At 56.9% G+C, this 249,461-nt stretch overlaps 19 protein-coding genes and 2 non-coding genes across 41 annotated transcripts; 6 read left to right on the top strand and 15 right to left on the bottom strand.

Annotated features, from left to right (window-relative positions):
- Window positions 1-5,881: 5,881 nt before the first annotated feature.
- On the bottom strand, window positions 5,882-53,769 carry LOC115599816 (SH3 domain-containing protein C23A1.17-like). The gene is made up of 5 exons (XM_030466132.1): window positions 53,655-53,769; window positions 50,022-50,317; window positions 37,227-37,301; window positions 29,529-29,596; window positions 5,882-6,076 (listed from the first exon to the last, which is right to left on the bottom strand). Exons 1-5 carry the CDS (start codon window positions 53,767-53,769, stop codon window positions 5,971-5,973), a joined length of 660 nt encoding a protein of 219 aa, XP_030321992.1. The 3' UTR covers window positions 5,882-5,970.
- DIRAS1 (DIRAS family GTPase 1) lies at window positions 52,689-56,596 on the bottom strand. The gene is made up of 2 exons (XM_030466613.1): window positions 56,402-56,596; window positions 52,689-54,629 (listed from the first exon to the last, which is right to left on the bottom strand). The coding sequence occupies exon 2, from the start codon at window positions 54,603-54,605 to the stop codon at window positions 54,009-54,011; it is 597 nt and encodes a 198-aa protein (XP_030322473.1). The 5' UTR covers window positions 54,606-54,629; window positions 56,402-56,596; the 3' UTR covers window positions 52,689-54,008.
- Window positions 56,597-57,808: 1,212 nt separating this feature from the next.
- SLC39A3 (solute carrier family 39 member 3) lies at window positions 57,809-63,061 on the bottom strand. Of its 4 annotated transcripts, none has more exons than XM_030466612.1 (4): window positions 62,457-62,808; window positions 60,978-61,205; window positions 59,626-60,356; window positions 57,809-58,170 (listed from the first exon to the last, which is right to left on the bottom strand). In XM_030466612.1, the coding sequence occupies exons 2-4, from the start codon at window positions 61,182-61,184 to the stop codon at window positions 58,167-58,169; spliced, it is 942 nt and encodes a 313-aa protein (XP_030322472.1). In that variant the 5' UTR covers window positions 61,185-61,205; window positions 62,457-62,808; the 3' UTR covers window positions 57,809-58,166. The 4 variants fall into 4 exon arrangements, with proteins under 4 accessions (XP_030322472.1, XP_030322470.1, XP_030322471.1 ...); XM_030466610.1 differs by lacking the exon at window positions 57,809-58,170 and adding an exon at window positions 63,028-63,061 and having other exon boundaries at window positions 58,853-60,356; window positions 62,457-62,653; XM_030466611.1 differs by lacking the exon at window positions 57,809-58,170 and adding an exon at window positions 63,028-63,048 and having other exon boundaries at window positions 58,853-60,356; window positions 62,457-62,519.
- A 791-nt stretch (window positions 63,062-63,852) lies between these two features.
- On the bottom strand, window positions 63,853-72,538 carry SGTA (small glutamine rich tetratricopeptide repeat containing alpha). 4 transcript variants are annotated; one of them, XM_030466604.1, is made up of 12 exons: window positions 72,480-72,538; window positions 71,595-71,704; window positions 70,553-70,656; window positions 70,341-70,425; window positions 69,291-69,390; window positions 68,065-68,169; window positions 67,768-67,903; window positions 66,943-67,005; window positions 66,511-66,548; window positions 65,679-65,768; window positions 65,252-65,375; window positions 63,853-64,999 (listed from the first exon to the last, which is right to left on the bottom strand). In XM_030466604.1, the coding sequence occupies exons 1-11, from the start codon at window positions 72,506-72,508 to the stop codon at window positions 65,261-65,263; spliced, it is 975 nt and encodes a 324-aa protein (XP_030322464.1). In that variant the 5' UTR covers window positions 72,509-72,538; the 3' UTR covers window positions 63,853-64,999; window positions 65,252-65,260. The 4 variants fall into 4 exon arrangements, with proteins under 4 accessions (XP_030322464.1, XP_030322465.1, XP_030322466.1 ...); XM_030466605.1 differs by having other exon boundaries at window positions 63,853-64,749; XM_030466606.1 differs by lacking the exon at window positions 72,480-72,538 and adding an exon at window positions 72,342-72,380.
- Window positions 72,539-72,801: 263 nt separating this feature from the next.
- Window positions 72,802-80,958, top strand: THOP1 (thimet oligopeptidase 1). The gene is made up of 13 exons (XM_030466599.1): window positions 72,802-72,947; window positions 73,353-73,556; window positions 74,719-74,867; window positions 75,188-75,295; window positions 75,924-76,026; window positions 76,151-76,311; window positions 76,442-76,577; window positions 76,677-77,043; window positions 77,657-77,858; window positions 77,942-78,128; window positions 78,271-78,399; window positions 78,643-78,779; window positions 78,880-80,958. Exons 1-13 carry the CDS (start codon window positions 72,932-72,934, stop codon window positions 79,036-79,038), a joined length of 2,058 nt encoding a protein of 685 aa, XP_030322459.1. The 5' UTR covers window positions 72,802-72,931; the 3' UTR covers window positions 79,039-80,958.
- A 1,911-nt stretch (window positions 80,959-82,869) lies between these two features.
- On the top strand, window positions 82,870-87,916 carry ADAMTSL5 (ADAMTS like 5). The gene is made up of 13 exons (XM_030466131.1): window positions 82,870-82,914; window positions 83,475-83,560; window positions 84,389-84,461; window positions 84,539-84,699; window positions 84,902-84,962; window positions 85,109-85,217; window positions 85,306-85,433; window positions 85,520-85,643; window positions 86,009-86,092; window positions 86,639-86,802; window positions 86,890-87,133; window positions 87,395-87,466; window positions 87,547-87,916. Exons 1-13 carry the CDS (start codon window positions 82,870-82,872, stop codon window positions 87,858-87,860), a joined length of 1,665 nt encoding a protein of 554 aa, XP_030321991.1. The 3' UTR covers window positions 87,861-87,916.
- Window positions 87,917-89,287: 1,371 nt separating this feature from the next.
- On the bottom strand, window positions 89,288-95,991 carry PCSK4 (proprotein convertase subtilisin/kexin type 4). Its single transcript, XM_008499222.2, has 15 exons — window positions 95,815-95,991; window positions 95,177-95,281; window positions 94,988-95,083; window positions 94,710-94,838; window positions 94,057-94,133; window positions 93,878-93,966; window positions 93,245-93,417; window positions 92,952-93,164; window positions 91,523-91,623; window positions 91,126-91,229; window positions 90,863-90,980; window positions 90,539-90,718; window positions 90,164-90,288; window positions 89,756-89,875; window positions 89,288-89,676 (listed from the first exon to the last, which is right to left on the bottom strand). The coding sequence occupies exons 1-15, from the start codon at window positions 95,989-95,991 to the stop codon at window positions 89,288-89,290; spliced, it is 2,196 nt and encodes a 731-aa protein (XP_008497444.2).
- On the top strand, window positions 89,982-101,713 carry C28H19orf25 (chromosome 28 C19orf25 homolog). 4 transcript variants are annotated; one of them, XM_030466462.1, is made up of 3 exons: window positions 89,982-89,989; window positions 100,548-100,702; window positions 100,774-101,713. In XM_030466462.1, the coding sequence occupies exons 2-3, from the start codon at window positions 100,552-100,554 to the stop codon at window positions 100,950-100,952; spliced, it is 330 nt and encodes a 109-aa protein (XP_030322322.1). In that variant the 5' UTR covers window positions 89,982-89,989; window positions 100,548-100,551; the 3' UTR covers window positions 100,953-101,713. The 4 variants fall into 4 exon arrangements, with proteins under 4 accessions (XP_030322322.1, XP_030322319.1, XP_030322320.1 ...); XM_030466459.1 differs by lacking the exon at window positions 89,982-89,989 and adding an exon at window positions 100,011-100,056; XM_030466460.1 differs by lacking the exon at window positions 89,982-89,989 and adding an exon at window positions 100,013-100,053 and having other exon boundaries at window positions 100,546-100,702.
- On the top strand, window positions 96,198-99,849 carry REEP6 (receptor accessory protein 6). 2 transcript variants are annotated; one of them, XM_030466457.1, is made up of 6 exons: window positions 96,198-96,312; window positions 98,108-98,201; window positions 98,464-98,602; window positions 98,867-99,035; window positions 99,283-99,350; window positions 99,750-99,849. In XM_030466457.1, exons 1-6 carry the CDS (start codon window positions 96,198-96,200, stop codon window positions 99,765-99,767), a joined length of 603 nt encoding a protein of 200 aa, XP_030322317.1. In that variant the 3' UTR covers window positions 99,768-99,849. The 2 variants fall into 2 exon arrangements, with proteins under 2 accessions (XP_030322317.1, XP_030322318.1); XM_030466458.1 differs by lacking the exon at window positions 99,283-99,350.
- A 1,763-nt stretch (window positions 101,714-103,476) lies between the features above and the next one.
- On the bottom strand, window positions 103,477-113,218 carry APC2 (APC regulator of WNT signaling pathway 2). Its single transcript, XM_030466456.1, is given in 15 exon segments — window positions 103,477-108,844; window positions 108,940-109,154; window positions 109,241-109,357; window positions 109,580-109,657; window positions 109,755-109,894; window positions 110,019-110,114; window positions 110,641-110,854; window positions 110,856-111,026; window positions 111,116-111,196; window positions 111,683-111,760; window positions 112,223-112,336; window positions 112,430-112,538; window positions 112,625-112,793; window positions 112,868-112,958; window positions 113,078-113,218. Coding segments are annotated over 15 exon segments (7,182 nt in total).
- Window positions 113,219-117,295: 4,077 nt separating this feature from the next.
- On the bottom strand, window positions 117,296-119,271 carry RPS15 (ribosomal protein S15). Its single transcript, XM_030466533.1, is given in 9 exon segments — window positions 117,296-117,362; window positions 117,364-117,386; window positions 117,388-117,447; window positions 117,968-117,993; window positions 117,996-118,049; window positions 118,052-118,148; window positions 118,150-118,201; window positions 118,664-118,749; window positions 119,107-119,271. Coding segments are annotated over 9 exon segments (429 nt in total). The 5' UTR covers window positions 119,110-119,271; the 3' UTR covers window positions 117,296-117,334.
- A 1,213-nt stretch (window positions 119,272-120,484) lies between these two features.
- On the bottom strand, window positions 120,485-144,920 carry DAZAP1 (DAZ associated protein 1). Of its 3 annotated transcripts, none has more exons than XM_030466530.1 (12): window positions 144,678-144,815; window positions 139,858-139,898; window positions 139,283-139,449; window positions 138,936-139,001; window positions 138,184-138,294; window positions 135,810-135,858; window positions 131,389-131,471; window positions 127,977-128,130; window positions 126,561-126,590; window positions 125,989-126,129; window positions 125,152-125,334; window positions 120,485-121,498 (listed from the first exon to the last, which is right to left on the bottom strand). In XM_030466530.1, exons 1-12 carry the CDS (start codon window positions 144,707-144,709, stop codon window positions 121,326-121,328), a joined length of 1,230 nt encoding a protein of 409 aa, XP_030322390.1. In that variant the 5' UTR covers window positions 144,710-144,815; the 3' UTR covers window positions 120,485-121,325. The 3 variants fall into 3 exon arrangements, with proteins under 3 accessions (XP_030322390.1, XP_030322391.1, XP_030322392.1); XM_030466531.1 differs by having other exon boundaries at window positions 138,184-138,291; XM_030466532.1 differs by lacking the exon at window positions 131,389-131,471 and having other exon boundaries at window positions 144,678-144,920.
- A 660-nt stretch (window positions 144,921-145,580) lies between these two features.
- On the top strand, window positions 145,581-148,207 carry GAMT (guanidinoacetate N-methyltransferase). The gene is made up of 6 exons (XM_030466447.1): window positions 145,581-145,826; window positions 146,102-146,247; window positions 146,557-146,620; window positions 146,917-146,984; window positions 147,235-147,345; window positions 147,590-148,207. The coding sequence occupies exons 1-6, from the start codon at window positions 145,655-145,657 to the stop codon at window positions 147,728-147,730; spliced, it is 702 nt and encodes a 233-aa protein (XP_030322307.1). The 5' UTR covers window positions 145,581-145,654; the 3' UTR covers window positions 147,731-148,207.
- Window positions 148,208-148,598: 391 nt separating this feature from the next.
- NDUFS7 (NADH:ubiquinone oxidoreductase core subunit S7) lies at window positions 148,599-151,756 on the bottom strand. Its single transcript, XM_030466448.1, has 8 exons — window positions 151,671-151,756; window positions 151,207-151,243; window positions 150,969-151,031; window positions 150,507-150,624; window positions 149,889-150,068; window positions 149,753-149,799; window positions 149,188-149,276; window positions 148,599-148,814 (listed from the first exon to the last, which is right to left on the bottom strand). The coding sequence occupies exons 1-8, from the start codon at window positions 151,684-151,686 to the stop codon at window positions 148,717-148,719; spliced, it is 648 nt and encodes a 215-aa protein (XP_030322308.1). The 5' UTR covers window positions 151,687-151,756; the 3' UTR covers window positions 148,599-148,716.
- A 177-nt stretch (window positions 151,757-151,933) lies between these two features.
- Window positions 151,934-152,007, bottom strand: TRNAN-GUU. Its single transcript has one exon. It is a non-coding gene; the product is annotated as a tRNA-Asn (tRNA).
- Window positions 152,008-152,337: 330 nt separating this feature from the next.
- TRNAF-GAA lies at window positions 152,338-152,410 on the top strand. Its single transcript has one exon. It is a non-coding gene; the product is annotated as a tRNA-Phe (tRNA).
- A 97-nt stretch (window positions 152,411-152,507) lies between these two features.
- PWWP3A (PWWP domain containing 3A, DNA repair factor) lies at window positions 152,508-160,282 on the bottom strand. 3 transcript variants are annotated; one of them, XM_030466482.1, is made up of 15 exons: window positions 160,192-160,282; window positions 159,900-159,942; window positions 159,376-159,470; window positions 159,041-159,132; window positions 158,691-158,761; window positions 157,149-158,072; window positions 156,693-156,812; window positions 156,267-156,337; window positions 155,797-155,873; window positions 155,428-155,488; window positions 155,221-155,296; window positions 155,066-155,116; window positions 154,281-154,708; window positions 153,662-153,750; window positions 152,508-153,444 (listed from the first exon to the last, which is right to left on the bottom strand). In XM_030466482.1, the coding sequence occupies exons 3-15, from the start codon at window positions 159,430-159,432 to the stop codon at window positions 153,366-153,368; spliced, it is 2,196 nt and encodes a 731-aa protein (XP_030322342.1). In that variant the 5' UTR covers window positions 159,433-159,470; window positions 159,900-159,942; window positions 160,192-160,282; the 3' UTR covers window positions 152,508-153,365. The 3 variants fall into 3 exon arrangements, with proteins under 3 accessions (XP_030322342.1, XP_030322344.1, XP_030322343.1); XM_030466484.1 differs by having other exon boundaries at window positions 160,248-160,282; XM_030466483.1 differs by having other exon boundaries at window positions 160,198-160,260.
- Window positions 160,283-162,012: 1,730 nt separating this feature from the next.
- On the bottom strand, window positions 162,013-168,770 carry LOC103533388 (calcium/calmodulin-dependent protein kinase type IV). Its single transcript, XM_030466130.1, has 11 exons — window positions 168,673-168,770; window positions 166,662-166,740; window positions 166,371-166,433; window positions 164,005-164,087; window positions 163,840-163,912; window positions 163,333-163,423; window positions 163,173-163,247; window positions 162,977-163,052; window positions 162,736-162,862; window positions 162,495-162,647; window positions 162,013-162,237 (listed from the first exon to the last, which is right to left on the bottom strand). Exons 1-11 carry the CDS (start codon window positions 168,768-168,770, stop codon window positions 162,013-162,015), a joined length of 1,143 nt encoding a protein of 380 aa, XP_030321990.1.
- A 14,923-nt stretch (window positions 168,771-183,693) lies between these two features.
- On the bottom strand, window positions 183,694-216,355 carry EFNA2 (ephrin A2). Its single transcript, XM_030466466.1, has 4 exons — window positions 216,214-216,355; window positions 187,207-187,496; window positions 184,992-185,057; window positions 183,694-184,098 (listed from the first exon to the last, which is right to left on the bottom strand). The coding sequence occupies exons 1-4, from the start codon at window positions 216,333-216,335 to the stop codon at window positions 183,977-183,979; spliced, it is 600 nt and encodes a 199-aa protein (XP_030322326.1). The 5' UTR covers window positions 216,336-216,355; the 3' UTR covers window positions 183,694-183,976.
- A 17,424-nt stretch (window positions 216,356-233,779) lies between these two features.
- FAM174C (family with sequence similarity 174 member C) lies at window positions 233,780-238,450 on the bottom strand. The gene is made up of 3 exons (XM_030466455.1): window positions 237,981-238,450; window positions 237,559-237,720; window positions 233,780-237,132 (listed from the first exon to the last, which is right to left on the bottom strand). The coding sequence occupies exons 1-3, from the start codon at window positions 238,274-238,276 to the stop codon at window positions 237,129-237,131; spliced, it is 462 nt and encodes a 153-aa protein (XP_030322315.1). The 5' UTR covers window positions 238,277-238,450; the 3' UTR covers window positions 233,780-237,128.
- A 1,966-nt stretch (window positions 238,451-240,416) lies between these two features.
- Window positions 240,417-245,019, bottom strand: CIRBP (cold inducible RNA binding protein). Of its 7 annotated transcripts, none has more exons than XR_003988626.1 (8): window positions 244,921-245,019; window positions 244,252-244,360; window positions 244,042-244,148; window positions 243,593-243,731; window positions 243,414-243,516; window positions 243,232-243,299; window positions 240,691-240,789; window positions 240,417-240,549 (listed from the first exon to the last, which is right to left on the bottom strand). XR_003988626.1 is itself a non-coding variant. In XM_030466341.1 (7 exons), exons 2-7 carry the CDS (start codon window positions 244,352-244,354, stop codon window positions 242,754-242,756), a joined length of 537 nt encoding a protein of 178 aa, XP_030322201.1. In that variant the 5' UTR covers window positions 244,355-244,360; window positions 244,921-245,019; the 3' UTR covers window positions 241,984-242,753. The 7 variants fall into 7 exon arrangements, 3 of the variants coding, with proteins under 3 accessions (XP_030322201.1, XP_030322202.1, XP_030322203.1); XR_003988627.1 differs by having other exon boundaries at window positions 243,232-243,296; XR_003988624.1 differs by having other exon boundaries at window positions 240,419-240,549; window positions 240,691-243,296.
- Window positions 245,020-249,461: the final 4,442 nt, after the last annotated feature.

The following is a 249,461-nucleotide window of genomic DNA, read 5'->3' as shown; positions in this document are numbered from 1 at the left end:
GCTCTGGGGCCACCACCAGGCTGCTGTGCTAGCCCAGGGGACAACAGAGGTGGCCAGAGCCACCAGAGAGGTGTCACCTCCAGCAGGCACCTGGCTGCAGCCAAGGAGCCCGAGGGGTGAAGGCAGCAGATAAATGAGAACTTGCAGTGCAAAGCCTGCTCCCTTCCTCATCCTTCCTGCATTTCTGGTCAGTGCAGTCAGAGATAAAAGCAGAGAGGGGAAGAGCAGAGCTCTGACTGCACGCAAGAGCAGAGGCCACGGGTTAGCAGAGGATTTCACAGCACCCCCCCTGAGAACTGCCCAGGTTCTTCAGGGAGGGAGAAGAGCAAAGCAGCACAAGCCCAGCAGTGGTTCCAGCTGTCCCTACAGATCTGATCCCTGCAGGAGCAGCTCCCATCCCTGCTGCTGCAGAGGCAAAGCTGGAAGGGGCCAGGGCTGCACCCCAAAACCTCTCCCCCACCCCCCCAAGGTCTCAATTTGAGTCTGCTCCTTTCCAGTCACCTGCAGTTTCCTCTCCTCCTCCTCAGAGCCCGAGATGACTCAGTTTGATAAATGCCACCCCCCTGCTTGCAAAACCCACCACCAGGAGCCCCCCCTCTCCTCCCCAGCCTCCTGGTCCCAGCAGAATTCCCTCCCTGCTCCTCAGAACCGGGCTGCACATCCCCTCTGTCCAAGGACCATCTGAAATCTGCTGCAGCCAAACACCAAGCCCTTCCCTGCAGATTTTTTCACACCCCAGGACATTTCTGGTCTGCTCAGGAAGCGTGGGCTCTGCCCAGCAGCTGGGTGAAGCACAAGCTAAGAGGTTTTGTGATCTTACCCACAAAAAAAAGGGGTGAGAGAAGGAGCAGGGCAGGCACTGAGATGCTGGGCTTGGAGTCTGGAGTGTGGAGTCACCAACTGCCAAGTCCTGGAGTTCTTTGTGCTTTGCTCCAGCAACGTTCCAGTGCTGGGGGTGTCGGAGGCCGAGCCCCCACCCAGGCACCCATGCTTGCTTCCCAAAAAAGGGACCATGAGGAGTAACAGGGATGTTTTAGAAAAACCACTCTAGGTTAGCAGAGAGCTTAATAATAGCAAAACTAAAAATACATCCATCTGGCCTGGCAGCTCCTCCAGCTTTGCTCCCACCTTCCAGCACCAAACCCTCAACACCAGCACACCCGACCCCGAGCATCCCACTCAAAGTGAGAAGAACAATCCAATCCTTCTAATTAAGTTGCTATTTTCATCCCCAATCCTTGCAGAAACAATGAGAGGGAAGTCTGGAGGTCCCCGAGTCCAGAGATTGCCTTGGCTACCAACACAGCCCCAGCTCAGCCTTGTGCCTTCAACCATGGCCTGAAAAAAGGTCCTGAATGAACTGCTGGCTTCAGGGGGTAAATTGAGGACTAAATCTGGAGATCCTGGCCAGCACCCTCAGGAGTCTGTCCCTGCCTGGGAGGGGTGGGCAGCAGCTGCCCATGGACCTGGGCTGGCTCCTGGCACTGAGCTGAAGTTCTAGGAGATAAAAGGAACTTTTTAGGTTGGGTATCACAAAGCTTCCTGAGAATTTCCCATTGCTCCTGAGGTCTGAGCTGGGAATCACCACCAGTGGCAGCATCCAGGGGTTTAAAGGAGGGAGGGGAAGTTTTAAACGTGGTCCAGGGGCTCATTCCCTCTGTGGCTGAGGGTACAAAGTCTCCTCCAGCTGCACCACCAGAACACACTCATCTGTCAGCCTCCTGCAAAAGTTGCTTCACTGTGAGCTCAGCAGATTTTTAGGGCACCAGAGAGCAGCTCCCTCCCTCCCTGCTGCAGCTCCTTGGGTGCTGGGGAGGGTGGAGAGGTTTCAAAATGACTTCTGGAGTTTCCTACAGAGAAGCAAAAGCCCCAAAAGGGAGAACCCAGCTGCCCCCCAAACCCCAGAGGAGGTGCCGGAGGGGGAGACCACGCAGATGCCAAACTGATCCTCAGCTAGGATGGATGGAGCTGGACCAAAGCACTCCAGAACCCAGCAGCACAAGGGAGAAGGACTGCCAAGCCACCCCAAAAACACTGCTGCAGAAAAACCCAACCCTCTTGCCAGTGCAGCAAGTGGTCACCAGTGGTTGTGTCCACACAACTTCCACCTTGAGCTGTTATCCTCCCCACTGCCCCAGCTCAAGCTTTTCAGCAGAGTTAACAGCAAAGCTCTGCTTGCCACCAGGGAGACCACAAACCTACGTTGGAAAAGGTGAAGGGAGATGCCAAACACTTTTTGTAAGGGAAAAGGAAAGAAAACAAGAGCTGAGGGCACGGGGCTGGCAGAGCTCCTGTGTTTTGGTGGCAGAGAATTCCCCAGGCAGTTAGCACACAGCTATTAAAAGAAACAAATCCCTGCTGTATCTACACCTTAATGCCCAGATAAAATTCCAGCCTTTAAAAGGTATCTTATCACAGGAATAATATCCCCTCTTTCCTGGGACTCCTAAACAGGCAGTGTTCTCCCGTGCCACACAAGCAGCCAGACCCATTCAGAGCCACCTCAGCATCACTCCCAGTTATTATCTCCAACTTCTCCCCAAAATAGGCTCACATGTCTAAGCAAGAAAGCCACAGGGAACTGAAGGCAGATTACAAGGCAACCCTAAAATAAGAACTCAAGGCTGATACCGTCAGGATTTGCCTTTGGTAGGAGAATCGTGCCCATTATAGGCTCTGTTCAGTGGGAGATGCTGGGGCTGGGGGGAGCCAGCCCAGCTGAGGGTGTTTATTGAGCCCCAAACTGCTCTGAGGGCAGGGACTGGAAAGGGCAAAGACTTTTGGTTTCAAGTAACTTCAAGTTTTCATTGTGGAAAGAGTGTTTGGTGGGAATGACATCAGAACCCCCAGCTACAATCTCCTCATTGTCCAGCTGGGCAGTGACTGCTGGAGAAGAGAAGGGACTGGGAAAATAATCCAGGTGACAGAGCTGGTAGGAAGGGACCTTCCCAGCACAACCTGCTCCTTGGGCAACTTCTTCTTGTGTTATGGAAAAAAACCCCACAAAAAACCCCCAGGGTTTGTTCACTATTACACCTCCCTGCATTCAAACTAAAAATATCCTTCCAGCCCAAAAAGCACAGAGCAATTCCCCTTGTGCCACTGTGTGCAGGGACACTGCCAGCCCAGCATCCTGCCCCAGCCCCAAAGAACCAGCTGAGCCATCCCCCAGCACCCCCAGGGGGTTTTTATCCCCCCAGTTCTGACCCAACCCTGCAGTGAGAGCCAGAGAGGAGGTGGCAGCTCCAGACTCCTGATCCCACAGAGGGAGCAGAATCCATTGGGATTCAACCTTTCCTGATTTTTATGCACACAGAGAGGGCCCTCCTGGTATTTCTTCTGCAGGCAGCATGGTCTGAAGGCCCTGCAGGGCTGGGGAGCAGGGCTGGGGAGCAGGGATGAGCTCAGCTGGTGCTTGAGGACAAGATATCCCAGCCCAGGAACTCGGGGCAGCTGCTCCAGCGTCACTCTGACTCGGTGACCTTCGGACCAGAATCCAACCAAGGCTGATTGATTCCCTTCCAGGGTTTTTGCTTGCAACAGGAGGTGAGGAGAAGTCTCCCCCTTCAGCCTGCTAGCTGCAAAGTCAAAAAAATGAAAATGAGGAGTGGGCAGCACCGGGGGCCTGGGGAGGCTCCAAGGACCAAACCTCCCAGTGCCAGGACTGGGATCCCGGAGCCACGGAGGGGTTTGGGTTGGAGATGTCCTGACTGTCCCTCAGCTTTGGCTTCAGTTTCATTCCAGTGTCTGCACAAGAGGAGTGTTTGCAACCATCAAGCTTGGAGAGGGAAGGAAAACAAGCCCTAGGTTACAGCAACAAAATATTTACTTAAATATGAAATACCTTGTGTTGAAGTGCGGGAAGATAAGAGATGCTCTTTGGGGGAGTGTTCTCTGGACAAACCTCCCAGTGCTGGGAAGTGTTCAGCTGATGCTGAGCAAACAAGAAAACTGCTGACTAGCTCCTTGATGAGCCCTGGTGCAGCACTGAGCCATGAAGAAACCTCTTTGGGAAGAGGAGCCAAAAGCATTGCAGCCTCTTTCGGGTGACTTAAGAGCCTTGGCTACAGCACACCTACACCAGCAGAGCAAGTACTCCCGAAGCAAGCACACCAATCCCAGGGTGTTTCCAGCTGCCAGAGCTCTGCTTTACACTTTGAATCCCCAGAAAGCCTTTTGGAAGCCACATTATCAAACCCAGACCACTGGCACGACTTGGCTGCTGCTGCTGCCTCCCACAATCGATGGGCAGGGACTGAGAGGTTGGCCCCAGGGGCCTGGTGGTGTTGGCATAACCACTGCAGGGAGAAAATTCTGCTTTTTATTTATGTGTCTGTGTGTTTTGTTTTCAGTCTGCCCCATTTCCAAACATCGTGGTAACTTCAGCTGAAGTGAAAATAAGAGTGGTGTAAGGGAGGCAACACCAGGAGCAGCTCAGTGCTCTGCACAGCCAAGCAGACAACGATTAAAACAAATGCAGCCTTCTGTCCTGAGCTCCTCAGTGCTCTGCCAGCTCAGTATCTCCCAGCACCCAGACAACAATCCCCTCCAAGGCCCTCAAAGTACATTTCTGAGCAGAACTTGGAGCATACTTCAAGCAGCAGAGCTTGAAACAGCAGCTGGCATTTGCTGGACGCTGCCAAAAGCAGAGGAGAGCTGGTTTTCCAGGTTCAGAGATGAGATCTTTAGTGTGAACCTGCTCAGGAGAATTTTTTCCTTTGCTTTAAACCCAAAATTATTGCCAAGGAATAGCCAGATGGAAACCTCTTTACTGAGTGCATCTGTTCTGGACACATCTGGCTCCCACCTGCTTTGCCACCAGAGCTTTTCTGCTGTCGGTTTTGCAAATTCTTTCTACTTCTCCTGCAGTGAAGTCTCCAGCAGGGCTGGGGGAGGTTACTCACTGCAAATCCCCTTAGGGCTGAGGATGGGAGCAGCAGCAGCAGCTCAGGACAGCTGTAAAACCCTGAGTTCAGGTTCCAGCAGTTGCACCTTGAGTCAGTGCAGAAATCTGCTGCGCCTGCCAACGCCTCTGCAACCCGGCTGGAACCCCAGGCTGGAACACTCAGCCCCTGCTTCTCCTACAGAGTCACCTGCAAGGTGGAAACAAACTCATCAGCAGCGAAGGAATGGAGCAAGAGGGGCTTTGAGGGACGAAGACCCAAAGGAAAAACCTCTCCAGACCCAACGGGGCCATCAGTGAGTGGAGCTGAGCGTGCCCTGCACAACCCCGCGCCCAGCCAGCCTCTTGCTAAAGCAAGTTGGATATTGCAACAGGGATTAAGTAAGGAGTTGACTCCACAGCCATGGGCAATATGTCCAGACACTGACTGGAGACCTCAAGAAGTGACAAAAGAGCAGTTTCCACCAAGCTAACCCCTGCCAGTCCTGCAGGGACACGGCATGGGAGCAACCCCCACCCCTGCTCCGCTGAATCTCTGGCACCCGGAGCTGCTCCCAGGAGTGAGCACGGGATGGAAAGGAGCAAAGTGGGGATGGGGGAATTGCTGGGGAGCCAGCACACTGCCAGGATGAGCTGAAGGGAACAGGGATACCTCGGGAGCAAGGCCTGGAATTCTGCCTGGCAGCACCAGCATCCCAAAGTGGCAGCCGGGGATGTGCTGCACTCCCTACAGATCTTATTTATTTATTTATTTATTTGCTAATACAAACACCAAACCCCCTGACCCCACCCTGCAATTAGCACCCTGCTGCTAACCTGATGAATTAGCACCTGCCTGCTAAATCTCAGAAACCCTGAGTGAGAATCTCTTTTCCTAGGGCAGGAAGCCTCAGCTCCAGTGGGAAAGTTCAGACCTGTAATCCCACGCTGGCACTTTGGAAAGAAAATCACAGCTGGTGTGTGAAGCAGAAACTCAAGAGTTTTAACTACGTGCTGCAGAAATAATTAACAGCTCGAGGTCTCCTGAAGCTGGGTTGGGGTGAGCTGAGCCACTCGGGGATGGTTACTCACTGCCTGCAGCTGGGAATTTGGGGAGCTCCAGTGGAAATGTGAGTGACCTTTTGCATCAGAGCCATCACATGAGTGGAAATACTGCTGCCTTTCTTCACAGCCCTATAAAACAGAGAGCAGAGCAGTCCTGTGACTTTTCTCAGCTTATTCTGATTGCTGATGCAGCTGAGGAGCAGCTCCCAGCCCCGAGTCAGCAGAGCTGGGAGCTCCCCCTTCCTCCTGGATGAGCCAAAAAAAAAAAACCCAAAAACCACAACCCCCCCCACGAGGTTCTGGTTCCAAGCTGGGTGAGGACAGAGCCATCAGCCCCACGACTGCTGCTGCACTTGTTTCAGCCACCAAAGCAATTTTCCCCCAGGAGCCAAAGGGGTCAGTGCCCCCCCCACACGTGACTGTGGCGGCTGTTTTCATGCAAAATCGGCTCCTTTTGGTCCCCCCGATGACTGCAGCATCATGTGAGGGTTTGCAAGTCCTGCCCGGGGCTGGGCAGAGGGGGAGAGGAAGCAGGAGGTGGTGTGGCTTTTGTCTCTTTTCCAGGAAGAGGAGTCACGCTGGGCTGGCAGGGGTTCAGCTCTGAGCTCAGGGCTGGGGATGGGGCAGAGAAGCTAAAAAAGGAACTAAAGACAGAGTGAAAGGGTTGTGCCCACTGAGCACCTCCCTGGGCTATGGGCAACCTCTGCCTGCTTGCCCTGGGCTGGTGATTCCGCTGAGGGAATCATCTCCCAGAGGGCAGAAAAAGGCAGAGGGATGTAAAGCATCCCCGAGGCCAGGGTGATGGGCAGCTCCCATCCCTCTGCCTCCACTGGGCACCCACTCACCTGCACCCTCCCCCCATAAGCTCAGGGGACCCAAAAAGCCAAAATTCCCTCCTGGGAATGACACCCAGGGCACTTCTTGGCTCTGCTCTTTGTTCCCACCTGGGACAAGGGACCTGGGGCAGCTCCGTGAGCTCCCCACTTCTGAACCAGCTCAGTGGCCTCAAAGGGAAGGAAAACTTCACCACCTGATTCCTCGCTGACCTGAAACCCAAAGGCTGAAAGCTTCCCTTTGCATTTCCATGGGAAGTGAGAGCAGATGAGCCCAAATAATAGCTGAGGTTTCCAGCACCCAGGAGCTCTCAGAGCATCCACCAGGACCTTGAACAGTGCTGGTGAGCAGTGGAGCACCCAGCCCAGTCCTCCCAGTTAAATCTGGAGTGCCAGGCTCAGCTCTAACTGGGTTTAGCTCAGCCCAGTGTAAGGCTCTTCCATCCCTGATGTGCTGCCCTCTGCTTGGCTTCCCCAGCAGGCAGGAGCTCAGGCTTTGCCTCCCCCCCCAAAGAGGTGCCAGAAAATTTCATCTCTGCTTGGGAGAAAGTTTAACAACAGGGACAGGGAGCTTTGCAACTTGGTCCAAAAAAACCCAACGTCTGCTGCAAAGATGTGAAGGGAGGCACCAAACTTAGATCCTGCTTCACCTAGCAAGTCAAGAGCTTGAAGAGACAGAATTAGCCCAGGAAAAAAAGAGAAAAAAAAAAAGAAAAAAAAAGCTGCCTTTACTTCTGGTGTGGTCATTCCAGGTTGAAAGAAAACCTGAAGCCTCCAAGAGAAGCTGGGGATGCAGCACCCCTGGATCCAACAGACTGGTCCAAACTGGTGCCTGATGGACTCCAGAGACAGCCCAGGGCTGGAGGAGTGGTCCCACAAAGAGCTTTTTAGGATGTCAGTAGTGATAGGACATGGGGAATGGATTCAAACTGGAAGAGGGGAGATTGAGATTGGAAGTTAGGAAGAAGTTCTTCCCCATGAGGGTGGTGAGAGCCTGGCACAGGTTGCCCAGAGAGGTGGTGTCCTGAGGAAAGCTGAATGAGCTTTACTGAAAGATTTCTGCAGTATGCATCCCTGCACTTCCATGCTGGGTAGAAAACGGGCAAACCACAGGGTTCTGCTGGTCCGGGACAGCTCTGGGACACCTGTGTCCCTAGAACACCCCCTGCACGGACTGCAGAGAGCAGGGTTGTTAATCCCTGGCTAATTAACATCTTCATTTGGCAGCCCAAGGCAGGAGGAACAAGTTCCCAGTGTGCTGAGGATCCAGGTGACAAACACATGTCACCCCCCAGCTCCTGCTGTCCCCCCCTTCCCCATTCCAGGAATTTCTATTTATTTTTTTTTCTCACAAACCAGAATTAATTTTGAGAGTGGGACCTCACTCATCATATTATTCCCAACTCAAACCCCACTCTGTATTAGCAGCAACACACTCCAGCTCCTTAAAAACCTCTGGACTCAAATCCCAGATTCCAGGCTCCATCCCTCAGCTCCTTCAGAGCTGGAGCTGGGGATAATGTGTTGTAGGGGGCAGAGAGGAGAACACAAACCACCCAAATGCAGCTTTTTTTCCCCCAAAACCTAACTGCAAGTCCCGTTGGCAGCACTGAAGGCAGTGGGGATGGGTCAGGCTCTGCCACCAAACCCCTCCTGAGGTTGCTGGCAAGAAAGGGGCTGAAATTTAAACAAAAACATTTGTAAAACGTAATGGGATTTTTTTTTTTTTAATTTTTTTTCCCCCACCACCACTGGAGAATGTTTTTCAGGCTGTTTGCCAGCACCACTTCAAAGAGTCAAAAAGCATGTGGGTTTTTGCTCAGCTTTGTACTTCCAACATTAAACGCACACACAGAGAAGACACAAAAAAAAAAGAAAAAAAAAGAAAAAAAAAAGAAAAAACCAAAAACCCAGAATCTGCTGGGCTTGGGGAGGCAGCCAGGAAACAGCAACTTTGATGCAGGAGCAAGAATGTCAGTGGGTGCATCACCAGGGAGGGCTGGGGAAGCCTCCTCCAGCATCAAGGACAAAAAAACCCCAAAAAACCCAATCTGTGGCTTTTGACTCCAGCAAAAGGACAAAGCAGAGGCACAGGGGGCTCTTTGTAAGGTGGGGAGGGAAGGGGGGACCCTTGGGGTGTCCCTGGGAGAGGGATGCAAAGCAGCTGGGTCCCCACAGAGTGGTCCTGATGCTCAGGAGTCATTAAAAGAATAAAAAAAGCAAATAACCCGAATGAGGCAGGGCAGGTTTATGGCAGTGGTGTCTGGGCTGCTGCAACACACTGGACTTTCATGCAATTTCATTTTAATACAGGACCATTAAGTAGATGTTATGGGCTTGTTTTGCAACTGGCTCCTGCCTGTCTGCAGGACTTAATTCCGACAGCTGAAAAGGACAGGTCTTAACCAAGTGCAATTCCTAGCAGCCCTGTTTGCTATAAAAGCTAATTGTCAAGCCCTCGGATTCCAAGGAGTTGAAAAACTGGACGTGGGGCTAAGTTCCCTCTCTTTAACCTGCTCAGCTCTGGCACTAACCCAGCTATACCCAAAAGTTTACCTAAATATACCTAAAGCTGATCCCACCTGATTTCTGCTCTTTCCTGAGCAGGTTTTCAGGTCACCCCAGGGCAGGGCTGGACAGAAACTGCCAGATTCCTCCATCAGCACCTCACCCACCTGCAGACCCTACTAAAAGCCTGGGTTTAGGTCCAAGAGGTTTGATTTACACCAGGTTGGTCTCAGAAAAGGCAAGAGAAAAGCCCTGGGGGTTTCCCAGCTCCTCATCAGCCAGGGCTGCACCTGCCCAGAGTCTCCTGTGCTAAAAAAAAAAAAAAAAAGGGAAGGAAAACAAGATTTAAAGACCTTGCAAAAACCACCTCTTTGGGTTTGCCAGGGGAGGCAAGAGCTGCTTTGCTCTCAGTTGTTAAACAGAGCCCAGGAGGCAGCTCAGGCTTTGGCACCCTCTGTCCCCTCCTCCTGCCCTGGTGCTGGCTCTGAGCTCTGCTCTGCTCCAACGTTTGGCACCTGAAGCCAAGGAATTCTGCTGCCACCAGCCCCGGGGAACCTGGCCAAGCTCTCCCCCTCATCCTGTGCAGGGTGAGTGGTGAAAGGGGCAAGAAAAATCCTCTGCCCATCACCAAGCACGGTTGGTGGGACTCGTGAACCCTCAGCCTACTCTGCAAGACTCCTCCTGAGTGATGAAATGGTTTGAAATGGGATCATTCCAGCTGCTGGAAGAGATCCCTTCCCTCCTTCCTGGGAATTTTACTCTTCTGGGAAGTGCCCAAAGATCCAGCAGAGACTGCCAGGGACAAGCTGTGAGAGGGACAAGGGTGATGCTCCCGCTGCCGTCAAGAGGCAGAACCCACTTCACCACCCCAAGGCCTTGTGCTCACCCCAAGGGCTGCCAAGCAGCTGTGGGGCAAGTTAAGAAGAAGAGGAGAAAGTTCCCTTTACCCCACACTTGCTCATTTTGCAAGAACTGTGCTTCCCCAGACAGAGCTGTTCCCAGCCCCAAGCTGCTCACGAGGACGTCTCTTGTCCCAGTGTCTCACACACCAGCTCCTGGCTTGCTTCTGACTGAGCCAGGACAGGAAAAGAGAAAAAAGCAGACTAGGGAGCAGGCTGAAGGCAGAAGTTCCTCCTCCTGAACATCCACATCTCAAGCACTCCCTATATGGCAAAATTGTGAGAAGAACACGACCTGGTCCAGCAGTAAAATCCCCAGTTATTGCCCAGAGCCCTTGTGCTTCCCAGACACAGCTCAGAGCTGCCAGCTTGATGTGTCTGGCAGCAGCAGAGTCCTCAGAACACTCTGCATTCATTTCCAGCTTCCCAAACCAGGGTCTGATTCCATCTGCAGGAGAGCCCAAGGAGAGGGAGAAGAAAGCAGAGAGGACTCATCCAAGCCCTGGGGGAACCATGACACATCTCCTGCTGCCACCCACACTGGAGGCAAAGAAAATCAAACAAAACCCTTACTGAAAAACACCAGCAGATCCTCCAGTGACCTGAGCACAGCTTGCAGAGCATCCCAGGTGTCAGCTCCTGGAGGCCACAGCATCTCCTGCTGGATTTCCCAAGCTTTGGCCTCTTTCCCTCTGGACCAGGCTGGACTCAGCTCAATTTGTCCTCCAGATTACTCCAGCTCCACACACACACATCCTTTGAGGACAAAACACTGCTCCCAGCCCAGGAATCATCTTCCATAGCCCAGAACCCCATCTTCCCAAAGGTCAGAGGAGGAGGAGGCTGCACCCCAGTGCTGAAGGCTGTGGAGTGCCTGGAGCTACCCAGGGAGGTCACAAACCCCAATTTAGGGATTGGTGGAAGCTGGCTGCTAATGATCTGCCTTAAAATGCAGTTTGTTAAAAATAAAGGGTTTATTTTGAGGCAGCACATTGCATCATCTGGAGTGTGCAGAGAGGCAGATGGCAGGAGGAAGGCAGAGCATTTGCTGCCTCTGATTAATAAAGTTTTGTTTGAGGCAGGAGAGGCTGAGAGGCAGAAGATGAGCACTCCATGAATTAACACTTTCAAGGAGCTGACAAGGACCAAGAGCAGGCACAGCACAACCAGGACCCCACTGCAAGCCTTAGGAGTGTTTTGGGATTGCTGGTGTTAACCAGCTGCTGACACTCAGGATGGGACAGGAGGTCCCCCAGTCACCCACTTCATCACCACCAGCCCCAGCTGCTCCTCTGAGTCAGAGCATCAGGGAAACATCCTGAAAAGATCCTTTAAACCAAGGCTGCCCATGTCTCACATCAAAGATTTTGGTCCTCAAAGAGCAGCATCACCAAGCAGCAGCAGCACCACCTCCCTCCCACCAGCATCAGATGAAATTCTGGCTGCCAAACCCCATTTCTTGGCACTTTGGTGGCAGCAGTGAGAGGACAAAATGCTGGAACCCACCAGTGACATTCAGTTTGGGATGAGGAGTGGGGAACCTGCAGCAGTTCTGTGGCTGAGCCACTCCTGGAGCCAACAAACCCCAGGCAGCCGCCTGCCAGAAACTCAGGAGATGCTCTGGGAGGCACCAGCACCCCCAGTTAAAAGCAATCAACAGCTCCAGCTCCAGCTGAGCCTCTTGGCTCCTCTCTAGCCTGCAGAGCTCCAGACCCTGTGTCTCATTACAAAAACTTCCCTGAGCCCCAGCAGCTCAGTCTGGGGCAGGACCAGGAGGGTCCTGCAGAGCCACCCCCCATCCTGGGAGAGCCTTTAGCACCACAGAGGCAAGAAAAGGCCAGGAGATGTGTGTGTCCCTCTTCCAAAGGCTGAGAGCAGCCCCCTCTGCATGGGCAGCAAGAACTGGAGCTCCTTGAGACATCTGGGGAGACCTGGAGGAGCAGAGGGGTTGTGGTAATTCCTTTAATCCCTGGCTGCACTCCCCTGGAGCAGCTATCACCTCCCAAGGGCTGCAGTAGCTGCCCAAAGCTATTTGCAAGTTTATTATAAACAAGTCCTCCTTCTCAGGCCTCTGAGAGCAAGATAAAGAGCCCGGCAATTAACAGCTCCTGCAGCAAAACAAGATAAAACTCATTTCCTCCCCTAGTCCTGCAGAACTCTCCCCAGGTCCTGGCAGAGCAGCTCTTCCTTCTGGGAGGAATTCGGGACCCAATTTGCTGCCCTGCTTGCCCTGCCATCCCCTCATGCACATCCCTGGAGGGGGGAGAAGCCCCTGGAGATGCTGCTGGTTGCTCCAGAAATGTTTGGCTGTAGAAGGGAAACTGAAATAAAACCTTGGGTGCAGCCCTGCCTGGGAAAGGTTCCCCATCTCATCCTGGGATGGCTGCAGGACACCCAGGGGTCCCCCTGTCCATTCCCACCCCCTCCTCACAGAAACTGGGGGACATCTCTCTCCACCTCCTCTCTCCCAGACCTCCCAGTTCCACCAGAGCATCCCAGTTCCCAACACCCGGGCCATGAACCCCCGAGGCACCCGAGCCCTCCAGGGTGACTGAAGTTCTGGGGGGGTTAAAGAGCAGAGGAAACCTCCAGTCATTTAACATGCTCCAGGAGTGGCCTGATGGGTTTACAATTAAAATACCAGAGAAAAAACAAAAAAACCAACCCCAAACCACTGTCCACAGAAAGGGGAAGAGATCTGTGATTGTTCCATGTGCCTTGAACCCCTCTTGGCCTTGAATCCCTCAGCCAGACACTGCATCCCCCAGGTTAATGAGCTGGAGAGCTGATCAAAGGGCAGATGGTTATCCCCCTCTTTAATTTCTGTTCAAGTCACAAATGCTCACAAATATTTATCTCCAGAAGTCACAGGACTAATCCCATCCCCTTCCCAGCTTTTAAGTTTAGTGATCAAAGTTGTGCACTTTCTTGAAGACTGTATTTCAATTCCAGTTAGTGGTCTCTTCTGAAGAATACCAAAGAAAAAGAAAAAAAAATAAAGCAAGCATTTTTCATAGGGGAAATTAAGAGAAAATGGGCATGTTCTAGTGAAAATGAAAAGAAACATCAAAGTGAAACTAGGCAGTGTAATTTCACACCATCTATTCCTAAAGAGGATGACTGGAGGCAATCTCCTTTCAACAAACGCCAGAATTAGGACTTCACTTTCCCAAGAAAAGCCATTTCCCCACAGCTGCCTCCCCACCCACCAGATCCCCCCAGCTCCAAAGTCCCCCTGGAAAGTCCTCAGCCTGTTCCCCCCCCCTCCGACAACCACCGAGAGAGCAGGGAGCGCATCCCACCCGGCTGGGACGAGCCAGGCTGGGAAGGTGGCCCTGGGAAAGGGGTTTGTTTTGCTTTCCCTTGCCCAGCCAGCCCTGGCTGCCCACAGCTGGGGACACCCCGACCTCTGGCTCCCCTCTCCCAGCTCGTTTCCAAAGCTGCATTTCCCCCTGAGCTGGGGGAATTCTGGACGGGACGAGCACATCGCTGGAGTTTCACCTGAGACTGAGGGGGGAAAAAAAAAATAAATTCCAAATGCAGTGTAGGGCCTGGTAAACATTTGCCTAAGTATAACCAGCCAAGGGGAGGAGTGTGACTGAGCTCCTGTCACGGGCACCACTTCTTCCCCACCTCTTTTTATTTGCCAGGGGACAGGCAGTGCCCCCGCAGGACAGGAGACAGGACACCCCGCTCCTGGAGGTGTCCCCGGGCACTGCTGTGTCCTGGAAGGTGTTCCAAGGAACTGCTGTGTCCTGGAAGGTGTTCCAAGGAACTGCTGTGTCCTGGAAGGTGTTCCAAGGCACTGCTGTGTCCTGGAAGGTGTTCCAAGGCAGTTCTGTGTCCTGGAAGGTGTTCCAAGGCAGTTCTGTGTCCTGGAAGGTGTTCCAAGGCAGTTCTGTGTCCTGGAAGGTGTTCCAAGGCAGTGCTGTGTGCCAGGGTGCCTGCAACACCCAGAGGCTGCGGGATGATCGGGGGAGCGGCGCTGGGCTCACTGCTGCTCCTTAAGGGAACAGGGAACCTGCTGGATCCCTCTGGCAGCCCCCACTCCTTTTCCCTCCTCTGCTTCCCAAGAAGTCGGATTGAGGTTTTTCAGCAGCCAAAGGCCCAGGTGAGGGCAGCAATCAGGGTGAGCAGAGGTGCCCTCCGAGGTGGCCGCTGTGCCCTGGGTGCAGGCTGAGCCCGGGGACTTGTTTGTCTCCACTTCTCCATTTGTCATCCTCACTCACAGAGCACCATGAGTCAGTCAGTCAGCCTGTGCACCACAGATGCTGCTGATAAAAGCACGCTCCATTTGGGAATATTAGCACAACCCTGCACAACAAAGACAGCTAAAAAAATAAATCCCCCTCCACTGCCTCCCGATCCACTGGGCCAGTAAGTGCCTGGTAAATGTCACTGGCTTTGCACTGGGGATAAACATCAACTTGGGATGGGCCAGGTTAACTCCTCAGCTCCCACCTTCCCCTGGCCAGCAGCCAAAGGGCATCCTCAGCATGGAACAGCCAGAGCCTGGCCCAGGGCTGCTCACTGGAGTTTTGTCCCACAAAAAGGACAAAAAATCCCCAACCAGGAGATCTGCAACTTGTCTTTTGCACAGCAATCTTGCCCAGCCTGGGTTTTTTGCTAGGTTATCATGTTTCCAGAGCAGCAGAAGTGAAGCAATGAAACCCCACATGGGTATTCATGTGAGAGAAAGCTCAACCCCAAACCCCAGCAGAGCTTTGGGAGCAGCATCTGATGAGCTGAAGTTAAACTGGCACTGGCTGGAGGTGCTCTCACCACTGCCTTGGGATCAGCTCACCACAACAGAATGAAACTAGATAAAAGGCAACACTTCCCCGGATGCAAATAACCCCCCTGGATCAAACTGGGAACGATTAAGAAGCTGTCAGCTTGGTGCTGAGCAGCCTTGGTGAGCCCTGACTTGGTGAGTCTCAGCACAGCTCTCAGGCACATCTGGAGAACCAGCCTATTATTGCACAGAGAAAGAAAAAAGAGAGAAAAAAAAGAGAAAAAAAACCACAAAACAAGCCAGGAAAAAAAAAAAAAAAATCACCACAGAGTGACCCAGTTTGCAGTGTACAACTTGTCTGTTTTCCAGAGAGCACAGAGCCAGCTGCAGAGCAGACTGTCCTGACCAGCAGCCTCCTCCCTCCATCAGCTGGGAGCAAGGAGCTGCTCCTCCTGCTGCAGCCACTTCTGCTCCTGCCAAATTCCTCTTCCCCACACTCACAAACTGGTTCTGCAGAACCCTGCAATGAGAACAGCACCACAGGCGAGGGATCCCCAGCTCCTCTGCTCACACCACTTGCTTTTGGTTTGGTGGGGTTTTTTTTTTTCCATTTTTCCCATTTTTTTTTCCATTTTTTTCCATTTTTTTCCAAAATTCAGATGAAACTGCAGGTGATGCATTTTGAAGCCGTGCACCTAAATGAAGGGATGAAGGAGTTTCCAACAAAAACCAATCAGCCTGGAGATCCCCTGTGCAAAGCTGCTCCTCCTGGATGGCAGCCAGCAGGGAAGGAAGGAAGGAAGGACAGGGCTGAAGGAACCAGGCAGCCCAGCTGGGCCACAGCTACTGATCTGATGATTTCTGAAGCTCCAGGATTTACAATGATTTGAGGCTCCTTCCTTGATCACCACTATCCCATCTGGACAGCACTCACTGCACCCCAACAGCTGGGATATCAACCTGTCCTGGGGGTCTGAGAGTGCCAAAAAATGGCCAAAACCAAGTGAGAAATTGCTGAAGGGCTCTGGAGGCAACAGTGCCACTGAAAATCAGGGAATTGCTGCCCCTTCCTCACCACCTGCACTCCCCTCCCCTTCTGCCCTGCTCCAGCATCGCAGCAAAAAAGGGGAAAAGAGGGATTCTAAAGGAAAACTTTTCTAACTACCAAAAATTGGCCAGGAAATGGCGTTTGGCCACACATTCCCTCTCTCTTCATTGGTATTTAAACAAAGTACTTCACCAGGGGATGTCAGGGAGGTGCTGGCACCCAGCAGCAGGAGCTGTGCTGTGCCCAGGTGCCCTTTACTCAGCCAAGGACCTTGGGTGCTGGGCAGCCTCCACACAGACCTCCACACAAGCACTGTCCTGGTAAAAGGCATTAAAAGCTTCTCTTTTAGCCAAAACAGGGTGAAAAGTTGTTATTTGAAAGCTTCAGGTACACTGGAAAGGGAATGCTGGGTGAAACTGGTCTGTAAGTGATCCAACGAGGATGAAAACATTTTCCTTTACAGTTACCCCAGAGAGGCTCTCGTGCTTCAGAAGCACCAGATGTTTGGTGAGAAGCTAAATGGGATCCATGGCTGTGGTGCCAGCAGCATCCCCTCACCCTGCAGAGGTGTCAGGAGCCCCCCAGGTGGGAAAGGGATGGTGGGGACAGGAGCTCAGGGAGGTTGTGGGGTGTGCAAGCAAATCACAGCACAGGCTGGGTGTCCTGAGAACCTGTTTGCCACTTTTCCAGCCCCCTTACAGCCCCAGAGACACAAAACATACCCATGAACTTGAGCAGAACCAGCTCCCCAGCAGCACAGAGGAGCCTTCCCCCTGCTGCAGCTCTGTCTTGCAGGGACAACCCAGAATCTGTTGAGCTGGGAGGAGAACTTGTGGCTCCCCTCTGGCTATTTCCACCCTCTGTTGATGAATGCAAACAGCTCTTAATTAAAAGCACTGGAGTTAAGCCTTCCTCACCTTTTAAAAGAGGCCAAACCAGGAATGCAGCAGGCCAGGGTCAGGCAGCAGGTTGTGCAGCATGGTACCACCAACAGGAACCTCACTCTTCCCTTTATTTTCCTTTCCAAGTAATTCATATGGATGATAAATGGATCAGCTGCTGTTTGGCAGCTGGACCCTTGGTTCAGGATTAGGTTGGACACACGGGAGCCTTTTGGTTACCTTCCCCTTCAGACCCCCTCCTGCACACCAGCTTTGAGTCCCAAGAACCCCAGTCTTGCTGAAGCCTGGGGATCCCAGCACCCCCTGCCACCTCTTAAGGAATGCAGAAAAAAAAGGAAAAAACAGACAAACAACCCCACAACAAACCTGCAGTTAGAAAAAAAAGCCTTTAAATCAGACACCTGCAAGAGCAGAGATCCCCACAGTGGTAAACTCAGAGCTTTCTCTTGGGAGCACATGAAACCCAACAGCTTATTTTGCAAAGAGGAAGGGCCTCAGTCCTGCTGCTCTTAAAGCAATGTACAAATGCTTTTTCTATGTTCTGGCACCATAATAAAGTCTCCTTAAAACACCAGATCCTTCTGGAGGATGGGAAACCGGAGTGCCCCATCTCATTCCCAGCCTCAGGAACAAGGTGGAAAACTCATTACGAGAAACAACAGCCGAGGTGTTGCTTGCCACCTCCTCTCCCCACCTCTTAAACTACTTCCCAACTGCTTCACCCCTCTGGGAAGGTAAACAGCCAGTGGGGCTGATCCCTGGGGTCCTGCCTGGAGCTCAAGGACGGGATCTGAGGTGGTGGGGACGTGGCCAGGCAGGTCCCAGGGAGGTGCCGAGCGTGGGACCGTGTCCTGGGTCAGCAGAGCCCAAGTCGTGTGATGGGAACAGCCTGCAAACCCCAAATGCAACTTCCAGATGGAGCAGTGTGTAGACTATAAACAAGGGCAAAGGAGTTTGCACGGGCTCTCTAAATCATTCCTGGTCCTCCTGGCAGGCACGGTGACAGTTTTCAGAGAGCACGGGAGCTGGGTCAGCCTGGTTTCTGGAAAGCTCCTTGGGGAGCTCCTTGTACATAGGAATAGAGTTTTATCAGCTTCAGAAAAGGACAAAGCTGCCTAAGATGCAACTTAATTCATAAGCATTCCACTTGAACTCATCCACATAAAGAGCCTGAACATGAAACCCTGCAAAGCTGAAGGATCAGTCGGGTGCATGGAGCCGCTCACTCCCCTTCCCCTCCCTGAGCCCCAGCAGGATGGAGCCCTCAGCCCGTGCTGAGCACCCCACACAGCCTCTGCCTTTGGGAGCTGGGAGCTCCACGTCAGGGCATGGAGAGCACCTCAGAAGCACAGCTAAAAGCTCTTTCTCAGGCCCTTCCTGGAACCCCATCAAACAACTGCCTCTGGATTTAGCCGCTGGTGCAAAGTCGAGCGGAGCCAAACCCCCCCCTTGTCCCCCAGGCAGCCCTGGCACTGAACCCTGCTCCACCAGTGGCTGCAGGGCTGGGGAGGTTTTATGATTTTCAGGTTTCCCCCCCTCCCTTTCCTGCTTGGAAGCCCATAAATAGCATTTCTGTTTGCCATGAATCCCTTGGTGCTTGCCTGTCCCAGAACAGCCTGGTGTCACCTTCCCTGCCAGGACACCAGAAAGCCACCAGTGCAGGACACAGCAGTGGTGGCACTGGCAGGACACCACCAAGGGGAAGCTGGGGAACAGAGGAAAGGGCTGCAGAAACCAGGAGGAAGATGGCAAGGCCTGGGTGCAGGTAACCCTGCCACAAACAGAGCTTTTGGGATGCACCAGGAGCACCAAGAAATTCAGCAATGTTTCTGGGAAGCCTCCAAACCAGGGATGCCCCACGGGAGGAGTCTCACTTGGGGCTTCTGCCAGAGGAGATGGCACTCTGCAGGCAGAAATGCAGATATTCACCCCTGAAATCCTCCAGCAGGCACAGAAATAGCTGCAAACATTAAGGGTTATATTGGGGGTGTAGCTCAACCACACCCTTTGTATCCCACTGCCCATTCCGACTGCCAGAACGAAGCACCCCACACCTCTTAACTAATCCCAGCCTGATATTAAGGAGCCAAACTGTGACAGTCTGTGAGTATCTGACCCTGACAGCAGCACCAAGAAAGGGTGAGGAGCAGCAGGGACAGCACCAGCTGCACATCCCCTACAAACCTCACTCATTCTGCTCTTTGTGAGAGGGAAGGGACCCAGAGCAGGTGGGTGGCACAGGAGGGGACTCAAACAGCAGAAATGCAGCAGATGAACTGCAAGCTTCTGATCCCTGAGCTCTGGGAAAGGATGCTGGCATGGCCTCCAGGTGGAAGCTGCTGGAAGCAGCAAGGTACCAACCAAGGGACCTTCTGGACCTTCTGGACCCAAGCTCCATCTCTCCCAGGCCACCTGGGATCCCTTCAACTGAACCTGTTGGGCCTGTGAAGCCTCCTTCAAGTCATTCCTCCCCAGGAATGCTTTTCCCAGATGTGATGCTCAAATGGCAAGCAGCAAGTGACCTGCTCTGCTGGAGGCAGCTGTGAAATCCAGCACCCAGCTGTGGGAAAGGAGAAGTCAGCTCCCCAGGGCTAGTGAAAACAAAGAGGTGAAAACAATGAATAGCAACAGCCAGAGCAAGCCAGACAGAGGAAACATCAGCAGACCTGAGAGCAACAGGAAGAGAAGAGATCCCAGCACCAAAATCAATACCCTGGGCACAGCCTCAGGACTCCTCCACTCCCAACTTTTTGGGCTCCTCGCTAGAAAAAGGACATTGAGGTTTTGGAGCAACTCCAAAGAAGGGCAACAAAGCTACTGAAGGGTTTGGGAACTCCTCTAGTGAGGAGTGAGTGAGGGTGTTTAGTCTGGGGAGACCTTCTCACTCCTCCCAAATCCCTGCCAGGAGGTTGCAGAGAGTGGGGTTGGGCTTTTCTCAGTGGTGACAGATGGCAGGACAAGGGGAAATGGCTTCAGGTTGTATCAGGGGAGATTTAGGTTGGATATCAAGAGAAATTTCTTTACAGGAAGGGTTGTTAAGCACGGGCAGAGGCTCCCCAGGGAGGTGGTTGAGTCTCCATCCTGAATGTGTTTAAAAAGTGCCTGGATGTGGGGCTTGGGGACAGGGTTTGGTGGTGGGACATCAGGAATAGGGTAACAGGGTCAGGATGAGGCTGGACTTGATGATCTTAAAGGTCTTTTCCAGCCTGAGCAGATCTGTGATCCCAACTGCACCTCTGTGAGATCCACCTCGAGTTTCACATCACTTGGAGGAGATTCTGGTGCTCAAGAGCCCTGCATTTGTTGAAGCCAGGGGCTGGGTGATGAGGGTAGCTTGTCCTTGTCACTGTCCTGGGCACTGAACCTCCCCTCTCCTTTTTCCATGATTCAGCCAAGTCAGAAAACCCCCTTGGGCTGCCACATCAGCCTTGGGAAAGGCAGAGGAGTGGGTGCTCCCAGGGGGCTGCAACCAAGCCCCTCAAAAGGCTGAGTGCATCACTTGAAAAAAACAAAAAACCAAACCCAAACAACCCAAAAATGGCCCTGCAGAGGCCACTGAGAGGGGAAAGCAGCTGAGGAGGAGCTGGGGACACAAAGAGGCTCATGTCTGCAAAGTGAGATGGCTGGAGGGCAGCCAGGAGCTGGGAATGAATTCCAAGGAGAGCTTCAGTGCTGATAAGTCTGCTGCAGAAGAATGTTCTGGGGGTGACTGGTGATTGGGAGAGAAGATAGTGAGGAGTTGTTTGGTGCTGGCCTACAAAAGCAAATTGTTCTGCTGGGCAGCAAGATCCAGGCCAGCAGACCCTGCATTTCTGTGGCAAGGGCATTGCATCTCAGAGCCTCTTCTCCTCTGCACACGCAGGAGAAGTCACAATCCAGCTGCAGTTGGTGAAAACTGGATGGAGGGGATGTGCACCTTGCCAAATGGCTGATAGAAACTTAACACTGGAGCTGATGAGGTGCAGGAGAGGGAGAAAAAACCCAGGTTATAAACCTGACAGTGTCTTCAGGGAACTCCCAGGAGACTGAAACCTGGAGGAGGCCACTGGAGAGCAAGAATCAGGGCACTGCCCAGGGTCTTGTTTTGCTATTCAAATGGGATTATCTCAATTGTACCCAAAAAATCATCTGCAAGCACTGCCACCATCTCAGCATTTCCCCTTTCTGCACACTGCTGCTTGTGTCTGACTGAAAAAAGCAGAAGAGTTTTGCAGATGCTGCAGAAAGCGAGTTCTTAGGGAAGCCTTTGGAGGACACAGGAGGGCAGGAGAGGTGGTTTCTAAATTCATGTGTGAGGAAAGGCAAAGAGAAGGGACATCAAAGAATGGCCAGTGCTGACAAATTACAGAGTGTGAGGAGAGATGTGGTAACTCAGGCAGGGACATGGGAGGGACCTGCTGAAGAATCAGGTGGCATTAAGTGGTGCTGGATGAGCATCTAAGCAAACACACTCAGTGCCTCCCTGAGCTCCAATTAGAAGTGGAGAACTGAAAGTCCTGTCCTGCTTCAAGTGCAATTCAGCTCTGAGCAGAGGCTGCTGCTCTTGGGAAGTGTAGGGCTTTGTTGAAAACACGGAGCAATAGAGACAGGGCACAGATTCACCTGTCAGCTTGACTGGAAGAACAGAAGGCAGGAGGGCAGCCTGCTTTTCTCCAGCCTTGTGCCAAGATTACAGTGTTCCCCAGCACACTCTGGAAGCACAGTTTGCTTTAATGAACAGTTTAGTCATGCCTAATTCTGCAGAAGCACACACCAGGCTTCAAAAAGCAGTGGGTTCCCTGGGTAAGTGACTCTCACCTCCATCTCAGAGCTCCAAAGGGGAAGGAGAAGCTGGAGGTGAAACCACAGCCCTGGAGGCTGCAGCCCAGGTTCCTGCCACAGCTTTCCTGCACAACCTTGGGAAAATAACTGACCTTCTTGTCCTCCCAGGCTGCTGTAAACTTTAACAAAGCACTGAAGACACAGACAGAAAGCAGCATTTGTCACAGAGGAGCCAGGATTCTTGGCGATGCTGATAAAGCTGGAAATGTGCTTGCACAACCACCACAAGAGAAGTCCTTTGCACAAGGCAAGAAGTTAACTATTACTCCTCCACGGATCACCTGTTGCAAGACCTCACATGACACTGCCAGAACAACCCAGAGAATTTCAAACCATTAAAAAAAAAAAAAGAAAAAAAAAAAAAACAGCAAAACCCCAACAACACCCCAAATATTTTTAAGACACATTTATCCTGAGCTGAGAGCTAAGGACAAAAAAAAAAACACCTGCTGGAGACAAGCTGAAGGGTGGAATCAGAGCTTATCTCAGCTGCCCCTATAGTGTGTTTGCAGACTGAGTAACCATGATCTGCTGAACACAAAGTTTTCCTCCAGAAGATGAGCAACTCTCCCTCCCCAGCTGCTCCAAACAGCAGCCCTGACGTCAAAGTCCCCAACCCTGCGTCAGAGCCACCTCCAGGACAGGGGCAGCTCTGACACTTGAACCCTGGAGGGTATAAGCCAAAAAATGGGGAGTTTCTACCTCCTGAGCTCAGTTTTTAGGAGGAACTTCTTGGGGACAGCCCTAAAGTAGTTGCTGTTATTCCCTGTGTGCCAAAACGTGACAAACTTTGGTCGTTCTTCACACATCTTCCCAAAGCTGATGTCCCCAGCAAACATTTTGTGCTGATTGGTTCAAGGGCCATAGTTCAGAAGAAAGGAAGAGACTTCTTACAGAGAGCTGGAAAAAGAGCTGCTGTCCCACAGAAAACTGGAATTTTCATCTGCTTTTAGCCACATTCCTTGACAAGCAAAAGAAAAACCAGGAGCAGTCTGCAGAGCAAAGCCTTGGAAAAGGTTCCACCTGGCTCATGGTTGCTTTTTTTCCCCCCCCTGAAACCAGAGAGAAGGGGCAGCAAGTGCTCTGCAGGCTCAGGAATCATTTCCTTTTCTATCAGGGTGGAAAACCTGGGATTCAGCCTGGCAGCACCTGCCCTGCTCCTCAGCTCGTTTCACACTCAAGAAAACACACACAGAAAACAAAAAAACCAAACCAAAACTCCATAAATTGTGGTTTTAGGGCTTTGCACGGATCCGGGTGGGACTTTGGCTGGAGCAGGGCCCTTACTGCAAGAGGGAAAGGAAAAGGAAGGAGATTCCTGGCAGCTCCTGTTGGCAGAGCTCTGCAGCCCCAGCAGGGCTTTATAAGGACATTTCTTGGAGGAAACTGCCTGTCCTCAGCTAACTGAGGGGCTTTCTTGGGCTCTGCTGCAGATGCTATAGGAAAAGTTCTTCTTAGCAAGTATTCTGCTGCAGAAAGCCCAAACCCAACTGGAAACCTGATGTGGAAGTGAAACCTCCTTCCAGCTGGGAGCTGCTGGAGTCAAAAGCAGGAGAAGCAAAGACAAATCCCAGGAGATGGGGGTTGAAGAAGCTCCCAGCACAAATGATGTAACACCCCAGGCTTTGTCCAGCCTTTGGCTATTACCAGTCAGAGAGCTGCTGGGAGGCTTCCACCTGCTGAGAATTCCTGATACTTCATCATCAGACTCCAGTAATGCCCAACCCTCAGCTTCCAAGGAAAGTTCAAGTTCTTTGGTTGCTCTGGGAGTGCCTGTTCCTCCCAGATCGGTGTTCACTGCCCCTGTCCTCATGGTCACACAAGAAGTCCAGATGAATAAAAACCCATTTGTGTCAATTTTTATAAAGAAGAAGAATTCCAGTGGTGCTGTCTGGGTGCCTCCAGCCCGGACATCTCTGCTGCAGGTCACAGAAATCCTGGATTTGGGGTGGGTTTGCAGGAGACCTTGGTGCTGCAGGCAGTGAGCCTCTGAGCTGGCCCCTGCTTAACCCACTTGGTTTGGCTTGGCATAAATTCTTTGAAGTTTAGAAAAGTGCTCAGGCAGCTCTGCTGAGGTGCAAGGACACTCACTGGGATTCTTTTTTAAACTAAACCTTTTCTTTTCTGGCAAGACAGAGAGGCCTGGCTGTGGCAGAACTGTTCAGTCCTGTGTGAACTTGTAGACAAGCTGAGGAAAAGAGCTGTGAAATTGGGGCTGTTTGAAATGCAAATCACAGGGGGTTTAGGTGAATAATCCAAGTGTCAGTTGCTCTGTAATTGATTTCTGACTTCCCAGTGTGAAAGCCCTCAGACTCTTATCTGAATCTCCTTGGATTTGCACTTGCAGAGCAGGGCTGCAGAGGCACACTGTCAGCAAGCAGCTTGGCATGTTCTCTCTCTGGTTTTTCTAAGTCTAGATGGATGTAAAAGTGCCTGAGCAGCAGGAACTTTGCAGATTTCCAGCTGGTTTCCCATCCCAGGGTTCACATCCAGCTGCTCCCTTGCTGTCTGGACTGGCTCACATTCCTCAGCCCTGGGGCCAGCATTCCTCTGCTCCTCTGCACCACCTCATTTCTTCAGTATTTGCTTAAATTTGGCCTCCCAGAACTGTCTCCGGATCACTTAAGCTACCAGACACCTTTATTAGTTGCACACACAGCCCCCACCCCCTGGCACTTTAAACCTTGTTTGTACTTATTAAAATCAAATTGACACTGGCAATGTCCAGTTGCTCCTTGCTGAAGTTCCCTGGGATTAAGCTGGAATCCCCAAGTGCCATTTGACTGAGGAAAGGCACTTGCAGTCTGCTCATTAGGCACTCAGCTATTCTGGTTAAAAATCTGGAAGTTGCTTTTTTTTTTTTTTTTTTTAAAGTCTGGACTGGAGAAATCTCTGTTTTGGGTTTCTCCTTCCCCGTGTCCATGGGAGCTCCCGTGTGAGCTGTTCTTTCCTTACAACGTCCCTGCCAGTCCTGCCCAGACTCAGTTTATGGCCACAAACACAAGGCCACAGGGAAAATGTGTGTGCAGAAGTGTCCAGGAAGAGCCCAAAGCAGTTGGGCAGCACTGGGTAATCCCTTCCACATCCACCCACACCAAACCCAACCCAAGGTGGGGTGTGCTCAGCCAGCTCCCAGGACAACGTCACCAGCTCCGGGTTGTCCAGGGTCCTGCAAACAATGGGACCTCATCTCTGCAGCTGGAAGGAGATCCCCATGTTTACCTGGAGTTTAAGTGTTCCAAAGGCAAGGTTGATTTCCTGAGCCTTGGCTCTTTGCCACCTTGCAGAGACACCAGGGAGCAGCAGCTGCCCCAAGTTTCAGGGATCTCTCTTTCCATCTCTACGGCTTTTCCAAAAATCCTCTGTTGTTCCAAGGAGGAAGGAGAGTGGGAAACCAGTCCCTGCTTCCTGCTGGCTGTGGTGGAGAAAGCCCACGGGGGCTCTCAGTGCTGAAGGTCATCTGGGTGTGCAGGTGGAGGGAGTGGGAGGGCAGGAAGGACAAAACCCTGAGCCAGTAAGGACTGAGTCAGCACCACTCAGCCCTCTCATCACCTCAGATCTCGGAGCAGAAATGTTAAAAGAGACTTTCAGGAGGAAAACACAAGCTGGGGAGCATTCCTCTGATGGTGCTGGAAGCAGGCTGGAGCTCCTGCAGGTTACCAGGAGCCCGGATGGACTGGGAGGTGCTGATGAGAGGTGGTCACCAAGGACTGGGATGAAGTGGCAGAGGAGGGGCTGCAGGACAGAACTCCCAGGCAGGCAGGAAGGGATGGGATGGGATGGGATCCCAGCACTCCTGACGGGAAGGGAGAGGCCCAGCCACAGTGCCAGAGCATCACAGGACAAAGTCCTGCTCCTGGTTGTCAACAGCAGCTGGGACACTGGGGCTCTGCAGGCACCACTGCTCACAGCAGGTCATTGTTTCCCTTGACAGACAGCTAAAAACATTCTTGAAATGATTAACTCTGCCCCAAACCCAAGAAATACTCAGGAAAAAAACCAAAACAAACCAGGAGTAAGGTTGCAATTTTAAAAATACAGAGAGTTTTCTTTCTCTTTGCCCTTTCTTAGGTAGGTAGGAACAGAAGCATCATCCAAGCTGGCAGCTGGGGTGTAAGCCCAGGCCACCAGGGCTGCCCAAAGGGCCACCCTGAAGAAAACCAACAACCCCCTGGCTGTACTTGTTTTTCCATTATCTAATGTTAGGCCATGTAGGTATTTATGAACCATTCTGCAGTGCATTCAAGCTGATTCCCAGAAAATCACGTGCCTGGGCAGTGAGTTCAAGATTAGGAAGCTTTCCAATGTTTTCCTGAGCAGAGATGTGATCACCAGGCAGCACTAACAGCAAGCTGAAAGTCTGCCAGACACTGACCCAGCCAGCATCTTATTAAACCTCCAGTCATCCCTTCCCAGCTCTTTGTGTCAAACTCTGTGCTCTGAGGCTTGGGGAGTCTCAGCAGCTTCAGATTGGGGGCAGCAGGACAGATCCTGCTTACAGAACCACATCAGAAAGCATTTGGAACCAAAAATCCTGAGTCCTTAGAAATTAAATGTTCATATAACAAGGGCATGACAAGAGCCTCTCTGGCCTACAGCTGCAAGAATAAGTCATGTAGTCATCAGGCCTGAAAGGGTCATTTAATTTCTCTGTATAAATAAATATAAAAAAAAAAAAATCAAAACCCAAAGAGTGAAAATGCCACAGACATTTCCAACCACTTGGGATGATCACTCATGATGAATTCCCACCTCCTTCAGCCCAGGACACGACAGACATGAGTCACACCAGCCACCCAACACCTCTGTCCACATCTGAGGGAAAGACCCTGGGATGCTGCACCCTCCTCTTCCCCAGCCTGTACACTCCCAGTGCTCAGAAACCCCAAAAAATGCCCGTGAGGTCTGTGCAGTGATGTTCTACTGAACAGAACCCATGTGGATGTCTCCCTGGACAGCCCTGCAGGGACAGGAACCCCTTAAACTCCATGTCTGACCATCAGGTCTGACTCTCCCCCAGTGTTCTGGAGAGGTGGAGAGGGCAGGGACCAAGCTGCACCCATCAGAAATCTCCAAGGGAAAAAAAAAAATCATGCCCAGAGGGCAAGGCAGCTGCCCAGAAGTCTGGCTGCAGATTTCTCTGTGAAACAGCACCTTATTTAGGCAATTTGAAAAATGTTAAGAGAGGGACAGGATGGCTGGGAAGCTGCAGTAATGGGCGTCTCCATCTGGCTTACCTAACAGGAGAAGAATCCTGTCTGTCAGTAAGTCTAGACTGTGGTGTTCAACCCAGGGGACCCAGGAATCTCCTGGCCAGAAATAACACCCAGAGCAGGGCAGGGTGCTGCCATCTGCTGCCACCCACTGCCGGCATGGGAAGCAGCAGGAATGGGGCTTTTTGTACGAATTTCTGGCTCACAGAGCTCAGAGGAGCCAGGAAACCCATTCCTCCTGCTCCCCAAACCTGTGGTGCCTCTGCCAAACCTGCAAGGAAGGAGCAGCATCCCCCGGGCTCTGCTGGCTCTGCACTGCTACCCAGAGCTGCAGGGGTGACAGCAGGGTGAGAGCCCAGCTGATCACCATGCATGTGGGTTATTTAATAGGGAAAGGCCACAGCCCTGACAAGCAGCAGCTCTCCCAGAGATCCAGAAAAGCAGCTTAAGAGAGACCTCTGCGGTTCAGAGCTGCTCACTGCAGCTCCAGACAGGGACTTCTTCATAGAATCATAGAATTGGCTGGGTTGGAAGGGACCTCAGAGATCATCGAATCCAACCCTTGAACCACCACTGCGGTTGCTAGACCATGGCACTGAGTGCCACATCCAGGCTCTTTTTAAATATCTCCAGGGATGGAGAACTGGATTGGGATGTGGGAGACAAGACCCTCCCCCCAGAGACCCCACTGCACCACCAAAATCCTCTGTTGTGACCCAGGGACAATGCCAGCTCCCCCAAGCCAGTGACACAGTGACTGTCACCTCTCCCACTGCCTCTCCTGTCCCCCTCCTCCCCAAAGCCCCAGAAAGCCCTCCCCAAAATGAGGAGGTTGGGAAGAGGCTCCTGGCCCTTCTACCACTTCAATCCCAATGCTCTTTATCTCTGCTTTGAAATGCAGCACCCTTGATCTAAAGATAAATCCATCTGGAGGGCAACAGAAGAATGTGAGCCACGGGGCTGTCATCTCCCCAAGCTCCAGCTCCTTCACCTTGCTGGTATTTCACACGTGGGGCAGGAAATCTAGGGTTTCACAAAAGGATTTCTGCTGCACAAAGGGACTTCTGAGGCTCCAGGGAAAGCACTGGTGCCAAGGGTTCCACTCTGAAGATGGAGGTGACCAGGGGAAGGGGGCACCACCAGCACTCCCCTCCCACAGCCTCCACCCTGCTGGGGAATTCCCAGCTATGGAGTGTTCCAGGCAGCAACAGAGAAGATTCCTCCAAAGCCAACTGACAAGATTTCCAAGTATTTTCATTTAAGCAGCTGCACTCACAAGTCAGCATCTGGTGACCAAGCAGGACAATGATGGGCAGATGGGACATGGCCAGACCCAACTTGTACATGTCACACGTGGTGCCACAGCCCCACCACCTGCACACCAGAAGAGATTTGAGACCTTGGGAGGGAAAGACAAGTGAAAACAAGGCTGGGTGAAAAACTGCTTTAGAAAAGGAAGCAGCAGACAGGTGCTGGTGGAACTGGGGCAACTGGGAAGCCAGAACAGCCCCGATGCCACCATCGTTGCCTTCAAGCACACTCAGGGTTATGTGGCCATCCCCTTTCTGCAGTGAGACTCACAAGCAGCTTCATTCCAATTCAATTCCAATTTAAATGGAACTGCATTTGGGGCCAGACAGGGAAAATATCATCAAAAGTGACAAACTGGCCCAAAACTTTCAGAGCAATGCTACTGATTCACTCCGAGATCACACAAAGCTCCAGGGTGCTTTAAAAGAGCACAACTGATATTTATCTCATTTCTTCTAGAGAAAAGTCATGAGGTTTTAATCACCAAGCTGCTTCATTAACTGGAGATTACTAATTACAGGATTTGTTAGTCAGCACTCCCAGAGAATGTTTTAGTGTTGATTGTTTGCACAGGGAACATTGGAAGTGATGATTTAATAATTTTAATGGAATACAAGGTGGTTTTCAAGAGCTGCCCTCAGCAGAGCAGACAAAAATCATTATGGTCTGGCTTTGTCTTATACTTCCAGAAAATAACAGCTTCAGTGGGATCAATCTGAAGCCAAAGAGGAGACAGAATGGCCCAAGACAAGCCAGGCACACACCTTAAACCACGTGTTGGATCTGCTGCTCTCCCCAGGACCTTTGCAGTATCTAATATCCCAGCACAGAGAAAAAAAACCCAAAAACCTCTTGTACAGCACGGAAAAGCCCTCATCTGCTCTTGGTTCTCATGTACACACATCCCAGCAAAGGGCAGATAAAAAAGGAAACTGAACTTCAGCATCCAGCTACAGGAGCTGGAGCCTGCTGCCTCCCTTGGCTCCCGACAAGAACAAAGGCTCCCACACAGCCCTCTGACTAAGAGGGACATGTCTTCCCTGAAACCCAGACATCTTCTTCCCTAATTAAGGAGGTGGATTTCTGTTGCATAAGGAGCAGAACCTCTCCACGTGGGCAGGGAGCAGCCACCAGCAGCACCCTGAGCGGAACGGGGAGAGCGGATGGGAGCAGCCAAGGCACTTGGGTGACCACCACCCCCAAGGCCTTTGCCCCCCACCCCAGCAGGCAAAACTCAGCCCAGAGTGGCAGCTAAAACCAAACAATGCAACAACACCACAGGTTTCACAGGGTAAAGCTTTTCTTGCTCACCTTCTTACTGCAGTGGAGCAGTTTTGGCTACCGGCTGGCGCTGCTGGGGATCCCACTGGTGATTCCTTCTGGAAAGGAAAAGGGGAATTCAGGAGATCAATCACTTAGACACTAACCAGATGGCATGTTATTAACGAAGCTATTACTTGGAATAATACATTTGATTCCACTGACTGCTGCTTTATCCCAGCAACATTTATTCCAACGAGAGGCACAGAGCAGGCACTGCCCCCGCGCCCGTTCTCTGCTTTCCCCTCCAGACCCAAGGACTCAACGTCCCAGGTACCTTTTAAAATTAACACTGATTTGTTTTGCAAGCAGCTCTTTTATTTGCCCGCACACAGCAGCCCCGGAGTGACTCTTTTCTCTTGTTTTTATACATAACACCCACAACCTGGAGGTCACACTTTGTATTTCAGACACCGAGTGGGAACGGGCGGCATCTGAAACTGGAGCCAGCCAGTGGCTGAACCAGGAGCTGGGAGTTCACTTCAGTTCTTCTGCTCTTAGATCTCACTCTAGTCTAACTACAGGACTGCCTGGGAATCCCCCACGGTGGGAGAGGTGTTTGCACCTCTGTGTTTTGGGGTGGAATGCAGGGTTTTAGCAAGGCAAGGCAGCACAGCTGGCTGAGCAGAGGCAAGCTTAGTTTTCAAAAAACTCAAACCCCACCAGCCCAGGAAGGAGCTGCCCTTAAGAAAGCCTTAAAGCACCCTGAGAGAAACCAAATCCTGTTTGGGTTTCGGGGGGGCTGGGCTCTGCAGGATCTCCTCCTCCTTCCTGCTTACCCGTAAGGGGTTGCTCAACCCTGCTCCGGGCAGCCCCACTTTACCACACTCCAGTCAGAGCAATGGATTAATTCCAAGAATCCATCTGAGCTGAAATCCAACCCTGCTTGTTTTCTCCACTTGCTGCCTGAACACAAACATGATTTTTTTTTCTCTAAAGGAGTAAAACCTACGTCATTTATTCTCCACTGGGTTTTAAGCCATGGCTTGCCTTGTCCTTTTCACCTCCATCTTCTCCAGATTTCAGTAAATCAAAGGGTGAGGAATAGCCCCTCTTGCCAAAACAATCATTTTTAAATCATTATTTATTCCTGGGTTTTGAGAACAGCACTTCCCAGGAACACCACATCCCAAACCAGAGTGCCACATGCCAGCTACCCACAGAAACAGGAAGGTGAGAGCAAAAAAAAAGCCTTCCTGGGAAACAGAACTCGTGGAGCCCAAGAACGTGGGGTAAAAGTGCAAACACCTCAGAAACAGAGCAAACAGCCTCCCACTGAGCCATCCCTCCTGGACCCTTCTCCCATTCCCACTGCTCCAGAGAAGTTTTCCATCCCGTGGTCCCTGAGCCTCAGGACAGCACCGAGGATTCAGCTGGAGGGGAGCAGGTGGAGAGGAGAGGAGCTCCCAGGTAGCAGCTGCCTTGCTCACTGCCATCATTCCTGCCAAAACAGCCCTGCCCTGCCCCATCCCTGCTCACAGCTCCGGGATAAACCCAAAGGGATGGGAAATTCAGGGGATTTTGTCCAGCCGGCGGCACATCCCTCCCAAAACAGAGCATGGGAGAGGAGCCAGGAGCATGCAGAGCCTGGGGAGCTGATTAAACACAGGCAGCAGCACCTGAAAGGTCCTGCAGGCAAGAAAGGCCACCAAGGAGATGGGAAAAGCAGTCCTGAGGAGCAGTGATTGCCAGGATCCCCCCGCTCTGCCTTCCCATTGCCAGGAGGTGCAGCTCCTGCCTCTCCCTGCAGCACAGAGCCTGGAAGGTCCCTGTGCTCTCCAGCCCTTCCCCAGAGGATGCTGTGCCTGCTTCCTTTCCCAATATCCTGCTAATTGCTGACAAGGACCAGCTTAGCCCCCCATAAATCCCAGGCTGCCTCCCAGCCAGCTCCCAGCTGCAGTCCCCCCCTCTGTGCTCTCCCAGCCACACAGGAGTTCAGAGCATGGAAAAAAAATCATTATGGCCCCTCAATTGCCAACAGACTGAGGCAGCCTGGCCCCCTGAAGGATGTGCAGTTGTTGAAGTGCCCCTGGTGCTCTCTGAGAAATGAGAAATGCAGAGAATCAGCCCCAGCCTGCAGGAGAGAACCCAAAGACAAAGCCCCAAAGCCCAATCTGCTCTTTGGATCAAGGAAGTCTTGGGGCTGTAAGGCAGATGAAGCCCTGGGATGACAAGGGCTTTTATTATTTTTTATTCCCATTTGCACTGCTTTTCCTTGAAGTTTGTCAGAGCACCTGTGATCTCCATCTCTCTCTCTTTCCTTTCTTTTGCTTTAAAAGCAACACAGGGACTTGTGGAGTGCCAGTCACCCCCCTCCTCTGCTCTGCTGACCCCCAACCTCTGCCCCATCAACACCAGCAGCATTTCTCCTGCTTTTGAACTGGAAGTTCGTGCACCAGAAACAACTTTGCAGCAGTGGGAGGGGGGAAAAAAAAAAAAAAAAAAAAAAAAAGCAAAACCAAGGCAAGGACTTTCCAGAGGAACACAATCCCATCTTTGGCTTTCCGCAGAAACCAGCCTTTTGTTTACAGCCCTCTGGAATCTGACTCCAGGGGCTGGGCTGGTCTTGCTCAAAGAGGGGAAAACAAGCCTGACCTCAGCCTGCTGGAATAAACTCTGCCTCCCCCTCCTTCCTTCCAGGCTTCTCCCAGTGCAAAGGTAAAGAACATGATCCCCAGCAGCCTGAGCCAGCACGCTCTGACCCCACACACTCCTCCTGCCTGCCATGGAAAACACCAGCACTGGAGCCAAGGAGGTGACAGACTGGGTGTGCTCCTGCTGCCAACCATCAGGAGACACCCCCTGGCACCTCCCAGCTGGAGAAAGGTCTGCAGCAAGTCAGCTGGACATCCAGGGACATCCATGGACACCCAGGGACACCCAGGGACATCCAGTACAGCACTGACTACTCAGGAGATAGCTCTGGGTCAGAGCCAGCCCCCCTCCCAGCAGACCCTCTCTCCCCTTACATCCCACTGGTAGCATTTCCTAGACCTCAGCTGGATCCAATTCCCTCCAGGAGGATGCTGCATCCCAGCCTCAACAAAGAGCCTGGAAATTGTTGTGCAAGTCTTGGCCTGGCTCTCCCCTCCTCACCAGGAGCAGCTTCTGCTGGTGGGAATTTGTCACACCGTGGGGTTTGGGAACAACCAAGCTGGTTTTATTTTAACCTGTTCAGGGTGAGGGCCAGAAGCCCCTGCTGAAGCCTGCTCTGTGGGCAGCCCTGTAAGGGATCCCTGGAAGCCAGGAATTCCTTCCTGAACTAACTGGAAGCGGCAACAGTTGGAAATGCAAAGCATCTCCCAGGGCTGGAGCCTGCAGCTGCCAACCTTCCCTCAAAGTCAGGACAAGGCTTGCAGGAAGCTGGATCAGCCATTCCAGCCCACCAGAGGAGCTGTGGGATGCAGGGGCTGCAGAAGAACCTTTCCAGGAGGAACTCGCCAGGATTCCCTCGGATGCTCCAAGATCCGGTGGGCAGGTGGCTGATGCCAGGGGTTATTCCAGCTGTGACTGATAAACACAGGGCCTGGAAAGATCAGGGAGAGCTGAGGAACACAAGAGTCAGAGCCCTGACAGCTTTACTTGGGGTACAACAATCCCCCTGGGGGTTTCCAGGTGGGAACTGGAGGAATCCCCCACTTGCAGAGGCTCCAAAGCCCGACTCCAGCCCGCTGGCTCTGCCAGGAGTTCTCCAGGATTCCAGGCACTCCAGAAGCCCAGGTTCCAGAACCCCCAGAGCCAGGCAGCGTGGTGTTTGTGCAGAACAGCCTCAGCATTCCTGTTCCAGGAAGGAGCTCGGGGATGAGCAAGCAGCTGGGTGGCTCTGGAGCTCTGGGTTCACTCCGTGACCCAGTTGAGGCAGGACAGCTCATGGCAAATGAAGCTCTCAAGAGGCTCCTTGGGAGATTCCTGACTGATCCCTAAGCAAGGGAACTGTTACATGCTGTCCCACAGGGGTAAATTAAAGCATTACCAAGAGGTCCAGCTGACTGGCAGGTAATGAAGTGACACCCAGTGATTCATGGCAGGGTAATGCCAGGAGGTGACAACCTGCACCACAAGTTCAGCTCTGATGTGTTGGAACCTGGAGGGAAACTGCAGCCCAGGAAGGTGAAGCTGCTCAGATCACACTCAAAAATCAAACAGCCCAGCTGTGGTGACCAATGCCAGGTTTAATTCTGCTCCTGAGTACCCTGGCAGCAGGGAAAAGGTGACAGAATTACAGAATCATGGAACACACTGAGCTGGAAGGGACCCATTGGGATCATGGAGCCCAGCTTGGTCCAAGACCTTGGTCCAGAGGTAGAGTTTGTCCTGGCTCTAAAAATCTACACTTACAACCAGTAAAAGGTTATCAAGCAACTGCATCTGGACAAGCAATGCAAAATATCCCCAGGAAAAGGAGAGCTTGTAAAGTTTAACTTCTCCCCACTTGCTACTCCAAGGGATGAGCAGCTCCTTTTTCCCTCATCCATCCAACTCCTGCCTTTTTCCAGCAGGCAGCCCAGGATTTTTGCTAAGTTACAGCTGCCAGAGCCAGGGCACATTTGCTTTGGGAAGCACATTGGGAAGTTGCTAGGAAGTCTGCTCTGGCAGCTTGCTCTGGAACATTTCTGAAGTCCTAAAAAGGGAAAGCTTGGAGGAGAGGCAAACACCAAGGGTCCTGCAGCACCTCCCAGGAGCTCAGCTCAAGCTGCAGAATCCATCTGATGGGACCTGTGCTGCTACGTGGGTCTTGAACTTGGCACTTTCAAGCCCTTCCAAAGGCAAAATCTGAGCAGCAGCTGCTCCTGGGAAGCTCAGCTCCTCTGGGGTTTGGGAGCAGAGCTGCAGAGACACCAGGGTCACAAGCAGAGGGTCTGCAGCAGGGCACAATATCACAAAATCATGCCTGGCTGCTCAGGGTTTGGTTTTCCTCTCAGCAAAAGAGCCAAAAAAGTTTCAAGAAGTCCTTGCAGACAGCAGCATTCCATGTGCAAGAGTTCATCCTTTAAAGAAAGGGAACCAACCAAGGCCTCAGTAAATACTTGGGGGTGCAGCATCTCCTCCAAGGTTTCAGAGGGGCAGGAACACACTCGGGACAGCAGGCCATGGAAATCACAGTGCTCAGCAGCAACACAGCTATTTTTAAAACTTTTTACTTATGGGATGCCAACTTCCTGAAGCTGCTTGGAAAATTCAATTTAAAAATGCACAAAAGACTCATGGAATGAAAACGAGCTCCAGCAACAGCCTCCTGCTGCTAGGAGATACCCCAGATGTGTTTCTGGACTCTCCACTTTCATCCCAAAAATCACCTTTTCCTCCTCGCAGAGGACAAGTTCAGAATAGCAACAGCAACCAAAAAATCTGTAGGTCTGCAGCAAAAGATGTTTGCTGAGAGGGAAAGCTTCTTCCTAAAAAACCCTTCCAGTTTTAGCAAATGCCTCCAGCTGTTACAAACAGATGAAGGCAGTGACAATACACTTCTTTTCTCCAGGGATCCTTGGGTTTAAGAGCATTACACTAGCTCAGAGCCTCTGCCAGGCAAGTCAGTAACACAAGAAGTTCTTTTATGTCTCTGACAGCCTCCTAAAAATTGGAGGAATTTTAAAATGTACACCAACCTAACAACTGCTTGGAACAGGAAGAGGAGGTGAAAGAGGATCCAGCTGAAGCTGCAAAGGAGAATTCATTGCACTGTAAATACCAGAGAGGAACACAGATGGGAGGCTGAGGTTTATAATTCTTTAAGTGCCACTATAAAAGTGTGCAGGCATTTGCTTTTAAATATTATGACAAGCAGCTGAAGGGTGTAAAGTGGAGCTGTGCTTTTAGGCTGCACCAGCAACTTGGGAACTCTTCCAGTAAAACAAACACTAAACATCAACAGGCTGTTGACTTCAAAACCCTAAAAACCACCCCAAACACAGAGCCACACAAAAACATGATGACAAACAGCACTCCCCAGGGGGAGGATCTTTCCCCTCTCCTGCCAGATGGGTGAAATTCACCTCGTGCTGCCAGCAGAGGAAGCAAAACTGTCTGGAGAAGGAGTCTGGAAGCAAGGTTACTGCTTTTGGTTGAAATGGTGATGTTTCTCCAGGGAAACCTTTGTATCTCAAAGCAACTTTGGAGGTTATTTCAATGTGCTTTCATGTTACACAAGTGCCCTACCTTCCAGAGGCTGTCAAACAACTTGATACAGCCAATTAGGAAGAAAACTAATGAACCCTGGGAAGCAGGGGGCTCTGGATATAGCAGCAATTACTAGGCCAGGGCAGCACAGTGGAAGTCACCAAGGAAAAGTGCCTTTGTGTCACTTCAGGACATGGGCAAAACCTGAGAGCATTCAGAACTGCTTCCTAAACTGGGGGAAGGTGCTGTGAGCATCCTGGCTGGCAGCAGAGAAGTGCCAGGGATTCACCAAAAGTTCACAGATAGGATTGGAAAGCAGAAGGCAAACAGCTCATTCACAGCCCCTGCTGCAGAAACAGCTGGAAAAGGAGGGGGGGAAAGAATTAAAAACCCCACTGGGCTGGGGAAGAGATGCAGATTTCCACAGTTCTGTAAGAATTTGCCTCTTTAAGGAGCAAAGATTTGCTTTGGAGATGGAGGCTGGCATGAGCATTTCCTCTCTGGAGCCTTAAGGCAGAACATTGCAATAAATCAACCTCCAGCCCTTTTTTCCTCCTTTGTTTTGTTTTGTTTTTTTTGTTTTTTTTTTGTTTTCCTCCCCAACTCCTGCTCTGAATGAATCCTGCAGTTGCCTCTGACTCACAGCAAAGCTCCCCCCACCACCGTTCCCCTCCCTGAGGTGACACCAAGAGCAAAAAGTAGGGCAGAGAGGGACGGAGAGGGGACATTGCCTTGGGAAAGTGAGGCAAGAGGAAGTGGTGCCTGGGGAAAGGAGAGGCAGTCACAGGGTGCCAGGCAGCTCCTGAGACATTTGCTAATGAGCCTGCCACTCAATTAAGTCATTTCAGATGCTCTGCAGGACCTGGGGCTGGAGCCCAGTGCTGTTTCTCAGCTGAGGAGGAGCAGCCTGGGCTGTCCCCACTGCCAGGGACACAGTGCCCTCTCTTGGAGACTCCTCAACCAACCCCCTGGAAGGATGCAGGAGCCCAGGGTGCTCCTGGCATCTCTTCCCAAAGAATTCCTCCCCAGGAACAACAAATAACCTGCTCACACTGCCCTGCCTGACACACAGCCCTGAGGAAGGAACTCTGGGAGGAGCAGCTCTGAAGGTAGGTTTAATTTTCACTCATTTTTAGGTTTAACTCATAACCTGCAGCTACCTTTCTATCACCCCACAAGGATTTAACCCTTTTCACCTGGGACTGCATGGCAGAGAATCCATGGCACAGCTGGGCCTGCCCTGGGGAATAAATATATAAATATAACATCTAAAGGGCAGTGAGACAGGGATGTGGTGACAGGGAAAGGATGTCACTGAGGGAGCATCCCAGCCTGCAGGCAGCTGCTGATGCTCCTAAAAATCAGTGATCAGAGATCAGAGCCTTGGGAAGCTCTGGTGACCCTGGGTGCCCTCTGGGGCCACTCTGAGGCCCTTCCCTTTGTCCAGGTGTCTCTAAGGGGGCTCTGAGCTTGCTGCCAGCACCCACAGATTGCTCAGGACATCCCTGGCTTGGGGACTCAGGGACACAAAGATGGGGCAGGAGAGATGGTTCTGGGTGTGCATGAACATACCTGGTCAGAGGCTGACAACCCCTCCTGCAGCACCAAGGCAGATGTGCTCTCTGGCTTGGAAGAGAGACAGATCTCCTAAAAAAAGGGAAATGGAGAGAGTTTTCAGCAATTAAAACCTTCCTGCAGGGAATGCTGCTACTCCCCACATCAGGCTTTGATCCAAGCAGCTGAAGCACCTCACACCTTTTTCCTTTTTATTTCTTTTTTTATTTTTTTTCCTTCCATCTAATGAAGGCAGGCACAGAAGCCATCAGGCTCCAAAGACCCTTTTTACCCTGCCTGACACACACATTCTTTTCCTCTTTTCTCCCTGCTTGAAACCAGGCTGGACGTGGCTATTAGAGAGCTCTTTAAAGTCACCCAGGACGTGTCAGGAGGATATTGAGAGAACCCTTTTTAAAAAGTCACCCAGAACGTGTCAGGAGGATCCAAAAGGCTTGAAGCCAGCTTGGGGAAGGGCCCTGCACCTGCCTGCAGCCAGTGCAGTTTCAGAGCTGAGTCTGAAGATGGCTCCATCAGCACAAGAGATGCCAACCACTCCTGCCTCCCTCTCAAAAATAAAAAATAAAATAAACCAAACCATTGGGCACACAAAAGAGAGGAGAAACAATTCAGAATGCTTCGTCAGCCATCAATCACACTTTATTTGTCCCAGGCTGACAACAAGGATGCAGGGAAGGGATGGGAGCAGTCACATAGGTGCAGGGTAGATTTCTGAAGACTGAGATCCAGGAGCTACAACAAAAGAAACTGGAAGGAAAATAACCTGAGCAAGTCAGGGAAGGCAAGAGAGAAAAAGACTGACAAGGAGAGATGAAGAAAGGGAAGAGGAAGGCACTTCTGCAGCATTTCAGTTTTTTGTTCCTCCCCACAAGGATCAAATTAAAAAGCCCACACACTTAGCTGAAGTAGAAGCTACAGGGGAGCTGCAAACTCAGCCATTCAGAATCACTGCTGAGGTGAGGAAAATTGCTGCATTCTCTTCCTTTGTCAGGCAGCAGATAATGAAATCCACACAAGAAACTCTGGAATTTGGAGCCACCACCCGAGAAGCACAAGGAAAACTCTTAGGGATGGGTTTCCCAAGCTCTGGCTCTATCAGCACCACTCAGCAGGGCACAGGAAATCATAGAATCATAGAATCATAGAATCATAGAATCATAGAATTGGCTGGGTTGGAAGGGACCTCAGAGATCATCGAGTCCAACCCTTGAACCACCGTTGCGGTTGCTAGACCATCCCAAACCCTTTCTGTGAAGGCCACAGCCCTCACAGAGCCAATCCTCAAGAGCTGGGATTTTTTATTGGGGTTTTCTTTTAATCACAGCTTAAAAACCAGACCTTGGGTCAGGCACGTGCCCTGGTCACAGAGCTGTGATTTGCCCCAAAACCTTTCCTCAGGTTCCTTAAACAACGTTTAAGTTCTGCCTTTGGAAACACCTCAGATAAAACCCTGACTCTACCAACACCAGGCAAGATTTGGGATTGGTTTAAGGGTAAATCTCCTCCTCACCTTGCTGCTTGTGTCCCAAGTTCCAGCTGGGATTTTTGCCCTGAATCCAGGCACCCAGCTCAGCATTCCCAAGAGCCACACAAGCCCTGCAAAGCCCAGAGTCCCCTCCAGGGTTCAACCCTCTCCAGGGTTCAACCCTCTCCCTTGGAAGGGAAACACAAAAGTCACACCAGGACATTTTAAGGGGAGAAAGCCCCGAGGGAACAGGGAATGGGAAGGTTCCCATTTCTGGTGAAGCTTTGGGTTTCCTTTGAGGTGTGACAAACCCCGGGCAGGTGAGCAGGGCTGGGGCTGCCAGGGGCCCCAGGGCTGCTGCTCAGTTTTGTTTTCATGGCAACAGCTCTAAAGCAGATGCTGCAAGGGCAAGGAGCTGCAGAGCTCCTTTCTAGAGGGAAGTGTTTCATGTCTAATCATTAACAGTAAAAAACACCCCAGATAAAAAGTCAGCTCAGCACCAGACCAAAGCAGTGCTGCATTTCAAGCCAGCAGAGTCCCTGCAGTCACCAGGAAGCAGGGGATGTTCTGCTTGTTCCTCCCCTGGCCCTGCTGGGTTTCCCCTGCAGAGGGGACAGCTTTGCAGGAAACCACATCAGTGAGAAGCAGGAATGGGAATTTATTTGTTTTTTCAAACCTCTTCTCAGCCAAAACCTTGCCAGGACATTGCTGAAGGCAGCTGGCACCCAGCACCACTGCTGAGCCTGGAAGGTGCCAACTTCAGCTCTGCCAAGCCAGGAAGGTGGTAAAGGGCAAAACCCTAGGAGCACCCCTAGGAGCCTGTTCTGGGGTGAAGCAGCACCCTGGGGAGCCCCAGCAGAGCCTGGGGTGAAAGGGGGCTCTGTTAACCCAGGGATGTGGCACCTGCAGCATCCATCTCCTACCTGCAGCTTCTGAGCTGCTCCAGCTCTGTCCTGGCTGTCAGGCAGCCATGGGCACCCCAGGACAACAGGGAAGATGTCAGGTTCTCTCAGCCTTCCAAAAAACCCCCAAAAATGAAATTACCATTCAGACACCCATTAAGATAGACACTGACACCCATTAAGTCTCACCCCAGCCAGCATCCATCTCCACCAGCCCCCAGGCTGGACCAGAGAGGGATTAGGTCCCTTCCCTAGGAGTCCTACACTCACTGGGATAAAATCCAGAGAAGTATGGAAAGGGAAAGCCCTGAGCTGCTGAGAGGGCAGGAAGGTCCCAGATCCTGCACCCCAGGAGGAGTCTCCACTCCAGCCCCATCCTGGGAAAGCCTCCAAAGCAAAGGGAGCACAGGGAACAGAACAGAACTAAGGCAGAGGGGTTTCAGTCGATGTCAATTCTTGTGTTTTTCACCACCAGAGGTATGTGGGCTCCAGGGAGAAACCCTGAACCAGGAATGCCACCAGCAGCATCCCCACTGAGCCTTCCCAGCACCTTTACCACCTCACCCTCTGCCAAAAAGCAACCCAACCCTGTTAAAACAGACTTAGACAGGTTGTAAACAAATGGGAGTGTAACAAATAAATAAATAGGCTATGAAAAAGACAACAGCACATCAGCAGCCACAGCTGCCTTCACTTCCTGAAGCCAAACCACCTCTGTGTCCATCACACTGTGACCCCACACTTCCACCCTCCTCCCAAAACCCCCATGGCACAGCCCAGCTGAGCAAAACAGCAACAAAAATATAATAAAAAGAAATAAAAAGCAATGCTGTCAACACACAGCTTCAGACTCTGGGATATTAAGAACAATTCCCTGGCATTCCAGGACAGCACCACAGAACAAAAGGTGTGTGTGCTGGTTCCCATTTGTGCTCCAGCCCCAGGCAAGGGGATTTCTGTATTTCCAGACAAACTGCTCACATCCCTTCATGCTGGGCTTGGGAGCATCACTGGCAGGAGGCCTTCCTTAAAGACCAGATTTAGGAAGGGACAGCAGAATCACACCTTGGCCCTTTTCAGCACCTTTTCCCAAAAGCTCCCTAAAGCTTCTTAAGCAGGAATAATTCAGCAAAGCTAATCTGGTGTTGGAAAAACAAGAAAAATCTCCACTGCTTCATTAAAACCATGTTGGTGCAACTAAAAAATCAGGGATCAGAGCCTTGGGAAGCTCTGGAAAGCTGTTGTCCCAGAGACAGGGACATCACCACTGCCCTGCCTTTGCTCCCCCAGGAACATCCCCCAGATGCTGCCCACCAGCCTGGGGATGGGTTTGGACACCAAAATCCCAAGCACTGGGGTTAAGGATCAGCCTCTCAAGCTGCATCCTCCACCGTGGAGCAGGAATGGTTCCCAACACCCAGAAGAGGAGCCCGGAGCAGGCTGAGAGCCAAGCTGAGCCCCAGGGTGGTTTCAATCCTCAGCTCTGGGTGTCCTCTCCTGGAGCAGCATTCCCAGTCTGGGTGGCAGGAACAAACCTGGGGAGCTGAGAGAAACTGAGAGAAAGCAGAAAAAAAAGTCTTCCCAGACCCCAGGAAGGCTGCTCCTAATCAGAGCTGCTTCAGTGTCCCAGAAGCCAGGCAAGCAAACCAATAACATTTATAGCTCTGGATTAGAGCTGAGCCCCTGGGGCTGGAAAGGAACAAAAAATGCAGATCCAGGGAGAGGAACTTGCCAGCTCTTGGTGCAAGGGGGAAAGAGGTCATGAATTGATGAGCTCTCCCTTACCAATCCATTCTTTTCTGGCACATTTCTGCAGCTGCCAACCCTTGACAAGAGCACTCGGTGACAAAGCTGCCAGCGAGCTCTCTGCCCCCTGGATCCCTTCTCCTTCTGCTCCTTCCCTATGGTCCCAGGGAAATGCAGGCACCAGGGACAGGCATCATCCTGCTCCTTAACTTCCTAGCCCAGCAGCTGGTTCCTTGTCATCAGGATGCACTAAAGGGAAGGGATTTGTCCTGGGAGGAAGGCAGGAGCAGCAAGGGCACTGCCAGCTTCCATCACCTGCTGCTCCCCTCAGCCCAAACCAAACACTGCAAGTGAAAATGGCTTTTTACTCTGATATTCTCCCTGAAGTTTGATCCACATCACCAGGCAGGCCCCAGGCCTGGTATTTTTAAGGGGTAAAACCAAAACTGGTTTAAAGATTCTAGAATTTATCAGTGCCCAGTGCTCCCAGTAACTGAGACGGGAAATCCTGGTTGGATGCAACCTGCAAGCAGGTTCCAGCCAACATAAAGCAGGAGAAATACAGAAGATGTGGACAAAAACCTCTCAAATGCTGTTACAGGATTAAGTGGAAAGCATCCAGGACCATCCTTCTTCCCACCCTGACATTCTATTTTGTTTTTAATCAGCATAAGGCTTCAGGTTAAGCCAGCAGGTCCCTCATTTCTTGTGTCTGAAGGACAGGGAACTTACACTGCAAAACCACCCCCAGCAAGCCAGCAAGAGAAAGATGGAGAGGAACCCAGAGCCCTTTTGCAGTAATTAACAAAAAACCAAACCAAACAACCCAAAGCCCACTGCATTTGATTAATTTTTACCTTGTGTGCACTTAAAATTCAAGCAGCTTTTGGACTTCTCAGCAGAATCCACCTGCCCAGGAGTCCCAAAAGTCCCTACAAGCAGAGCCCCAGGAATCTGAAGCCACAACCCCAGCCTGTCCCAGGCACATGGCAAACACGAGGGAGAAATGGACATTTATTTATGGAGGGGGGGAAAGCAGGGAGGGGGCAGAGCTCTGCCAGAACCCTGCCAGAACCCTGCCAGAAGGGAACCCAGCTGCAGCAGGAGGCTTTTTGCTTTCTCAAAACCCCGGGCAGAAGAGCAGAGGGGGAACTTTGAACCTGAAGTGCCTGGGGAGGACTCGCCGGGTTCTGCCCAGGGTTAACAATTCAGAAAGGTTCTGAACTGGACCCTTTCCAGCAGCTCTCACCCTCTGCCCGCCCAGAGCCCCACCCTGGGCCAGGCTCTGAACCCATTTCCTCCCCCAGCACCACTTGGCTTTGTTTGGAGGCTCCAAACAAGATTTCCTGCCCTTCCACCAACCTTCCTGGAGTGCTCCTCATCTCCCCTGAGCCCGGGGGAGCAGCCCCCAGGACTCTGCTCCTGCTGATGGGTACCAAAGAGCAGGCAAACAACCTCTCCCAGCTTTTATTTTTACTGAGGAGAGAAGGAAGTGGTGACTTTCTCCAGCTTAAACCACAGCAACTTTTTTTTTTCTTTTCTTTTTCTTTCCTTTTTTTTTTTTTCCTTTATTTTTCCTTTCTTTTTTTTTCTCCTTTTTTTTCCTTTCTTTTTTTCCTTTTTTTTTTTTTTCCCTCCATGCAGCAGCCAGGAGCTGCACACAATACATCTCCCCTGGTGCTTGACAACCCTCTGCTATTTTGGGAATGCTCATCTGCAGGTGGAATTGGATTTATGCTCCCATGACTGACAACACAACTCCCTGACTCTGCTCCATCCCGGGCCCGCTGGCAGCTGCTGCTATTTTCAGCTCCCTGCCTCTCCTGCCCAGCAGCATTATCCCTAAAGGTGAGAACTATTTCCAGATAACACCCGAGCAGCCCTTTTCACACCTAAAAAACAAAAAAAACCAAAAAACAAATCATGGATTTTTAAAGAAGTTTTGCAAGAAGCTGAAGATCCCTCCCTAGGGAGGTCAGGCCAAGCATCAACAGCTTTAATTTATTTATCCATAAGCCATGGAGTGGTTGTGGCTATTAAAAAATGACATTACAGTTGTCCTGGAGCCCATTGGAAAGGGGAAAACTGCCTGAGCTGGGCTATCAGAGAAACTCCTCTGCCACAAGTCGAGAAGCATCAAGTTCCTCTGTCCTGACCCAAACCTTGCTTTCTGGCAACACCACAACCCTTCGGATGTCACAGCTCCAGCAAAACTGGGCTGGAATTGCCCCCAGAGATATCCAGAGGGCAGAAAGAAAGAAAACTGGGATGGCTCCCTAAGGCTGGGTCAGGACGTGTGTGCTCCCAGCTCTGGGCTGCAGCAGGAGAGAGGAGGTCGGAAGGGACTCAAAGAGTTAACCCAGCCTCAACCCAGATCCCCAGAAAGAAAAGCTGAGGGTGGGATAATGAGGCAGGGAACAGTAACCACCTAATTAGCAGTCAGGGAAAGGAGGATTCTGTGATCAGGCAGCAGCACTGACTCCTCCAAGCTTCATCCTGCCCCCTGCAAGCACCAGGGTTCAGCTGGAGCTGCTCGGGGTGGCTCAGCCCGAGGTCCCCAGCACCCAGCACCCTCCCATTGCTGCTGTGAGATGAAGGGTTTGAGCTGGACCACGGCCCAGGAGGTCAAACCCAGAGCAGCTCAGCCTTTCCCCTGCCCCTCTCCTGATCCCAATGAAACCACCAAAGCTCCATCAGGTCAGCAGCTGTCTCAGCCCCCAGGAGCTGGTGTCTTCCCCCCATCCCTGGGATGAACAATGCCCAGAGAAAATTAAATTCCAGTCAAGCTGTCCCCAGCTGCAAGCTCATCTGCAGGCAATTTCTGCACTAACGTTCTGAGCAAGCCCTCCCTGTCCTCCTGGAGCTGAACTGCTTGTGCCCCACAGGGCTGGGAGAAAACAATTCCTTCTCCAGAGCCAGAGGCCACCCTTCCAGAGGAGGTGTGCCCCATGACTAAGAGCTGGCACCACACCAGTTCCTCTGCATTGCTATGCTGGGAGCACAGAGCTGTCACTGCCAGCAGCTCCTCTTGGAGCCATGTGAAACCCTGGTTCCCAATGTCCCCCCTCAAAAATCCTGCATGCAGAGGGCATCTGCAGCTCTACCTGGTGCACCAGGAGGTCAGACAGTCCTTAAAGCTGGTGCCCAAAGCCTGGCAGGTTCCTCCAAGGGCCCAGAGGAGCCCTGGGCACTGACAGATGGGTTTGGCACCCCAGGGCTCGATGCTCTTCCCTTGGCAGCAGGCACAGGGTGGGATTCACACACACAGCAGGCTGGGGACTCATGAGAATGGAACTGCAGAAACCCACCCCTTGCTCCTGCAGCTCCTCTGGGATCTCCTCAGCTGGCTTCTCAACCCAGGGAGCAGGGATTCACCCACTGGAGCAGGGAATACAGAGTTCAACCTGGAGATGCTCCTTCAGATGGAGTTCCAGGAGCTCAGCTGAGAGAGAGAGAGGCTGCAGGAGCAACTTGGGAGAGCAAGAGATACCAAAAAGCAAGGAAATGGGGCTTGGGGATGCCCTGAGCACGGGAAGAGAGGGATTAAAAACCATCAGCACTTCATTCTGACCTTCCACAGTTTTGTCTCCAGACCTTGCTGCTTCCTCAGCCTTTCCTGCTCTCAGCTGCTAGGCACTGTTTGGTTTTGGACATTCTTCTCATCCTTCCTTTCTTTTCCAAACCAATCCCCTACATGACTTACTGAGTATCTATTTCCTCTTCCCTCAGCCACACTTCAAGCAGCCAAGGCCCTGCTGGTTCCAGGAGCCATGCTGCACTTCCACTCCCCACTTTCACCACCCACCTTGCACAAACTCATCTTCCACCCTCCCAGAGGCCCAGCCCCACTTCTGCTTTGGGATTTATCAGGCAGCAGCTCAGCAGATGGGGTCAGATCCCAGGTCCAGCCCTGCAGGGGATGCAGCGAGGGGAGGGATGGGATTGAAGGGGGAATCAACTGCAGTGAAACCTGCCTGCCAGCAGCACAACACAGGCTTCCCATCAGATGCCACCACCAGTGCTCATGACACTCGTGTCACAGGAAAAATGGTTTCCCAACATCCTCGTGCCCAGGACAGGAGTGGGATGCTCCTGGAAAACGAGTGTCCCCTGACACCAATGTCACTGCAGAGTTAGAAGGAAAAAGGTCAGGTTCCTCAGCCTGTCTTTTAAGAAAGGTAAAAAAGGATCTCAGGTCTTTTTCTTTTTTTCCTCCTAACAGAAAGTCCCACAGTAACACTAAATTCACAACAATGGTGCTGGGAATCACATCATAACTCACAAGTGACTGGAAAGTGAAGCCACAGCACCTCGGGATTTATGAACACAGCTCCTCTGCCAGCAAGAGGGAAAAAGGAAAAAAAAGTTACACTTAGGCTGGAGGAAATGAGAATAACCATGGCTACAGCAGCAATAGCCTCCTCAAAGCAGTTTCTGCAGGACATCTACAGAGAAACTCTTGTGTGAACTGCAGGAGACTCCGAGGACAAAGCTGCAGAGAGTTAAAACACAGAAATATTCAGATGGTGCCTGAGATCCTCTAAGAGCAGATGAGACAGAAAGGGACAAACAACCTCCAGGGCTCCCCCTCTCCCCAACTATTCTATATATTTCAATTTTTTTTTTTTTTCTGAAGGGGATAACTCGGGGAAAAAAAAAACGTTTTGGAGAAGAGGCTCTGAATGTCACCTCCCCAAGGGAGGTGTCAGGAGCAGGATCCATCCAGAGCCCATTTTGCTGCTCAAACGTTCCCATTAGGAGTGAGATCCCTGGGAAACGACTCTCAGGGGGGCTGCAGGAGTTACTGAGGTTCCCTGTGAGAAGTCCGTGAAAAAAAGAAATCTCTGTAACTGCACATTCAGAAACATTCCGAACACTGGAACACTTTAAACTTCTCATTGTCTGTTAGCAGGCAGAAAAAACACACAAGAAACTAGAAAAAAAAGCATAACTCTTAACTAAATTTCCTGTTTTGTGTCTCAGCATTAACAGGGTGCCCGAATTTCCTCCTCTTTTTTCTTTTTTTCTTCTTTTCTACCATCACAGCCAATCCCTACCCACCCATGCCACAAAAACCTCACCCAAACCTACTGGAGATTCCAGGCATGTTCCAGTTTGAAATATCAACTGAATTCAGAAACCATTCCCAGCAAAACCCCAGCAAACAAAGATGAAACCCCAGCCCTGCTCCTCTCACCCCACAGCCCTCACCTGCCCTGCCTGGGGATCCCCAGATGCAGCTTCCCCCAGTTTGCTGCCACTTTTTGTTGGTTTTTTTTAATTAATTCTTGGCTTTTCAGGTACTTTGGAGGAGCAGCAGGAAGGCTGAAAGCAGCCAGGGCAAACTGCACAACCCAAAGGACATTTCCAAGTCTTTAGGGCTTGGCCAGAGAGAAAATGTACATCTGAGGAACTGGAGAGGGTTGGGAGGGCCTTTCAGCACTGGTGTTTAGACTGCAAACTGGGCTGCACAATGGTCTGCTTGTGCTGGGGTCTCAATAAAGGGCCTTTCAGCAGAAGGAGGCAGGAGAGAGCAGAAAACAGGGAACTCTCACAAGGGGACAGCAGCAAAGTCAGCGTGGCTGGAGCGGGGTTGTGCCCATCCCAAGGCCACTGCCAGCTGGTCCCCAAAAAGCAAGGGCTGCCCCCTCCAAGTTCCAGCCATTCATCTGGAATCTCAGTGGGCAAATCCAAGCAAATTAAGTTTTTAAGGAAAGCTCTCTCCACCTCTGGTGGTTTGGCCTCAGTGCAGTGGGGGTCAGAGCAGCCCCTGGGAGGAACTGGATTTATTGGGTTTTCTTTTAGTCTTCTCCCCAGCCCAGGTGGATTTCCTCTGACATCCTGCACATCAGGAACCCCCCAGGTCACCACATCCCAGCATCTGGCAAGAGGTGAGAGGAGCTGAGGGACACTCACACTGCCCCAGGGATTCAGAGATGCTGCAGCTGGGAACCCCTGACAGGTTCCTGTGGCTGAACTGATTCAGCCCCTTGAGTTCTGAGCAATGACTCTGAGCTTCCCACCTCAATCCCACATCTTTCCATCTCCATTCCTTTGACTTCTCAGAAGCTTGGGGTGACCAGGACTTTCCTGCCAGCACCAACCCCCAACCCACTCCCCATCCCTGCCAGCCTGGGAGAGATCCAACATTTTATATCCCCCTTTTTCCTCTTGCTTTGCCCTCCCCTGGCACAGAAACCCAAGCTCAGAGCCTCCCTGGGGTCTCCAAACCCAACAAGACCAAACTCTCTGAGCTTCCCAGCCCCACCTTCCCAACCAGGAGGCCAAGAAGGTGCTTTCTGTAAGGGACAGATGGAGGTGGGGACCTCAGGGTGTCAAGGAGAACTTCCAGGGGGTTGAGGAGAGGCTGTTCCAAACCCTACAGAACACAGAACTCTTCTCAGGACAAGAACCACCCCAGGAGGTGGCTTGGGGCAGTTCCCAGCAGGGCAGGAGGGAGGGCACAGCTCTTATCTCCATTTCACAGATAAGGAAACAAGGCAGGAAGGCAGAAGTTGGGTTGGCCACAGGGGAAGTGTGATGAGCAGAGGATAAACCAGTCCCAGGCTCCTCTGCCAGCCACTGGATTATCCCTCTGAACCCACAGAACTCACTCCTTGGATCAGCTGCCATCCCCTGCCTTCCAGGAGGGATAAATTGCTTCCCAAGAACAACCACTGGGTCACAAGAAATTTGCATTCCCTGAAGCAGCAGCTAAATGCTACTTCCAGGGGATAAGATGGAGCCAGGAGGAAAACTGGGAGGTAGAGGGGACGTGCCTCCTGTGTAAATCAGGAGAACCCACAACAATGCTCCAGCCACACAAAAGAGCCATTTCCATTTGTTTCACAGCTACAGATGGCAGAAGAAAAACCTCTCAGACAATAAGCTCTATTTAAACATATTGATCCAGCTTTTTTTTTTTTTTTTTTTTTTTGGCTTTTTTTTTCCAGTGCACTTTCCCTCCCCGTGCTGCCCATAACCAGATGATGATAAATGGTGCCACAGCCTCACAGAGCTCATGGCCCTGCCTTGGAACCCAGCTCAGCACCTCCTCTGCCTGCACACCATGGGATGGCCCCAAAGCAAAAAAAACCCAAACCACCCAAGGGCTGAAGCTCCAAGTTGAGGGCTCGGTGCCTGAGCAGCCAGAAGGCTCTGAAAAGCAGCACGTGAGGGCAACCAAGCAATAATTACCTTAAAGGCCTCGAGTTTACTGACAGACTGAGGCTACAGATCAAGTTACTCACTTGTGTGGTCTACCACAAGGCAGCTTTTCTCCTGGTAGTAATCACCACAGCTGTACTCCACTTGGGTCAGTGTTACAAGAAGCTCAGAGCCAGAAACAAACCTGGAGGTTGTCAGTTTCCCCCTCCAAAAAAATAAATATATCACCCCAAACCCATTAAAGATAATTCAGCGCCTCAGAGCCACAAAAACTTCTTGCCTGGTTTACCAGCAGGGAGAGGACAAATCTGAGAGCAGGACAGGGCTCTGCCACAGCCCAGCTGGGTTTTATTTGAGGCCACACCTGATGGCAATGGCCCAGGGTGGAGAAACCTCCCATCCACCTGCTCCAGCAGAGCTGAGAGGGACAGGAGGGATGAGGTACCCAGGACACCTTCCAGTCCCTCTTCCCTCCCTTCACCCACCACTCCCTGGCTTTCCATTCCACGTTTTCCATTTGGAAAGGAGCAGAAGAAGGAGATGGATTTCTCCCTTTGTCTGCAGCACCCACTTACCTGCTCTGCTCTATCTCAATAACACAGAAAACCCAGAAAACTCCTGTATCTAAGCCACGGATCTTCCTGATGCCTCCCAGAACGGGCACCATCCCATCCCACAACTCCTCCAGGCACCTTCCCCTTCCCTCCACAACCTCCCAAGCCCAAAACCCCCCCCAGGGAGCTGATGTGACCTCCTGAGGAGCTGCCCAACCCCACAGGGGGGTCTGAGCCCCTTCCCCATGAACCCCCCCAACTTCCAGTGCTGAGCTCAGCCTCCCCTCGACTCCAATCCCCTCCTCTCCCCCCCTGCCCCCCAGCTCACCCCAAGACCCCACTCCCCCCCTACCCCCCTCATACCCACCCCAGCCCCCCCCAGGTCACCCCCTCCCCAGGCAGGGAGCCCCCAGCCCACCCCTGCTCCCATCTCAACCCCTCCTTCATCCCTCTGCTCCAGCACCCCCAGGAGCCTCCGAGCCCCCAAAACCCTTAACCCCCCCCCAGCTCAGTCCCTGCCCCCAGCACCCCCAGAGCCCCCCTTCCCCAGCCCCTTCCCCCTCTCCCCTCAGACCCCCAACCCCAGGACCCCCAGAACCCCCTCCAGCCCCAGCACCAACCCCCCCGAGCCCCCCCCAAGAGACCCCTCAGGACCCCCCCCTTGGACCCCCCCCCTTTCCCCACCTCACTCCCCTCTCCCTTCCCTCCTTTTCCCCCCCATTTCCCCATCCTCCCCGCACTCCCCTCTCCCAACCCCCCCGAGGTTCCGCCGCACCGGGCCGCGAAGGAGCCCCCGAGCAGGGCCGGACCGGGCCGGACCGAACCGGCAGCTCCTCTCAGGCCTTCAGTTCGCCCCTCCCGTCCCCACCGGCTCTCCGGAGGCCACTTCCCCGCCTTCCCTCCCCTTCCCTCCCGTCCCCAGCCCCGCTCCCGCTGCCGCTGCCGGGCGGTTCCTCACCGGTCTCGGCGGGGCCGGGGCACCGAGGGGCGGAGGAGCCGGAGCCGCCGCCTCAGCCACCAGCGCCACCGCGCAACGCAACTTGGCTGCCCAGCCCCGGCCGGGCGCGGGTAGGGCAGGCCCCGCCCACAACCGCCTGACTGACAGCGCCTCCAGCCAATAGGAGACGGCGCCTCGGGGAGAGGAGGGGGGCGGGGCGCGGCAGGCAGGTTCGGTTGTGAACGGCGGCGCGGAAAGGGGCGGGGAAAGAGGCGGTGCCCGGCTGAGGAGCGGCGGGGGGTGGCGGCCAATCAGCGCTGGGGGGGCGGGGAAAGGAGGAGGTCGTATGTTAAATAGGTCATTAATATTCATGAGATGGGAGCCCCGGGGGGGGCGTGATGCCGCCCGCACGTGGCACCCCGGGCGCGAGGCAGAGGCACGGACCCCCCCGGGACCCCCTTGGGACCCCCAGAACCCCCACACCCCCCCAGTATGCCCCGGACACCCTTAGAGCCCCCGGGACCCCCCCAGGATCCCCTGGACCCCCTGGGAACCCCCAGCACCTCCCCACCCCCCCAGCATCCTCTGCACCCCCACTGGACCCCCCAGAGTCTCTTGGGTCCCCCGTCCATTCCCCCCCACCAGGACCCCGGGTGCCGCTCAGCCGCACCCCCACTGGACCCCGAGGCACCCCCAAATCCGGGGGGGGGACACATGGAGGGGACGATGCTTCACAGCTCCCCCCCCCTCCCCAGCCGTGGTGTTACCCCCTCTGCGATCCTCCTGGGGGGCACCCCGAGCCCCCCGGCACGGGACAAGAGGCTGCCCCGCTCCCCTGTCCCCCCCACGCCCCATCCTGATGCTGCAGAGCAGCCCCCATCTCCCCCCACCCCCGGGGAGCCGGAATCCCGAGCACCGGGGAGATGAAGCAGCCTCGGGATGGAGGAACCGGCCCGGCCCGGATCGAGGCTTGGATTCCTCCCAGGCCCCGGGTCCGGTGGTTCCCGGCTCCCGGTGTCCCCCAGGGGGGTGCCCATGTTGGGGACAGAGCCACATCCCTGGGAAGCTGCAGCCCTCGCTCTCCACCAGTTCTTCCCAGCGCATCCCAGTGCTGCCCCAGCGCGCAGCCAGACCGCACCAGTAAGCACCAGTTGCGGCTGAAGTCCCAGTGAAACAAGCTGGAGAAAGGCCACGGGGGGGCTGTTCCCCTCCCAGGGGACCCCCGACCCCATTGCGGGGCCCACGGCAGCCCCGGGGTTGGGGGGCACCCCAGTAACCCCCTGCTTCCCCCCATCCCCTTGGTTCCCATGTCCCCCCCCAACCCCAGGGGCTCTTAAACTGCTTTGGGGGCACCCGGGGGGATCCCCCTCGGCTTTGGGAGCAGGCGATGGGGACAGAAGGGACAATGTCCCGCGCGAGGCAGGGTGCCAGGACCTGTTTGGTCCCGAATTCTGGATTTGAGCATTTTCCAGCCGGCGGCTCCTCCTCGGCTTGGGGGTGGGGGAGAGGCTGCACCGCCGCTCCTCCTGCTAATTACTGCCCGCTAATTAGCGGATGCTTTAAAGCCTGGGCCCGGGGGGGGCTGTGGGGGGCGTTCAGCCCCATCCTGCCCCGCTGGACCCGGCTGCGGGTTTCGGGGAGCTCAGGGTGCCCCCCAGCCTGGGTGCTCGATGGCTGCTGGGTGCCCGGTTTGGGCACGGGGACTGCAGCGCCCACCCAGACCTTCCTGGAGCAAGAGTCACCTGAGGGACACCCCACGGGACACCCCACGGGACACCCCACGGGACACCCCACGCTGCAGCAGGACAGCGGTCCGAAGGCTGCTGGACTGAGGGTCGTGGCTGCCCCCAGCCCACGGGAGGGACACGGGGACAGGAGTGGGTCCCATGGCCAGTGCCAGGGAGCTGTGACATCCCTGCGGAGCTGCGAGGGTCCCCACGGACCTCTGAGCATCCCCACGGACCTATGAGCATCCTGGCAGGGCTGTGACTGTCCCCACGGACCCATGGCCACCCCCACGGAGCTGCAGCCATCCCTGCAGAGCTGTGACCGTCCGTGGGAACCCTGCCTGTCCCCAGAGGCACGTGGCTGTCGCGGGAGGGCCGTGGCCATCCCTGCAGACCACCCCACGGAGCTGTCACCATCCCAAGGAGCCCTGATGTCCCCAAGGGCCCGGGGCCGTCCCTGCAGAGCTCTGACCACCCCACGATGTCCCCACGGAGCCGCGATGTCCCCAAGGCACCGTGTCCTTGCCCAGGCCCCTGCAGCAGCCCCGCACACCCCCCCCCCCGAATCGCCCCCCCCCTCTCCCGCGTGCCCACGCGGCTCCCGCGCCCGGGGAGCAGATGGTTTCCATGGCAACAGGCATGATGACGCACACCCCGCGCTCCCACCCCCTCCCCACGGGAAGGCGCTGGCAGCCAGGGGTGGGGGGCACCCACCGGTGGCGGGGGGGGGGATGGGGGTGGGGGGTGGGCACACGGGACACACGCAGGGACACACGTGTGCCCGCGGTCCCGCACGTGTGCGCACACGGCTCAGGCATGTGCCGCGTCACGGATGCTCGGACACGCGTGTCAGGCACGGGGGGTGAACACAGGCGGCCCCCCCGCCCCCTCCCGTCACCCCGTGTGTGTGTGTCACCCCCAGCCCAGCCCGGGGCGGCCCCCCCGGGACACCGGAGCGTTTCTCATCTCTTTATTGAAGGAAGACTATGTCTAGAGTAAAGGCTACATCGGAACGTCACCTTGTCACCTTGTCACCTTGTCCCCTGGGTGCTCGGGGCGTCTTGTAAAAAGCCGGGGGTGGGGGAGAGCTGGCGAGGGGACAGGGACACCCCCAGGGGACACCCCCCAAGGGACACCCCCAGGGTGAGCAGGGCCGGAGCCAAGAGACAAACCCCGCAGGGACGAGGGGCTGGTGACGGGGCGGGGGTCCCGCTCCGGCCGGGGGGAAGGGAAGGGGGGAACAAGCAGGGCTGCACCAGAGCTGGGGAGGGGGAGCTGGGGGTCCCCGGGGTGTGGGGCCAGGCCACCCGGCAGCACGAGACACTGGGGGGGCCAGGGAGGGACAGGCTGGCCACCAGCAGGGCACCGTGGCAGGGAACGGCAGCGCCCATCACCGTGGCATCGCGGCCCGGCTGGGCTGCGGGGCTCATCCTGCGTGGGGCAAGAGGGGCAGTGTGTGTGGGGGGGGTCGTGGTGGTGGCCGGGGGTCTCCCGCAGAGCTCGCCAGGATTGTGCTGGGTCAGGACCTCCCTCGGACCCGAGGCTTTGTGCTTGGGCTGGCGGCTCGGGGCTGGGGGCTCGGGGGGCTGCGGCACCGGGATCGGGCTGGGGGCTCGGGGGGCACTGGGAGGGGGTTGGGGGCTCGGAGGCACCGGGACAGGGCTGGGGACTCAGGGGGTTGTGGCACCGGGACAGGGCTGGGGGCTCGGGGGGCGCTGGGAGGGGGCTGGGGGCACTGGGGGGCTGCGGGCACCGCGCGGGGGCTGCTCCCGCCCCGGGGCTCTGCCTGAAGGAGCAGAGCTCTATGGCGTGGGGACGGGGGCACAGGGAGGGCCTGGGGCGCCTGTGACTGTCCCCAGGGGTGACACCGACACCCCCAAGTCACCCCCTCCTTCCCACCCATGAGGAGTGACGTGGGGTCCCCCACCAGGGAGGGGGTGGGTCCGGGGCCGGTGCCACCGGTTGTGCTGCGCAGTGTGTGTGGCGTGGGGGGGATCGGTGCGGTCCCCGCTGGTGCCCGGCCACGCGTCCCCAGGTCCCATCGTGCTGGGCGCGGGGGGGGGGCCGAGTACCCCTGGGGCTTGTTGGGACCCCCCCCCTATCTTCACCCCCAGAGCCGGGGCGAGCGCAGCCCCCGCCGCCGGTGCGTGGCGGTGTCCCCGCACAGTCACAGTGATGGCACAGAGGACGGACGAGGGGACAGCCCCACTGCGATGCCACGTCCAGTCACGGGGTGGGAGGGGAGGGGACCGGGAGGGGGGGTGCGGGCCGGTCCGGGGCTCTACATGATGCTGCACTTCCCCTTGATTTTGTCTGTCCTCTTCTGCTTGCTGGAGCGCTTCCCATCAATGGTGAGGCTGACGTTCCTCCTCTTCTCCAGGTTCAGCAGCTCCTGGAAGAGCTCCTTGACGTTGTAGTTCATCTTGGCCGAGGTCTCCATGAAGGCACACTTCCACTCCTTGGCCACGGCCTCCCCTTCCCTGCTCTCCACCTCCCGCTGGGTCTCGTCGCACTTGTTGCCCACCAGCATGATGGGGATGCTCTCCACGCTGCCTTTGATCTGCACGATCTGCTGGTAGATGGGCTTCAGCTCCTCCAGGGACTGCTTGGAGGTGACGGAGAAGACGAGGATGAAGGCGTGGCCCTTGGAGATGGAGAGGCGCTGCATGGCCGGGAACTGGTGGCTGCCGGTGGTGTCGGTGATCTGCAGGGTGCAGACGCTCTTGTCACAGCTGATGACCTGGCGGTACGTGTCCTCGATGGTGGGGATGTAGGTGTCGCGGAAAGTCCCCTTCACGAACCGCAGCACCAGGGAGCTCTTCCCCACCCCGCCGGCACCGAACACCACAACCCGGTAATCGTTGCTCTGCTCCGGCATCGTGACCCCGGGACGCTGCCCACGCTGCAGGGGAGAGCACAGGGAGAGGGGTCACCCCGGGGGGTTCAGGATGGACACCCCGGGGCTTCAGGATGGATCCCTCAGGAGCTTCAGGATGGATCCCCCAGGGGATTCAGGATGGACGCCCCTGGGCTCTGCTTTGCAGGGGAACGGGGCAGCCCCCACTTTGACCCCGGTTCTCAGCTCCCCCTTGCTCCAACTGGGGGGTCCCGTGCCCTTGAGGTGCCCTTGCTGGGGTGCAGGATGGTGCCCCCGGGGGGCAGCAGCATTTGCTATTTTTACGAGCCCCCTGCCATGTCCATATGGCCCAACCGTGGCCACCGGCACCGCCGCTGTGGCCCGGGCTGCTGGCAGCAGGACGGGGGGGGGGACACACACACCGGGTATTCAGGGGACCCCCAGAGTCCCTGGGACAGCAGAAGCCACCCCACAGCGCAGTCGCCAGCCCTGCAAGGACCCTGGGGCACCCAGAGCCCCCAGCCCACCCCTCCAGCTCTCCCACCCACCCAGGTGTCATTTCACACACGCAGCTCCTGCCTGTCACCCTCTGTCACCCCACCCTGTGCCCTGCCACCCCGTGCCACCCTGTCCTGTCCCGTGCCGTGCTGCCCCGTGACGTTCCTCTGCTCTGCTCCCTCCCTGGGGACGCAGTGGGAAGCAGAGGGGACACCGGGGGACAGCATGGCACGGCCACAGGCTGGTGGCCTGCAGGCTCAGTGACCCCCACGGCCACCCTCGGACTGTCAAACCTCTGTACCCACTCACAGGGGACACTCAGGCGGGGTCCCCACTTGTGGAGAGGGGCACAGGGCTGTCCCCAGCTCCACTCCTGCCACCCTCCACCTCAATTTGGGGACAAACAGGCCTGGAAGGGGGGGACAGCAAAGTGCCCCGGGAAGCTCTGTGCTGGTGGCCACCTGGGCAGGGGCTGGTGGCTGGAGTAGGGCTGGAGTAGGGCTGGAGGAGACCACCACCACCTGGGGCAGCCAAGGAGCTCGTCCATTGTGGGCTCTGCAGGCACAGGGTGGAAAAATGTTCCCACTGCGTTGCTGGCACAAGGGGGACAGAGCAGGGGCCACGGCTGAGCTGCTGAGGGGGGGGACACCAGAGCTTGGCCAGGGCTGGCAGGGGTCCTGTCCGTGTCCCACCTGCCCGTGTCCCACCCTCACGCTGTGGGGCTGGGCTGGAGGGGCCCAAACAGCCCCGGGAGCGGGGGGCTGGTGGCCTCTGCACCCCCCAATAGCCCCGGTGCCCGGGGGGCCTCCACAGCCTCCCCTCGGGGATCCAGCCCGGGCCTGATCCTGCTGGGGGGCTCTGCACCCCCTCCCCCAGCATCCTCCCACTCGGACCCCCCCAGGGTTGGGGGGGAACAAGCAGCTGGGGGGGGGGCTGGGGGTCGGGCTGGAGGGCGGGGGCAAGGGGAAGGGATGGAGGGGCAGGATGGGGGGCAGGAAAAGGGGGCAGGAGGGAGGGATGGAGGAGTGGGGAAGGGATGGATGGAGAGATGGAGGAGCAGGGGCAGGAGGGAGGGATGGAGGAGCAGGAGGGATGGAGGAGCAGGAGGGATGCAGGGGCAGGAGAAGGGGCAGGCTGGAGATCGGGGCAGGGATCGGGGTCCCAGCGCCTCTGCCCGGGGTCCCGTCCCCGCTCCCCAGCCCTGCCCTGCCCTCTCCGGGGCACCCCCGGTCCCCCCCGCCGGTAGCGGCCGCCCCCGTCCCCGCTCCCCCCGGTTCCCCACCGCGCCGGTCGCATTGCGGTGCCCGCCGCCGCCTCACCGTGTCCTGCCCGGGATCCGCCCTTGGATGCGGGGCTGCGCGGCGGCCTCAGTGCATGGCCCGGCCCGGGGCGGCTCCGGTCCGCCCGGTGCTGCGGGGCTGGGCCCGGTGCGGCGGGGCTGGGCACGGCTCGGTGCGGTGCGGCCGCCGCAGAGCCGATCCCGCAGAGCCGATCCCGCAGAGCCGATCCCGCCCCGCCGCCGGCCCCGCCCGCCGCGCCCGCCCCGCCCGGGGCCGCCGGACCCCCTGGCCCAACCCCGAGATGCTCCGGAACCGGGATCGGGCGGCGGTGACGGGCGGAGAGGGACGGGAGGGACAGAGAGAGAGGGATGGGGACACAGGGACAGAGGGAGAGGGATGGGGACAGGGACAGAGGAACAGGAATGGGGACACACGTACACGAACAGATGGACAGGGGCAGGGACAGACAGACAGGAAAGGGGACACACGGACAGGGACAGATGGGATGGGGATGCACGGAGAGGGACAGATGGAGAGGGATGGGGACAGCGACAGGCTGGGTCAGACAGAGATGAGGACAGACGGACAGGGATGGGGACAGGAGTGGGGACAGACAGGGACACAGGGGGACAGGGGGTGGGGATACACAGCCCAGGGATGCCCAGAGACCCTTGGATGGTGCCAGTGGGTTCAGGGACACCCAGAGAGGACAGAGGGACCCCCGAGCTGGCAGGCTCAGGATGTCCCAGTTGGGGTGACAGCTAACACCGTGCCCCAGCAGCACAGGACAGGGAGCCCGTGCACACACCGTGCAGGGTGGCATCGGGGGGGCTCTGTCACCACCCCCCGTGTCCCCTCAGGAGCCCCAGAACCCTGTGACCACCCCCCGGGGTGCTTGAAGGTCCCCGCCAAGGCCAGGGGGGCCCCGGTGGCACCGGGCCGGGCTGGGGCTGGTGTGAAAACTGCAGGAAGGATGGGGGGGGGGCAACAGTGACACCCCCCACTGCCACCCCACAATCCCTGAGGAACAGGGGGGCCACCTCTCCCCCAGCCCCGCGGATGGGGACACCAACCTGCCCTTGGGGACCCCTGCAAAGCCAAGGTGCGGGGTGTCCCCCCCCCCATCCCGCACTCCCCCCCCGCAGTGCTCGTTAGGGGAAATGAATGAGTTTCCGTCAGCGGCCCCGCTGCGGCTCCTCCCCCGCTTCATTCAGTCCCTGCCGGGAGGGGGGGACAGGGGGGACACAAACACGCGGGGCTGAATCACGGTGACACGGGAGGGGGGGGATAAGGGGGAACCGCGGGATCCTGTCCAGCCCCCCCCCCACATTTGGCTCAGCTCCATGGGGACCTGGCCAGCAGCCCCCCCGATGCCCCCCGTACATCTTCCCGGTGGGATTTGCCTCCCCAGGGACATCAAACAACTGGGTGACACGAAGGGAGAAGTCAGAGCCTGTATTTAAAGCACCATCAGCCTCCCCCCCCCCCGCAGTGCTGGACTCAGCCCCTCCCGGCTGGATAAACCCCCCAAAAAAGGTGGGCAGAGGAGGGGTGGCATCTCCTGGGGGGTTGTGCCCTCCCCAGTGCTGCTCCCAAACGCCCCCAGAACTGGGAAGGGTGGAAGATGGAAGGTGGGGGCTGGGTGTGTGTTGTCCCCCCCCCCCCTGCTGTCACGCTGTCCCCAGAGCCACAATCCCTGCTCCTGCATCTCTGGGGTGAGGGTGAAGAAACTTCCTGGCAGCCCAAGCTGGGGGGGCTGGGAGGGTAAGGAGGAGGAAGATGAAGAGGGGGGGGATAAACACCTTCACCTGGATACAGGGTGAAAAAAAGAAAAAAAAAAACCAACCAGAAACAAAGAAGCTGAGCCCAAAGCGGGGCAGGGAGGGGGCTGTCTCACCTCCCCTCCTCCCCCCCTGCCCGGGACACACAGACCCCCCCGCAGGAGCGATGCTGCCGGCAGCAGTTCCCGCAGTGCCCGGCACAGCTCCCACCTGGAGCCCAATCACCTCCTCATCAGGCCCCGCTCCGTTCTGGCAGCCGAGGCCCAAAATAACCCCCCCTCCCTCCTTCTTTTCCTTCTTCCACGCCGGTTTTCCAAGGCGAGATTGATGTGCCCGGGGCTGTCGGAGCCATTAGAGGGGAGCGGGGGGGATGATTCCCGGCAGGCTCCATCTGCTGCGGCTCTGCCACCCGCCGGCTCCTCCTGCCCCATGCCCGCGGCCCCTGCGCCATCCTGAACCTCCTCACAAGCTCCTACAGCTAATTACACTCATTACCCTGCAGGGAGGGAGGGTTCTGATCCCGGCTCCAGGCTCCGATCCCGGCAGGGCTAAACCAAAGGATCCCGGTGGGATGCGCTGAGCTCCCCCCCCACTCTGTGTCTGTGCTCTGGGGATGGGGACAGGGACAAGGCCACTCGTGTGCGGGCAGATGGCTCCTCCACAGCCTCCTGCATCCCCTGGGAATGGGATTTCACCCATCTCACAGCCGAACCCCGCACCTCAACCCCCAGGGTTTGCCCTCAAATCCGGAGCCTCGCTCCCCGCTCCTCGGGAAATCGCTGCCGGGGAAGGGAAGCTGCGGCCCCGAGGGCTCCTCAGCCTCCAGCTGCTGCCGGAGGATTCCCCAGGGAATGCTCCGGGAATGGCTGAGGAGCGGGCCCGGCCCCGGCTCTCGTTAATCACCGCGGATCAAAGGCTCCCGGAGCCCTTTCTGGGTTAAAATGGCGCCGGTCCCGGGGGATGCTGCAGCGGGGCCGGGCCCGTGGCACCGCCCCGCCACGGAGGTATTTTTGGCAGCTCTTACAACCGAGGTTTTGCTGAAAAAAACCCCTAAGCCGCTTAAGGCGGCTGCGCGCTCCTCCATCCCCCCCCTCTCCTCCCCTCCCCGCTCCTCCGGGGCCCTTCCCGGTGTCCTTTGTCCCCTCCCGAGGGCCACGGGAGGTGATGCTGAGCCCCGCCGGGGCTGAGGGGCAGGAGCAGGGAGGCAGCAGCTCCTGGCAGGCAGCCCCAGCACCCCATTTCTCCAGGTTTTGCTGCACCCAGAGAGGCAGCAGCAGGGCCAGTGCCTGGGTGACCCCCCCCCGCCGGGACACTCCTCGTGTTTCTCTCCCTCTGAGCACACAGAGGGAATTCTCCTTCCCCCGGGGAAGCACCGGCAGGTTTCTCCTGGCTGTGCAGCCTCAGCTGGGCTGAGAGCAGCTCCTCCAGGGCCAGGCCAGGAGCTGAGGTTGGCTTCCCAACTCTTTGCCCCCCTCCTCTCACCACTTGATGAAGATCATCCCGGCCAGCAGCGTGTAACCCAACACCAGGAACAGAACCTTCAGCAGCCGATTGTTCTTGTCCTCCAGCTCCTTGCCCAGGATCTCGAAGAAGGTGACGAACAGGAAGGTGCCGCCCGCCAAGCCTTGCAGGAGGAGGGAGATGATGCTGCTGGCTGAGCTGCGGGTGCTCTCGATGCCCATCCCGATGCTGATGCCCAGAGGGATCATCAGGCTGACAGCCAGGCCCAGCTTCACAGCGTCCTTCATGGGCAGGGAGGCCTTGGCCATGCTGATGCCCAGAGCCACGGCCACCAGCGCCTCGTGAACGGCGACGCCCAGGAACAAGCTGAGGATTTTGTCACCTTCCTCCTGCAAGCCCAGGGCCAGCCCCTCGAAGATGGAATGTGTGCAGAGAGCAAACACCAAGCCCAGGAGGCGCAGGGGGCCGGAACGGGAGAGCTCCTGGATGCTGAGGCCGTGGGAGTGGGGGCTGTGGTCGGAGTAGAGGGGGCGTCCCCGGGCAGAGGCGATGAAGGGGCTCTCGTACTCGGAGTCACTGCCAGCATCTGAGCCAGCATTGAAGGTCTCCAGGTCAATGAAGGAAGGTTTGTCCTTCTGGAAGGTCAGGACGAGCTGTTCCACAAAGACTGTCAGGAAGAAACCAACCACCATGATGGTCTCTGCCACCGGGTACTCCGTGGTCGTGTTGCCCTGCTTGAGAACTTCGCTGAGCTGGAAAGGGAGGAAAGGATCCGTGGGGAATCACCCCCTGGAGTCACCCCCCTCTGAGGGGAAGTGACCCCTGTTCTGTGTCCACACAGCTCTACACAGGCACAGCACGGCTGTGATGCTCTGACTGTTACAGAGAGACAGGGAACCCCTCTCTGCCTTCCAGCAGAAGGTTGGGGGCTGTCTGGAAGGGTCTGAAACACACCCAAACATCAGGAGCTTTGAGCCACACCTGGGTGTGGCTCCCCTGGGTGTGGCTCCCCTGGGTGTGGCAGCCTCCTCTGCATCCAGCAATTCCCCAGTTACCCCAACTGGACAGTCACCAGTAGCCAAACTGGCAGTGGGCACAGCACAGCCCTTTCTGAGGAGGCTCCATGGGCAAGCTGCAGACCCTCCCCCCAATTCCATGAGCCCCTGTGTGCCCAGGTTGCCCAGAGGAGCTGTGGCTGCCCCATCCCTGGGGGTGTTGGGGGTTGGAGGGGGCTCAGAGCCCCCTGGGCTGGTGGGAGGGGTCCCTGCCCATCGGGTGATGATCTTCAAAGGTCCCTCCCAACCCAAACCTCTCCCTGCTGATAAAACCCCCCCGGGGTCAGAGCTCTGGGGCCTGGGGAAGGTGGCCATTACCTTCTCCCTGACAGCAGGCAGCAGGGTGTTGAAGCAGGTGGCCAGGAAGACCCCTCCTCCAAAGGAATTGCAGAGGGCCAGGACCTTCCTGGAGCTGTGAGCCTTCTCGTAATCAGCATCCATGATCCTGACAGGCAGGAGGGACCCGGCCAGCATGAGGCCACAGATGCCCAGCAGGCACAGCACTTTGGCCACCACGAGCTTCATGGTGCTTCCTGGGCTCAGAACCTGTGGGAGAAAAAAAAAAACAAAACACAAAAAAGAGAGATTTTGGGTTTTTCAAAGAAGAAAAAAAGAAGTGGGATGCGAGGTGGTGGCGTTTGTCGGGTTCCTCTCCAAGGTGCAGGGGAGGTTTGGGGCTGGGTTCACTCCTGAGTGGTTCCCTGAGGCTGTGTCACCACGGGGGGGTCACAGCTGGGTGTCTGCTCCCTGCCAGGAGGTGGTGGGAGCTTGGATGCCTTGGATCTGGAAAGGGGAACCCTGCAGACATCCCCTGCCAGGTTCCCCAGTGCCAGAGGGGGAAACGGAGGAGGGAGAGGCAGAGCTTGTTCCAAAAAAAGAGCAGAATGGAGGGGTTGGAGTTGTCTGAGCCCCCAAAACTGACTTGATTTGAGATGTGAGAGTGTTGCCCTCCAGGTCACAGGCAGCAGCACTGAACCTTGCTTCCAGAAAACCATTTTACAAACCAAGAAAGTCAAATCTCTATAAAATCAGAGCCCTGTGCCCAGCTCCCTCCACCCCTCCTCCTCCCAGGATTTCACTTCCCACTGCCCCCCAACTGAGCTGGGAACTCCCATCAGGGGCACCCCAACAAGGTGCTGCTGGAGGTCACCTCCAGACAGCCCCCAACCAGCCCCCAGCAGGGGGGGAACTCACCCAGAACACTTCCAGAACATCCCCACCACCCCCCTGTGATGGACAAGGTAAAGCATTGGATACCTGCTTGCTGGAGCAGCAAATTAATTTGAATCTGAAAAGATTCCTGAGGCTACAAACCTCCCGGGGGGGCTGCCAGCATTAATCACTGTCAGCAGCTCTGCACAGCAGGCTGGAGTTGGTGAAAAGGGAGCAGGGAGATGGGTTTGGAGCAGGGGCAGGGGGGGTTGGAGCCTTTCTGCAGTTCTGCAGCCAGGGAGGGGCTGGGTGCCAGCAGGAGGAGAAGGGTTTGGAGTGCCAGGGTGCCCTCAGGCTGCTCCCCCGAGCTGCTGGGGTCTCCTCCTTCAGGAAACAACCCGAGCAAGGAGCCCTTGGGATCAGGAGGGCTGGGAAGGCAGCACCTCCCCGGGCCAGGCAGCCAGGGAGCTCCCAGGGCAGCAAAGAGGAGGAAAAACCCCTCCTGATTCCAGACTTCTCCCCTGCCCTGGCACAGATCTGCTCGTTACTCACAAACCAACCTCCTCCAGCAAAGCCTCCAGCTCCCCCCTTGTGCCCCTGGGGCAGAACTGGACCTGGGGAAAGGGAAGCAGGAAGAAGAAATACCTCGAGTTTCTCCTCCAGGTCTCCAGGAACCGGCACCAGCCCTGCCCGGGTTCTCTCAGCAGCCTGAGAACATTCTGTAAACCCAACAATTCACCAGGACGGGCCCTGCTGAGCCTCGCAGCCCTCAAGGGAAGGTTGAAGCAGTGGAAAACATGAGGCAGAGCCGTGAAGAACCCCGGTTTGCAGCGGCCAGCCCTCTGCGGAGGCAAAGAAAGAAGAGAAATAAATAAAAAAGGGTTTTCTTCCCGCAAGATGCTTTAAATCTCAGGATTTCCCCTCAAAAGCCACCGCTCCCCCTGCCCCCAGCTGAGCGGAGCTGGGGCTGGATCTGTGCCCAGGCCTGACCCGGGGGGGGCCGGGAGCGCCCCAGGAGGGGTAAAACGGGGAGAGGGGAAGGGGGGGACACCCAGAGGCCTCCGGGAGAGGGTTCCGCAGCTCGGCCGGGGCCCCAACCCCTCAGAGCGGGGACCCCGCACCCCAAACGCCGCCAGCCCTCCCGGTACCTCAGCAAGGGCCCCCCCGCCCCCCCCTCCCCGCCATCACCTCACGAAGCCGCCCCGGGCCCCCTCACCCCAATGGCCGCCCCGTTGCCACGGTAACCGCCCCCTCCCCGCGCTTCCGGCTCCTTCAGTAGCGCCCGCCCACGACGCCTTCCCATTGGGCGAGGTGAGAAGAGCCGCGAGCTCATTGGCTACCGCGCCCGCCCGTCATCCCGGCCACGCCTCCCCATCGGTGCGCCGCCCAATGGCGCCCGCCGGGAACACTGAGCGCAGCGAAGAGGCCCGGGGTTAAACCGGTACAAAGCGGGCCCGGAAAAGCTTTAAAAATAAAATAAATAAAATAAAATAAAGGCTTTTTAAAGGCTGCTGTCAGCGTACCCCTTCTCCATCGGGTCTCCTCCTCCTCAGGTCCAGCCACAGCCTTGCAGAGCCAGGAGCAGCTCGAAGGCCGTGGCACAAAAGCAAAGATAAAGAAACAGCATCAAAATGATCCCAAAAACGATCCCAAGGGAGGAATCCCTGGCTGTGCTTTCCTCCTTCGGCACAATTCCTGAGCTTTTCCCTTCTGTGTCTGGAACCTCTCCTTTTAGAACAGAATATTTACTATTATTTTTTTTTTGGGTTACAAAAAAGCAGCTGGAGACAAAGGAAAGGTGAAGTTCCTGAAACCCCAGGAGCATTCCAGCAAGAACTGAAAAACCTGGGAGAGGAGGAAAAAATCCCCTCTGGAGGTTTTGCCTCACCCCAAGGGAGCAGAGCCCTGAGCTCACACAAGCCCTGGGCCTGCAGGCAAGAGGGAAAAGCAATAAAGTGTCCAAATATTTTATTCTTCACAAGTTACATGAACCACAGATCACTTCATGGAGCATTTACAAATTATTATTATTATTTTTTTAATATTCATTTCCAGACCCACCTGCTCACTCACACCCAGCTCTCCTCAAAGGGTCTCTTCCACCCTCAGCAGCTGCCATTGGGGTGCAAACAGAACCCCCCCAAACCACCACGTTAAAAACAACTCAGAGAGGGAGCTAAAAATCCCTTTTCTCAGCTCAAACCTCCCGGGGGGATCAGCTGGGAAAGCAGAGAGGAGGGGGCTGCAGGTGGATGGAGCTTTTCCTCCCCAGGGAGGGAATCCTGCTGGGATCCCTGGTGATCCAGAGCAGGGTTTGATCCCCTCTGCTCCCCCCATTCCACAGCCAACCAGGTTGGTTACTTACATGCATAAAAGACATTAAAAAAAAATAATAAAATAAACCAACAAACAAACAACCCCCCAAAATCCTTTTTGAACCCCCCCAGATCTTGCTGTCCCAACCTGATTACTTCACAGCTTGGATCACTCCCACCACAGAGCCATGATTATTACTGCACAAGGGATCGAGTTCTGCCAGGAGGGATGGAAGCCCAAGGAGCAGCAGCAGCAGCCCTGGGAATACTCTGCCTGGGCAAACACCCCCCTGCACCCCAACACCAACCTCCTGGCTGGGATAAAACCATGAAAAATCCCCTTCTGGGGAGGCAAAAAGGTCCTGGGAGCTCCAGAGTGAGCAAAGCCCCACGGGGAGGGAGATGAAACAGGGGTCAGGCAGGGCACCAACACTCCTCTGAAGTGGCTGGGGGGATGGAGAGCAGAGGTCCTGGAGTGAGGAGCATTTCCTTCTCCCAAAAAAAGGGGTTAAAAAATCCCCCAAGTAGCCAAGATGATAGAAATGTAAGAGAGTGGTTAAATTGTCTGAGTCTCTTTAGAAAGACTGAGGGTGTTCAGCTGGCTGGTGTTCAGCTGGCTGGATCTTCCAGAAGAGAGAGAGAGAGGAAAAAATAAAATAAAATAAAATAAAAAGACTAATGGGGAGGTTGAGGGATGAAGGGAAGTGTGAATCTGTCTTCAACATGCAGGGCAGAGAAAGTGGTTGGGTTTTCCATTCTTTTTTTTCCCCTCCCTCCCCCCCCATCTCTTGGACACTTCCAAAACTCAAGAAATGGCAACACGCACATGGCTTCCAGTTTGTAAAGCAAAGAACAGGGGTCCCAGGGACTGCACTGCAGAGACAGGGAGACAAGAGTGGCAAATTCAGTCTTTCAGACCAGAAATTGTCCCTTCCAACCCCCCCTGAAACACAGACAAGGGGTTGGGCAGCCCTGAGAGGGAAACTCTCCCTCCCTGCTCCTCAGGGCTGAGCCCTGGAGCAGAGAGACCCCAACCTGCACGGAAGGGACCCCCCCAAACTGCTCCAGTGAAAGCATCAGGAGGATTTCTGCAGGCAAAGAGCTGGATCCCCAGGAATTCCTCACCTGGAGGGCTCATTCCTGCTGATCCTCATTACTGGCACTTGGAGTTCGACTCCTGATCTGGCTCCGGAGCTGCTCTATGAGTTCTGGGTTCTGCTGCTGCATCTGCTGAGCAAACTGCTGGCCCCTGGAGGAGAGAAAAAAGGAGCCAAAGCCCCCCCTGAGTGCCCTGCACGCAGCCTGGGGCCAGGAAATTCCCCACAGCCCCCTCCCCAAAAGAGGCAGTTCCACACCCAAAGGCTGAGCCTTCCTCAGCAGGAAATTGATTGGTTTTCTGTTCATTTCTCAGGTTCACTTTTCTGGTCATTTCTCAGGTTCACTTTTCTGGTCATTTTTCTGGTTCACTTTTCTGTTAATTTCTCAGGTTCATTTCACCCCCCCCACACCCCAAAATCCAGGTCCTGCCTGCAGCACCCCCAGCTCTACTCACGCCTGTATGAGGCTGGCGAGGTCGTTGGTGGAGGGGGTGGTGCCCGTGGCCCCCATGGCATTGTGACCCCCAGAAATCATCCCTGACATCCTGCAGGAAGAGGAGGCAAAGCTCAGGGCAGGAAAAACCCAAGCAAACGCAGAGGAGTTGCTGGGTTTGTGCTGGGAGGGCAGTGGGAGCAGGGAGTTGTCCCCACGGGATTTTCCCTTCAGGAGCAGCCCCAACACTGACCCAAAGTGCAGGAACTTTTATCATCTTGTCAGTCACTGCATTCCCAGAGATTCCTCCTCCCCCTTCCCAGTGCAAGCCCCACGTTCCCAGGACCTCAGCTGGAAGCAGGAGATGGGAACATGGCCCAAGGTGCAGCCCGTGAGCCAAGCTGCCTGTGAAGAGCCCACCAGCAGCTCCTCTGCCCCTCTGGGCACTCAGAATTTCATCTGTATTCACTTTATAACTTTATTTTTCATTCATTTCACTTTATGACTACCCAAGCACCTCACAGTCATTGGGGGGAATTGATCCCCAAAGCACAAAGAATGGGAATTTACCCTGGCTGAGCTGGGAGAACCTGACCCCAGCACCCCACAGCCCAAAAGTGTCCCCTGAGTTCCCAATCCCAGTGCCACAGCCCCTCCTGCCAACATTCTGACCAAGCTCCCTCTTCAGTGCTCAAAATAAACACCAGCTCAAGTGACAGGGCTGGTTTGGAGGCTGCCCACCCTGCTCTGACCCCAGCACCTTCTCCCTCCCACCACCACCACACCTCCTGCAAACACTGCAAACCACCCAGAACCCCAGACAATTCAAAGAGAAAATCAAAGACCCAACTTACAGCTGCTGTACTTGGGGGTTGTTCATTAGGTTAGAGGCCTGGTTAGAGAGGGGAGAAAAAAAATAAATAAATTCTTACACCCTGTTTAGTCAGCAGTGACTGGGGAGAGGTGCAGGTGTTGTGCCATTCAGCCACACACAAAGACAAGGCAGAAAGGCTTGGAAACAGCTCAACAGGACAAAAACAGCTGAGAGAAGCAGAGTGCCACACACAGGCACCCAGCACATGGCAGGGGGAAGCCTGCAAAGAAATCTCTGGCTTTTTATTTGACCTTCATGAAGCAGCAGCAGCAGCAGAAACCCAGGCAGGAAACAAAAAAACCCCAAATCTGCCCCAAAGGAGCTCCCTGTGCCAGGGACTGCTGGATCCCATCCCAAAGAGACCACGGGCCAGAGCAGGCAGAGCCTGGCTGGGATTTGGGGCCACATTTACCATGCTCATGAAGCCAGGGTTGTTCAGCAAGCCTGCTAAATCGAAGCCTCCGGGGCCGCCCGTCTGTGGGGACAAAAAACAGGAGAGAGAAATGATGTCCCCCCCTTCCTGGTGCCACAAGGAGCTCTAACACTTCATTCCCAGGGTTATCAGAATGTCCCTTTCAGTCCTGACAAACTCTGCACAGGTCCAGCTGGAAAGCTCCCTGACAGCCCGAGGGGATGAGGCTGAGGGAGTCAGTGTGGGTCAGGCTGCCACCAGCTGACCCCCCCCCCCCCCCCAACAACCAATTAACAACCAATTAACAACCAATTAACCCCCCTGCCACATTAAAGGCACCCAGCCCAGCCCCTCTGCACTGCAGGGGTCTCTGGAAAATTAAAACCCCCTTCCAAATGATAAAGATGTCTCTGCACTGAGCATGGCAGCAGAGCACTCACCAGCTCTCTGGCTGGGAAAGCTCCCAGGTTTCTTTTAAGAGGAGAAAAAAATCTTTTTTTTTTAAGAAAAAAGAAAAGTAGCAGCCCTTTTGGTACTGCTAACAGGACAAAAAAAGACAAAGAAAGGCTGAGTCCTAGGAGCAGTGACTTTAGAAAAGGTGCTTAAGGCAAAAGTGCTGTTCCAACACCCTCCTCCTCCTCAGCTCCCCCAGGAGCCCAGGGTGTCAGAGGGGCTGCTCCCTGCACCTCTCCTCCCCTCACTCCCCTCTGATTTGTATTTATTCTCATCACAGCCTGCACTCTCTGCAGCCCAGAGCCTTTTTCTGTGTGTGTGTGTGCTCTCCCCCCAAGCCCCAGATACAGAGCATTTCACTTCAGAACTCACTGGGCTGGGAGTCTCCATTTTCTGCTCAGCAATTTTCAGGTTGGATTTGTAGGTTTCGTTGTCTGGATCCAACTCCAGAGCTTTTTTGTAGTAAACAACAGCTTCTGTGTGTTTGTTTAAACTGGAGAGGGCCAAGCTAGGCAGGTGGAAACAAGAAATAAAAATAAAACCCAAGAGCCACAGAGTTAGAGAAGCCCTCGGAGCTTTCCTGCCCCCCCTGACACCCCAGGCAGCCCCAGACTGCCAGGGGGGGCTGTGGGATGAAAATCCCAGCAGAAACTCCATGCTCTGACTTACCCCATCCTGCCATAAGCTTTGCTGTAGTTTGGGTCAATGCCAATGGCTCTTTCACAGTCTCTGACTGCCCCAGCATAATTCCCTAGTTTACTGTAGGCAGCAGCTCTGGAGGGGATGGAGAAAGAGGAGGAGAAAAGCTTTATCAGCTGGGAAATGCTGAGCAAGGTCACCCCGAGGCCTTTCCCAGAGTCTCCTCTTATCAAAGGGGAAAAAAAAAATAATATATGATTTTTTGACACAAATCCAGGCCAGGCAGCTGCTGCCCAAACCCCCCCAGGCTCCCCCCCTGCGTGCTCAGAGCCCCTTCTGACCTCTGACAATGCTCCATCCACCTCCCCACACAAAAAAGAGGGAAAAAAAGTGGTTTTGAGGCTCCTTCCATCCTCATTCTCCCAGGAAACTGCCCAAGGGACTGACCCTCCCCCAGCTCAAAGCATCACTTTTTAGTTGAATTGTTTGGTGCCTCCCCAGGTCAGCAGAATGTGAAACATCTCATGTTTACTCCTGCTCAGCAGAAACCCAACCAAATCCTGACCCCAAGCCTGATTTATTTAACAGGTGCCTTAAAAACACCTCTGACACTGAAGAAAAAAAGAAGAAATTCCCTTGCACACCCAATCTTGCACAGACTCCAAACTCATCCTCAGAAGGAGCCTCCCTTCTTTTTATCCCCACCTCAGCCTCTCAAACCCAGGCTCCCAACCTCACTTGGAGGTCATTAGAGGAGAGAAAACCATTTCTTGGCATCCTCACCTCTCCTCAAGTGCCTGATAGAGTTTGGTTTCCACACCCACATCCTATCTGGGGATGCCAGGGCAGGGAACTGGCAGCAGGCACAGGGAAGGGAGCTTAAAAACCACCCCAAAAGGGCGAAGAACACAAAGAGCAGCCCCAGAATGGGTAAAAAGAGAGAGGAAAAGGGAAAAGAGGGGGAAGGGGGAAAAGAGGGGGAAGGGGAAAAGAGGGGGGAAAGGGGAAAAGAGGGGGGAAAGGGGAAAAGAGGGGGGAAAGGGGAAAAGAGGGGGGAAAGGGGAAAAGAGGGGGGAAAGGGGAAAAGAGGGGGGAAAGGGGAAAAGAGGGGGGAAAGGGGAAAAGAGGGGGAAAGGGGAAAAGAGGGGGGAAAGGGGAAAGAGGGGGAAAGGGGAAAAGAGGGGGAAAGGGGAAAAGAGGGGGAAAGGGAAAAGAGGGGGGAAAGGGGGAAAGGGGTGGAGAAAGGTCCTGGGTACCTGTTGCAAAAGTAGACAGCATTGGATGGATTTAAATCAATTGCTTTTCCATAGAAGGACACAGCAGCTTCAAAGTTTTCTGCCTTCATTTGTTCATTTCCTGAAGAGGAGGTGGAAAAAAATCTCATTATTAACAAGTGAACAAAACGGGGACAAAGAGCAGTGAGGGGCCAGGAGCCCTGTTCCACTTCAGAAAATGGAACAGGAGAGAGAAATCAGCTGCCTGCAGCTCCCTGGGCAACCCCACTGCCAGCAAGGGACCTGGGGAGCAGCAACTCCTGACCATGGAACCCCAAAAACCACAGAATCACAGAATGGGCTGGGTTGGAAGGGACCTCAGAGATCACCAAGTCCAACCCTTGATCCACTCCCCCCGTGGTTCCCAGCCCATGGCACTCAGTGCCACATCCAGGCTCTTTGGAAAGATCTCCAGACACGGAGAATCCACTCCTTCCCTGGGCATTCCAGTGTCTGATCACCCTCTCTGCAAAGAATCCTTTCCTAATATCCAACCTAAACCTCCCCTGGCAGAGCTGAAGCTCTGCCAGGGGAGGTTTAGGTTGGATATTAGGAAAAAATTCTTTAGTCCGAGCCCTCTTATCCCACTGATACCTCCCCGACCCCCCCCTGGCTCCAACCTCCTTTCAGGGAGTTGCAGAGAGTGATGAGGTCTCCCCTGAGCCTCCTCTTCTCCAGCCTCAACACCCCCAGCTCCCTCAGCCCTTCCTCACAGCAATTCTGCTGGATCCCTTCACAGCCTCCTTGCTCTTCTCTGGACCTGCTCCAGCACCTCAAGCTCCTTCCTGAGGGGCTGAGGGGCCCAGAACTGGACACAGGACTCAAGCTGTGGCCTCACAGAATCCCCCCAGGAGGTGCTGAGGCCCCCCCAGAGCAGCCCCGTGCTCTGTGCTGGCTCAGGGCAGCTCTGCAGCAGAGAGAAGGTGACAGAGGGAGAGGAAATGCTCTGAGGCAGCAAAACTCTGCCAAGCTGCCCCCATTCCTCCCAGTCCAAGCATTCCCCAGCCCCTCTCCCTGCCCCTGGCTCCTCACCTTCAGTCTTCAGCCTTTCAGCCTCAGCTACATCATCTTCTGAGGGGCTGACAGGCTCTGAGTTTGTCCTGCTCTGCTCAGGCTCCTGCCAAGGAAAAGGAGATGAGGATTCCCACAGGGATGTCCCAGCCTGCCCCAATCCCAAACCCTTTCCCTCCCCCAGCAGCTTCTTCCTTTGGCTGCTCCAGTGGGAACCTTTCCTTTTTTTTCACCTTTCCTACAGCAGCTTCAAAGATTTCTGGCAGGGTCTGGGACACAGCCAGGCCCTGGTCTTCCAGGGAGACCCCAAAAGCTGTTTCCAGGCACTGGATGGCCACTGGGGGGGAAAAAGAGGCAAAAAAATCAGCATTCCCCCCTAAAAATGTAAATACTGAGCCTCCCCCACACACACCTTTTCTTTTTTTCCCCCATTTTCACACCAGCTTTTCTTTTTTCCCCATTTTCACCACCCCTTTTTTCCCCCATTTTCACACCAGCTTTTCTTTTTTCACCATTTTCACCACCCCTTTTTTTCCCCCCCATTTTCACAACTCCTTTTTTTCCCATTTCCACACCAGCTTTTCTTTTTTCCCATTTCCCCAACACCTTTTCTTTTTTTTTTTCCATTCCCACAACATTTTTTCTTTTATTTTTCCCATTTCCCCAACACCTTTTTCATTTCTTTCTGTTGAACGTACCAGGAAAATAAAAACAAAACAACCCCAAACCATGCACCTCAAAGCAGACAATTCCTCAGCCCAAACTCAGGATTTTGGGCCATAACCTCATGATTTTCAGGGCTGGGGATGCAGCCACCCCCCTCCTCCTGCCTCAGCCAGGAACATCCCCACCAACCTGCAGAGGTTCTGCCCTCTCCTTCCTGGCACAGAGGGCAAAGATTAAACCATAAGCTCCTTAAGGGGATCTTTTAAGATCCCCAGGGATCAGTGCAGCCCCCACCCCATGGCCAGGCTGAGGAAAAAAAGCATTTTGGGAGCAGAAAGGGAAAAGCAGAACCCACTCCCAGGCAGCTCCCAGCCCACACTCCCCACTCCTTCAAGAAATAAAGGTTTTAAGCTGTGAGCCCAGGCTCGGGGGGACTTTTAATCCCTTTCCTCAAAGGAGACACCAAGAAACCAGCTGAGGAAGCAGCATCCCCCCTGGCCTGGGAACCTCCTCCAGAAGGGGAATTCCTCTCAGATCCTGAGCAAGGTTTGGGGCCAGGGAGAGGAGTCAGAAACAGCCAAACATCCCCAGGGGAAAGGAGGCACCAACCTTCCAGGCTCTCCTGAGCATCTGCAGAGAGGCCCCCGTCCTGCAGCTGGTGGTGCAGGAACTGGATGATGGAATAAGCCAAACGCTTCTGCTCTGCCATCCTGGGGGGGCTTAAAAAAAAAAAAAAAGAAATTAAAAGAAAAAATTAAAAAGAAATCCCCAATCTGTCAGAAGAAGTGATGGGAAAAAAGAAAAAAAACTTCTGGGAAACCAAAACCCCGTGGAGGGGGCGAACTCCTCAGGCTTTGGTGTCCCCTCTCCAGCCTCAGATCCCTGACCAGGGAGCCCCCGAGGTGCCCGGGGAGCCCCAAAGGTGCCCGGGGAGCCCCAAAGGTGCCCGGGGAGCCCCAAAGGTGCCCGGGGAGCCCCCGAGGTGCCCGGGGAGCCCCTGGGCTACCGAACCCCCTCGGGGTGGCCCGGGCGGGCGAGCTGAGCCCCGCGGGACCCACACAAAGGGGGGAGCGGGGGCTCCGGGGCTCTGCAGCCACGGAAAGAGAAATTAAACCCTGAAAAACCCCGTCCGGACAGCCCTGACCCACCAGAACCACCAGAACCCACCGGAACCACCAGAACCCACCGGGACCCACCAGAACCCACCGGGACCACCCCCGGGACCTGAACGGAGGCCGGCACTGCGGGAAGGGATGAAGGGGGGGTCGGTACCGGGCTCCCAGCACCGCCGAACCCCCGGAGCTCCCCGCCCACCCCCGGCCGGCACCACAACACCGGGCCCGGCCCGGCCCGTACCGAACCGCGGGGGAGGGAAGCTCCGAACCCTCCCAGGACAGCGGGAGACCCCCGGGCCGCACCGGAGCACAGGAGGGAAGGGGGAAGCGGGGTCCCGGCCCGGTTGGGTTCGGTTCGGGTCCCCCCGGCCCCGCTCACCTCCGCCGGGCGGGCTCTGCACTGCGCATGCGCCCCCGCCCCTCGCTTGACGGCGGAGGGGGCGGGGCTGGAGGCCGGAAGTGCCGCTCTAGCCCCACCCCCGGAGGAGTTGGGGGTTTGGGGTTTTAACCATCGAGAGGAGCCGTTGCCATGGGAACGGGCGGGTTGGGGATGCGGGGATCCCGGGGAGCTGCTGCCCCGCAGAGGATGAGGATCCCCCCCCCTCTCCCTTCCTTCCCTTCACCCCCGGGGTGAGGCATGGGGGGAAAAAAAAAAAAAAAAGAAAAAGAAAAAGAGGCCTCGGTCCTCCTGGCTCCCAGAATGCCCCGGTGTAGCCGCTCTCTCCGCCCGTCTCGCTGGTTGGGGCACATGCTCTGTGCCCGGGGCCGGTGCCGTTTCCTCTCGGTCTCCTCAGCAGAACGGGACCTCCCGGTACCCCCCGCACCCCCAGCATGGCCCCCCCGACAGGTACCGAGAACTGGGGGGGGAGACGGGGAGGGCGGCGGAGGGGAGAGACGGGGGGGGGATGGAATCGGGAGGGGGAGGAGGAGGAGAGACCCCCCAGGGGCTTGGGGGGGGTTGGGGGTCCCCTCACAGCCCCCCGGGGCCTGGGGACAACCCTGGGGACAACCCTGGGGACCCCCCCGGGCCAGGGGCCCCCGGCAGGGGCTGCGGGAATCGGGTTTCTGCGAAGGGCTTGGGATGGGTGAGGGGAAACCGATCCCGGTGCGGAGTCCTGGGCTCTGGGGGGACACCAGGGAAAGGGGTTAGGGGGGGTCTGTCCTCTCGGGGCTCTCATCCATCCAGCCCCACACACACACGTCCCGGGTGGGTCTTTCCCCACGCTGAGCTCTGCTCCCGGTTCTCCTCCAGGGAATGTCGTGGACAGCCAAGCCCCCCGGCTCCTGGAGAACCAACTGCGCTGGGACCTGAGCGCCGAGCAGATCGAGGCCATGGCAGCCGAGCTGACCGAGAGGACCAAGCTGGTGTACGACCGGGTGGGGTCCCAGGAGCAGGGGGAGGTGTCCTACGAGAACACCCTCAAGGCTCTGGCAGACGTGGAAGTGGAGTACACGGGTGGGTACCCCCAGGAGGGGGCACTGCCTCTCCAGACAGCCCCGTGGGCACTCAGATGGTGCTTTTGTGTGGAGGGGTTTCTCCTCTCTGCTCTCAGCTCCTGTTTTTTTTTCCTTCCCTTGGCTCCCTCTGCAGGGTGGGGGGTTCTTGGTTTGGGGTTTTTTTGGGGTTTTTTGTTTGGTTGTTTTTTTGTTTCCCAGCTGATGTTTTAAGTACAAAGAGTTGAGAAACCTGGAATGGAAGAGCCAGGATGGTGCTTTGGGAGGAGCAGCCTGGTGCTCAAGGTTGTCTCCTTTGCTTTCAGCATCTGTGGGGACAAATCCTGCCTGGGATCATCCCAGAAACCTTTTTCCAACTTCTCTTCCCAGGCAGTCTGTAAACATCTCTCCATGCCTCTTCTTTAAACCCTGCTGTCACTTCAGGGGGGGTTATGTGTGCAGCAGGGTGATGTGGGGGCAATTTGCTGGGGTCGTTAGCTCTCCACCTAATTACTCACAGCAGGGGTTGGGGGGCACAGCCAGGCAGCCCCCTCGTGGTGTCCTGGCCACTCATGTGGGGCTGTGTCACATCTGGCTGAAACAGAAGCCTCTGCTTGCTTCTCTCTGGCTTCTTTTTCCTCAAATGAGTGGAAAAAAACCAGAAACCCCCCCAAAAAAAATCTCTTGCAGAGCCCCTCCTAAGGGGTGGTGTGAGTGGCAGCACAGCAGTCAGAACATCCCAGGGCAGCAGAGAGGAGCTGCCTGCTCACCTCCTGCTGGCTCAGAGTCCTCCTGCTGGACGTTTGTGCTCTGAGGGGTGGAGTTGCCAGCAGGGAATATTTTCCTGGATTTCCCTCCTGGAACCAAAACCTGTCAGGAGGAGCAGAGCTGGGAGGGAGGTGGGGGCTGCAGCACTGCTGTGTCCCTCTCAGCCTCCTCCTCCTCCAAGGAGAGGAGCTGCTGCCTCTCTGGCTGCCAGTGCAGAACTCCTGGGGCCTGAGGGGTGTGGAATTCCTGGGAATTCTGTTGGGAAGGGGGGATGCAGTGGGACAGCAGCAGGAGCTGCACCCAGCAATGGGGGAGGGGGTGGCTCTGGGTCCCCTCTCACTCCCACTCAGCTTCTGGGACACCAAAGCTTTGGCTTTCCCTGTGACCCCCCCTCCCTCCCTCCCCTCTCTTCCCAGTCCACCGGAACATGCTGGATTTCCCCCAGCACGTCTCTCCCTGCAAGGACATCCGGGCAGCCAGCACTGAGGCTGACAAGAAGCTCTCAGAGTTTGATGTGGAGATGAGCATGAGGCAGGATGTGTACCAGAGGATTGTCTGGCTCCAGGTGTGTGTGTGGGGGGTGTTCAGGAGGCTGCTGTCTGTGGTTCCCCCCTCAGGGCACTGGAATCTCCTGGAGTGACACCAAAGCCTTGTCCCTTCTCCCAGAGCTCAGAAGGGAATGATCCCAAGGCAGGGGTCACTGTGTGGTCACAGCAGAATGGTTCTGCTGGTAGTGGGAAGGGGGGAGCTGGGGTTGGGGGGAGGGTTGGAGGGCTCTGCCCCCAGCTCAGGACCTCACAGGGGGTTTGCCTCTGCTTCTGGGTCACAAAACCCCACAGGGAACCCACTCCCTGATCCTGCTGTTCCCTGGGTTTGGCTCCACAGGAGAAAGCAGAGAGTGCTTCTCTGAAGCCTGAAGCAAAGAGATACCTGGAGAGGCTGATCAAACTGGGCAAAAGAAATGGCCTCCACCTCCCCGAGGAGACACAGGAGGTGAGAGCAGAGAGCTGAGAGGAAGCAGGGGGGGCTGGCAGGGTGGGCAGGGGGAGGGGGCTCAGCCTCCTGAATTTGGCTCCTGATTCGTGGGCCTTGTGTCTCTGCCCAACATTTTCCTCTCCACAGAAGGGGATGGGTTGGACACTGGGGGTTGGGGAGCTCCCTAAGGGGTGCTGGGAGTGGCACCTGCTCCCCACATGCCCAGGGATGGGCAGGGGGTGTCCCCCTGGAGCTGGGGGGGGCAGCTGAGCTCCTCGGGGTCTCCCTCTCCTGTGCTGGCACATGGAGCTCAAAGCTGCCTTGAAAATAGAGGAGGAGGGGAGATGAAAGAAGGGCAGAGGAGGTTGCTGCTTAAATAACCTGCAGCTCCTGAGCTGGCAGGAGAGAGCTGGAGGTTTGCTGAGGCAGCTGCCTCCCCCCAGGTGTGTGCCCAGGCAGCCTCTGCTCCCCAGGAGCTCCCTGCAGTTAATTCTGCAGCTTTGCCTTTGGATAAAAGCCAAGTGGGGAGTGCTGGGCAGCTCAGCAGGAGTGCTGCTGCCTGCAGATGGGGAACAGGGCTGCTCAGCTTCCCCCCCCCTCCCTCCCCCCGGGGCTGAGTTTTCTCTCCTCATCTCTTATTTTGAAGAAAATCAAAGCTATTAAGAAAAAGCTGAGTGTCCTCTGCATCGACTTCAACAAGAACCTCAACGAAGACACCACTTACTTGCCCTTCTCAAAAGAGGAACTTGGTATGGAGCTCTCCAGCTCATTTCTCTGCTGGTTTGGTCCTCAGTGCCTGGATTCTTCTGGCCAAGGACCAAGAGCCTGTTCCTGAGCTGGTTTTCCATCACCCCTCACTCTTTGTTTTCCCAGGGGGGCTCCCTGAGGACTTCCTGAACTCCCTGGAGAAGACAGAGGATGGCAAGCTGAAAGTCACCTTGAAATACCCACACTATTTCCCTCTCCTGAAGAAGTGCTACGTCCCTGAGACGAGGAGGAAGGTGGAGGAAATGTTCAACTCCAGGTGCAAAGAGGTAGGGGGGTCAGGGGGGTCCAGCCCAGCTGGGGTTCTGTCTTGCCACACTTGGGGCCTCGCGGTTCCTTTCTCACCCACTTTGTGGTTGTCCTTCTCACTCCATTCTTTGTCCCCACTCCACCTTGCAGGAGAATTGCCTGATCCTCAAGGAGCTGGTGGATTTACGTGCTCAGAAAGCCAACCTCCTGGGCTTCAGCACCCACGCTGACTTTGTCCTGGAGATGAACATGGCCAAGAGCAGCCAGACCGTGGCCACCTTCCTGGGTAGGGCACTGGGAAGGCCGGGGAGGAGCCTGGGGGGAGCTTTGCTGCTCTCCCCCCCCTCCCCCAAGCACTCCTCACCCACCTTGCTTTCATTCCTAGATGAGTTGGCCCAGAAGTTGAAACCCCTGGGGGAGAAGGAAAGAGCTGTGATCCTGGACCTGAAGAAGAAGGAATGTGAGAAGCGTGGCCTGGAGTTCGACGACCGCATCAACGCCTGGGACATGCGCTACTACATGAACCAGGTGGAGGAGACCAAGTACAGCGTGGACCAGAACCTCCTGAAGGAGTATTTCCCCATGCAGGTGGTCACCACGGGCCTCCTGGCCATCTACCAGGAGCTGCTGGGCCTCACCTTCCACCTGGAGGAGAAGGCTCAGGTGTGGCACGAGGACGTGCAGCTCTACACGGTGAGGGACGCCTCATCTGGGGAGACCATTGGGAAGTTCTACCTGGATCTGTATCCAAGGTGAGGCCTTGGGAGGAGGAAGAGGAGGAGGAGGGGGAGGAGAGGGAGGGGGAGGAGGAGGAAGAGAAGAAGGAGGAGGAGGAAGGGGAGAAGGAGGAGGAGGGGAAGGAGCAGGAGGAGGAGGAGAGGGAGGAGGACGAAGAGGAGGAGGAGGAAAAGGAGGAGGAAGGGGAGAAGGAGAGGAAGGAAGAGGAGGAAGAGGAGGAGGGCTGGGGCAGGGGGAGCAGAGCCACCACGTGTCCCAGGGCAGAAGAGTGGCCCAGTGGCACATGAGGCCATTAGGGAGTGAGGTGGCTCCAGCAGGGCTGTCCCAGCAGCACTGGCGGGTGTCACCTCCCTCGTTGGCTTTGGGGGACATTTAGTTTGGGGGTATCAGGAAGAATTTCTTCACTGGAAGAGTGTGCTGAGGCATTGGCACAGCTGCCCAGGGCTCTGGTGGTGTCCCCAGCCCTGGATGTGACACAGAATCTGCAGAGCTGGGGGGGTGGTTTGGTGGCTGTGGGTTGGGGAGGTCTCCAACTTTTCTGCTTTCTGTACAAACCACATAAAAGCAGCCTGCTCCTGGCTGCTGGGGGGTGAGGATCCCTCTGACAGCCCTCTCTCCCCTGCCCAGGGAGGGGAAGTATGGCCATGCAGCCTGCTTTGGCCTCCAGCCTGGCTGCCTCCTGCCCGACTCCAGCCGCCAGATCTCGGTGGCAGCCATGGTTGCCAACTTCACCAAACCCACCCCAGATGCCCCTTCCCTGCTGCAGCACGACGAGGTGGAGACTTATTTCCATGAGTTTGGGCACGTCATGCACCAGCTCTGCTCTCGGGTGAGGCCTGGCAGGGGGGTCACTCGGGTGCCTTTCCCCTTCCCTGACACCCCCAGGGCTGAGCTCTCCCTCTCCTCTCCCAGGCGGAGTTTGCCATGTTCAGTGGGACACACGTGGAGAGGGACTTCGTGGAGGCACCATCCCAGATGTTGGAGAACTGGGTGTGGGAAAAGGAGCCCCTGCTCAGGATGTCCAGGCACTACAAAACTGGCAGCCCCATCCCTGATGAGCTGCTGGAGAAGCTCATCAAATCCCGGCAGGCAAACACGGGTGGGTCCTGCTGGAGAGGAGGGGGGGGATGAACCTCACCATGGTGTCCCCTGTGCCTGGGGAGGGGGGAAGGGGACCCTCGGGGACCCTCGGGGAGCAGGCTGGCTCAGGAGCTCCCTTTCCCTCCTCTCTCCACCCCCAGGGCTCTTCAACCTGCGCCAGATCGTCCTGGCCAAGGTGGACCAAGCACTGCACACCCAGCCCAAGGCTGACCCCGTGGAAGTGTTTGCCCAGCTCTGTGAGGAGGTGCTGGGGGTCCCTGCCACCCCAGGTAAGGGGGGGCTGGGGGTCCTGCTGTCCCTCTGGCCTGCACGCTGGCCTCAGCGTTTCCTTTTCAAGGCCAGGCTGAATGGGGACAATTTCTGCTGGCTCCAGGAAAAGCAGAGCTGAAACCCTGCAAAAAGAGCTGGAAAGTTCTTCCCTGTTTCCCAGGGGAATGAGCTGACCCCTGCTGTGTCTCCTGCACACGAGGGGGGGTCCTGTTAATGTCCCTTCCCCTTCCTTTGCCTCCCAGGTACAAACATGCCTGCTACCTTTGGCCACTTGGCTGGTGGCTACGATGCCCAGTACTATGGCTACCTCTGGAGTGAGGTGTACTCCATGGACATGTTCCACACACGCTTCAAGCAGGAGGGAATCATGAACTGCAAGGTAGGGAGGACAGCTGGGCCTGGCATGGGACAGGGATGGCAGGGGAGGTGGCTTTGGTGGCAGGGTGGGTGTCCTACACGTAGCCTCTCTCTCCTGGCAGGTGGGGATGGATTACAGGAACTGCATCCTGCATCCTGGGGGTTCCCTGGATGCTTCTGACATGTTGAGGAAGTTCCTGGGCCGTGATCCCAAGCAGGATGCCTTCCTGGCCAGCAAGGGACTGAAGGTGGAGAGCAACTCACTGCCTTCTGCCTGCTGAGAAGCTGCTCCAGCCCCTTCCAGTCCCCCCAGCTCCGTGTTCCACACACCCCTTCCCCTCAGGCCACGCAGTTCCTGCTGTTTCTGTCTCCAAACTCCTCCTGGGCCAGCCCTGCCTGGAGCAATTCCTCCAGGATCCTGCTCCCAGCTCACCCTGGGCTTCAGGAGCTCAGCCCTGGCCCCAGGGCTCTCTGGTGTCAGCCCTGCACCAGGAGCTGAATTGCCTTTGTCACCTCCCTGAGGGGACAGGCCTGGCACAGCCCAGGTGAATTGGCTGAACTTTGAGCCTGGTGTCTGCACAAGGGTGAGGTTCAGCCTTGTTCCCAGCTGGGAAGAGGGTGAGAGGATTGAATCATGGTTTTAAAAATCCCTTCTTTTTAAGAAATGGGATGTCCCTCCGGGCTGGGCTGGTTTGGGGACACAGAAGTGTCCTGAGAAGCTGCAGTGGCTCCTGCTCTCCTTGTCTGTGGGCTGTGGAATAAAGATGGGGAGATCCCAGAGTGTAAAACCCCAGAACATCTTTGCTCTCAGCCCTTCCTGGGGTGACCAGGACAGCTCTTCCCAGCACAGGGGCAGCGTGGCCGTGTCCCTGCGTGTTGTCCCCTTCCCTGGGGACATCTCAGGGGCAGCTGCTGCCCTCTGGACTGGAGTGGTGGCAGTGGTGGGGGTGTTGCTATTGCTGTCACTGCTAAGCCAGGGTGGGACAGGGGAGGGCTGTGGAAAAACAAAAAATAAACAAACCAAAAAAACCCACCCCACCCTCAAGCAGCTTCAAAGAGCAGGGACAAAAATACCCAGGAGGCTGTGGTGACAGCCCCGGGTGTGGCACTGTGCCTGGGGACAGCAGCCAGCCCTGCACCCCCAGCCCATCTCCACAGCTGTTCCCTTGTCCCCAAGAACCCTAAAAGTGGTGCTGGGGGGGTGGGGGTGCATGGCAGGGATGGTCCCTGGGTGGGTGCTGATCCCAGGGCGTGATCCTGCAGGGATGGGGCTGGGAAGAGCTCGGAGCAGGCAGGGAGAGGCCTTGCAGAGGAGCCAGCAGCTCTCCCCAGCCCCAGCTGGGTGCTGGGCTCCAGCAGTTCCGGGTTCCTGGGGTCCCTTTTTTGGCCCCCATGAGGCTGAGGTTCTGCTCCCTGCAGCTCTTCCCCTCTGGTTTCAGCACACACAGAGGATCCTGGTGCTCCCTCCCACCCCCTTCCCTGGCCAGGGCCTCCTGGGGGAGCTGCCATCCCTCCCCAGGGTCCCCTTGCTGCAGCCCCCTCCCCACTGGGCTCTTCCCTTCCCCTCTGGGCTGTGGCTCTGCATCCTCAGCCCCGTGGGAGGACACTCATCCCACCTGCAGACAAGGTCCCTCTGTCACCTCCCTCCTCCAGACCCCCCCTGGTGCCATGGGCAGGCTGGTGACACCCCCCTGCCTGGTCCCCTCTTGCACTGTGACACGAGGATGGGGCTGGAAGCAGCCGGGTGGCTCCTTGGGACTTGCTGAGGCCACCTCGAGCCTCTTGTCCCCCCCCAGCTGTGTTTTGGGTGGATGTCCCCACACTGTGGGTGTTTTACAGTTTTACTGAACTTTCAGGGTTTTCTTTCACACCTCTCGAGGGAGAGAGCTGAAGAGGGGACTGCTCACTGTCCCCATGGAACTGTCCCCTGTCCCCCCTTCCCTGTGCCCCACCAGGCCCCTCCTCATCCCATCCCAGGCTGGGTTGGAAAGGTTGGGTTTAGGGTTTGGGGTTTTTTCCCCAGGTTTGGGTTTTATTTTTCCTGTTAACCTTTTTTAAGGGCAAACCAGGGTGTGAGTGTGAGTGGGTGTGAGTGTGAGTGGGTGTGAGTGTGCCACTCACCATGGTCCCATCCCACCCTGCTTGTTTCAAGGACTGGATCTCTAGGCAGTTCCCACCAATAAAGGTTTTTCCAAAGCCAACCTTTGCCTGGATCGGGTCCTGGATCGGGTCCTGGATCGGGTCCTGCTCCTGGGTGGTGCTGGGGATGCTTCTTCCCTGGTCCCTGCCAGGCTGGGGCAGCTGGGGGGTGAGTGCCCACCCCTCACCAGCACCCCAGCCCCCTGCACCAGGGATCCCATCCCACAAACACGGGGGTTGAGTGGCAGGCGCGGGGCGGCAGCGTGTTTGGGGTGAATCCCTGGGGAATCAGAGGCAGTGACCCCCCTGACCCCTGGGATTGGGTGGGCTGTGACCCCCCCGCCACCCCACACACCTGGGTGAAGAAGCTGTGGTCCAGCAGGTCCCTCAGGCCGGGCCGGGCAGTGGGCTGGGGGTGCAGCAGGCAGGAGATGAGGGTCTGAGCGTGGGGTGAGAGGTGGGGGCACGGGGGGTACCGCCCCGCACGGATCTGCTGGAACAGCTCCTGCAGGGGGGATGCCTCAAACGGGGGGCTGCCCGTCAGCAACATGTACCTGGGGGGGGATCCAGCTGCTCAGAGAGGCCAAGAGCCCCCCACTCACCCACCCACCCACCAGGTCCCCACTTACGTGGCACAGCCCAGGGCCCAGATGTCCGAGGGCACCCCGTGCCCCCTGCGGTCCAGCACCTCTGGGGCCAGGTAGCTGAGGGTCCCACAGAGTGCCCTGGGGGGATGGGAGAGGTGGCCCCAGCCTGGCAGAGCCCCCCAACCCAGCAGAACCCCCCCAGCACTGCCACAGCCCCACTCACCCCCAGCGCCGGCCGGCCGGGGCCTCCCTCTGTGCCAGCCCCAGGTCCCCGATCTTCACCCTCATCTTCTCGGTCACCAAGAAGTTGCCTGTGGAGGGAGGGGAGCCCAAGCCAGACAGGGTGGGTCAGCACCCTGTCCCACCACCCCAACACCCTGTACCACCACCCCAACACCCTGTCCCACCACCCCATCCTCACCATTCCACCACTCCATCCCACTATCCCACCACCTTGTCCCACCATCCACCACCCCATTCCACCATGTTGTCCCATCATCCCACCACCCTGTCCCACCACTCCATCCCCACTGTCCCCACCACCCCATCCCCACCATCCCACCACGTTGTCCCACCATCCCATCACCCCATTCCCACCACCCCAGCTCTGCCCCACACACTCAGCTTCAGGTCCCTGTGGATGATTCCCTCTCCATGGATGTAGCTCAGTCCCTGGATGATTTGCCTCAGGTAAAACCTCACCTCGGGCTCCGTCAGCCTCCCCCGGACCCGCTGGATCCCAGCGAGGCTCTGGGGAGAGATGGAGGCTCCAGCTCGGGGCCCGGCAGAGCTCCAGCCTGAGGATGCTTTATTTTTGGGCCGGGGGGGGGTTCTGGTGCTGGCTCACCCCCCGGCTGCAGTATTCCAGCACCAGGTAGATGTGGCTGTGGTCAGCAAAGTGCCGGTGCAGGTGGACGAGGTTCTGGTGCCGCAGGCGCCCCTGCAGCTCCTGCTCCCGCTCCACCTGCACCCAGAACCCCCCCAGGGAACACAATGGATCCGAAGTACCGAACCCCCCCAACCCCAGGGAACACAATGGATCCACAGAACCGAACCCCCCCAGGGAACACAATGGATCTGAAGGACCCCCCCCCAGCACGCACCCTGGGGGGGAACAGGGCTGCAAACCTGGGAAAAAGGGAAAAGGGGCAGGGGCAGGGCTGGGGGGCTCAGGGGGGGCTGGGTGTTGTGCCCCCCCCAGACTCACCCTCTCCTTGGTGCCCACCACAGCCAGCTGGGCTCTTGGGATGACCTTGGCCGCGTAGACCCTGCCACTGGCCACCTCTGTCACCTGGTAGCAGCGCCCAAAGCCCCCCTGTAAGGACGATCCCCCCGGCATGAGCACCCCAGCAGATGGGGGGGGGGGATCACGAATGTGGGGTCGACATGGGGCAGGGTGGGGGGGATTTACCTCTCCCAGGAGCCTCCCCCGTTTGTAGAGCATCCCCCTGCCCAAGTCCTCCACATACCAGGGGACCTCATCCCCTCTGCACCCCTGAGCCATCTTAGGGGCACCCCACGGGACACTTCCCCCCCCCCCCCTCCCGTAACCCCTTCAGCACCGGCATGGGGGGGGACAAGGGTGCTGGGTGCAAGGTGCAAAGCCCCCTCAGGGGCACCTCAAGCTCCTTTCCCTCTGCTTTTGGAGCTGGGGGGATCCGGGAGGGGGGGGCAGATGCATCTCTGCCGCATCTGTACCCCACCTTTGACCCCCCCCTGCCCCCCTCGCTTGCCGGAGCTCCGGACCCCGAAGGGTTAATGGGCGGCCGGGGAGGGCTGGGCGCACCTTTGGGGCTGGATATTAATAACGCGGCGGGGAGGGACGGGAGGCGAACCGGGGGGGTGGTGGTTGTGGTGGTTGTGGTGGTGTTCTGTGTGTGGGGTGTTTTAAAACCTCGCCCGGCCCCCCCGGAGCTGCGCAGGAGGTGCCGAATCGTCCTGGGTTTCCCCTCCCCACCGCAACCGCCGGGACACCGGAGCGGGATTAAAAGCACCGGGACTCCCCGGATAAAGGGCGGTATGGCCGGGGGGGGTGGCGGCGAGGCTCGGGCTCCCGCCGGGGACTTCACGGTGCCGGGTAAGGTCCCGATTTCTCCTTAATCCCCCCTCGCGGACCCCTCCTCTTTCTCTCTGCCCGAGGTTGGCTGAGTTCCTGCAGGGAAACTGAGGCACGCAGAGCCCCCCAGGCGCCAGCGGGGTCTGGGCATCACCCGGCCCTAGCCGGGCTTGAGACCCCCACCTCGGAGCGGCGACATCGCGATCCTCCTGCCGTGGAGGGGTCCCAGGAGCCCGAGCGACCCCCGGTCCCTGACGGAGGGGAGTGGAGGGAGGAAACGGGATGGGCTGGGGGATCCCCCGAGGCAGGGCTGGGACCCCGCCACCCCCTGCACCCCCCAGCACCCCTCAGCACCCCCCAGCAGCCCCCTACGCTGCTCAGCACCTCGGGGCTTGGGGGGGTCGGAGTGCTCCAAGGCTCAGGTGCTTTGGGAGCAGAGGGGTCGGGGGGGTTCCCCGCTGCCCCCCATCCCGCTCACCCCACGGCGGGGCCGGATCCGGATGGTGCAGCTCGGCAGAGCCCCGGCTGTACCGCACAGGTCTGGTCCTGTCCCAGCGAGCCCGGCCCGGTCCTGCCGCGGGGCCCTGGGTGCGGTGACGGCGTCGCCTGTGCCCGCAGCCACATGGCCCCATGTGCCCAACGCGGTGTCACCACCCGGGCTCGGGGGGCACCATCCCCCAGCCCCCCCTGCGCTGGTGCCAACGGGGGGTCCGTCCCGCTGCGCCTTGTCCCAATCTCGCCTCTGTCCTGGGGTCCCCGTGGGGTGCGCGGCTGGTGGCACCAGTGCTGGGGACACACACACACCCGGTGCCAGGTCCCGGTGGGGCTCAGGGGTCTCTGCTCACGCAGGCACCGGTGGCCGCGGTGGCTGCTGCTGCTCCTGGCCTGGCTCAGCCTGGGACGCGGCGTTGGCACAGCTCAGGTGAGGGGTGAGGGGTGCACGGTGACACCGCAGCTCCAGCCCGACCCCAGCGCTCACTGTCACCTTCCTGCACGCAGAACCCAGCCCTGGGGAGGGGGATGTGGGGCCCCCAGCCCCCAGCCCCTGCTCGGCCCCGTCGGCAGCCGGCCCAGGGTACGTGGGGGTCCTGGGGACCCTGGAGCTCCTGCTCCAGCTCCTGCGGGGACAGCGTTGCCCTCCGCACCCGGCGGTGCTTGCGGTGAGTGGGGGATGAGGCAGGGTGCAGCCCCACGCAGGAAGTGGGGGTCCCCACTGGGGGTCCGTCGCTCCCTGCCCGGCTGCAGCTCGGGGGCTCGGTGTCCCAGGGACAGGGAGAGTCCCCATCGGGGACTTGGGGTGCAGGCAGGGATGCTCAGGGGGGGCCATGCCCTGACTTCGCTGTGCTGGTGCCGTGGCCGTAGGTCCGTGGAGGAGGAGCCGTGCACGGGGGACCCGCGGCAGTACCGGCTCTGCCAGCTCCAGGTGAGTGGGCAGGGGCCATGGCCCATCCCAATCCCCACCCCACGGGCCCTCAACTCCCCCGTCCCACAGGGCTGCATCTCCCTGGTCTCCTGGGGGTCCATCTGCTCAGTCCCCATCCCACGGGACTCCATCCCACCACCCCACAGGAATGTCCCCCCGGTTCCGTTCCCTTCCGTGCCATGCAGTGCTCCCTCTACGACAACCACCCTGTCCTGGGCACACTGGCCCGGTACCACTGGGTGCCTTTCCACGGAGGTGAGTCCTGAGGTGGCATCGCTGGGCTGACCGAGGGCCACAGCTGTCACCAGCATCACCCTTGTCCCTTCCCACCCACTTCTGGCAGCCCCCAATGTCTGTGACCTCAACTGCTTGGCCGTGGGGCACAACTTCTACTACGCCTTCGGCCGGGTTCTGGACGGCACCCGCTGCAGCCCTGGCTCCCCAGACCTCTGCATCGGCGGGCGCTGCCTGGTGGGTGCACATAAGGCTGGGACCCCCTCCCGGGACCCCCGGCTCTGACCCCCCCCACCCTGAGGCCGTGTCTCGGCTCCCCCCAGAGCGTGGGCTGTGACGGGATCCTGGGCTCGGGCAGGCGGCCCGATGCCTGCGGGCAGTGTGGTGGCAGCCACGACACGTGTCACTTCGTGCATCGGCTCTTCCAGGGCACGGACCCCTCCTCCGGTGAATGACCCATTGCCCCGGCCCCCTCCATGGGTGAATGCTTTGGCTCTTGGCTCCCTTGTCCCCCTGTCTGTGTCCCCACAGCGTTGCCTGGGTCCCCTCTCCATCTGCCCCAGTGCTGCTGGGGCATTGTCCCTGATCCCTTCCTGTCCCCAACACCTGAGGACCGGGACCGCAGCCTCAGAGCAGCTCGGTCACCGGGGTTGTTTGGTGTCATTGCAGAGGGTGTTGCTCCTCTGGGAGTTCTGAGGCACCGCTGTGCTCCATGGGTTCCTGCCCCAGCCTGTCCCCCTGTCCCCAAGCTGTCCCCTCAGGCTGTGCCCTGGCTCTGCACTGACTCTGTATGTGTGTGTGTGTGTCCCCAGGTTATTTTGGGTACATGAACGTGACCAAGATCCCGGCTGGGGCCACCCACATCAAGGTGACGGACAAGAGTCGCAGCTACCTGGGTAGGACGTGTCCCATCTCCCTCCCAGTCAGTCCTGGTTGGTGCCACCCGTGGGTGCACCACGGCAGGGGTGGCTGTACCATGCCGTGCCCGTTCCCCCTCTCAGACGCTGTTCTGAGCATCCTGGGCTCACTGACCTCACCGGTGCTCAGGGCACTTTTCCAGGGGCCACGTCCCAGGGTTTGGGACAGTCTGGAGCTGGAGCAGGGCCACAGCTGGGACCCCCATCCCAGACCCCCCAGGTCCCCTCTCCCAGTGCAGCCAGGGCTCCTTTCCCCACCCAGACCAGGGCTAAGGGAGGGAAGGGGGGGCTCGGGCGGTTCCGCACACCAGGGTTTGGCTCCAGCTTGGGACTCAAGCCAAGTTCTTCCCAGAAAGCAGATTTCTCCCGAGCCCCGACCGCGGCTCTCCCAGCCCACGCTGCCCTCCCTGCTCTGGGAGAGGCCTCCGGTGGGGACCCAGTGCTGCCCCGAGCCCCCAGCCCAGCTGCTGCGGGGGTCCCGGGGCCGGCGCGGTGCTCAGCCCCCGGACACGCTCCTTCCCGCAGCCCTGATGGCCAGCGATGGGCGCTACGTGCTCAATGGGGACTGGTCCATCGCCTGGCCGGGGCCGTACGAGGCAGCCGGCACCCGGCTGCGCTACGCCCGGGCCCCCGATGGCACCGAGAGCCTGGAGGCGCCCGGACCCACCGCCGAGGACCTGCACCTGATGGTGAGGGTGGGGGCAGCGTGGGGCTGGGAGGGGGCAGCCAGCCCCCGGCCCCCAGCGCTCCCCTTAGTGCTGCCCCTGCCTGCCCAGGTCCTGCTGCAGGAACCCAACCCCAGCATCGAGTACGAGTTCTGGCTGCCCCACGGGCACCCCCAGCCCGGCCGTGGTGACACCAGCCCCCTGCGGCAGCCCCAGCCCCGGGGAGCGGGGAGCCCCCCGCCCCCGGAGCCCCCCGGCACCCTGGCCCCCGCACCGCTCTCCCAGCCCAAGGGCTTTGTCACGGAGCCGCCATGGAGAAGCCCCCCTGGCCGGAGCGGGGCTGGGGCTGCTGCAGGTGCCTGCTCCCCTGTGGGGGTCCCCACAGCCCCCCCACGCCCCTCGGCTCCCTGCTGTGGGGAGGGTCCTGGAGAGCTCTGGGCTCTGGGCGTTCTCCATGAGATGGGGACCCTCATAAAGGGCGGGGGCAGCCCAGAGCGTTCCCTCTCTCTTTATGGGGTGCGGACCCCCAGTGCCCCCTCCCAGCGGCACAGGAGGGGGCTTTGGGAGGGCCGTGTCCCTTCTCCCCCGCTAAACTGCTGCAGTTTCGTCCCCGCAGGGCGATGCGGGAGGTGCCGCCCGGCCAAGGGGCGATCCCAGCGCATCCAACACTTCTGCCAGAGCGACTTCGGTGAGTGCCGGGGCCGGGACGGGGCTGGGGGTGACAGTGGGGACGTGCCCAGCTCAGGGTGCCCCATGCTGTCCCCGTAGTCTTCCAGGGCCGGATCCTGGCTCGGCGCTTGGTGGGGCAGGAGACGCGCTACGAGGTGGAGGTGAAAACCCCGTATCGGCGCCGGTTCCCACTGGTGTCCCGGGAATACCTGTGGGTGCCCAACACCTGCGGGTGCCCCCCGCTCCGGGAGGGCCACCAGTACCTGCTGATGGCGCGGCGACACGTCAACCACGAGCACACGCTCAACCGCATCCTGCTGCAGGAGGACGGCTACGCCCGGCCCTGGAGCCCCCGAGAGGAGCGGCTGGTGCGGGAGGCAGCCCGGCACTGCCCCCAGCCCCGCCCGCCCTGAGCCCCCCACCTGGGGAGGGGGCGGCCGGCGGGACCCCCCCGGGGCGGGGAAGGCTCCTGCCAGGTGCCCAGCCCCTTCCATGGATGGTGGAGGAGCCGGGGACACCCCCCCTGCCCCCTCATGCCCTCCACCCCCATCTCGCCGTCCTGGGGGTCGATTTTTGGCTGCGGGGGGTGGGTGGGTGGGGGAGGAGAATGGTAATTTATTATTATTTTTTCTGCAGAAAATGAATAAACTCATGTATCACCTCGCTCGCTGTGTGCCCTTCCTGGATGGAGGCGCCCCCATCCTGGGGTGCCCGGGCAGGGAGTCCCATCCCGTGTCCCCTTGCTGAGCCCCCCGAGCAGCGCACCCGCACCGCAGCGTGTCCCTGTCCCCAAGGTGGCCGCACGCCAGGCGCTGCCTTCCGAGGTCGCGGACCCGCCGCTTATCTCCCATCCGCCGGCGGCGAGAGGGTCCCTGCATGTGCCAGAGCCCCCTCGCCCGTAACCCAACCGGGGGGCCCGCACAGGGACGGAATGTGCGGGGGGTGCTGCGGGGAAGGTCCCTGTGGCAGCTCCCGGCACCCCGGAGGGGGGTCCCGCACCCACCCAGGGATGGGCTTGGAGCCGGTGCTGGGCTGAGCTCTCTGGGTTCGTGTCACCGCTGACTGTGCCCAAACTGGGGCTGCCGGGGGGGGTGGCTGTGCCTGGGGGTGGCACCACCGGTGGGGGACAACCCAGGGAAAGGGGGGGGGGGATGGCCGAGGCCTGTGCGGTGCCAATGCCCCCAGGAGGGGCCCCAGCTGGCAGCCCTCCCCCTGCCCTGCCCGGTGCCGGGGTGCAGCTGCTCCTGTGCTGCTGCCAGCCCTGCTGGGACAGCCAAGGCCCGGGGCACTTGTCCCTGATGGGGGGTGGGGGTGGGAAGGGAGAGGGCAGGTAGGGGTGCAGTGACCCAGGGGTTCCCTTTTTATTATTATTTTTTTCTTAAGGGTTCTGGTAAACAAGAGGTGGGGTTTGCACCATCCCTCATGGAAGCTGCGTGGGCTCTTGGCCCAGCTTGGGCTGGAGGAGCTGCTGTGGTCACCCGGGTGCAGCTGTTTGGAGAGAACTTCCATTTCCTCCTGTTCCTCCTCCTCCTCGGGGCCCCCCGTGCCTGGGAAAGGGCACAGGGCTCCCGGCCCTTCCGGGAATCGCTTCCTCCAAGCAGCTCCTCCGGTCCCCCGGGGTGCGTGGGGGGGATGAGCCAGATGGGGAGAGAAGCCACCACCCGTGTCCCTGCTGATGCACGGAGCTGGACACGGGGTGGGACCAGCCCAGGAGCCGCTGGGAAAGGACGTCAGCCTTCCGAGAGGGAGGTCCAGAAAGGCAAAGAAAAAATAGTTTATTTTGGAAGCTGGGTGAGGGGGGCAGCTGTGTCCCAAGCTGGGATCCTGCGTGTCCCCGGTGTCACACTGTCCTTCCAGCCCGGGGACAGCAGAGGCCACGTTTCACAAGGCAAAAGGCCACACGGTGTGTGACACAGAGGACGGCTGAGAGGAGCAGCCCCCCCAGGAGGAGCAGGGGGAGCGGGTCCCTCCGCAGCCCCTCCTCAGGGGGGGAGCCCTGCACGGGGGAGCAGGCGTGGGTGAGCTCGTCGAGGGTGAGGCTGGGGACACAGGCTGTGCAGTTGGTGGCTGAAGGGCCCTGGCAGGTGTAGCAGGAGGGGTGGCACCTGGCACAGACGAGGGCAGTGGTGGCAGTGGTGGCAGTGGTGGCTCTGCGGGGGGAGCTGTAGTAGCGCGGGGGGCAGTAGGAGAGGCAGGAGCCCTGGTGGGTGTACAGCGAGCCCCCACACTCTGCAAAGGGATGGTGGCATGGGACAGGCTGCGGGGACACCCGGGGGTGGCAGCAATGTCCCTGTCCCCAGGACCTCACCCTGGCATGCTCCCTGGCTGTCCCGCTGGAGGCACTGCCCCGAGGAAGGGGGCATGAAGCTCCGGGCTGACATATCCTCCTGGGTGCCATGGAGGTGCAGGATGAAGCTGGTGAGCAGCCCTGGGGGTGGGAGGGATGGGAGGTGGCAGCCCCGTGTTCCCACCACCCTCCAGGCTTTGGGATCTGCAAGCTGTAGGGCTGGAAGCTTTGGGGTTACGCTGGGGAGAGCAAGGGGTGTCCTGTGCTGGCCAGAAAGAACCTCAAAGGAAATAAATATGGCCTGCAGAAGAAGAGGGCTCCGTGCCCAGGAGGAGGAGAAGCCAACAGGTTGTTAAAGTGTGGGGAGGAAGAAAAATGATCAGGCTCTGGGGACTCCCGTGCGTGGGGTTTGCTGCCCCAGGCACCCACCTCTGTTATAGGCATCACCCTTGTTCTCCAGCTGGAGTGTCCAGGTCCCGTTTGGGTTCTCATCCCAGAAGTGTGTGGACATGAAGGTCCAGTCCTTGTAGCCCTCCTGGCTGATGTCATAGGGGCTGGAGGAGAGGAGAGCTGGGGCTGGAGGGGAAGCCCAGGGAGCCCCTGGGGTCACCTCTTCTTGGCATTGTCACAGTATGGCAGGGGCCACAGGGGAGTTTGAGTACGGGGAGCAGGGGGGGGGCACCAGGAGCTGCCCCTTCAGCTGTGGGGGAGCCTCCTGACCCCAGGAGGGGCTGGGAAAGGAGGAGCACCCTCTGCCCCCCCCAGAGCTGGTCTGTCTCATGTCACTGTGCTCCCTGGACTCACCGTACGGTCACCAGCGTGGACGTGGTCCCCATGGGGCTGGTCAGGGAGATGGCCAGGTCCCCCCTACGGCTGTAGCTGAGGGACAGCTGGACCTGGACGTGCTCCAGGGAGAGGATTTGCTCAGTGCTCCCCGAGCAGGAGGAGACGTCTGTGGAGATGGTGAGCTTGGAGCCGATGTGCCTGCCGGGTACAAGACAGAGATAAAGGCATCTCCTCCCCTTCCACGGGTGTCCTGGGGTGATGGCAGAAGGTGTGTGGCACAGACACTCCCTGGGGAGCAAAATCTGCTCCTGCTGTGGGCTTGGAGCAGGGGACATCCCTTACCTCGGGGTGTTCAGAGCCTTCACTGAGCACCTCCTCTGAGGCTGAGTTCCTGCCCATGTCTTGGCCATCTCCACCAGCAGCCCAGCATCCAGCAGCCCGTAGCCATAGTGGTGGCTCACTTGATGCCACCCCAGAGAGGACACATGAGCATGGAGAGAGCAGAGGGTGCTCTCGCCCCCACCCCAGGCTCCCTGGGAGGAGTGTGAGGGGCAGGGGGTTCCCCACAGGCAGGGGAGGGGGTTGGGGCTGTGCCCTGAGCTCACCCCTGTGCCCAGCACCATTCCCAGCCCAGTCCTCTGCCTGCAGGTGAGCGGGTTTGGAGGCTCTGACAGCGAGATGCTGCAGGTCCCGCCAGCTCAGCGTGGGACTGCAAGCAAAGGAGGACTTGGGGACAGAGGCCTCAGCTTCGGGCTGCCTTTTCAGGCTGGGATTTGCTTCCCACTGCTCCCAGCCGGTGCCTCCACTCTCTCCTTCGCTGCCAAAATGGGAGCAACAGAGACCTCCAGAGGACGATTCTCCTCCTGCCCCACCGGTGCCTGGGGGAGAGCTCAGCTCCACACCTCATAACCCCCTTGCTAGCCAAGTCCCCTGTCCCCGCAGACCCCTGGTGAGGCACCAGACTCTCCCTGGGGACTGTCCTGCTGTGGTGCCATCACCTACTTGGCCTCCAGTGCCAGGGCCATGATCCCCGCAGCCAGCGGGGCAGAGGCAGAGGTGCCCGTGTGCCCATCGGTGCAGCCGTGGTGGAGGTCGGTGGTGACCTGGGGGGAGAGGAAGCGGGGGTCTCAGCACCATTGCTGAGCAGAGGGCAGGACTGCCTGGAGTTCATGGAATCCTAGAAAGGGAGGGGTTGGAAGGGACCTCGAGATCCTGGAGTGCAACCCCCCTGCAGAGCAGGGTCACCTGCAGGAGGTGACACAGGGACACATCCAGCTGGGCTTTGGATGTCTCCAGGGTCTCCACAACCTCCCTGGGCAGCCCAGGCCAGGGCTCTGACACCCTCACAGGGAAAAAATCCTTCCTTATATTATACAGAACCATCTATGGTCCAGTTTATAACCAGTGCCTCTTGTCCTGCTGTTGGTCACCCCTGGGAAAAGCTTTCCTGCATCCTCCTGCCACTCACCCCTTGCAGATTTATGAACATTAATGGGGTCACCCCTCATGCTCCTCCAAGCTCAGAGCCCCTCAGCTCCCTCAGCTTTTCCTCACCAGGAGATGTTCCACTCCCTTCAGCAGCTCTGTGTCTCTGCTCTGGACTCTCTCCAGCAGTTCCCTCTCCTGCTGGAACTGAGGGGCCCAGAACTGGACACAAGTGCAGTGAAATGAGGCAACCAGGTGCCACTGATTCCCAGGGAGTGGCATGAGCTTGTGTTAAGCCCACCTGTGCCTGATTAGAGCAGGCCCTAACTGTGCACGAACAGGATTAGGGGGCCAATAAGAGGTGAGGCTTGAAGCACAGACTCAGCTCAGTCCTGAGCATGCCAGCAGAGAGGTCAGTTGCTCTTGGAGCAATAGCACTGAGCCAGGCTGTTCCTGAGGGCTGTGGGCTCAGAGCACCATTCCTGAGTCTCTGCTGGAACACCTGCTTGGACCTTGGAGCACCGTGTCCTAAAAGAGGTTTGTCTCTCAACACACAAGATTCCAGATGTGGCCTCAGCAGAGCAGAGGGGCAGGAGAACCTCTCTCTATACTGACCTCCCCCTCCTAATGCCCCCCAGGTGCCATTGTGCTGCTTGGCCACCAGGACACACTGTTGGCTCATGGTTCCCCTTCCTTCCATCCCCCAGCACCCCCAGGGCCCTTTCCCCTCTCCAGCAGCTCAGTCCCCACCCTCTGCTGGTACCTGGGCTTGTTCTTTCCCAGCTGTCAGACTTTACATTTCTTGTCATCCATTCAATTCCTCCCTGCCCAACTCTTGGGTAACCCCAGGCACTGCTCATGCTGAGTCAATTTGTGCCTTTTTTTTTTGGTTGGTTGGTTGGTTTTTTTGGGGGGTGGCTCTAACACAGCCATTTTTACAAAGGGAAAGGAGGGTTTGGCCAAGCCTGCTTGGTGCTGGGAAGTGGTGCCTGGCTGGAGCACTCACGATCTGCTCCTGGCTGGTGGCTCTGCTGCTGAAGGTGGTGGTGAGGATGGCAGAGCAGCCCTCACCATAACGGGGCTGGTGTCCCCCCGCCAGGACACTGCCCACTGCCAGGGTGTAGATGCTGTTGGTGTACCCATCACAGTTGCAGTTGTCGTAGTTGATGCCACCGTTGCCAGAGGCCCAGATGAAGATGGAGCCCAGGCCACCCCGTCCCTGGCAGGGGGGAAGCAGAGGGGGTGATGAGCGTGGAGTCCCAGGCCTGGCAGTGTCCCCCAGGCTGTCCCCGAGCTCACTTTGGTGGCCCCTCTGAGGAAAGCCTGGGTGGCCAGCACCCCCGGGCCGTCCACTGTCCTCCCATCATCCAGGGGTCCCCAGCTGGCACTGTAGATGTGGATGTGCTGGGGGTGCAGGCTGAGGGACTGAGCCTCCACCAGGTCTGTGATGGCTCCATCCAGCATCCTCACTCCTGTGGGACAGGGACGAGGAGGGACCCAGCTCTGGGGTGGGGTCAGGGTCAGGGTTTGGGTTTGGGTTAGGGTTTGGGTCAGGGTTAAGGTTAAGGCTAGGGTTAGGGTTAAGGTTAGGGTTAGATTTAAGTTTAAGGTGAGGGTTAGGGTTAAGTTTAGGGTTACAGTTAGGGTTAGGTTTAACAGTGGGGTTAAGGTTAGGTTTAGGGTTATGGTTAAGGTTAAGCTGAGGGTTAAGTTTAGGGTTAGGGTTAAGGTTAGGGTTAGGATTAGTGTTAGCAGCTCTGGGTAAACCCAAGCCCCACACTCCCCATGTGAAGGAACATCCCAGGGGACCCCTGGCCAGCCCTGGCACTGAACCCCAGTGTTGTGGCTGTGTGTGGGGCAACACCCCAGCTCTCTCTGCTCCCCTGGCATGTCCCCCATCCCAGCTCCAGTATCCTGGAGCTCAGGACTCACCTCCCACTCTGGCATTGTAGGCGACCCCGGTGCCACAGACGTGGTTGTTGGCTGCAGCTGCCACCTCCCCAGCACAGCGTGTGCCGTGCCTGCGGGCAGGGTTGGCACAGGGGATCCTCTGCGAGGGGCAAAGGGAACAGCCCCAGCCCCAAAAACCCAAAAGGGGGGGTTGTGCTCACCGGTTCTCGTTGCCAGCAGTGTACCTGGGCTGGGGGTCGGGGTCGTTGCTGTTGAAGTCGTAACTTGCCAAGGGGTCCCGTTGTGGGGAAAAAAATAAAGATAAGAGAGGCAGCAATGTGAGCAAAGGGGCTGTTGGTGTGCACAGCACCGGGGTTGCCAGCACAGAGCATCCTGGATTTGCCAGGGAGCTCCCTGCAACTGCCTGGGCTTGATGGAATGGGGGATCTGGGGGTTCAGTGCCAGGGGTTCTGAATGGGGTTCTGAACGGGGTTCTGTCATTCTGCTCTGGGAGAAATCCCAGCAGGGAGTGAAGGAGCCTTGTGGGTGGTGCAGTAAGGAGAGAGGAGCTGCAAACCACTGGAGTGTCTTGTTATGAAACACAAACCAGGTTTTACACATCCTCTCCCCTCGCAGCTCAGGAGGATTTACCCGCTTTGCAGCTTGCTGTAATTACATCTACTCTGGGGCACAACAAGTCCCAACATTTCCTCCATGTCAGGCTTCACCCCGGCAGACACCAAACCTTTTCATCCAGCCACGGAGAGGCTGAGCTCCCACTGCAGCATCCCAGGGGTGGGATGAAGGCAGCGGCTGCTCCCCCTCCCCTGGATCCCCCCTGCAGGAGCTGCTGCCTGCATTCCCCGGTAGTTACGTAGTTGTCAGCCAGGTCCGGGTGGTCCTTCTCGATCCCATCATCCAGGATGGTCAGCACGACCCCCAGCCCCGTGTACCCTTTGCTCCAAGCAGTGAGGATGTTCAGGTCGGGACTGATGTCATTGTTCTGGAGAAGGGATTAAACCTGATCAGCCCCAAAGCAGGGGGTGACCTCCCGGGGCTCTCCCGCTGCCTCACCGCTGAGCATTTAGTCCCCTTTGTGCGTGGGGAAGGTGATTTGCTGGAGGATTAGAAGAGAAAGCAGCAAAATCTCACCATGTACCACTGCTTGTGGAACCAGGGATCCGTGGGCACCACGCTGGTGCTCCTCTTCGTGCGCCTCTTTAGGCTTTGCTGCTCAAACCAGAGGACCTGGGTGGGAAGGAGCCCGGTGGCTGTGGGGCAAGAGGTGCCCAGCGTGGCGTGGGGCAGCCCCTGTCCCCCCGAACACCTCCTCCTCCCTACCTTGGGCTCTTTTGTCAGCCTCATGTGCCAGCCCCAGTGCCTGCTCAGAGCTCTCTGCCTGGTGCCTCGGTGTGTGAAGTGGTAATAGGGCTCCCCCTCCATCACCTGCTGGGGCAAAGAGCTGCTCTGAGAGGTTCTTGGGGGACGAGGGGGCTGCCGGCTCCACGGGGGCTGCAGGGATCAAACAGGTGAATTTAACATGAGCTGGAGGACAAGCCGGGAGCAGCTCTGGGGAGGGTCTCTGGGTGTCCTTTGGGTTCCTTCGCTCACCTTGCACCCTCTGGGGCTCTCAGCATGGGTTGAAAGCACCAGAGGGAAGGGGCACGGATTCCCAGAGTGGTTTAGAGTTGGAGAGACTATAAAATCTCCCCTCTTTCAGCTTGAAACTATTTCCTCTTGCCCCATCCCTCCAAGCCCTTGTCCCAAATCCCTCCCCAGCTTTCCTGGAGCCCCTTCAGGCACTGGAAGGTGCCCAGAGGTCTCCCTTGAGCTTTCTCCAACCCCAACTCTCTCAGCCTGCGATCAAACGCCCCGATTTCAAAACGGAAGCCGGGACGCAGGGTGGGGAGGAGTGGAGGGGGACACGGGTGGGTGGGTGGATGGGTGGACAGACAGACAGGGAGGTTCTGGGCTCACACCTGGCCCAGGCAGAGCAGGCCATGGCGACGGGCCAGCCCCCCGGCCTCCCGCGGCCCCTCCGCCACCAGCACGGCCCAGCTGCTCAGGTAAACCCGGGGCTCGGGGAGGCCGAGGGAGGGGGCGGCGGTGGCGACCAAAAGCCCCAGGAGGAGGCCCGGGCTGTGCCGCGCCGCCATGGAGCCCGCGGGCGTTCAGCGGGCGTTGCCTTGGTAACACAGAGCCACGCCTACTTCTACCAACGCCCCGCCCCATCCAGTGACGCCCCGCCCACACCCGGTAACGCCCCGCCCACTCCCGGAGTCTCCCGGGGGAACCGGGGGGGATCGGACCCGGGGGCGCCTCCGCCGCAGCCGCCGCCACCACCGCAGCCACCGCCACCGCCATGGGCTCGGTGTTCACGTGTCTGCGGCGCTTCCTCCGTGAGTCCGGGCCCCTCGGGAGCCTCCTGTCCCGCCTGGAGGCTCGGACCGGCATCAAGTGGCTCTACCTGGCCCCAGGTGCGACCGGGACCCCCGGACCCCTACTCCCGTCTCCCCCTCCGCTGCCCGCTCCTCCATCTGCGGGGCTCTCCGGGGATCGTTCCGCTCCCTTGGGTGCCCTGGGAGCCCCTCACCGTCCCTCTGGGCTCTGGGGAGGCAGCAGGGGGTCAGGACGCCTCCGTTTGGGGCTGGTGAAGCGGGGCTGGGGGGAGGTGTCCGTCCTTGTCTGTCCTCACCTTGGGCAGGCTGCAATCCCCCACCCCAACAAACCGGGACCCCTCTCCTCCAACCTCCACACTGCACCTCACCTGTCCCCCCCTTCTCCCGTTCAATATTTTATATCAAACTGGAAGGGCTTGGGGTGTGGGGGGTGTCCCCATTTTTGCCACATCCTTCCCCAGCCTTTCACCTCCCAGGGTTGGTTCCGGTGCTGGTTGGACACAGGGTGTGTGACCATTGGGTGATTCCAACTAAAATGGTGCTGGGACCTTGGTTGTGCTGGGGTCTGATGGGATTTTGGGGCAGGGGATGAGCTGAGGCACCGCTGCCACCCCACAGCCATGGTCCTGTGTGCTCCATCCCTGTCTGGGAAGGAGAAGCTGCTCTTAAACTAAAAATACCCCAACTTCTCCTTGTCCCAGCTCTGGAGTAACTCCCAACTTGTGTCTGAACCCAGCAGGGTGGGTTCTGGGTCTCAGGTGGCCCACGGGCTGCAGCTGGAAATCCCCTTGCCTGGCCTCGGGGTGACACAGCCCCCAGAAGCTGTGGCTGCCCCATCCCTGGCAGTGTCCAAGTTTGGATGGGGCTTGGAGCAGCCTGGGCTGTGGGAGGTGTCCCTGCCATGCAGGGGGGTTGGAATTGGGACCTTTTTAAGGTCCCTTCCGACTCAAACCATTCCATGATTCCACAGTTCTATGGTTCTGTGACTGTGATGGCTTCACAGCCAGGTTGCTCCTGGGAAGAACCCAGAGCTCCCTTCATGGCTGGAAGAGGGATGGGAGCAAGGTGCAGGAATGCTGGCGTGAGCAGAGCAGGGATAATCCATCCTCTGAGCCTGAGCAAGGGCTTTCCTCTAATTCCCCAGCACGGACAGGTTCGGTTCTGGCTTTCCTGCCCTCTCCATCAGCTCCTTGCCAGGGGCTCCTTCCCCCAGCTCTGCTTCTCCTGCTCTCAGACAACATCCAAGTGCTGGGCGAGCTCCAGCATTTAATTGTGACGATTTAATTTAATTTAATACCAAGGATTGCTGGTTTCTCGGGGGGCTGAAGCCTTCCAGCTGCTCAGCAGCAGCAGCAGGAGATGTGTGGAGGGAGCAGCAGAGCCGGGCTGGGCTTGGCAGGGGAGCAGAGCTCCTCCTGGAGCAGTGGTTATGGAAATGCCGAGGGGCTCCGCGGAGGAGAAGCTCCGAGCTGTGACTTCTGTAATCTATGTGTGTGTCTGGGAATCATTTATATCACTTTGGACTCGAGGGCTGTGTTGGCACCTCCGGTTCTGGTGCCTCCCGCAGCCTTGGCTCAGCTCCAGGGCTGGAAATGCCGAGAGTTTCTTGTGGTTCAAGCTCCTTCCCAGAGCAGGGAGGGGACAGTGACAGGGCCAGGCTGTGGCTCCCTCGGGGATCAGCCTCTGAGCACCTCGGTGGTCCCGTGTGTGGAGGGATTAACTGGGAAGGGGTCGTTATTCCCAACTGGAAGCTCCTGGCATGTGCCTCTTCTCACTGTGGGGATCAGGAACCTGCTCAGCAGAGGGACCCGGGGTCTCTCCTGGCTGTCAGGGTGGTGGCAGGTCTGGGACCACCCTCTCTGTCCCCTGGCAGTTTCTCTGGCACTCTTGGGGCTGTACCTGGTGTTTGGCTACGGAGCCTCCCTCATCTCCAACCTCTTCGGCTTCATCTACCCTGCATATGCCTCGTGAGTACCCCCCATCCCTGCCCACCCCCCTGCAGCCTCTGGAGAGTGTTCCTGCCCTCAGCCAAGCATCTCCTCGGGCAGGGATCACGTCGGGAAGCTCCTGTTCACCTTCCCAAAACCACTGGGAGCAGGCAGGGTGCCAGCACGGGGCAGCAGCACCCATCAGGCAGATTCACTGCAGGGTTTGGGGGGTTTGGGGAGGAGGTGCCCGGCCTGGCAGGGGAGGCTGTGACACCAGCACCCTTCCCCTCTCCTGCCACAGCATCAAAGCCATCGAGAGCTCCAGCAAGGAGGAAGACACCCTGTGGCTGACATACTGGGTGTTGTACGGCACCTTCAGCATCGCTGAGGCCTTCTCTGATGTTTTCCTCTTCTGGTTCCCATGCTACTACGGTGGGAAGGTAGGGGCCCTGTTGGGATCTGCTGGGGCCGGAGCCCTCTTGCCTGAATGGCTGAATTTGGAGGAACTGCTGGTGCCGGGCTCTGCCCTGTTAGCAGGGGGATGGCTGTGCTGGGGCTGTGCTGGGGCTGCACGGAGCTCCCTGCAGTCCTGGTGCCTCTGCTGAGCTCCAGCCTTGGGAAGTTGTCCTTGGAGGGGATGGGGGTGACCTTGCTCAGCCCCTACCCTCCCATCCTCCAGCTCTGAGGGTCTCTGCTCCCCACAGTGCCTCTTCCTGCTGTGGTGCATGGCCCCCGTGCCCTGGAATGGCTCTCAGGTCCTCTACCAGAGCATCATCCGTCCCTGCTTCCTCAAGCACCGCCGGGCTATGGACAGCATCCTGGGCACCCTCGGCACCAGAACCCTGGACACAGCTTCACAGATCACCCAAGAAGGTAACATGGGTCCCCATCCCCTCATCCTGCTCCATCTCGGGTGGGGTGGTTTCCCCTGGAGTTTTTCCCACTCTGATGGAGCTGGGGCAGCTCCTCTTTTCCTTGCCATCAAGTGGCCCTCTCCCTATGGCTGTGGTCCAAGCTCTTGTGTCCCCCGTGGAGGCAGGAGTTGAGTGGGAAGGGGTTTTTTTTGTTCTCTCCCCACCTCTGTAATCCTCTCTTTTCTTTTTCCCCCCGTGGGGTCCAGTCCTGAGGACTCTGGCCACCAGCAGAGCCCGGCTGACAGCCGAGGTGGCCCCACAGCTCAGCCACTCCGTATGTACAAGCCACCTTTGCCACCCAAGGGACAAAGGGCCCATTGGCACCTTCAACCTGCCACTGGCCACTTGGCCAGCTCCAGTGGCCACCACACCAACCTCTTGCCATTGTGGCTCACACCCAGCCATCTCTTTCTCCCTTGGCATGGCTTAGAGCAGATGCTTTCCCTCTTCTTTCTCTGTAGTCAGAATTTCAACCCCCCCACCCCAAAAACCCTCCATTCTTCTCCATCCTCTCCATCTCCTCCTCCATCCTCTCCCTCTCCTTCTCCCTCTCCTCCTCCATCCTCTCCCTCTCCTCCTCCATCTCCCTGTGCGTGTCCCCTCTCGGGAGGAGGTCGGGGCTTGTGTGTCCCTTCAGGGATGGGGCTGAACATCATCTCCATGTCTTCCACAGCCCCCAGAGGAGCCTTGAACCTGGAGAATAAGCTGGACTGAGACCCCGGGACACCACAACGTGGGGCCTGGGGTTGGGACAGGGCCCCGCTCGGCCCAGCCCAACCCAACCCCAGGCCCCCACCATTGTTACCCCCCCTCAATAAACCCCCAAGATCCTCACTTTGCCTCCGCGGCTCCTTTAAGAGAAATGGGGGCGCGGCGCCCTTAAGAGAAGGGGCGTGGTCACATTGGGGAAAGGGGCGGGGTTTGTGGCGGGGGCGTTGCCGGAAGTGAGGTGGGGGGTGTGGCCGGGAGGAGAGCGGAGGGTGAGGAGGGGGTCTGTGTGTCTGTCTGTCTGTCCTGGGAGGGGGGACAGAAAAGGGGAAGGGGGGGTCCTGTCTGTCTGTCTGTCCCGAGGGTGGGGGTGGAGCCTGTCTGTCCGTCCGTCCTGGGGGGGGGACAAGGGCAGGGGGTGTCTGTGTGTCCTGGGGTGGATAAGGGGGGGGGTTTCTGTCTGTCGGTCCTGGTATGGGTACTGGGGGGGAGCTTTGGGGGCGAATGAGGGGCGTCTGGCTGTCTGTCTGTCTTGGGAAGGGGGGGACAAGGGTGGGGGTCCTGTCTGTCTGTCCTGGGGGGAATGAGAAGGAGGGTGGGGTCTGTTCTGGGTGATCAGAAAGGGGGTGGGGGGGTGTTCTGTCTGTCGGTCCTGGTATGGGTACTGGGGGGGAGGTTTGTCTGGGGGGGGGTCTGTCTGTCTGTCTGTCTGGGGGTCAGCCCATGCCCCTCACTCTGCCCCCCCCCCTCCCTCCCCCCCCAGCCCCATGATGAGCTCCAAGGCCAAGCGGGTCCTGTCCACCCGCCCCGAGTTCCCCAGCCTGGAGCAGATCCTGAGCGACGTGCGGGGCTCCCCCCCCACTGACCCCATCTTCCTCCTCCCCGAGGAGCTCTGCGGGGACCAGGGACCCTCCCCGGGTGAGTCCTGCAGGAGGAGGGGGAGCACTGGGAGGACCCCAACACCCCTAACCCTTCCCACCCACCCCCAGGCTCCCCCATCCCCACGGAGGAGCGGGAGCGGCTGTTCTGGCAGAGCCGCCGGTACCTGGAGATGAACCAAAGGCTGCGGGAATCCCGGGAGCAGCTGCGGGAACGTCGGGAGGAGCTGGAGAGAGTAGGAGCAGCCCTGGAGCAGAGCATCACCCAGATGAGGCAGAAAGCCCTCTGAGATGGCAGCCGCAGGCAGGGACACCCCGGGGGTCTGGTGTCACCCCTGCAGACCAGGGTTAAAAGTGATCGGGTTGGGTTTTGGGGCAAAAAGACTCAAAAGGAAAAGGGGCTTTTCCCCAGGGGGGTCCTGGTGCTGGAGGGAAAGCTCTGTCCCCGTGTTGGGTCACTGGTGTTGGTGGCATGTCCTCCCCATCATGTCCCTTTCCATCTGGTGCTGCCCCGGGGATGACCCCGTTGCCACCTCCATCTCGGAGAGCTTGGGGCAAGAGGGATTTCGGGGCTACGTGGAGCACCAGGACCAAGTGGCCGGGACAGCTCTCATCCTGACAGCCACCCAGCTCATCCGGGTGGCCATCCTCCTCCTCCTCTCCACCAAAATCCCTGGGTGACCCGTGGTGCCACCAAGTGTCCCAGTGGAACCTCTGGCACATCATCCACTGCCGTGGCACCAAGGTTATCCCCGTCTGCCTGGGGGTGGGGAAGGAGCAGGTGCCCCCCTTCCTGCAGCACCTCACCCACCTCCACTTCCAGACCCAAGTTCTTTCAGCACCTCCTGCACAGCCTGAGGACACCGTGCTTGGTGCCCACCAAAGCCCAGCACCCCCCGTCCTCCCAAGGCCCCTCCTGAGGGGCTGCAGGGGGCAGGGGTTGGGTTTGGGGGTTGGGAGTGATGGCCCCGTGGGGATTTGTCCTGTGTGGGTCACCCCCACTGGGGGGGATTGTCACAAACCTCATTAAAAACCCTTCTGGGAGATGTGAGGATGGGACTTGTGTCACCTGCTGAGCAGTGGAACCCCCTGGTGGATTTGGGAAGGGGGTGTTTCCCAGGTATTTGCCCATCCCCTTCCTCTCCCCCCCTTGGTGGGGTGGGGGGGGTCTGCACCCCACTGCCAGCTGCTGCTCAGGGGTGACCAGCGGGATCTGAGCATCTCTGGGGTGTGGGGGCACAGGAATGGGGGTGCTGGGGGAAGGGGGGCTGCTGGTTGAGGACCCCACAGACACTCTTGGCTGTGAAACATGAGAAATAGATCCACAAACACCACGTGGGGGCTGCAGCCCCCCCAGGACAGACAAAACCCCCCCTTGCTATTTACACAGGTTGGCTTTTATTCAGTAACATTGTCCTGAGGCCCGGGCAAGGAGCATCCTCAGGACACGGGTACAGCATGGGGGCCTGGGGATGAGGGGGGGGACACAGGGTTGGGGTTTGTCCATAAAGGAGGCGAGTGGCACTTGGGAGTGGGGACAGTTGCTGCCCCCAGGGACATTGCCCCCCGTTTTCAGCCCCAGGTCCTGCTGGGCTGCAGCCACTGTTGGAGCAGAGCCCATGGGGCACAGGGCAGGGGGGGGGTCTGTGTCCCCACACCATGTCCCTGGGGATCCCATGCTTGTCCCCACAGCCCTGGTGCTTCAGTGGGTACCCCCCAAGTCCCCATGACCCCCAGTGTAATGCCCCAGAGCCCCTCATTATGTGCCCACACCCCTGTGTGTCCCTTGCACGTTGTCCCTGCAGTCCCATGTCTGTCCCTGCAGCACCCCCATGGAGCTGGTTTGGAGGGGGGAGGGAGGGGGTGTCTTAGAGGTCACCCCATCCAAAACAGGATGGGTGGGAGAACCAGGAGCCACCCAGGGGTGATGGAGGGGTCCCTTCACAGCCCATCTCTGGTGTCCTGGGGTATCCCCAGTGCTTTGGGGGGGCAAGGTGGGACCCCCCCTGCTCAAGGGCGTAATCCACTCCTGGATGGATTCGTGTCCATGGCCCTGGGGACACCCCACGATCCAGCTGTGAGCCACCACGGAACTCTGCTACCCTGGGCTGGGAGCTGAAGGAGCTGCAAATAGTGGGGTGAGGAGGCCCAGACCCTTCCCTAGGGGTTGGGCACCCCAGTGCCAGCTCAGCACCCTATCCCCTCCCAGGGCAGCTCCCCAGCCCGGTGACACGGCCCTGAGAGCAGTCCCTTCCCCCCCCGCCCCCCCAGGATGAGCCAGGTGGGACCCTGGGCACCCACCAGCACCTTTCCCATCTTGAACCAATTAATTCTGCCCCCCCTTGCCACAAGTTACCCGTTAGCAATCAGCGGGCACCTTAATTAGGAGCTTCCAGCAGCACAAGTTGGGGGAGTCCCAGCCCCATTCTCCCCATGGCTCTGCTCCTCCCCCAGCCCCAAAACCTCTCCCAGCCCTGTGTCCCCCTCCTCATTAATAAATGAGCTGTGCTGCTGGCAGGGTGCTGGGAGGAGCTGAAGCGTGTGGCAGAGCTGGCTGCAGCATGGGGGGACATGGGACACGGCCCCTGCTTGTCCTGTCCCTCGGTGGGAGGAGATGGCCACCCAGAGGCAGCTCAGTCTGGGGCATCAGCCCCGTGTCCAGCAAGTCCCCTCCGGCTCTTCCCTGTCCTTGGCACTGGGACCCTTGGAGCAGCAGGACCTCAGCCAGTCCCCAGCTGTCCCGTGTCACCATCACCCTCCCGTGGGGTGGGGAGGGTGGGCTGTGGGACCCTCACTTGTCCCTGCGGCAGCTGCTCAGGCCTGGATTTTCTCCACCGCCTTCTCGGCCACCGCTGTCACCGCCATGGGGCTGGGGACGTAGTTGAAGGGAGTGACACGGGCGGCTCTGCTGGGGGAGCCGTGCCGGCTGGCGGGGAAGGACCCGGCCGGAGCTTCGTGGCCGAAGGAGATGGGCAGGGAGGGCTTGGCAGGGGCCGGGGCTTCTCCGTCACGGGTGTGCGGGGGTCCCGGGCGCATCTCCAGGGTGGGCGAGGTGCTGGAGTTGGTCTTGGCGGCGGCGAAGTCCTCGGTCTGCACCACGGCATCGCTGGTCTTCCTGGGGCTGGGGGCTCCGGGGGTCTCGTCCTCAGGCGCCAGCGGCAGGGCGGAGGAGGGCAGGGTGCTCTTGAGGATGTGGGGGATGTCCTCGTCCCGAATCCTTCGCCACGTGCCCTTCATCATCACCACCGGGGGCTTGGCCGCCTGCCCCCCGGGCACCGCCTCGCTCTGCCGCCGCCGCGCCGAAGCCTCGGAGCGGCCCGAGAGGACGGAGGAGGGAGAGGGGCTGCCCGTCCGCCGGCCCACGCTGATGTTGGGCGAGGAGGAGTAGCGCTTGAAGGGCTCGGGGACGGCGGTTTTCACCGGCAGCCGGGACGGGCTCTCGGAGCTGGTCCTCCGCGGCGGTTTGGCACCGGCGGGGACTTTGCCGCCGGGCTGGGCCCTGGAGCCGAGGGGCCGTGGGCCGGGGGACGCCGGCTTGGCCGCCTTGAGCTCCTCGCAGCGGGAGGAGCAGAGGAAAACGGCCGGGAGAGCGGGACGGCTGCGCTGCGGGGATGCTCGGCGAGGCAGCGAGGCTGAGGGCTCGGTGCGGTGCCGGAGCAGCAGGCTGGAGGATTCCTTGATAAAAGTGAGCTGGCGGAGGAAACCCGAGCGATCCGAGTCGCTGCCGCTGGAGCGGGCGGATGACATCCGCACCAGGTTGAGCCGGCTGCCCCCCTGCCCCCCGCCCTGGGCCTTGCCCCCATCCCCCTGCTCCTCCAGCACCGGCATCGCCGCCCGGCCCGGAGCCACCTTCCTGCTGGGCTTCTGCATGAAGGGGATGCGGACGGGAGACTTCTGCGTCTTGGACTGCCTGGGGGCCGGGGACTTGGGCGCCGGGGCTCTGGCCGGGGGTCCCGGTGGGGAGGGCGAGCCTCCTGCCTTGCCCGCAGCCGGGGCAGCCGCTTTGGTGAGCTGGGAGGGTGACGGCAGCTTCTTGGGGCCGTGCTGGGAGGGGGTGGAGGTGCGAGAGGAGCCCGAGGAAGGGGGTCCCTTGCCGATGCGAGCGGGGGGCGTCGTGCTCCTCTTGGGCAGCGCCAGGTCCCCGGTTTCGGGGGGTTTGCCCAGCCGGTGCAGGCTCCGCGACCGCTGCTGGCTCAGGGAGAGGTTTTTGGGTGCCGGCGCCTCTGGCTTCACCGCGGGGCTTTTCTTCAGTGTGGCCCGTGGGCTCGGGGCGTCCTTGGCCAGGTTGGGCATGTAGATGACGGTCCTGCCACGGAAGACCACCGGCAGGTTGGGCACCGGCTTGGCGGGCGCCGGGCTCCGTTCCGCCCTGGTGCTTCCCCGACCGGCGGGACGGGCACCCGCCGCCTCCTTCCTCTCGGGGCGGCTCTTGCTGTGCTCCCTCCTCGCCGCATCCCGGCCGGACGCGCTGCCGGCCCGGTTCTTCTCCTGCCTGCCCAGGGAGAGCTGCAGAGTGGAGCCCACCGAGAGCCCCGACATGAAGGAGAGGATGGAGTCGGACTCGGAGGAAGGCTCCCGCGAGAGGGAAGCCGCAGCCTGGTGCAGCCAGGTGACGATGGAGTTGGCACCCTCCTGGATGGCTTGCCACTCCACGCTGTCCAGGTCCGAGCCCCGGTCGGAGCCGGCGTCCTCGGCGGGGCGGTGCCTGCCCTCCGCTTTCCGCTCCCTCCCGACGGCACCCGACGGCTTCTGCTTGCGCTCCACCACCCTGCGCCGTGTCCCGGGCCGCCGGCGCTTGGGCATGGCCGAGCCGATGCACTTCTGGAGCAGATCATCCTCCGAGTTGAGGCTGGGGGAGCTGTTGGAGCCCCCAGGGGCCTGGGCCCCCGCCCGCGGCCCCCAGGTGGCTTTGCCACAGGGCTGGCCCCGCTCCTCGCCCTCGGAGAGGTTGGCATCGCTCAGAGAGCTCATGGAGGAGCTGAGGGAGTAGCAGGGTGGGGTCTCATCGGCGATGAGGCTGCTCTGAGGCTTCGCCTTCGCCGGATGGGGAAGGGGCTCGGGGTCCTTGCGGGGGAGGGAGCCGGCCCAGCGCTCCCTCCGGGGGCCCCGGCTGGGCTGGGCCGCGCTGCCGGACACCTCCCTGCCCGCCTCGGGCAGCTCGTCCGAGTCCTGCTCGTAGAAGCAGTAGACGGCCTCCTCGGTGGGCGTTGTGTGGCACAGCGGCTGGAAAGCCACCCCCTCCTCCTGGGGATCGTCCCTCCTCCCGAGGGTCCCCCCGCCATCCCCCACCTCCAGCTCCAGGCTCCTGATGGGGGCTTGGCCACGCTTCCCCTCCGTGCCCGTTCTCCCCTTGCCGGCTGAGCCCAGCCGGGCAGGCGCCGAGCTGCCCGAGGTGGCTCTCCTGGCGGGAATGGTGCTGCCCACCTCGTGGTGCCCCTCGGGTAAGACCCCCGCTGGGTGCCCCGACCTCCTGCCACAGGGGTGCTCGGCCTCCTGGGTGGCCGGGTACCTCAGGGTCTCATCGCTCAAGGAGGCGGCACTGGAGAAGTTGACCGGGGTCCCATCGGCCGAGTCGGTGAAGGAGTCGTCATCCCTGAAGAGGTCGCGGGCGGTGGCACGCAGGTGCTTGGGGACACCAGGGTGGGCTGGCACCAGCATGTAGACGGGGACGTGCACCGGCTTCTTGGTCTGGGGGTGCAGGACCTGGCCGGAGAGCAGGGAGGTCTTCACCTTACGGAATCGGGAGGGCATGGCGGAGCTGATGCACTCCTTCAGGATCTCGATGTCATCGTCGTCGGGGGGCTCGGGGCGGTCGGCCCGGCGCCGCCCCTCCAGGTACCGCTCCTCTCGCCGCTCCTCCCGCTTCTCGTGAGCCGCAAAATTCAGGCTGTTCTTCTCTGGGAAGGTGGGCATCAGCTTGAGCTCCACGTCCTTCTGGACGTAGTGCTCGTGGAGGGGCAGGGCGCTCAGGCTGGAGGCGCAGGAGAAGTTCTCGTTGGGTTTCTCCACCGTGAAGTAGACCATGGAGTCCAGGTCCTGGGGAAGCTGGAAGCGCTCCTTGAAGTCGGTGATCTCCATGAACTTCTTGACATTATTCTCCCACTGGATGTTGAACTGGCTGGTCTCCTTCTCTGGCTGGCAGCCCAGCTCGAAGAGGGGTGTCTTGCTGCGGCTGGGTGGCATGGTCTGCCCCGGGCTGTCGGGCAGCTCGCTGGGACTGACGGTGCCACTGATCATCTCGCTGCAAGGGTCGCTCTGGATGGAGCTGGCGATGGAGGGGCTCTCGAAGCTGCCCAGGGAGCTGACGGAGCTGCAGCGGCTCATCACCAGCGGCGTCTCCTGGATGTAGTTCTCTGAGGAGCTGGAGGGCGTGAGGTCCTCCTGGCGGGATGGCGACGATTCCCGCAGGAAGACCTTGTCTCGCTTTGGGAACGGGATGGTGATGGGCTGGGAGAGCCCCACTGGTGTGGTCGGACCCCGGTCCTCCGCCTTCTCCTGCCTCCCATCCTCACCTTCCCCTTCCTCCATCTCCAGGATCTCCAGGGAGGAGTCACTGTCCAGGTCATTCTCGCTGTGGCTCTGCCCGTCCAGCACGTTGTCAGCCGAGGAGAGGGAGGAGAGGGAGCTGCAGCGGGAGAAGCAGATCGGGGTGTCCTCCACTGAGTACTTCTGCACCGACTCCTGCTCCGCCGCAGCCTGCGGGTGTGCGGGCAGCTTCTCCGGGATCTTACTCAGGGTCTCTGCCGTCTGCAGCAGCGTGGGGGGCAGCCAGGCCTGCTTCCTGCCCAGGACCGAAGGGTGATGGCTGGTGCCGGTGGCTGCACTGCTCTTGGCCAGGCTCTCAAGCAGAGGGACGTGCTGGTAGGATGGGGAGAGCTTGATGGTGTGGACTTGCGGGTCGGGGGAGAGCTTGCTGCCTGCCTCCTTCTTCCACTCGGGCTCCTCCAGAACCTTGGGGCTGGGGAAGGTCACCGTCTTCTTGGCCCGTTCAGGCAGGTCTGGCTGCTCCGGCTTCTCCGGCTCAGCCGGGTCCCTGCCCTTGGCTTCCCCACGTTCCGGTTTCCCACCCAGGATGCTCTTGAGGTCGAGCCGGCTCGGCCGCTTCTGGTACCTCTGCAGCTCGTCCCGGTAGTCGAGGAAGGCGGCCCTGGTGCAGGGCTTCATGTGCTCCTTGGTGCAGTACCCATCGCTGGTGCTGGTGCTGTTGAGGCTGTCGTTGGACAGGTTGGTGTACGCCGTCTTCAGCCGCAGCAGCGCCCGCGCCCGGCTCAGGCTCTCCCGCTTGGCCAAGGCGCCGGCATCCGAGAGGCGGCACGGGGAGCAGGACTGAGCCCGCGCCTCAGGAGCCTCCTCGGGGCCGTACTGCCAGTCCAGGCAGTGATCCTCCGAGCTGAGGCTGAAGCTGTCGTCCGAGGAGGTGTGCATGGTGGAGATGTCTTCCACCAGCTTGTCGATCTTGGCCACCGTGCTGGAGATCTTGTTGGCCAACTTCTCGGCTGCCAGCGAGACGTCATCCTCGGGCAGCGGCGGCTTCTTGGCCTCGGATGGTTTGGTGCTGCCACTGCCACTGCCGTCCTTCTCCGGCTCCGGGCAGCGCCGCTGGGCCAGTGCCCGGGGCAGCGCCTGCCCCTGCAGGAAGGAGGAGTTGAGGAACATGGAGAGGATGGAGGCGCTGGCCGTCTCCACACCGGTGGAGATGTTGGGCACCTCGTCGTCATCGAAGCAGCCCGAGTCGGAGGCGTAATCCTTCACCAGGCTCTCCATGTGCCTCATGGGCTTCTTGGCACTCTGGCTCTTCAGGCTCTGCTTCTCCATGCTGTCGAAGGTCTCGGCCAAGTGCTTGGCATCCAGCTCGGCCTCCAGAGCCTTCTGCTTGCGCATGTAGAGCGAGGGCATGCAGGAGCCCGGGGAGACGACGGCAGCGTCCTTGTACTTGGGGGGTCTGTTGGTGAGGAGGTTGCGGAGCGCGGCGGCGCTGCCCATGGCGATCATCTTGTGCTTGGAGTGGATGAGGTTGCGGAGCATGGCGACCGCCCCCAGGTCCCAGAGCAGCTCCTGGTCACGGGGGCTGCGGGCCGAGAGGTTCCAGAGGGTGCCGCAGGCATTGCTGACGATGGTGAGGCTGTGCGAGCGCAGGTGCTGCAGCAGCGTCTGCAGGCAGTTGTGGTCCCGGAGCACCTGCCTGAGGGGGACGGTGGGAGAGGGACACCCAACCATCAGCACGGTCCTGACTGAGCCCCCTCCCCGGTGCCATCCCCACCCCCTGGACACCCTCACCTGTAGTCCTCCCGCGTGGCGATGAGGCTGGAGACGTTCCTGAGGATGCCGCCGCCGCTCTCGATGATGGCCAAGGAGTTGCTCTGGCACTTGTAGGTCAGGGTGCTGACCAGGAAGCCCAGGGCTCCCTCCACCCCGCAGATGGCCGCTTTGTTCTCCGTGCTGTGTGCTGACAGGTTCCACAGCGCGCTCAGGACGCTCTTCAGCGTCGACTCCTGTCCCAGGGAGGGGGGAACACGACCATCAGCCCCCATCCAGCCCCCCCAGTGCCTGCTCCTGGCCACCCCCTCCCGGCGCTCACCTTGCCGGCGTGCAGGGCGCAGCGGGTCAGCCCGGTGACACTGCCCACCTCCCGCAGCACCTTCTTGCTGTTGATGTCAGCACGCCAGGAGAGGTTCCTCAGGATACTGGAGACCACCTGGAGGGGAAAGAAGAGCGGGTGGGGTGGTGGGCACAGGGACTGAGCCCCTGTCCATCACAGGAGCACAGAGTGGTTTGGGTGGGACGGGACCGTCGAGCCCAACCCCTTGCCCTGAGCAGGAAGCTCTCCAGCTCAGTCAGATTCCTCTGAGCCCTGTTCAACCTGACCTTGGAGGTTTCCAGGGTTGCCTGGGGGGCTCCCCACATCACCAGCACCCACCTGGTGCAGCTCCTCACTGTCAGAGCCCAGCTGAGCCACGATGGCCTCCATGCAGCCCCGGCGGGAGCACAGCGTCGCCTGCGGGGAAGATGAAGGTGGTGAGGATGACAACAGAGTCCCCAGCCCCACTCCCCCACCCTGCGCATCTCCCCCCGACCCCCTGGCTGCTCCCAACCTTGTTAACCACGTCGCCAAAGGTGAGGTTGGTGAGGGCCATCCCAGCGTAGCGCCGCAGTGCCAGGTTCAGGGGGTCGTTGGTCACCTTGTGCATCTCATAGTCCACCTGCAGCAGCTCAGCCACCGCCTGCAGCCCACCTGCAGGATGGAACAGGGGGTGACACAGGCCAAGGGCTTCCCCCTGGGCACCACCCCATCCCCAGTGATGCTGCAGTCACCCCAGGAGGAAGGTGGGAAGGGGGTGACCCCCCCCCAGGCTCACCCAGCTCATTCATGGCCCGCCGGTATTCCTCATCAAATGAGAGCTTCATGATGGCACAGGTGGCCTGGCAGATCTGGGGCTCGATGGGCACTGGCACTGTGGGGACAACAGGAGGGGGGTGTCAGCCCTGGCGTCTGGCACTGCTGGTCATCCCACCACACCCGTGTACACCATCAGCATCACAGACTGGGTGGGGTTGGAGGGACCTGAAATGCCATCCAGTGCCACCCCTGCCATGGGCAGGGACACCTCCCACAGCCCAGGGTGCTCCAACCCCATCCAACCTGGGACACTGCCAGGGATAGGGCAGCCACAGCTTCTGGGGGCAACCTGGGCCAGGGGCTCAGCACCCTCACCCCAAAGAATTTCTTCTGAATATCTCAATCTCCCCTCTGCCACTTTAAAGCCACCCCCCGTGTCCTGTCACTCCAGACCCTTCTCCAAAGTCCCTCCCCAGCTTCCCTGGAGAGCCCCTCCAAGCACTGGGGGTCCCTTCTGGAGGTACCTCGAGGTACTTCATGTACTGGAAGCTGCTCTAAGGTCTCTCTCTGCTCCAGGCTGCCCAACCCCAAACCTCCTGCTCCAGCACCTTGCACCACCCCCTCAATCCCCCTCCTGGTACCGGCGCTGCCCTCGGGACCTCTCCCCCCGTCCCGGTTCTGCATCTGCAGCCAGTCCCAGCAGGTCTCCGAGTAGGAGCGGATCTGCTCCAGCACGTGCAGCACCCGCATCTCCTTCTTGGCTTGGCCTTCGTCGGGCTGGGAGAAGACGATGTTGTGGAGGGCAGCATTGGCCCTCATGCGGGCGTCCTTGGTGCCGGGGGGGCTCTCGGGGGGGGCCGGGGTCACCCTCCGAGTCGTGCAGGATCTGGATGAGGAGGGGCAGGCAGCCCGAGCGCCTCATGGCCTGGCAGCTCTCCTGGGAGCTGGACATGGCCAGCAGCGTGCGGGACATCTCCTCCTTGTCCCGCGTGGCCAGCATGGACAGCAGCCAGAAGACCACCTCCACCTGGGGGGATGCGGGGGGGTGGGGGGTTACACACGGCCACCCACAGCCACACAGCCGCCCCCTGCTCCCCAACAGCGGCTGCCCCTCACCTTGCTGCTGCCCCCCTCCTCGGGGTGGGTGGGGGGGTCCAGGCTCCCATCCCCCTCCGTGCCCGGCACCTTCCCGCAGAGCTGTAAGGAGGGGGCGGGGAGGAGGAGGGGACAGGTCACACCATGTCGCCCCTTGCAGCCCCCTGCCCAGCCCCTCCCGACCCCCCAGCGCCACTAACCCCAGCAGCACATCCAGCCCTGGAGCTGTAGGACCGGGTCGGGAACGGAGGGATGTGGGGCTGGGGGAGGGGCGTGATGGGGGGGCCTGGGGTGATGGGGGGGCCCTGGGCACCAGCGGGTGCCCGCCCTGCCGGCTCCATCGCCCGCAGCAGCAGCCGGAGCCCGTGTGTCCGTTCCCAGCCCCCCCGCCGCGCCGTGCCCTACTTCTCGTCTCCATGGCAACTGCCCATTTCACGGTGCCCGAGCCACACAAAGCCCTGGCTGTGCTTCCACTGGCGATGGGGACAGGACGGGGACAATGAGGGGGGATGCGCCTGGCCCCCTCCTCCACCCTCTCGGGGACAGAGCCCCCCCTACTCCCGGCCACCCCGGCCCCGTCCCGGCGACCTGCGGCTCCGGCTGCTGCGCCTTGTCCTGAGCCTCCATCAGCTCCTTGTCGATCTGCTCCAGGCGGGAGGCACGGATCTGCGGGGGCAGGGAGGGCTTCAGGGAGGGACGGGACCCCCGGAGCCAGAGGGCTGTGGGCAATGTGCGTGGGAGCCCGGGGCGGGGGGAGGCGGGGGTGATAACAACGTGCAAAGAGCTGGTGCGAGGTGAAAGCAGCTGGGGGGTTGCAAAGGTGCAACGAGCTGGTGCAAAAGTGCAAGAAAATGGGTGCAAGGATCTGGGTGTGATGGTGCAAAGGTGCGAGCAGCTCGGTGCAAGGAGCTGATGCAAAGGTGCAAGAAATTGGTGCAAGGAGCTGCACGTGAGGGTGCAAAGAGCTGGGTGCAAGAGCACGCAGCCCTCGGTGCAAGGTTGCACGGTGAGGATGCGTGGTGCAGGGTGTGAGGGTGCAGAGGGCTGAGCCTGGCGGGACGGGGCAGCCGGACCCTCCCTGGGTGCAGAGTGTGAGGAGGGGGTGTGAGGGCCGCCCCTCCCCCTGACCTGTGCCCGCTGCACCATCTCGTCGGCCGTGCCGAACCTTTCCTCCATCAGCGCTCGGATGTGCTGGGCCTCGAACTCCAACTGCTGCCGGATCAGATCCATCTGCATGGAGAACTGAGGGGGGAGAAAAAACATCGTTAGGGGGGTCAGGTCCTGCCCCTGGGGGGAGGGGGGGAAGGAGGGGGCCCGGGGGTCCCCCCCACTCACCGTCTCCACGTGGGGCAGCTCATCCAGGCGGGTGGCCAGGCTCTGGAGCTGGGTGTAGTACCACACCTTCTCCTTCTCCTCCTTCTCGATTTCCCCCAACAAAAAACACCTGGGGGGTGGGGTGGGGGTGTTGGAGGTTGAACCTCATCAGTGCAGCCCCCAGGATCCCCAGCATCCCCACCCCATGGCTGTCACCTCTCCCGGTCCAGCTCCTCCAGCATGCGGATGGTGGCCCGGCCCAGGTCCCCGGGGCAGTCCCGGTGAGGTACCGGTGCCGCTGGGCTGTCCTCGGCACCGCGCCCCGCACCGGCCACCTCCGAGGGGAACTTGAGGTTGTAGAGGCTGGTGATGTCCATCTGCAGGGCTGGGGACAGGGACAGTGGGGTCAGGGTGGGGTTGGTGGGGACCTCCCCCTCCCCACCCTGCCTCAGCACCCACCTTTCAGCTGGTCCAGGACCTCTGTCTGCCCCGAGGACACCATGACCCTCGCCTCCTGCTCCAGCTTGCCCTGGAGGTGCTTCAGGACCTCCTAAACCAGGGATGGGGCCATTGGGGTGGTTGGGGGGGCGAGGAGGGAAGCCCCTCATGTGCCCTCCCCCTCAGCTCCGTGTCTCTCTCCCCCCCAACCCTCCCCGGGTTTGTCCCCACCTTCATGTCCGAGGTCTCATTCTCCAGCTTGGAGAGGTGGTTGGAGTTGTCCTCCAGCTCCCGCCGGAGGTGGCTGTTCTCCTTCTTCAGAGCCTCCACCTGCCGCACCAGCTGCTCGTACGAGGCGATGGACCCGGACATTTTCACCCCCTCCAGCGCCTAAGGGGAGGGGGGCAATTGGGAAGCACCCTGGGGGACTCCCTGCAGTCCCCCCCCCACCACCCCCATATCCCCCCGGCACCCTTCCCTGGACCGCACCACAATCGGGGGACCCCCAACACCCATACCCCCCCCAGTGGCCCCGTCAAGAGCTGGTGCTGCCCCAGAGCCTCCCAGACGGGACACCCCCGGCACGGGGTGGGCGTTCGGCCCCCGCCTGACCCCCCCGCCTGCCCCCCCTGCCTGTTCTCCATCCTCCGCAGCAGCTCAGCTCCCCGCTCCCTTCCCCTTTGTCTCCCTTTTGTCTTCTCCAGCTCCGACCTCCCCCCCCCTCGCAGCAGGACCAGACCCGACCTCCCCGGCAGCCCCCCCGGCAGTGCCCCCGGCCCCGCTCTACCCCACCCCCCCACCTCCAGACCCCCTGCGCCCCCCCCACCCCCAAACCTGCTCCGCACCGCAGCACCCGCATCCGCCCCACGCACCTGCCGGGGGGGGCACGCGGCATCGGCACACACCGGCATGGGGGGGGGCGGGTATCGGGACCCCTCGTCACCCCCCCGGTGGGTCAGCCGAACGCACGGCAGCCCCTCACCGCCCCCCGGCAGTGCCACGCGTGTGCGTGCGGGGGTTGTGCACAGGTGGGGAATGCGCAGCGGAAGGGGGGGGACACGCATCTCCCCCCCTCTCCTCATCCCCACCCCGCCGGGGACCCCCTCACCTTGCCCCACCTGGGCATTCCCCCCGCATCCCACCGCCCGGCTCTGCCCGCGCTTCCACAGGGAGACAAAGACCCCACGGATCAAACACCACCTCCCCCCGCGCTGCCCCGGGGGCAAACAGCCCCCCCGGGAGAGAAATAACCCCCTGGAGGGCGGGGGGACGGGGCGGGAGGGTGAGGGGTGCAGGACACCGGCTTAGGGTTTGGGATGCGGTGGGGACAAAGAAGGATGAGGGATGGAGGATGCGGGCTGCGGGAGGATGCGGGCTGCGGGCTGAGCCTCCCGTTGCTACGGCGACAGCGGAAGGGGCAGCACAGGCGGGTCCGTGGCCCTCCCTGAGGACCCCCAAAACCAGGGAGGGGTGTGTGGTCAAACCTCTCAGATCCCCCCGTCCTGCTCAGACTCCCTCCGGTGCCCCCTCCCTGCGCCATGCGGGACGCTCCTGTCCCTCCCCGGTGCTGTGTCATGCCGCAGAGGGTCAGGACAGGGGGGACACTCGATGCCGGACCCCCCAGGCTGGACCCTCCGGCCCGGGGAACTGAGGCACAGAGATACGTCCCATCCCGCGGACCCCCCCCGTCCCCACAGCTCTGCGGGGGCACCTTTGCTTTGCGGGGGGGGGTGGGACGCTGCTGGGCTGGGGCACCCCATGCAGCACCCCCATGTCCCGCTCCTCTCTCCGAGGAGTCCGGGAGGGGGTGGGGGGGTTATTGAGCTCTGGACCCCACCCGGGCGGTGGCTCCAGCAGCGCGGGGGATCCGCAGCCTGCGGGGAGGGGCTGGCGCGGCCGCACCTGCATTTGCGAAGCGTCTAGACACGGTGGGGAAAGGGGGGGCAGGACTGCCATACCGCACCATCACCGCACCGTGCCACCTTGTCCAGGGCCACCTTGGCCCGGGCAGAGCAGGGCCGGGTTTAGGGATCTCTGCACAGCCCCCCGCACCCAAAGCCCCCGCACTCTCTGTCTGCCTCCATCCCACTGGGGATGGGGACAGGGATGGGGGCAGGGATGGGGGCAGGGATGGGGACAAGGGTGGTCCCAGCACCGCAGCATCAGCCGAGCGCAGGTGCCGCCGGCTGAAGCCACATCTGAGCCCCCCGATCGGCTGCGGCTGCCGGAGCCCCCCGGGAGGTTAAACAAACACCGTGTTGTCACCACCTCCCGCTGATCGACCCGGCGGCCCCGGGGACCCCCGACCACGGTAAAGCCCCCCCCCAGGGAGCGCCAGCTCGTCCCCGCTCATGGAGACCTCCCCCTAACCCACCCCCATGCCCGCTCCTGGGGGGCACCCGTGGGGCACCCGTGGGGACACAGGTGGGGGAGACGCAGTGACACGGGCCCACGGGCCCTGTTCCCACTCCACGCGCATCCGCCCCCCCTTCCCGCCGCACCCACGTCCCCGCAGTGGCTGCTCCCCCACGCACACGCCTGTACACACGCACGTATGTTGCTTGCACACGCGTGTCACGGCCGTGGGAACAATGGCCCCGAGGGAGGGGGCCCGCAGAGACCCCACCACGCAGAGACCCCCAGAGCCACCCCTACCCACCCCGCACTCCATCCCCGGGCAGGGCGGCTGTGGGAGGGGGCTCCGGGGCTGGGGGGGTAGGATTCCCCTTCGGGGATTCGCGGGTGGGGAGGTGGGTTTGGGGAGAGGGGGGTTCTGAGGGTCGGGTTTGGGGGGGATATTGGGGTGCGGGTTTGGGCGAGGCACCTCGGGAGGGGCCGAGCCCGCATGGCGGAGGTGGGGGGAGATGCTGTCACCCCAGAGGGGACCCCCCCAGACACGGGCCCCGCTTCCCCCCATTCCCTGCCCGCAGGATGGGGATGGGGAAGGTCGGTGCTGCCCCCCCCCGCCCGAGGATCCCGACGCAGCCCCGGCCTTTGTCCCTGCAGACGGGGATGCGGAAGGCGGGGGGGGCTGCTCGACACCCCCCCCGCGACATCCAATCCCCCCAAATCCTCCCGAGTCCCCCCCTCTCCATTCCCGGCCGATCCCCCGGGATGGAGCCGCTCCCGCCGCAGGTCGGTGAATTCCCCGCAGCCAGCGCCGGGGGGACCCTTCAGGGGCTCGGGGGGACAGATCGACCCCACGAGCGGCACCCAGCCCCCCCATAAACCCCCACCGCACCCAGACCCCCCGGGGGACCCCCGCCCGTCTCCGCCAAGCAGCCCCCCCACCCTTCCCCTATCGCCACCCCCCCGGTGCCTGCAGCGGCGGTGCCAACGGGACCCCCGGGGGGTGCGGAGGATGCCGGGGGGGGTCGGGGGGTGCAGCGGGTGCAGGTGCGGCCGTACCTCATCCCCGGCGGCGGCGGCAGCGCTGCGGAGCTGAGCGCGGATCCGGTGCGGCCCCGAGCAGCCGCATCCCGCCCCCGCCCCCCCCGCTCCCGGACGGGATTTTCCAGCGGCGTCGCGGCCGGGGGAGGGCGGGGGCTCCGCGCAGCCCCCCCGGGGCTCTGCCGGGGCAGGAGGGAGACCCCCGCCCTGAGGCATCCATCCCACCTCCCCGCTTCTTTTCCACCACCCGCCCCCCCAGCCGATGGGTGCTGCAGGATCTGCCCCACTCCCCCCATCCCGGGACCCCCACCCTGGGGTGGTGGCACTCGGCCTGGCTGATGGACCCCCTGCCCACCAGAGCCCCCCCAGCCCCTGGGCACAGGGCGGGGGGGGGCTGAACCCAGCCCCAGGCCTGGTGCCACCCCCCCGCGACATCGAGGCCGCTGTCACCCCCCGCCTGGCTGGGGGTCCCGGGCCGAAGGGGGGGGTACAGGCGACCCTCAAGGACACGGATCCTAAACAAAAGGGACCCGGTGACCTGGCCTGAAGGACAAATGTGCCACGGTGTCACCAGGGAGGGGGACAGGGAGGGAATGTCCCTAAGGAAACCAAAGCGTCACAGGAGCAGCGGGGACAGGGAGGGACCCCCAGACCCTGGAGGGGCTGGGTTGGCTGTCCCTGTCCCCCACTGTGGATCATCTGCTGGGATCATCCCTGCCAGGACCCCCCTCCCCACAACTCATGTAGGGAAGGGGCAGGAACCCCCAGCTCCCCCCCCCCCCACTGAGCCCACAGCCTCCAGAATCCCAAATTTGGGTTGAGGAAATCATTATTTGGGATCCCACCTCCTCAGCAGCTGCCCCCAGGAGAGGGGACAATCCTGAGGGCCTGGGAAAAGCCCCCTCCCCAAATCCCCATCCCACTCAGAGGGAATTTCACTCCACACAGGAGCACCAAAACCAAAGGAATTGTCAGGAAAACAGCAAATCCGGATGCAAATGGAAGGGGGTTTGTCCCCCCCCACCCCCTGCAGCCCCAGGACGCTGAAGCAGAGGCAGAGGGGAGGAAAGTTCTTTATTTGCAGAGCTCCCCCCGCGGTTACTTGAGGGGGATGAAGCGGGAGGATGGTGGCCCCGATCCCGGGCCTGCCGGTGCTTCACGGGTTTGTAGGTGATGGAGAACTCCCCCAGGTAGTGCCCAATCATCTCGGGCTGGGGGAGAGAGACATCAGTGCTGGGGGTGGGGGACAACCCCCCGGCCCCTCCAGAGACCCCCAGACCCCCCAGGAAGGGCCACAGGAGCCATAAGGGTTTCTGTGTGCTTCCAGTTTGGGTTTCATGACAGAAAACGCCCTCTGATCCCACCAGTGACACCACCCCGTGGGTATCCCACCCCCAGGGAAGCTTCATGGAGCCACCTGATCAGTACCAGGACCCGTTTCACCCAGTACCAGGACCAGCAGGCAGCAGGTGCGTGCAGCACCCACAGGACACCGCATTCAAGCTCCTTTGTTTTGTTACCAGACCCCCGGTGAAGCCCCCAGACCCCTCAGGACGGACCCTCAGGGGCCAGGTCTCCTCCAAACAGAATCCCTGACCCTCCCACCCCGGCTGTGACAGGAGGAGCATCACCCCCACACCCCCTCACCCCCCTCACCCCACCCCCAGCCCCCGACCCACACCGGTACCAAGGCCCAGCACGGAGCAGGAGGTGTCGTGTCCCCCCCCTCACCTTGATTCTCCACCTGGTGAAGGTTTGCCGTTGTAGACGCCCACCATGCTGCCCACCATCTCGGGGAGGATGATCATGTCCTCAGGTGGGTTTTCACCACCGGGTTTCTCCATTGGGCGGTGGCCTCCTTCTTGGCTTTCCGCAGACGTTTCAGCAGCGAGTGCTGCTTGCGCCGCAGCCCCCCGGTTCAGCCTCCGGCGCTGCCGAGCGCTGTACAACTGCATCAGCTGCTCACTGCCGGGGGTGCAGGGGCTGAGCCCCGGGGCCTCACCCCCCCGGGACAACCCCGGAACGCCCCCGGGCAGTGATATCCCCCGGGACACCCCCGGGCAGCGATTACCCACCCAGGGATCACAGAATCCACCCGTGGGGGAACTTTCCCATCTTCTGGTTTGTGCCCCTGAGCCTCGTCCTGACCCTGGGCACCCCCGGGACGAGCTCGGTTCCCATCCTGCCGGCACCCCCCTCCTGCCGGCACCCCCCCTCCTCAGCCCCGGCACCCCCAGATGCTCCCAACCCCCCAGCATCTCCAGGACGCTCCTGTTCAGAGCAGCCCAAAACTCTCCCCTCATCCCGCTCCTTGAGCGCATCCAGACCCAGAACTGAGCCCTGGGCACAGCGCTGGCATCAAACACCCCAAAAACCCGCAGAACCCCCCAAACCCCGCACCCCCCCCCCGCCCCGTCCCGCTCTCACTAGGACATGTCGAGGAGCTGGTCCAGGTCCACCCCTCTGTAGGTGAACTTGCGGAACGTTCGCTTCTTCTTCTGCTCCACCTCCGCCTGCAGCCGGGACACGGAGGGGGAAAGGGGGAGTCAGGACCCGCGCTCCGCTCCCCGCACAGCGAGGGCTGAACTGCCCCGACAGCCCCCGGTTCCCTCACCGCACCCCCCGGTTCCTTCACCGCATCCCCCCGCTCCCCTCAGCGCCGCTGGGCCCAGCCCCGCGGACCCGGCTCCGTCCCGTCCCGTCCCGGCGGGGACAACCGCAGCCAAGCCCCGGAGCCGCCGTTCCCGCCCCGCCCCGCCGCGCAGAGCCCCCCCCGCCCTCTCTGCCAGCGGCAGCCCCGGCCCCGTCCCGCTGCCCCCCGCGGAGGATGGAGCCCGATTGGAGCCGCCGGTCCCCCCGCCCGTCCCCACCATCTTGGCCGGGTCTGGGCGGAAAAGGCCGCGCGCGGGGCGGAAGCGGCGGATGTCACGAGAGCGGCGGGGGAGGAAGCGGAAGCGGCGGAAAGTTCCGCGGCCTCTGCCCGCGCTTCCGCCCGCACTGCGCTTAAAGGGGCCGCGCCCCGCAGGAGCCGCAGTGCCGGGCGTTCGGGTCCGAACGGGCCGGGGGAGGTTCGGTAGAACCGGGGTGGGACCCAACGGTGGCAGCGAAGGATCCCAAAGCCACCCCGCGGCTCCGCACCGCACCCCGGGTCCCCATCACCCGCACGGTCCCCATCACCCGCACGGTGCCCATCACCCGCAGATGTCTCCATCTCTCAGTGCTCCAGCTCCCCAGCAGAGGTTGGAGCAGGGGCAGGAGCTGTGACAATGCCACCCCCCGGTGTCACCCGCGGTGCCTCCATCCCGTCCCCAGGACATCGCTCTCCAGCCGCCTCACACCCTCCCGGCCCCGGGGAGCTCTCTCCATCTCCCAAACCTTGGGCTGGAAAGGTGGCGGAGCTGGGATGGCTCCCCGGGAGCCTCCTGCTTTGCTGTGATCCCGTTTTCCCTGCTGCGGAGGCAGAGGAGCAGCTCCGGTGGATGAAGGCACTGGGACAGAGCCCAGAGGAGCCACAGGCAGCGGAACCGGGGGGGTCCAAACCACACACACACACACACAAAAATGGATCAAATGGATCCATTGGATCAAAAATGGATCAAAGTCCTTCCAAGAGCCACCCCGTGACCTCAGCACACCCAAACATCCCGAATTTCGGATTGTGCTCACCACCACCACAGCTGCTCCTGGGAAAAAAAAATAAATAAAAAAAAGCTTTTTGAGAAGAATTGTGTGTTTCTGAGAGCTTTGGGTGAGGGGTAAGGAGCCCAGCAGTGCCCAACCCCTGGGAGAAGGCTCCTTGGTTGGTTGGGATTTGGTTTGGACACAGCAGTTCCCTCTGGCTGTGCCAAGGATGGGTGACAACAACACCCGGTGTCACCAGAGGCTGAGCACAGCTCCTCAGCTGGCTTGACAGAAAACCCCCCAAAGCTCCAGCAGAGCCAGGGCACAGCCCCACTCCTCTGCTGCTCTCAGCAATTCCTGAGAAACAGCCCCAAAAAACCAGGAGGGGGACAGCAAGTGGAGAGCAGAGTGAGAGCAGCAGGAACCCTGAGGACGTTCTGGCAGGTGGTGTCACCAGGAATGTCACCTCCAGAGGGACACGGGGGGGAAGGGAAGGGTGAGGGGGGTCCTGGAGGGGCTGCAAGTTGTGGATCTCTGACAAAAACACAAATCCACCGGTTTTGTCAAAATAAATCATCATAAATCAATAATAATAATAATAATAATAATGATGGAGACAGGCTTGTGTTTCTAATCCAAATGTACTTCTCTTTATTCAAACCAGGGGTAATCACTGGTTAGTGCAAAATGCACCTAAACCTTTTGCCTGAGGGAAATCTACATCTCAACAAGGCCTCCGTTAACCCCTAAGGAAACCCACAGAGGACTGGAAAGTGTCTGAAGCCCAGAGCAGGAGCCCTGCTTCCGAAGTGCCTCCGTGCATCAGCAGGTCTGCACCTGCCTCCTTCCCTCCTGCACCTGCAGGTAACAAACAGCAAAATACACTCAGTAGATTTCTTTTGAACTCCCAGAGTTTCTGAACCATCCACCCCACCACGAATGTCAGGAGCAAGGGGGTTGCAGCTTTGCCCTCACTTCCAACAGTGCTAACGGAAACCCTGTTTTAAATTAAAAAATAAGCCAGCATACATAGTAGAAAATTTCTCTTAAAAATTTCACAATCTGTAAATGTATATATTTTTTTTTTTCTTTTAAACATAAAAGTTTACAATATAAGGTAAAACAAAGGCTCAGGAAAAATAATTTCAAAAAAAAGAAACCTGAAGTTTTGAATTAAAGCTGAAGACATTTTTAAAACCCTGTAGTTTGAACCAGTGACATTTTCTTTATTTGTGCTGATGGGTTAGAGAAAGGAAAAATATTTAAAAACTGCAGTCCAAACACCCACAGCTTTGCCTTCAGAAGCCATCTTCCCCCACCCCCCGAGAAAAAAAACAAAAAGAAGAATGTTGTTAGGTTTTTCTTCCATCAAGTATGTGATTGTCACAAGTTCAGAAGTCTGGGATTCCTGGGTTCTGCTGGTTCCAGACATCCCTGTGTGGACAGCACTCCCTGATTGCCAGCCCTCCTAGCGCCTGTAGGGGTGAAATCCTTGCACGTTGTGGTTCTGTCCTCGTCCAAAACCACTGCCTCCTGCTGGGGGGCCACTGGATGGCTGCACCGAGGGGCCTCCGTAGGGAGGGGGCTGCTGGCTGGGGTCAGAGAAACCTTGTCCAAAACCACTCAAGTCTTGTCCATACCCTGGGGAGAGGGGAAAAAGGCAGAGTCAGCTCCCACAGACACAACCCCTGTGCTGCTCCCCTGTGCACAGCCCCACACCAAACCCCTCGCTCTCCCAGGGGTGATGAGCAGCTGCTTGAAGGGGCTGCAGTTATCAACCTTCTCTGCAGAGGAAACAGGCAAAAACCCCAAAAGTCTGGGGGTCAGGAACAGCTGTGACCCCTGAGGGGACCCTGCCCAGGCTGGCAGTGGCAGTTCAGAAGCTGGAAGTGAGTTTGCTGTCAGCCCATCCCAATATTTTTGTATTTTTTTAATTTTCTTTTTATTATGGGCTAAAAATCAGCACTGTCGGGTGCAGCAGAGATGGAGAGGCAGCCAGAAGTGTTTCCTGAAATCCCACAGTACTGAACTGCAGCACCTGCCTGGCAGCAACTCCTCAACTCCAACTTCGTAGCTTCAGCTTCCCCGAGGGGAAACTTGGCTGAAAAAACCACCCTGGAGAAGTCAACCTTAAATCCCCTTCCCACCAACAGATGATTGCTGCCCACGTGTTTATTTTAATTAACTCATCAGCCTCTCTTGCAAGGAATCCTCAGTTCAAAACACGTCAACTGGAACTTGAGGGGGCAAAGCAGAACTCAGCAGGGCTGTGGCTGCTGCACCCTGCACAGCCCAGAGCTGTCCCTGCAAAGAGTCAACACCTTTCCCCAAAACCTGAGACCTTTCCCCAAAACCTGAGACCTTTCCCCAAGCCCTGACACCCCCAAGCCCTGACACCCCCAAGCCCTGACACCCCCAAGCCCTGCTGGACAGGGCAGCCTGCAGTGTGTTTGTCACAAGTTCAAAACCCCAAAGATTTGTTTCAAAACCCGAGGCTCCTGCAGCTGGGGGAGAAGACTTCTCTCCCCTGCTGAGGAGGAGCCGTGGTCAGGGCTCCAGAGCCCTCCTCCCACCTTCCCCACCCCATCTGTCCCCAAAATTCCCATTTCTGCACCCAAAAGGCTGCTGTGCTCACTCGACACTTCTCCTGCCTGCTCTGCAACACGGCCCCTGCCCAAGGACAGGGTTGGGATTCTGCAAGCAGAATTTGGGGGTAAGGAAGGTGAAAGTGAAGATGTAAGAAAGATGACAAGATGTAAATGGGGAACACTGAGAAATTTAATAGAAGGTCCCTTAATTAAATATGATTCTTAATTGTACCAGTGGCCTCGGCACCAGGCTGGGCTAGGAAAGATGGGATTAGAATCCTAATGACTGAGGCCATTTCTGCAGTTCTGCTTCCCTCTGTGCCAGCTTAGAGCAGGTTTAACTCTCTTAATCCAAAACAAAGTCTCTTAGTGTGTCTTCAGTATTTCAATTTCAAGCTCTGCTTGTCTCTCAGGACTTCCCACCACTAATGAGCCTTAAAACACATCTATCACAGCTCTCTCTGAGCTCAGAAAGCTAATCCAGTCTTTTTTTTTTTTTTTTTTCAGAGATAAGCAGGAGACCAAGAATACAATTTAATCGTTTGCCAAGGGGTGAGGCTTGGAATAAAGAAAAAAAAAAGAAAAATCAAGTTTTTTCTCACTGTACACTGCAGCATTACCACTTGAAGTGGTGGAAACCAGAGCTCTTCACTTGTTTATCCCAAAGGAAACCTGAACAGCCAGACATTTCAGTACATCTGCTCTTCCCCACCCCCCTTCTCCAATTCCTGCTGCAGCTCAGCTCACCCCAGCACCCTGCAGGTCACCCCTGTTTGGGAGGGCTCTGAGCTGAGTGAGGGGTTTTCCTGCCCTGCTCAGGAACCTGGAGTGCAGAGGATGAAGCCTCAGAGCAGCCTGGGGAGCAAGCAGCAGCCCCCCTCACCCCTCAGCCAGCTCCTGAAGACAGAGAACTGCACTGCCCTTCCTTCCACCTGATCCACACTCTTCCCCCCACCCTCTGGACAGGAACCCTGCAAGAACCCCCCCAAGCATTGGTTGTAAAGAGGCACCACCTACCTAGGCTCCTCCTCACTGCTCAGCCTGACCATAAGAGTGTAAACAAAGTACTGGCCCGAAGCCTGAAGGGTCTTGAGAATAGGAACCCAGCCCTAGTGAGAAATGAGGAGACCAGGGTGATGAACCCCCCCGAGCCCTGTGCAGAGAGAAATCTGCTGTTCCATTCACTGGTGCTCATGTTCCTCCTGGCTCTGAACATTTAAGGTGCTGTCAAGCCAGGGAAACTCTGAAGTGGCCAAACTGGTAACTCAGAGACTCTTCAAAGCCATCAGCTTGCTGCATTTCTGCACCCAGCTGCAGAGCAGGCAGAGTGCCTGGTGTTACAGCTGCTCTGCAGTCACAGGAGGTCCTGAAGCTCTTGAAAAAAAAGAAGTTTACATGATTTTACACATAGCTTTATGAACAGGGGGATGGTTCTGTGGTGCTGCAGCATATTAAATACCTCTCTCCCTCTTGGCACTTGCACTCCTGACAGCTTTTGGGCTGGAAAAGCACTCTTGAGGCAGAAAACCTATCTGCAGTTGTGGCTTAGACAACTAAAATTAAGTTTCCTTCCTCAAAATGCAGCACTACACATTTTGTCCTTCCCTACCCAGCATTCCTGACAGACTGACAACATCAGCATCTTTCCTTCCCAGTTTTCCACACTGCTGGAAAACAAGATTCTCCCTGAACTCCTAACACATCCTAAAAGCTGGATTCCCACTGAATGACTGTGCAGAGATTGGTGTTTTATCCAGCAGGATTCCCTTTAAAAACTCTGCAAAGAGACAAGTTCTGGCAAAACAAGAAAAACTTCTTCTTCAGTCATAAGGACAAAGCTTTCCATGAAAGCAACTCTGCCCAGAACAAACCAACTGAAAAACACTTCAAATTGCTCAGCATGAGAACATCTGCTTGCTTTATAAACACACCTGAAAGGCCAATCCTCCTTCAGAGTGTTTTACACTTCTGGAACTTCAGCCAGTGACTGAAATCACTGTACAAAGTGTTAGAGCTCCAGCCCAGGGCTGAGCAGTGAGAACTCCCCCTCAGCAGCTGCAGGGAGGAGCACAAGAACTTGTCTAACAAGTGATTTCTGGTTGGTTGGTTTGGGGTTTTTTTTTCTGTAGTGCTGTCTGCCTGGCTGAAACCTTGTTAGATCCAGGCCTCCTGTCAGCAGCTCCCTCACTGCAGAGTTCAGCTTTACACACTTCAGACAGAACCACACATGGACCGAGAGAGGAAAGGAAGAGGGGGAAGGAAGAAAGCACCCAGCTTGGATTCTCACCCCCTGCCCTGCTTGCCTCTCAGTGTTGTTCTCCTTCTTCCAGGTCTCTTCTGCAAACTGATCAAAGTCAGCCACACAAAGAAGTTTACTACAAGCTCTGTGAGGCTATTGGAGAATTACTTTTTTTTTAACTACAGATTCAGGGAGAGTGCAAATCAGTAACTTCACTCCCTACCAGTGCACAAATCTCTCAGACTATTTCACAGCTTACACAGTGCTTTAGAGTTGTTGAAGAAAATCCCCTCTGGCTGGAATACTGCATGATTTAAGGATCACTTGAGAGCTGGAAGTCTCACTGGAGAGAAGTGCCTGAAGCATTAGCAAACTGTTTCTGAACACTGACTTTCTACCCAAGTATGAAAGAAAAGCAGGAAGGGGAGAGGAGGATCAAGCTGAGTTTATTTTAGGCAGTTACTTACCAAACTGACTATAAGGGAATTCTGGCTGAGCAGTTGGGGGTTTGCTCATGTCCTGAGTTGCTTGAGATGGTGGTGGTGGTGGTGGAAAAGCTAGTGGTGCTGCCCCTGGAGTGGCAGGTGGAGGGGGGACTCCAGGTGGGGCAAACTGGTCAGGTGGAGGAGGTGGAGCACCATAACCAAAACCTGAAAGGTGAGGAAGCAGAATGCATGAGAAGAGATGCAAATAAACACCACCCCAAAGTCCTGCCTGGCTTCAGGGGATAAAGCAGACTGAGCTCACAGGAGCTCCATGAGGAGGAAGCCACACTACAGCTCTTGGGAGGGAACTAAAATACCCCAAACAAATGATTTCCCCATAGCAGACCAAGCAGCTCCACATAACTGGGTGTTATTATCCAGCTTCTTTTTTAAATCAGGTTTGTGACTAGATTTTTCAGAAAGTGGCCTGAGGGGGTGGGTATTAAAATCCTATTTACATTTCCAATGCCAGTTTTGACCTTAATTCCTTAAGCTTCTCTGAAAATCCCAGGCTGTGTCTAGCCCAGGTCACCAGGCAGTAATCTCTAACTTTTCTCTCAGATGTTGTAATAAGGCCACACAATAAATCCCAATTTGTTTAGCAACACAGATTTAGACTAAAGAACATAACAGAAGATTACTGCACCCAAGAAAAAACCAACCCAACCCACTGACAAAAATAATTACAGCTCAGAGCATACAATTTGGGCAAAACATCCAAGGATAGATGAAATTTGGGGAGAGAAGATTCAAGTCCAGGAACAAAAGCTGAAACCTGAACCTGCTGACAGTGTTTTCCAGCTCCTGGAGGTCACTTACTAAATGGTGGAGGGGTGCCATAGCCCTGTGGGAATCCTTGTGGAGGAGGGAACCCTCCAGGAGGTGTAGAGACTATGTATGAGGTAAATGGTGGTGGTGGTGGAGGAGCTCCTCTTCCTGGAGGAGGTGGTCCATATCCACCTAGAAAATTAAGAGAAACACAATCAAGGAGCTTAATAATGAGAAGCTGCTGCTTAAGTCAGCATCCTCTAGATGGGGTAAAGCTGTTGGATACATCACAGTTGCAGTCTCAGCTTTCTATGAATTCTTAACTTGGGGAAATATCTGTCCTCCAAGCAGCCCTGCTGTAAATAATTGCTGTTTAGAATGTAATTCCTTGATAACAACTTAGCAGGGCTGGCAGCAGCAGGATGTGTGTCAGCTCCCATTACTGATTTGTCAGGAATACACCATCTTCTCCTTCCTTCCTTCTTTCAGGACAAATTCAATCAAGCTTTTAAATGTAGGTTAAATACTCCAGAAACCCACAAATCACCGTGGAGCCTGAAAGACACAGCACCCTGGCTCAGGAGGATTTGTCTTTTAGAATTGGTCCCATCTAATGTACTTACCAATTGCTTGTCCAGCTGGCACCCACATCCCTAAAAACAGAACAAAAAAGCAACTTACACATGCACTGAAGCTCTGTACTCTGAGACAGGGATGATTTGAAGAGAGCTGAAATTGCTCTGGGATAGACTGGGTATCCTCCAGTGTTACAGATCCATTTTTATGGTCCAAGAACTAATCTTGGGCTACTTCTAAATAAGCAATTGTGGAAAGACTGAATCATTCAGCAAGTGAGAGACAGAAGAGCCAGGAGCTCCCAAATCAGATGAGGTGTGCAGGAACTAGGAGTGTATCAAGTGCAGGGAACTGCACTAAAGAACAAAACCCCTGGAATCAGGGCAGACCAGACAGCCAAAGCATTGTTAATAAACTTCCAAGTTTATCTGAGTTATTTCTGAAGTTTCTGACCCATAAAACCAGCACCTTCTGCACTGGTTGCAGCGTTGAGATGGAAAGATAAATGCATTGATGTTGCACATTCATCTTCCCAGCAGATCAGATATCATTTTCTCTACAAATAACCACGTGGAAAATAATCCAGCCCCTCCACGTGCAGAGCTGCAGAGCAGCACATGTGTGCAGAATGTCTTTCAAGTTAATCAGCACCCTCCACTGAGCTCCCACCTCTTGTGGCAAGAGCTGCAGCACTGACACTGCCTTCAGCCCCCCAGGTGAAAATCTCTCATCTCATCTCCAGCAAGTTCTCTTCTGTCAAATGCAACTCAATTATTCCACCACATTTCTCCACCAGTTATCAAACCTGGCTGTGGGTGAACCTGGTGAATTTATCTTCTTTCAGAAGCCTGGGGGGAGGTTGTGGCCATCAAACCCAACACACAGGGCTGCTCCTTCCAGCCCTGAAGGGCTCAAGGTAACCAAGGAAATGCTATGCAGCTGGCCCCATGGCTGCTTGTTATTTTTCCAGGCTCCATTAAGCAATAAAACCCAAAGACCATCTGGTTTTCCCTCATCCCTTTCAAATTTCACTCACAACTTCCTCTGGAACTGCCTCATCCCTGAAACCCCCTATTCAACAAAACCTTTGCCTTGCACAGGACACAGTCCCACAGCCAGAGTCACAACCTGAGGCTCTGAGCTTTCCCAACACCTCCTCCATGTTACCAAAACCCATGTGGGCTCAGTCTGGGGAGAGGCAGAGCAGAACCAGCCCGAAGAGGTGAGGCACTGCCTGGGACACCTGCTGGACTCGGCACAATTTCAGGGATTTCAGAAACAAGGGGATTTTGGGGGGGAAAAGAAGTGAAAGAACCATCTCAACAGAGCTGAGAAGGCCTGACGTGTGGGTTTTCAGCTCTGCTCTCTGATCCAGCCCAGCCCCAGCCCCGATAGGCTTGGGAATGGTGCCAGTAGCCAGGAACACTGTGTTACCAGCAAGCAGTGCCAGGAGCAGTCAGTACCTTGAGGGCCATATCCTTGTTGCCAGGTGGGAGGGGGCTGACCTGCCCAGCCATTGGCAGCACTTGGCATGATCCTGCTTCCCCACTGACTGGCACCAGGAGGCCCAGGAGTTTGGCTTTTGCTATCCCGAGGCTCTGCACGCTTCACCTCCACCTAAACAAACAGAGTCAACATTTAGGAGAGCTGGTGCAGGTCAGGACACCCCCCTTTTCCCTTCACACACACCCTTAATTACACTTAAGACTACACTTAGCATCTTATGACTTATGTCTAAGTACTTAAAATTATTAAACTTAAGGCCAGTAATTTAAAATGTTTCTCAGGTACAACAGATGTGATGGTAAGGCATTACAAGTCCTGCTGCTGAGGGATTTCCAGTAAAAGGCACCCTACAAATCACTTCTGGTTCAGCACAGTTCATTGGCTTTAACCTTAAAACAGCAGTACCCTCTTACAGCTGCTCTTCACTTAAAAAAACACATGGTCTTTGAAAGGCTTACAGACTGATTTCACAGTAAAGGCAGGAGTTACAAAGGTTACATCTTTCAGTGGAAAAAAACAAAAGAAGTTTGAGTAAAGAGTCTGCTCTGAAAAAGGGTACTAATGCTTTAACCATTCAAACAGGTTTGGGGTTCATTTGGAAGTTACAGTTTAAACCCACCCCAGCTAACTGCAATTTCAGCTCATACCTGAGAAACACACGTTTCTTTTGTTGGTTTTTTTGTGGTTTGTTTGTTTCTTTTTAAAAACTTAAGATTTTATTTAAATGTCTAATGGAAGATAAAGACTTACCTTCCCCAGGCTAACGCTTAAAGAATCTCAATTAACTCAAACAATGTCAGAGGGAATGGATGTGATAAGAGAATCTTACATTACATCTAACAAAAAAGTAAACAAACATGCAAGTAATAAAAATGGACAGTTGAGTCAATAAGAAGCAAATCTTCATACTGTGTTAAGTCAGTGACAAAAGCCCTCCTGTTTTTAAAATTAGTAAGCTCCAGTGCTTAACTTATTTTCTTCCAAGATAAAATGTCCTAGTGTTCCAAGCCATCAAATAAGTGCATTTGACCTACTTAAAATAAGCTGCACATTCAACATAAACCTCTCAAAAAAATCCAGTTTCTGATTTAATGAAACACTCTCAGCACTCGTGCATGCTGAATTAAAGTCTTTTTTTATTTTATGATTAATTTTAATGGGTGCCAGAGTACAAAGAAAATAAATCTCAATCATCAATGGGCCTGAGTAGTATGGAAAATAAAAGTATTCAGAATTCTTCCTGCCATGTCTTAAAAACCATTCATGTCAGAGAACAAACAGGAAACAGGCACAAGGCAAGGACAAAGCCCCCCCAACCCCCCCCTGCTGCAGATGCCCCAAGGACATTTGACATGACAGTAACCAAATCTCTGTCAGCTGAAGGCCCTTCCAGAGAGGAACCAAGGGAATTTTTCAAAGGACTCAAATTAATGAGTCTTAACACATTTGCCTTGAGGGAATTGGGTTATTGCTTACAAAAGCAGAGTCCTTCTTGCAATTTTAATTTTTTTTTCCTTTCAACAACATATGGGTTCTTTGCAGCAATACCTTTTTAATTACCAAAAAGACAGATACCATTTCTTTTTTTAAAGCAGGCAGAGAGTGGAGTACCTGGAGTTCATTAATCTAGGAGGAAGAATCCCATTAATTTTTCAGTGCTCATTTGGAAGTGCTGAGCTGCCAAGCTGAGGACTGAAAAATCCCTGTGCATTATTGCCAGCACCAAGGTTACAGTTCTACACCTGCCTAAAGCCCAGCTTGCACCAAGAAATGAGGCATCTCCACAGCTCCTGGCTGAAAAAAAGCTCTGCATATTTTTATATCATTGAAAGGAAAAAAAAAATTATTTAGTTTGGGAAACAGAGAGCTCTGAATTAGCCCTGACTTCTGAGCACCAGCACAAGAGCAGGGACACTGCAAAGGCCCCCCCAGGGCTTTCCCAGACCTTGGATCCTTTGCTCCTCTCCATCCAGCATGCTGCTCCCTGATAGGAGCCCTCACATCAGTGTAAGGCAACTGGAAGGAAAGCTTGGGGGATGTGCCCAGGATACACCCCAGATAATTCATCCCACATCTGTCACTGGCTGCTCCCAAAGAGGAGTGCTCAGCTGCTCAGGAGAGGCAGATCCCAGGAATCAAGGACATGCACTGATGTTCTTGATTACTCCAGCACACTTCTTCATTTGCTTCATTCTCATGATCAGGAAACCAGCCCACCCCTCAAGCAAGTAGGAATAAAATGCATGAGATGCTGCTAACCAACCCAAATTCCACTGATATGCAAAAAAACCCCAACACCTCCCCTGCTGGCTAAGGAACTGCTTAGGAAATCCCACCACAGAGAGGCTTGAAAAGACAACATAAAATCAGGCAGTGCAGTAACTTAAGGAAAGTGACAGAGCTGCTGTGTTCCCCTGAAACCTGCTCTAAGGTTAGCATTTCAATCTTGACTCTAAAACCTGTGGAGATCCTCTAAGGCTGCAAGGACTCTCAATTTAACTGAATTGCCTGTGGTTAATTTTTCTTTAAGAACTTACTCTTTCCTCTGTATAAAACTTGGGTGTCCTGCAAGAATTTACTTTGCTTTTAGGTTTTTTTTCCACAGGTACAAACATGTTCCTTGCTGAATTACATCAAAGCAAGCCTGAAGAACTCCTCCCTATCCAACACCCATTTGCTGACAACACAGTATGAAGATGAAACAACCAGAGGTCACTTAACTGCATTGTGGTTAAATACTATATAGAGTACGTGGGTTTGTATCAAAGTTTCACAGTAAGTGACCCAATTTTTTAAAAAAACCAATCCTTCATGATGTTTGGGGTTTTTTCCTTCCCTTTTTCTTTTCAAGCTTAAGATCATTCAAAGCAGATCGTCTCACACCACCTCTAAATTTGAGTATCAAATGCACATCTGAAGGAGTGGTATCTTAAACCAAGCCTTGAACAACTCAGATTTCATTGGGATTCTGATTTTTAACCAGCTGGAGGAGGACTCAACCTCTACCCTTGCAGCTCAGCAGTGCTCCAGACGAGGCAGTCGGTGTAAGGAAGCGATGCACAGCCAGAGCAGCCCCCCAGGTCTGTCAGCACAAGACCTTGCCCAAAACAAACCAGCCCCCAGCCTAAGTTCTCAGGCTTCCCAGATCTCTCTCCCTTCCACAGCTAAGCCACCAACTAAGCTGCTTTTCCTCTGCTCTTCCAGCAAACTCCCAAGACTTTCCCCACCTTCATGGGTAAAAGCCTCGGACCTGGACGCAGCCGTTCTCCCCCCCTAACTGCAGCAGTGGGGTTTTTAGTCACCAGTGAAATTGCTAGTTGCCCAAGACTTGGTTCTTTCTTAAGGTAAAATAAAACTACAACTACACACTTTTTTGCCCATGATGTCGTGAAAATGCATGTTGACAGCCTGGTCCACTGATTGTTCGTCCTCGAAAGTAATAAATCCAAAACCTAGCCAACGACGAAGAGTGAATCAAGGTAGCAGGGTGTTGTGACACAAAACAGGATGATGAACAGTATTAGGGGCGGACCAAGGGTTCAAGCAGGGGTTTCAGATAACCAAGACTTGTGTTAAATTTTTCCCAAAAGAAAAAAAAACAAAAAGAGTCAATCTTGAGAGAATTGCAGTGGGCATTCCCCAGTGGCTGGGCAGTGAACGCCTCATCTCGGCTCCACACATGCAACTTACAAACTGAGCTCCTTCACTATCCTCTAATTTGATTTTATGCCTAAACCACCTACCAGGAAATGGAAAAAAGTGCCAGTTTAGTCATAAACACAACTGCACCACATGATTAAAAACAAAATACTCGTGGGACAGCAGAATCAAGTCAAGCAACGTTGCTGCTCCCATCTTTTGATTCAGACTAGGTTCCCAAGGAAAACCTGTTATTGTCCCTGTTCCCCAAAGCTGCAAAGCAACTTCCTCCCAGCCCTTACCCCCTCTTCCAATTAGGGAATTATTTTCCGTAGAAAATAAAAAGTTGTCTTTGAAATGTAGCTGTTAAAGCATGACAAATTTTACCACTCCATGGATGAATGAGAAGCTTCAGAAACTAACAACCTAGATCAGAGGTTCTCAAGTTCTCCACACCTTACAGGTCCTGCCAAAGACAGGGCAGGGCTGCTTACACCACCACGTCCCTTCAGCTGGTTGAGTTCTTGTACTTCTTGCTGCTTTTCTCTTGGAAAATCTACCCTGTGCTTTGCAATTCCCCCCTTTCACCCAGGATGTTGCTAACTGCTCCAGACCCCAAGGGTGGCTCATTCCCTCTCCTTTGCCCTCGATGGTGGCAGTGAATCCAGCAGCTTCCAAAGGGCCCCAGGGGAGCACCTGATGCCTGGAAATGAGGCAGAACCCCAGGACTTAGGATGCTTTTTTGAGGTGAGACTTTGAGAACCACTGCACTCAGGTTGTAGCTGCTGATACTGCCGAGAGAGTGGCAAAATAGTGGTTAATTGCAGAGAACACAGAGGCTGGTTCATGCCATCAACCACTGGCTGCTGGTGTAACAACCCAGTCCCAGGGAAAGGTCGGAAGACATGCAGTATAATTGTGCCATTCTTCAGATTAGCTGAGGGTAGAGCAATAAAAAAAAAATTAGAAAGAAAAATGAGGTGCAGCATCAAAAAGCACATGGAACATGGATGCAGTTCTGCTTTTCTGAAACCCAAGATTTCCCCCTTGGTTTGCATTTTGCTTTGCAGCTAGTGCTGACAGCAGCCATATATTGCTCTAAAGCGTTAACAGAAATACAGGATCTAGGACAGTCAGTGTCTCTCTGAGCTTATCCAACTCTGTTGGGTAAGCCCAAAGAGGCCTATTGTAGAGAAAGTTTATATATATATAAAAAAAAATACACAAAGATACAGGCCAAAATAGATTCCAGCAGGTCAAATTCTGCTGTCAGCAACAAGAGCAAAAGACATCACTAAAATAAACTTAAAATAAAAAGGAAAAAACTTAGCATTTCCCACACACAAGAGACTGGCAGTATAAACGAAGTTTTGTTGACCTGTGATGAAAGCAGCCTCAAAACTGAGAGCAGGATTTCATCACAATATATTTGTCTGAGGTTAACTAGGGAAAATCTAAGTATTAGAGCCAAAAGTGTTTGTATTTAAATCACATCTTGAGTATCACAGCCTTTATCTAAAAGGCACAGGAAAGAAAAGCTATGGAGAGCATCTAGACAGGAAGGCCACTGGTTTGAGGTGAGTCCAAGACCACTGAAGGAGGGGAAGAGTGGCAGAGGGATGGGGTTTGGAGGGGGAGAAGGAAGGAGATCAAGAGGTCACTGAGGAAGCCAGTGAAGAAATAATAAAAAATCAAAAGGGGCTGAAAAGGGCCAAACATCACAAGATCAGAAGAGTGATGAAATTCTCACACAACACACAGCAAAATCCCAAGGACATGAAATGTTAAATACAGCCCAAGTGACAGAGTCCTTCATCCAGAAGCTTTGTTTTTTGAAGGACAGGACTTTACTGAGGACTGAGCAGGAACCCAAGCAGACTCCTGACTGGAGCAGGGAAGGGGAGGAAAAGAACAAACACAGCAAGAACCTGTCAGTGACTTCACAGCTGCTGCTTCAGCCAGGAACAGACAGCAGAAGCAGACTGCAACAAAGATGTAACAGCCTGGCTGCACCCAGAGCTGGGACTCAGACCCTTGGAGCAGCTCCTGCAGGAGAGCTGACAGGATTAGGTGGGGGGTGGCAGGGAGCACAGAGGACACTCCAAGCCAGGCAGCTGGCTCCTCAAGGGCATCACTGAACCTCTGACACTCCCTGAGATCCTCCTGAGAAGCTGAAGGAACGCTCCAGGGATTAGTAATGGTGTGAGGTGTTCCCTTCTCCTACCAGCAAGCTAGGAAAATGGCATGCAGGAAGGGATCAGGCTGCCAGGAAGGTCGAGTTGAGGGAAGGAGCTAAAATTCATACTGATCCAAGTAAAACGTGGCAGTGAACTGGCCTGCTGAATTCTGAAATCACTTCAGTGTCACACTAAAGCAGAAGTGCACAGGCTGAGGTGTGCTCTGTAAAACAGGACATGGAGCAGGAAGAGAAAAATGCACTCAGGGAGGTAGGAGCACTGAACACAGACTGTGAAGAGTTTGGTTACCTGACCACAGGAAGAATGCAACAGGACAGAAAGGGAAGCCAGAGCAAGAGGACTGAGGACCACTAGTTAGGAAGTCAGAAGAGTTAAAAAGGAGAAAGTATGCTGCAGAACATCTGCCCAATGGCTGGAGGCAGATGGGTACCCAAACCAGTGCTGCACATCTCACTTCTGCTTTAAGCTCCCACCTAGGAAGAGAACCAGAAGCTCTCTCTTTTTACAGGTTTTTTTAGTGTAGCTTTAAGCAGATAAGCCATTAATTGCAACCAGGATTAATCCAAACGAGGCATGATGTTTTAGTACAGCTCAGAGGCTGCAAGGCTGGGATTAAATAAAGATATTAGATGATAAAATAACTACTGAAATGTTTCAGAACCTCAGCCACAAATTCTACTCGGATGCCTGTATCTTTGTCACCACTGCCTCCTCTGTTTAAAATCAGATGCTTCAGGATATTTAAATAGATTAATTTATGTTCTGCTTAAATGAAAGATCTGTTGAAAGAAGATTAAGAGAGCAAAAGCAAGAAAACAAAAAAACAAATATATTGAAACTTCGTTTACACTCCAATAAAAGACAAAGCCCGTCCCTCCTCTGACTGTGGAACTGGCCTGTACCTCTGTGATAAATTATCACCTAGAGAGAAGAAATCTAAAGAGATATCGTTAATCACAGTCAAACAATTCACAGAGAGAAAAGAAAAAAAGAAGAAAAAAAAATAGAACTTACTTAACATTACCATACTTTACTATGAAACACTTAAATATGTTACTAAGGATGTATGTCTAAATTAAAAATAAAACTAAGACTTAACAGCTTAATAAATATGAAGTGAAGAATATATTTCTTAATAATGAGTCAGAAGAGAAATGAAAGTTCAGATGGCAAACTATTCTCTAGCATGTCCAACATGCTGCAGGGTGGTCAGGGTAACTAAGCTTCACACTTTTAAAATAATATTGCCTCTTCATTGTCAAGGAGAGATGTAATGGGAGATGTAATGGAAGGTGGATGACATGAAACTTGCTTCATATTTTGACCAAAGGTCACCAGCTTGATTTAACAGAGGAACTGCCAGGGGTTTGGTTTGGTTTGAAAAGCAGTCTAGCACACACAGAGATTACACATCCCAATCAAAGTATGTAAATTTCAGAGTGATTTTGTGTGTTTTAAGAAGTGTTTTAGTTTTATATTAAGTGAAGCCATTTCACCAAAACAAAAAGCATACCATGGATGGATTCTGCTCTCAGCTCACGTTCAGACATCCTCTGAACTGGAGTGCCCCCCATGCAATCAGACACCAACATACCTTTCATGTGAAGAGGAGGGAAGTCTGCTCCCCCCACCCAACAGTACCTTGAGCCTCAGGAGGGGCTCAAAAATCAAAATTTCCTTCAACTGAAGAAAAAAAAACAAAACAAAAAAACCCTAGCAAAAAAAACCCCATAAATGAACATGAAACACCTGACTTAAAATGCACAGGTACCAACTAAAGCTGTAGATGAAGAGTCTAGACTTGAAGTGGTATTTGCCCAGTGAATTATTCTTTTTCCTGAGGCAACATAAAAAAAAAAAAAAGTCTACCTTTTCTGATGGTGTGAAATAGTTTGCCATCTGACTATAGGAGAGTATGAAGAAATTTCAAGGACAAACTAGATCAGCCTTTACCTCGGGGCCTCTGTTTCTCTGCGTCATAGATCATTACAACTTCAGTGACCTGGAAGAGAGAAGGGAAATTCTACCAACGGTGCTACCAGGGGAGTGTCAGGAGCAGCTCCTGCAGGCTGGCTCCCCACACCCCAGCCACAAAGCACAATTCAGCACCCCACACAGCCATCAATACCAGCCTGTCCTACCAGCAGCACAAACAAACTGGGAATAGTGCTCTTCACTGGAGCTGAAGAAAAGCCTCAGTTCATTTGTGCTGTTTTGTGTTGGTTTGGGGTTTTTTTTAAGGTCTCATCACACTTAACATTTTAATCTAGCATTAAGGTTGCTGCAGGGTTTATACCCACCCTGCAGCCTACAAAAAAAAAACCCCTAAGGTTTCTGGTGTTCAGCATCCCATTCATCAGAGTAGCTTCTTAAGAGATTACTTTTTCTGGTTTTAGACATTTCTCACTCTGGGCATGAAAAGCAGCTTTAATTCCAAACACATTTAAGAATTTGCATGGCTTCTCTATAAATTACTTGAGCATCAGTGTGGCACAGAGTGCCAGCTCCAAATGGATGCTTTAAAGAGCATTACAATAAAGCCCTAAGTGCCTGATGATCAGAATCATTTTTTTCACTATAAGCATCACTGTCAGCTCCAACTTAAACAAAAGCAGAGGTGCAGCACTCATGTCCAGGGCAGCACTGAAGCAGCTGAAAGCCTTTACATTTCTCAGCATTTTCTCATTTTTCTGCATTTCTCAGATGCAGAAAAGCAGTTGCAGAACACGTGTGATCTCGTGGAACCACATCTTTGTCTTCAGGCTAAACTTAGGATTATTTTTGCTAGAATCCCCTCAACGAGCTCAAAGCCCAACACAATCTCCCCTTTCACAGCTCCATACCAAGCTTTTCATGTTATTACACATGTACACTCACTTGAATAAATCCTGCTGGACACTGACAGCTGAGGTTTGTCCCCATGTGGGGCTCATGCAATGTGGCAGTGCCAGATCTCTCCTCCATGGCCCCCTCCTTCCCCCTGCTCTGCTTCACCAAGCAATTTCATGCCTCAACACCAGTTCCTGCTTTTGTCTCTTCACTCTGTAGCTACAAAACCTGCCCAAGAGCCTCTCTTCCAAAGGTAACTCATTAGGAATGCTGCAGACACTCTCATTTCTGGACTACTGCTAAAGTTCTACCACTTATTTTTAAAGGCACTCCCACCTCCTGGCTGTTGTTTTCTCTCTCCCTCTGGTGGAACACAACCCCCTGGCTCTCCCAGGGCACCCAGAGGTCAGAACTGGAAAGTCACAAATCTGTGAGGAAGAACCTTTAGAACTTGCTCTGCTCCCCAGCTGTGCAAAATGCTTCCCCATTTTTATTTACAACTCTACTGCAGCCTTTCAAAGTAAGGAAACAGTTGTTAGCCAGTGCCTTCCAAGCTTTTAAAACTCATCTTAACCAAATCTGAAATACAGCACTGCTGATAAACTTAACCACTGGAAACCTGAGAGTAAAAAGAAATGGTCTTTTTTCCAAAAACTCAATGATCACAGAAATACACTAAATGCCACTCAAGGATGGCAAGTTCATATCCACTGGCACAGTCCTGAACTTAACTCAGGCAACCTAAGTTTTTTCAACTGATTCACAGCTGAGTTGAAGCAGTTTGGGTCAGCAGTTTACCATCACAAAGAGGCAATGAGAGCTGGGATAACTGGGAAACTAGAACTAACTAGACAACAAACAAGTCAGAATTGAACAGTTTTTCCAGTCTGAAGTTATGAACTGAATTAGCACCAGGTTCATAACAGGAGGAGTAGTTTGTCTCTAGAAAGGAGGCTGCAGGGACAACAGAACCCAGCTGGGCCCAGATGATGATTTAAAAGCCACTGCTGCCACTGAAATAAAGAGGGGAGGCTACAAAATCTAACTTCTAGTTGCAGACAAGGATCCTGGACACAAGCTCACTCAAGTCTGCCCTGTTCCTCCCCCCCAGAAAAAAATTCACAAAACAATTTCAATCAGGAAGCTGCAAGCCATAAACAAACCCCACCATTAATTATTCTTCAGCCAGCTCAGCTTAGGAGTTCAGGAGTTTTTGCAAAAGGGAACAGAATAATGCATCAGGTAGACTTGAACAAGAGGAGACAGAAGCAGCAAAGGCAGGCACATGTCACAGCAACAAACTCTGACAAACAGCAAGATCCATTTCAAGATGATGAACGTTTACTCCAGTTTATCACAAACTGCTTCAATACATCCCCTGCAGCAGTTTGTCTAAATTAACCCAAAATCTGACAGCTTGACAAAATCTGAGAAAAGGCAGGAGGGAGGAAAGCATCTTGCAGCCCAGAGCTCTCTGCCATCCTGCTGAATGACTCACCACTCCGAACTTCTTGAAGTATTCCCTGAGCTCTGTCTCGCCACAGTTATGAGGAATCCCACCAACAAAAATCTTATTTGATTTATTGTTATCACTCCTGGATCCTTTCTGCTAAATCAAGGAAGAAATAAAAAAAGAAAAATAAATCAATCAGAGGGACAATAAAGTTGGCTGCTTCTATGATTTTACACATAAGCATGAACAATGGGCTCTGGCAGGTTGAGGGGGAGCCAATTCCAGGCTGGAAGTCTCCTGCTCATTGAAGAGAAGCAAGGGCAGGTTCAGAGCTCCATTTAGTGCTCACAGTTTTATCCCAGTCCCTGCTCTTCAGAAGATCAGAGAGAAGCAGGGACTGAGGCCATTTACTCATTTTCTAATGAAATCCTAACAACCTGCAGGGTGTGAAGCAGGCTGGAAAAGCCTACCAGTCCTCTGAGTGCACTTCCAGACACTTGTTCCAAGATCTGAAGAACTCTCAGCTAAAGCACTGCTAAGAGTTTAAGAAAACACCACCCCCAGAAGCAGAGTTCAGTGCAAACACAAATGTTCATTAACACTGCCCTGTACCTGCAGCCCTGCCCTGGCCAACCCAAGGAGAAGCCAGTTGTTAGAAATCAAATTTACACTCAAGGCCTGCACACTGCCTGCTGATTTTGAACCACGGATAGAATCAGAGTGAATTCAATTAAACTGCTAGAAGATGAAGCCAAAACTTGGAAAGCAAGAGGGATACATCAAGTATCTTTCCTTACCCATCCTTCCTTCGGTCGTGTCCTTTCTGGCTGCATCCCCCTAGGTGTACATGGCTTTGGATCAATCTGGAAGAAGTTCCAGTTTGGTCAGAGCTCAGCAAGCAGAATATTGTTCTAAAAGCCACACTCACGGCAGCTGAACACAGAACTGCTGAAATCCACCCCCTCACACCACAGCTTCTACAATGTGACACAAATCACAGACTTCAAGCTCACAATAAATCATTAAAGCAAATGATCAGGTCATTTTTACACTGTCCAGTCTGCAAATGAAAAGCCAGGTTTTAAAGAGTCTGCAATAGAAAGTTGGGAAGCAGAAACCCAGCCCAAAGCCCACAGCAACTCACGTTTCGGCCATCTAACGTATGAGGTCTGCTGGCCAGCACTGTCCCCACACAGTTGGGATCTTTAAATTTGACAAATCCAAATCCTCGGGACTGGTTTGTTGTTTTGTCTTTCATTATTACACAGTCTACGACTTCTCCATACTGGGAGAAGTAGCCACGAAGAGTTTCTGTTAAAGAAGAAAGCAGATATTAACTAGAACCATGTACTAATGTTGGGAGGCTGTGTTTGCAGGTGTGAGACAAAGATAAGCAACCAGCTTCAAACTCATCTTTGGAAAATGGATCAGTTCTACTTCCTCTAAACAAAGGGGACACTCTGCTTTGTTTCACTCACAGAAGGAGCATGACAACAAAGCAATGACAAAAGTCATCTTCTGAGCAGACAAACACTTCACTACCAATTTCTGACAGAAATTACAAACCCAGAAGTGATTGACACATATCTGAACTCTCTCTGCAGAAAGCTCCAGTCATTAACAGAAGAGAGCAGCAAGATCTCATCCCCACCTTCCCAACCAGAACTCTGTGCATCTGCTCCTTGTTTTGCTGCCCACTATGTCCAGTCCATCCCTTACCTTGTGTTGTGCTCCAGTCCAAGCCACCCACAAAGAGTTTCCTGCAAATGAAGCACACAGCAGTTTTAGGGGGCTGCACACCAGATGCTCTGGCTCCTTTAAGGCAGGAGCTGGCTAGTCTGCAGAGGCCCCCAGAACACCCCACAACACTCCTTCCTTGCTAGAATTCACTATTCTTTGTGACAATCACCTTCTGTTTCCTGAAGATTTGCATAAAACTGAAGGATCCATTTTGTGTGCCACAAGCAGAGGACAGTAAGCTGGCATAAAAGAATAAAAAGTATCCGTGTAACAAAGAGAAGACAAAAGTATCTGAAAAGCCTTGTTTCCTCTAAACTCCTTAAAGTGTCACTTTGAGAAATGACTGTAATAGCCAGGAGGGAAAACACCACCACACATCACACAAAGGACATTTACCTGCTCTGCTGGGGCAGACAGGAGTTCCAGCATGGAACATTTCACAATTCAGAAAAATATGGATGAAGCATCAGCAGAATTTCAAAAGTGACCCAAGAACACCATTATAAAGCCATTCTACCTCGTTAATCCCCACCCCCCAATTAAAATGGGATGTCTGGATTCCTGTCGAGGATCACTGGTTCAAAGTCACTCACAGAACTTCTCTTAGCAACAGAAGAAAACAGCTGCAGGGTCCCTGCAGTTCCAATTTAAGGATGAAAACAAAATCCCAAACTTCTGAGATAAAACAAACCGACAGAAAAGCAGACATCCTGGTTTAAATACCCCAGTCCATCTCATTAGCTGCTTTAATCCCTGATTAAGGATCAAGAGGTGTGCAGAGTCTTGCATCAGGCCTCCAAACCCAAGTTCAAAGAACAGTTGGACCCTCCTACAGCCATCTGCTACCTACCACTGAATGCTGCCAGACAGGTAAGGGATAAGTTAAAAAACTCCTCTCCAGATCACACTAACACACAGCTGCTGCAGCCTGCCCTGACAGGGACTGCAGAAAAAATACCAGCAGGCTCTTAAGTTTCCCAACTAGTTGTTACCCTGGTTCTGTGAACAACGCCAGGGCTTGAAAGTATTTCTTACCAAGGCACAAAGAACAAGCAATGTGAGTGGCTCTGCCCTGGGATGATGTGGCCAAATGCCAGGTACCAGAAGATGAATCCCAATGGGAATGCCAGCTGAAAGGACCCAGCTCCATGGGAGGAATGCTGGATGGCTGGATTCAGGCATCACCTGAAATGTCTGCACTTGCTCTCCAGCTGCATGGCTGGGTACAACAGAAAGAAGACAAGTTTTTCCATCCTCAGATCAAAAAAGCTCAAGTCAGCCCTCAGGCTTCCTCCAAGTACTGTCCTTGGAAAGAAAAGCTCTTAAGCTGCTGATTAAAACAACAAAACAAAAACCCAAACCACCCACACAACCAGACCACCACCTTCACACACTGCTTTTATGTGCTACTTCCTTGCTCACCTAGAAAACCCCCTCAGAACCTTCTGTCTGCCATGATCTCTAGTTAAATGAAAGCAAAAGCAGAACCACCAAGTTCCAGCCCAGGACAGAAGACAAACCTGTGAGACAGACACTAATTAACAGTGTAGCACTGATTGGGCAGCTGCTTGTGAAACCATCCTACAATCCGGTTCAGACAGCTCTGGAAACAGATGAGAAACTAAACCCCTGAATTAAACCCCCACCTAAACTCCATGGTTAAAACAAGCCCGAATCAACTCCTCTTCTGACAGGAGCACCCAAAGCTGTCCCACCTCGTGTCAGGGCACGCCAAGGTGCTGGGCCGGGCCCAGCAGGGAGATGCCAGGCTGCCTGCTGTGCAACTCTTTATCAGCTCCAGGGTGTGACAAAACTTCCACACAGAGTCGTTCAGTGCTCAATGAGGGGTTCCCTGAAAGCCATCTACACGTTTGGCCCTTCTCAGGAAGCAGCAGCTCAAAGGGTTTGAGTTTTTTACAGGCCTGCACAGACAAATGCTGGGAGTTTATCTGGGGAGGAGCCCTGGTCCTGTTATCAGTCCTCAAAAAGAGAAGCCATGTTCTGCTTTGTCTTCTCCCTGCCCTCAGCCAGAGCTGAGCACAGCCCAGCTGGGGCTGGGAATTCATGCACTGACACAGACCTGAGGTTCTCCTCACAGAAAAACTTCCTCTCACCTGCTTTTTTCAGGAGCAGCTTCTGCAGAAAGAAACCAGCTGTATTTTCACTGAAAGTTCTATAAGGGAATAATTTTATATCCCAACAGCAAAGAAAACACTGAATTGATCTAATGTTCTGTTCTAAATAAAGTTCTGATGGCCCACGACTGGCTGTTAGCTGCATTCTCTCAGCCAGCTGTATTTTGAGATTGATTTATTTAACTAAATTTGATAGCTTGAGATACAAGATCAATCTGTACAAGGTCTGTCTAGAAATAGCAGCTGTGTTCTGACACAACACCAAGCTACCTGCAGGGAAGGACTTCCTGCACTTACTGCTCACTGACACCTTCCAATTCCATCATGAATTATTTGTAGTCACCCTACACACACTGAAAGAAATAAAAAAGCAGGGTTGCCTAAGGCCACCTCCAGCACCTGTATGGAAATGTCACAGCCTCTTTCTCTGCCTGCTACAGGATGCCAAAACCAGGACTGTCCCGGCCTGAGACTGCCCCTGGAACTGAATTCCCTGAGCAAAGGGAGGAGTTCTGACCCTCAGATCCCGAGGGAGCCTGGCAGGAGGCAGCTGCCAGGGGCAGGAGAGCTGGATGAAGTAACTGGGAGGGGAGCATTCATCCCCTCTGCTCAGCTTCCCTCTCACCAGCCTGTTTTTCCAGCCCCACACGTGCTGCCTCCTCCAGAACTTGTTCATCTTATGGGCTGGGATTTATTCAAACGATGCCATCAGAAGGAGGCTGCACCCTCCTCAAGACCCAATCTCCACCAAGCTGTGTGCTTACAGTGTCAGGACTTTGCCCTCCATCCCCAGCCCAAACTCCAGGGATTCCCCAGCAGGGAACACCCAGCACTCAGCTCCAGTCCCTTCCCTCCTGCTGAGGGAAGCCCCCAACAACTCCTTGGGCCTGGACTGGGAACTGCACTAATGACTCTCCACAAGGCAAAGCACATTTTGTAAGCTTTAACCAAGCTTCACAAACCCACCTGTTCCCCTTCAACTGTTCCCTGACTGAATTCTCCTTGTTGATTTATTCTTTTCTACCACAAATGTATCTGCCCCTGAAGCAGCTCACCCCACAACGAGCAGGAAAGCATGCACAGGTCATCTTAAAAGTGTTACAGCTCAAGAAAAGCACCAATTCTGTGCCTAGGTCAATTAATCAGATTCACTGCCATCCATTGTTTCTCTTATCACAGCCCCAAGGAGCTGTTGTGGAGCTGCTGCTGCCCTCCAGTTCTTTCCTTTCCTTTCCTTTTCCTTTCTTTCATCCACAACAGTCCCAAGAACTAAATGCAAAAGTACCACAGGCCCCTGCTCACTCACATCCACCCAGCTGCCAGGCCTGCAGCTTTCCTGGGCTTTTAACTTAAAATCTCTGCTGAGAAAAAGGGTTAAATTCACAACTTCCTCTTGAGACACATCTCAAGCAGAACTTCCTTCACTCGACTCCAGGCAGCTGACTAAACCACAGCTTGGTCTCTTGCTTTCACCTCTGTTTGAGAGCTTTTGTTGGAGGAGGAAAACGAATAAAAATCAACCACGATGGAAATCCAATCTTTTAAATCTTATTACAACACAGAAGGACCTAAATCTAAGCAGTCTGCAACTGGGAGTGAGCTCCAGGCCTCTTCTGGAGGAAAACTGACAGTATTTACCAAAAAACTCCCAGCCTGCACCCACCTAAACTTCCAGGGCAGCAGCACAGGGCTCCTCAGCCCTCTCACAAGGCACTATACAGTAATTAAAGCCCAAATAACAATCTTTTCAGAGGGAAATACACAGATTTAAACAAACCTCGTGCAATATGCAGCAACACGTTATATTCAACCGGCTGTCCTGCCCCTCAGGTTTTCACGAGTTCCCAAATTAAGGGCAGGCACAGTAAATAATCAGCTTACTGCCTGCTGGAGACAGCGAGGGAACACACTGCTTCGTGTCGAGTTTCAAAAGAGGTGACGGGTTATGATGTGAATGCCCCGTGCCAGAACTCGCAGTGAAAGCTGAGCAGCCACTTTTATTATTTTTATTATTATTATTGTTATTATTTCTTTGTGCCAAGCCCACAGTGCTTTAAATGCCGCCAGGCTGCAGAACGGAGCACTGAAGGAGAACAGCACCACACACACACACACACACCTCAGGACCCGCAGCCCTGGGTCTTCCCCAGTTTGAAGAAACACTTGAAAATAAAACCAGCGGGTTTGGGGCGGAAGCGGGGAGGGTGTGGGGGTGAGGACGGGAAGGGGAGGGGGGGGTTGTGTTTGCCGCCTTTGTGCCGCCGTTTCCCCCGGGAAGAGTCTGTGTGCGCCCCGGCCCTGATGAGTCACGGGAACGAAGCCCCGGGGCCGTGTCTGACCCCGCCGGGGCCCGGGGGGAGCGGAGGCTTCGCGCCCCGCACCGCGCACCCCGCACCCCCCATGGCGGGAAGCGCGCGGGTGACCTTGGCGCGCGCACCTGCCGCCGCAGCCCGGCGCGGGCCGGTCACGTGAGGCTGGGGGGGCGGGGGGGGGGCAAACCCCTCCTGCTCCGCAGGGGCCCAGCATGGCGGACAGGCCCGGCGGCGGACAGCGGGCACGGGAAGGCTCCCCGCAACCCCCCCGGCGGCGGGAAAGCCACGGTGCGGGCCTCCCCTGAGGAGAAAAAGGGGGCCGGACCCCTCCCGCCCCGGTGCCTCCCCTCACCCGATCTCATCGGCGCCTCCCACGCTGTTCATGGCGGCGGCTCCTCGGCGGTATCCGGGGCCGCGCCCGGCTCTTCCCTCCGGCGGCGGCAGCGGTGGCAGGTGGCGGGTGCGGGGCTGCGGGCGGTCGATCCTCTCGCCGTCCCCCCCGTCCCGTCCCGTCCCCCCCCCCCCCGCTCTCCCGAGCTGCGCAACGGCCGCCCCCGGCCCGGCCCCCCCCCGCCGCGCGCTCGCGCTCCCTCAGCGCCGCCAACCGCCGCTGCGCGCGCACCTGCCCCTCGCTACGGGGTCTCCGGGGCCGCGCCCAGGGAGGGGCGGGGCAGGGCGGGGCCGCGCGCGGGGGACGACGGGAAGGGCAGTCCGCCAGCAGCACGTGGGGCGGAGACCCCCGGGACCCCCCGGGAACCCCACACCCCACGGGACCCTCACGGGACCCTCCATACACACCCCTAAGGGCCGCTCCCCGGCTCAGCACCGTCCCGCACCCGCCCCTTCCTCCCCGTCCAGGGCGTCCCGGGGGGGTGCGGGGCACCCCTGTCATACAAAGCCGGGCGCGGGTCCCCGGTGTGCCCCGCACGGCCCCGGATCCCGGCACAGCGTGGGGCACAGCGTGGGGCACAGACCCGTTCCCCACCCCCAGCCAGGGGACTGTCCGCTCCCACCCCGCCGTGCCCCGCACCGAGCCCCGGCAAGGGGCTGATCCCCCGCACCCCCCCGCTCAGCCTCGCTCCGCCGTGGGGCTGGGGTCCGTCCCACCCCGCCGTACCGGTGCAGGAGGCTCCTGCATGGCCCGAGCTCCGCTGTACCGGGTCCCCGCACGGCCCCCAGTCCCCCCGTGTCCCCCCACGCCGAGCCCCCCGTGGGGCCCCATCCCGCGCTGCGTGCTCAGCGTTTCTCCACCCCGGGTATTTAAGGGCGGCCGAGCACCCTCTGACCCTTTCCCTCTCCGGACTTTCCCCTCCCGGCGGCACAACCAGGATGAGCTCGGGGCCCATCTTTGCCCGGGGGGAGGACTGCCGGGCCGGCTGGCGAGAGGCGGCTGCCGGCTACGATGGCCCCGACACCCACCTGGAGATCCTGGGCAAGCCGGTGATGGAGCGCTGGGAGACTCCGTACATGCATTCCCTGGCAGCCGTGGCTGCATCGAGGGGTAACGGGGGGGAACCGGGGGGTCGGGGCCACGCGTGGGATGTGGGGAGGGGGATATATGGGGACACCCCCCCCTATTCCTGGCAGAGGGGACAGGGTGACACGTTCCTGAGTGTCCTGGGTGGTGCGGAGGAGGGGGCCTGGCTGGGTCCTGACACTGTTTGGGCCACGTCCCCAGAGGTTTTGGTCTGAGGTGGAGAAATAAACGGGATCCTGTGTCCCCGGGGAGGGTGTGTGAGGGTCTGTCCCCTGCCCAGCCGCCCCTCGTGTCCCCAGGGGGCCGTGTGCTGGAGGTGGGGTTCGGGATGGCCATCGCTGCCAGCAAAGTGGAGGAGTTCGACATCGAGGAGCATTGGATCATCGAGTGCAACGAGGGAGTGTTCCGGAGGCTGGAGGAATGGGCCGGGACACAGCCACATAAGGTCCGGGATGGGCTGTCCCGGTTCGGGGGGGATATCCCGGTACCAGGGGGGCTGTCCCGGTACCGGGGGGCCTGTCCCGGTGCCGGGGGGGGTATGTCCCGTATTGTGGGAGGCTGTCCCAATGCTGGGGGGGTGGTCCCGGTCCTGGGGAGGCTGTCCCGGTGCTGGGGGGCCTGTCCCCGTGCTGGGAGGGCTGTCCCGGTTCCGAGGGGAGCTGTCCCGGTGCCGGTGGGGGGCTGTCCCGGTGCTGGGGGGTGGTCCCGGTGGGCTCCAACCTTTGGGGCTCACTGCTCCCCCTCCTGCCCCCAGGTTGTGCCTCTGAAGGGGCTGTGGGAGGACGTGGTGCCATCGCTGCCCGACGGGCACTTCAGGGGTGAGGCAGCACACAAGTGGGGAGGGGGCAGCGGGTGGGGGTCTCCACGGTGCTGGGGGGTGGGGAGGGGCTGCAGCCAGAGTCCCCGTGGAGCAGCTCCATGTCCTGGGGAGGAGGATGTTGTTGTCACTTCTCCTGGGGTCTGGGATGCAAATTAAAACAGGAAAAAGTATTGTCAGTGAGGGGGGGCCCCTCCCAGCACACGCCCCACGGGGGTCTCTCTCTCTCTCTCTCTCTCTCTCTCTCTCTCTCTCTCCCCCCCCACTGATGGGGGGGTCTCTGGTGTTCCCTGGCAGGGATCCTGTATGACACCTACCCCCTGTCAGAGGAGACCTGGCACACACACCAGTTCGGCTTCATCAAGGTAACAGGGAGGGTGCAGCACCCACACACACATCCCCCCACCCTTCATGGGGGTCCAGAGCCCCCCCAGCTGGGGCTGATCTGGACCTTTCCCCACAGAACAGGACCCAGCACTTTGGGTCCACGTGGCCGCAGGGGGAGGGCCGGGGCAATGTCCATCTCTGCAGCTGGGTGCTGGGTGCTGTGCCAGGCAAGGGCAGGGGATGGGTGAGGGGCACTGAGCCAGCCCCCCTCCCCAATTCCCCCCCCAGGCCCACGCCTTCCGCTTGCTGCAGCCCGGGGGGGTCCTCACCTACTGCAACCTGACCTCCTGGGGGGAGCTGCTGAAAACCAAGTACACTGACATCGAGAAGATGTTTGAGGTGAGGGTTGTCCCCCTGCCACCCCCAGCCCAACCCCCAGGCTCTCCAGAGCCACCCAAAGTCACCCTGGGCACCTCCTGCATCCCCCCCCTCCTCCCCTGATGCTGATTAACTCCCTGATGGCTGAGGCCCAAGAGGGAATGTCTGAGGGGGGGGTTGCCCTCCATGGGGCTCCCCATGCCCAGCTGCATCTCCACTCAGATCCAAGCAGCTCTGAGCACCCCTGCTCCTTCCCCTCCTGCAGGAGACCCAGGTGGGGCAGCTGCTGGAAGCTGGGTTCAAGAGGGAGAACATCAGCACCAAGGTGATGGACCTGGTCCCCCCCAAGGACTGCAGGTACTACTCCTTCCACAAGATGATCACACCCACCATCCTTAAGCACTGAGGAGGAGGAGGAGGCTCTTAGCTCCTACTGAGAGAAGACTGAAGCTCTGTTTATCTGGAAGTGGCTGGAGGCTTGGGATGGAAGTCCTGGATCTACAGGACTGGAATTCCTGCCCCACCAAGGGTGTCACTGATGCCCTGGAGGTGTCTTCTGGGCTCTGCATCTGTCCCAGAGGCCACTGTCCTCTCATGACTCACCCTGCTCTCCAAACTCCTCCATTAAGTTGTAATTCTAGAGTCTGTAGCCAAAGGGCTTCAAGAATGAGATGTTTGCTCTGAAATCTGCATCACTTGGAGAGAAAGAGGAGGAACAGGGCAGCTGGAGATGTTCTGGCTGCCCCTGGAGCAACTCCCAGGTGAAGCTTCCCAATCATAGCAAAATCTGAGCCTGCCACCCTCCTGGCAGTCTGGCAGTGCAGAGGTGACATCTCCTCTCAACCCAGAAGGAATAAAATCCATGAAAAAGGAATAAAATGCACAGCTGCAGTGTCAGAGCAGTTTCTTTGTCTTTTGAACGTGCGTGTGTGATTCTGGCATGACGGAAATAACTCCTGGCTGCTGTGTGCACTGATGGAAAGGACTTCCTTGAGCCTTTGGAGGAAATTCTAACCAAAAAAAGCAGATGGTGAGGAAGGGCTGAGCCTGGAGGGGCCTCAGGGTTCACCTGGATGTGCCCAACTTCCCAAAAAAGAGCAAGTCCCAAGTTTCTGGGAACGCATTAATGTCACCAGAGGTGCCTTCACCCACTCCCCTGACAGGCTGCTCAGACCAGAAAACAACCCCTGAATGTTACCAATTCAGCTCCTGCTTTTAAATTCCATTTTTAAACAAGTTAAAAACACCTGAGGTGAGAGGGACAAGACAGAGCAGCACCTTAACCAGGTAGAGTTTTATTGGAAGGCTCGTGAGGACCCGGAGTCCTTGTGCGTATGAAGGTGAGCAGTGCCCTGAGCAGGCAGTGAGTGGGGAAAGGTCATAAATTAGAGGTTATTTCCTGTACCAGATCTGGATCCTCTTCTCCCGTTTGATTTTCTTCTGAAGCTGCAGGATTCCATACAGCAAAGCTTCAGCTGTGGGGGGGCAGCCTGGGAGAGAGAGAGAGAGAGAGAAGGGAAGGCTGAGATTTCGGGTTCCTCAGAGCCAGAGAGCTGCTTTAAACAAACACAGGTGGCTTTTATTATTATTTTTTAAAGTTCTTTACAACATGTAGAACTGCTTTGCTTTACAGCCAGGTGGGATCTCCCAGGACACCACCTGGCTGGCTAAACCACAGCCCACACTTCACACAACAGCTACTGGCAAAGTCACATCACCAGAACTGCTCCACTCTCTCCCTGCAAACCCCTGGCAGATCTTCCTGAGGCATCAGCAGCTTCAGCAACACAATCTGAAACAGAATGAGCTTTAAAAACCCCCAAACCCCCTCAGATCCCACAGCCTGGAGCTCACAGTTCCCACCTGGCACGTAGATGTCCACGGGCACGATGCGGTCGCAGCCCCTGACCACTGAGTAGGAGTAGTGGTAGTAACCCCCACCATTGGCACAGCTGCAAGAGAGGGGGGGCTTCAGGGAGGGGTAGAGAGGTGGCTCAGCAGCCCCCGGGGAGGCAAAGGAGAACCTGGCACCCCCACACCCCGGGGCAGGGAGCTGCCCCCCATGGGTTTCTCAGCCAGGGATGGAGCCAATGCTGAGGTTTAGGCCCTGGCTGCTCTCAGAGCCTGTTATGCCTCAAACTGAAGGATTTTGGTTACTTGCACCAAGCAGAGGCTCAGAGGGGCCCTTCCCCAGGTGCTGGCAGCTGCAGAGACCCCAGGATCTTCCACCCTGCAGCTCACAGCCCCTCCAGGGCCTCCTCACCCCCATCCAAGGGCATCTCTATGTCTCACTTGTACCGAGGCCTCTTCATGTAGTTTAAAGGGTTGGAAACACAACTGAGACACAGCCCCCCCCTCCCTCCCTCTCCCCACTCGTGGGCACACTGGATTTTTTCCACGCAGGTGCTAAGGAAGCCTCAGCACTCACCTCCCCATGGAGACAACGTAGCGGGGCTCTGGCATTTGGTCGTAGACCTGCAGAACACAGACATTTCATCCCATTTTCCACCCGATCCCTGCATCCAGCCATCCCTGCTCCAGCCCATCTGACCCAGACCCGGTACCTTTCGAAGAGCTGGAGCCATTTTGTTAGTCAGGGTGCCAGCCACAATCATGACATCGGCCTGGCGGGGGCTGGCTCGGAACACCACCCCGAAGCGGTCCATGTCGTAGCGAGGAGCTGCCATGTGCATCATCTCCACTGCACAGCAAGCCAGCCCGAAGGTCATGGGCCAGAGAGAGCTCTGCAGGGAGAGAGGGAAGGAACCCCAGAATCAGAGAACTGGGTGGGCTGGAAGGGACCTCAGAGCTCATCAAGTCCAACCCTTGATCCACTCCTGCTGCAGTTCCCAGCCCATGGCACTCAGTGCCACATCCAGGCTCTTTGGAAAGATCTCCAGACACGGAGAATCCACTACTTCCCTGGGCAGCCCATTCCAATGCCTGATCACCCTCTCCAGAAAGAAATTCCCTCTAATATCCAACTTAAGAGAGAGGAACCCGGGCTGGGAATGCTGGAAGAGGGAGCTGAGCCCCTGAGTGGGGGCTCACACGACAGACAGAGAAGGAAAGGGGGCAAAGGGAAGGTTTGAGTGGGGAGGGGTCTCCCCCTGCTCTGACCCCCCAGATCTCAGCCCCTGCCCAGGGAACTTTCCCCAAGGAGGAGTTTGAAGCCCACTCACCCTCCGTGCCCAGTTGACGAGGTCATCAAGCTTGGTGACAATGTACTCGCCCCTGCTGGAGGGGACGTAGGATTTCCTCTGGACAACAGCTGAGCTCTTCTGCTGGACTGGGACAGGGCTGAGGAGAAACACTGGGATCAGTCTCCCAGGTATGGAGCATCCCCACAGAGTGCACTCATGAGCCTCGGGGAGCTGTGATCCTGTAAGGAATTACTGCTTGTGGACAGCCCCACGCCCTCTGCCACTCCTGGGGACTGTGTGGGCATCTCCCCCACCCCCTGTGACCCTGGGCACAACCCTGGGCTGGCAGCAGGCAGCTCATCCTGGCTTTCCAGAGGTGAAACAAAGGGAGAGATTGCCAGGCAGACAGAGCTCTGGCAAACTGAAGTTTCCTTCCCCACTCCCACTCGGGAATGTCCCACGGGAGGAGGGGCTCTGTGGGGACCCGCCCTGCAGCGTTACCTTTCAGCACCCTCAGCCCCCGGCGTCTGGTGGAGCAGCTGAGCAGGGGCAGGAGCCACGGGCCTGGGAAAAGGAGAAAACCCATCACAGCCCGCGTGACACGGTGACACGGGGCCCCACGGTCCCACAGGGTCCCACACGGCAGGGACTGAGGGTCCCAGGGATGGAGACCCCCGCGCTGAGCCCAAACCCAGCGGGAGAAGGGACCCCACCCCGGGCTCCCGGTCCCGGTCCTCACCGCCGGGCCAGCACCGCGCGTCCCGGGAGCCGCAGACCTGCAACGAGAGAACCGGGGAGAGCTCAGCCCCGGCCGGGCCACTCCCCGCGGGGAACGGAACAGGCCCCGAGCCTGTGAGGGAGGAGTCCGGTACCGAACCCTCTCCTTGGCTGTCCCGGAAAGGACGGGGACACCGCACAGCCCCGCAGAAAGAGGGACACCGGGAACCCTGCGGTCCCGCTCACAGCTCCGGTTCCTCTTACCTCCCCGCTCCCCCTCACCTCCCCGGTCCCTCTCTCAGCCCCAGCCCCTCTCTCAGCCCCTCTCTCAGCCCCAGCCCCTCTCTCAGCCCCTCTCTCAGCCCCAGCCCCTCTCCCCTCACCTCCCCCAGCCCCTCTCCCCCTCTCTCAGCCTCAGCCCCTCTCTCAGCCCCTCTCTCAGCCCCTCTCTCAGCCCCTCTCCCCCTCTCCCCCCTCTCCCCTCACCTCCCAACGCCGCCATTTCCCCGCAGCCCTTCAGGCAACCTCTGGGCGCGGTGCACCCGCTAAGCGGCCCGGCCGGCACCCAGTGCACCGCCTCAGCGGGCCGGCGGGGAACGCGGGGACGGCGCGAGGGGTTCCGCAAGCACACATGGAACCCCGGAGCAAAACGGGTCCGGGAGGGGAGCGGCGGCGGAGGGGAACGGGAGGAGGGGAAAGGGAGGAGCGGGGCGTTCCCGGTGTCCCGGAGGAAAAGGCTGCGCTGGACGCGTCCCTGGGTGGGCTCGAACCACCAACCTTTCGGTTAACAGCCGAACGCGCTAACCGATTGCGCCACAGAGACCGCGCTGCCGCCGCTCGCCCCGCCCCCAATCCTCTGGGCACCGAGACCCCCCCGGACCCCCCCCGGACCCCCCTCGGGCCCCCCCGGGCCTGCCCGGACCCCCCCAGGGCCCCCCCGCCCTGCACGGAACCACCCCGGGATTCCTCGGTGGGTCCCCGGACCCCCGGAGCTGCCCGGATTCCCCCAGGACCTCCCTGGACCCCCCCGCTCTGCAGGGAACCCCCCCGGGACTCCTCGGTGGGTCCCCGGACCCCCCGTGCTGCCCGGGACCCCCCGGGACACGAACCCGAACCCGGGGGTGACGGGAGGGGGGGCGGGCGGCAGAACGGGGCCGAAATAGCTCAGCTGGGAGAGCGTTAGACTGAAGATCTAAAGGTCCCTGGTTCGATCCCGGGTTTCGGCAAATTCCCTGTTTTTAATTTATTTTTTTTTCCATGTAGAGCCCCCCCTGCTCCCCCCTCGCCCCCCTCTGCTGCCCACACACTGCCCACACCAGCCTCTTTGTTTTCCTTTTTTTTTAATTGTATAACCTCAAAACAAAGAGAAGCAGCAGCAGAGGCAGAACAGGTGGAACTGCACCTGGAAGGAGAAGGTGCCTCAGTTACCAACCAGAATGATGAATACAGAGCAATTAAAAGTGTAACTAAAATAAATTCACATAACAAAACCCAGAATAGACCAAGCCACACCTAAACTTCTTCACCTGAAACTCCTCTTGCTTGGCAGAGCTGGTACAGCAGATTTCCAGGACAATAAATGACAAATTGGGCTTTATCCTTAAACCATTCCCCACACCACTGCACAGCTGGCACAGCACTGGGGGTTTTAAAGCCTCTCAAGCAGCCTGCAGGAGGCTTTCCCTGCCACCCAGAAAGGGCACCAGGGGTTGGGTTTGCTGCAGCCTTGGGATTCCCACAGGATTTTACACCAAAACCTCTGCTCCTCCCATCACCAGGTCCCAGTTTTATTTCACACAAAGCAGAAGAGCCACAACCCCCCCTGGAAACTCTGCCAGAGGGGAAGCAGCAGCAGAGCCATGGGGCTGGATCACCCCCCAGGAGGTGATTTTCTGAGGACAAACCCCTCCATTTGTCAGATATTTGGCCAAAATCATTGACACAAAGCTTTAATGTTACAGCCAGGAGCCCCACAGAACACAGGGCAGCTCTGTGAGGAAAGGTCCCTGCCCCTTCCCCATCGTTTTTCCAGGAGGTTTGGCAGCTCCCCGAGGCAGGGGGAGAGTGACTCAGGTTCTGAGCACACACAGGTGGCTTTTACAAAGCAAGGATGATAACAAGTTTCACACAAATGACCAGTTCAGGGTGTACACCCAGTGCTGGGGGAGGCTGTACCACTGCTCAGCTGCTGTCTGCAGACTCTGCTTGGTTCTTCTGCTTTTTCCTTTCTAGGATTTCTTCATCAAACATTTCTCTCTCCCTGGAAAGGAAAATGTTGGAGTTCTGTAGAGAAAATAACCTGGAGAGGCCCCACACAGGGGGGACTCAGCAAGGACATTTCCTCACATCACTTTGCTGCTCAGACATTAAGTTTCCTTCCACGAAGGGAAGGGATGGAGCTCTCCTGCCCTTCCACTCACATCTTGCTGTAAAAACTCTCCAAAACAATTGAGAGAATGCTAAAAAGGAAGACTTACCTCTTGCTCACAGATGGGCCTTTCATGTATTTCTCTTCTGCCTGCTCGTAGTCAATGTCATCCACAGCAGAAATGGCATAGATGATGGCCTAGAAAAGCAATTAATTAATTTCTACTCCTGAAACAAAAGCTCAGTTCCCAGCAGAAACATCTCCAGCATCAGATCCCTCAGTCACTTGGCTGAAACAGTTTGGTGTGAACCTCAGGTCCTAAACCCAACACCACAAACCTGTCCTCTGAACACCCCAGGGGAGGATTATTGCAGCCAGGTTGGGACATTCTTCAGAGCAATTTTGTTTCTAAACGTTTTCCCAGGGAAGTTCCCAACAATAAATATCTCAAATTATCACTGTGAGAATAAAAACCCCACCCCTGATGAACCCAGAAAACCCAGAGGTAACAAAGAAGCAAACAGAGCTTTGTAGAGTTACAGAACTCATCAAACCCCACCTGACAGCAACCAAACATCACCCAACCTCCAGCTTCTCTCCTGTACCAACAACTGGGGGTCAGGGGGGGCAGATGAACCCTCCTGCTCCAGGGCACACTCCCCAGTCAGTACAGGAGTTTGTTCTTCACCTCCTTCAGCCTTTGCTTTCCTCAGGGTTTGTTCACTTACCTCAGGCAGGAGGACATCTGAAATGAATCTGATTCCATCTCCATTCAAGGGGTGCAGGCTCTTGGTGTCCATCTCCTGATACACCTCTGTCAAGTAGTTGACAACCAGGTCCAGCTGTTCCTCATCCTCCAAGTAGGTTTCCACACAGGCCATGTATTTCCTTGACTTCTGGAACCCCTTCAGCCAACGGGATTGTTTCCTGCTGGTCAGGATAGCCAGGAGATGCTCTTCAGCCCCTTTGGTCTTCACAATAAACTCCACAATCTTTTTATTGGCTCTGTCCCGAGCAGCCCTGGTTCTGTCAGGAAGGAGTTTCTTGGAGGGTTTCTGAGGTGAAGCTTCTGGAGGCTCTTCCTGAACTTCCTCTGCTGTCCTGGAAAAGGTCATTTGGGCTGGACCTTGGTACCCTTCCTTTCTAACTGGGTAGCCTGGAGGGAAAAGCCATGATCCTGCTCAGACACCCACAGCAAGGGGCTGCCTTGCACTGCACACACAAACATGGAACAAAGGACTTCCCTGACAAGAGTTCCTTCCTTTCCCCCCAAAAAGGGCAAAACCCACCAAATGAATCTTATTTTTGCCTCAAAAAGACCAGGGAGTTGCAACTCTGAGCTGAACTCACTGCAACATGAAATAACCACTTACCTGACCATCTTTAACTCTCAGGATTTATCTGAAACCTCAGAGTGCACCAGAAGGGTGTGGTACCTGTGACCCTGAGACCCAACACCAGAGCAGAACTTACACACTGAGAGAAGACCACAAGAGGTAACAAATCCACTTACTGATATCTGCAGCAAAATACTCCAGGAAGGACCCCGTAAAGGAATGACAACCTAAAAAGCCCAACAGAGGGTTATTGATCAGGTCAGTGAAGCCTGGGGACCACAGCTGGCAGCTCTGCTGGGCACCCTCAGCCTGGGGGACATCCTCTGCTCACCCACTCTGATCCTGTAGTCAGAGATCAGCCTGATGCACCACTCGATTTCCTGGCGATAATGCTCCCTGGCTCTGTCCTGCAACCCCCAAACCAGGAATTAATTAATGCTCTGTTCAATCAAGTGACAGACCTGGGAGCACCTCACTCCTCCCCAGGGGCACTTCCACCCACTGGGATTTCTCCCAACACGTTCCCAGGAGCACTTACTATGAGGTCCTGCTTTTCTTCACAATCAAAATGCTTCAGGTTCTTCAGAGATATGGAAAATCTTGGGAGAAAAGAAAGAAACCCAGGTAGGGAAGAGGTTGAGCTGAACCTCTGTGGTTCCACCACAGTTTTACACCTCCCTGGAAGTCAGATTTCCCAGGGAACTCAGGTGTTGCTGCTTTGGGTTGTTGCCCTTTCGTTCTGAATTCCTCCCTCAAGCCTCAGCTGCTCCCCCCCAGCCCCACCCTGTCCCCTGGCACAGCCCACACCCAAAAATCCTCCCCCTGGGCTCAGTGTTCAGTGACTGCTCACTGCCCTGTGCCAGGAAGAAACTGAAAGTTCAGAGGTGGTCAAAATCCCCCCATTTACCCTTTTTTCTTGGCACTTGCATTCCCCTCTATCAGCAGCACACACGCCCTCCTGTGCTTCCTCTTCACCTTCTTGACCTGTGGGGAAGACAAAGCCCCACGAGCACCCTCAGATCCCCCCCAAACCCTGCACGTCTCACAGGGATGCACAACCCACACTTCATTCTTTGTATTTGTTCAGATTCCTCCAAGTGCCAAGCACAGAAGTTAACCCAGGGCAGCCTCTGCCCACAGCCAGACACAGCAGCACCACAGCCACCCCCTGCTCCAGCACAGACATCAAACACCACACTTTACTTTTTAACACACTTTTGTCCCTTTGGAAGATTTTTTCTGGCAGAGCTTTATCATTTCCAGCTCCACATGAGTCAAGAAGGGCAAAAGACCCTCGAGACCTTGGGAAGCTGCTCCTTCTCAGCACCCCAGGCCATGGAAACAGCCCCAGAAGAGGCAGCAGGGATCTCCTCTTACCACAGCTGGCCAGTAGGGATACCTCCCCAGCTTGCACCAGACCAAATTCCCTTCTTCAATTGATTGAGGTTCTGTGAGGAAAAAGAAAATAATTCCATACATTTACATGTGGATCAGACAAGATTCCTTTCAGGAATTTCACTTCAGAGACTTTTAGAGGTTTCAGCCCAGGCAACAGAGCAGCCCCCCCAGAGCACAGCACAGCACAGCACAGCACAGGCAGCTCTGGCCACAGAACTCTGTTCAACCCTTGCTCAGTTTTAGGATGTTTTGCATTTTGTTCTGTTCCAAAAAAAGACTTTTTTGGGGCATTCAAGAATTCTTTTTTATTCCAAGCTTGAACAAAGCTGGGTTCACTCCCTAGCAAGGTGAGGCTGCAGCAGCAGGGAAGCACAAACAGCCTAAAAGAAAGATCACAACTCCTACCTTGGAGTGATAAAATACTGGGGAGCTCCTCCTCCTCCTCCTCTTCATCCACCAGAGGTGAGAGGCAAGAGAAACTCCCTGAGGAGGTGATCTTTGAAGCCAGGTCAGATGGTTCCAGTCCTGCTGAGAGCAGCAAACACCAAAGCTCATAAGCAAGGAGAGCAATTAAAGAAGGTTCAAACCTCAGAGCAGGTGAAACCCACATGGGTGTGGGGGTCTGTCACACCACAACCCCCCCCAACACCCCCAGGTAGAGACAAAAGAATCTGCACAGAGGATGAGAAGGGAAAGGAAGAAGCCCAGGCTGCTTTTTAGCTCATCCTCAAGTGATTTCATCTCCTCCCTCCCCGAATCTCCTGGGGAATTAAACCCAGTGACTCCAGAGCCAGGCTAAGGGCAGCCCTGGGAGGTTCCAGGGGGAGGATGAAGCTCCCCTTCCCCCAGCCACATGCCCACCTTCATCATCCTCAAAGTCTGGCAGCTGGAACTGCTTCACTGTGCTGAGGACCACGGGGGAAGGGTTCTCTTCTTCCTCCTCTGGGGGCTGAGCAGGAGAGAGATCCACAGCCAGCCCTGAGCTGGAAGGATCAGATGAAGATTTGGGGCAGTTCCCACATTTCCTTTTCCTGAGGGAGGGCCCCGTGGTGCTGTTGTTCTCCTGCTTCATCCGTTTCAAACTCCCTGCCTTTGGAATTCCATGGCATTGCTCTGTCATGCTTCCACTCTCACCATCCAGGTCTTTTCCCCAGTCCCCTGAGGAATCTGGAAATGTCCTCCCAGGCTGAGTCCTCCCAGGCTGCCTCCTGGTGTTCAACCTTCTGCCAGGCCCCCCCGTGTCAGCCCTGGGGTGGTCAGGCAGAGCAGACCCCTCCTCAGCCAGGGGCTGTGCTGGATCCTGGGGGGAACCATTCCCACCTGCCTCAGGTGCTCCTGCACCTCCTGGTTTCCTTCTCCCCTGGTTGCTCTTCCCCTTCCTGGGCCTCGAGGAGGTTTTGTTTCCTCGTTTGGGTTTTGGCAACGACCTGGGCTTGACTTTCCTCTCTCTCTGTCGTGGCTCTGACTCTGGGATGTTGTGATTCTGACACTCTGGGCCTGACGCCCCAGAGGAGCCCCCAGAGCCCCCTTCAGGAGGGTTGGTTCCACTTTTAGGGTTCTCAGCCTTCAGCCTGGGGTTGGGTTTTGGTTCGCTTTTCTTCTCAGAAGCCTCAGGAGATGAGGCAGAGCCTGAACTGCTCCCCCCAGGAGGAGCTGCTCCTCCTCCTCCTCCTCCTGCAGGTTCCTCTCTGCCTGAGTCGTTTTGATTCAGAATATCCAGGGCCAGTTTCAGGGACTGCCTGTACTTCAGGTCTTCCACAACCTCACTTGGGTTCTGCCTTTGATCTGAGGAAGCAGAGCACACAACAAGGGTTCTTTGGACACAACCAGCTGTACTCACTGGGTGGCTTTTGTTTGGGATAAAGTCCCCAATAATCCCCAATTCTGCAGGCAAAGTGCAGGGAGACCCAAGTGCAGGTTCCTGCTCCTTCCCCTGATGGAAGCAAACACCAGGGCCTGCCCACCACAAAGCCTGTGGGGATGGTTGGGGTATTCCTGAGTTTTAGGGGTGGGATGGAAAGAAATGCCAAAGAAAACAAAACCCCACAAACAAACAAGAAAAACCAAAACCAAAAAACCCAAACAACCAAAAAACCCAAACAACCAAAAAACCCAAACAACCAAACCAACCAAAAAAACCAAAGAGCCAAAAAACCCAACCAACCCAACCCAACCCAACCAACCCAACCCAACCAACCAACCCAACCAACCCAACCCAACCAACCCAACCCAACCCAACCAACCCAACCCAACCAACCCAACCCAACCAACCAACCCAACCCAACCAACCCAACCCAACCCACCCACCCAACCAACCAATGCAATGTAAGCCAGCTGCCTCCCCAGGGGAGGTTTTTGTGCCATTCTCTCCCAGGCCACCCCCAGGCTTTGCCACCTCCTCACCCAGCTTGGCAGCGATGGTTTCGATCCGTTCCTCCTGCAGAGGCAGAGCTCCAGCACAGCTCACCCTGACCCTGCAAACACACCAAACCACCCTGAAGCCCTCACACCACCCCTCCCTCTGCCCCCCCTGACACTAACCCCACACTGCTTTGGGCCCCCCCAGACCCCACAGCAGAATAAAACCCCACAGGGACAGTGCCTGAGCTGACAGGGATGTTCCAACCCCACTGCCAGCCCTAGAGAGGCACCAGGGCTTGGGAGCATCAACTCCTTCCCTCAATCAATTACTCCTTTTTCTTTTTTTTCCCCTTTTTTTCACATCTAAGAGTACAAGCACAAAGTCACTTAACTGTTCCTTCAAGCCAAGGATTTCAACTTCAAGAGAAGTCTCCTTCAGGTTTGTTACAGATGTTTTCCCAGCAGCTCCAGTTTTGCACAAAACCTACATTCAGGTAAAAAAACAACAAAAAAAAAGTGTTTAAAATGCCTGACCATTCTGTCACACCGTGGAACAAATCACAAACACTTCCAGCAGGAAGAGCACAGAGAAGCCTGAAGGTGCCCAGCCCCTGGCTGCAGCATCAGGACCTCACAGATCTGCTCTGGTTTTAAAGTCTTTTTTTAAAGCCCTTTCATCAAATGGGGTTCCTGGTGCTCACAAACCCCATTTCCACCTCTGCTTTACCTTTGCTGGCCACAAACGTTCCTTCCAGGTGCAGAGCACATACTCTTGATCTGTCATGATGGGGCTCACACAGAAAGGGAAAATTCCAGAGTGCTCTGAAGGAAAAGGGAATAAAAGATTTACACCACACCTGCTCTGCTTTTATCTGCCTTTTTTTTTTATGTTTTTTTTCTAAAGAAACAGAAGGCTTGGAGCACAGTATGGGAATTATTCCCCATTTTACCCTGGAGATGATCGGGTTCCTATAGCTCAGCATGCAGTTAAGCTCTCAGTGTCTCTCTCCATGTGCAGCCTCAGGAGGTCCCACTGAACGTGGGAGTGGAAATAACACAGCAGACAACCCACAAACCCCACAGAGAGCTGCTGGGGCCTCCCCTCCCCAGCTGAGAGCGGCCACTGCTCCCTCCTGACACGTTGCTGCCCCTTTGTACACCACTGATCACTAAGTCCCCTCCAGGGCCCTCCCGTCCCTAACAGACCCGGCAGGCTCCAGACCCCAGCACGGAGCCGCTCCCGGTACTTACCCAGCCGAACCCTTCAGTCCCCTCGGCACCCAGGAACGCGCTCCTGCCGCAAACACAACAACACGCACCGGTTACCGCACCCCGGGCAGGGATCGCAGCCCCGGACCCCGCTTCCCCTCACGCACCCGCCGGGCCTGAGGGGTGTGGGGGGGGAGCAGGCCCGGTGCTGCGGGGCAGGGGAAGGGGCCGCGGGGTCCCAGCTCCGGGAGGGGGGGGGGGGTACCGGGCCCGCCCTTCGCGCCCTTCCCAGCCCCAGAGCGAAGACCAACGCGCCCATCGCCCCCTCAGTTACCGGTACCGGTACCGAGCCCGGGCCGGGCCCCAGCCCCGCTCCGCCGCCCGCCATACCCGGGCTGCCGCCTTGGCCACGCCCCCTGGGCCACGCCCCGCGCGTGCGCCGCCCGCCCCTTCGGCCGCGCCGCAGCCAATCAGCGAGCACCGCCAATCCCCGCGCCCGTTGCCTCGCGTCGCTCCGCCCCCTCTCCCCCGGCTCCTCCATCCTATTGGGCCGGCGCGGTGACGTCACGGCCGGCCGCGCGGCGCTGCAACCCTGGCAACGGGGCGGTGACGTCAGCGCTTTGTGACGTCAGCGCTTGTGACGTCAGGGCGCGGCAGCCAAGCCGCCTCCCGCCCCCATTGCACCGAGAGGGCCCCGCTGCGGGTCTGGGGAGAAACTGGGTGAAAATGGGTGAAAAACGCAGAAAAACTCCGGAGGTCTCCGCGGAGCCGCCCCGGGCTGAGCCCCCGAGGTTGGGAATAAAGCCGGGGAGGCAGCAGCGGTCCCGGGGGGTTGGGTCGTTCCCTGGGGCAGCTCCTGACGTGTCCCACACAACCCCTCATCCTGCGGGTTGGGCAGCTCAATTCCAGCCCCATCCTGCCCCAAAATGAGGAGAATTCACGGAAAAAGCCCAAGTGGGCTTTGAACACCCGGGAGAGGAGAGAAGGAGGTTAAACGTGGAGCTGTGTGACAGGCTGAGTGTCACCGCAGGGCAGGACAAAGGGGACAAAGGGGACAAAGGGGACAAAGGGGACAAAGGTTCAGTCCCTGCTGTTAAAAAGGAGAGAAAACCCCACCCTGCCTGCAGAACACCAAAAAACACAGAAATCCAGAATTTTCCCCTCTCCAAAACGTTCTTTAATTCCAGTTTGCCCTTGCTGTCCCCTGTCCCTCTGCCCCCTCTCCCTTTGTCCCTCTGTCCCCAGAAAAAACCAAACCTTGGCTCCAACTTTTCTTTTTTCTTTTCTCCAGCTGAGCTGTTGCCCAGAACTCGCTGGTTTAGCCCCAAACCATGAGGGGCCTGCTGGGCACACCAGGGATTTCTGTGACCCCCCCCCCACCCGTGTCCTGTGGCTTCTCCTCTCTGATCCCTTGTTCTGCACTGAAATCCACCCGAGTTTATCCCGGGGCTTGGCAAAAACGGCCTTAAAATAAACCCCAAACCTGCTTTTCAGGAAGTTTCTCTGCTGATTTCACCACCCAGGAAACCCGGGCATCCCCTCGTGGGGGGCCTGGCAGCCAGGGAGAGGAGTTTGGTGTTCTCTGCTCTGATTTCTGGGGTAAATTAACTCAAAACTGGGGGGGGAGACACAGAGGGGCCACCACCCGGTGACACCCCTGCTGCCACCAGCGACCCCCAGCAGGGCTGAGCAGGGGACAAGGGACACTGGAGAGGAACCAAAGCACAGAGTGGAGGTCGCTCACCCACTGGAGACAACAAGGGAACCACGGGGGAACTTTTCACGCGTGGGTTCAGACCCTGTCTGAGCTCACAGCTGGGGCTGGGACAGCAGAGGTGACACTGGTGGCCAGGGCTGATCCAGGTGCCCCCTCAGGACTCTGTACAGAACTTTGTCACCACCAAGGGAAGGACAGAGAAATCCCTGAGCCTTTTGCTCCGGGGTTCTTGAGGGATCATTCCCACCCACAGTGCCCAAAGCTCTCAGGTTTCAGGGCAGCCCGGGCCAGCAGCCTCCCCTCCTCAGCTGGGGACACAACTGCACTGCCAAGGGCACCACAGCCCCGGGGCTGCACCCCTGGGGGGCTCCGTGTCCCCCCTGTCCCCATGGCAGCCTCCGGGGTCACGGGGATGTCCCCTGGTGGAGCCGTGGCTCTTCAGCTCTTCATGGGACCCTCGGACACGGCAGGGACATCGCTGGGAAAAGCCTCCAGCTCCTCGGGGGTGGCCGTGTTGGTGGCTTCGGGGCCGGGGGTCCCTGTGCCCTGGGGCAGGCGGGTGTCCCCGGGGTGTCCCCCCCCCCGGCTGCGGCCACTGCGGGAGCAGTCGTGGTGGCCGTGGTTGCCCAAGCGGCTGGAAGCCACCACGGCCTTCATGGCAGCCTGTGGGGGTCACAGCAGCCTCAGGGGGGGTTGGGGGGCTATGGGGGTCTCCCCCACACCCCCCGAGGTGCTGGAGCCTGGGGAAGGGGAGGTGGCACCCGCTGCTCCTCAGCCTGTCACCCCCTTCCCCGAGCCACCCCCCGGGCTGCCACTTGTCCCTGAGCATTCTCGGCGTGGGACAGCAGCTCCCAGAGGTTTGCACGGGGGGGCAGGAGCAGGAGCCCCCCCCGGGGGCTGAGGGGGCTTTTCCAGCTCACCTTCAGCTTCCTCCTGGCGTTGAATTCCTGCAGCTTTCTCTGCGTGCTGTCCATGTGGGCAAACTTGGCGGCTTTCCCGGTGACCCAGGGGTGCTCCAGTGCCTGCTGGACCGTCAGTCTCTTCTGGGGGTCCAGCACAATCAGCTTTCTCACCTGGAACCCATAATCCCGCAGAGAGAAAGCTTCCTCTTGCCGCCCCCCCCTGCTCCCCCAGTTTTATCATCTCCTGAACCCCTCTCACCAGGTCCTTGGCGTTCAGGGAAACCTCGTCCCACCAGGGGGACACGAACTCGTAGTCGCAGGTGAGGATGCGGCCGTACATGTACTGATCCCCCCGGGGGTCGAAGAAAGGCTCGAAACCGCAGAGCCTGGGGGGGTGGGACAGAGGAGGAGCTACAGAACCCGACCCAAAGCCCGGCGGGGGGCAGCCCTGGGGGCGTCTCCCGTCCGCGGGGGGCGTGGGGAGGGGTCCGGTTACTCACAGGATGTAAGTGATGACCCCCACGGACCACATGTCAACCTCGGGGCCGTACGGACCCCCCTGGAGGATTTCAGGGGCTGGAAGCAGAGTTTGGGGTCAAAGGGAAGGCACAGCAGAGGAATCGGCTCCTGCCATCCCTGCCCTGAGCTGTGCAAGGGCTCAGGATGGGGACCCCGGTCCCCCCCTTTCCTGCTCACCGCAGTACCCCGGGGTCCCACAGACGGTTTTCATGGTGTCCTGGTCATCCACGATCTTGGAGAGCCCGAAGTCACCTTTGGGGGGGGATGGAGAGGGGTTGTTGGGGACCTCTCCATCCCCCCGTGCTGATCCTCCCCCTGGGGGGCTGCTGAACCTCACCGATTTTAAGGGGAGCATCAGGGGAGAGGTCTGCATAGAGCAGGTTCTCAGGCTTCAGGTCCCTGTGGACAACTCCATTTTTGTGCAGATACTACAGAGAGAGACAGGGGGGACGTGGGGGGGATGTGGGGGGGATGGGATGAGCCAGGGGCCTCAGACAGGATTTGGGATGAGGCACAAACCCAGGACTAACTCCCCTCATCGCCCCTCTGGAATAATCCCCGGTGCTGGAGCTGCCGGCAGGGCTGTGGGGGCACAGCAAGGACATTCCCCCTTATTGAGTTTCCATTCCAAACCCTCCCGTTGCCATAGAAACCCCATCTCCAGCTCAGCCCCTGCTGCAGAGCACCACTGACCTTCCCCCCTCTTCTCCTTCACCCCCCAAGCGCAGCTCAGAAGAGGCACCTTGGCTGGTGACACCTCTCCCTGGGGGGTGTTTGGTACTTGGAGGGGCCCCCCTGGAGCTCCCTCCCTGCCAGACCCCAGGGCTCCGGGGGGGAATGTTACCCAAACAGCTTCCAGGATCTGCTTGACCACGTGGGCTGCATCCCGCTCGCTGTAGAATCCCCTCTCCACGATCCTGGGGGCAACATCGGCCCCCTCCTCATCCTCCCCTGCCATGGGGGGAGGCTCTGGAGGAGCCAGGATGGGGGTGGGGTGGGCTGGGGGTACCTGTCAAAGAGCTCCCCTCCTGTCACCAGCTCCAGGACGAGGACGATCTCAGAGGGTGTCTCGAAGATCTCCTTCAGCTTGATCTGCAAGGAGCAACAGGAGGGATCTGGGATCCAGGAGTGGGATGCAGATGCAGGATGGAGGAGTGGGATGCAGGAATGGGATGCAGATGCAGGATGAAGACATGGGATGCAGGAATAGGATGCAGGAATGGGATGCAGGAGTGGGATGCAGATGCAGGATGCGGGAGTGGGATGCAGATGCAGGATGTGGCAGCAGCAGCAGCAGCACTGCCCCCCCTTTCCTTTTGATTTGTTTGAACATGTTTGGTTTGGGGTTTTTTTTTTCTTAAGCTGTTTGGAACAGCCCTGCTCACTTGGTCACACCTCAAAGAGGATGAAGGGAAGAGGAAGAGGAGCACGTGGTGCCTTTATCCTCCTCCTGTCTCATCTTAGCTGGAAGGGGAGCTCACTGAAGGTTTTGGATGGCACCTCAGGCACCCACATCCAGCCCTCATCCCTCTGGGATGGAACCTGCATCCAACGTCAGCGATACAGGATACAGACACAGAGAGGCCAAACCACCCCTGGGACCATTTTGCAGAGGAAAAGGCCCTAAAGAAACACTGCTTTTCTCCTGGTTTTTTGTTTGTAGCTCCCACGCAAGGTTTTGGATGTCTGCACGCCACCTTTGTGCCTCTGCAGCAAACCTGGAATTAACAGGTTTCTCTTGGAAAATCTGTCAAAAAAAAAATTTTTTTGAATTTTTTTTTTTTTTTTTAATGGAAAACAGAGAATTTCATGCTGCTTAAGACTTTTGTGACACTGTGAATTTCATGGGGCTTTAATCATTACCTTCATAGGCTGGGTGACAAGCAGTGATACCCCGCGGGGTGAGAGACACTATGTGGCAGCTTATTGCATTATAATAATACAGGGAAGCACTATAATTTTCCTATTAACTTCAAAAGTTTACAATCCTATTATCATCTGCTGCCGAGGTTGGGGCTGAACGATAGCGAGGACGTGGACGGCCCCGGCGTAAACCATGAAACGGGAGCATCACTTCTTCAAAAACCCATCACTTGAGCTGGGGAGAGCCAGCAGAACCCTGCAGAAAACTCAGCGATTTAAATATTAAAACCTTCCTGCTGGCTCCTCCTCGGCAGCTCCGTGGTGCCACTGCCTGGAGAGGGAAGGAGGCGGGAGGGCAGAAATGGGATTTTCTGTTCCCTGTCTGATAAGACATCAGAGAAAAACCTCTGCCCAGCCATGGTTGGGATCACCCAAGTGTCCTCCTGGGATGCTCCGGGAAGGTGATCCCTGTCCTGGCTGCTCCCGTGTCTGCCCCAACATCCTGAGACAGGATCCATGGAAGAAGGAGAAGCACCTGGAACACCCCAAGGCAGGGCCGTGTCCTCAGGGGCTGCAGGACACGCTGGCTCCAGCCCCTTTGTCCTCCTCCTCCTCCTCCTCCTCCCTGTTTTGGGGATGTTGGGAAGTTCTCTCAGCTTCTGTTCATGCATCAGGGTTTCAGGTGGGGGGTGGGCAGGGTGTCTGTCCCCTGGGGCTTGGAGCCACCAGCCTGGGGATGGCCCGGGGATGTTCTGATGATGGTCCAGTGATGGCCCAGTGATGTTCTGGTGATGGCCCGGTGATGTTCTGGTGATGGCCCAATGATGTTCTGGTGATGGCCCATCCACAGAATCCCTTGGAGCAGGGTCTGTCACCAGCCAGCCCCACAGCAGCTCCCAGGTGGCTTCTTTTTGTGTCCTGTCTTTCCCTCAGGTTGTCCCTCAGCAGCTTTTCCACTTCTCCAGGGGAAATTCGGGGCAGGGGGAGCCGGAGGGGATGTGGGGGGGACACAGAGCCCCCTCTGGCTCTGCCATGGGAGAGGGGATGACACAGCAGCCCCAGCTCTGCTGAGGCAGGAGGGGATTTGATCCTCTCTGCAAACCCCTGGAGCAGAGTTCCTGCTGTCCCCTGGGCAGGAGGAGGGGTGACCAGGACACGGCACCCCCCTCCCCAGCCTTGCCTTTCATCTCCCCTTGCAGGATTCATTACAGAGGGGAACATTTCCTGCGGGATTCATTTGATCTCCGGGATGGAAATTGCTGGAAAATGGAAATCTCAGGGCAGGAGATGGGGAGGGGAACACGGGGCGTGGGGTGGGTTCGGTATCAAAGGTGCTGGAAGGAGCAGGGGGTTCAGTCAGGGATGCAGGGATGCAGAGGGGGGATATGGGGTGCAGGGAGGGGATATGGGGTGCAGGGGGGGGATATGGGGTGCAGGGAGGGGATATGGGGTGCAGGGGGGGGATATGGGGTGCAGGGAGGGGTCCCCAGGGCACGGGGGGTTTGCACTCACGATGTTGGGGTGTGAGAGCCTCAGCAGGACCCCGATCTCCGTCCTCACGATTTTTTTGTCAATCTGGAAAGCAAAGACCCCGTGGAGGAGGCGATGTCTGGGTCTGGGTCAGACCCTGCCCCCTTCCCATTGCCCCCTGCAGGGTCCTGTGTTCCCATTGCCCCCCCAAGGCCCGTGGCAGCAGCAAAATGCACCCAGTACCCCCCAGCCCCCTGCCCCGCCGGTGCAGAGGTGCTTTGGGGGTGGAACAGAGTCCCCCCCAGCCCACAGCCTCCCCCCCACCATACTCACTGTCTTCTTCAGGATCTTGGCAGCATAGGGAGTGCCCGTGCCCTTCTCCTGGCAGCTGAACACCACCGAGGTGGCTCCCCTGGGGGGACAGAGGGCTGTGAGGTGGCTGCAGCAAAGGGAGGCTCCTCACCCCCCCCCCAACCTTTGCCAGCTCAGCATGAATTCCCCCCTCCCTGCATCATTTCCAGCTTTCCCTGGCAAAGCCATTTTAATTAAAACTCAGTACTACAAGGGGTTTAAATCCTTAAGCAGCTTTCATCAGAGGAGGGAGGTTCCCTGTCCCTGCTGGTGGCCGGGGATGACCCCAGTGGGGACTGCAGTGTCTCCCATCTGGCTGCATCCCCAGGGATCCCGTGCAAACCCCCCCCGACAGGAAAGGGACTGTCCCTGTGCCAGCCCAGCCCTGTCCCCCAGCTCCTGGCCAGGTCTCCATCCAGTTAATGAGGTTTGCCAACCACCAGCAGTGAAACCAACCCTCACTGCAGGCTGTGACAGGGCTCGGTGACAATTCCATCCTCACGGCCTGGTTCCTCGGGGCAGAGGAATTCTCATCCCCAAATAATCAACCACATTTTCTTCTTCTTTGGCTTTTCAACCTTCCAGGACCAAGTTCAGGCTCTGAGGTTCCCAGCTGTGTCCTCGACCCAGGCAAGCACCAACCCCAAAGCCCTGAGCCCCCAAACCCCACCTTTCATCCCAAAACCTCCCCGGAGACCAAGCCCAGCCCCAGCCTGGCTGCAGGGGACCCCACACCGACTGCCCCGGTGCTGCTGGCACTCCCCGGGGTCCTCTCATGAAAGATTTGTTTTGAAAACCAGAGTGGGTTTTTTGCAACTCATCCGGCTGAACTTGGGAATCCCGTTCCCATGGCAACGGCAGAGCCGGGTACCAGAGGGCCGGGGGATGCTGCAGAACCTGCAGTTCAGACCTTAGTCATTTCCCACACCTTTTTCCTCATCTTGACCAACGTTTTTGATGACATTTTGCTTAGCAAATAAAAAGCAACCTGGACACAGCTCAGGCTTGCTGGGGAGAGGTCCCAGTCACCACCTGCTTCTTCCCCAGCTCAGGAAAACACGCACAACGCTGCAATTCCAACCCAAAATGGCATCACTGTGACCACAACACAAATGTGGTTCCGATGGGAGCAAAAGCCACCAGCACCTTTGATCCTAAATCTGGGGGGTGCTGGGGCTGCCCCTTGTGGCACAGCACAGGCTGCCCCTCGTGTCCCCAGTTCTGGTGGCAGCCAGAGAGATCCCTGCTGGCTTAGGGATGCCAAGCCCCTCACCCGGGCACCAGGGCTGCTGAAGGCCTCACAAAAAAACCCAAACCAAACCAAAACACAAAAAACAAAAACCAAAAACCAATCAGCCCTGAGCACGGCGGGAGATAATTGCATTTGCTTTGCAGATGAACTGGAAAATGTCGGACAATGGGATTTGCTGAAGGGGCCACGTGCAGCCTGGGCTGGCACCCCCCGCACCTCGGCTCCAAGAACAGCAGCTTTGACCCCAAAGTGCCGGGTGTCAGGCTCAGAGCCTCCTCTGCCCTGCAGGTGGCCACCACCGAAGGGCTCCGGAGCCCCGTGTGCTGCTGCTGGGCTCACACTGCAGGGGGGTGGCACCCACCATAGCCCCGCACCCTGCCAGGCTCCTCACCCACCCCCCCGCAGCCTTGGGCTGCACAGAGGGGAGGTGGCTGTCACCTCCCCGGGGCTGAGAAACACGGGGCTCCACGTGCACAGGGAACCAGGGCCCCATCCTGCCCACCCTCCATCACAATCCATCCCCCAAACCCACCGCTGGACCACCACAAAGGTTCCCAAGCCCCGGGTCACATGGGGCTGGGGGTCTCCTGCCATTCCCACCCTTGTCCATCCCTCCAGACCCTTGCATCCCACTCCATCCCCCTGCATCCCTCTCTCCATCCCTCTCCCTACCAGGCCTTGATTAGGACACAGTTGGCTCTCGCCCCCCACATCATCCTCAGCCCCCCCCCAATCCGGTACCGTCCCAGCTCCGGGCCCACGATGTAGAAATCCTCCAGGGCTGTCTCCCGGCGGGAGCCATCGATCCAATACTCGGTTCCGGTGCTGGAGGAGGGCATGGTGGGCCGGGGGCCGCCGGCTCCTGCCAGCTGCTGGGATGAGGAGCCTGAATGGCGGCCGCGGTCCCCCCAACTCTCTGAACACCCTCCCAAAGCCCCCCCCAAGCCCCCCCGCCCCTGCCAGCGCCCAGATGGCCCCGCAAAAAGCAGCGCTGGGGATTATTGAGCCGCAGCCACAAATCCCCCTCCCGCAGGGCACGTAGGCTGCCTTTTAGGGGATAACCCCCCCTCGAAGGTCTCATGGCCCCCCGGATTTTCACACCAGGCCCCCACACTCCCCTCCATCCCCATCCCTCTCCCTGCGCCCGGAGAACCCCCCCCCCCCCCGCCAGCAATACCCGTTGGGGTATTTGCACCCCCAAACTCCCCCGATATCCAGGTGCTCCCCCCCCAACACACACACATCCACCGCGAGGCTCCCTTGATCTCGGGGTGGGCTTTGGGGATCCCGGCACATACCGTTAGCTGTGGGGGGGCTGCGGGACGGAGCTGTGTCCCCCCCGGCGCTGCCTCATCCCCGGCGCCGGGCGGCTGGGCGGAGGGTGGGTGCGGGGCTGCTCAGCCCCCCTTGCCCACCCCTGGCTGCTGCGGTTGCAGCCGGATGCAGCCCCCCGGAACACAGGACCCCCCTGCAGCTCCCCACTGGGGCGGGGGGCGTAGGACTCAGTTCCTTGGTGGTGCTTTGCGGGGTGCTGAGAGGCGCAGGGAGGGACGCGGGGGTAGCGGAAGGTGGGCTGCGGGACGGGACCCTCCCAGGCACCATCCCCGCCCGGTTCCGCTCTCCGGTGGCTCGGCCGTGCCACCCCCCGGCCCGCGGCCGCCACTGCACCGGGTTCCGCCGCCCCCCACCCCACCGCCCCAAGGCTCCGGGTTTTGCTCAGGGAGCAGCCCCGAGCCCCCACCCCGCATCCGTGCCCCGAAATTCCCAGCCCACCTCCAGAATCGGACCCCACCCGGCACCTCCGCAGGTGCGGAGGGACGGACCCTGCCCCGCATCCCGGGGGGCACCCACAGCCCCGCATACCTGGGGTCCCCATCCTTCCCTGCCCCAGCTGTGGGGGGAAGCACCCAAAGCCCGGCATTCTCCCCCCCCCCAAAAAAAAAAAAAAAAAAAAGCCTCTGGGGGGCCCGATCCTGCCCCGCCCGGGGTGGACGCGGGCGCTGCCGGGTGCGACCGCACGGTGACGCCCTCGGCCACCGGATGGGAGCGGGAGGGGGGGATAGGAGGGGCTGAGATTAGGATGGGGGTGGGATTGGGTTGAGGGAATGAGGTGGGGATGGGAAGGGGGCGGGGGCGAGTGGGGGCCAGGGGTGTGATGGGGCCGCGGGTGGGGTTGGGTGGGAATGGAGATGGAGATGATGGAGATGGAGCTAGGACGGGGAGTGAGAATAGGGTGGGCTGGAGACAGGAAGAGGATGGGAACGGGGATAGAGCTGTGGTGGGACTGGGATTAGGGTGGAGGTGGGATGGGCATGGGGTTAGGACCGGGGTGTCACTGGGGATGGGAATGGGCTCTTTCCCAAGCCCACCTCTGGAGAGCCAAGAGCAAATTTTTGTGTTTTGCCATCAAAAAATGGAAGTAGGGAGAGTGTCCTGCGGGACAGTGACCTTCCACGTGGGACTGATGGGTGCTGATGCTGGTGAGACCCTGGGGACACTGCATGGGGTCCCCACTGCCACAGCTTGGGCAGAGGACCCGCATGAAAGGACCCACCTGAAGGTCTCATTGGCAGGAATTCTCCTTGTAATGGGCTTCCCGAGTATTTATTAGAATATTTTATCATATCTGAGGGAAACAAACTCGGCCCCTCTTGATCTGCTCTGGTTCCAACTCTCTTTTGAAAGGAATCTTCTGAAGGGAAAATATTCACCTGCTCAGTGAATAAATTGACTCTGTTGGTGTCTCTCCCCATCCTGGTACGTCGTGGACACGAGGGTGGGCTGGAAGAGGCTGGTTAGATTAATTAATATTTATCACTTCACCCAAAACAAGCACAATCCCCCTGTTCATCCCCAAAATGTGAGGGGGCTGCATATGAAAAGCAGAAGCAGACCCTTCCCATGGGAAAGCCACTAACACCTCTTGGTGAGGGGGCTGTATCCCACCCATGGCACCCACAGACCCCCTGGGACACCTGCCTGGGGTGTAGCCCCCCTGCACCCCACCTGCTGCACCCCCAGGATCGGGCCCTGGCTCTGGGACAGCCCCCCCAGGGACCCTCCCGATGGATGAGGGACCCTCAGGACCCTCCCGATGGATGGGTGGGAAGATGGGGTGGGAGGAAAGCCTTCAGTCTTTTGTCTGTGGGAGAGGAATTAATTATTTTGTTCTCTCATTACACTGGAATAAAACCCATTTCAGAGCAGCATAAATTTTGGTGCCTGGAGTCGCTTTTTTTAACATCCCAGGAAACATTTCTCTCCCCATCTCACCCTTTTCCAAACCATTTCTCTCTCACTGTGCAGCCGTCGGCGCTCGGGAGGAAGCAGAAGATGGAAGGGCATTAACCCAGCACCCGGAGCCACCCTTGGGGTCAGGATGGGAAAGCAAAGCCGGAGCAGGGACCCCTGAGATCCCCCCAGACCCCACCCCAGGGCCGGGGCTCAGCAGCAAAGCTCAGCCCAGGCCGATCCGTGGCTGGGGACGGTCCCCGTGCGAGGGAGCGGCTGCTGCGGAGCGATGCGCAGTTGTTTGGAACAGAAAATGGAAATTAATACATACGGTTAAACTCCCCCCGGCATCCGCCCCCCCCCATCCCCTCCCCAGCGCCGCTCCTCTCGTTAATTGAATGGCACGAAGCAAATGAGGTCAGAGCTCACTTCAGCCAGACAAGGACACAGAAACACCGCGCCGCCTGCCAGCAGACAGGTCTGGCTACCTAGTGATGTTCAGCGCTCCTGCCAGGAGCCGCTCATTAAAACAACAAAAAAAAAGAAAAGAAAAGAAAAAAAAAAAGCGCAACTAAACTAAAAGCCGGTTGAATCCTCCCGCTAAAGCCCCCGGGGGACACCGAGCCCTCCCTCGCCGAAACGTTTGCGGTAGGAGCAGGTCCCGGGATGTTTCCCCTGCCTGGGATGTGCTGCCAGGGCTGAGCTCCTGCTGCTGCCCCTGCCCAGGACACCTCTGCCCCTTGCGCCTTCCTCCCCCCCATCCCCGCTCTCCGGGATCCCTTCGGCTGGCGCTGGGGCAGTTTCTCACACCGTGCCTCAGTTTCCCCAGCTCTGCCAGGGCAGCACAGCCCGCCCATGGGTGTTGATCCTCCCCAACCTCAGGGCGGCCCCGAGGATGCTCCGTGCTCTGCCGCGGGCCGTGTCCCATCCTCTCGGGCCAGACCCCTCTGCTCTGCATGCTCCACATGTGCCACCTCAGGGGTGACACAGCCACTGCTCTGTGTCCCCGTATTTCCAGGCCTGGCTCAGGCAGGGCCATCCCCCCGCCTCGGGCCTTCTCCTGTCCCGTCCTTGCCGGGTGCTGGGGCAGAGAGAGACCCCTGGCATCTCCCCTCTCCCGGGGGGACACTCAGCATCCCGCGTTCCCTTCTTCAAACAAAGACGGCACCTCCCAGCCCTCCTCCCGTTTCCTTCTCTCCCTTCTGCCTCTCTCTTCCCCCCTTAAAAAAAAAAGAAAAAAACAAGAAATGAGTTGTCTTCCCGCAGATGTGACTAAAAGCACTCTGGAAATGTCAGCCACTGCTGGAAAGGGACCCAGATAACATTTAGCTTTAGGTAAGAGAGTAGATTTTCTCTGCACTAATTCATATTTATAAGCTCTCCCGTTCCCGGGGAGAGCGCGGCACTGATAGCACTCGCTGATTGCCAGCGAGCGGAGCAGGGAATTGTTTTCATATCTGAGATTAAAGAGTGGTTTCTGCTCCCAGTGGCCCCCGTGTATTTACGCTGGTCATTCTCAATTCATTCTTATAAGATTAAGACTGGAAATGGGAAATGGTTCTATAGAGCTGAGCCCGGGGGCCGAGGGGGCCAGGCAGCACCGGCTCGGTGGTCCCGGCACAGCAGAGCCCAAGGTGGGGCTGGCAGAGCCGCGGGGACAGCCCGGAGCCCCCGACAGCCCCGTCCTTGGCCAGCAGGTCCCGGTGGGAAGGTTTCACGGGGACAGATCCTCCTGGAGCATCTCCTGCGGGACGGGACGGGACGGGACGGTCCCTCCCGGGGACAGGCGGGGCTGCGGGACGCTGCGCAGAGCGGAGCGGGCAGCGGGACGGAGGCGAGAGAGTGATTAGGTGAAAGATTAATTTCTATTATTGTTTTTCAACACATCCCAGGGTTGGTGTCGGCTGATTAAAAGCAAACAAGTAAAGCTCTTCTTCTCGGCAGCGGATCAAGGATTTGGGAACTTTTAGAGCTTTATTTAGTTTTTCTGTCTGGGTTTTTTCTTTTTTTTTTTAATCATGTTTGCAAACTGCTTGGACTGCTCCAGAGAGAGTCAGAGCGTAAGCATGATGGGGGAAAGAGAAAACTGGGATTGTAGGGCCTGGAGTTAGGGGGAGGAAGGGGAAAAAAGGGGGGAGGAAGGAGAAAAAAGCGGGAGGAGGCGGCGGGGGAGGCGGGAGGGGTTCGGGGTGGAAAGGGAAAAAGGCGAAAGGAGAAACAAGACAATGGCAGAAGGCACCCCGGGGACTTCCTGAGAGGTTTTAGAAATTCAAAATACGCCTTAGAGCCTCAAAGCTGTGTCAGTCACAGCCCGGGCGCAGGGATCACTAAGGCTGCGGCCAAACAATACCAGATTGTCTGAGGAAGGTGGGAAAATCGGGGGTCTCAGCGGCTCCCGCTCAGCCCAGCGGTTCCGCTCGTCAAGCGCGCGTTCCACATGAATCAGCTCTGGACAGAGCCGCGGCATAATCCCCGCAGCCTCGCTATGACAACTTGAAGGAGAATTCGGCGGCTGAGTGACAGCAGACGGAGAACTGACAAGGCAAAAGGCTACAGGACTTTCCTCTTTTTTTTTTTTTTTTTTTTTTTTTTTTTTTTTTTTTTTTTTCCTTTTTCTTTTCTTTTCCCTCCCCTTTTCTCCACCTCCCTCCGGTAACTTTTTTTTTTTTGGTGTCTGGTTTGGGCACGCCCGCATCCGCCCCCCTGGTGTGCTCACACATCTGTGCACATGCGTGTGCGCTCACACGTGTGTGCTCCCACACTCCTGGAAGGGCTGGAGGGTCTCTGACCCCCCCCCCTTGACATCACCCCGCTCCTGGGGACACCCTGGGGATGCTGGAGGGGGGGTCCAGCTGTCACCCCCACCCCATCACTGCCCACAGCCTCGGGGGAAGAGCAGTGAGTGTCCTGGGGGGGCTGGGGGAGGCACCAGGATGCTGGGAGGGGGGATTGGTGACCTCTGAGCCAGGGAAGGCCACGCAGTGCTGGCACCTCAGCTGCAGTGTCCCTGGAGCATCACCCAAGGCTTCTAGGGGCTGGGGGGGGGGAGGGCCAAAGGGCAGCTGAAGACCCTCCCCGGAGCTGCCACATCTCCTGTGAGGCTGGGTTGGGGTCAGCAAAGGCCACAGTTCCCTGCAACCCTCTCTGTTAAGGCTTTAATAACCCTGGGCTCGTTAGCAGGGGCGTGATGGGAAATGAGGCTCTGCCAATTAGTCCCTGGCTGGGCCAGGGGCAGCCCTCAAGGGGCTTCAACACTTTCCCCTCCACCTTCCTGGGGCCGAGGGGCTGGGATGGGGTCTCAGCAAAGCAGGTTTGAAGTCAGGGGAGGGGGTTGCAGTCCAGGCCAGAAGCTGCTCACAGGGGCTACTTCAGGATCACAAGATGCCCCCCCAGCCCTACAGCCCAAACCCGCAGTAACCACCCTGCCCTCGTTAGCTAAACGATGTGTATTATTATTAATAATCATATCAAGAATAAAAAAGGCTTCGTCACCCCTGGCTCCTGCTCCCTTTCGGGCCCCCTGTTCTGGTTCCACACGCCTGGGTGGGGAGGCAGGAGGTATAAAGGAAACTAATTAAAAATTGCCAGTGTCTTATGTCGGAGCGTTGGGGCACGTTCGGCAGAGAAAGACAAGAGTCTTGTTGCAAGAAAATCAATTTTACAGTTACAGGAGCAGAATAAATAGAGGTGGTGCGTTAAAGCAAGAGGATGAGCAGGGGCTTGGAGGGTTCCAGCACGGGGGTGTGGGCTGAGCTGTCCCGGGGATGCTCCAACCATCCCTGTGCTCACACCTGCAACCTGCTCCAGCTTTCCCTGTGCTCACACCTGGAACTCAGTCCAGCTCTCTGTTCACACCTGGGTTTTCCCCAGGCCATGAGTTTTCCACCCGAAGCAGCTCAGGTTGGCTGGTTCCAAGAAAGTCAGAATTGGTCCCCAAAAAGCCACCCCAAGTATCACCACCACACACCAGGTGGATCACCCCATCCTGACCCCCAGCAACTCCTTCCCCATCCCTGCTCGTGTCCTGAATCCATTCCCCATCCCAGCACACAGATCCCCGTCTGGGTTTTATTTATATCTCTCGGCAGGCGTGTGGCTAAAATCTATTGGTTTTGTGCACAATTTCCTTGTCGTTTTGGGGTCAGGAACATGGCAAACGTGCTGATTATCCCTGGCAGAGGGAGTGAAACACTCCCTGCCTGCACTGTCCCCCCACCCCACCCCTCCAGGATGCTCAGCACCCTGATCAGCTGCCTGGAAAGGAGGGAGCAGAACACGGGGGGAGTCCCAAACCAAAATGATTCTTATGCCAAACCAGACGGGGGGGGGAGTGCAGCACGAGCACAGACAGCCACGAGGGTCTGCTCCAGGACCCCCCTTTGCTGGCACCGGGGTCTCCCCGCTGCTCCCGGAGCCGGCTGGATGCAGAGTTCCCGTCAGGAATCCCTTCTCTTTGCTCCTCACACCAGGACAGCGCCGATCCCTAATCCTCCAATCGTCCCTTGCCGGTTTACACACAGCTCTAAGCTCCTCATAATGGATTTATTTAAGGAAAAAAACGTGCAAAAAAAGGGAAGGAAATAAAAACCCCTCTGAGGGTTATTAAGGGATATTTTTAATTGAAAAACCACTCTGAGCAGAGAGGGATGGATCCTGGGTGCTGGAATCCAGCACAGGGATGAGCCCAGGATCTGGGTGCAGGGTCTGCTGCCCATCCTGCCAAGGTCCCACCCAGCCCCCTGTGGTGGTCCCAGCAGCTGGGACAGGGAGCTTGGGATTCCCCAAAACCAGGGAGGAGAGGATGGAGAGGAGAAGGAGAGGATGCCCCAGGCATGGAAGGGAGATCCCCCTGCACAGATGCCAGTGACCCTGGGCACTTTTCTGACTTTTTTGGCCAAGCAGTGGCAAGAACCAGGCTGGCTCAGCCAGGATCATCTCCTTTCTCTGTGCATGATGGAAAATCGATATGGGAGAAAATGGAAAAAAACAACAACAGAGATTTGGGGTGACAAAACCTCAACCCCCAAACCCGGGGCTGGGGTTTGCTGGCATAGCTGATGCCTGAGGCCTGCTGTGTCCCTCCTCCTGCTTCATGAACCTCCTGAGAGGGTGCTCAGGGTTTTCTCCACTGGGATTTTTTTTTTCTTTTTTTTTTTTTTTTTTTTTTTTGGAGTGAAGTTGTCTTGAAACCTCAGTTCTCCGGTGTGGGGAGCAAGGAAGGTCTCCGGGTGAATTAGCATTTCTCTGGCTGTGCCTTGCATTTCAAAACCCCCTTTATCTCTATTAGCACCTAATAAAGACAGAGCTTTGCTCTAATTCATAATTATAGCACCGGCTGGAAATATTTGTGTTTCTATTCCCTGGGAGTTTGCCTTCAAACCCCTCAGCCAGTTTGGAGCAAGAGATGGACGAGATCCCCCCAGCCACACACCGGGGCCACCGAGGGGCAGAGCTGGGGTCACCCAAACCCCCTGGGGGGTCACCACCCCCAGGGCTCAGCTGCAAGGTGGCCCCGGTGCTCACAAGCCCCATCACAGCACGGTCCCCTCGGGGGCCAGGAGTCCCCCGGGCTCAAAGGACCACTGGCTGTGGCCACCCAGGGCCGGATTTGGCCAGCAGCAGCCGGGGCAGCGCCCAGCGTGCCGCCTGGCCGGGCGAGGAGCTCGTTGTGGATTCACGGCACTCCCCGGCACAAATGGGTTTAAACTACCTTAAGTGTTTCAGCAGGGAACTGGCGCTGGCGGTGTAACACTGTATTACCACAGCATTAGGAGGGAGGTATTGATCCTAATCCCCTGGTTCAAAAATAGGATTATCAGAAGGGGAGGGGAGGGAGGGGGTGCAGGAGGATGCCCTGTCCCCATCCCCGGGGGCCTCGGTCCCTGGGATGGAGGAAGGGGCTAGGGGAGCACGGTGGTACCTGGGGGCCCGCGGGGGGTTCCTGGGTGTCCCTGGTCCCAAGGTGGAGGCGGGGAGAGCCGCGGGCACAGGGTTCCTTCTCCCCCAGGTCAGGCTGGCAGCTCCTGGTGGCAGTGACCGTGGTTCCACCCGACTATCCCCAGATGCCCCTTTCCCTTCTCTGCCCCCTAAAAAAAAAAAAAAAAAAAAAGCCACCTGCCCCTCATCAAGTCCCACCCTGACGATTGATTGATTGATTGATTGATCGATTGAGCAAACCACCCCCAGTGCAGTCCCTGCTCCTCCCAGCCTGGGGGCTTGTCTGGGTCGCTGTCAGATTTTCCTCCTGCTCTCATTCTTTCTTTTCCCCTTGGCTGCTGGGGGGGGGGGGAGCAGCCCCCGGTGCATGGGCACTGCCCCGAGGATGGGCGAGGGGGGCTGCACCGAGGAGGAGGCTGCACCAAGTTGTCGCCATGCCCCACCATCCCCCCGCCGTGCCCTCAGCCCCCCCAGGAGCCCCCCGAGCTGATGCCGATGGTTATTCAGTCATGAAATGGATTCCCTGGACTCCCCCGTGTGCATCTTATTGCCTGTGACCCCGGGCTCGTTATTACAGATTAATGCATGTGATGGATGCTGGGGATGGATTCAGGGCTGGAAAGGAAGAGGAGGGGGTCTCTGAGTGTCCCCCCACTCCCTGCCCACCTTCCTGCCTCCTCTCTCCCAGCCCTGGGGCTTTGGCTCGGCCCCCGCTGCCGGGCTGAGCCCCCCGGAACAGTCGCCCCCTCCTCGGCTATTTGCTTCTCCCTGCCTGGCTGCCTCTGAATACAGTTCGCGTTTCACTCCTAATCTCCTCTCCTTAGTTTTTAATCCCCTCTCTCCTCCCGGGCTGCCTTTCCCTCTCCTCCCTTGCCTCCTCTCCTTCCCTCTCTCCCTTCGCCCTCCCCCTCCCCGCAAGACAAATTACCCTTAATGATATGCTGAAGGCCATGACACCCATGTTGTCTCTTTGTCATCCTTCGCGGTGCAGCGTGAAAAGATAATACAAAATGCGGCACTTATCTACAATTGAGCGCCAAGACAACTTGCTAATCCCTTAATAACGCGGCGGCCGGGGCCCCATCGGCTGCTGGCTCCCGCCGCCGCATGCCAAATCCCCGCCACCGTTGCCAGAAGCTGCCCAGGCCCTCGCCAGCTCAGTGCGTGCCTTCTGCAGGAAAGAAAAAAATTAAAAAAAAAATTAAAAAAAATGACCCTCGAAGGATGGGGTGAAGGGATGGAACCACGGGACCCCCAAGGGTGGATCCCTGCGGGTCTGCTCCTGCCCTGCCCCGTGGAAGCCCCATCCCTGGTGGCATCTCTTGGTCCATGGTTCGGTGGGTGTCACTGAGGGGTTGGCACCCCCAGGGGAGAATGAGCAGCAGTGCACCCAGAGCATCCCTGCACCCACCGCGTGGCTGCGGGATGGGGATCCTGGGGCCCCTCAAGCCCCTCACCCCTTCCCCTGTCCTGACGGACAGAAATTACCACTTAATTTCCGGCTCCCTTTCCCCTCCCCGCCCCGCCGTGATTTACCTCTCCCGAGAGGAGCCCAGCGCTGTAAACACACTTTTATGTGTCAGGCGCGTCCCTGCAGCCGGCGGGGCTCTTGGGAAGGTAATATATGATCCCAGTCCTCTTGGCTTGATGATGTCGGGATTAGGAGCCCTACATATTTTATAGAAACCTCTCCATGATCTTCCTTTATAAATCATTGAAACCCGAGTGTCTTTTCTTGGTGTGTGATATAAAATATTCAGGGGGGTGGGTGAGGGCTCCTCAGCTCTGTTTACCCATCGCTTCCCCCCTCGCCTCCCTTCACCAGCAGCTCAGCCCGGCCGGGACCCGGTGCCACAGGGCCGTGTCACAGGGATGGCGACAGCCGGGATGGGACCTCCCGCCAAAAGGGAATTCTGGGATGGGGGAGGGGGAAGACACGTTCCCCCAGGTGTGTTTGGATGCAAAAAAAGCGGTTTTTTGGCACAGCGTCCTCCCTGCAGCACCCCCCAGCCGGTCTGTGCCATCTACCAGGGGTGCCAAGACCGGGGTCCCCCAGCATCTCCAGTGCTCTTGGGGCCGGACCCCCCTGTCCGTTCTGCCCCCACCCCCCCACCCCAGCCCCGGCTCCGATCCCCGCAGCCTCCGCAGCCCCATTAGCATTCACAGCAATTCTTTTCATTTGTTACCTGGCAGGGGAATGAAAACACGTTGTTCCCCCCAGCAGGGTGTTTCCTACGGCGAGCCCCAACTTTTCAATCATTTCTTGGCACCGGCGTGGCAGCCGACAGCCCCCCCGCCCCCCGGGCAGGAGCCATCGCTATTAAAAGGCTCACCCAGGGGCTTGTATTTTACATAAGACGCCGCGTCCCCGCTGAGCACCATTCGGGAGGATCATGCTGGAGCAATCGGGCCGAATATAATGCCGGTTACCTGGCGAGAGAGGAGCTCGCCGAGGGGGATGGATGCTCACTCCGTGCCTGGAGGGAGGGGGAATTGCTCCCCGGAAAAGCTCTGGAGCTGCCAGGGGTCTTTGTGGGGGATGCTCGGAGTTTGTCTTCGTTTCCTGGATGGCCGAGGTGGGGTCTGGAGGTGGGCAGGGAGGGGCTGGGGGCCACGGTTTAGTGGTGGCCTTGGTAGTACCGGGCTAACGCTTGGGCTCGATGAGTTTCCAGGGTTTCTCTCCAGCCCAAATGGTTCGGTGACTCCCTGAAGGTGCCCTGGGTAGGGGTGAGCTGCACCCAGACCTCCCCAGACCCCCGCACCTCGGCCACAGCCAGGACGTGGTGCCAGGTGGGAGGTTGCACGGGGCTGCCAGGGGAGTAGAAGGGAAAAAAAATAAAAATTAAAGGCCGAAATGCTGCAATGGAGCCCGGAGCAGCGTAGGGTGAGTTGGGGAGGCTCTGCTGGGAGAGCTGCACGCCGGGACTGGGGGCTCAAGACCCCCTCCCCATCCCCCAGCTGCCGGCTAAATCCCAATAGCAGCTGGGAGGACGGATACTGGGGGGTGATGGGGCCGGGGGCTGTTTCCTCCTGGAGAGATTTAAGACGTGTTTCATTTCTCCGGGTCAGCGTGCAGAGGAAATCCCGGTTTTCCAGCAGTGCCAGACATTTCACTCAGGAAAGAGACGGGAAAAGTTCCCACTCCCCACAGCCTGACCTGTGGGTGCTGCCCGTGGGGTGCTCGGGTTTGGAACGTCCCCAGCCCAGCTCCCGGGAGGAGACACTGCACCGGGACCTCCGGGATCCCTGTTCCAGCCCCAATTAGCGGTTGTGTTAATGACCCTGCTTCCCTGGGCAGCACCTGGCTGCTGCAGAGGGTCCCCACATCCCCTTGGCCACGAGGCTGGGGAGACCTCCGAGCACGTCTTGTGCCCTGGCAGCCCCAAATTAAAGATGATGAAGGCCTGAGCTGTGCCGGGGTGACACCTGGGGGGGTGACACCTGGGGGGTGTCTGGGTTTGGGTGCGATTCCCAGAGCAGGATCAGCCCCAGTGGGATGCAGCCACTGGAGCAGCCAGGGCTGGCCCAGGTCTCCATCCCCATGAATCCTCAACTCCAAGCTCTCCACAAGAGCCACCGGGCTGCCTGATCTGCCTGATCTCAGCGATCCCTTTCAGCAGGCCTTGAAAATCTTCAGCTCCATTAATTAATTACTAACGATGATCGGTCTCAGCCTCGTGCCTGCCAGTTTGCTATTTTTAACTCTGTATTTCCAACCCCCCATCTTAAAAAATCATGAGTCAGGCCTCAAAAAAAAAAAAAAAACCTGACTGAGACGGTTTAAAAAAATTACTTTTTTCTCTTTTTTTTCCCCCCTCTTTTTGGCAAGTCCCTGCCAAGCTCTTTCCCTGGTTCTGGTAGAGCCGGCAGTGGCACCGGCCTCGGTGATTCCAGGCTGCACTTATTAAAAAGCCAAATTAGTCTTTCACCCTCTCGTGGCAAACTTCAGAGCCTCGGATTAATTAACAGCAGATTTGTTGCTATTCTGCTAATGCTGCAACAGGCGTTGAACACCAGGAATCACCCTCAGCACCCAGAAAAGTTCCTGATGGGGATACCCGGGGCTTCCATGGAGTGGGGGATGGCACAGGACACTGGTGATGGACTCGTGGCCTCCCAGGATGTCAGCTGTTGGTGGCCTGGTGCCATCCCAGCGTGGGGGAAACTGAGGCAGAGGCAGGCTGGTGAGCAGCCGGGGCTGTGGCAGCACCCAGGAGATGCTGGAGCATCCCAGTCCCAAGCACCCACCTGCTGGGCTGCATCGCCTCCAATAATTAAGTACCATCAACAATTGCCTATTAATTAATTTCATATTCATTATTATTCATTAACGTGGTAATTAAATCCTTCCCGTAATTAACACACCACCCAGCAGAGCGGTCTGGAGGCTCAGCCCCATGGCACCAGGGGACAGGGATGCTCAGGGAGTGGGGATGGAGATGAGTGGGGTCCCCTCTGAACCCCACTCGACTCCCCCAGAGCCAACGCTGGTCCCTCCAGTCCCCTCCAGTCCCCTCCAGTTCCCCCCCCAGCCCCCTCCCAGGTGACGGCGGGAGGGAAAGGCACCTCTGTGACACGACATGGATTTTTATTTTATTATAAAAAAATACAGACTCCCGATGGGGGGTGATCCGGGGACCATCAGCACAACGTCAGGACGGAAGCGCGTGGCTGCGGGCGAAGCGAGGCGGGACGGGACCGAGCGGCAGAGCCAGGGCAGGGGGACACGGCCCGGCCCCAGTGCAGCCCCCCAGCTCCCCCCCCAGCTGGCTTCTCCACTCTCCCACAGTCGCTGTACACAATATAGATATTTATATATATAATCTATATATATATAAAACACAGACCAAAGGCCGGGTTGGGCCGGCAGAGCCCGGGTGGGTGCTCGGCGCCCGGCTGGGTGGGTGCCCTTCTCCTCCCTCATCCCCTAAATCAACACACGCTGCTTTCCTTCACCTTCATGAACCACGACCTGGTCTGGACACACGGGGACAGGGGGGGACAGGACGGCAGGGATGCGATTTTTTTTTTTTTTTTTAATTCCCTTTTTTTGTTTTTTTTTTTAATGTTTTTTTTTTTTGTATTTTTCAGATGGTCGAGATGAGCTTATTGCGAGAGTTCAGCTTCCTAGTCTAAAAAATAAAAATAAAATAAAAATAAAATAAACCCTTCCATAAAATTCATTCTCAACAATACATAAAAAAAACCAAACCCAAACCAAACCGCTCACAGTATAGCGCTGTATGTACAGGGATGGGCCCCCGCCCCCCGCTGCTGGAGGGGTCTGGGGGACCCTAGAAAAGCACCCACAGAAGGGGCTCTGGCCAGTCTGAGCCCATTGTCATTGTCCCCTGGGACCACCGACCCCCAGGGCACGGGGAGGGGGACTTTGTGGGACCCCTCCCTGGGTGGGACAGCCCCAGATTTAAGGCAAGGAGGGGTCAGGCTGTGGGGGGACCCCTCCCTGGGGACCGGCCATCCCCGGGCTCAGGGTCAACCTCAGCTTGGGGCTTTGGGTGGGTTTTGCTCTTTAATGCAAAGAAGAAAAAGGAAAAAAATCCCCAAGCCCAGCCCGGAGCCCCGGGGGTGCCGTGAGGGTCCCACAGAGGGACCCCACAGAGGGGTCCTGGCACCCTGCGGTGTGGGGGCAGAGGCTGTGGAGGAGGAAAAGCTGCAACGCTGGTGATGCCCTCACGCTGCTCCTGGCTCCATCCAGCCCAGCACCCTCAGAACCATCCTGGCTCCTGGGCAAGCCCAGCCCGCCGGCTCCCAGCGCCCGGCGGTGCTCCCGGTGCCCGATGGCCACTCCCGGTGCTCCCGGTGCTCTCCACGCTGCCCACTCCTGGTGCTGGTTTTGCCCATTCCATGCCGGCCATTCCTGGTGCTCCTGGTGCCTGCCAGCCATTCCCAGTGCTCCCAGTGTCCGCTGGCCATTCCCAGTGCTCCCAGTGCCCGCTGGCCATTCCCAATGCTCCCGGTTCCCGGTGCTCCCCTCGGTACCGTCCACACTGCGTTGCCACTTGTGTTGTGCTCCCAGTTCCCACGGGGACAGCAGTGACATCAGTGGCACGAGCCGTGGGGCCAGGGTCACCCCCGTGGGTGCTCAGCAGACACTCGTGTCCATCCGGGACCCCCATCCCTGCGGCCCCGTGCCCGGGGGGTGGCAGGGGGGGCACGGCGGGGCCAGCATCGCGATGTCCTTCTGCCAGCACCGTGGCCAGGAGGGGAAGGAGTCTGTGCCCCAGCAGTTGGTGGCACCATGGTGGGTGTCTGTCCCCCCCGGCGTCCTGGCACTGCCACGGCCAGCGCCACGGCAGCCACCCTGGTGAGGAGCTGGGTGGGAGGGGGCTGAGCCCGGCCCCCCACGGGTCAGTCTGGCACAGGGACACCCGGGCTGCAACAACCCAGCAAATAAAAATAAAAATATTTTCTCTTTAAAAAAAAAAAAAAACAAAAACCAACCAAAAAACCACACAAACAAACAAAAAGCACAGAACAAAAGAAAAAACCCAGCGACAACAACGATGACAAAAAGAACAAAAAAAAAAACAAAAAAAAAAACCAAGAAAAAAAACAAACCACCAAAGGAGGACTCGGTATTTGGTCTAGAAATGTAAAAAGCAACATCCAAATTGGGGCTGGGGGGGAGGGGGAGGCCACAGGATCCGTCCCGTGGGGCAGCGATGACCCCAGCAGAGGTGAGGGAGGACGGGGACTCCCTGGGGTGGCAGGACCCGCGCCAGCTCCTCGCCAGCAGCACCGATTCGAGGTGACGAGGACTCGGGGTGGCCACAATCTGTCGTCCCCCCCCCAGCTGCTCCTTTCCTTCCCCCCTTTTCCTCCCTGGAGCTGCTCTCCCCGTCGGTGGGGGTGGGTGCTACGATGCCAGGAGCGTCCAGACAACGGGCACCACCGCCAGCGCGGCGTGCGGGACCCTGAGGCTGCAGCAGGAGTTGTTGCTGGTGAAAATGGGCTCCGGGGACTCGTAGAGGGAATCGTCTGGGGAGAAGAGAGAAGGAAGGGTGAGCCAGCAGCTGGAGAAGGGTATTGACCCCCCCTCCCCACCACCAAACCCTGGCACCATCTGAGGATTCGTGGGATTTTACAGAATTCGATGATTCGAGGATGCTCAGGTTCCCAAAGGCCAGAGCTGGAGCAGCGAGCTGGCTCAGGGGGGGTGGGCAGCAAGGGGACCCCCTGCACCCCCTCTCCCTGAGGCATCAGCCGAATAAAATCTCAGAGTTATTAAAACACTGAGCAATACTATCAGGAGAGGGTTTTTCCCCCCTATTATTCCCCAGTCCTGAACAAAACAGGATGATTTTTTACAGATGGTTTCATTATATTGGGTTTTATTTTAAAGCCATGGAAATAAAAAAAAAAAAAAAAGAAAGACATCCTTTTAAATGGTGACATTTTGCAGGCACTCAGCCCTTCCCCAGGGAGAGCTGCTGCCATTTGCTAATTACACGTTAACAGGAGAAGAAAATTATTAATTTGTTTTTTTAAATGGCTGAGTTATTTGATTCTGAAAAGTAGCCACTGTGCAGAGATTATTATTATTATTATTCATTTTTTTTCCCCCATCTGAAACTCACCAGCAAGTGTCCACCACAGCAACTCACCCCAGACACCACCAGTCCCCCAGCCCCCCCATCACTGGCTGTGGGCACCGTCCCCATCCAGGTGTCCCCAGGATGGGACATGGGGCTCCTTGTCCCCCTCCACGGTCCCGACTACCCCAGGACCACCAGCAGCATCCCCCTCACCCTGTGGGGAGGGATTCCCCCCCCAGGGACCCTCCTGGCACATCCAGGAGCATCGGGAGCTTTGGGAACATCCCCCTCACCCCACGGGGAAGTTTTTCTCCCCCCCACAGCCCCTCCACTCACTCGTTGGCCGAACATAAACCTTCAGCTTCAGGCAGGGCTTGTCCACCGTGTTGGGGGGGGATGCAGCTGCAGAGAAGCCCAGGAAAGAGGGGGGTTAGAGGGGGTGGGGGAGATGGCAACAGCTCAGCCCCCCCATGGGACCAGAGCAGAGCCCGTGAGGGCAGGGACACCACGAGGGTCTGGGTACACCAGGACCCTCCCTGTGGCACTGCTGGGATGCCAACCCGAGCCATGTTGTGTCATGACATGTCGTGACATGCTGTGTGTTGCCATGATGTCCTGTGTGTTCCCATGTCCTGTGTGTTGCCATGTCCTGTGTGTTGCCATGTGCTGTGTGTTCCCACGTTCTGCGTGTTCCCACGTCCTGTCTGTTCCCATGTCCTGTGTGTTCCCATGTCCTGTGTGTTCCCATGTCCTGTATGTTCCCCTGTCCTGTGTGTTCCCATGTGCTATGTTCCCATGTCCTGTATGTTCCTATGTCCTGTATGTTCTCATGACTTGTGTGTTCCCATGACCTGTGTGCTCCCATGTGCTGCATGTTCCCATGTTGTGTGCTTCCATGTCCTATGTGTTGCCATGTGCTGTGTGTTCCCATGACCTGTGTGTTCCCATGTGCTGTGTGTTCCCATGTTCTGTGTGTTCCCACGTCCTGTGTGTCCCCATGTGCTGTGTGTTCCCATGTTCTGTGTGCTCCCATGACCTGTGTGTTCCCATGTCCTGTGTTCCCACACCCCAGGCCCCCCACCCCGTCTCTCTCCATCCCTGGGGCTGTGGGGGTGCCCTTGACCCGGGGCAGGGCACACAGGAGCTGTCCCTGTGCCCGGGAGGTTAATGGCATTCCAATTTGCCAGCTCGAGGAGGAGGTAATTTCTTTTCTTTCATGTCTGCTAAATAGGGTGCCTCAAAGAGGCATAATTTCTAATGTTCCGCATGAGGGGAATTCTAACTGGTTTAGCAATGATCAGCTTCACCGTTTACTTCTGTGTAATCTCTCCCTAACGACATTAAAAAATAAAAAATAAATAAATAAAATGAAATAAAACGGGGCCGGGGTTGGGGGGGTCGGGGGGGGGAAGAAGAGAGAGTTGTTGATGCAGTCATTTGGCGAGTGACATTTTGCAGGGGGAGAAGAGAGAGAAAGGGGGGGGTGAAAAAAATGGTAATTTAATATAGATAAAAGGAACAAATTAAGTGGGCTGAAAACAGAGGCTTCAGGAAAAAGGGGCAGAAATAATAAGGCAGATAAGGGAATGGATAGTGTGGGGAGGGGCACCCCCCCCCCAGCATTTGGGGTCATTTTGATTGGGGTATAATTGGTTTTAAGCTTTCTGGGTTGTCATCCCATGGGGGCGAGACCAAGTCCTGCATCCATGGGGAGCTCTGGTCACAGGGAGAGGCACAGGGACACCCCGGCTGCTCACAGCTGGTGGAGGATGGAGGGGGACCCTGAGGTGGAGCAGGAGCTCAGCGGGGTTTTGGGTCACCAGACAGAACTGAGCTCAGTGGGGTTTTGGGTCACCAAAAAGAACTGAGCTCAGGGAGGAAGAAGAACAGAGCTCAGGGGTGGTCTGGGTCATCAAGAAGAACCGAGCTCAACGAGGTTTTGGGTCACCAGACAGAACCGAGCTCAGTGAGGAAAAAGAATCAAGCTCAGTGGGGCTTTGGGTCATCAAGAAGAACTGAGCTCAGTGGGGTTTTGGGTCACCAGAAAGAACTGAACTCAGGGGGGTTTTGGGTCACCAGAAAGAACCGAGCTCAGGGAAGAAAAAGAACCAAAAAAAAAAAAACGAGCTCAGTGGGGTTTTGGGTCACCAGACAGAACCAAGCTCAGGGGGGTTTTGGGTCACCAGAAAGAACCGAGCTCAGTGAGGAAAAAGAACCGAGCTCAGGGAGGTTTCGGGTCATCAGACAGAACCAAGCTCAGCGAGGTTTCGGGTCACCAAAAAGAACCAAGCTCAGGGGGTTTTGGGTCACCAAAAGAATCGAGCTCAGTGAGGAAAAAGAACCAAGCTCAGGGGGTTTTGGGTCACCAAAAGAATCGAGCTCAGTGAGGAAAAAGAACCAAGCTCAGGGGGTTTCGGGTCACCAAAAAGAACCAAGCTCAGGGGGTTTTGGGTCACCAAAAAGAACCGAACTCAGGGGGGTTTTGGGTCACCAAAAAGAACGGATCTGAACACCACACACACCAAGGAGCCCCCTGACCCCTTTTACTCACAGATGTAATAATACTCGTGGCCGGGTCGGAACTCGAAGCCCAAGGAGAAGGGGGTGAAGAGCTGGAATTTCTCGGAGAACTTGAGGGGCCCGTTGGGGGAGTCGGGGCGGTTGCACTCCCAGCGTTTGAAGCCGCGGTGCCGGTGGTCGCAGGAGAGGTGCCCCTCGTAGCTCACCATGTAGAGCACGTAGCGCTCCATGCGCTCGGGCAGCGGCGCCTCGTAGTGCGGGCAGTAGATGTCCAGGTAGTCGTTGATGCTCACCTCAACCGTGTAATCCCCCCGGTGGAACCTGGAGGAGGAAAAAAAGACACGGGGGGGTTGAGAGGGAATTGGGGGGGGGGGTTTGGTCAGGCAGCCCCCCCAAAAAAACCCAAACGAATGGGAAAAAAAAACCCAACAAAAAACGCAAAAAAACAAAAACAAACCCAAAATGCGCAGGTGAAAAATGGAGTGAAACAAAGACAAGAAAAACAAAAGGAGACAAAAACTCGAAAAACAAAATGAAACAAAAACACAAAACAAAAATCAAACCAAAACAACAAAACAACAACAAAAAAAAACCAAAAACAAACAAAAAACCCCCACAAAGAACAAAAAACCAGCAAAAAACGACAGCAAAAAGCCCCAAAACAAACAAAAAACCAAAACAAGCCCCACAAAACACAAAATGAAACAAAACCAATAAAAAACAAAAAAACAAACCAAACAAAAAACCCCCGCAACAAAACAAAACCAGAACCCAACAAAACCAACAGGAAACAAACAAAAACCGAAATGAAAAAATAACCCAAACAAAAACCACCAAACAAACAAACAAAAAAAAAAAACCCAAACAAAAAGCACAACAAAATCAACAGAAACAAGACCAAAAAAACCCCAACAAAACCAAGATATCCCAACACAGCCCTGGGTTGGTCCTGGCTGGGAACAACCTGGTGGGGAAGAGGCTGAGGGGAGCCCTGCTCGCTCCTTACAACCCCCTGGCTGTGGTCAGCAGGGACAGCGTGGGCCTGGGGGGGTGATGGACACCCCGAAACAGAATATGGGGCTCTGAGACCCCCCCTGCACCCCAAAGCAGAATCCGGGGCTCTAAGACCCCCCCTGAGTCTCCAGCAGGGCTGAGGCTGCCCCAAACTCCTCACCCGGGCTGTCCCCAGCGCTGTCCCCTGGGGTGACCCCAAAGCAGCCCAGGAAGGGAAGGGGGGCCCCAGGATATGGGGAGGAGGGGGGGGCAGCCCCCAGCCCCCCCCAGCTCGTTCCTGAGCCCCCGGGCACTCATTAAGAAGGGTTTTTCTCTCTCTCCTCCCCTCTCCTTTCCCCGAGCCCCTTGTGCCAACCCTGCCCCTGGCAAGGTAACTACAGTGGGAAATTAACACAAAGGGCCAGGATTTACTGAGCAACACTTTTCAAACGCAGGCAAAACAATACCCAAAAAAAAATGTACAAAAAGCCTCTTCTCTCTGCCTTTTATTTTACTTTATTTTGTTTTAATTATTTATTTTAAATGACGGCTATTAAAGCCCCAGCGAAGGCGACTCCAGCGGGAGGGCTGCTGCTTATCAGGGGAATAATAACAATAGTAATTATATTTTTCTGGGGAAAAAAAAAAAAAATACAAATCAACTAAACTGCAAGGGCCTTCTCTGGACTGACAAATCGCTGCATTAAGGCTGATCAGCTGTGACAAAAGGCACAGACAGGGAGAGGTGCTGGCGGGCTGAGTCCCCTTCTACTGGGGGGGAGTTGGGTGCTTGGGAGCTGCAGGGACCCCCCCACGGGGCACCCCAGCCCCACCGAGCGTGGGAGAGACCCCTGTGTCCCCTGCCAGGCTGGCTGAGAGATGGTGGCACCTCGGTCCCCATCCTTGTCCCCATCCACACCCCGGCCCCCCCCACCCTGGGGACACACCAGACCCCGTGTTTGGCACCGTCACCCCTGAGGCCACGTGTCCCCTGAGCTGGGTGACTTTGTCTCAGCTCTGTCCTGGCTTTTCCTTGCTGCTGAATCTTTATTTCTGCCCCGTTTCCCTCTCTGCTGGTTCACCCCCTCCTATAAATATTCCATCTCTGCCTGAGCAAACATTCTCACCCTGGCCCCGCCGCAGGGCAGGGAGCTCGGGGTGTCCCTGACAGACGATGGAGGCAGTTTGGGTTTAATGGGAAACATTCCCAATGCCCACCCCTTTGCATAACAGGTGTGGGAATCCCCTGGAATAACACGTTCCCTTGGACTCCCTGGAATAAAACATCCCTTGGATTACCCAGCATAAAATACCAGAGCTCATGAAGAGGCTTCACCACCCTCCCCTCCTCCTGCAGCACCAAACCCTGCCAGGACCTCGCCGCCTTCCCAAGGTTTCACCTCCTGGATCTTCACCCAGAACCCATCCAGCAAACCCACAGTCCTGATCCTGGTCCCAACCACTGCCTCAGTTTCCCCTCTGTATAGCAGCAGCTCCCCCCAGAACTCCCCCAGAAGGGCAGCGACTCGGGGCAGGAACAAAGAGCTTTTCTCTCCCCACAAGACCACCCAGTGTCCCAAGGGTTAAATAATTCGGATTTTTCTTTCCTGAACAGCTTGAAAAGAGATATGATTGCACCCGCTGAAATACGGGGAGGGGGGGGAGATATTATGGATGGAAAAGAGCTATTTAAGCTGAAGAACGGTGTTGGCACGTAAACAAATGGGTATAAACCGGCCATGAATAAATTCAGGTTGGAAATCAGGAGGTGTGTAACTGCTGGAGGAGTGAGGGGGGCAAAGAGAGGAGGGGGCTTCGGGGCAGGGGGCTGCTGGGTGTGCCCCCTGCTCCAAGGACACCCGTCCTGCCAGGGCCACTCCAAATCTTCCCTGTGCTTTCATCTCCCAACATCTCCTTCATTCAAATGGTCACAGCGTGATCAGGAGTAATAAGCCTATTACAGAGCAAAATAAAACACAGCAGCCGCCCCCCCAAACCCCCCTTCCCTTCCCCCCCCCAAAACCAGCCCCCTCTTAAAACACAACCTGATGGAAATTGGGCTGCACCACAGCCAACGCCAGCCCCCCCGCCAGCTCCATCCCCTGGGAAATGGGCACAAAGCAGCTGCTGGGCACTGGGGAGTGCTGGGGAATGGCCCCCCCAGCTCTGTGCTGCAGCTTTACACTGCTTTTCCCCATGAATCCTGTTGCCCCGATGGTTCCTTGCCAGGAACCTTCCCGCTGCTTCGCCCAGGCTGTCCCCGGATCCTTCTCTTTCCCCGGAGCCGGACGGAGCCATGGGGAGGGGGGGGGAGTTTGGCCACATCTTGGTCACAGGCTCCATCTCCCACCCCAAAAAAGCCACTTGTGGGATCCTTGAGGAGACAGAGCTGGGTGTGCCTGGACACTTGGGTCCGTCTGCTTTTGGTCCAACGGGGTCTGGGGTCTCCCCACCCCCTCCCACCCCACCAGTGCCGAAGTTTATTTCAACCCCTTTGGGAAAATGTTTTGCATGGCTGGAGAGTGATCACAGCTCCCCACGGGGACACTGCCACCTGGCACATCCCACCCACAGTGACCAGACCATGCTCAAGGTCTCACCCTGGCCTCCTCTCTCCCTGTCCCACAGAACCCAGGTGGTGCCAAAGCCCCGGTGGTCCCGGCAGCACCGCACGCGCTCCCCGGCACCGTCCCCGGCACCGCGACAGCGCCGTCGGCTCACGGAACGCCTGTAATGTGGTCCGGAGGGACCCGCCGTACACACACACCACCTAAATTATTTAATTTCTCCAAACTGCTGCACCTTTATAAATCATTAAAAGCTCCTTTTGATCTGTGTTAATGAGGTTTCCTGAGCGCCGCGGTGGGAAACGCACTTGGGCGCCAGATAGCGAATCAGCTAATTAAAAAAATAAAGAAGGAGCGAGTGGGCGTCAGGGTGGGAGGAGGGACGGGCACGGGCTCGAGGGTTCCCCTGCCCCGGCTGGGTGGTGGGTTTGGGATGTCCGTTGGGTTTTACCCCCGGGATAGGAGGGTCTCGATGGTGGAGCGGGAAAGGTGTCGGGAAGCGAAATCCATCAGGACCCACGCACAGGGCAGGGACAGCGGTGGAGGAATGAGATTTATTTTGAATTTCCCAAATGCTTGAGCCCTGCTCTGGCCAGGCTGCGGGTGCCACCCATGGCCTGCAGCACCCATCACCCCGCTGCCCCACGTTTTCCCTTTTTTTTTCCCCCAAAACCCACCATAAACCAGAAGCACATCCAGCAGTTTTCCAGCCGGGAAGCCGGGACCGTGCGGAGCCGACAGGTCGGGTGGGGAGATACTGGTGGAGCGGGTGTCAGCATCACCTCACCAGCCCTGACAGCTTTAATATCCATATTTATCTCAACTACAAAACTCCCAGCCCAGCTACATATTCAGCACCTCGATTACAGTTATCTGGGATGACGGTGACGGCTCCCACGGACGGGAGGTTACTTTGGGCTTAATGTCATTTGACAGCCCCGGCCGGCAGCCGAACCGTGCCGAGAGCTGCCCTGATGCTGGTGGGACGTGTCCCCATGGCACTGGTGGGATGTGTCCCCATAGCACTGGTGGGACATGTCCCGATGGCACTGGTGGGACGTGTCCCCTTGGTACCGGTGGGACGTGTCCCCTTGACACCCCTTCTCCCCGTTGTGCCCATCGAGCAGGGTGAGTTCTGCCGCCACCCCCAAACTTGCCCCTTCTGAAATGGCGTTTTCCCAACTTTCTGGGGGTTCAGCAGAAGCCACCAGCATGGCACGGTGACAGGAAACTCGTCCCGTCTCGGCCCTGCTCCCACGGGAGACAAGGGCTCCCGTTACCTGGGGCAACGGCGGGGAAATTATGGCTGGCATCTAAATTGCCATCATTATGCTCCAGAGCCAACACTCCACATTTACACTTTATTGTCATCTTTTGCTTTAGGGAGATGCTGAGATATTACAGGACGGGGTGACAGAGTGGGATGAGATGGGATGCACGACGAGATAGACACGGAGATGAATGGGTACACCCGGAGCTATTATTTCAGCCTGTTTGCAGATCTAGAAAAAAGAGCAGCAATCCCCACTCCCCCGGGCTACAGGGAGGCTTTATAACGGAGAAGAAAACAAAATTTGTTTAAATCCAAGAGCCAGCCTGCCAAACCGGTGGCGTTGGGTGGCAGAGTGCTGGCACCACGTCCCGCAGCCGCTCCCTGGACACACCAGGAGGTTTCCCACCAAACCAGTGCCGAAAATGCAGCCTCAGAGTCCCTACACGGGGCCAGGCACGTCCTGCTGTGGGGCTGGGACCTCATTTTGGGGTCACGCCCAAAGGAACTCACGGGCACCCCAAAGTAAAACTGCTCTTGATACTTGAAAGGCCGAGTTTCTCCTCCCCTCTGGCTTTTTTTTGCAAAGTTGCAGAAAGAAAAAGAAAAGCCAAAGCTGGGTATAGCTCACCCCCCCCCTCCCTGCACCGCACGGGGACCAGGAAGGGTAGAGTAAGGGAGAGCTGCTGGAAAAAGTGGAGGGGGAAGAAACTTGGTCTTTCAAGTATTTTCAAGGAGACAAGAAACAAAAAAAAAAAAAAAAAAAAAAAAGAAGGGGAAAAAAAAAGAAAAAAAAGAAAAAAAAAGAAGAAAAAAGCAAAGGAGTTCAAATAAATGAGAAGCTTTTCAGCAGAGAGAGGCTGCTGAGCCTCCGTGGCCCTGTGCTGGCTCCAGACTGCATTTCACTGGGCCCAGGAATGGGAACAGGAATCTGCCACAGATTTTCCTTTCTGCCTCCCAAGGTCCCTCCCTGCCCCAAGACCCCGCTACAAGGGAGGCCAGGGCTCCCCACACGGGTTTGGATCAGAGCTTTGGCCACGAGCACTGGTGACACCAGGGTGGCTGCCACGGCCACGTCCAGCACCACGCTGGGGGTCGGATCCACACGCTGCCCCACGACACCAGCACAGATGACACAGGTTTTTTCCCCGGGCTCATGAGGTTGCTCCTTTTCCCTCCCAAAATCAGGTATTTTGGCAGCTGAGCACTCCCGTTTCCATGCTCCAGCCCCGTGCTCCCCCAGCCCCCTCCTCCCAAACCAGCGAGACCCTTTTGGGGGGCTCCACCATCACCCCTGAGCAAAGCTCCCCTGCGCAGCTGCTGCTGCTCCCCCCTCGTTACCATGGCTGCTCGTTAGCCCAGCACTGAGCCTGATCAATGCTGCCAGCCCCAGCCTGCCCTGCATTAATCCACAGGAACCCACCAGGCCCCAGGATGTTGGGCACTCTTCTACTTAACCTGCCCAGATTTTTCCTTGTGGTGCCTGCTAAGCAGCCTGAGCAGCTTCGACCCCCCCCAGGATGGTTCTGACCCCTGCCTGGGAGCACCCGGGGTAGGGGTGCTGCTTGAGGGGTTGGTGGTAACCACACAAGGGTCCTTGTCCCCTGGGGCTGCCACCAAAGGCAACACTTTGCCACCAGCTTTGGGCTTCAACGCCAGCTTTCGGTCATTCCATGCTCCTGAACTTCCAGAAGCTCCATCAAGGCAAGGGAAGGGCGACTTCTGCCCCATGGCCATGGGCTGGGGACCCCAAGAGGGCTCCAGGGTCTCTGGCCCAGCAAGGGGACCCTCAGGTCACCGCACCCATCGACCCAGGCTGGGCCACCATGGCCACTGAAGACCCCCGGGCTGGTCCATCAGGGCTGCCTCAGGTGCCTGGCCAGAGCCCCCTGAGCTGTTCTCCCCCAGGCACCCCAGAGCCACCCTCCCCTCCTGCTCCCGCAGTGCCTCTGGCTAAACAGAGATCAGAAATGTTAGATCTTCCTTAACATCTCCTGCCAGGCTGTCAGTGGCCCTCTCCAGAGTCCCCGGGCCCTCTGTTATGTAAACACAGCACATTCCCTGTCAAAGATTAAAAAAAAAAAAGGCTCATTTGCACATAAAAGCCGGCTCTGCACAGCGCTGCCACCCCGGCATGTAAGGGGGGCTGGAGGTTAAACTCAATAATAAAGCTGGGCCCAGAGGTCCCCGCTCTGCTCCCCCTCCCGGGCTCGGTGGCCACCGCGCTGGATTGGCCACGAGCCCACGAAGACATGGAGTAAGAGAAGTGGGTGACGGGTCCTGCTGCACCCCGGGACTCCCACCCTGCCCCGACGTTCTTCTGCGTCACCCCAAACTTCACCAGATCCCCAGCCCAGCACCACTCCCAACCACACCGGGCGTCGCCGCTGGAGCCGCTCCCGGTCACCAGGCACATGGAGCTGCTGGCTCTGGGACAAGCAGGAGGTGACACGGTGCCCGCTCTGCTCTTCTCCGGTGGGATGGCACCGGAGGGGGGGTCTCAAGCCCCTGGGGAGCACCGGTGCCCGCCCGGCTCCAGCGTGGCGGCAGACGCCACAGCTCGGGCTGAGGGCAGCACAGATTGAATCAGATCAGAAATTCATCCTTGGAGAGACGGCGGCTGGGACGTGTGGCAGGGGCTGTGCCGGCGGCCACGCTGCCTCCACAGAGCCCTGCAGGGGTGGGGTGAGCAGGAGGACTCGGGGGGGCTGGAGGGGGTCACCCGGCTCTGCCACAGAGGGGTCAGGAGGCTCAGGCCGGGTGGCTCTGAGGATGTCGAGCGTGGCAGAAGGTGCTCGTGGTGGCGGCAAAGGGGAGGGGGGCAGCAGGGGGGGCGAGGGAGGAGAGGTCGCCCGCTGTCCCCAGATCACGCGTGCACCCACGAACACCCTGCCCAACACGCACACACCTGTGAAGAGCCAGCCCGGCACCTGTGCCCTGCTGTCCCGCACCCCCCATCCTGACACAGCTCCCCCCATCCCATCCCATCCCATCCCATCCCATCCCATCCCATCCCATCCCATCCCATCCCATCCCATCCCCGCTCACGTCCCCGCAGCCGTCGGGCCCAGCACGTCTCTCCCAGCCGGACCCCAGCCACGTGCCAGCCCGTGCACGAGGCCACGCGTGTGCTCATCCGTGCTCCGGCTGCTCACGCTGAGTGCCCTAATTAACACGTCTGGCGAGGCGGGCGGGCGCTGATAACGGGCGCGGGACGGAGCTGCTGGGGGTTATCTGCCGGTGGCAGCCAGGCCCCCCGCCGCCCGCACCGGCTCCAGGCCGCAGCCCGCCGGGATGGCCGGATCAAGGCGCCCGTTCGGGGGTCTTTGGCAGGGGACGGGGTAAACAGCCCCCCGGGTGACCTCATTAGCACCGCTGAGCCCCAGCACTCCTCGTGGCCAGGCCTGGCGCAGTGTCCCCAGAACCACGGTCCCGCCGAACCATGCCGGTTTCTTGTCCCACCCGCTGCCACCTCCCCGCTGCCCCGCGGTGTCATCGGAAGGGTGGGGGACAGCTCTTCCTCCAGCCACCCACCCTTGGGGCTCTGAGCCAAACCCACCGCTGCCTTGGCACAGTTTCCTTTGGTCTCACCTCGGGGTCACAACCCAGACGTGGCGCAGACCTGCGGTGACACCGGTGTGGCGGCCACCGCCTCGGTGCCTCAGTTTCCCTGTCCCAGGGAACACGGTTTTCCCTGTCCCATCCTGCACGGTGTTGGTCCAGCAGCAGGAGCAGCAAACCAGGCGAGCCCTCCCCACCCCGCTCTGCCTGAGACACACAAATTAATACAGCTAAACATGTGTTATTGCATTATTTCGGTTGTCGGCTGCTTCATTTTCTGGCGGTGTCTGTCTGGGTCCCCAGCGGTGGCAGCGGCCGGGGGGGGGGGGCAGCGGGCGACTCTTTAACCTTGCAACGCTTTAATTCGCAGGAAATTTCACGGGAGCGGCGGGAGCGATTTGCTGAGCGCGTTCTGCCGGCGAGCGGGGCCGCGGTAATTTGATCGGCGGGAGCCGGGGAGCGCGGCGACCCTGCAATCACCGCCAAAACGCCGACGAGGTGGAAATCGGCCCCCCGAGGTGCTGCCAGCTGCCCGGCGGGGTCACCGCGGCCCTGGGGACAGGCTGGGGATGGACGGAGGGATGCGGCGTGGCAGGACGGAGGCAGCGGGCACAACCGCGGCGTGGGGTGGTGACCCCACGGCCCTCTGCCCCGTGCCACCCCGGGGGACGCCAGCCCCGACGTGACCCCCGCTTGAAAGGACGAGGCAGGACCCTGTCCCCCCTGCCCTGACGGTGACAGGCTGCGGAGCTGCGATTCATCATGCCAGCCCCTGACAGCTCCCTTTGACGGGGTCCCCGGAGAGGGGCGAGTGATGCCTTTCGCCTGACCAACAATTAATTATTTCGTGGCTAATGATGAACCCTGACTGGCAAAGCAGGTAGTGGCTGTGTGCAGGAATGAGACGCACCCCCTTCCCTCCTGCCCTTCACCCCAACGTGTCCCTTTCTCCACCGCCAGACCCCCATGGCAGGCTGGGGGAGTTGTGGGGCTCTGGAACTGCCCCCAAAAAGGGCACCCTGACACAGGTGGCCCTGTAAGGAAGGAAGTGCCAGCAGATGTTGGTTGTGCTGGTGAGACTGCCTGAAGAGCCGGTGACCACAGCCCCAGTGCTGATCCCCAACTGCTGGCGAGGCAGTAATAGAGAAAAATCCATTTAGGATCACTGGATCCACTCCCCCTGACTGGCAGCGTGCAGCAGGGGAACGCGGGGCACCGGGCCCCGACACCACGGGGATGAGGGGAGGGACAGAGAAACCTGGTCTGTCAGGAGGTTGTCCCTCCCCATGGTCATCCTTAAGGTTCCTTCCAACCCAAACCATTCCACGATTCTGTGATTCTCTGCGGGAAGGGATGTGCACGTGGGGAGGGACACGTGCTCAAGGGCTTCAGCCCCAAGCTCGTGGCTGCAGGTGGCAAAAGCCACACCAGCACCCGCTGCCCACAGCCCTGCGAGGGACAGGGAAAAACTCCAGGGGTTGCAATGAGGACCGTGGCCCAGAGCAGCTCCCAGGGAGCCCGGCCTGGCTCGGTGCTGCAGCACGGGCAGGGCAGAGGGTGCAGTGAGGAGCAGGGCTCCCCGGGGTGCTGGCAGCAGGGAGGTGTGCTCGGGCCAGCCCCCTGCAAGGGAAAAAGCGACAGAGCCGTGAAAAGAAGCAAAATAATTATCGGGAGCTCCCAGCTTGGCCTCTCTGCCTGGTGCTTTCTGTTTAAGGCTAGTTAATAGCTAGTGTTCTCTGGTTAGGCCTGAATGACATTTCCAGAGTTATAATAACTGAGCTATTACTTGCCGTATTGATGCATTCCCCCTGCCGGCAGCGGCTCATCCCGCGCCGTGCCGCCCGGCCGCCGAAAGCTCCTTTAGTCAATAGCACTTCTATTTTTCATTACTCCCTGGAAATGTGGCTCTTGGAAGCTCATCCGTCATTCAATTACGCCCTGGTTCAGTCCTATCATACACGTGTCATAAAGTTCCTCAGATCTGAACTGCTGTTAATTTTCTGCGCCATCCCGAGGGGATGCCCGGGACGTGCCTGGAAAGCAACCAGGCAGCCGAGGGCATGCCGGGTACGGGCGCGGCGGGGAGCGGGGGCTGCGGCGGTGCCGGGGGCTGCGGTGGTGCCAGGGGCTGCGGTGGTGCCGGGGGCCGTGGCCCTGCCTGGCACGGGTGGCTCTCGGCCGGCCGGCTCACCGGAGAGCTCGGACAGTGCCGCGGCGGGGCCGGCGCACGCGACCTTGGCGGCGCGTGGGATTTATTCCTCTGCCTGGTTTATTCTTTTCTCAGGTGTTGGTTTAACAGGGCGAGCTCCCCCCCCCTTCCCCTTCCCCTTTAATCCTATCGGCATCTGTGTTCAGCACGTCCGTACACAGAATAATCACTTGCCTGGCAGATTTGTCACTTCACCAGATGTAATCGGGGAACTTTTTTTTTTTTCCTTTTCTTTTCTTCCTGAACCCCTCCTGATTTTCTGTTTCTTAGATGCTGCAGCTCCTGGGCAGAGGCGGCTGCTGTCACAGGTGGTACCTGCTCCAGGTCATTCCTCCCTTAACCCACGAGTTTGCTTTGCCTGGCTTCGGTCTCCAGCTGCGTTTTGGTGGAAGGAAGCAGAGAAGCTCTGAGGGTGGATGACAAACCCAGGGCTGTGCAGCTCCCTCCATCCTCTGCTGGGCTCTGGCACAAACCCAGCTTAGGGAAGAAACAGCTCCCCAGACTCTGCTGTCCCCAGGTGGCCCATCCAGCCCCTGCCTGGCTGTCTCCAGCCCCGGGTGACAATGACTCCACTGGTGTCCTGCTCCCCGACAGGACCCAGTGGGCCTCCCACGGGCTGCTGTCCCCAGGCTGGGATGGACACACACCCGGGTGTCACTTGTCAGCTCCAACACATCTGCAGTGCCCCCAGCCACGCTCCTCCATGTCCCCTTGAGGCAGCTCCAACCACACAAACAGCTTCCAAAGTCCTCTATAAACAAACATTCCGATCAGGAGGACGCTGCTGATGCTACAGCAGGGCCAGTCCCAGCCACGGGGCTGCCACGAGGCTTTCATGGTCACTGTGACCATCACCAACCCCTCGGGCCTGCTGGGAAGAGCCTCTGTTCCAGCTGCTGACCTGGGAAACTGAGGCACAGAGGGCTCTGTGCACCCTGGGGTGAGATGTGCGTCCTCGGCAGCTCCCGAAGCATCGGGGTGTCAGCAAGCTGCTGGGATGTCCCCACCCTGGGGGGCTGGGGAAGCCTCCCCAGTGGCTCCAGCCCCCTTGAGGTAGTGGGGGTGGGTGGGTGGGTGGGCACCTGCTCCCAGGCTGGCATCTCCCCCGCTGCCCTCCCAGCCTCACTCCCAGGCTCAGCTCTGGGCAGGGCTAATGACTGCTCTAATTGATCTCTGCCGAGGCTCTGCTCCTCGCCAGGAGATCGATGCTGGAACCTGCTCCAGGCTCTGCTTCTCCTTCCCTGCCCAGCCGGGCTGCACAGCCCCTCACCCACGGGGAAGCGCCCATCGATCCTGGCAGGGATCGATGCCACGGAGGAGAGGATGGAGGGGACAGCTACCACCCCTGCCCAGGGGACAGGGACAGCAGCCTCAGGCACCACAAACTCGGGGACAGTGCCTGGGGATGGGATGTCCCCTATTCCCTCCTCCACAGGGACATCCCTCTGCCCACACTGATGGCCCTGGCACCACCAGCACACACAGAGAGAGCCACAACCCTGCACAGCACCTGGGTGGGTTTGCCCATCGTGGCTACACCACACCCTCCCACCCCCCAAAAAAAAAAATACCCCAGGTGCAAGTCCAGAGCAAAACAGTTCCCATGTGCCCCCCTCACTTGCTTCTTCGCCTGCCTCTGTCCCCCCGTGTTCCCCCACCCAAATTTGACCTAATTTGACAAGATCAGCCAGGGTCTCTTCTCAGGGCTCACCCCCCCCTGCTCTTTTCACTGGGGTTTAAGCCTTTTCGCTTTTCCATTCACTCCAGGACTAATCAGATTAATGCCTGGCCCAGGGTGCTCCCCCTCCTTCACCCCCTCAACCCCTGGAGGGTTCTGGCATCTGACTTCAAGGTCAGGGCATGGCCATGCCAGGGGGGCCCCGGGGAGGGGCACAGGGTGGGGGGGCTGCAGGGGGAGAGGGAGAGACCGGGGGCAGCAGGATGGGGATGAAAGCAGCGGCAGCAGCTCCCATCCTGCTCTTCGGGGAATCCCTCCCTTCTCAGCCACGCCTCACGTTTCAAGTCAGGCTAAAGGAGCATCTCAGAACAGAATAAATTTAGTAACCAGGGTATTTTTGTCATTTTTTCACCCCTCTTTTCACCCGTAAGCCGCATGCACCAGGGCTGCTCCATACCAGCTGCCCTTCCTCAAGGACCAGGAACGTGATGCTCTGCCTGCCAGCAGCCACGGATGAAACCAGGACCCCAACTCTGACCCAGACCCCTCCTGGGCACACACGAGACCTGGAGCCACCAGCAGCACCCATACCTTGGCCCCCAGCACGCCCAGTAGCACCCCCCCAGCCCAGCCTTGCTCCTCAGCAGCCCTGGAAAGGGATTAATTCCATCACTAGAAACTTTACAGCCCCATCCTGCTCACCTCCCCACGTGCTCCAGCCACAAAATCACCTAATCCCCCCCTCCTAAACCTTAAAAATTGATTTCAATTCACTTTGGCCCAGCTCTGCACACAAATGCATTCGACACGGACACTCTCCCCCGGCCAGGATTGTATGCAAAGGCAGTTAGGGGTCAATGAATAATTCATACTCTGCTGTCTTTCAGAATTATACTGTGGAAAAATAAATCTGAGACTATATAAAAAAAATAAAAAAATAAAAAACAAAAACAAAAAAACCCCCAACAAAACAAAACAAGGAAAAAAAAAAAAAACAAGGAAAAAAGCAAGGGAAAAAAACAAAAAAGAAAGAAAAAAGATGCTGGGGGGGGTTGGCTCTTGCCCCTTGGCCAAACTCGGGTGCGGGGATGAAAGTGTCGGCGTCTCCTCTTCCATTGAGCAGCTCAACATTCAGGTCTGTGAGGAAACCACCTCAAATCCTTCCTGTGCTTTGTTCTGCTGCCTTTCACCCGCCTCGCACCCAGCTGGGGAGGGGGCACGGCGGGCTGGGGGGGGCTTTGAAGAAACCCACTCATCCGTTCGGCTGGTTGAGTTCAAGGGGCAGCGTGCTGGGCGGGCAGGGGGCTGGGGTGAGCAGGGGGCTAGGGGGGTGAGCAGGGGGCTAGGGGGGTGAGCTGGGGGTTAGGGAGGGTGAGCTGGGGGTTAGGGGTGGTGAGCTGGGGGGCTGGAGGAGCAGGGGGCTGTCCCAGGCACAACGTGTCCCTGTCCTGACACAGCCAGGACCCCCCCAGCATCCCCACGCCAGCATCACCTCTGCCTCCCACCCATGGACTTAGTGAGGCCAGGGAGAAGGTGGGAGGTTCTGCCCCGTGCCCAAACGGGTCCCAGGGGGTCAGGGTGGGTTTTGGGGTGCCTGCACCTACCCCATGCCCACCAGTGCCAGGTGTGGGCTGTGTCACCCTTCCCTGCTGGTAGGGGCCACGTGCTCACAGCACGATGTGCTAACGGGGAGGGAAAGAAGCGGGAGTCACTTTAATTTGGCTATTTAAAAATAAAGAAATAACAGAGGCTTTGAAAGCCCGGAGGGGTCCCAGCGGAGGGACCTCCATCTCCCCCTTCAAAGGCCGCCTCCGCTTTCTTCCCCCCGTTCACAGCACACAAAGGTGCACGAGCACTTTCGTCTCTGTGGAAAGACCTTTTTAATTGGTTCCAGGCAGAAGGTTAAAATCTCTCCCCTTCCCTGCGTGCTTTCCTGAGCGGGAAAAGGAAGCTGGGGGGGGGGAATAAAAAAAGGCAGAGGGGGGGGGGGGGGGTGTATGGAGGCAAAGCATCTCTGCTAAACTGGGCAGCACCCAGGGCCAGTGTTCTCTCTGCAGGAGTCCAGGGTGGCTGTGGGTGCTGGGGGTCCCTGGTGGGAGAAGGGGAGGTCAGGGTGGCTGTGCTGTGGGGGTGGGAAATGCCCGGTGTGAGGATGCCCAGTGCTCCCACAGAAGCTCAAGGAATGCTGCAGGGATTCCCAAAAAGAACAAGGAAGGACAAGGCCAGGCAGGGGGCACAGGGAGCTGCTCCAACCTCCGTGGATCTCCCCAGGCTGCAGAGCCACCCCCCCCAAGCCCCAGGCACACCCCCACTTGCCATCGTCCCCAGCGTGGTGGCCCCGTGGCAGCGTCCCCAAGCGTCACACCCGGCCCCTCACGGCTCCCCCATCCCCGCCGCCGTCCTCCCGGCACTTGTGTTTCCTTTCACGGAAGGGGGAGCTGAGAAAAAACGCATCAATTATTGAGCCGGGGCGCGGCGAACCCGCCACGTCCCCCTTGCTGATGCGGCTCAGGTAGAGCCGCAGTCAGACACCTCCCGCACGATCGCCTGCAGGGCGCTGCCGACGCTTCAAGGTCACTATTCCTGAGGCTGACAAAAGGCACGGAGGAGGGGGAGGAGGTGGGGGGGGGAATGGTGCCCATCCCAACTTCTCTCCCTGCTGGCACGGCCCAGGATGGGATGGAGTGGCAGGATGCTGAGGACAGGCACTGGCAGCTTCCCCGGGTGATGCCATCCACCCAGCAGGGCAGGATGATGGGGGACACGCTGAGGGTCCTGGCCTGGGGTTGGGGACATGGCAGAGCTCCTGGACGTGGGTTGGGGACACGCCAGGGCTTCCAGTAGGATGGGGACACGGTGAGTCCCTCCAGCAACACAGTGTGTGAGGAGTGGGTCAGGCATGGCTGGATGTGTGTGGATCCAGCAACTGGATCCAGACATTTCCCCCCAGCAGCTGGAAAACACTTCCCACCCGGGAAGTGCTGGGCAGTCCCTTCCAGCACCCTGTGCCAGCTCTGGTGGGGACGGGCAGCTTGGGTGAGCCGTGTAGCACTGGCACAGCTGTGTGCCAGAGCAGGGTTCACCATGGCAGAGGGACAGGGTGGCCTGGCACAGCCACAGCAACACCAGCTCTGCCACAACCTCCCGCACATGAGCCCCACCCCAACACACACCCAGCAGCTCCAGGGACAGCTCACCACCAAAACCACTCCCAAACGCTCTCCTGAAGGACACACCAACACCTCCTGCTCCAGGCAGGGTGCCCACAAGGGACAGGGATGTGGCTTTTTGGCCCCTCCAACCTCAGAGCAGAGCAAGGAAAACCATGAGCAAACCTCAGAAACCTGCTGGAAGACCCAGGATCCAGGCTCCTCACACTGCCACAGCTCCACGCTGTGTTTGGTGACAACCAGGGACAGGAGCCACAGACCAGAGCCTTCCAGATCATCCACTCCCACCTCCTCTATCCCAGGCTCTCCTTCTTCTCCAGCTCCGTTCAGCTCCAGGGAGCAGGATGGGGGCTCTCCCCAGTCCTTCTCTTTGCTTCACTGCAGCTCCCAGTCCCCTCCAGTCTCTGCTGCTGGGGATGCTCCCACTGTCACTGACTCTCCATCCCAGGGTCTCCAATGTACCCCATCAGCTCATCCCCCCCTCCTAGCCTCTCCAGGAACCTGGTGAGACCCCCATTTTGTGCCAGCACCCACGGCTGAGCTGGGAACACCCTCAGCTCCTGCCCTGCCGACTTCACGTGGGGAACCTCCCGTAGCAGAGATGCCCCGGAGCTGAGTTAACCTCAGGGTCCCCCCTGACACCTCAAAGGCCCCCTCTGGGGCCTCCTACTCAGCTCCCCACACCAGTTGCCTCCCAGTTCAGCACTGGGATGATCTCTGCAAGGCACGGGGCTGCCCAGTGGTGTTCCCAGGTGGATTGGCTTTACGGGGTCACGGAGGAAGGGACCAGCATGGAGACATTTCTGCAGTGTTTTGCCATCGGAAAAAAAATTAGAATCACAATATTAATTAATCCTCAAAGCACTTTACGAACATTAACTAATTAAGCCTCCCAACACCTCTGTGAGGTGGGGAAGGTATCATTGTCCTCGTTTTACAGCCACGGAAAACGAAGCGCGGAGGCGACGCGACCCGCCCAAGGTCACTGCCAGCGGGGTGAAGGTGGGATGGGGACCCTAAATTTTTCCCTGGGCACCCCCTCACCCATCCTGAGCAGGAGGGCACCCAGCAAAACCCCCCGGAGCCTGGGGCTGAGTTAAAATAGGAAACACTGAGGGGCTTTATGGAAAGCACGGCCGACCCTGCGCGGTTTCAAAGCGACTGGAGGCCCCGGCTGGGTTATCAACCGGTGTCTCAATCACACGGCATCGATCCGGATAATAGCCAGCAATTGTTCAGATACAATATCATAAAGTCCCTTTAACTACAGCCATAAAGCTTCCCCCGCCTGCGGCACACGCGGCGCCGGGGGACAGGGGGCAGAGCCCTGCAGTGGGACGGGGGCAAAGCCTCAGCCCCACCGAGCGCCACGAGCACGCGTGGGAGCTGCTGTCCCCACGCCACCCACCCTCACAGGGACGAGGTCACCGGGCCCGGTCCCTACCCCGAGGATCGTTCCCCATCTCTGCTGCACTCCTGTGCCACGCTGCAGACGCAGAGGATGCCGAGCCTGCCCTCCACACCCCTCCTGGGAACCCGTGCCACATGGCAGCAGGGTCAGGGCGGCTCAAAGGCGGCCGCTGAGCTTGGCCCTTTTAAGTTTTAATCCCCAGGATTGACTGTGGTGAGAAGAAAACAGGCAGTGACAGCCCCAGCCCCCTCATAACGGTGGCTGTGAACCCCCTCGGACCCCCCGGGTTTGCTCTCACAGACACGGGGATCCCAACCAGGCAGTGCCAGGACCCCCCCGGGCTCTCCACCATCAGCCCCCCGGCTCCAGGGGGTTTGTGTCCCTGCAGGAGCCACGGTCCCTGCCCTGGTTCTCCACCAGCAATCGCCGTCTCTGCTTTCCACGGGAGGTTGGTGGGGTTTTGGTCACAGGCAGCCCCCGGGGACGCTGCCGGCAGCCCCTGCCTGCGCCGGAGAACGTCGCTTCCTCACCCGCTGCTTCCCACTGCTTAATGAGCACAAAATATTTCCATGTTGCCAATTACTTGGTTCGTTTGTGCTGCTGCGGGCAGCGCCGATGCAGGGAAAATCCCGATAGAGCTGCCCTGGCCCCTGGGGAGATGGGGGGAACCCCGGCTGGGTCACCCCACCCCATCCAGGGCTGAGCATCCCCATCCCCATCCCCATCCCCACCCTCACTTTGGCCCCCCCAGCCCTCTTGACCCCAGCCCCACGTTCGTTAGCAGCCAGTTAATGGCTTTCCCATTTCCCCAGTGTGACACGGGAGCTGCTGTGGCAGGAAAGCAAAGATTTTCCAGGGATCCAAACCATCCCTGGAGGGGCACAGTGAAGCCTCCCGGCCACAGGACCCAGCTCAGGCTCCTCAGCTGACCCCATGCCTAATTACAAACATCCCCAGGGCTGCTGCTACCCCCACTCAGGCTTCAGAACCCCTCTTTTTGGCTTCTCAGGGGACTGAGGCCCCCCCGTTTTACTCTGCTGATTTACACCAGCATTAAGATGATGATCTGGGGTCCAACCCACCACCGTGCCAGCTCTGCCACCCCACCCAGAACGGAACAAACCCCGAGCGGCACCGCAGACACATGTAGGACCCTACAACACCTTGGCTGGGTCCATCCCAACTGTGGGACTGATCCCCCCACGGTCCCCTGAGCAGGATTTCCAGCCTCTCCCCCACTGGGATCACTGCCATAATGCCAGCATCAGACAAACATTAACCCAGGTCTGGCCCCAGGAACGGCGGCGGCTCCACCTGTGCCCGTAAATCCTCCCTCGCCAGGCAGCCCCACGCGGGTGATTTATAAGGTGAAACAAGTATTACAATGTTTGAGGAAAAAAAATAAACCAAAAAAAAAAAAAAAAAAAAAAAAAAACAAAACACCACCCCAAAATACCAAACCTAAAAACCTGCCCAGCTGGGCTGCCCTCCCACTGGGGATGGGGTCTCGGGGTGCCACGGGATGCCCTAACGGAGTCAGCGCAGCTCTGAGCCAACACATCCCCAAATCAGCCTGGGCAGGGCTGGGGGTGCAGCCCCTCCTGTGCCCAGGGCTTTGGGGGCACCATGGGGACACCATGGGCACCCCTCGGGGAGCTGCTGGGGGGGACACTTCGCCTCCCAGTCGAAACTCCTGGGTCTGGAGATGGAGGAGGATGCGCGGTGCAGCGGGATACAGCGCTGGCAGAGCCCGTGTCCTCAATCTCTCCGTGCACTCCACGAATATTAATTGCTTAATTTAGCCTCTGGCAGAGATCCTCACCTTAAGAGCGGAGAAACTGAGGCTGGGAGGGGGGAAGCCATTTGTCTCTGTGTAATGAGCTGGAAACCAGATCCAGGACTCACACCCCAGCTCACTGTCTCAGTGATGGGAGTATCCCTCTGCCTCATCCAAAAGCTTTCTATTTTAAAAGACAACATTATGAGTTATTATTATTAATCAGCTTTGAAATGTGGTTGGGTGTTTTTTTTATTTTTTGGAGTCCAGATTCCCAGTGCTGTGCACCCACACTGACCCCAACACCCCCACTGCTGCCCAGCCCCGCCGCAGCTGCACATCCCAGCACTGCAGAGCTCCAGGGTGGAGAGAAGGCCAAAAAACAGACAAAAACCAGACACCTCACGGTGATGAGACCTCGGAACCACCAACCCCAAGAACCAGCACAGAAAGCTGGGACCCCAGCCCCACTTTGAGGTGAAGGCAAACAACCCACGGTGAGGAATGTGAGGCAGCGGGTGCGTTGGATGCCACCTCCTGAGCCCACATCCCATGGCAGAGGGTGATCCCTGATCCCATCCCTGGTTTTAGCCTCTAATTCCACCCCACAGGGCCGGGCAGCAATGCTGGGGCACCGTGCAGGGCAACCAAGACCTGGGAAGCCAACACAATCCCAGGGAAATGGCGCTGGATGAGCCCTGGAGCCAGGAGCTGGTTTTGTTCTGGACTGTGGATTGGATTCTCTGTTGGAAACCAAACCAGGAGGCACCATTTTGAGTGGTGCCAGGAACGCCGCGTGCCGGTGCCGTATCCAACAGCAGTTGTACAACCACAGCACGGTGCTGGTGACAGAGGGGATGGTCCCTCCGCAGCCTTGGGGACATGGCCACATCTCCATCCCGAGTCCCACCAGAGCTGGGAGGTCCTCCTGACCACCAGGCAGGAAGGATCCCATGAAAGCCACGGAGAGAGTTTGGCTTCCCAAGATGGATGCGATGCCTTGGAACAGCGAGGGGCCGACCACAACACCCCGAGAGGCTCTGGCAGCAGCACCCAGCACTGAGCACCCAGCTGGGACCCAGAGAGCTCAACCACCAATCTCTGAATTTTCCAGCAGAGCCACAGGAAATTTCAGCAAACACCCAAAACACCAGGAGGGGAAACCCTTGGGGAGAGCATCTTCACTGGCAGCACCATCTCCCCCACCTCCAGCCACCGCGGCCGTGCTGAGAATTTGTCTGGGATTTGTGCAAAGCCCCTTCCCAAGGGCCGGCACGCCGGCTCCGGCACAGGCAGCTCCAGCAGGGTGCCTGGCAAAATCGTCTGGGTAAAAAAAATAAAACACAATTTGCAACAGAAAATTTGCAAGAGGAAGCATCAGTCAGCGAGAAGGCCGGGGCGATGGGAAGCGGGGAATTCCCGCTGGAAAGCCCGAATATAGACACAGATTCCTGGTGTGCCGGCAAGAGGAGGCGGGTGAAGGTTCCCTTTAATTCCAGGGCAAGGGCAAAACAAGAACTGTTTAGCAAATGTTTACGTATTCCCTCTTAAAAAAAAAAAAACCCAACAAATTAAAAACTAAACAACACAAAAAAATCCCAACCCTGCCATTTCCAAATGTGCTGGAATAAAAGCTCCCAGCCCCGCGGGCGCTCGCCAGGCGCAGCCCCCACGGCCACCCCGGCAAGGGGGGGACAGACAGACGGACACTGCCCATCCCAGGGAGCAGCATCCCCAGCCCTGAGACTCCCACCCTGCCCCGCATCCCCGGGGGGCTCTGCCCCATGTTTTTCCACTCAATTTCCTCCCCGAGCCGGCAGCAGATAAATCCCTCTGCCGAGGCAGGCGGCCGGAACGGCAGAGCCAGCGGTGCCAAGTTTAATAAGCAACCCTGATCAAGAAACCAGATAATAATTGGGATTATCGAGCTGGCTGGGAAAGAGCTTGCTGGCTCCTGGCAGCTGCTCCTGACCGCACCGACACTGCCACTGGGGTGCCAATGACACCAGTGGGGACAGCGGTGGCACTGGGATGGCTGCTGGGCACGGCGAGGCCGGGACACGGCCAGGGAGCGGTGTCAGCTCATTTATAATTTTTTTTAAAGAAAAAACAAAAAAAACCAAGAAACCCAATGATGCAGAGTCAGCACCAGGGGCACAAGGGACACAGCCACGGCCCTGTGCCCCCCAGGACCACCTGGGGACCCCCACTCTATCCCAGCTCCCCGGGGGAAGCGCCGGTGCCGGCGCCGTCCTCGTGGCTGCGGGAGACTCAGCCGCCCAAATAATCCCCTTGCAGTTGGATTTTGTGCAGGGCATGAGGTCTGGGGGCTTTTTTTTCTCAGTGAAAACTGGATTGGAAAACGGAAGAATTGGGATTTTTCGAGTTCTCTACAGGGTCAGGCTTGGCTGATTTTATTTTACTGCAAATATAAATAAGGCTTTAAAGAAAAAAAAAAAAAATCAAGCCAGCATAAATAAAAACCCCACCAGACGACACAGTAAGAAATCCTGCTGGAGGACAGGCAGAAATATCTGTAGCCGGGCTGAGCGCTCAGAAATATTTGTATTTGCTGTCTAAACACTTTATCTGTTTCCTAGCACATGGGAGAGTTTTGCTCTCCGTGTAATGTTAAAGAAAAAAAAAAAAAAAAACCCGATAAAATAATTTCTCCTCTTCTGCAGGAAAAAAAAAAAAAAATTAAATTCCTACAAAACTTGGTTTGCAGACACACGAGGGGAAACAGCAACCACTGCCACTGAAATCAGGCTGAGGGCCACGCACACCAAACCCATGGAGGAGGAGGAGGAGGCTGAGGGACCCAAGGGCCGTTCCCACCTCCTGTCCTTACAAACCCCCTGGAAATTTCTTCCCCTTTTTACCAAAACCGGTGGCCCCGGGGCTGGGAGCCTGGGGCAGAGGGAGGGGGGGATTTACCTTTTGTACAGAAAGATCTGAAACACCTATTTTAATTGTGGGGGGATTCAGGGTGGGGAAGGAGCTTCGATCAAAGCACGTTCCTGGATGCAAATAAAAAGTAGTGAGGGATGGTTGGAAGCTCAGCAGATGCAGGAACACCGGGAGGGCCCGGGCGGGTCCAGGCTGGTTTGGTGGGACCAACCCTGTGCCTGCAGCCCCCTGGCACTGGCACAGGGGCATGCGAGGGGATGGCAGCTGCAGGAAGAAATTGGAAAACCCCACAAAAGCCAAATGAAGGCTGAGAAGAATGGAGGAAAAAAAAGCCAAGAGAAAAAAATAAAATTGGCGGGCTGGAAAGAGCTGGGGTGCTGAGGGAGCCCATGGCTGCACCCCACGGGAATGGCACCGTGGCTGCCCCTCTGGCACAAAGCCACCAGGGCCAGTTCAGCTGGGGCAGGGTGGCCGGGGCTGGGTGCTGCCCAAGGAGCCTCTTCCTCACCGCGGCATCGCCACCCGGCACACGCAGGAGCCGCTGCCTCCTGCCCACCGTGCAGCTCCTGACCCAGGGATGGCCACAAGTCCAGGGGTAAAGCTGGGATCTGGCACATGGACACCAAACTTCTGCTCCTCCAGGAGCCTCCGTCCACCCTGCCCAGCTCCCACAGGCAAAGATCTCAGGCCCTGTGAGATCAACAACCGAGGGACAGGACAAGGCGGGTGTCACCCCGGTGGGGACATCACGACTGTGCTGCCACCAGCATGGAGCCTCCTCAGCAAATCCCAGGTGTGAGGTTGGCATCTCTCCTTGGCAGTTACCTACCAAGTTTGGAGCTGAAAATGGGAATTTCAGCAAAGCTGTCCCCAGACACCCTTTGGGACGAAGCTCCCACCGGCGGCTCCACCACTGTGGCTCTCACCATCACCAGCCAAGGAGGCCCCAGTGCCTCATCCTGGCAGAGCCAAACCCAACTGCTGACCCCAGGAGGGTCCAGTCAGCCCCACATTGCCCCCATGAGCCCCCCCATGAGCCCACTGGTCTCCAGTGAGGCCCCATGATCCCATTGCCCCCTGAGAAGCCCCCCATGAACCCGTTGATCCCCAGTGAGCCCCTCGTCCCCCACTCCCCCCCATGAACCCACTGTCCCCCAGTGAGCCCCTGATGAGCCCACTGCCCCCAGGGAGCCCCCCAGCCCTGCAGCAGCCCCCCCAGCTCACAGCCTCCTCTCCCTCTCCTTGGCTTTTGAGCAAGGAGCCTCATTAAGAGGTAATTAGCTCCCGAACAATGGGAAGCTATTTAGCAGCCCAGCCACAGCAGCATCAACAAGCAAAGGGGGAAGAGGAGGGAGGAGAAATAAATACATAACACCCACTCTGACCTCCCAGGAGCCAACCGGGACCCTGAGGGGTGGCAGCACCTGGACAGTGGCACTGGGTGACACTGGGTGGCACTGGGTGGCACTGGGTGGCACAGCCCCAGCCTCACAGGCTCCCCCAACAGCTGCCCCACTCTCACAACCTCCTCCTTCCCCCCACTTCCCTACTGGGGGTAGAACAACCCCATGGGTGACACCATGCCCCCTCAACACTCCTGCCACCCAGCCCAGTGGGGACAGTGATGGGGACACCAAGCTCCTGCTGGGGGGGGGGGTGTGAGAGGCTCCAGCAGAGTGAAAGGGCCCCAGGTTGTGCTGAGCTGGATCATGGTGTTGAATGTGGTCATTTAAACCCCTGGTAGGGACTGAAGGTAACAATGCCACAACCTGCTTACCTCCTGCAAACCCCACTCAAATCCCAGGGAGCGGGGCAAGATCTCTGCCCTGGGTTGGGGAAAAACATCTGGGATGAAGATGAAGCCTCTAAAGTCATGATTACCACCTAACACAAAGGAACCGAAATTTCCCCCATCAGGAACCAGGAGCTATTTAAGGAACAATTGCTGCAATTTTACCCAATACCCGGCAGCTGAACCTTGGCAGCTGCAGGCAGGTGGGGACAGGGACACTGGGACAGACTGGGACAGACTGGGACAGACGTGTGCATGCAGCCAGACAGAGGGACAGCTGGGTGAGATCACCCCGGGGGACGCCGAGGTCGGTGTTTAGGGAGATGTAAAACCCAACCCCATTCACAGCCCTCAGCCTGCAGGTGGATGTTACACGGGTGTGACCCAGGGACAGCTCGGGGCGGGCGCTGCCTCCCACGCCGGGTGCTGGAGGTGTCCTGGGGCACCCACCTTGTGTCTGTAAAGCATAGAGATCTGCAGGTATAAAGACACACACGTGTGTATGTATATATATATATATATATATATATGTATATTTATATGAAAGGAGACTTTTCAAGCTCTCCAGTGGTAACTGGGAACAGCCCTTTCCCCCCTCTGCCCCCTGAACCGGGGTTGGGGGCTGGCGAGCGGCCGGCAGCACCGCACCCCCCCCAGCCTCAGCTCCCATTAGGAATGCTGAGCATGGGCAGCATTTGGATACCAAATGGGCAACCAGCAGGGAATGTAATTGCGGTCCCTGGAAAGGGACAGGCAGAGAGACAGCGACGGGCAGAGAGAGAAAATCTTGTCAGAGACGCTGGACCTGTTTGTATCTGCTCTCCATTAACCGCGCTCGCCGCAGACCTGGGCTGGTGAAGAATAGCTAACACGGCTTAACGGGCTGGAAAAGAGGGGTGGGAAGGGCTGCAAATGATCTCGGCACAAAGGGAGAACGGAACAGATGAAAACTAAAAGAGCAGTAATTGTGCAGGATGCAGGAGGTGGCCGAGCATCAGCATCCCCAACCACCCCGGCACCGCTCCCAGCACCCCAGCCCCACTGAGGGGGTTCAGCCTGCTGGGATTTAGGATCCAGCCCGGTGGCAGAGTTAAAATTCATGTTAAAAAGGCTCCAAGGTGGGGGGGGAAATCGAGGTGTGTTTCTTGCAGAGGCTGGCGCAGATGGGAGCGGGGATGGGGGAGACACAGAGCTCGGAGCCGACCCCAAAGGTCCCACCCCAGGCAGCCCCAAACAGAGCCAGGACATGGAGGATTTGGGCAGAACCCTATGGCAGGGCTGGCACCAAACCCACCCCAGCACCGAGGCCTGGGGGGGGTGTGTGTTTGTCACATCCAGCACCCAGCACATCCCCCACCCAGCCACCCCTCTCCAGCACTAAATTCCCCTGGAAAAGACAAACGTGTGTCGGCTTCACCCCCTGGAAGGAGACCTGGCACAGGTGGGCTGCCATCACCCTGACCACAAGCCCTGGGGACCCCAGGAGGGGGGAAATCTGCCCAGACTCAGGCAGTGAAGGGGACACGGCCCCGGCTGCCGCCCACCGAGCTCTTGGACAAAGCCAGGGCTGTGGCTCTGGGAGGCAGCAAGGCAGGAGAAAAGGGCACAAGAAGCCAGAGAGCACGATCCAGCCCCCCAGGAGGTGTCTCCTTCACCCCAACTCCCGCACCTCTGTGGCACAGACCCCTCGCCCATGCCCAAAGGACAAAAGGACCCCCCGAAAGTCCAGCTCTGCTGTCACAGCTGTCCCCGAGTGTCACCTGGGTTCCCGCCAGCCCCGGTAAATCCCTCTGCTAGAAACCATTTCTCCAGCTTCCCACTGCTGGGACTGGGGAGTGCAGAGGAGCAGAACAGAAATCCCAGCTGTGCTCAGAAAACAAAACCAAAAAAATAAAATTAAAAAAAAAAATAAAAGGAGAGGAAGGGGGGGAAAAAAAAAAAAAGAGAGAGAAACAGAAAAGGACCAGAAAATAAGCCTTCCAAGGCAAAGAAATGACTTCACAGTTAAATATAGGCCACGGGTAAAATGTAGACCATTTACAGCATTTGTGCCTGTACTGTAAACAGAGAGAGGAAAATCCCCAGCACTTTGTGCATCTCCCCCTCTGCAGCGGCCACGGGAACAGCACCGGGATGACCAGAACCTGCCCAGCACCCAGCAGGGAACAGAAACACTTCCCAAACCATCCTTCCTCAGCCTTCCAGAGGTTTCCATTCACTGCCCCAAGGCAGCGGGTCCTGGGACGGGGGAGCCTGAGGGACGGGTGGCTCCTTCCCCCAGACCTTGTTTCCCCTGTAGAGATTTCCCTCACTCCTGATTTTTCGCCGTGGAACACACCCGAGATGCTCACCCCAAACACTGCTGCAGCGTGGGGGCTGTCTCACCCCCACCCACCCAGGCGAGACCCTGACCCACCAGCAGATACTCTGGGACACCCGGCTCGACCCACTGCAGGTCCCAAAGCTGCAACCCCACCTCGGGACCCTCTGGGTGAGCGGTTCCTACAACACCAGCTGGAAAACACGGAGCAACCACCCAAGACCCCGTGGAGGGAAGCCCTCTGCCCACGATGCTGGACACTGGAAGACCCCGTGGTCATCACCCCCAAACACCTGCACCCAGGACCAGCCCAGACATGGGATCCTACACCCAAAAGGTGAAAGCTCTGCATGTGGCACCCAGCAGAATTCCCCCGTTCCAGGCGGGGATGGGAGCAGCATTGTTCCACACAGATCCCTTCTTCCTCCTTCAGGGATTTACAGGACAACCCAGCAGTTACATCCAGCCCAACCCAGGCAACCTTTTCAAAATGCATCGCTTACAAAATCGTTTTGGGGAAAAAAAAGGAAAAGAAAAAAAAATTAAAAAAATAAATAAAGATGTAAATCCACAGCGAGTGGCTAAATACCTCCACAGAACAGGCAAATTGCAGCATCCCGAGGTACCACTTATTTTTAATTTAGACCCAATTATGAAATATAGAATTATTCTAATCTGGGCAAATCATATTGACCATGAGATTTATTATTGCCTTTTATAAAATATAGATTGTGCTATAAACCTGAAGAAAAATATTTATCACCAGGATCAGGTCGGTGGGCTCAAACAAGCACTGGGCATTTTTTCCTCTTTTTTTTTTTTTTAAATCCTTTTCGGTTTCCCTCTTATTAAATGAGACAGTAGGTGGGAAAAAAAAAAGATGGAAAACAAGGGACCCAAAAAACCATATATATGTTGTTCCTCATTTTTAAGGATGAGACAGTCTTCTAGTAACTCCAGAGACAGGCAAAAAAAAAACCCCACCGCTGGGTTCAAAAAGGAAAATAAGCAGAAAACTCAACAGCAATTTCTGAATTTGCAAGGTCTGATGAATTGCCTTGAATTCCAAGACCTGAAGGTGCAGGCAGTGCGTGGGCCGATGGAAACACGGGGTGCTCCCACGTTGGGGAAATTTGGGTCACATCCCCGAGCCAAGCGCTGCGGACGTGCCTGCTAAACCCACCAGCCATTGTCTGCTCTTGCCTCCTGTCCCTTCCCACTTCCTCTGCCCTATTTTACTCTTCCCCCCCTCAAAAATATTTTCCCAGCCCACATCAGATTTCAGGAATAAAACGTATACATTTATACTACCAAACCACCACCCATTCTCCTGGATAAATTCCCCGCTGCCTTCTCTGCGGCGCCCATCCCGGCACCGGGACGCTGAAGCCAACGCCAGGTCCTGTGCCAGCTCTCGGGACACCCAAGAACCATGGGCCACTTGTGGCACCACCACAGCACCCTTGGGTGCTAAACCTCAGCCCTGGGCCTGGCAGCCCAGAGATGCCACCCGGGCTCTCCAGCGTCTGGGATGCTGGACTTGGCCCAGGGGGACCCTCGCACATGTTTGGCATTTGGGAGAACAAAAGAAAAGAACCCCAAGTGTTGGAGCTGGGTAGGCCCAGGAACTGTAACCAAAAACTTTGCAATGGGCTACAAGAAAAAAAAAATTAAAAAAAAAAAAAAGAAAAAAATTGCTGCCTCTTACAAACCCCCACAAAAATGTGAGGGAGATAATAAAATCCATATGCACCGCGGGCGGCCCGCAGCGAAGGCACCGCCGTGCACAAAGGGATGGGGCTCGCCCCAAATTCGGGGCGGCACGAGGGTGTGAGGCCAGGGATGACAGTGACAGAGCTGGCTGGTCCCCCAAAAGGGGGCATGCAGTGGCCACTGGACAGTGACCACCCCCACGAGGGTCCTCAGCCCCACGCGCATCCCGACGGCTCCGGGTGCCCACCGCAAGGCAGCCAAAACTTCAATTACCGGTGGTGGTGTCACCAGGAGAGGACAAGGTGCCACCAAGGGTCCCCTCCCCACAGTGCCACTGCCAGAGGGGACAACACCGTGCCAGCAGCCCCAACCCCTGCCTGCTCTGCCCTGGCCACACCGTGGGGACAAGGACCAGGCCATGCTGCGCCCCTCGCCCCACGGGGGACAAAGAAATCCCCGTTTTACCCCAAAACCAGAACAGCCAAACCTGGAGGCAGCGAGTGCAGCACCAGCACCACAGACACAAGGCCAGCATTGCCCCCCAGCTCCAGGAACGCTGCCAGGGCCTCAGTAACTTCCAGAACTGGGGGGGAAATATGGGTTTGGGGGCTTTTTGTTGTCGTTTACCAGAGTCCCCACAAATCCCCCCACTCAAAACACGGGGGGTTGGGTCCAAAGGGAAGAAAGGGGTCAGGGGCCTGGGGGTCCCAACCACCTGAGCCAGGAGCAGAATTCCTCCTGGCTTCCCACTCTCCAACAGTTGGTTTTTGGGGGATTTCTGTTTGGGGTTTGTTTTTTTCTGGTTCTTCAAAATTACGAACAAAGAAATGCAACAGAAATGAAACTCTCGCTGGAAAAAAATATGAAATAAAACAAAATATGGATGCTTGGGTACAAAAAAATAAAATAAATCGATTTCGACGAAAATCTAAATTCACAGACATTCAAAACATAAACTCACAGGGAATCCAAGCCGAACCGGCAGGGATGGCTTTTCCAGGATGGAAATAAAACGGGGAGCAGGAGCGAGGCACCCCTCGCACCCCTCCGCCAGGCCGGGAAGCACCCACCCCAACCCCCACCCGGGCCCATTTCGCCCTTTCACCCCCAAATGGTTCTTTTCGACCGCCCCAGCCGCCTTTTGTCGGATTTCGGAGTTTTTCCGCAGAACCTTCGCCGAGCCGCCCCCGAGAGAGGGACCGGGGGGCGAGGAGGGGGGAGATGGGACCGGCGGGGAGGAGGAACTTGAACTTCCCCGAAGTTGAGCACGGAGGGGCCAGGGGGGCCGAGCCGCAGCCACCACCGCCCCGCTCCCACCCCCCCTCCGCCGCCCCCGGGGAACGCGACCCACCCGCAGGCGATACCCCCGGGGCTGCCGCTGACCCCCCCCGGAGCCCCGGGAGAACTTGGGGGGAGGGGAACTTCAGGGGGCAAACCCGCCTGGGGGGACCCGCGCCGAACCCCCGGGGCCGCCCGCATCCTTTACCGGAGCGAACCGAGGACCGAACCCGAACCGCTGTCACCGAGGGGCTGCGGGGCACCGGGGAAGGGGGTGGAGAAGGGCTCAAACTTGGGCGTCGCTGCCGTGCGGACCCCAAACCACCCCCCACGCCCCGGGACCGGTTCCCCCCGCCCTGAGACCGACCCCACCGTCCTCCCGGACTCACCTGGGGTTGCTCCGGTTCCAGTAGACCGCGTACCGATCCGAAATAACTTTCCCGGTCTCGTCGGTCCAAACGCAGACCCCGACGAGGGCGGCGAGCAGCGCGGCCGCCTCCCAGCGCACCATCGTCCCGGGCGGCGGCGGGGGGGGGGGCGGCTCCGGCCGCTTCAGGGGGCGGCGGGGGGGGGGCGGCGGAGCCCTGGGGCCGACCGGGGGCGGCGGCGGGCGGCGGGGGGGCGGCGGGCGGGCGGCCAGCCCTCACCATGGCCCGCGGCCCCGGGCCCCGTCAGCGGGGGGAGTTGGGGGCGGCCGCGGTGCGGCGGAGCCGGGGCAGCCGCATCCCGCGCCCGGGGGGGCGGCGGGGACCGACCGGTTCCCGCGGAGCCACCCGCGATCGCCCCCCCCGGGGCACCGGGAACCTTCGCCCCCCCACCCCCCTCCGCCGCCGCCGCCGCTGCCGCCGCCGCCGCCGCCGAACTTCGGCCAAGTTCCTGCGGGCGCCGCCGCCCCCGGTACCGAGCCCCGCACCGGCGGGAGGGGAGCGGGAGGGAGCGGGCTGGGCCCCGCCGCGGGCTCCTCCGCTCCGGGGAGACCGGAGAGACAAAGGCCGGGCCGCGGAGGCCGCCGCTCCCTCAGTGCCGCCGCGCCATGCTGCGCCCGCCGCCCCCGCCCGCCCCGACACGCTCCGCCCCCCCCCGGCCCCGCCCGGCGCCCCCCGCCCCGCCCCGCGCGGCTCCGCCCCCCCGCGCCCCCGCCCCGCCTGGCGCCTCTGACACGTTGTGGTACCGGCGGCCGAACCGGGACCGGGGCGGGGTCACCGAGCGCCACCGCCCCTCCGCGTGGGAGGGGGGGGAACGGGACCGGGGATGGGGGCGCAGTGAGGGTTGGGAGGGGGCTTTGCAAAGGGGGGGGAGCGAGGGTGACACCGGCAGCACCGGGGGTCCCTTTGCCGTGGCGGTTTGGGCATTGCAGGGTGCAGCACGCAAGGGAGGGGGGGTTGGGGGGGTTTTACCTCGAGGAAGGGGACATCAGGGTGCAGGGGGAGCCAAAGGGGGGGTCGTTAGGAAGGGGCAACTGGGGGCTCGCCCCAGAGGGACAATTTTTCCACTTCCACGTGGGAAAATCCGGCAGGAATTCCCGTTGCAGGGTGCCCGGCTCAGCTCTGGAGACCACAGAGGAGGCCACGTCCCCAAGCCGGGACATCCTTGTCGGTATCACCAGGGCAGGACCCACCCTGCTCCTGAATCCCCCCCCAGAACCCCCCTGAAAACTTCAGATTTCCATTGCTGCTGTTGCAGACTGATGAGGAAGCAACGAGGGGACCCACACCCCCTCTCCGGGGACCCCTCCCGGGTGTTGGGGCCACCAAGGTGCCCCTGGAGGTCCTGGAGCTCCTCAGGTGCCACCAGCTACGGATTCACACCCAGCTGGCTCGACAGCAGCAACAAGGTGCCCCGTTAAACCCAACGGGAGCCAGCAGCCACAAATCCCCCCTCGCCGCCTGTCTTTATGCTGCAGCATCTTAAATATCCTTGTAAATCTGTCTGCATCTGATGTGCTTTTAGTTTGGAGTTTGTCAGCTTCGACGGGGAGACCGCGGGCCATTGTAAAACACCTCCCGCGCCGCGCGGAGCTGCTGGGATATAAATAAAATATGGATCATTGTCATTATTTATTTAAGCCGATCTATTTTGAAAAAAAACTCGGGCGGACCGTGGGGGCTCTGCGTCCCTCCCCCGCCTCAAAAAAGTAAAACAAACAAAAGCAGAATTATTTTTTGAACAGCACTGCAGGGGCGTCCTCCCCTCCTCGCCCTCCACCAGCAAGGTTACCCAGCTCTTTATCGTGCTCCCATCAAGATATTTCTCTATCAAGCCACCGACAACCAATCTTTCTCCCTGTCAGGGGGAAGCTGTCAGAAACCCATCCACTTGTCCATCAAGTTTATTTGTTTTCATTCATCCCACCAAGCCACTAAAAGCCTTTCCAGGCACCCCGGCCGTGGGCCCTACCCAGCAAAGGGAGACCCAGCAGAGCCAGGCCCCAGAGGGCAACCCCAGGGGAGACCCTGGAGGGGACAGCAAAAACCAGAGGTGACACCACCACCCACCAGGGGATATTTCAAGGGCCACCAGGCGATGCTGCAGCCGATGGGAAAAAACCAAAAAAACCTTTTCCTGGAGGCTGGAAGAAGCATTTCTGGGCTGGCTCCATCCAACCCTGCCCCAATCCATCCACGATGGGGGTCACAGGCCTTGTGACTGTGTCTGGTTTGCTCATGGCAAGGGCTGTGCCGGGGCAGAACCTCACAAACCCACGGCAAAGATCCCAAAGGAGTGAATCCCAGGGCACAGAAGGGGTGGGAGAGCCCCAGAGGCTCCCAGCAGGCCGGAGCTGCTGCTCTGCAGTGCCTGTCCTGTTCCCCAGGCACCGGGCATTTGGGCTTTTGAAAGAAAAGGTTGTTGGAATATTTTTACATAATTTAAATATATATAATGTCCTTTCCCTAAGCTTTGTTCTTGGAAACAGCTAAACAAATTTGGCTGAGATTAGGGGAAAAGACACCTCGAGTGGGAGATTCAGCCCAAACAGCAAAGCCAAGGAGCTGAAGCCTCAGCTAGGGGGGAATCCATTCACGGAAGGCTGAAACCCCCCCACCCCCACCCCAGGGCTGCCCAGCACCCCCCGAGCTGCAGCTTGGCAAAGGGAGTGCCAACAGCGGGCAGCTTAGCCCAGTTCCAGCCCAGCCCAGTTTGGCCGAGTTCCAGCCCATCCCAGTTTAGCCCAGTTCCAGGCTAGTTCCAGCCCCACCCAGTTCACCTCAGCCCAGTTCCAGCCCCACTGAAGCTGTGGGAAGTCCGGGATCGGATTCCTTGGACAAGGGCCGGTGCGGGAGGAGCAGGAGGAACCAGCCGGGCTGGGCGTGGTATCGCCCCTGCTCCCGGCGGCTCTTTGCTACCCAACCCGGTTTCGGTTCCGACACGCCTGTGCCCAGCAACCGCTTGGCATGTAACGACTTTTTCTTCCCCTCTTCTCACTAATTGGAAGGAAAACATTTTCTACGTGTTTTCTTGCCTTTCTAACAGCTCCGAGTTGGTTTTCTCACCAAACAAAACAACTATTTGCCTTAATTATTGCAAATCCTCCTGTTTCCAGCCCTCGCTACTCCAGGGGGAAAGGCTGGCGCAGAGAGGTATAATTGCACCCGTCTTTTTTTGGCTTTAATTGTACCAGCCTAGGAATTATGGAAAAATATTTGCTACCAAAAGAGAATTTCAAAATCCCATTTAAAAGGTGAAGAGCAGGAGCAGAAAGGCCCAGGCAGAGCAGGCAGGGAGGCGAGCCCCACCCCTGCTCCCACTGCCTGGTTATAATTTAGCTGCAACAGGAAAAAAAGGGGCCCAAGAGGAACCCTCTGAGCATCCCAGCTCCAGGGGTTGGGGGCTGCTGCTGTTTAGCACCTGCACTATTTAAGTAGGGACACATCTGGGAAATTAAGGGTTAATTTAGAGCTGGGGCTGTGATGGGCAGGATGAGGCAAACTCATGAGCTGACCCCAATGTCAGAGCCCCCAAAGCCACGAGCAGCCTCAGCTCTTTGCTGCTGGTTCCTTTGTGGCTGCTGCCCTTGGGCATTGCTGATCCCTCACTGTGTCACCAGGCAGGGGGTGCAGCGTGGGGGGGTCCCCACCAACATATCTTGAGGTACAGCTCGACCCCCCCAGGTGGGAGAGGCTCCTGGAGCCCCCCAGGAGCTCATAACCCAAACCTGGCTTCACCCCTGAGCCCAGAGCTCCTGCACGGATCCCCCCCGGGTCCCCAGGCACGGTGCCCCCTCCAGTGGGAAGGGTGGGAAGGGTGGGAGAGCCCCAAACTGCTGCTCAGGGTGGAAACCCGGAGAAGGGAAACATCCAGAGCTTCCCCTGCACCCTCCACGCACAGACACGCTCTGCCCGGGGCTGTCCCGCACTTGGCTCACACCTTTTCCCAGCAGCACCGGGCACGTTTTCTGCCTCATCCGATGCTCGTTAAAACACCCAGCCCAGAAACCCAGCTGCGACAAAGCCCCAACACAGACCCCAGCCCCAACGCGGACCCCAGCACCGAGCAGCCACCAAGTCGGGGCGAATCCCCGCACGGCGGTGACACCGCCAGCAACGACCAACCCCTGTCCGGGCCCGGATTCAGCCCCAAGGTCCAGAACTCCCCCAAATCTTGCGGTTTTCCCCCAAAGGGGAGGCCGGGCGAGCCGCAGCAGCAGCGGCAGCAGCGCGGAGCCTCATGGCTTAGCCAACACCCCCCCCTAGTGCCGGTGCCTTCCCGGGCGGGGGGCTGCATCCTGCGGGAAGGGAGGGGGGAGTGGGGGGCATCACCGTGGAGTCAGGCCGCCCCGGGCAGTCCCAGCGCCGTTGGTTTGTTTGGGGGAAGTTTTGCTACCTGGGAAAGCAAGAAAAGACCCCCCAGCCCCACAGCTGTGTCGGGATCATCAGCAGCATCGAAATGGCCCCGGGGACTTCCCGGGGGGGCTCTGCAGCCTTTTGCCCCTTTCCCTGCCCGGGATGGAGAGTGCGTGGCCGGGACCATCCATCCCCATAAGCTCCCAGCACATGGGTCCCTCTCCCAGTATCACCACCAACCCCCCCCACCCCAGGTCCCAAACCCCCCGGCACCATGTACCCCCCCCCATGCACACTGTGCAGCCCCCGCTGCCATCCCGGCCCCACGGGCACCCGACTGCGCTTCAGGAGGTTTTGAATATGGAAAGGGCTGGGGAAAAGCGTTTTCTGTTTGGCCTGAACCCACCCAAGTGGAATGGGAAGGGGAGGAGGGGAGGGCAGCCCAAAGAGTTAATCCACTTTGAATTGCAGCGTGGCTCCAGCCAACACGCAAACACATCAGGGCTGACAGCTTGACAGAGACGGATTGGCAGCTCCCGAGGAGAAACAGCCCGGCCCGAGCCATGGAGCCGTATTAAAGCCCGTCTTGGAGGGGGCAGGTTTCATTATGTGGTTTTTCCACAGAAGAAAAATAAATTAAATAAATAAGGGTGACAGGGGAGGGAGAGCAGGGAGCTGGAACAGGCGCCAGTGGGGGGCACGGCTCTGGTGACCCCTGCCATGGGGACACCCGGGGTGACACCGCAAACACGGGGTGGGAAACGTGGCTGCTCCCCCCCAAACTTCTGCCCGGGGTTTGCAGGGCTCCCCCCGTGCAAGCCTGGGACCACCTGAGCATCGTCCCACGGGTGCCCCAAGCTCCTGCTGGGATTCGGGGCTGGGACCCCCGGGGAACTGCTGAGCTGCAGGTAAAGAACAAACCAGGGGGCGAGGGGACCTGTCCTGTGGGTGACATGGACGAGAGCATGGACGGGGCGTTAAAGCCCTTCGTTTGGCAGAAAAAGGTATTTTCTAGGAAAAAGCCAGGGAAGGCGAGGCCGGCTCTGCCCTCCCCGGGCCGCCTGCCTGTCAGCTGGCAGGAATCACTGATCTACGACGGACGTCTCGGAGGGATGATAGGGCAGCGACCCTAATATTTTCTGCAGCGAGCGCTCCTGTAAGCCACCTTTGTGCTGGAATGATAGGAATTCATTACGAGCACCCCCCTCCGCGGGCGGGCTCCCAGGGGAGGAATCCGCCAGCTCTCTCCAAGCCTAAATGGGATTAGGTTATCATCTCCCGGCACTGAAACCCAGACATGCGCAGCCAGCTCCGCACCGGCGGGTGCTCACCGGGGGGTTTTCTCCTCACCCAGACTCGGTGGCACCCGCGGAGACATCGCCACCGATCCCTTGGGGTGGGGACAAGCCCTCCAGAGGAGGATCCACTCCAAAATGGGCATGGAGGAGCAGTTTATGGATGATGCTGGTCCTGCACAGGTTCGGTGTCGATGTTCATTTGGGGCAAACGTCAGCCCCACCACCTGGCAGTCACCGGACAACCTCTGCTCTCTTACTGCCCTGGCAAAACAAGAGGGGTGCAGACTGTGCCACACACACCTTCCTCAGAAGCTCTGCTCCACCAGTGCCACACCTTGATGCTCTGCTCCCACGCTCGGCCACGCCAGCTGTGGCACCTCTGGCACCGGCCCCCCTGATCCTGGCACCACCCACCACAACCTGCCGCAGCATAGCCACCCCCAGCCTGGGCTCCGGCTGCTTCAAGAGCCTGGAACTCCATCTCAGGTGTCTGCAGAACTCACTGACCTGCAGCTGGAGCATCCTTGCTCTCCAGCCCCGCCGTGCCTCTCCCCCTCCCCCGCTCACAGCAGGACACAACCATCCCGGTTTGGAGGCATCGCTGCTGCCTGAAGACCACCACAGCCACGGCCACACCAGCAGTGCCTGGATGGGACCGCCCGAACTTCCCCAGCACAAGCAAACCGGCTGCCTGGGCTTGGCTTCAGCACTGCTGCGTTTGCAACCATTTTCCCCTCTCCCTGCGGCTGCTGGGTTCCCTCTCAATCATGTCAAACAAATCCAGAGAAAAACATGTTTGACTGCATCAAAGTTCAAACCTCCACCTGTCTGTGTCCCCGAGCAGAGGCCCTTTAATGCTGCAAAGATGTAAACTCCCCCAGGTCTTCATTATGTCTTACAGGCCCGATATTATATCAGATTATGGAATCATTAAACAAAAAATTGTACTCCTCGCTGTCCGGAGGGGCCTCTAGTTACCTTGTCTAAATATAACAGCATCATTTTTAACCAAGGAGCTGGTACGGTCCCTTGGGCCTTCATTATATTTCATGGGCTCGGGCTGGAATATCAGCTCACTCCGAGGTTGGAGATCTCATTCTGCACATGTGCTGAGGCCACGGCCAGCGGCCCCACGGCCACGGGGCATCACCTCACCGTGGCTGGGGAAAGGCCCCAGCACCAGCACGTGCTCCAGGAGGAGCCAGGTGGTGACACGAGTGATGGGCTGCCGAGTTGGAACAAAAGATGAAGGGGAAGCAGAAAAAAAGGGAGAAAAGCAATGGAGGGGGCTGGAATCAGAGCGAGGTACGCGCCCAATTATTTTAATTGCGCGTAGGTGCCGTTCGGGGCTCACTGATGCATCGCACATCATTGTTTACTGCTCTGAGCAGAACCAATTATGTTTGAACATCGAGGGGCTGAGAGACAGCAAATAAACAAGCAGGCGTGTGGTGGGATCCACTGTCCACAGGTTTGCACCCGTCCGTCAGGGACCAGCCAGGCATGGACCTGGGAGAGGGGGGGGGGGTGAGGGCAGCTCTGCCCCACGCTCCGGGGATGGGGTTTGGGGCAGGGGAGCCCCCAGGTGCACCCCTATTTTCCAGCGGGAAGGCAGCATCTGGGGGGGAGAGGAAATAGATATGTTTAGGAAAAGCAGGGAAATAAATAAAGACATAAAGAGAGAGTTTCTTGCGGGGTTTTGACACGAGTTGTCAGAGGCGGTGGTGCGTGCGTTCCTGTCTTTACAGTAAATAACTGTCAGCAATTAGAACGTGGAGGTGTCGTGGAGGGGAGCCAGGCAGCTCCTGCACGTCCATCACGGGCGGTGGGGTGTGGGGGCCACCAGCTGTGGCCCCGGGGCTGTGTTCCTCCAGGGCTGTGTCCTCCCCGGGGCAGAGCTGCCATCAGCCCCCAGCTTGCCCAGGGCCCAGGCTGCCCCACGGTTCAAACACACCCATTAACGTCTCTGGTTTATGCTTTTTGCCCCTCATCCTGCCAGCAGCCAGACTCCCACAACACGCCAGCGGTGGCCCTGGCAGTGCTGGGTTAACAGGTTGGATTTGGTGATCTTAAAGGGCTTTTCCAACCAAAACGATTCTGTGATTCTGTCAGCGGCAGAGCGATGAGCTGCACCCTCAGCCTACGCCCTCCCCGCCTGCCCTCCCTGTACCAGACATCTCCATCCTCATCCTCCTCTTCCTCCCACCCCACCCGCCAATAATTGGCTCCAGCTCCCAGCCTGCCCTTTTTCCTTCCCTCCCTCCCTCCCTCCTCCCGGTTTTGAACTCCCCTCTGCTAAGAACAATGTACCGGCGGTTCAGCCTCTCCCTCGGCAAGTTCTTTGACACCAATAACCTCTGTCTTTGTGCCTCCCGGCTCAGACAAAAACTCTACCTTTCAGGTTAGCAGCAGCCTGCCGGGGAGCGGGCGGCCTTGGGGGCCGTGTAGCCCGGCCTTGATAAGCCCGACTTCAGAGGCTCGTTAGAGCGCAGCCCCCGGAGCGGGGCCCCGGGGGAGCGGGGCGCGGGGGACCCCCGGCTCCCGTTCCTATGGCGACCGAGGATGCCGATGTTGCAGCCCGAGGCGGTACTTTTGGTACTTACAGATCAAACAGGCAGGGCAAGCGGTGCCGGGGAGGAATACACAGAGTGCAGGAGACTTAATGACTTGAATTAACAACAGGAGAGCCGGCGACTCCCCTTGGCGCTGGGCGGGAGGAGACACAAAACTTTGCCAGGTTGGGTTAGAACTTTGAATCTCTCTTTTTCCCCCTGCCCTTGTCCTCTCCCTCACTTGAGCATCTGTTTGGGAAACACAGACGGGCCAAGGGTTAGGACCCCCGGGCTGGGCTGGGGGGCACTTACCCCTGGACATCAGCCCCGTTGTGCACACAAGGGACACACTGAAGTCCAACCCCCAGTGTCCCCGCCAGGGTCCGGAGCAGAGCCACAGCCTGTGCCTGACTCCAAGGCCTGGGGACGAGATTCTCCCCTTGCAAAGTGCCCCCATTTGCAGGACAAAGCCTGGGAAGGGGGGATGCTCTTCCCTGGAGGAGCAGCACAAGCGTCCAGCTGCCTTCACACCAGCCAGGACTGGGTATGTGCAGAGACAGACAAGGAGAGGATGACTTCTGCCTGGTTTTGTCTCTCCTCGTAGTCTCTTTTCTTTGCTTTTCCCACCACCCTCCTTTCCCTCGCATGCTCTTTCCGCTCTAGAGCATTCTGTGCTTTACTGGGGCATTAAGAGGCAGCATCTCAAGCAGTTTAGTGAAGCATTAAAGGGGCATGAAAACACTCACATTGCATCTGAGCACTGAAAGCCCTGAAGCATCCTTAGGAAAAAAAACAAAAACAAAAAACCCAAAACAAAAAAACCTCAACCTACCAATTCTGTAAAATAAGACATATTTCTGTGCACAGCAGACGCCAGACAACCTCCATACCGCAGCTATCACCAGCTTTTCCAGCCCGGCCATCAGACGGTTCACAGCTCCTGAAGTCAATCCCTCTCCGTGCCCGGCCGGGTCACTTGGGAGCATTTGGGCCATTAGTGGCAGCAGCTGCCATCTGCCACCATCCACCCCAGCTCCAGCCTTCTCGGGAAGCCTCTGGCCTCCAGGAGTTGGTGCCCAGCACCAGAGATTCAGACGGGCTGGAGTACATTAAAACCATCCCAGCTCCAGCACACAGCGAGGACCCAACTCCTTCCTCTCCCTCCCTCCCAAAACTGCGGGAACCTGCAGCCCCCCCGGGCTCCAGGGGGGCGGGGGGGATCCCCCCTCCTTGCCCAACCTCACCGATGCTCTGGGGTCCGGTGAAGGGTTTGCAAGAACCCGACTCGCACACAGCAGAGCAGGGGTTGCCCCTTTATCCCCTCCCACGCTGTGTGCCGGGCTCCACACGCTGCAGGTCCGTCCCCCCCCTTCCCTCCCAGTTATTGCAGTCGATCTCCCTGCACAGCCCCCAGCCGGGGCATCCCTGCAGCCGCAGGGCTTTGGAAAGAGAAAACAGAGGAGAAAACCCCCGGGAAGCACCGTCCGCAGTGGGAGCCACCAGCACCCTGCTCCTAGCAGAACCCCAGCACCATCGGTGAGATGCGGGAAGGTGACCGGGGGGTGCGGGGCTGTCCCTGGGGACCCCAGGGGACCGGGTAGAGGTCGGTGGAGCCACCCGCAGAGCCCGGCAGCCCCCGCTCCAGACGTGCCCCCGCCATCCCATGGTGAAGCTTTCCCGTTCCAGGGAGGTGAGGCAGGACTGGGGCTGCTCCCAGATCCATTTCCCTCCTCCCTGCTTCTCGTGGATTTGCATCTCTCTTTTGGGCAGCTCCATTTCCAGCACAGAAAGGGCTCTGTTCAGGTCTCCCCCCTCCTTTTCCAGCAATTGTTATGTTAAAATCCCCAGGACATGTTTCTGCAAAGAATTAAAAGAGGGTGAGGAAGAGATTGTTTTCGTCGGTGTCTCGCTAAGTCTCTGACCTTGAGCGTGAATAGAAAACAAGAAAAAAGGGACTTTATGCTAATATCACTCACTAAGCACAAGGGGGAAAAATAATAACGGCAAATGAAGATTATGAATGCAAATCAACTTAATAAAGAGACAGGGTCTGTGCAGGAGTCTTGTTTTGCTCTTGTACAGACAACTTGCATTGTCTGGTTGTGCTGCACCGCAGGTCTAATCATTACAAATTATATCAGGATAGGAAAAGAGAAGAACAGGAAAGGTTTAATTCTCTAATTGTGACATTGTTCATTTCCCCTGCTCACGGCTCTTCTTTTCAAGAGGCCTCTCACGCCGGCCCTTCCCAAGGAGCTGCAAACTCACCTCCCTCAAGTTAATGCCCGGGATTTACTCTCAGGAACCGGCCCGAGCCCAAGCTCAGGACTCCGGTCCCGCGTTTGGGGCTGCAGCTGCTCCAAGGGGACATCCCACGCGTGTCACACCATCTCCTCCACAGCCACGGCAGGAGAAAGCCACCCCCAGGTCCGGGAGCTGCGGGACCACCCTGCTCTGCAGCCAGCCCCTCCGGCAAGGCTCTGCCTCACGCACATTTGATTTTTTTTTTGTTTTTCCTCCCCTTTTCCATTCTCTCCTCGGCCTTTTCAGCCGAGGCTGCCACGCCAGGGCATGGGGACCGGCTCGCAGCATCTGTGCGCTGAGCATCCAGCATAACAAAGCCCCGAGCCTGGCAGGGATCTCAGGCGCTATCATAACACCATCATAATGGCTTTAAAGCAGCGACAGCCCTGACAAAGAACACAGTCACGCCAGCCTTGTCCGCATTCAGATCAAGAGCGGCAGCGGGAACCCGCTGGCTCCTTTTGAGTGGGTATTTGTTTACACGCAGGGAAGTTGCGATGGAAATGGCTGGGGCTGGTCCTCGGCGTGGCATTTCCAAGGCTGCGCGGGTTGAACTGCCTCTGCCGAGGCTGTAAATGCTCCTGCACCGCGGGGAAACCGCTCCTGGACAAAGCTCTGCTCGGCGAGAAGCAAAAACCTGAGCTCAGCCCCACACGCGTTAAGAAAGGTCACTGCTTGGCTGGCAGGCGCTGAAAACCCAGATCCACCTGAAAAGGTGATGGTACAGCTGCTGCTGGCTCTGCCCAAGGGTTGTTAAATCACACACACACCTGGGGAGATGCTGGGGGCACAGAGGGTTCTGCCCCACTGCGAGTTAGGAACAGGTTTTCCCCTTCTTCCACACGAGAAAAATCAAGGTCAGTTCTATTTAAATGAGCCTGGGAGACCAAATCGGGCCCCAGTTCAATTTCAAACCAATGCCCTGCTCTCTACAAGCTGCTCTGGGCCAGCCAGCACCCAGCCAGAGGTCCTTTGGGAGCTGTCAGGGCCTCCAGCATCCCGCTGGATCCCTCAGCCCTGCTCCTGCCCAGACACCCCGGGGGGGTCCCACCTCAGCACAGACCGGGATGGTTCCCCCACCCCAGGCTGCCTTCCAGCCTGCTGCAGGCTCCGGATTTGCTTTTAAACTGGGCCTAAACAGGCTGAAGGATTTGTGGAGTGATGAAACGAGAGCAAACCCTCTGAAAAGCCACGACCCAGGGAGCAGGGACCTCACCCAGGTCTGCAAACCATTCCTCCAGATCACACTTCTCCATCGATGCCATGGCAGCACAAGCCATGGCTGGTGTTATCTTCATCCCACAAACATCTCCCCCTTCCCTCCCCTTCCAAACAACATCCACAAGAGAGTTTAGGCTGGGAACGCAGCTCTTTAATCTCCAGCAAGCCTTTGACAACCTGTCTCGTCCCGGCTTTTAGCTGCGTGAGAGCTGTTCGCTAATGGAGCATTAACCTTGGAGAGCTTCTGCAATTACTCCGACACTAATTCTGACAGTTTTTGGTGTATCTGTTTGTTCTTTTGACAGGCAAAAGGAATTTCTTTTTAAAAGCCGTTTGATACGTTTGAGACCTTCTGTCCACATTTTGCGTTTCTTCCTCCGGAGGTGGGAAGGTGGGGGAGGACGAGGGGCAGCAGGGACCCTCCCTTCCTGCAGACCCCTCGGTGGAGGCACAAGTCAGGATATTTCCACCTCCCTTTTCCAGACCCCTCCCAGCCCCGCTTTAAGTCACAGGAGCGTTTGGTCTCTCCTGACCTCATTAGGGTAATTAGTAAACCTTTTGAAGCTGGGAGAATGGCTCTGAGCTGTGGGAAAGTGAGGAGAGCAAAGAGCCTCTGAAAGGAGCGCGGGTGGATGGAGAAAAGGGAGAGAAAAACATCTTCAGCTGCAAAGAGGTGACCTGCAGAAAGGAGGGGAAGGGGAGGTGGACGAGGAACACGCTGGCAGCTCCGCTCCCCTGGAAATCTCCTTAAATTGCATCTTTTAAGAGAATGGAAATTCGAGTCCTGGTTATCCTGTGAGACGCTGCGGGCAGCCGAGGAGCGGGGAGGAAAAATGGTGGTGGGTAGGAGCAGGCTGAGACCCGAGGATCTCGTCTCGGTTCTCTGATCTGCCACAGCTTCCCTGGATGCCCTTTGGCAAATCAGTTCTTGCTGTGCCTTAATCCTCCCTTCATTTAAATAAAATGCTCCCTACACGGTATTTTCTGGGTGGAAAACAGAGGTTTCGGAGGGAAATGGCCATCCCTGCCTGTATGGCTCCCAAAGAACCCATCCTTCTCCCAGGGACCCCGTGTCCTGGGAACACATCCCTGGGACAACCCCATCTGAAGCCTGGTGCAGCAAGGGGACATTCCTGGCAGCTTCAGATGGAGGAGGAAAAGTTATTTCGGCTCAAACACCACTTTCTAACATGGCCTGAGCCACCACCTGCACGTGTGGAAGGAGTGGGAACCCTCGGGAAGGACACACAGCTCTCCCTTCCTCCTATAAAAGCATTTTCAGTGCCCTCATCCAAGCCGGTGGAGAAGCCAAAGTGATGACTGTGGAGAAGCTAAAGTTATAACATGGATAAAACCCTCAGCTTTTAAAAGAAAAAAGCAGCATCTCAAACCTTTGCTTTATATCACAAAGGGCACAAACCTGATACCGCTCTGCATTCTTTAGAAAGAGGGAGTTTGATGTGAGAGAAAAGCAGATTAAAATAACACTGGCAAAAATAAAATAAAATAAAATTTAAAAAAGGAGATCAGCACAGACCCTGGTACCAGAGGATGGAGCCAACGTGTCCCCAGATCCTGCTGTGCCTTCAGACAATAACACTGCACTGCCACAGCCTGCTCCTCTTTTTAGGGATTTGAGATTGTACCAGGAGGTGCCAGAGTGAACCCCAGAACAACCTCCTGCCAGGAGCTGCTCCCTGGGGACGTCCTGGGCTGCAGGTGGCACCAGGGATTTGGGATTTGACTCCCTCAGCTGCTCCCTCTCTCTCCTGGCATTCAGACCCAGCAGTTTTCTCACTCCCAGCAGCATTTCCAGCACTGCTGCCAGCGTGGGGGCAGCGAGCACTGAACAATGAAAGGAGTGGGATTATTTTAAATATGTGGGCTTTTTTTTTTTTGCCTTTTTTTGTTTTTTTTTTTTTTAAAAGAGTAATTAACCACCAGCATGGCTTAGCAGCACATCGGGGCTCCCTCAGCTGCAGACAGGGCCTGGCAGCCTTGCCAAGAGAAACCTTCCAGGCTCACCCCACAAAGACCAAACCCAGGGGTGCTCAGGGGGAGGCTGAGCAGGAGGCACAGAGCAGCCTCCCCTGGCTGCACATCTTGACACTTCCATTTCCCAGTGAGCAGCAGACCCGAGCATTCCTCTGGCTGCAAAGAGAGCAAAGAGGATTCCCCAGTGCTGCCCACAACCTTCCCTGTGGTTTGCAGCATGGAAAGGTTCCAAACCCAGGAGAAGCTTCCCACGGGGGAACCAGGAGGCACCAGGATGTGTTCACACGGAGCTCAGGGCCAGCCCAGTTGGATTTGCCAGCACTGGAAGTGAGGGTGCAGACCTTGAAGATTTCAGTCATTCCCCCCCCCGACTTCACCCACTTCCCAGAAACTGATGTTAATTAAAGCCCTTGCTAATCGTCTGCAAGCACTTCTACATGGGATGGGGTTCTCTGAAGTGGTGAGAAACTGCTGAGGAAAAGCAGCCCCACAGGAAGCCAGGGAGAAGCAGCAGACCCCACGTCCCCTTTTCTAACAATTTCATCTTGCAGGTGCAGTGAGTTTCCAGGCTCTCACCAGGTACCCCTGGACGTGGGCTTCAGCTCCTGCCTTTGATCTGGGAAGGTAAAGAAGAAAACACTGAAGTGTAACATCTGAGATGTTCATCTCAAATTTAATTTTAGGGACATCTTCTCCCTGCCATGCGTGCAGCCAGACATTAGCATGCATGAGCAGTACAGCATCACCTTTCATGTTTACTCATCCTTAGATTGCAAAAATTGTTGCGTGAATTCCTTCTTCAATTAGCTCTGGAACATGGAAAAAAAAAAAAAAGATCCGTTGCCAGTACAGTTATGATCATTTCTTTGCTTTATACTTTTATTCCCCAGAGTAACTTAAAAAGAAACCACTTCTCCATTCTCCCTTGCAAAGCCCCCTTTACATTTTTTTTAAAACAAAAACAACCAGCGTTTCTAAAGGAAAGGCTTTTGTGGCTGAAGTGCCACTTCCATTCACCTTTCCATCCTGTAAGGGAAGAATGCAGAGATCAGAAGAGGGATTTAGACAAAAAGCCAACTAAGTAAAGCTAATTTTTTATCCAGAAGAATCCTGCTAGTTGAGCAGAGGAGCTTTGTTGAATGCAACAGAGAAGACATCAGAGGAGACTCTCCAGCAGGATTTCAGCTATTTCCAGCTCCACAATAAACAGAACCAGGATTGCAGAGCAGCTCCAGCACCCACCCAGCACTGCAGGACTGAGCCTCCCATCCTGTGAGCAGGATCTGGTGAGGAAAACTCCCCTGGACACTCCCTGCCAAGAGTCCTCGGGGCTGGAGGGAAACACAGGAACCAACCTGGGAGTGCAGGAGGGAGCAGAGGCTGCAGTTCTGGGAGCCCCAGGGCTGCTCAGCCAGCACATCAGCAATAAAATGACCACAGCACTTGTGACACCTCCTGTGACTCTGCTCACCTCCTCACCACCCAGCTGCTTGCCCACCCCGGGGCACTGTGCCAAGGATGAAGAAAATTCCTCATTTTCTCCTTAATTTACCAACATGGAACCAAAAGCACAGAGTGATGGAACCAGAACACAAGGCTTAACCCACAGCTCTGCCCTTCCACAGGACAGACCCAAGGCCTGGGTGCCTTCAAGGTGACAGTGGTGGTCCCAAAGCCAGGGACCAACATAAATCACACCTTCTCCTACAGCTCAGAGGACTCTGCCTCCTTGACAAAGGGCCCAGAAATCCACAAATGAAAAACCCTTCTACCCCCAGGGAAATCCTGTGTTTCTGGTTCTCCCTCCCCAGGTGGCTGGAGAGACTTGGACCACCTCCTTCTACAGTGACCAGAAAGCTTGCAGACTGTCAGCCCCCCCTCCCCTTCAAAAACCCCAACTTTATCCAAAAAGCAGCTCTGAGCCCAGAGAGGGAGCAGAGTGCTCGGGGGGGGGGGACAAGGGGGGCAGCAGAAGTTGCCCAAGGAGCAGAGGGTCAGAGGCTGCAGGAGCAGCAAACAAGCTGAGGATGTAGAAGAACTTCCCAGCACTCAGCAAACAGCCCCCCCGCTGCCCTTGCAAGGCACAAAATTTGCATCCGAAGCATCCGGAGCACTTTAACTCGAGTTGAAAACAAATTCAAGGCAGATCCATGCCGCCAGCTTGTGTTTGTGACTGGAATCCCAGCTCCTCCCCAGCAAGAGCCTCTCCTGGCAGAGGGCAAAGCTCTGAAGAGGGGAACAGGGGCAAGGAAATGGTGTGGAGAACAACCCAGCTGAGCTGACCCCAAGGCCAGCAGTGCTCCCAGCCCCCAAAGCCTGACACTGAAGGAACCCTTGGTTTGCATCACCCCCCGGCAGCTCCCAGCACAGACCAGGGCTGGGAGGCAGCAGAAGTTCATTACCACTGCCATTAATTGTGCACAGCACCTGCCCCAGGCACGCTGGGTCTGCACAGTGCTGGGGGCACACGGGCTGGGAAACAGGACTTGAAGAGAAGGGAACAAACTCTGGGCAGGGCTGTGGTCCTGCTGGGGGTTCTGCCAAGCTTGGACCAGCCCGAGACAGCTCTGCAGAGAGGGAGGGAGCTCCTGGGTGAGCAGGGAGCCGACAGCTCAACTCAGTCAAACCAGGGAACCTTCAAACATCCTCTGCCCCAGAACCATAAAAAGCTTTCAGGGACAAGTACCAAGAGGTTAAAAGCAGCAAAAAAACCACCCAGAGCTGGGCAAAACCTCCCAAAGAGCCACCCCAAACCCTGCTGCTCCCCCACCCTGATGCCGAGAGCCCCAGCCCCTAAGAGGGCCCTGGCCCTCTGCTCACAGGCAGCAGCTCCAGGGCAGTTTTGCCTTTTAAAAGCATCTAGATCCATTTTCAGCTCCACCAGGTGCTGCCAGTGCCCTCCCCAGCCGCATGTTTGGTCTGTGAGTGCCATCTACAGGGTTCCCCTGCTCTCCTGCCAGCTCCCTGCCCCTGCCCTTCCCACACAACACCACCAATCCTCAGGTTAAAACACAGAGCAAACCCCTCTGGGCTGGGCTCCAGGGTGGGATCTGCTCCCTGTGCATGGGACACGGCCAGGACAGGGGAAATTTGGCTTCTTGTTCCTTCAGGGCCATCAATCCACACTGCACAACCTCCCTGGGCTGGGAAGCAGGTGGGAGAGTGCCAGGGAATGCCCTGAATGTTGTGCTGGTTTTAATTCTTTGTGCTAAGGAGCCAGGATGTCCCTCCCAGGGGACAGCTTCCCCTTCCCAACTCCCAAACAAGTAAAACCAACTTGGCTCTTCTGCTGTGGGGAGGCTGGGATCACCCTGGCAGGGATTTCAGTTCATCTTCTGTACAAACAAATAAATAAATAAAAGGGATTAATGTAAGAAGAGGGAGAAAGGAAAGGGGAGAGACTTCAGAAAATCCCTGAGATGATGGGTGAAGGTGAGCAGTAACCTGTGAGAGAAGTGTGGATGGGACAGAGGAGGGTTTGAGGGTGTAAGGCTGCTGCTGAGCAGAGAGCACAGTGATGCTCACCCAGGGTGGCTGAGCCCAGAAATGCTCCAGAAAATCACCCATGGGCTCAGCCCCAAGCCCAGAGAACAGCCCTGGGTGCTGGTGGGCAAGCACAGAGGCAGCAGGGGAGGTGGAATGTTTTATTTCACTTGTTTCAGGATACAAGGGAGGGGGTGAGGGGGGGAGGGAAATGCTGTAAACGAAAGCAAACCAATCAATCAATCCAGGACTGGTTGCTATTTAAAAATAAATCAAGGATTGAAGCAGGAGGGTGAAAGATGAGCTCCTCCATTCCTGAGAGCACAGACAACACAAGGCACTCGAGTGCTGGTTTATTGACTTCTTGGCAATCTGCTCAGACCACAGGGCCATCCCCCAGCACTTCAGCCACATGTACACAGGGAGCACAACAGAAGCATGTTATTAACAACAGAGCTGATGCTCATCTGGCTCCCAGTCAGGCCCATTAACCCCAGCACATGGCCCCCTTGATTTGCCTGGGAGCTCAGCAGCCACAGCAGAGGACCTGACACAGCCCTCCAAGATGATCACAGAGGCTGCCACGTGGTGAAATCAGGCTTTGGCTTCAACCACAGTGGTTGTTTCGAGCAGACTCTGTGGCAGTCAGCCACTTGTGACACAGGCTGGTGACTGCCCCACACTTGGTCCCCATCACCCTGCACCCCCACAAACACCCTGAGTCACCCCGGAGAGAGGAGAGTGCAGCAGGCACACAGACACTGCCCTGAGCAGCAGCAGGAAGCAGTCCCAGCACAGCCCTGCTGCTCAGAGCACACCTGGGGCTGCTTGCATCTCTGCATTTAAATCTGTTCTGAGAACCACGACAAGTTCTACCTGCTGCCAAATCTCCTGGGCTATCCACGTGGGCACCAAATGCACAGCAAGTGACTAAAACCGGAGCTGAAGCAACGACCTAACTGGTCTCACTGGGAAATGCAGTGCAAGCCACTGAGAGCTGCTCCCCAGGAGAAGCTGCCCTGGCCCTGTGCTGATTGCCCTTGGGTGATCTGTCCCACTGTGACACCTCTGATTCATCCTGCCAGGAAAAAAGGAGAGCAGCAAGTGCAGTGCAGAGCAATGGATCTGTTCTGGAAGGAGGCTCCCATCTGTAACCAGCCCCTTCTTCCTCCCTGTTCAGGAGATGCCTTCAACACTGCCTCAAGAAGGGAGCAGAGATGTCACCTCTGTGCCTGTGAAGAGCAAATCCAGACTGCCAAGGTGCAGGATGCTTCAGGGGAAAAAGGAGCAAGTCACAGAGGGTCACTGCCTGACTGCAGCTCAGAGCTGTCTCCAGCCAAAGGAGAATCAAAGTGGCAGCAATGCCACACTGCAGCCCCACAACCACCTTGGTATTCTCCAGGTGGTGAAAATCACTCCTCTCAAGACAGCCAGAAGGGCTCTGAAAACAAGTACAAGGTGCAGAGATACTGAGCTGGCACCACCCCCTCCAGGGCCTCTGACTTAATTACCATTTGCCTACACAGCACAGAACAGGGACCTCATTCCACATCTGCCTGTATCCCTCCACACCTTTCCCTGCTCAAATTCCAAACACCTTATTGCAGCAAAATCAAATTCTATCCAAATGATTCTCATGGCAGGACCTGCAGCTTGAGGTCCTCTCTTTGATCAAAACCATTCAGCCCTTGACATTAAAAACTCATCTGCTCCTGCAAGGTCAGGAAACTTCAAAACTGCAAAGCCCATCTGCCCAAGGAGAAGCAGAGCCCAAAGAACCATCAAGTTAATCACCTCAGATCAGGAAAGGCCAAGGAATGTGTCAGTCACAAGGCTGAGCCAGGGCACAGACTGAGCTGAAATACTGTCAGGCAAGGAAAAACTTTGCAGAGGGAGCTGAAGAGCCAGAAGAAGTTGTCAGCACGTGCACAGAGCTGCCAGCTGCCTGGGATCAAGGCAGAAGCACCACCACAAATCCAACAATCCAGCTCTCTGATCAGCCAAGGGGCAGCAGTGCTCAGGCTCAGCCATCCCTGCTCTCCTCACAGAGGATGCAGCCAAGGCTTTCATCTCTGCATCAGCCAAACAAGCAGCAAGTTCCTGACAGAGGGATGAAGGGCTACAAATGATATGAAATTAGGGCACAACCAAGTGCTGTGCTCACACCACAGCATTACTAAAAATACATAGATAGACTTAAAAATCTTCTGCAGGTGTGCAGCAAGGCAGAGCTGCCAGCACCTGGGTGACATTTCTCCAGGAATCCTCACCCACTGCCCCCTGGGTGGGTGAGCACCAGGACCACACTTCCTCCCCCACCCAATCCTGGGGGGTGCAGAGCAGCAGCCAGACCCCCCCCAGCTCCCAGCAGAACCACTTGTCCTCCCCCTGTGATAAGGTTACCCCCCTTCTGCTTTTTGGTGTCAGTTTTGTCCCCTCACCTCCAGAGGATTTGCTACCCAAAAGAAAGGGGACACCACCCCCAAAACCATTCCTGATCTTCATCTCCAAAGCCAGGTCAGGCAGGGAGCTCCCTGGCTTGCAGGTCCCTCCCTAGGGCTCTCCTAACAAAGGCACGACCAGTTTTGGGTGGAGGAGGAACTTCAGGACACAGGTCAGCCCCTCCCCGAAGCTGCAGCAAACAGGAGCACTTTGCAAGCAGTTCTCAGGGTTTTAGCAGCAGATACACCTAGCAAGGACTTCCTAAACACGGCCACACTTGGCCCTACACAAGAAGAACCCAAATAACAAACCCAAATAACAGAAGAAACGTCCCAGTCTGCTGGGCTGGCAGTGGGACACAGCCTGAGTGCCAGCAAGAGGAGAGAAACTCCAGGGCTTTCTGGGTTCAGGGGGGTTGTCTCCTCCCTTTCCACTCATCAGATGTTCAGGCAGCTCCTTCATCACCCACCTGGGGTTCTCTAACTCAAGCCACAGCCCTCTGTCTCCTCCTCAGCTGATCTCAGACAGAAGCAGCAGCTTGGCAGCCCCCCCAGGTTCCTCTGGTGAGCAGAGCCCTGGAGGGGGGCAGCAGAGGCTGAAGGGGACACAACTGATTGCTCTTTGCTCCTCTGGGCTGAGGGGCAGCTCTGGAAACATCTCTTGGCCCTGTAAACCCCTGAATTACCACGTGGAAACTGCTGACCCTGCAACTACAAGAAAAATGATGCTTTCACCTGACTCCCAAAGCCATTCCCTGCCTGATCTCACACAAACACCCCAAGTGTAACAGACAAGAGCCCTCCCAGCTCCCACCATCACTGCAGAGACACTTCCTAAAGTACCCTGAACCTGCACCAAGGAAAGAGGATCAGCCTGCAAAAGGAACTCACTTGCCTGAGCCCTAAAGTGCCAGCAGAGAGGGACTTGGGCACCTCTAAAGGCCAGCAGGCAACACCTGAGTGCAGAGCAGCAAGATCTCAACTGGAGCATCCATTCACCCAGGAGTCCCCTTCTGCTCAGCACCCAGTGCAGCACCACTTGCCCAGAAATGTGTGTGAAGAAAACAAGTTTCAGTCCCCTCTTCCCCTGCCCCAGCTATGGAAGTGTCTGCACTGTTAATTAATAGTAATTATAAGCAAATATAAAAAGTAAAACTGGAGCACTGGTGATTCCACTGGGTTTGGACCCCCTTGGTCAGCCCTGTGCAGTCGGTGCCACTGGTCCCAAATCACCTGGAAGAGAAGAAACAGCCAGGTTCAGAGTGAGCATGTACAGCCTCAAAACCAGCCCAAAAAGCAGCTGGGGGAGCTGGGAGCCAGGCAGCAAGTCACACCCAGGCTTAAAAACCCCATCTGCCAGGAAAATGCCATTTGTGTGACCCCTGGGATGGAAGGAGGAACAAAGGGGACCCTGAGGTCTGGCTGCCAGGTGACTCGGGGACAATTCCCAAGCTAAAAACCAAAACAACTGCAGGTTTTGTTTTGCTGGGAGGGCTCAGAGGAGACAACACGAACCAGGACCCTCGGGTGGGCAAGGGGAGGAAAGGAGAGAGGAGAGGGGGGCAGTAACCCAAAGCTGCTTCCAGGATCCGAGCCCTGGGCAGGAAAAGAGAAAGAAAGAGAGGAAAGAGCAGCACGAATCCCCCCTCCCTCTCTCACCGCCGGAGGTTTCGGGTCTCAAAGACGGTGTCCTCGTCGCTGTCGAGCGAGGCCAGCTCCATGTTCTCCTCCTGGCTGGCCAGCAGCCCGTACTTCCTCCGCTGAGGTTTCTTCAACCTGAAACGAGTTTTCCGCTCATTTCTGGGTCCCTCTGACCTAGGGCTGATGGGACACAGACAGCGCAAGGTGAGACGGGGCCCTGGGCAGCCCGGGAGACGTTTTAGTGCCGTTAATGAGCTCAGGTAATTAACGGGAGCCTGGATGCACAGCGGCGTCTCCCAGAGGGACGGCACAAACCAGGAACAACCCCAAGGCCCGGGGAGGTACCGGGACAAACCGGGACAGGGTCCCGGAGCGGGAGGGCTCACACCGGGGCAGGGCCTGGAGGAGAACCGAACCGAACCGGGCCGGGCCACACTCACCGGAACGCTCGCAGGAGGAAATAAAGCGCGGCCAGCACGGAGAGGGCGCTCAGCACGTAAACCGCTCGCTTCAGCACCGGCAGCCCCAGCCCCGCCGGCAGCACCGACCCCGGCGGCCGCCGCGATGGAGGCGGCGGATGCGGCCGAGTCCCGTTACCCGCGGCCGCCCGCGTCGCCTCTGTAGCATTGAGCGGGCTCGGGGCGGCCGAAAGAGCGGAGGAAGCGGCCCGGCTGCCGTGCAGGAGGAGGAGGAAGAGGAGGAGGAGGAGGCGGCAGAGCGGCCCCGGCAGCAGCATGGCCGGACCGGACCGAACCGAACCGGGGGGGGAGCGGGGCGGGCGCAGGAAGGCGGCGGGACGGTGCCGCGCCACACAGGCACCGGCCGGGCCCGGCGGAGCCTCTCGCCGCGTTCCGGGCCCGCCGGGTTCCGGGCACCCCCGTTCCGCCTCTCGGGGCAGCGGCTGCGGTGTGCGTGTGTCCCCCGCTCCATCCCAACCCTCCGGCGGGGCCATCGCTGCCCCTCAGCGCTGCCAGGAGCCCCTCGGCGCCGCCAGCTCCTCCTCTGAACGCTCCCGGCCTCGTCGCCGCCATTTTCCCCTCGGGGCTCCCCTCACCGCGGCCTCGGGCCCCGCGGGGCCGCCACTTCCCACGCAGGGCTCGGGTGGGTCCCTCGTGGCCACCGTTTGCCCCGGGGGGTTCTCATTCCCAGGTTCATGCCACCTTTCCCCCCTCCCCAGGGTTTCCGTGCCCCTTCCCCATCCCCGCTGGGAGTTTCCAGCCAGGAGGGAACTCGGCATTTTCAGCATTTTCCCCCAAATCCTCGTTTCTGGGCTGACCCCCGGGGGTCTCTCAGCACCCCTGAAAAATCTCCTCTCCAAGAAGGGGCTGAACAGCCGCAAGAGTTAAAGAAAATGCGAGTTTTTTGTCTGGAAATGGGTCACCCCCAATGTCACCTTCCCCAGGCTGTGACAGCCCCTGCAGCTCCCTCATTACAGATGCTAAAACAGCACCTCAAAAACACGACTTTTTAATTTATTTTTTTTACTTATTTCTGCCCGTTTAAGCATCCAAGCAGCCCCTTTAGGAAGGGCACCCAGAGAAAGGCTGTGGCAGTGTTTACATGTTGAATTCAAGAGTCACCCGACTGCGTTTATGGTTTTAAAGGTTTCTCACTCCTGCCCTGTGCTTAAACATCACTTTTTGTTAGCAGGGAGAATCGTTCACACCGAGGAACAGTCAGGTACAAACCCCTGAACTGCATCAACTTTTTTTTTTTTTTTAAACACCGTGAGATTAAAAACCAAAACCAGCAAAAACCAACCCAAAAAACCCAATAAAAACCCCACAAAAACCCCACAACCAGACAACAAAAAAAGGGTATTTAACAGTAAGCTTGCTAGTCATGGTACAGGATCATGGTAGGAAGCCCTCAGGGGCCACCAACCAGCACTTTTAATAAACGTTTTTATTTTAGAGCCTTGTGGCAGGGTCAGGTCGGTGTAAATTGAGGAATTTAAGCTGCTTCCCCTCTCCCCAGCAGCGTGGAAAAAACACGGGTGAGGTGGAGCCATGGATTGAGTTCCAGTGCAGCCCACCAGCAAACCAACAGCACTTTCTGTAGCTCACAGCATGCAGCGATTACTCTGCACTGGGAGGATGGAAAGGGATGTCTGGCTGGCTAGGGGAACTTGTGTGAAAATGGGACTTAAAACTGGGCAGGAAAAAACAAAACCCACACCTAAATTCAGCAGTTGAGGCTTGAGAGCTTCACCTCCATGGCAGACTCCAACTGAAAGCTGAAAATCAGAAAATCCCCCAACAAAAAGCAGGAAATGTGCTCAAACCCAAGTGGTGACTTTCAGATAAAAGTTATTTTTTTACTTCTGATCCTAAAACCCAAACTGTAAAGTTTGCTTTTGTGTTACAGGTGATTGAGGTGGTAAACTGGGCAGCTCTGAGCCAGCCACACAACACAAAGATCAGCAGAGGAGAGGCAAAGTCTCCCATTCCATCTGTAACTTCAGAAGCGTGCAGGATGTCTGTGAGCAGCAAAACAATTTCATTCTGATGTGGGGAAGGAAATAATTCATTATTCAAGCTTAAAAAAGCTTTAGCATTTCAGTGCAAATTAAACTTCAGCACTTGTCTGCATTTCAGCTGGCAGCAGCAGGGTTTTCTGCACCAACTCCTGGTTTATGTCCCAGTTCACCAAGAGTTCCCTTCAGGAGTAATTATTTCACTACCACTAATTGCAAGCTGACAAGACACAGATTTCTTGAAACTTGCCCTCAAAGGGACAATTTACCCTCTTGTTCAGCTCCCCAGTTTAACAGCATGCTTTTAATCTAACTTTTAACTGGGCTATACACCAGGTCACTTGGCCACAACCAGATATTCTCGAGTTTCTCCCCAAAAAACACCAGTACTTCAGAGATGACTTTTTTTCCACATTCCAGTATTTTATTCTAGCTCAGCTGACTGAATTCAATCAACCTCTATAAAACCATTAACACCACTGCCCACAGCTCTTCCTCTGCACCACTCCAGTCCTTCTTGGGTCTTCTCATTGCTGAAAGAACATAAAATGCAGAGTGAATCTTTAGGCAAAATCCATTTCTCTTCCCAACTACTGCCCCAGTTTCCCCCTTACAGACTGGTGCTGTAACAGAGCCAAACACTGTGGCTCAGGGATGAGGGGCAGAGACATTACCTGGCTGGCAAACTCATGCCTTGGTCCTTCCTCTTTGGAATCAACACTCCCCTTCCTCAGGATCCCTGCTCAGCTTCTGTGTGAGGTCTCCTCTTCAGCCTGCCAAAGCACAGAGGCATTAATAAAAATATCAAACAAGAGCTTTTCACCTTTGCCACCCACCTCCCCCCCCGAGACAAGTCACATCAGATACAGGGTTTCACAAGCCATTCTCTGAACCCATCACATCACAGAAGCACAGTCTGGGAAAACTGTTCCAGGGCTGGCTGATGCCTTTGAAACGCCAGCCAAGGTATCATTTGATCCCTAAGCAGAGAGTTTAACCACTTTGACATGGCTGCTTAGGAAGTGTGGGCTATGGGAAAAAGTTAATGGCAACAAGTAGGATGGCAAAGAAAGCTACAATTAAAAGTGAGCAACTTAATGAAGTCTAGGAAGATTCTCAATAGATGAACACATATCAAGTCAGGGAATTCTTTTCCCATCTTGCTTCCATACCTACTAGCAAGACATGACTGCATGCCCAACTCTGATCTGTGGAACTCAAGTTGTGCCACAAGCCAAAGGTTGCATACGGCATGGGTTACAATTTTTTTCCACCAGTTGACCAAAATTGTCAAAAGGAATATTTCACAGGTACATTAAGACTTTCAAATGAGCTCTCAACAAGAGGAAGGATGCGGACATGAGCAAAAGGAGTTACCTCGAATTACAGGACTATTTCCACATATGAACTAGCCAAGAGAGCAGCTTTCGTCTCAGAGGTTTCTGTTGGAGGCACAACACTTCTTTTCTCCAAGGACACTGCAGTTTCCATATGCTAGCAAAGAATTCTTAGAACTTGTAAGGCAATGACAAAGCTAGCTAATCACAATTTACCTGCCATTCACACCCCTGGCAAGCCAGTAACTACTCCAGGTACTAAAGCACACTGATTCCTCACCACAGCAGCTTTGCAATGTAATTGCAGTTATTTGCAGGAAACATCAATTATCCTACCTAGCAGCAGCATTCCCTCCACTTCTGGCTTTTCAGCTTTTTGAGTACTACAACATCCTGGTTGCTTTGTCCTCTGCCTCTAGACAAGTTTGGCTGTTCTTACATAAAGCATGTTGACAGATTCACACGTCAAGACCGACTGGAGATTCAATTCTAGCAGCTGGCCAATTAATCTGGTTTACAATTCATCTCACACTAGCACTACAGTCTTCTCTGGCATCCCTTCTCACTCAGGCTGTTCTTCCATCTTCCAGGGTTGTGTTGTGCAATGAAATGTAAATGTCAGGAGCAGAGTTCATTTCAGACGGTCTTTTAATAGGCTTCGTAAAGCCAAAGAAAACTGTATACAAGAATCCTTTACCACTTCAAATACAATATCAATGGAATATGCATTTTCTTCCAGTAAAAAAGGACAATATAAATAAACATTTTCAAGAACCTCTTTTATGGTAAGTTTGCAAGTCTATTTTCTGGGTATTTTACATCATTACAACAGTAAAAATACCGTTATATGCAGGTTGAACATACAAGCAAGTTCTCTTTAGATATATCAAGGTGGTTTGCCTTCCAATCTGTACCCAGGCTGCATTCCTACCTTGCTACACTAAAGGAATGTTACAAAAGACGAAGGTAATGCACTTAAAAAAAAAAAAAAAAAAGTCCACAGCTTGTTCAGCTTCCAGTGAACATTGAATTAAAAGGTCCTTTCTATCTCAAAAGAAACTGAATTGGGGCCCCAACTTCACAACTTTAAAAAACAAACCAACAACAACAACAAAAAAAAAAAACCAGCTTGGCTCATCCTGGAGGATAAAATAAAATCTGAAGTGCTTTCAAAAAGAAGATTAAAAACACTTGAAAGCTTGAGAGCTTTCTTAAAGAAAAGTCTAATCTGACCGTATTGTCTCAGAAGCTGTCAGGCTGTGTTTGACAAGATTAGAACTGATATTACTACAAAAGTGGAAATACAAGTAGATGTACTACACAATAACCATTTCAGCGAAGCTCCAAAAATCTTTATAAATACAGCCATTGGAAGGACGATCTTGAGTCAGGAAGGATTTTTACTCGTTGTGTGTAGCTGAGGACAAGAAGCAGGCACAATTGTAAAGGCACTGAAGCATAGACAAGTTCCAGCATTTTAGTCCCTTGCATTATTTCAGAAGCTAGTGCTAGCTACACCGTAAGAGAACTCCCCCACCCTTGATTAGATTTCTGTTAGGGCATCTGAGTTTGGTCTTAGCCTCAAGCTGGAGGAACTTATTTTTGGTTTTGTTTTTTTTTTTTAAAAACTTGCTTTGCCTTAAGATCCAAGCAACTCCTACACATGCATTACAAATTAGAAACGTTTTAAAACCGGCACAACCACGTCCAAAAGCCTGGCAGATTGGTTCTTAGGGGCAAGAACAGCAACAGTGGTACAGTCCAACTGAGCCTTACAGTCTTTCCAGACTCCAGCACAGGGTCAGAAGGTGTTTTTTTTTTTTTAAGAGAGTTCCTACAGTGTTGATACTCAGCCTTCCCGTTTGAAGCAGCACTTACCGTAACTGTCATAGCTGTCTCTGTAGGACCCTCCTGAAGACCTGTCCCCATAGCCACCTTGACTCCTGTTGGGAAGAACAACAATCCCCTGCTTTAGATTTGTTCAAATTTATCTGCTGACCTTCTGGGTCAAAGAGGCAAAAGGCCTCAAGGCCCTGTAAGAGCAGGCAGGATGACTTTACCTGCTATTATAGTAGTCTCTGGAGCCATTGTATCCTCCACTTCTGGAATCAAATCTGCTCCCACCATACCCTCTGTCTCCACCTCCTTGAACAGACACCAGATCTTTAGTTTTTTAAAGCATTCTGACCATCACCATGAGCACTTGAGGGGCTGCAAACCAATCACACAGGTTTCTCACCTCTGGAGAAGCCACGGCCCCGACCTCTGCCCCCACGGAAGAAGCCTCTGCCCCCCGAGGAGCCCCCTCTGTACCCACGGGATCTGTTCTCTGAGGATTTTCCAGCCTGGTCAACTCTGATCTGACGTCCATCTACAGACTAACAAACCAACAGGAATTAAGCCAACTGGGTATTATCACAACCAAACACCAAAGCACATGGACAGTGAGTTAATTAGACACCTTCATTTCCAGCTAAGCAATGAGCAGAACTTGGTGTCAGTGCATTCAGGGTTTATGGGGAAACTCATTTCAGAAATGCACTTTAGAGAACAGCAGTTACAGTCTGTATTAATTACAGTTTCTTTGCTCTAAGACACTAGCATTTATCTGGCTTTCTACTTGGCACTGAAATGCCACTTCCAAACCTCTCACTACACCTCAAAGCAATCAAAAAAGCTGCTCCTTACCTTTCCATTCATGGCCATCATAGCATCTTTAGCATCATCTATATTTTCAAAAGTTACAAAGCCAAACCCTCTGGATCTCTGTGTCTCTCTGTCTTTCACCACAACAACTATAAAGCAGGAAAAAAATAATAACAAAAAAAAAGCCACATCAGCACTTGTACCATCGAGTGACTTGATGAACCTCGGCCCAGCCCAGCCCTGCAGCTTTACCTTCCGAGATCTGTCCATATTTAGAGAACACCTGTTCCAGTGACTGCTCGTTGGTGTCAAAACTCAGCCCACCGACAAAGAGCTTTCCCTCATCCGATGCCATCCTGACCTGCGAAGCCAAGTTGGGTTTGGTTTTCATTTATTTGTTAAAAACAAACACCCCGAGCATTCCCAGACCGGCTGACCCGCCCCCAGCAGTACCCCCGGCCCGGTTCCGTGACCCAGACCTTCACTCCGGACCCTTCTCAGGGGAGGTCTCAGGGTCCACACTCGGTTCCCCCCCCCCCCCCCACACACACACCCGGTGCTCACCGCGCATGCGCGCCCCGCCCCCGCAGCCCGCCCGTTCCGCGCAGGCGCAGCCCCGCCCTCCCGCCCGCCGCCATTTTGCACGGTCCGGGCCCGTCGCCATTTTGTTTCCGAGGGCGCATTCCGCTCCTCTCCTCACCCTTTCCCCCTACCCCCACGGCAAAGCGCCGGGACAGCTCCGCTCGGCTCCCCGCAGCCGCGGCAGACACGCGTGCCGCTTCGGCATGGTGTCCTATCCCCTACTTCTCCACCGGGGAGTCAGCCCTATGGTTTCTACGACTCGTTTTCTTTATCTCTGTCTCTTCGAACCCCCCCCGGCCCAGTCCGGCCGCAGCCCGCCCCCCGCCGAAGGCGCCTTACCGGTGCCCTGGAGGTGCGGGGGTCCACACACCACTTCAAAGCTTCGGAGCGATGTACGCTACGGCTGGCGGGGCGGCGGCTTATAAACGCCCGCGCTTGTCCCCGCCCACCTCATGAATATTCCGATGAACCCCCCGCTGCAAGGCGGGGCTGCAGACGCCACCAAAGCGGTGCCGCCGCCGCCGCCCCTGATTGGGAGGGAGCTGATTAATATTCATGAGTCCCACGGGGGGCGGGGGGCGGGGCAATGGAAAACAAAACCTCCGCATTTCCCCCCCCCGCGCGGGGGCGGGGCCAGGCGGGCGGCTCCGATTGGTTGGGAGCGCGGGGGCCGCGGGCCGGGAGAGCCCCTGTGAGAAGGAAGGAAGTGGAGGCAGCTGATTGGCTGGGACGGATCCCCCCCCCCCCGGGCCCCGCCTCTCCTGGCGGGCCGTGCGCTCAGGGGGCGTGGCCTGGCTGCCCCAGTTTCGCGCCCTACTCGGCACTGCGGCGGCGGCTGCAGACAAAGGGGACGCCTGAGGGGACGCCGCCATCTTGGGCGGCGAGCGCTGACCGCCGCCGGCTCCGCTCCCGGCTTCCCCGCTGCTCCTAGGCCGCCCTTCCGCGTCACGCAGGCCCGCTCCTCCGCCCCGCCTGCCCCTCAGGGCCCCGCCGCTTCTTCACTCCTCTGCGGGAGGCGGCGAGGGGCGGCCTGTGCCCGGTACAGCAGGGATGAAGTCCCCACCTCTCCTCAGGCCTGGGCGCTCGCACTCGCTGCTAGAGCCTGGCTGCCTGGCGGTAGGTTCCCCTCGTCCGTGACAGGCCCAAGGTCACCTCTTCATCACCCCCAGCAAACGCGCAGCCCGCTGTCCCTGTCCCGCAGGGATCGCAGCCATTCTGCCCTCCCTGTCCCTGTGGATGGGTAATCCCTGCAACCTCCTCTGAAGCATTCTGCTGCTGTCCCCACGCTCGGTAAAAAGCAGCCCACTCACTGGTTTCAGAGCATAAATGGTTTTGTTTAAAAAGTACTAATAAAAGGAGTTAGCCTGGTTTTGCTGAAATAGTTCAGAGCCCATCCTGGGGTTTTTCTAGTACGTCTTCAGCGTTAAAAACTCCCTTACTGAAAGAGGGAACTGACAAACAAGGTTTAGGAAGCCCTGCAAATAACTTTTTTTCCCTTACAGTAACTATAATCCTGTGAACTCTGCACGGTATTTTAAAACATCTGTGAGGAAGAGGCACACGGGAGGAAAACAACACAGAGGAGAGCTGGAGAGGAAGGGCAGGAGGACAAACCCCTGGAGGTCACCTCGTCTGTCGCCACCAGGACACATCAGCTCTGCCCAGGAGAAGGACACAGCAATTCCCTTTGCAGCTCCCAGCATTGGGGCTCAGAGCCCTCCCGGCCAGGGTTCCACAGAATAATAACCTGGAGTTACAGAAATCATGGCTGTTCCTTCGCAGAGAATGGGGTTAATTTCCTAAACCAGAGCTGACAGGGAGGAAAAAGAAACCACAGTGAAATGCAAAGAAGTCTCCTGGCCAGTACTGTGCTGTTAAAAGCATCAAGTGCCCATTCCCAGAGTAAGGAAACTGGGCTTTTCCTCTCTGAGCTGTTGTTAGACTTTTTGGGATCTGCAGGAAAAGGGTTGTTTTGTATACAAGTTACGAAATCGAGGCATCTGGATACTGCACTCTGCCCCAAGCTCAGCTGGTTTACACACAGAAATAGGTGTTTTGTTACCAGGACACCATGGGAGGCTTTGTCAAGCATGCAAAACACCTCAGTATCACTGAGGCACCAATATAGTGACATTATTATTATTTTCTTCCTGGCAAAACCACGAAAAAAACCTAACTTTCCAGTCCTGGGAGCAAATGAACAGCAGTGAACTGTCAAAGTAATAATAAGCTGATCCACTTTGCAGTGCTAGGAGAGGAGGTTCAGCACTAGGGAAGTGTCAGAGCAATGGTTAAAAGCAGGATGAAACTGGATAGTCACACAACACTTTATGGAGACAAAAAAACCAAAAAAAAAAAAAACCACCCCAAAGCCTGTTTCTTAATTTGAGAAGGGTATTTTTAATTTTAAACTCTGGCTTTGCATTATTGAAGAAACCAGGGTTATTTCTGAATTCTGCCTCGTTTTCCACACACAGGGGCTGTGTGGGCCTGAGGAGCCTTCTCTGCCCTCAGGGACTGCAAATCGATTTTTGCCCTTCAGGGGGGGAAACTGAGAGCCCAGCCCTGAGCTGCCACCTCCCCAGCACAGCATTTTCATTAAATTAGGGACAGCTTCACGTGAGCACCTCAGGACCCTGATGCGGGTGGAGAAAGTGACCTTGACACACGAGTGACACACGGAGTGACACACGGAGTGTCTGAGTGACAGCCCGGACAGCCAGCCCGGGATGCTGGAGGGGAGGAGCAGCACTGCACCACCAGCCCCTGTTCCCATCCCCAGTCCCTCCACGCTACAAAATCACCAATTTCATTGCTTTTTTTAACTCCTCATGCAAAGCCAGCTCGGGCTGTTAACCTGCCTGGGCTGCATCGGGGGGTTTAGTCCCAGCAGGATGAAAGGACCAGTGACAGCTACTGTGACATTGAGCTCTGCTTGGGTTTGCCCCCCAAAACGTGTGATTTTGGTCTCACTCGGGTGCCTGTTGGTGCCTTTGGGGAACAGGGTGGTGAGAGCCCGTGCTGCCTCTGCTCCTGTCCCAGTTCTGCAGCTCTCAGGAGGTTCTGTGTGCCCCAGATCTCTCTGTTCCTCCCCGATCCAGGGCACCAGACACGGGCTCAGCCTCCACACTGCTGGGTGCCCACTGCCCACACCCTGCCCCACCAGGGGGGCTCCATCCCCACGCATCCCACGGCTGGAAGCAGCACTGAGGAGCAGCCCAGCAGGTCACCTCCCCCGGCAGATTTCACAAGCTGCCAGGACAGTTTAATTAAGGAGTGAAACACAGCGAGCCTGATTGGTGTCACTTGAGCAAACTCTTCCCGCAGCCCTGGGCTGGGAGGGCCCCGGAGCACCCAGGAGGGAGCACACAGAGTTAACTTTGCACCATCCCTGCGGCGGGCCGGGCGCCCCAACACCCCTGCAGAGCTCGGGAGCCAAACATCCTGGGTTGTTTTCTCTGGCTCAAGCGCACTCCATCACCTGGAGCTGTCTGTGAGCGGGGGCTGTGCCTGCACTGACCTAATATGGTGAAAGCTTCGTCCGAGCCTGCAAATGAAGGGCTTGAACTGTGCAGGCCCCCAGCCTCTGTCTCCATACGTGTGTAAATCACACAAGGCTCAAGGGATCCCGGGGATCAGCTTCCCTGTTGGATCCAGCAGCCTCACACCTGACAGATGTTTGTCTCACCCATTTGTTTGAGGTTGCAAAAGTCACTGTACCAAACAGCATATAAATGAACATACTGATTTCCTGACACAGTCCCCTGTCCAGCAGTTCTGCCACATCCCTACACTTTTGGGGAGCTCCAAGATGTCCCAGATGTGCTGCACACCTGCCCCTCATCCCAGAGCCACACAATCCCTTCTCTTGCCTTTTGCCTCGGGTGCATTCCTGCAGCCCCCTGGGTTCCTTTGGGTGTGGGGCAGTTCCCCACTGTGTTTGTAGGGACTTTTTTTCCCAGTCCCCCGTTCCCATGGCCCTTTTCCACAGCACAGAGCAGCTCAGCATTGCCTGGAGCCATGGGCAGAGCTGCTCAGCACACAGAGCTCAGCCCCAACCTGCTCAGCAGCCCTGGCACCCGCTCAGGATCCCGAGCTGGGAGCTGAGGCGTCCACCCCGGGCTCCACTCTGATGAGGTTTCCAAAGCCCAGAGCAACCCCGTGGTGCTCCTCTGGGTGCTGCTGCTGCTGCCTCGGGCAGGGGTGGGGAGAGGAACCCCTGGGAAGGGTGGGGAAGAGCAGGGTGGAACAAAGCATGGGGACAGCAGATGGGGGGCACAGGGACTTGGTTGTCTTACTCAGTGCCATGGTCTAGCGGTGGTTCAAGGGTTGGACTCGATGATCTCTGAGGTCCCTTCCAACCCAGCCAATTCTATGATTCTATGGTCTGCTCTCGGGTGGTGCACGGCAGGAGCAGAGAGGGAACAAAACCATCCAGGTCACCAGCATCCCCTGTCCTCACGTTCCTCCCCAAGCCCCCAGGACCCCCCTCCCTGCACACACAGCAGCAGAGGCACAGCCAGGGGGTGGCAGGGCCACACAGCAGAGACTGCCAGCACCAACCACCCCGGCACAGGAGCTGCCTCCAGTGCTTTTGGCTTTGCTGGGATTACAGGGAAAGAAGGAATGTGAGGCCAGACCAAAGCAGGGCTCCCATCCCCTCCCTCACCAAACCTCCTGCTCCGTCCCCAGCTCCCTGCAAGGTCAGCCCACACGGGGGGGGCAGTCAGTGCCCCCCATACCTTGCACACAGAAAGGAGTGAAGCACCAGGGCAGTTCTGAATCTGGGAACTGGCAATCCCAAAGCCCACAGGAAAAAAAAAATTATCCTGTTCTCTCTTACTACTTCCCCTGAGGGAGTTGCTTATCCAGCTTTGCAG

The sequence above is a fragment of the Calypte anna genome, chromosome 28 (assembly GCF_003957555.1).
Source record: "Calypte anna isolate BGI_N300 chromosome 28, bCalAnn1_v1.p, whole genome shotgun sequence".
Classification (NCBI taxonomy): domain Eukaryota; kingdom Metazoa; phylum Chordata; class Aves; order Apodiformes; family Trochilidae; genus Calypte; species Calypte anna.
Note: the sequence above shows the minus strand (reverse complement) of the source record. Positions and strands in the feature narration are given on the sequence as shown.

Coding starts and splice junctions, on each gene's coding strand:
- LOC103533388 (XM_030466130.1), bottom strand. CDS start 168,770: ATGCCCTCCTCCAGCACCGGAACCGAGTATTGGATCGATGGCTCCCGC. Junction 164,088..166,370: donor GGCTCTCACACCCCAACATC/GTGAGTGCAAAC, acceptor TGCTCCTTGCAG/ATCAAGCTGAAGGAGATCTT. Junction 162,863..162,976: donor GGGGTCATCACTTACATCCT/GTGAGTAACCGG, acceptor CCACCCCCCCAG/GCTCTGCGGTTTCGAGCCTT.
- LOC115599816 (XM_030466132.1), bottom strand. CDS start 53,769: ATGGGACCTGGGGACGCGTGGCCGGGCACCAGCGGGGACCGCACCGAT. Junction 37,302..50,021: donor CCCCGGCCCCGCCGAGACCG/GTGAGGAACCGC, acceptor CCCTTTTTTTAG/GAGATCTGTCTCTCTTCCAA. Junction 6,077..29,528: donor TGCTCCACTGCAGTAAGAAG/GTGAGCAAGAAA, acceptor TCTGTTTTATAG/GGCTGTGAAGAAAGGCAGCA.
- DAZAP1 (XM_030466530.1), bottom strand. CDS start 144,709: ATGAACAGCGTGGGAGGCGCCGATGAGATCGG. Junction 139,899..144,677: donor GGAGGCGCCGATGAGATCGG/GTGAGGGGAGGC, acceptor CTTCATTTGCAG/GAAACTCTTTGTGGGTGGCT. Junction 126,591..127,976: donor ACAAGGATATGGCCCTCAAG/GTACTGACTGCT, acceptor TTCTGTTTTTAG/GGATGTGGGTGCCAGCTGGA.
- PWWP3A (XM_030466482.1), bottom strand. CDS start 159,432: ATGACAGATCAAGAGTATGTGCTCTGCACCTGGAAGGAACGTTTGTGG. Junction 158,073..158,690: donor AACCATCGCTGCCAAGCTGG/GTGAGGAGGTGG, acceptor CTGCTTCCTCAG/ATCAAAGGCAGAACCCAAGT. Junction 155,874..156,266: donor ATCCCTACTGGCCAGCTGTG/GTAAGAGGAGAT, acceptor TCTTCCCCACAG/GTCAAGAAGGTGAAGAGGAA.
- CIRBP (XM_030466341.1), bottom strand. CDS start 244,354: ATGGCATCGGATGAGGGAAAGCTCTTTGTCGGTGGGCTGAGTTTTGAC. Junction 244,149..244,251: donor ATATGGACAGATCTCGGAAG/GTAAAGCTGCAG, acceptor CCTGCTTTATAG/TTGTTGTGGTGAAAGACAGA. Junction 243,300..243,413: donor AGAGACTACTATAATAGCAG/GTAAAGTCATCC, acceptor TGTTCTTCCCAA/CAGGAGTCAAGGTGGCTATG.
- PCSK4 (XM_008499222.2), bottom strand. CDS start 95,991: ATGGCGGCGCGGCACAGCCCGGGCCTCCTCCTGGGGCTTTTGGTCGCC. Junction 90,981..91,125: donor GAATGGTGCTGGGCACAGGG/GTGAGCTCAGGG, acceptor GGTGGCATCAAG/TGAGCCACCACTATGGCTAC. Junction 89,677..89,755: donor CAGCCAGGGAGCATGCCAGG/GTGAGGTCCTGG, acceptor ATCCCTTTGCAG/AGTGTGGGGGCTCGCTGTAC.
- C28H19orf25 (XM_030466462.1), top strand. CDS start 100,552: ATGATGAGCTCCAAGGCCAAGCGGGTCCTGTCCACCCGCCCCGAGTTC. Junction 100,703..100,773: donor GGACCAGGGACCCTCCCCGG/GTGAGTCCTGCA, acceptor ACCCACCCCCAG/GCTCCCCCATCCCCACGGAG.
- ADAMTSL5 (XM_030466131.1), top strand. CDS start 82,870: ATGGGGCAGGGTGGGGGGGATTTACCTCTCCCAGGAGCCTCCCCC. Junction 83,561..84,388: donor CGGGGACTTCACGGTGCCGG/GTAAGGTCCCGA, acceptor CTGCTCACGCAG/GCACCGGTGGCCGCGGTGGC. Junction 85,644..86,008: donor GGGCACGGACCCCTCCTCCG/GTGAATGACCCA, acceptor GTGTGTCCCCAG/GTTATTTTGGGTACATGAAC.
- NDUFS7 (XM_030466448.1), bottom strand. Junction 149,800..149,888: donor TGGCTCCAGCTCTTCGAAAG/GTACCGGGTCTG, acceptor TGTGTTCTGCAG/GTCTACGACCAAATGCCAGA. Junction 149,277..149,752: donor TACGTTGTCTCCATGGGGAG/GTGAGTGCTGAG, acceptor CCTCTCTTGCAG/CTGTGCCAATGGTGGGGGTT.
- THOP1 (XM_030466599.1), top strand. Junction 76,578..76,676: donor GACCGTGGCCACCTTCCTGG/GTAGGGCACTGG, acceptor TTTCATTCCTAG/ATGAGTTGGCCCAGAAGTTG. Junction 77,859..77,941: donor TGCACCAGCTCTGCTCTCGG/GTGAGGCCTGGC, acceptor CTCCTCTCCCAG/GCGGAGTTTGCCATGTTCAG.
- DIRAS1 (XM_030466613.1), bottom strand. CDS start 54,605: ATGCCGGAGCAGAGCAACGATTACCGGGTTGTGGTGTTCGGTGCCGGC.
- GAMT (XM_030466447.1), top strand. CDS start 145,655: ATGAGCTCGGGGCCCATCTTTGCCCGGGGGGAGGACTGCCGGGCCGGC. Junction 145,827..146,101: donor AGCCGTGGCTGCATCGAGGG/GTAACGGGGGGG, acceptor TCGTGTCCCCAG/GGGGCCGTGTGCTGGAGGTG. Junction 146,621..146,916: donor GCCCGACGGGCACTTCAGGG/GTGAGGCAGCAC, acceptor GTTCCCTGGCAG/GGATCCTGTATGACACCTAC.
- SLC39A3 (XM_030466610.1), bottom strand. CDS start 61,184: ATGAAGCTCGTGGTGGCCAAAGTGCTGTGCCTGCTGGGCATCTGTGGC. Junction 60,357..60,977: donor TGCCTGCTGTCAGGGAGAAG/GTAATGGCCACC, acceptor CTCCCTTTCCAG/CTCAGCGAAGTTCTCAAGCA.
- FAM174C (XM_030466455.1), bottom strand. CDS start 238,276: ATGCTGCTGCCGGGGCCGCTCTGCCGCCTCCTCCTCCTCCTCTTCCTC. Junction 237,721..237,980: donor TTCCTCCTGCGAGCGTTCCG/GTGAGTGTGGCC, acceptor GTGTCCCATCAG/CCCTAGGTCAGAGGGACCCA.
- EFNA2 (XM_030466466.1), bottom strand. CDS start 216,335: ATGGTGCGCTGGGAGGCGGCCGCGCTGCTCGCCGCCCTCGTCGGGGTC. Junction 185,058..187,206: donor CCACGAGTATTATTACATCT/GTGAGTAAAAGG, acceptor GCTTCTCTGCAG/CTGCATCCCCCCCCAACACG. Junction 184,099..184,991: donor GGTTTATGTTCGGCCAACGA/GTGAGTGGAGGG, acceptor TCTTCTCCCCAG/ACGATTCCCTCTACGAGTCC.
- REEP6 (XM_030466457.1), top strand. CDS start 96,198: ATGGGCTCGGTGTTCACGTGTCTGCGGCGCTTCCTCCGTGAGTCCGGG. Junction 98,202..98,463: donor ATCTACCCTGCATATGCCTC/GTGAGTACCCCC, acceptor CTCCTGCCACAG/CATCAAAGCCATCGAGAGCT. Junction 99,036..99,282: donor TTCACAGATCACCCAAGAAG/GTAACATGGGTC, acceptor CGTGGGGTCCAG/TCCTGAGGACTCTGGCCACC.
- SGTA (XM_030466604.1), bottom strand. CDS start 72,508: ATGCGCAGTGCAGAGCCCGCCCGGCGGAG. Junction 70,426..70,552: donor TTGAAGCTGCTGTAGGAAAG/GTGAAAAAAAAG, acceptor TTTCCTTGGCAG/GAGCCTGAGCAGAGCAGGAC. Junction 68,170..69,290: donor GCTGTCTACTTTTGCAACAG/GTACCCAGGACC, acceptor CATCCCCTCCAG/AGCTGCTGCCTACAGTAAAC.